This window comes from Moschus berezovskii, chromosome 19, assembly GCF_049115385.1.
Source record: "Moschus berezovskii isolate FMDL1 chromosome 19, NW_MosBer_1.0, whole genome shotgun sequence".
In the NCBI taxonomy this organism is placed as follows: domain Eukaryota; kingdom Metazoa; phylum Chordata; class Mammalia; order Artiodactyla; family Moschidae; genus Moschus; species Moschus berezovskii.
Genome location: NC_142478.1, coordinates 64,390,382 through 64,625,581, shown reverse-complemented (window position 1 = coordinate 64,625,581; position 235,200 = coordinate 64,390,382). Strand labels below are relative to the sequence as shown.

The following is a 235,200-nucleotide window of genomic DNA, read 5'->3' as shown; positions in this document are numbered from 1 at the left end:
TGCAGTGACACTCAGGTGTGCTTAAGGCACCTTCTAAGTCTTTGGGCCTCTTCAGTGAAGACTGGAAGCTCTAATTCTCTCTCTCCTCTTAAGTTCCCCTTTGAGCCTATTCTGCTCACACTTTCCCCAAACATTTGCTTTGTTCCTGAAGCTGCCACTGTAGATAAAAGGAACAGACTCTGGCTCATCTTCCAGTTCTGCAAAGGGTTCAATCATGACCCACTGCAGTGCACCCTACGAAGCATTTAGGGTTGAAAAAACAGGAGGGAGCATTCTGGGTTTTGGATATATGGCCCCCAGAAAGCTAAGATGCATAACTAAGGGAAGATTTCAATGACCCCAGATTTTTAAAATCTTCCCATCCATAGAAAACACTTAAATCATTAACTTGAGATGTCTATATTTCTGTCATTAACAATAAACTTTCACCAAGATGTATGCTTGACTACATGTATTTTCCAGGCCGGAAAATGTATATATGTACTGGCTTCTCCCCCACCTCTTTGGAGCAGTTCCTCAGAGCTGTGTGAGAGGCTACCTGTCTGGCTAGCGTCCTCAGTAAGGTCCCAAGAAAACCGAGATGCCAAGGTTGTGTTTCTTTCCATTGACACCATCCAGGCCCTGGGCCTTCTGAATACAGCTGCTGAATGTCAGATAGGTCTAGCCTCACTGTGGAGTGATGGAGAACATTTAGTCTGTAGTGGTGAAGGGGGCTCACCTGGGGTCACTCAGACCTAGGTGCAAAGCTTTGCCACTTCCTGTTGGGTGCCTTGGGGACAGGTTGCTTCATCTCCTTGAACATCGATTTCCCTCATCTGCGAAATGGGGATCTCTGTAGCCCTCACCCTACAGTGGAACCACTAGGTGGAATTTCAGGGAGGCTCCTTTATGTCTCAGCGTAGAAAGAGTTCAGCGAGAGGTAAAGTGATAGATGCTGCACCCCAAGAACTTAGCGGGCTACAGTTTTATAATCAAAAGTGGGGAGGGGGGAAAAAGACCACTGCCTTCTTCAATCTTGAGATGTCATGTTTCCATCATCAGCTCCTCCTCCAGTTTGGGCAGAAGAGTTTTCTTGCCCTACCTGGAGGACTCTTACAGCGCTATGGAGAAATTATTTTAGGTCTCAATACAATGATGGTCTTTCACTTTGAAATGTCACCTTTCCGTAAATTACTGTTTTTTTTTTTTACATGTGCTCACCAGGCAGGATGTGTGTCTAAGGCCACCATTGTTTCACTGTTTGGGGCCATGACTCATGGTTCTGTTGCTAAACGAACCTGCTTGGTTTTGTGGTTAAGCAAGCCTGCATTCTTGAGTGAGTGTTAACTTCCAGGGGTCTCCCATACGTTTTTCTTTACTTACAATCCGCTAGTGGATTAACTATTTAATCACTTACTTTGCCCCTTTACTCTGTCCCTATCCATAGGGCTATTAAATGGGACAAGCATAAGGACACTGTCACCTACGCAACTGTACTCTGTAAATCACTATTATCTATAGGCCAAGATTCCAAAGATATGCTCTAGACCACAGTGTCATCCTCTCTAGGGTGGGGAGCTAGAGTGCTCTAAAGGCAAGGAATGCGAGGGTGGTGGGAGGGGTGGGCAGGGAGGAGAGAGAAAGACCACCCGGAGGTAGTGGCCCTTGAGGAGGGTCTAGCACCTAAGAAAGGGTCTGTCAGGGAGACAAGGGAAGGGCTGGCAACCCAGGGTCTGAAGGAGCAGAGGAGTGGCCCACTAAGTCCCCTACTTCCCTGGCTAGAGCAGGAGAAGGTGGCTGCTGCTGCTGAGTTGCTTCAGTCGTGTCTGACTCTGTGCGACCCCATAGACGGCAGCCCACCAGGACCCTCTGTCCTTGGGATTGGAGGTGGGGATAAAAGATGAAATCACAAGGGGAGCTCGGGCTAGACGGTAAAGGGCTTCGATCCATTGCTGGGCTCAGTGTTGGGCCTCGGTCCTCAAGGTGATGAGGAGACAGGACGGACTTGGAGAGAGGGAGGTGCTGAGATGTGTGCAACCTGTGGTGGTGGAGGCTGTTGGAGGAGGAAACCCCCGGATCCCTCTTTCGGTGCCCTACCCCACTCCAGTGGCTTTCCCTGGTGGCCCAGACGGTAAAGAATCTGCGATGCAGGAGAAGAGGGTTGGATCCCTGGATCAGGAAGATCCCCTGGAGAAGGGAATGACAACCCACTCCAGTATTCTTGCCTGGAGAATTCCCTGGACAGAGGAGCCTGGCAGGCTATAGTCCATGGGGTCACAAAGAGTTGGACACGACTGAGCGACTAACAATTACCCCACCCCAACAGAAGGAAAGGAGGCTGGGAAACTGGGGAGGGGGAACTAGATCCTCCAGGGCGAGTAGACCAGTCACCTGTTTTGACCTATTTGCCATATTCGTCGTCGTCGTCTTTTTTGGCCCCACTGCGAGGATCTTAATTTACCACCCAGGAATGGAACCGGTGACCCCTGCAGTGAAAGGGCAAAGTCTTAACCGCTGGACCACAGGGTAATTCCCTGCCATGTTCTTCTTTTAAAGACCAGCCTACTAGATGGAAACGCTGAACCCAATTAGGAGATCTCACAAACTGGCATTTCAGGCAGGGCAGCCAGAGTGTGTGTGTGCAAGGCAGAGCATTCAGTAAGTGAAAGTGTCAGTTGCTCAGTTGTGTCCGACTCTCTGCGATCCCATGGACTCTAGCCCACTCCTCTGTCCATGGGAGTCTACAGGCAAGAATACTGGAGTGGGTTGCCATTCCCTTCTCCAGGGAATCTTACCAACCTGGTACCTTCTCAGGTACTTGTCACCATTGATTACCAGGAGAATTTTGACGTCGACTCGCCCACCCCTCCCTTGGGAAGAGAACCCTCTAGTTTCACCCTGTAAAAGTTCCTCTCCGGCCTCCTATGGTTTATATGCATGAGGTTTCATCTCAGCTTCTGCTTTAGCAGCGAAAGCAGAACCGACTTGCAGGTGACTGAGAACAGGACGGAGAGTGGGGACGACCCTCGGGACCGCGCAGGGCGCCTGTGCCTTTAAGGGAAGGGGGAAGTCCTTGGGGGCGTGTCCGCTGGGCGGGGTTGTATGAGGGGCGTGGCCGGCGCGGGGAGAGCCGGGGCTGAGCTTGGGGCGATCCCGGGGACCAGACCCGGATGCGGCTGCCGAAGGGATCCGGAGGGAAGCGCGAGTCCGAGACGTCTGGGGCAGAAGGTCTGGCGGCGGGGGCTGGCGGGAAGAGGCTGGAAAGGCCGCGAAGCCCGGCGGGGTGGAGGTGCGGAGTTTGCGGGTCCGAGGCCGCGCCGGAGGTAAGAGGAGCCTCCCCGCCCGCCTGGGCGCGGCGGGACGATCACGCACCCAGAGTTCATCTGCTCAACATCCGCCAGGATTGGGAAACGGAGCACTTGAACGTTCCCTGGGTCTCGCACCTAGAAAGTGCAGCCGCAGAAGTGATCGTAACCCCAGTTTCCTGCCTCTGCTCCTCCCTATCAGGTCTGCAGATCTTCGGAGCGTCTGAAAGTCTGGCCTCGGACAATCGCACAGACGCGCTCAATAAATGCTCCCTTGTGAGCGAGCACGAGAAATCGGCTGCCAATAGAGAGGAGACTCGTGTTGATCCTTAAGTTGGGAACACTTGGGGGCGTGAGCCCTTGTTAAATGAACCCTTATCGTTTGCTCTGACGCGCCAGCGTTTGTCTTCATTTTACTGATGAAGAATCAGAGGCTCAGAGACGTGGAGTGACCGCCCTAAGGCCGCATAGCGCCCCAGTGGCTAAGCCTGTATTGCAGACCTGGAGTATCGGCTCCAAGTCAGTGCCCATTGCAGTTACAGAGAACTGCAGAAGGGAAGAGCCTGTCAACCGGTGAGGAAAGAGTGCTGAGGCAGGCCCTGCGGCCCCTTTTCCTTCCCCCAGGCACCCCCTCCCCCGCCAGAACTTTGAGCAAAGATTTACAAAAAAAAAAAAAAAAAAACTTGTTTTCTGGGCTTTGTTTTTCTTGAAGGCAAAACAGTCTCATTAGCAACACGTGGAAGAGCCAAAAGAAGAAAACTAGTGTGCCAGGGACTATTTTTTTGTCTTTTTCCTCTTTCCAGTTTAATTTCTTTGGAAGAAAAATTAAGCTGGTTTTTCCCTAGTGTTGAGGGAAAAGACAGATGCTAAAGTCCAGTCCAGCCCTGCTGCTAACGGGCTGTGTGACTTTGAGCAATGCATTTCCCCCAGGTCTTGATTTCCCCACAGAGGCGGTTGTTGCCCTGGGTTTCCATGGAAACACTACTGGGGGCTCAGGAGGAAGGGCTGTGTACTCTGCCTGCTAGATGAGTCAGGCCCATCCAGAATGTGGCTTCTGCATCAGCTTTCCTTTGGAGGGGGATGGGAGAGGGGCATTCTTCAGGCCCCTCCTGTTGGGTCCTGCGGTCTGGTCTTCCGTGACACCGTTCCCTTTCTCAGTCCTACCCAACAGGCCGCTGGAGGTGCCAGCTGTTTGGAACTGAAACACTACAGAAGGGGAAGCATCGGGTGAGGGCCGGGCCCCTTGGGGGCTGATGGCCAGAGGACTGCTGAATGTGTCCTGGGTCCTGAGTTTGCTCTATGTGCTGCAAATGGTGGAGACAGTGTCCGGGGCCAGGGCCCCATCTGCAGGGGCCCACATTCGCTCCCAGTTTCCAGCCTCAGCTGTGAGCCAGACTGGCGTGGTAGACGTGAGTATCCGCGCAGGGAACTGGTATCAGGTGGGGATGTATTCAGATGATTTGGTATTTATTGAGCACCTACTCTGTACCAGGCACTGAGCTGAACCCTGGAATATGCCAGGGAACATATACTATAGGCAAAAATCTCTGCCCTGATGGAGTGAACAATCTCCTAGGAGGATGGCTAAATAAACATGTAGATTTCAGGCAATAAGATGCTAGGTGCTCAGCAGATGAAGGGGATGAAGTGGTATTGCAGAGTGGAGGCTGTGAGGTACATGGAGTATTTACAACTGTTTCAGGTTGGGTGATCACACATGGCTTCTGGGAGGAAGTGACTTTAAGTCAAGCCCTGAGTGGAGAAAGGAAGCCACTTGTAACAGACACTGGAAGGAAGAACATTCCAGGTGAAAAGAAAAGCATATGCAAAGGCCCTGAGGCAGGAACAAGCTTAGCGGATTTCTGGAACTGTGAGGAGGCCAGAATGGCTGGAACAGGGTGAGTCAGTGGGGAGAATATTAAGAATGAAGATGGAGATGTAGTGGTGGTCAGATTATGAAAGGCCTTAGGAGCTGAAGCTAGGAGGTGGGGTTTGTTTTATGACAGTGGGAGGGCCCATGGAAGGTTTTCAGCAAGGAGTTATCATAAATCTGATTTATTTTTTCAAAGAATGTCTCTGGCTTCTCTGGAGAAAATGGACTGAGGATTGAGGGTAGTGGCAGGCAGACCAGTGGGGAAGCTCTGGCGGCTTCCCAGGTGATGGTTGTGCAAGAGAGGAAAGAAGTGGCGGGACTTGGAGTAAATGTGGGAGGCACAACCAGCCGGAGGCTCTGATGGTCTGGAGGGAGGAGCACAGTGTGGAAGAAAGGAGTCAAAGATGGCTGCAGGTTTCTGGCCTTAGTGTCTTGGTGGGTGGGGGATGGCAGTGCCTTTGACTTGGATGAACCAAAGGAGAAACAGTGATGCGAGCGAGGTCCGAGCAGGGAGGTGTGCGGGCGGTGGAGGCAGGCTATTCTGACATCTGTGAGGGGAGGGGAGGTCACAGTGGATTCAGAGTGAAAATCTGAAGGCAGCGGGGCTGGATTCTCGCTTCGTGCTTTCTTCGTTGGGAGGACAAACAGAGTAACACACTCCTCCCCACCTGAATGGACAGCTGAGTGTGTTTAGCGCCCACGCCAACTTTATGGGGCCACAGAGTACCTTCATGCCCTTTGTTTGAACCAGGCAAACAGGTAATTATGCCCATTTTACAGATGGGAAAATGATTTGCGGTTACTCTAGGTTATAAAATTGACTGCTGCCTCTTGGAGGCAGGAAAACGGGGGTTATCTGTGGCTTGGGTCAGATTATCCCTCTTAGTTATTAGCTCTTCGGCCAGTGCTGTGCAGAACTCACCAAATCCTGCCCTCGACCGCCCAAGATGAGTCTGATGATTTCTGTGCTGCCCATGAGGATGCTGAGGTTCAAGGAGGGGAAGTTGGCCATGAGGGAAGTTGCAGAGCCAGGTCATGAACTCTTTGCTGCCTCCTGCTGAATCCAGATCCTCCCTCTCTGGCTTACTGTCTCCCAGGACCACACAGGTGGCTACCCTTTTGAAAGTCATGCCAGCCTCTGGCCAGGGAGCCTGCAGGCTGGGAAAGGCCACCCACTCCTCACCTAGGTCCTTTTATGTAGTCACCTATTCAACAAATATTTATTGAGCACCTATTATGTGCCAGGAACTGTGCTACACGTGAGGAGTAAATCACTCAGTTCCTGCCCTCATGGAGCTTGTGTTTCTAGTTGGGGACGCACATGAGAAACAGCCTCACAGGTCAGGTAAATCCACAGGATTTCACTGAGCAACGAGGATCACAAAACATGGTGGGGATATGATGGCGTGAGAGGGAGAGAGGTGACCGCTTTGCCTTGGGCTGTCGGGCCAGGCCTGTCTGTGTACGGAGGCCTGAAGCTTTGCAAGGATACAGCAGAACAGCACATGCAATGGCCCTGAGGCAGGAGCAGAAGGCCATGTCATGTCACTAACTTTGGGAGGCTGGAGTGGCTAGATCAGTGAGCTAGGGGGTGAAGGATGAGGGAGGAGACAGGAGAGGGAACCAGATTGCCTGGGGCTTTGTGGACCACTGGAGAAGGAAATGGCAACCCACTCCAATATTCTTGCCTGGAAAATCCCATGGACAGAGGAGCCTGGTGGGCTACAGTCCATGGGTCACAAAGAGTTGGACACGACTGAGCGGCTTCACTTTCACTTTGTGGACCACTGTGCAGAGTGGCATTCCTCGGCATAAGATGGGAGCCATGCTAGCATTTAGAACACAGGAGGGACATGATCTGGGGTTTTTTTTGTTGTTGTCACTGGACTGCCAGGGAAGTCCCCAGGAGGGACATGATCTGATTTCAGTTTTTACGAGGATCCCACTGGTTGCAGTGGGAGAATCAACTGGAATGGGTGGAGGCAGGGAGCAGGCTGGCAAAGCCACTGGGGGAGATGGTGGTAGTAGCTTTGGGAAGGGGTCCAAATTAAGATTTTTTGGTGGGGGGGAAATAGTGCTGGGCCACCCAGTGCCCAATGCCCTCATCCTTCCAAGTGTGACCTCAGAGGGCCAGAGACTTGTTTGGCATCAGACTACCAGGGCCCAGTAATTCCAGGACACTCCTTTTGGGAAGAAGGAAGTCTGGAACAAAAAAAAAAACCTCCACAGATCTGACAGAGAGACTGGACATTTAGGGCTGACCCTTGCGGTCCTGAAGGGAACAAGCTAACAGGGACAGAGAGCTCTTTGTCTCTACTCTCAGTTTTCACCTCTGGAAGAAGTAGTAATCAGCGCTTGTTGTACTGAGTATGTACCAGGCGCTGTTTGAAGCACATGTGTTAGCTCGTTTAGCCCTTCATTTCAGGAACTGGCAAAGTTCAGCCCGCAGGTCAGATCAGGTCCAGGAGTTTTGTACAGTCCAGGAGCGGAGGATGTTTTTTATTTACTTTAATGAAATAATTAATTTTTGGCTGAGCTGGGTCTTCGTTGCTGTACACAAGCTTTCTCTCATTATGCTGAGGGAGGGCTACTCTAGTTGTGGTGCGCGGGCTTCTCACTGCTTTGGCTGCTGTTGTTGCAGAGCACAGATCTAGAGCTTGCAAGCTCAGTAGTGTGGCTCACGGGCTTAGTTGCCTCACATGGAATCTTCCCAGACCAGGGATTGAACCCATGTCCCCTGCGTTAGCAGGCAGTTTCTTTTTTTTTTTATAATTAATTATTTGTTTGACTTTACAATATTGTATTGGTTTTGCCATATATTGACTTGAATCTGCCATGAGTGTACATGTGTTTCCCATCCTGAACCCCTCTCCCACCTCCCTCCCAACAGGCAGGTTCTTAACCACTAGGCCACCAGAGAAGTTCTTGAGAATTGTTTTTATATTTTCAAATGATCGAAAAAAATGTTTGAAAGAATGGTATTTCATGACACATGAAAACTCAGTTGTCCTCCGTGTCCGCTGCGTACACCTTTATTGGAATGCAGTCTCGCCTGTTTATTATTACGGCTGATGCTTTCACACGATCGACCAGAGCTGAATGGTTTCAGTAGAGAACATTTGGCGCATGGTGGGCAAACATGTAGCCCCTTCTAGTTTGCCTACTCCTGCCTCGTTTTATAAAGGCGGGAACCGAGGCACAGAGAAGTTGAGTTGTCCAAAGTCGCACAGCGATGAGTGGGGAAGGAGGATTTGAAGCCAGGCTGCATGGCTCCAGAGCCCTGTCCTCAAGCAGTGTGCCACCTGGCCTTGCTGAGCAGTTGTCACAAGGCCGAGGGGCCTCTGGAAAATAGCAGTGTTTTCTGCTCCTGGGTTGGGGTCCTGGTGGGAGACCTGTGATTTTCCACTCCTTGGAGGACTTGCCCTGTTGGGGTCCAGCTGTGGGACGTGTGCTGACAGGAGCTGGGAGAGGGGAGTTTCCACCCCAGGTCACATCTACCGCTCCTCTTGTGGGAGCTGGTCAGTGAGGGTAAGAACGTGAGATGTCTTTGAGAGGATTTTAATGTCTGCAGGTAACTGACTCTAGATGAGTGTTTTCGTTTCCAGTTGCTGCTGTAACAAATTACTACAAACTTAGTGGCTTAAAATGAGCACACATTTTTCTGGGGGTTCAGAAGCCCAAAATGGGCTTCACTGGATTAAAATCAAGATGTCAGTACCGTGTTCCTTCCAGAGGTTCCAGGGGAAGGTCCATTCCCTTGCCTTTTCCCGCTTCTAGAAGCTTCCTGCGTTACTTCCTTGGCTTTCGGCCTCTTCCTCCATCTTGAGTCACCAGCCTAGATCTTTCTCTTTCTCCATCCCCACTCCCCCTCTGCCCATCTCACCACTGTCTCTCTCACTGTCTGGACCTCTGCTTCCTTTGCATCTCCATCACTCTGACCCTCCCACCTCCCTCTTATAAAAATCCTGTGACGACATCTAAAGCCCTCCAGATAATTCTGGACAATCCCCCCATCCCAAGAGCCTCAATTTAATCACCTCTGCAAAGCCCCTTTTGCCATGTAAGGTCACACTGCACAGGCTCTAGGTATTAGGATTGGACATCTCTGGGGATCACTCCTCAGCCAGGGAGGAGAACCAGGAGCTTGTGACTCCACGCTGTCCCCTCCCAGCCCCTCATCTCTCCTAAGCCAACCCCTGTCCTGCTCATGCACAAGGAAGTGCCTTTGGCTGCAGGTAACAACATTTGGAGAGAGCATTGAGGTAATGAAAACCCGAGCCTTTCTTGGTGGGCCCCGACCTGAAAATGGAAACAACTTAGAATTGTCCCCCTGATACTGGAGCTGTGGAGCTATTTGGCTTCTTGGTGGAGGCAGCATGGACTTTGATGGTCTACAGTCTGCGTGCCTGCTCAGCCGCTCTGTTGTGTCCGACTCTTTGCGACTCCCTGGACTGTAGCCCACCAGGCTTCTCTCTGTCCATGGGATTCTCCGGGCAAGAATACTGGAGTGGGTTGCCATTTCCTCCTCCAGGGGATCTTCCTGACCCAGGTCTCCTGCATTTCCTGCATTGGCAGGTGGATTCTTTACCACTGAGTCACCTGGGAAGCCCCAGTCTACAGTTTGATAGTCAGTTATAAAGGGTGTGTGCAGAAGCACTTAACGTGTGGCACCAAGATCTGATGGCCAGGCTGGGTTTGATGAAGATTGCCCTGTAGGTGAGGAAGGCAAGGTCCAGACACCTTAAAGAGGCCGTTTCCCTGGTGGCTCAGATGGTAAAGAATCTGCCTGCAAAGTGGAAGACCAAGGTTTGATCCCTAGCTTGAGAACATCCCCTGGAGAAGAGGATATTCTCCAGCATTCTTGCCTGGAGAATCCTGATGGACAGAGGAGCCTGGCCAGCTATAGTCCATGGGGTCGCAAAGAGTTGGACACCACTGAGCAACTAAGCACACAGCACAGCAAGGGTCACCCAGTAAACTGGTAGCAAAACTGGGGCTCAGACTCAAGGTTGCCTTTTCTCTCGGCTGCCCTGCCTTCCAGTCTTACTGGTAAGGATTGAAAACTGACAGCCCATGGGCTAGTCTAGCTGCCGTGGTTTTGGTTTTGGCTTTGTTTGTTTTTTGGTAGTGTGGGGTTGTTGTTCAGTCACTAAGTCGTGTCTGACTCCATGATCCCATGGGCTGCAGCACGCCAAGCTTCCCTGCTCTGCACTATCTCCTGCAGTTTGCTCAAACTCATGTCCATTGAGTCGGTGATGCCATCCAACCATCTCATCCTCTGTCGCCCCCTTCTCCGTTGGCCTTCAGTGTTTCCCAACATCAGAGTCTTTTCCAATGAGCCGGCTCTTCGCCTCAGGTGGCCAAAGTATTAAAGCTTCAGCATCACACCTTCCAGTGAATATTGAGGGTTGAATTCCTTTAGGATTGATTGGTTTGATCTCCTTGCAGTCTTTCGTTTTATAACTTGGATGCCTTCCAGCAGGGCACGCCCCCTCCAGCTCATCGCCACCATTGCCAGCAGCCCAGTGGTTTTAGACATTTGTGTCATCTGCCTGGTCCCCAGGGCATTGCGTTTGCAACCCTCTCCTGTCCATCCTGACCCTTAAAACTTACCCATAGAGGGCAAAATATTTGACCCTCTCTGGATTCCCTGGGGATCCTTACTGACTCAGGGAAGAGGATGAGAGGGGAAGGAGACAGACTGATAATTCACCACCCTGGACTCAGAGCAGCGCCACGTAGTCTGTATGCCCCCAGGGCAGAGCTGAGTTCAGCTCCTGATGAGTTTCGAGGGAGGGGATGGCCAGCTTGGGGTGCGGGGGCAGGCAGGAATGCGATTCTGGAGGCCAGATTTCGGGGGACCTGCCTTGCTGAGTCACTCTGCTGTCAGGAAGATGGAGACGAGCTGAGCTGGGAGAGTCTCCTGCTTTTTCCCTGGCTGACTGAGGACTGGAAGGAGCCCGGGGCAGGAGGTGGGGAAGAAGGCAGGAGGAGGAGGCCGCCCCTGCCCCTGGTGGGCTGTTTCCTCCCGAGCTTCAGCTAGTAACTTTCAGGCAGAGCTGAGTTTGAAAGCAGCTAGTAGTGACAGGCTTTGTGCCCTGGGGTGAGTCCCTTTGCCTCTCTGTGCCTCAGTTTTCTCATCTGTGAAGTGGAAACAGTTGTACCAACCTCCTAGGTCTGTTTTGAAGACTGGGCCAGTTGGGGTCCGGCACAGTGTGTGGCAAAAAATTATGAGTCCCGACTGTGTGTGAGACTTTGATGGGGGCGGCGGACATTAAGTCAGTCTGTGATCCTACAAATAACAGGGGGATTTCAAAACACGAGAAGTGCTTTGAAAAGGAAGACCAGGGGTGAAGAGAGTTTGTAACTGGAGGATTTGCCCTGTTCTGGGTAGGCTGGTCAAGGAAGACTTCCTGGAAGAAGCATCTGAGGATTGGAGGATGAATGAGTGGTGTTTTTTTGAGGAAGATGCCCCAGGCAGAAGGAACAGTGCATGAAAGGCATGGCGGGTTCAGTGCGGCATCTAGAGAGAGCCAATAAGCCGGGGATAGAGGTTACCAGAAATCTCACCTCCAGCATTGCATTGGTAGAAATTCAGAGAGGGCTTGTGGAGGGTTTAGGACTATTAAGTGAGCAGCTCAGTGGCATTCAAGACATTCTCATTGGGCAACCATCACCACCATCCACATCCAGGACTTTCTCATCTTGCAAAACTGAAACTTCTCATTAAGTAACTCTCCATTTCCCCCTTCCCCCAGCCCTGGCAGTCACCATTTAGCTTTCTGTTTCTGTAAGTTTGACTGCTCCCAAGTACCTCGTATAAGTAATGATGGAATTACACGGTATTTGTCTTTTTGTGACTGGCTTATTTCATTTAGGGCTTCCCTGGTAGCTCAGATGGTTAAAGAATTTACATGTGATGCAAGAGACCCAGGTTTGATCCCTGGGTCGGGAAGATACCCTGGAGAAGGGAATGACTACCCACTCCAGTATTTTTGCCTGGAGAATCCCATGGACAGAGGAGCCTGGCGGACTACAGTCCATGGAGTCACAAAGAGTCGGACACAACTGAGCGTTAAACACTTTCCTGTTTCACTTAGCATAATGTCTTCAAGGTTCATTCGTGTAGTAGCTTGTGTCAGAATTTTCTTCCCCCTTTTAAGGCTGAATAACATTCCATCATATGGATATGCCATGTTTTGCTTAGCCTATTCATCCACTGATGGACACTTGGGTTGTTTCTAAACCTTTTGGCTGTTGTGAATCAGGCTACTGTGAATATGGGTATGTAAATGTCTCTTTGAGACCTGACTTTCAATTCTTTTTCATGTATACCCAGAAGTAGATTTGCTGGATCGTATGGTAATTCTATTTTTTTTCCAGTTTTTGTTAAGATACAATTGACCTACAGGACCATGTAAGTTTAAGATGTACAGCATAATGCTTTGACTTACTTATATTATGAAATGATGACGACAATAAGTGTAGAGCACACCCATCATCTCCTACATATACAAAGGGAAAGTTTTTTTCCTTGTGATGAGAACTCGGGATCTCTTGCCTTAACATCTTTCATACATACCATCCAGCAGTGTTAACTATAGTCGTCACTTTGTACATTACATACCTGGACCTGGTTATTGTATTTTTAATCTGGGGAGGGGGGACCTGCCGTGCTGTTTTCCACAACATCTGTACCATTTTTATGTCCCCAGCAGGAGTTGCACAGGGGTTCCATTTCTCCCCAGCCTCTCTAACACTTGGCAGCATGAATCTTTCTAATGAACATTCAGGGTTGATTTCCTTTAGGATTGACTGGCTTGATTTCTTTGCCATCCAAAGGACTCTCGAGTCTTCTCCAGCACCACAATTCAAAAGCATCAATTCTTCGGCGCTCAGCCTTCTTTATGGTCCAACTCTCACATCCTTATGTGACTACTGGGAAAACCACAACTTCGACTGTACAGACCTGACCCAGGAATTGAACCTGCGTCTCTCGTGTCCTGCATTGTCAGGCAGGTTCTTTACCATTAGTGCCACCTGGGGAGCCCCAGGTAGAGCTTTGGGGAGCGTTTTAGCAAAATCCCTCAGAGATTTAGGATATTTCTCCCTCTGCAACAGACACTGTTAGGGCTCTGCCCGTATCCTTTGGACCCTTTTTTTTTCCGGCCGTGCTGTGTAGTTTATGGGGTGTTAGTTTTCTGACTAGGGACTGAGCCCAGGCTCTTGGCAGTGAAAGCGCAGAGCCCCGACCACTGGACCTCCAGGCAGTTTCTGGCCCTACCATCCTGGTGGCTCTGTTGACTTCAGGTCACCAGCATCTTCTTCCAGAACCACCTACAAGCATGGTAGAGCAGAAGTGCTGGGGACCTAGGACCTCCCTCCCCGGCTCTGCTCACCTGGTGACTGATAGGAGTTGGTGTATAAATACCCCAGCTCCCTTGCCCCTGGGATTGCCAGCCCATGGTGGGAACCATCTTCGCTGGTTGCTACTCACTTCCCTGTCTTGGCGCTTGTGTTCTCCACACCTCCCAAATGTGCTGCTTGCTTATAAATCCTTGTGTCTAGGGCGCTTCTGGAGGAACTCAGACTGGGAGACTGTCTGACTCAGCACTTTCACTTCTAGAAATCTCTCTGATCAAACATTCTCACATGTGCCCAGAGAGTCATGTGCAAGGAAGTTGACTATTGGCGCCAATGGAAAGGTAGACACACTCAACTGCTCATCATTAGGGAAATGTTCCCTCTATTACAAGTCATCCGTGGTATGAAATCCTGAGACTACAGTGAGCCAGGAATGGGACAGCAATGGTCAAGGACAGGAAATTTAGAAGAACATCAAATTGCCTGAATTCCAGCTCTTTCTCTAGCCCTGAGTAGGCCCTGAAATACTGTCTTTTGAGTCTCCTTATCTGTATAATGGGCAGGATAATCTTATCTTCCTTGTAAGATCCTTGTGTAGATTAATTGAGGTAACCTTTTAAGCTCAGCACTGTGCCTGGCATATAGAAATCACTCAGAATGTTTTTACTTTGTTCATTATGTCTGTCAATATGTTAATAAATGGCACCTCTGTGAAGTGGTAAAAGTCAAGTTGCAGAAACAAGAACTTTAGGACAGACCCATTGCTATAAAACAAAACAAACTGTGTATCAAGATGTATCTACAAATGTCATTAACCTGAGAAATGTCTGTAAGGGTCTGCTTCAAGCCGATCAGGGCAGGAGAGAGGTGGGATTATGGAGGGCAGGGATGAGAAAGGAGAATTTAGAAATCGTTACATATTGTTTTTTTTTCTTTTTTTGCTATGCTGCAGGACTTGCTGGATCTTAGTTCCCCAGCCAGAGATTGAAGCCAAGCCCTGGCAGTGAAAGCTCTGAGTCTGAACCACTAGACCACCAGGAAATTTCCTGTTTTGTTTTAAATATGTGTATTCATGACTTGCTTCCCAGGTGGTTCAGTGGTAAAGAATCCGCCTGCCAATGCAGGGTACACGGGTTTGGTCCCTGGGTTGGGAAGATCCCTTGGAGAAGGAAATGGCAACCCACTCCAGTAATCTTGCCTGGAAAATCACATGGACAGAAGAGCCTGGTGGGCTACAGTCCTTGGGGTTGCAAAGAGTCGGACGCAACTTAGTGACTAAACAACAAATTCATGACTTACTTGTCAAGTACAGGTTCATTTTTAAAAATGAAAGCGTGCAGCTGGAGCCTGGGAGGTTTAGGGACCAGCTGAAGGAGGTTGTCTTCACTGCTTAGGTGGGGCTTGTCCAGTGGATCATGGGGTGATGGGTTCTGATGTCCCCCTCCCTGCTCCCTTTCCACAGTGTCGAGAAGTGTGTGGCCTGAACGCCTCTGACCGCTGCGCCTTCGTCCGCACCAACCCCGACTGCCGCAGTGACGGGGGTTACCTGGACTACCTCGAGGGCATCTTCTGCCACTTCCCAGCCCGCCTCCTCCCTCTGGCCATCACCCTCTATGTGAGGCTCCGCACTGGGTTGGGGGCAGGTGAGAGGGCCAGTGGCCCCAGCAGGGCTTAATGCTCCTTCCCCATCTCTGGCCTCCTGCTCTGCCCCTGCCCAGGCTTTCTGGCTGCTTTATCTGTTTCTGATTCTGGGAGTCACCGCGGCGAAGTTGTGAGTTCGGCCCTGGCCTGATGTCCAGCTTGTAGACGGGAGAGCGGGGGTCCCGGGGCGGGGGGTTGACTTGGGGAGGACCCACCCTGGGCTTGTGGGGGAAGGACCGGGGGCAGGAGCCACTGACATGGAAACACTCACCGCTGGCCTCTCCTCCGTAGCTTCTGCCCTAACCTGTCGGCCATTTCCACCACACTCAAGCTTTCCCACAACGTGGCAATATCCTTTTGGTCCAGTCCTGGTACCTGGGAGGGAGGGCCGGAGGGTGTGGGGCTGGGAGACGGGGACGGCTGGTGGCCTGGGCAGCCTGAAGCGCCTGCACGGAGGCCCCTTGACACGTCCCCCCATGGCGTCACCTTCCTGGCCTTCGGGAACGGGGCCCCGGATATCTTCAGCGCCCTGGTGGCCTTCTCGGACCCGCGCACGGCTGGCCTGGCCTTCGGGGCCCTGTTTGGTAGGAGCGAGCGGCCCTGGCTGCGGCGGAGGGGCTGGGAGGGCGGCCGGAGGTGGGCGCGGGCTGGACCGAGCCGGGCCTCCTCTCCGCAGGCGCGGGTGTGCTGGTCACCACCGTGGTGGCCGGCGGGATCGCCCTCCTGCGCCCCTTCTCGGCGGCCTCCAGGCCCTTCCTCAGAGATGTCGTCTTCTACATGGCGGCCGCGCTGCTGATCTTCACCGCGCTCTACCGCGGCCGGGTCTCGCTGGCCTGGGCCCTGGGTGAGCCGCTGCGGGACCAGGGCGGGATCACCCAGGGCTGATGGCTGGGAGGCACGGGGTGGTGGTGGTGGGGGGCGATGGGAGCGGGTGGTCAGCAGGGCACAGAGTCACCTTTGGTTCCGAGTGACGGAAGCGGTGCTTGGAACCAGGTGGCCTGGGCATGAAAGGGGACCTGTGGTTCCGATCACTGAAGAGGGCAGAGCGAAGTCGGGGTGACGTTCTGGGTTTTCACAATTTCTAGTTTTCACGAGCAGTACAGCTGCAATGCTGACTGTGACCCACAAGGTCCCGGCGGCCATATCACTCCATCCAGATGGTTCCAACGACATGGATGGAGGGGTGGCTTATAGAGGGTTGAGAAAAGCCAGGGAGGGTGGCTGCAATGCAGAGACGCTAGGGGTCAGCAACAGTGGGAGCCCCTGAGGTGGACAGAGAATGGGGTGGCTGGGGCCTGCTGAGGGCTCCAGGCCCAGCCCCGGGGTCACCCGGCCTGAACGAGAGTTGCAGAAGGTCATGGGTCCTGCCAGAGACAGGGCCCCACAGCAGGGAGGGGGTGCCCCAGACCCTCCCCCGCTGCCTTCTGATTCACTCTTGGGGCTCCACGCACAGGCCCAGGGCAGCCAGAGATTGGGGGATACAGTCCGCAGGGGCTCAGCCTCCCAGGGCACAGCGCAGGACACTAGCCCTTCGCACTTGAACTGTGTCCTGGAGGCCACTGTCTGTGCCAGGCGTTACACCCACTGTTGATTGCTGGATTGGTTGGATGTGGGGAAGGCAGGGGTGGCGTTGGTAGGGAGAAAATATGTTCCGAGGAGGGGAAGGGAGGGGCTGGGGCTCCCGAAAATGGCCCTTTGACAGCTGGGGCGGAGCTGGGCTGACACAGGCAGCCACTGCCTCCAGGTGCCAGCGACAGAACTGGGTGCCCTTGTTCTCTGGCCCTGCGGCCAGGGCGCCACCTGGTGACGGCATGCCCTCTTCCGCAGGCTACCTAGGCTTCTATGTGTTCTACGTGGTCACCGTGGTGGTCTGCACCTGGATCTACCAGTGGCAGCGGAGGAGATCCTTGGTCTGCTCCATGCCAGGCACTCCAGGTGAGGTCTGAATGGGGCCCCCGAGGGAGGATCCGTGCGTCTGGCACCCTCTGTGCCCAGAAACTGCTGCCTCTGTTTCCTGAGGCCTGTGCAGCGCCCATCTGCTCTTCCTACTTTTTCTACTTGTTCTACCAAGGTGCCCCTCTCTGTGCTTTCGCTTGTGCTGCTAAAGCCTAGTCATCACCTGCTTATCCAAGTTCATTAGTTCTTCGTGCTCCTGCCGGTTGCTGGGGCAAATCTTCCTAAAAGCTGTCACCTCCTGCATCCCAGAATGCACCCCCTGCCAGGTGCTTCCACATACACAAATACATGCACATACACATCCAGAAATATGCAACACACACATTCACAAATGCATAAACAGCATGAATGTACATAACGCATGCAAATACACATTCACAGATACACACACATATACAACCCGCAGGGTTCCCAGGTGGCGCAGTGGTGAAGAATCCACCTGCCAATGCAGGAGACCCCAGAGACGTGGGTTTGATCCCTGGAACAGGAAGATCCCCTGGAGAAGGAAATGGCTACCCACTGCAATATTCTTACCTGGGAAATCCCATGGACAGACGAACAAGCCTGGCAGGCTACAGTCCATGGGGTTGCAAAGAGTCGGACACAAATGAGCGCACACACACACACACACACCCCACACACACACACACATAGATACACATCTTGAGCTGAGTGGGGCTTCTTCCTTAGGAAGATACATGGTTCCCCCACTTACCCCAGTCCCCAGTGCTCTCTGTCGTCAACCCCGACATGTACAGACCTGATTGTGTTAGGAAACCAAAATTCTAACCCCCAAGCCTCTTTCACTTGGTCCCATGACGTGCTTGGCCCTCTTTGGCGTGTGAGCCTGAGGACCTTGCCCTTGATCTGTTGCCATGTGTGCTGGGCCTCAGCTTTCTTCTCCAAACTCATTCGTACCCCAAACTCCACTCCCCAACTGTGCAGGGCCACCCCCACCTCCCTGAACATGCCATGCTCCCTCTGGCTGTCTCCAGGCTTTGCCTGTGCTGTCCCTTTTCCCTGGTGTGTCCTTCTTCTGAAAAGACTTAAGGACTCAGCCTGGAGGGAGCTCTTCAGAGACCCCCAGGTGTCTCTACTGGGCTTGCACAGCTTTCAGACTCACCCCAGCGCAGCCTTTATCTCTCCATTCTGTTATTAACTTGTTTATGTTTCTGTCTATTGGACTGGGAGCTTCCAGAGGGCCAGACTGTATCACTTCCTGAGGTCCTGGCACAGGTGTTGGTGACTCCTCCTACAGGAAGTCTACCATGATTTTTGCTCTCTTCTCTTTATCCACTGGGCCTTCAGAGTTCAGCACATAGTACCCTGTGCTCTCCTTTAAACCCATCCTAGCCCAATGGGCTGGAACAGAAGGGGAAAATGAGGCCTAGAGAGTCACACAGAGGCAGAATCAGGGCTAGCACTCTTCACTTGAGAACAGCCGTTTTCCTTTTGGGAAGCCTTTCTTTGCAGGGCTCGGTCCTCTAATCCCAAGGACTCCTGAGAAAAGTTTCAGACTGGAAAAGAAAAATATGTTGGGTTCCAAGTTCTGAAAGGTGCAACATGGAAGTCAGTAAATGTTTGAGTTTTGTCTTCAGACGGCCGTATTAAATTTGACCTTACTGCCGCATCACTATATTTGAAAATGTTTTGTGAGTTAGACTTCCTGAGTCTGTAAGAATTCCTGAGCATACAGGGTGATTGCTGAGAAGTCCACGATACAGAGGGAGCCTGGACACTTGCGCCCTGAATACCGAGTGGTCCCAGAGGTGCCCTACCCTAGAATAATGGTGGGAGAGGCTGGGTGCCCCACCTAGCTCACGGGAAACTCCGTTCTTTCCTATAGAGATACTGTCAGATTCCGAGGAGGAACGGGTGTCTTCTAACACCAACAGCTATGACTATGGTGAGTCCAGGGCCTCTGTGTCCAGCTGGGGTGGGAGTGCCAGCTGGATTGGGCTGGAGAGGTGGGCGATGGGACCATCCAGCAACCCCCCCCAACCCTGCCCAGGAAGGAGGCAGTGAACACCTCTCGCTGCAGGCTGAGCTGAGTTTGCCTTCCCCTCCCCCTACCAGGCTCTGGGCTTTTTCCTTCTTCCCAGGGGTTGGGGGCACTGGTGGGAGGGAAGGGAGAGGGTTTCCCAGAGGCTGAGCCAGCCACAGACACCTTGCTTGCGCCCCCAGGTGAGGAGTACCGGCCGCTGCTCCTGTACCCGGAGACCACGGCCCAGATCCTGGTGCGGGCCCTCAACCCCCTGGATTACAGGAAGTGGAGGACCAAGCCCATGTACTGGAGGGTCCTCAAGGTGTTCAAGGTCAGGGGGGGACCCTGGGGCCAGGCTTCTGACTTGGTGACAGCACAGGAAAGCAGCCTTTCTGCCTTCTCCAGAGCAGTGAGGTTGGGGGGTGGGGTGGGGGCTTTGCTGAGGACTTGATGGGGAAATACATGAGCCTGGGACTCCATGGGGAGTGTGAGTCCTGGAGCATGGCTCAGACTCTTCCCTGCAAAGAAGGAAGAGGAGCATCTTCCCAGGGACAGAGAGAGAGGAGATTGGGAACTCCTTCTCACCCACTGAGAGCCAGGAACTGGGGCAGGCAAGAGTGTGGGTCACAGTGAGTCTAAATGAGATCAAAATAGCCCTTTTCTGACCCCTCACTGCTTCCCTGGGCTACCTGTCTCCTGAAGTCTGGATGTGAGCAGGCTGGTTTCCATGAGGCAGGACTGCAGTGCTTTCCACCACCCAGACCCAAAAAGTCAGAGGTCTCAGCTCATAGCCCTCCAACATGGATACCTTTCAGGCCTCCTCAGACCCAGGGGGCAGATAATGAACAACTAATTATACCCCGTGACAGCTCTGGCTATATCATGATCTCAGGCAAGTCACTTCGTCGCTCTGAGCTGCAGCTTCCTCCACTGTAAAGGGGATGATGACAGCGCCTTTCTTCTGGAGCCCTTGTGTCAGGAAGTTAGTGCTGCAGCGGTGCCATGTAAAACAGCCCCAACATCTCACTGACGCACGATGACAGTATCCTCATCCAGTCATCTGAGACGACTGGTTGGTGGTTCAGGTCTGCCCCATGTCTCCTGGGGCCAGTGGGAGTATGCTGTTTCCTTGGCAGAAGAGACCAAGGCAACTCCCCAAGCACAATTTACGCCTCGTTCACATCACATTCACCAACAGCCCATTGGCCAAAGCAAGTGGCATGGCCAAGTTCAACATCAGTGGGACAGGGAAATACATTCTGCAGACCTGAGTCATTTGACAAAAGTGTGGGGGTGATCAGTTCTGTTACGGGTGGAGGGGAATTGAAGATCTGGGAACCGTGTCCCGCCTGTGCAGTGGTTGTGACAGTTTGATGAACTACTCTATGTGAAGGATGGACTCTGGGGCTTAGCATGTGGTAAGCACTCCATACGTGTTGTTATCAGTTTCGTTGCTGGCTGAAAACCCAAGTGAAAGTGAAACACAGGGTATCAAGTCCGACAGCACTGACCCTGTAGCCTGGTTTCATATACCATGTGTGGCTTTGGAGAAGTTTCTTAGCATCTCTGAGCCTCAGTTTCTTTATCCAAAAGGAAGGAAAATTAAGAGTTCCTGTTCAGAGTGTTGTCAGTGTTAGCAGCTGCCAACACTCGGTTGTTGCAGCAGCAGTCAGAAGCGCTTGGGGGCCTGCACCAGGTGGGTGCTTCAGCAGTAGCGCCTTGTTCTTTTGTTGATTGATTGATGTGCTGGGTCTTCATTGCTGCACTGGCTTTTCTCTAGTTTTGGCGAGTGGGGGCTTCTCGTGCAGTGGCTTCTTTTGTTGCGGAGCGTGGACCGTGGACTTAAGGGCGCATGGACTTAGTTGCCCCATGGCATGTGGGATCTTCTCAGACCCAGGATCAAACCTGTGTCCCCTACATTGGCAGGCAGATTCTTAGCCACCAGCGAAGTCCAGCCTGGTTCTTGAATGACTGAGCTCAGGGCGGAGGCCAAGCACAGGCCTCCCTGCCTTCACCCTCCTGCCTTTCTGCACTTGACAGCTGCCCGTGGAGTTTCTGCTGCTCCTCACTGTCCCCGTCATGGACCCCGACAAGGAGGACAGGAACTGGAAGCGGCCCCTCAACTGCCTGCACCTGGTCATCAGCCCCCTGTTCCTGACCCTGACCCTGCAGTCTGGGGCCTGTGAGTATCCCTGCCCCCGGGCCGGCCCAACCCCCCTCCTCCCCACATTCCCGAAGTTTTCTTCTCAGCCACCCCAGGGGACCCTGGACCAGCAGGGCAGTCCTGGACATACAGCAGATGCTTAATATGTGCTTGTGCCACAAGCCTCCGGTGGTCCATCGGTCACACTGGCTCCAGAGGGGAGCGACATGCTGGTGGCCCTTGGACCAAATCCAGCCCTCTGGCTCATTTGCTTTCATTACCAAATTTACAGAGTTGATGTCAAAATCCAGGGCTGGATTTCTCGAGCTAATCTGAGCCACATTCCTAACAGCAAAACTGGCAGAAGCTGAGAAGAGGCACCCACCCCCCACCCAGTGCTGACCAGCTCCTCAAAAACACCTCTACTGCCTATTGAGTGACCTGGGTGGTCCCCGCTGGCCTTGAGCCTTCCCCTGTCTGCCCCAGGCTTTCCTCTTCTGACCTGTTTTGGCTGGAGCACTGCCCAATCTTGTCAGGCGTCTTCTAACTCCTCCTGCTCATGTTCTTCCTGTTGTCTGACTTGAGTATCTCATGCTGCCCAGTCCTCTCTCTGTCATCTGGGCTCCTGCCCCTCAACCCGGGGGCATCTCCTGGAGAAGATGGTAGGGTTTGGGTAGCAAACACAGGGCTGAGTGTGGCTTTTTTTTTTTTCGGCTAATGAGCGTCAGGGTGAAAAGGCTGCCAAATTCTGTTTCTCCTCCAATTGATGGGAAGACATGGTTGCTGAGGAAGGAGTCAGTGTGAACCCAGAGATGGGAAGGGCTCCCCCTAGTGGTACAAGCAGGCTGGTTCATGACAGCCCTGCCTCTCCAGTCCCCCGGGGAAGTGGTTCATCATTCTTGTGGCTTCTTGAGAGAAGGGTTCCCAAGCGTTCAGCCTTCAAGAACGTCTTGATTTTTCTCCCATTCTAAAGTGTTGTATTTGATATTTTTCTTTAATCAGTTCTTTTTTTTTTAACTTCAATGTACTGGAAAGGAATCTGTTTCACCAGCATCAATAGGAAACCAGCCTTGTTTCCAGTACACTTAAGATATTTTACTCTGTTACAGTGAGAGTGCTGAAGAGGGAGCCCATTTCCTGAGATGTGCTTCTATGGTATTTAGTGTCTTGTCCACCTGCCCCTACATTGTCTAGTAGTAGCAGGTCCATGCTGGGAGAGACTGGTTCAGGCTAAAGCATTTGTGACCCCTTCCAGGTTGATCCCTGCATAGAGAGAACCCCCAGGCTTGGCACCCTGCCCTAGGCCTGGGGGTTCTCTCCATCCAGGGGTCAGCCCAGCAGGGGGTCACCTGCCCAAGGAGGTGACATGTCCGCCAGTCAAACCTCCCAATCTCACTGCCAACTTCCATCTTCCTTCTCAAGGCCACCCTCAGAGCCCTCTTTCTCTTTTTTTCCACACTGCACAGCATGCAGGATCTTAGTTCCCCAATCAGGGATCAAACCTGGAAGTCTCACCACTGGACCACCAGGGAAGTCCCCAGAGCCATCTTTCTAAAGTGCCACTTGTCACATGTTGTGATCACTCCCCGACTCTAAGACCTCCATGGCTCCCCAGTGCCTCTTGGAAAAAGGCCACGTCCCACAGCCATCATTCGAGATCTCCGAGATCCCGAGCCAGCCACCTTCCCCAGCCCTTTATCTACTTTCGGTGACACAAATCTGCTCAGCTCCTTCCCTTCCATCTCTTCCCTCTGCCCGTGGAACCCTTGTGTCCCTCTGTGTTTACAACTCAGCTCACATCCTCAGCCTCCAAGAAGACCCTCCTAACCACCCCGTGCCCCTGTCTCCTCCTGAAATGCCTCCAGCACAGGACTGAGAAATACAGAGAAAGGACCTCTCACCCAGGTGTCAAGTTCCAAAGCCAGCTCTGCAAGTGAAAGTCACATCTGTCAAAATTGCCCCCAAAAAATCTCCTGCCATGTATTATGTGCACGATTTTATATATTCAGCCCCTTATGTTATCCTTAGTGCTCTGATGTTTATGAGCCCATGAGCTGGACTAAAGAAAGAAAAAAAGTCTTGTTACATGTGTCTGGGCAATTGAATCATCCATTGCCTTTAAGACTGGTGATGAAAGGACGGTATATGGAAATTTCTAGAGTGTTCTGCCTGCCTGCAGGTTTCCTCCCTTGGGTGTTTTAACATGAAATCTCTAAAACCTTTGTAACTTTGTAGTGGATTGGTTCATAGAGTAGACTTCTCAAGAGAGCCAGAATTAGTAAGGTTGAGTTCGACTGTACAGGTCATCTCATGGCGCCACGCCTATCCATTGGTAATGCCTGGCTGGAGGGTGCTCCCTTTAAGCTCAGGTGGACCAAAGCATTATGGCTGATTAGTGATGTCTGCCCTGGGCATGAGAAAGGATATTAGGAGTGAGTGGTCCTAGCCATTCCTATCTTAGTTCCAGGCTGGAGAGTCTGTTTTTCATGTCTGTCTTTCCAGTGTGAGTAGCTCAAGGGCAGGGGCTATGTCTTCAATTTCTCTGTCTCTCTGAAGTGCCTAGGACAGGGCTGGGAACACAGGAGGTCTCTACATTATATCCAAACAGTTGTTTGAGTTTTATCTGTGGGTTTTATCCCCTCCACACCCTCTCCATCATGCCAAGAGGCTTCCAGGAGGAGGTGCCAAGTTGAAGCCGTGGAGAGGACCAGCTCCCTTTCTCATCCCTCTGCAGATGGCGTCTATGAGATAGGTGGCCTCTTTCCTGTCTGGGCCGTGGTGGTGATTGCGGGCACGGCCTTGGCTGCAGTGACTTTTTTTGCCACATCCAACACCGAGCCCCCCAGGTTTCACTGGGTAAGAAACCTCGGCTCTCCAAACTGGGAGGGGGGATGCTGAGGTCTCCCAGGCAGGTATCCTGGGACTGTTAGGCCACTAATTATTTTCCACAATAACAGGTCTTTAAGGCCACTTTTAAGAGATTTTGTACCTGTTCAAGTTACTCTTTTTTTGGTAACAACTTCATTTTATTGAATTGCAGTTCACACACACATACAAGTCACCCATCTGAGGTGTACAATTTAATTGTATTTATTATATTCATAGGACTTACCTGATGGCTCAGATGGTAAAGAGTCTGCCTGCAATGCAGGAGACCTGGGTTCAATCTCTGGATTGGGAAGATCCCCTGGAGAAGGAAATGGCAACTCCATTATATTCATGGAGTTGTACAACCATCACTGCAATTTTGGATTCATCACCCCAAAAGAAGCCCTGTACCCGTTAACAGTCACTCTCCATCCTCCCCCATCATCCTCTGGCCAGCACAGTCTGCTTTCAGTCCCTCCGGATTTTTCTGTTCTGTATATTTCACATTCATGGAATCACACAATATGCAGTGTTTGTTGACTGCCCTCTTTCACGTAGCAAAATGTTTTCAAGCATATCCATGTTGTACCATGTGTCAGGACTTCATTCCTTTTCACGGCTTAATACTGTTCCATTGTACAGGCATAGCATATTTTGTTTATCCATTCATCCATGAATGAACCCTGGGTTTTTTTTTCCCCCCCACTTTTTAGCTATTATGAATAATGCTGCCATGACCATTGGTTTAGAATTTTTTGTGTAGAAATGATTCATTTCTCTTAGGTGTCTTCCTAGGAGTAAAACTGGTGGGTCAAATGTGAACTGTATGTTCACTTTTTTGAAGATCTACCAGACTTTTCCACCACTGTAACCAGAAAGCAGCTGAGTTCCTAATGATCACATCCCAGTGGTGGAATTGTTTTATCTTTGGGGGTGTTCCCCCCCCACCATTCTCTCCATTCTGCAGGATGCTAAATAATTTAGGCAGTTTGTCCAGAGAATTTTTTTCTAAAGTTTACTTAAAATTGTTAAGCTAATTATTGCTTTTTAAAATTCTAGTCTTTATTTTCAGAAACTCTGAATGAATTTGAACCCAAAGGAATTTGAATTTTCAGCAAATTGATTATTTAGAGAAATGTTGCTATTATTCGGTCACTCAGTCATGTCCAACTCTTAGTGACCCCATGGACAGTAGTAGCCCACCAGGCTCCTCCTGACCATGGGTTTTTCCAGGCAAGAATACTGGAGTGGGTTGCCATTTCCTTCTCCAGGGGATCTTCCCATCCCAGGGATTGAACCTGTGTCTCCTGTGTTGGCAGGCAGATTCTTTACCACTGAGCCACCAGGGAAGCCCAGAGAAACGTTAGCCAGTGTTTCTTACTAGTCTTTGAAGTACTCACACATTCACCAAGATGGATGCACCTTGAAAACATGATGCTGAGTGAAACAGGCCAATCACAAGGGCCCACATACTGTATGAAGCCATTTTTATGATGGGTCTAGAATAAACGAATCCAGAGAGAAAGCAGAGTGGTTTCCAGGGGCTGGGAGGAAGGTTGGGTAGGCTGGGGAGCACCTGCTCATGAGTATGGAGTTTCTTTTTGTGGTGATGGGGTAGCATTTGGTCCATAGACTAGAAGCCTGATGAGAGCTGTAATGTACCCCTTTTTGACAAAATGGTAATGCTGAGCTAGCATTTTATTGAGTACTTACTGTATGTCAGGCTCTAACTGCTTCGCATCAACTAACTCATGCTCATGACTGCCTCACGAGGTAGGTACTATGACTGTCCCATCTTATAGCTGAGGAACTGAGGCCGCGTTCCTGTTCCCTCCCCCAGCTCTTTGCTTTCCTGGGCTTCCTGACCAGCGCCCTGTGGATCAACGCAGCTGCCACAGAGGTGGTGAACATCCTCCGGTCCCTGGGCGTGGTCTTCCGGCTGAGCAACACCGTTCTGGGGCTCACGCTGCTGGCCTGGGGGAACAGCATCGGAGGTGACTCGGGGCCGGGTGGGCTTCTGGAATGGGCATGGCTCCCTCACTGCTCTTTGCTCCCCCAGCCAGAATGACATGTGGGCAGGGCTTCCAGGGCATCCACCCTCAGCAGCACTCAATGCCTACTGTCTTTGGGGTGATCATCACTAGGCTTCAGGTGGAATGGCCTGGACTGTACCTGAGACTTTGTAGAAGCTCCAGTCTCTTCTCCACCCACTGATACTTGATGGCTTCCCAGAGTTCAGGCGGGACACGGAGCTCATTGCAGTCAACCAGCAGAATGTATCTGTAGGTGTGGCATGGGTAGGCATTCATGCATACATATTGAGTTAGTTAAAGAATTCACTTGGAGTTTTCCATTCGACAGTATAGAAAAAGCAGCATGAACTTTTTGGCCAATCCAGTACACATATCCTTCTTTAGTTAGAGCTGCCAAGTACAGTTAGTCAGGATGTACACTGCCCAGGGGCATGCTGACAAGGAATCAAAGGCCTCAAAACTAGCTCTCCTTCCACTCACCTTTTTGGGCCCCTTTTCCTAATTTTCACAGAGGTACTGTGTATGCTGGGGCTTCCCAGGTGGTACTAGTGGTAAAGAACACATCTGCCAATGCAGGAGACACAAGAGCTATAGGTTTGATTCCTGAGTCGGGAAGATGCCCTGGAGGAGGAAATGGCAACGCACTCCAGTATTCTTGCCTGGAGAATTCCATGGACAGAGGAGCCTGGCGGGCTCCATACAGTCCATGGGGTCACAGAGTCAGTCATGACTGAAGTGGCGTAGCATACACGCACTGTGTGAGCAGGGGATAGGACACGGGTGAAAGACTGGTGCTGGCTTGTCACACCCACAGGGTTGCCCCTGGTGGCAAAGAGGCAGGGGAAAAGAATTAAGGAGGGAATTGTGTCTTATGGGACAATGTGGCCTCCCACAGCACCCGGACAAGCTAGTGCCAGAGTCAGGCAGGCAGACATCAGCGTTTGTTGCTGAATGACTGTGGGTAAGAATGAAGGAACTAGTGGCCAACAAAGGCCAGGGAAGTCTCGCACCACTCAAAGCCTTCTCTTGTTTCCACACAGATGTCTTCTCAGATTTCACGCTGGCCCGCCAGGGCTACCCGAGGATGGCGTTCTCGGCCTGCTTCGGCGGCATCATCTTCAGTATCCTTTCTGAGGTTGCCCTTCCCTCGGTGCAGGGAGCCAAGGGCAGGCTCTATTCCTCCCCCTTGGGACCGGCTTTCACTGGAACACCTGGGGCAGGTGACTCGGCTGCTTGAGCCTCAGCTTTTTCATCTATAAAGTGGGGATATTGAGAGGACTGACCTCAGAGGTTGTTGTAAAGATCGAGTGAAGTGACAGAAGTGCTTGGTAAGCAGCAGTGACGGCAGGTGTTCATCTTGTTAGGGCAGAGGCATTGTCTGTAGGTACCCACACACTAAGCTTGTGGAAGGCCTCTCTCCCTCTTATATGTCATGGTTTGTAGATGTCAGGGTTGGCAAATATTTTCTTTTTTCCCCTTATCATTTATTTTTGACTGTGCTGCGTCTTTGTTGCTGCACAGGCTTTCTCTAGTTGCAGCAAGTGAGAGCTACTCTCTAGTTGCGGTACACGGGCTTCTTCTTGCAGTGGCTTCTCGTGTTGCCGAGCACGGGCTCTGGGTGCATGGGCTTCAGGAGTTGCAGCATGCAGGCTTGGTAGCTGTGGCACACTGGCTTAGTTGCCCTGCAATACGTGGCATCTTCCGGGACCAGAGATTGAACCCACATCCTCTGCATTAGCAAGCAGACTCTAAACTATTGAACCACCAGGGAATTCTGGCACACTTTTTCTTAAAGGGTCAGAGAGTACATATTTTAGATTTTGTGGGCCATAGGACTCTCTTGCCACCCCTCAACTCTTCTACTGAAGTGTGAAAATAGTCATGGGCAAAATATGAATGAATGGGCCTGACTGTCCCAATAGAAGCAGACAGTGGCCGGATTGTCCTGTAGGCTTTCATTTGCCTGGTCTATATAGAAAAGAGAGGGTCAGGCAGCCTGGGGCTGTGAAAAAGGCAGGGCTTGGAATCCAAGCAGTCTTGGGTCCCAGTTCCAGCCCTGCCACGTGCCAGCCATGTGACCTGTGTGCCGATGCCTCCTGCCATCTGTCACGGCCCGCTGCTCACCGTGACCTGCTCCTGGCTGTAGGGCTGTGGCCTGTCCTGACCGCTCAGGTTGGGGTGGGAAGGATAGAGCCTTGGCTGGAGCAGTGTCCTCCATGCCGTGCTCCTTCACCAGTCCTCCCAGTCACTTCACACTGCCTCTGTTTCTCCATCTCACCAGGCACCAAGTGTTTGTCACTTCCTGTGATCCTTACAGATTGAGGCAAAGTGTACCCTGGACACTCTTAAAGGTGCTAAAACTGGATAAGTTTTCCTCAGAGAGGGCTTTTGAGGGAAGGGAGCGGGTTGCAGCCAGAGATCAGAAAGGAAGTCAGTGGGCTGCGTGTCGGGGTTATGGGGTGTTACATTCCAACAGAGTTCCTGAACTGGACTACAGATATGCTGGTGGGAGTGGGGCTGGGCTGCCTGCTCCAGATCTCCAGGGGCCACATGGAGGTGAAGGTAAGTACCAGATGGTTCAACAAGGAGCCTCTTCTTAAGGGTCTCTTCTCCTTCTCCCCTCCCCGCTGGACCAGAGACCATTCACATCTCAGTAGGTTACACTTCCTGGGGAGAGGACTTGTCTGAATGTGTGATATCTGATTTGTAGCATATCTTTAAAATATTTTGCATATAGGGTTAAAGGTCTTCCTTGCAAGGTCATGGAGTAATTATTAATAAGACATGGCTTTGAGGGAAGGGGGCAGGGAGGCTCTGGACTCCTGTCTTGCTCTCGTCACTGACCTGTCTTGTTATAGGACTCTGACTGAAGTAGAACTCTGAGGGCCTCTAAGCCTCAGCTTCTTCACCTGTGAAATGGGTTGATCCCACCCCCCAACTTCCTGGATAAGCACACACGAGATAAGGGCCAGGCTGAACACATTATCCCACCACTGAGGACAGGCAGGGATAAGAGAGAGTGTTGACGACAGCCCCTTGAGGAACCTCCATAGGTTTGAAATGCACTGAGCAGAAGAGGCTCTGTGGATTCAAGGGGCTCTGCAAATTCCCTGGGGGCACATGAGACCTCTTGACCCCGGCATTCCAGGGGGTGGTGGGCTGGAAATCTGCGTTTTTAAATACACTCCCTGGAGACATATGAAGATTAGGATCCTTGAGAGACAGGTCCCTAGCAAGGTTGAAAACACTACTGGGGGGCAGGTAACCCAATTGTGTAGGTGACTTGGATGGGCCTCCTATGGCCAGATCTTCCATCTTTTTTTGAGGAGAAGAAATTGGGATTCCTAGGTGAACTTTTCTCTTTGGCAATATTGCATAGTGCCCCATGCAAGGCAGATGTGACCCAGGTTTGCCCAGAGTTTACATTCCCAGGGACTCGAATTCCGAGGCCAAACCAGAAGGATGAATATGGGGTGGGACGTGTGGCCCAGGGGACAGTTTTAAGGCTAATCGTGTGGAAGCACTTGGAATATGCAGCTGAATGATGGAATCATTCATGGCAACAAAGTCGCCCACCTCTTTCTTCAGGAGGCAGCTAGTTCTTGAATAGACCCGTGGATGATGTGTAATGAACTGGCTGTGGGCCGGCCTTTCACAGTGGCCACACCCATAAGCCAGATAGCTTCTGCTTGAAAAGTTCACTTTTCTAAGGGGTAAACACCCTCTGTCTGCAGATTTTGTTTATACTTCTCATGGGTTTAATAGGTTCCTTTCATTCCTGATTCTCAGACGGCTCCAGATAATGAGGCTGCAGGATTGGCCCCCCCTGGGGGCCCTGTTTCTTTCCTTTGGCTCCTTGTGGAGTGTTTGTCTGCATTTCCTCTGCCTTTGTGCTGAGTTTAGGAAATGCTCCTGCAGTTAATTGCATAAGACACAGGGCATCACAAGAGGTCATCACAAAAGGAAGTCCGCGCTGTACTGTTGGCTGAAAAACAGGCTGCTCTTAAACATGTACCTACTGTCTGGTCCCATGTCTGGTTGCAGAATACACGGGGCTTTTGGTGCACACCTGTACCCACACATCTGTGTGGACATGTTGCTGTATGGGAAGGCAGGGGAGGGTAAGAGCTTGGACTTCGGATTTGGGCTCTGTCACGTACTACGGTTGATCCTTGAACTATGCAGGAATTAGGGGTGCTGACCGCCCCACATGTCACAAATCTGCATAGTGCTGTCTCTGCCTCAAAAGCAAGCAGGTGAGTGAGTGAGAGTCGCTCAGTCGTGTCCGACTCTTTTCGACCCCATGGCCCACCAGGCTTCTCTGTCCATGGGATTTCCCTGGTGAGAATACTGGAGTGGGTTGCCATTTCCTTCTCCAGCCTCAAAAGCAAAGGAATTGATTAATGAATGGCCCACGGGCAGAATACTGAAAGAGTTTGGATAGAGTCAGGACTCAAACCCTAGCTGTTTTTGTTTTTGTTTTTTTTAATATTTATTTGTCTATACCAGCTCTTCATTGCGGTATACGGGATCTAGTTCCCTGACCAGGGATCAAACCCGGGCCCCCTGCATTGGAAGCGCGGAGTCTTAGCCACTGAACCAGCAAAAGTCTCAAACCCTAGCTCTTTGGATTCCACATATTGTGATCTCTAATCCAACATAGACTTTTCCCCCAGGCTTAAAGATTGTGAAATGAAAATACAGATACTATGGTTGAAAAAAATCCACATGCATGGACTCACACAGTTCCAACCAGTGCTGTTCAAGGGTCAGCCATACTCGGTTTCCTCAACTGTGGATTGGTGATCATCATCACCAATCATCATTGAAGGTTCCCTTACATGATGGGGGGATGAAAGTGCATGGTGGGTGTGAAATACCTAGCATAGTGCCTAGGGTTAAGCCTTCCATATGTGTTGCTGCTGCTGCTGCTAAGTCGCTTTAGTCGCGTCCAACTCTGTGCGACCCCATAGACGGCAGCCCACCAGGCTCCGCCATCCCTGGGATTCTCCAGGCAAGAACACTGGAGTGGGTTGCCATTTCCTTCTCCAATGTGTGAAAGTGAAGTCACTCAGTCTTGTCCGACTAGTAGCGACCCCATGGACTGTAGCCCACCAGGCTCCTCTGTCCATGGGATTTTCTAGGCAAGAGTACTGGAGTGGCTTGCCATTGCCTTCTCCATCCATATGTGTTAGATAGGTGCTAAGTCTGGAGGGGAAAGAAGTAGGAAGGGGACTATTTCATTTCCTTTTATTCTTCTGTGTTGCTGGAGAATTTTTCAACAACTGCGTTTTATATATATATATACACACGTACACATACATATACATATATATATAGATAGATTAGTTTACTGAATACCAGGTGGCTTCCAGGTGGCTCAGTGGTAAAGAACCCTCCTGCCAAGCAGGAGACTCAGGAAACTCGGGTTCAGCCCCAGCGACAGGAAGATCCCCTGGAGAAGGAAATAGCAACCCGCTCCAGTATTCTTGCCTGGAGACTCGTGGACGGCGGAGCCTGGGAGTCGGACACAACGGAGCATGCGCACGTTCACGTCCAGGTGGTTTAAAAACACTGAACTTCAAGTTGGGGGAGCTGTCTCACAGGGAGGCCAAAAGTCCCTCCCTGGCCCCCTCGGTTTGGCTGTCGGCTGCGGTAACCCAGCCTCTCTCCCGTCTCCCCCGCAGCTGGAGCCGGACGGACTCTTGGTGTGGGTCTTGGCCGGCACCCTGGGCCTCAGCCTCGTCTGTTCCCTGGTCTTGGTCCCGCTGCAGTGCTTCCAGCTGAGCCGAGCTTACGGCTGCTGCCTGCTCCTCCTCTACCTGACCTTCCTCGTGGTGGCCCTGCTCACTGAATTTGGAGTGATTCACTTGAAAACTGTGTGAATGAAGCTGCGTCAGCGTCCGCCTGGGGGTCAGGAGGTGTCACTGCAGGCGGTGAGACGGAGGATGAAGTGCCTTCTGCAGAACCCGCGCGGCCCCAACCGAGAACGGGGTGTGGGTTCGTGGGGGCCGCGCTCTCTGCCAAAGATTCCAGGTCACTGCCGTGCGCAGTGAGGACAGTCAAACCTCGTTTCTGGGACTTCCCTGTGGACAGAGTCCCAGCGGCGGACGGAAGACTTCCTTGCATTACCTCCAGAGCCTCTCTTGAAGGTCGGGGCATGGGTCGAAGGGGAAGCCTGGGTGCCTTCCAGGCTGGTTCAGGAAGACCCCAAAGAATTCAAGGCTGGAGGTGGTTAGTCACCCCTTGCTGCCTTCCTGCAATGTTTCTCAGGGCTCAGAGGGCTGCCAAACCAGGGTTTAGGGATTCAGGGTGATTTGGACCTGGCAGATAACCGGTGTCTGGTCAGCACACAAAGCGTTCTGAATTTTGGAGCTGCACCTTCCAGCAGAAATAGGAGACAAGACCCTAATTGTGAATTTCTGAGTTGCCATGCTAATAAAGCCAAAAGAGGTGAAATTAATCACAATATATATTGCTCCACATTGGCAGCCAGTGGCAATGGCCAATCAGCAGCTCCATATTAAATGGTGCAGCTCCAGGCTCTGCCTCTAGAACTGTCTGCTGGCTTCATAGGTTTCCCTAGCTGCAAAACAGGAGTCGGTTTGATGGTTCCCTGTGCCTACCTCAGGGGGAGCCCTGGACTGGGGTTCCCCTGCCTGCAAGCTCTGGGAGGGTGGTGAGCACTCCCGGGTGCCTTGCTGCTGGCAGCCAGTGAACCCCTTTTTAATAAGCCACTTTTCCATTTGCTCGATGCCTTAGGCCAGCAGTAAAGGGATTCGACTGTCTTTTGTTCCAATGAACGTAATTATTAAATATTTCAAGGATACAGAAAATAACATACACCCAGCTGTTACTAGTTCTTCTTAACCCGGGCCAGGGTGACAGGCAGTTGGATCCAGGGCCGAAGGTTCTTGGGCCTGATGGATCTGGACTTTGTGGTGCATCTAGGCGTGGGGCTGAGGTGGTGTCATGGACCGTCACGGCTGGGTCCTGTCCCTACTCTCCACGATCGTGGAAGCCACTGAGTGGTGCCTGCTGGAAGTCACGAGGCGGCAGCCACATGTACAAAGCAGAGGCTCTTTATTAATATGCCAGAAATCCGCAGACACAGTGGGTTTTCTAGGTAACAAATCGCCGATGTACAAAACCTTACAGTGTCATTCCCGCTACTGATACAAAATGATTGTCACGTGGTTGGAATAAGGCTGGGTTAGGGGAGGGAAGCGAGGAGGAGGGGCTGGATGGCGTCCCCCTCCCAAAGCTGGGTCAGGGCACAGGGCCATCAGACTCTGACTGATAGGTGGTAGGGGACCCAGAGCAGGCCGGTGTGTCTCATGTTGGTGTCACTGAGCTGATGTGGGAGGTGAGAGAGCGTCCGAGCTGGGCGAGCTCACAGCCCTGGGTGATACCTGCTCCCTGATTGATGGCCTTTGTGCAAGTTGGAGGGTCCACCTGAGGAGGCCCCCAGTGACCCCACGGGGGCAGCTGTCCTTGGCCTCAGTGATGAGGGCGCCCACCACTGGGCTTGAGTCTGGGCTATCGGCACTGTTGCCATTTGGCCTCCATCCTGTCCCTGACTAAAAACAGGGCCTTTTGCAGGACAGGGGTGGGAAGCCCGGACTCAACCCCACTCTTCCTGGAAGCAGCCATCACCCTGGGGGTGGGGGGTTGCGCTCAGCCTCCCTGGCACCCCTCTTCTGAGTGCAGATGCTGAGATCGGAGAACTCATGCCCTCCTTTCAAGGCTGCCCCTTGCCTCCTGCTTCCAGAATGCCCATTTCAGTACACAAAAGCTAAAAGGCACCTGGTTGTGCAAATAAAGTTCCTTCTCTGGAGTGGGGAAGGGGTCCAGGCCTGGGCCTGGTGCCAGGCTGCCTGCAGCAGCCTGTCACTCCCCAGAGATGAGGAGGACAACGTCTCCTGATTCCTGGTGGAAACCTCAGTGGTTCTGAGTGATTGGTTTGTTTCCCTAAAGGGCTGTGCTTTAAAAAAAAAACCACCACCACTCCTTCCCTGATGAGGGGCAGAGCTATGGGATGCTGGCTCTGGCGATCAGCCCTCTGAGGCCACAGTCAAGACTTGGCCATGAAGATGGGGTAGGGGAGCCGGGTCCTGTCCCACTGGAAAGGGAATGAGGGGAGGGCGGAGTCTCTGCCTCGCCCCACCGCCTTCCTAGCTCATGGAGACAGCACGAGAGCTGGGGTTGGAGCAGGACGCCCAGTGGGGGCTCTTCCCCCTGCCCCGTCCTCCCTGCATGCTGCCTTCTGCACCTGGACCAGGTATGCAGCCCAGGAGCACCGCCACTGCTAACCCCGCCCTGCTGTGCATTCACGCCCCAACGGCACTCTAATCTCAGAGGACTCGCCCAAGGTCCCCGGGAAACTGAGGGGCTATCTGAACCTCCTCCTGGGATGGGGAAACCTTGGAGTGAGCCGAGTCCCCGCTCCCACCTCAGTCAAGTCCACGGGGAGTGACTCACTCAAGGTGAGGACAGAGCCGGCCAAGGGGACCAACGAATTGGGCGGCCACGGACGGCCCGAGGTGAGCCTCTGTGCTTTTTGTTCCCTTTTCCTCAGGACACACACATGTGAAGGACCTGCTACGGTCTTTGACAGAATCCTGAATTAACCAAAGTATCTTTTTACTTGAAAAGGACCAGCCCAGGGATTTAAGGAGAAAGCCCATTCACTTTAGGACTTGGTCTGGGGTGGCAGCCACTGGCCTGGCCTCTGGCCTGTTCTCCTCCTCCTATGGACCATCTCAGAGCATTTTCAGCAACAAGGATCGAAACGTACGGCAGGTGAGAAGGCTCCTGAAGCCGGGATACAGCATCTCTGGCCGCCTGGTGCCGGCTGAGATCTGACCACGGGGAGTACCCACAGCCCGGATACCTCGTTCCGGTAGGCGCTTGCTGGATACTGGTTTCCCAAGGGAATACCCATTCCATGATCATCGCATCTGGAGAAATACCGACCCGAGGATGTGGGCTCTTTCCTTCCCAAGTGGTTTTGTTCCCAAAGCAGGACACAGGAGCCCTGGGCTGGGGGCCGCAGGGCAGGTCAGTGGGGAGGCCGCCAGGCGGGGAAGGATTCTGAGAGCAGCGTCAAGAAGACGGTGTGGACAGGCAGGCAGGCCCACTGTGAAGGCTGGCCCGGCAGAGATCGGCAGGTCCATTCAGGCGCTCTGTGGAGGGGCCTCCTGCAGCCTTCCACGCTAAGAGCTGCTCTTGGTGGCCTGACCGCCCCAAGACGAAGCTGGCTTCCAGAGTTAACTAGAGTAAGGCGGTTATAAACCAAACCCCAGCTTGTCGGCCTTTTTCTCCTTTCTATATATAAATATGTGCATATATATATGGATGTGTATATATATATATAACATACACATATATACACATACATGACTTTGATACATTGTAGGAAAATAATACTATTGTGTTATTGCATAGAAGAGATGGCTTTTGCAGGCTGGGCTTAGGTGATGGTCTGGGAGCGCTGGCGGCTGCCTGGAGGCTGCGGGGTGGCAGGGGCCACGCAGGTGCTGAGCTGTCGCTGTTGTTCCTCCTGCTTGCGGGCGTGTTCCTCATACCACTCCTAAAGCAAGAGAGCAGACAGGGTGCTGAGTGGGTCCCCGCCCCAGTCCTGCCAGCTAACCCCAGCCTGATGGGGGTCACCCAGGCCAGGCAGTACTGGGCCCTCTGCCTGCTGTAGACAGCAGGAGAGAGTCTGCTGCCAGTGCCACCCAACTGGGACCAAACACCACCCTCACCCCAGACCTGCTGGGAAGGCTGACTGTGCCCCTAAGTGGAAAAACTACTGTGCAGTCTTTCCCTTTCTAATTAGAGGTGTGCAAACCTCCTTGTCCGATGTGCTTTGCACAATCCTCTTTGTAAAGGAGACCCAGGTAATAATCACCCTTTACTTGTGAACATAATCTGTGTGGTTCAAAGAGATGTGCCCCCCCAACCCTTCATGGTATATCCCCTTTGAGCTGGGTGTCCTTATCTTACACCCGAAAAACTTGGAGCTCACAAGTTGTATAAAGGTGTGTGAAGTTTCATGCACCTCCTAACTCCCCTCTTGGAAGAGGCTGGTCCTGGCAAGCTGGCCAGGAACTGCCCCGCCGTGCTCCCTCTGCCCTGTGTGTCTCCTGCTGTGCATGTTTCCTTCTCAGGTCTGGCTCAGAGGATGCGCATGAAATGAGGTCAGTGACATGTGGAAGGGCAGATGGAGGGGCTACCTGTGTTAGGGAACAAATGCTTCAGGGGTTCAAGGCTGAGCCCTGAAGCACCACTGGTGGTGGTTCCAACAGATAATCCTATAGCTTCCCATCGAGCACTCCCCACAACTCAAGACAGGGAGTGGAGTCGGACCCTGCCCGGCAGTGGGGAGGACCACTCCCAGGCAGGAGGAGCTTGCAGCGTGGTCGGGGGGCGCTCCTACCTGAATCTCCTCTTGGTACATCTTTAGGCTCAGGTCACTTTTGGTCCTTGATCTCCGTCCCAGAAACACCAAGGTATTTTGCTAGGGAAGAATGGAGAAGTTACAGGGACCCGCCCGAGTATGGGGCCCTGGTGCCTGGCTTCAGCAGGCCTCACCTGCTCCTCTGGCTTCTGCAAAAGTGCCCCCCCCCCAAAAAAAGTCACTAAAATTTGTGGGGACAGGGGACTTCCCTGGTGGTCCAGTGATTAAGCTGGAGAAGGAAATGGCAACCCACTCCAGTATTCTTTCTGGGAGAATCCCATGGACAGAGGAGCCTGGCGGGCTACAGTCCATGGGGCTGCAAAGAGTTAGACACAACTGAGCAACTAAACACCAACCAGTGGCTAAGAATCCATCTTCCAATGCAGGGGCTGTGGGTTCGATCCTTGGTTGGGGAACTGAGATTTCACATGCCTCAGGGCAACTAAGTCTGTATGCCACAACTAAGGCCCAGCACAGCCACACACACACAAAACTTGAGGGGATGGACAGTGGGGGAGGGTTTTCACTAAGCTCCTTCGGACGAGGCCCTGGGGCTCCCCACCTCGTATCTCTCCATCTGGGAGAGGATCTTGAGCAGCTGGGTGATGTCTGAGTTGGCTCCCCCTGCCTCCCGGTAGAGCTTCAGAACTGCGACAAGCTCGTCTTTGAAGAGCTCCTTCTCCAGGGTGATGCCGCCGTCCACTGTGGGAGGGGAGGGCGGCGGTGGGAGGGCGCCTGGCTTGGTCTGGTTTAGCCAGCCTCCCTGCTGCCCCTATGGCGGGCTTAAGGTTCCCTGAAACTGCAGGATACAACCCCCCATGTCGCTCCTACCATCTAGCACTCCCATCCCTCCCGTTTCCTGCCCTTCACAGTTACTGTCAGGAGCGCTGCTCAGGCCAACAGCGTACAGGGGACACAGGGTTGCAGGAGGCCAACCCCGAGCCAAAAGAAAACAATCGGGTAGCCTGAGAGGACAGAGATTTGGAAACAAGTAGCCATAGGGATGTGGCGATTTTGGTGGAGATTCTGGAAAGAATATATCAGTACACAGAAAGCTATGCCACCTGGGAAAAGGGAGGCAGTCACTGAAGCCGGGCTTGTCAAGCTGCTATGGGCTCTGCAGCCCAAATATTTACATCATTTAAATCAAGAACCAGAGGACAAACATATTGTTTAGGAACACAAGAACGGTAACTAAAAGGAACAGCTAAGGGGTGAGCAGTCTGGGAGAGGAGAAAGGTGGGGCAGAGGGCTGCTGGGGTCACAATCAGCCTGTGGTTTTTCTTGATCTCTGACCTGTATTGTTCTGGTTTTTAAGATGAGATCATGGGCGTTATTTTTGGTCATTAAGTATTTGAAAATAATGCAAATAAGAGGTCAAGAAAGATAAGCCAGACTGATAAGCTGAACTGCCAGAAGATTGGACATCCAGACAGCTGAAAAGCTGACAGCTGTACAGACAGACAGACAGACAAGCAGCAGACGCCTGCACCGACCTTCCGAGTCCCGGTTCTTGCGGCTGTAGTTCATTCGGAAGACAAAGGCCTCAAGGATGAAGGCCACGATGATGGTCATCACCACCTGGCCAGGCACAAGGTGGGAGAGGGGAGCGGGGGGGTGAGTTGCAATGGGGCCCCGGCCCCCTCCTGCCCGAGCCACGCCCGGGGAGGCGGCGGCTTGTGAAGACAGGACAGCGGGCACTCTGCGGTACCCGACCTACCATGGTCACGATGTAGAAGGTCATGAAGTAGAGGCGACTCCAGTGCGAGGTCTGGGAGGTGACCCCTTCCTGCGGACGGAGGGAAGCAGGCGGTCAGCGGGGCTGCACCGTCTACCCAGCCTTCTCCATGGCCCCCGCGCCTTCGGTTGTGGAGACAAAGGAGGCCGACCTGGCTCCTTGGGTGAAAAAACTCCTCTGCGCTCCTTAGGCCTGGATGCCTCCCTGCCCAGAGCTAACGGTGCAGGACTAAGGCAGGCAGCCTTTGGAAGAATTTAAAGGATGGGAAAAACCAACCAAGCACCTTGCCACACTGTTGCTTGGTTGGCAAGTTCCCCCTCAGCGGTGGGAGCAGGACACAGACAAGGCTGCCTGGCCTCTCCTGGCTGGTGAGGGATGTGCAGAGGGTGGGGAGCAAGGCCACATTCGGCTAATGGAGGGGTGGCCCCTGGATTCAGCCCATATCCTGGGTCTCCCCACAGAACCCCACCCCTGTGTGGGGGACAGGAGAGCAGTGCACCCCACGCTGGGCTGGGTGAGGGGAGACCTGGCCTCAGAGAACGGTGGGCAGACACCCCCAGGAGCTGACGGGGAGGTCCTTACCATGATGATGTACCAGTTGTTGACGACTGTGAGCTCAAACAAGGTCACTGCCAATCAGAAGGGAGAAACAGAAGCGTCTTAATCAGACCCGCTTTTGCAGAGTGGGGTCAGTGGCCTCTCTCCACCTATTCTGGGTACCAGGCACCTGTCTGCCAGCCGGGGCTGTGAGCTCCAGAGAGAGCGGCCAAGACCCTTCCAGAGCACCTGCCCCATCGGAAGTGGTCCCGTCTCGGCCTGGCCCCCAAAGCATGCGTCTTTTGCCTTGAGATGCTGGGGTGGGGACCAGGGCTGGGGTGGGGATTCCTGAGGAAGAGCCCCCCAGACCTTCCTCGGTCTAGGATGTCGTGAGGGGATGCTCTGAGAAAGCTGCACTCACCGAAGCTGTTCAGGATGTTGTCAAAATTATTGAGATAGTAGTAGCCCTCCTCCACGATGGTCCTGTTGCCCACGGTGTGGTTCAGCCAGCGGTAGGCATCTGCCACTGTGCTTGTACTGGCCGGGGAGACAGAGGGGTGGGGGGAAGGTTACAAGACAATCGGTCACCTAGACAGAGGACAGAAAGTTTAAACAAACCAAGGAGCATCTGGCCTGGACCAGTCCTGGCTGGGACCCTCCGGGAACGCAGGCTGCCCCCGGGGGTCCCGGCCGTGAACTCACTTGCAGCAGTTGGGGTAGAGGATCCCACAGAAGAATTCCATGCCCACAATGGCGAAGGAGTAGTAGAAGATGAGCAGGGTGAGGCCCAGGCTGGGGAGGGGGGTCAGAGGCACAGGGTGATCGGGAGCCCGCGGGAGAGCCCGGCGGGCCCGGCCCCGCAGACCCCGAGCTGACTGTAGGGAGACGCACGCCCCTAGCCAGGTGCGCCAGCTGGACAGTGCCTGCAGGGAGGGGCCTCAGATTCGGGTCGGGGGTGGAAGAACGGCTCGGGTGAGGACTCTCGCACCAGACGCCCCTCTACCAGCAATTCACCCCTTACCTGTGAAGGTAGACTCACAGGTGACCCTTACCTGTGAACGCAGACACAGGTGGTAAGTGAGGGTGACAGTTCCCTGCCCTGCCTAACTGACTATCTCAGACGGCTCAGCGAAGACAAGTGGAGCCAGGGAGACCTGTGGTGGTCGAGACCTCGGGCTCCTTGAAGACCCGTCAGACCCTCGATGTCCGTCCTTCCCGGGACTCCTCACCCCTCCCCTGGCCCCCGCGACCACCCACCCAGCTGCCCGCCCCGAGAGGGCACAGGCCTCATGGCACCTGGCCCTGGGGGCCCAGAGTCAGGGCGCTACCTGGCCATCCGGGGCAGCAGCTCAAACATGGTGTCCAGCACGTTGCGGTAGCGCTTCTTCAGCTTAAACAACCTGAGCGAGGGAGGAGGGAGGCCGGCCGGGTCACTTACAGACGCCAGGCGTGGCCGCGGCCTGACCTACACTGCACTGGGGGGTCGGTCAAGGCAGGCCTGGGGCCTCTCTGCCCCGAGCGCCTCCTCTCCCCCAGAGTCACCAGCTGGGCGTTCAGCTTAGGTGACTGGCACCCTGGGAAGGGTGGTGGCAGTGCCAGGACGTTGGGGGCGGCCAGGCTGGGCCTCCACTTACAGATGAAGCCCGAGCCAGGGTAATGACCCCGGGGGGGAGAAGGCCCTGCCCAAGGAGGTGCCTCCAGATAAGAAAGGGTCACCCCATCCCGCACCTCCACGCCTCCCTCCCGGGAAGGATGGGAAGGGGCGATGGCCGTGAATGGGCTCGCAGCTGGATATTCTAGAGGAAAACAAGGCTTCAGAGGACACAAGGAGACCTCTTGAGTGGCAAAGGACAACGTCCATAGATTTCTACAGACCTGTGCTGGGTTCCTACACTGGTGCCCGGGGGGAAGCTGAGAGCAAGTGATGGTTTTTCTTGACAAGAGACTGTGCCAGAAAACCACGACTAGGGCATGGTAGGGGCTCGAAGGGTCTCTCTGGACCCTCAGGGGCTGCGGCTCCCCGGTTTGTGACTGAGCGCATGGGTTTCTGTGGCTACAGCTGATACCAGCACAGGCCAAGTTCACCGGAGCCCTGAGCCATGGTTCTCTTCCACGGTCAGAGGCTACAGGTCCCAAGATGTGAGGGGGGAGCAGGCCGCACAGGACGATGCCCCCAGCACCCACAAGCACCAACCCCGGGTGCTCCTGCGCGGGCGGGCCACCTCTGACACCCAGCCGGCGAGCCTTTGGGCTCCATCTGGTCACTGCCCGCCCACCAGGCCCAGCCCTGCTGTCACCTCAGCAGCTGGAGGGGACGCAGGACCACTATGAAGTAGAAGGGCTCCATGTTGAAGGCCAGAGCCAGCAGTCCCAGGAAGGCAAAGGCTGTGACGGAGAAGTCGAACCTGGGGACAGGGGGGAAGAGGGGAAGAGAAGCTGTGGTCAGCTCAGCCCACCCGCCAGGCTCCCCCACTCCAGGGAGACCCCCCAAATGGTAAGGGACAACGTCCCTAGGTTTCTGCAAATGTGTACTGGCTTCCTATGGTGGTGGCCAGGGGAAAGTTGAGAGCAAGGGAGGGTTTTTCTTGACAAGAGACTCAAAAAATCAGGGCTGAGGTGCAGCGGGGGCTCAGAGGGTCCCCGTGGACCCTCAGAGGTTGTGGCGCTCTTGTTTATGACACATGATGGTTGGAGCCCATACACTATACCACCGCAAAGGCAGCCGCAGGGCCCACAGCCGGCCAGCATCCTGCCGCCATCGGGTGTCTTTGAGGCTCGTGTCACTGGGCCTCTCAGTCAACAGCACACCCCTCAGGGGTCAGAAACCCCTTCCTGAAGGTCTCACGGCAGACAAGATACACCAGCGACCCTGGTGAAGGGACTGTGGGGTGGGGTAGGACCACAGCGGAGGCCCACCTGGAGAACAGCTCCCCCCACGCAAGACAGAGGACCCCCCACCCCGATACATATTAAGGCCCTGCACCTGCCAACTGCAAGCACACGCCCCGCTGCTTTGCCCAGCTCCTCTCTACTTATTAACCTATTTCACTCTCATGACCCGAGACCACGTGAGTTAACTTTCGGGGGCAGTGAGTGACCTCTTGGGGTCTCTGGAACAGGGAGAGGGGGCTCCAGCTCGATGCATGGTCAGCAGGTCAGCATCAGGCTGCGTGCCACCTCCTCTGTGAGCGCTGTGGTTTTCATGAGGATAAGACAGCTTAGTTATCAGGGAGGGTTGTGGGGTTTGGTGACTCAGAAACCACCAGCCAGCCTAAGGACCCCCAAGAGGACTCATCCAGGAGGGACTGGTGGGGTGGTCCCAGGGAGGAAGATGAGGGCCTGACCCCGGGGGTGCCCGGAGCCACAGGCAGAACCCCTCCAGAAGACAGAGACCCAGCTGGCCTCGGACCTTCTGGTGGTGGGTGGGGAGGGAGAGGGCCCGTGGCTTTCATCAGAGTCTCTGACGTGGTTGAGAAACATGCTCTGGGGACTTCCCTGGTGGTCCAGGAGCTAGGACTCCTCGCTCCAAGGCAGGGGGCCCGGGTTTGATCCCTGGTCAGGGAACTAGATCCCACATGCTGCAACTAAAGACCTCACATGCTGCAACTAGAGATCCCACGTGCTGCAAAGACTGAAGACGCTGGGTGCCACAACTAAGACCCTCCACGGCCAAATAAATAAATATTAAAAAAAAAAGAAAAGGAGCGACACGTGCTCTGTACTCACAGGTTCCATCCAGAGGACAGGTACTCGATAGGGCCCAGGCCAGCAACTTTCAAGAACAGCTCCACCGCGTAGACTGTAAGCAGGAGGAGGCAACGAGCTGGGGCCCTGCTGCAGCCTCCCCTTCACCTGGCCTGTCTCCTTTTCTCAGGACCCTCTTGAGGTCTGGTTACATGCCCTGCGGGTACCCACATCCCACCTGCGCCCCCAGTGAAAGTGTGGGCTCTGGAGCAGGGCCAGGCCCAGATGCTGGCCAACCAGGGCCTCCTGCTAACAAGACCAGCATGCACTCCCGCTGTGTGGGAGGGGGGGTGCCAGGTACTGTCTGTCCATCTGATGGATATTTCCTGAGCACGACTTCCGTGCCAGGCATTGCACTGGCTGCTTAGAGTTGAGAGGAAGACAGGGAACGGGTACGTTACGCTGGGGGAGGTGTTCCATTTGAAACAATCAGGGGCCAGCCTGGATGTGGTCTTGGCCTGCTTGAGAGGCGGAAGGAAGGTGGGCGTCATTGGAACAAGATGAAAGGAGGTGAAGGGGGAGCTGCGGGGGGGACTTCGGGTCACACAAGAGACACAGCCGGGAAGGGACCCCCAGGGCTCTCTGCCCTGTGTGTGCGCTGAATCCCTAGGCTACTCTGAACTCCGCAGAAGACAGCAGAGCACTGACCAAGGCAGTCGAAGTCCTACTTTTAAAGAAGAATGAAAACAATTTAGGATGCAGCGTTACTAGTCATGTCTAATGTTAGACGTGATGGGGAGGGGGTGAGCACACTGGCAGAGGAGACACCCAGGCAGAGGCCCAGAGGCAAGAGGTGCAGGGGGTCCTGGGGACAAGGAGGGCGGTGCTGGTGAGAGACGAGGCCTCAGATGAAGGCGGAAGGGGCCCCAGGTGGCCCTGTGAGTCACGCCCAGCATAGGGACTTGGTCCGAAGGGCAGTGGGCCACCACCAAAGAGTTTAGAATAGGGACGGGGGAGAATCAGACTCGATTTTTGCTTCCTGCTGCTGACGCTTCCCTGCTTTAGAGAAGAGCCATGAGACCCTAACCTAGAAGGAGGTTCCAGCCAGTGGCGAGGATGAGCACATGACCAAGGCCATGCCAGAAACTTACTAGTCAGAAAGACGAGGTAACTCCACGGCACGTGCTTGGAGACGAAGTTCCCACCTGTAAGAAGAGGAGCAGCAGTTTAAGAGGTGGGCGAGGGGCTTCCCTGGTCCAGTGGTTAAGAATCTGCCTGCCAACGCAGGGAACATGGGTTCGATCCCTGGTCGGGAGAGATCCCACATGCAGGGAAGCAACTAAGCCCATGGTTGAAAAGCCCACGTGCTGCAACTACTGAAGCCCGTGCACCTAAAGCCCGTGCTCCACAACAAGAGAAGCCACTGCAATGAGAAGCCTGTGTACCGCAACGGAGACAAGCCCCTACTCTCCACAACAAGAGAAAATCCCCACCCAGCAACAAAGACCCAGCATAGTTGCAAATAAATAAATGTATCTTTAAAAAAAAAAAAAACAAAACAGGTGGGCCAGGTGTGCCCACAGGACAGGCCGGTCCCCTTGCCGGGCTTACCTTTCAGCATGAAGGTATCCACGAGGATCCAGACCCCGTTGACCGCCACCACCAAATCTGCAACAGACAGGCTCATGAGAGAGACAGAACAGGTCACAGCTGCAGCCCCTGGTTAGTTTATAGGCAACTCTGAGAGAATGCAGGGCGGCTCCGTATGCCCAGATAACAGGTGACTTCCTGCATAATGCTTTTACCATAAGCTACATCGACCAGTGGTTTCACTTAGAAAACAGCTACAGGTTTCTAAAGGCATGCTGTATGTCACTGTAGGGACACCAGTTAAGATGTTCCAGTACAGTAGGAACTAACACAACACTGTCAAGCAACTGGACTATTTTAATTGATAAAAATTTAAAAAACCGTTTCCATAAAACCTGCAGCTTATTCCAAGCTGATGTATAAGATGGACCACATACAAAGGGTTTGAGTACTGACAACATCTGTTTCTCCCGAGAGACATCTGATCTTTCAATGACTCCAGGAACTAATTAGCAAAATCACACATGCACTTGGCCTTTCGTCTAGCAATCCCACTTACGGGATCCACCCGTATTTACTGAAGAGCTATTTGTGATTGCAAAGAAACTGGAAATAACCTAAATGATGGGCAGGAGGCTGGATGAGTAAACTATGATACATCCATGAAATGGTATACTGTCAACTATAAATCTTAATTATGTTGAACTGGTTCATAGGGCTTCTCAGGTCGACTATATCCTTCTACTTTTCTATCTGTATCACTAAATTTTTGAAGAGTTTGATATTGAAACTCCAACTAAAAATCTTAATGTATCTACTTAATTGTAATATATTATATATTGTAATATATAATGGAACCATATATAACTTTGTTCTGTATTTTCCAAGTCTCCTGTTAATGTGTTATCATACTTTTTTCAACAGAAGTAAAAAAAAAAAACCACTCATGAAGTAAATGTATAATATCCATAGAAAAGAAAGAAAAAAATTATCATCAGCAATTAAACAGTTAAATATTAAAAAAATGAAGAACATCTCTATGTATTAATATGTCTGGTCTCTAGAACATATTGTTAACTGAAAAAAAGCAAAGTGGAAAAAAGTGTATAAACTGCTAGTTTATTTAAGACAGGAAAATGTGCATATATGCATCTAATTATAGTTTTTAAAAATGGAAGGATAAAGTATAATAAAAGTTACCCACTGGGGGAGGTGAAAGGATTAAATGAGACTTCCTTGAATATATTTTGTCTGGTAGATCTGACTTGTGATCATATATATATATATATTTACATAACTATAAAGCAAAATTAAATGTAAAAAGCAACCTCGAAAATAATGTTTAAATGCTCCATCATTCCGTTTTATTTTGGCCGTGCCACACAGCATGTGGGATCCCAGTTCCCCCAGCCATGGATCAAACCCTTGCCCCCTGCAGTGGGAGCACAGAGTCTTAACTTCTGGGCCGCCAGGGAAGTCCCCTAAAATTTCTTTTTTTTTAATGAAATAAATGGTACTGATGAACCTATTTGCAGGAAGGAATGGAGATGCAAATGTAGAGAATGGACTTGTGGACACGGTGGGGGAGGGAGACAGTGGGGCCAATGGAGGAAAAACAACATGCATACATCATCGGGTAAAGTGGGCCCTGGTGAGAAGCCGCTATATAACAGAGAGCCCAGTCTGGCGCTCTATGATGACCTAAAGGGCTGGTACGGGAGGAGGAGAGGGAAGTTCAGGTGGGAGGCGATATATGTATAATTATGGCTGATTCGTGTTATTGTAAGGCAGAAACCAACACAACATTGGAAACATTAAAAAACAAATTTTTTTGGAAATAAATGAAATAAATCTAAACATGCATAAGATGGTGACATACCCACATGGAGAAAAACTATCCCGGGTGACCGTAAGACACAGTCATCTAAATGTTTATCCCTGCAGTGGTGTTTCTAACAATTTTAATGGTTAGGGCTGTGCTGGCATTGTTCCTTGGAGACTGCGTGTGGACTGTGTGGAGTCCACATGGTGGACTGCGAGACACAGCAAGTGAGTGGCTGTGTCAGTATCGCTGGGAACTAGGGCTTTAAGACTGGGAATTTAGGTATGAAAGAATGATGGAGTTAGGTAAAAACCCAACAGTCCAAAATTTCAATTAAGAATATCAAGAAAAATTCACAAGCTAGTTTATCTTTAAAAAAAAGAAAAAAACAAAATCCTACCTCTGTCCATGGGAAGTCCTGGAAAAAATAACCAACTCCAAGCAACACGGACTGTTAGCATCTCTGACTGTGATCTCTAAACACCATTTCCCATTAAATGGAACCAGAGCTCCTTAGAAAGGGTGAATCCCACCAAACCCCTGGATGAGTAGAACAGTCTACATCTGTGCAATCTCATTGGTCATCATTAGCCAGATGTGGTTACTGAGTGCTCAAACTTCAGCTACTGTGATGGGAACTGAATTTGTCATTTTAGTTGGCTTAAATTCAAATAGCTATGTGTGGCTAATGGCTGCCATGTTGGACAACACAGCTCTAGCTCTGACTACCAAGCTACAGGACATAAGCAACAGAGGAACATGCAAAAACAAGGCTGAAGGACAAACAGTCCTGTTTCTTCAACTAAATACTGCAAGAGGGAAAAAATGGATGGGGGGGAAACCTACAGATTAAAACAGGTCTAAGTGACATGTCAAGCAACCACAGTCTGTGGTTCTGGAATCTGATTCCCAAAACCCCAGGTCTGGAGAAGGGGTGATGAGCTTGACTGGGGGTTAGATGGACAAGACGGACTGGCCAGGAGATGAGAACCGTCGAAGCTGGGGGTGAGCACGTGGATGCTCAGGACAGTCCCTCCACTTTCACGTGTGCTTGGGATTTTCTATGATAAAAAGCTTGACTACGGTAAGCATGACTTATCCCTTGCCCCTCCACCTTCTGGAGCAGCAAGACTCAGGAGGAAAGAGGCCTAGAGCTGTGACACTTCACACTTACACATGAAATACTGGAAGGCCTTGGACTTCACAAGGATATTAATTCCTGTTTGAAGAGAAGAAATGTTAACAGTGAAATTTTCACGTATAAGTACATAATCACCAACCACATATGTCATGAATGTAAGCAAATGGGGTGTTTATGCCCAGGGAATGAAAAAGGAAGGGCCTGCTCTCAGAGGGACGCCCATTCTTATGCCCCCAGACAACACTGCATTGGCAACAACTGCTCTGGGAAGAGCCTGGGCAACCTGGAGCTGTGACAAAACAGAACAAGGTTTTGCTGGCCGCTCCTGAAACTTCAAGTTTGCTCCTGGCCTAGACCAGACACTGTTTACTCATCCACTTGAATAACTATCTTCCCAATGGAATGGAAAACTTGCTAAAGAACATGGAATAGTAACAGCTGTGCTCAAAGTTCTATCCTATCTTGGGAGAAATCCCAAAATAGGATATACCATTTTAACTGGTTTTTTTTTTTTTTTCTTTCGCCACACTGAGCAGCATGGGGAACTTCCCCAGCCAGGGACAGAACCTGAGCCCCCTGCATTGGAAGCACGGCAACTTAACCACTGGACTGCCAGGGGAGTCTGGCCATTTAAACTCTTGTTCAAAACAGCTGAATTGTAACCCCTGTGAGCTAAGCATATCCTGTATGGAACTTCAAAACTGGCATGAAATTCAGAGAAAACTACTGGGTAAATGATACAGTGCACTCAGATGTTAAAATTTTTAATTTTATATGATACAAGCATCACTATGAGATCAGATACACTAACTGTATATCCTGATACAAGAAGGTAAAAACTCTATTTTTAGGTAAAAAGGCATGTTTCACAACAGAATGTACAATGTAATCCCCCTACTGTTTTTAAAAGGCATAGAAAACAACCTGTAACAAAAGAAAACACATCAGAAAATTAATGCTGATTATCTCTGTGTGGGAGACTTTCCTTTTCTTCTAATTATCTAACTTTGTATACATTTCCTTCAACGAATAATAGTTCAATATTGATTGAACTAGTCAATAATAGTTGAAAAAATAATCCACAATTATTTTTGTTTGGTTTTTCTGTTACTGATTTCCCTCCCTAGTCCAGTACTAATTCTCTGCTGGGGTCATCACACTCTCTTTTACACACACAGTTCATATGCATGTGCACACACACACACACACACACACACACACACACACACACTCTGGTCATGTTTTTTAAATGCTCATCAGTGGCCTCTGGAAATCTCCATTCGTCCCCAGCAATCAGGACGCCATGTTCAGGTCAGCCTTACCTTTGAAGATGAGGAATGCTGTCCTGGGAAGCTCATCAAACCAGTGTTCTCTATTTCTCTTTGCCTGATCGAGGAAAAGGGCCATGGGGGAGAGAGTTAGGACCAGGGACTGGAACCCAGCCCTGGGGGCCAGGGTGCTGCTTTCCTTTCCTGCTCTCTGGCTAACTTGGGAAACCGTGAAAATACTTGGGGATCTACAGAACATCCAAGCCAGCCAAGGCCTGCCGACATGTTCAGTGTGCTGTGCACTGGCATTATGTTTATATGATCCTGAAAATAACACAGTAGGGTAGGACTCTCATGACCCCATTTCCCAGGTGAGACAAGCCTTGGAAAGGTTCCATAACCTGCTGGGTGTCACACGGCGACTAATGGGGTCTGAGACTCCTCAGGGCTCTTAACTAGGACGGCACATTGCAGGTAGATGGACAGATTTGGCCAGGGGCCACCTGTTCTGTCTACAATGCATGGCACCCAGCCCAGAGCTGGACCGGCCTCATTCCCCTCCCATGGAACCGTCAGCCTGGTCCCTCTCCGGAGAGTACCCACCTTCCACTTTAAGGCGGCAACTTCATAAATATCATGAAAGTCCTTCAGGCTGTCATAAGCAACAAGAAAGGGCAAAAGAAAAAAAAATCAGGGCACATTCCCACAGAGCTTCAGTAGTTCTCACACCCGCCTGCCTGTGGTCCCCTTCGAGAGGTGGAGGGGGTGACATCTGGGAGCTCCAGCCCGTTGGGGCCCACGGGACAGGAACCTGCTTGCTTTTCATCTCCTCCTTCCCCCAGACTACTGATACTTCATCCACTCAGTCTACACTGACTACCACGGGCTTGCGCCCCGCAGAGAGCCAGCCCCCGAGGACCCCATTGTCAGACAGACAAGGATGGAGCATCCTTTAGCAGAGGACTATGGAACAACGGGGGCTGAGAGGTCAGCCCAGACCGAGTTCTCTCGCCCTCGTCTCTATAGCGGGCCTCTGCTTCTCAAATTGTAAAGGAAAGGGCTTTGGTCATCAGCAGTCAAAGACCGAGACTGACCATGGACGGCTCGGGGCTTGTTCTCTGAGGCTGAGCCAGGGCTGTGTGCTTGCGTGTGTTGTTCACGTTGCTCTGTGGATTTGTTCACATGCAACTACCCCAGCTTGCTGACAGCTTGAGGGTGAGCAGCTGGGCCAGTCCATTCCATGAGCCGATACATTCCTTTCTTGTTGTGAATTTAAATTGGACGTGGGCTGGACTCTCATTTGTAAAAAGAACCCTGAGCAGTAGGGTCTATGTGCATAAAAAGCTCTGCAAAGAAAACTAAGTCTCTAAGAGCCTCTTTGCCCACCCAGTCACCCCAGGGCCTCTTGTCAACGCCTCCTTCGGCTATACTGCACTCACTTGGGATCCCTCTCACCTGAGCAGTGGAGTGTTGCTCTGATTCAGGGCCTTGAATGTGAGATAGCGCTCCCCCGCACTCATCCGGGGCTTGTAGAAGCGCATCAGGCCTTCGAACTGCCTGTAGGAGATGCCAGCAGGCCTCTGGGGAGAGAGGGAAGATGGCCACATGGAACACAGGAAAACGCAGAGTCCAGCTGCCCCTTCCCTTGCGGGGAGCATGCCCAATGTCCTGCATCACGTGGGATCCCAGGGCACCCTGTTCTCTCTGTTCTCCCAAGGGCAGGACCCCTGGTTTCTGAAGCTGCTGGCCCTTCTACGCTTAGGAGATATTAGGAGGTAGGGTGGAGGTGGGGGGAGGAAGGGCAGGAGAACAGGGACCAACCCCCCGCCTCCCTGGCTCAGCCCCTGGCCCCCCCTACCCGCTGGCTGATGAGCAGGCGGTAGGCGTGCTGGATGGCGGTTCGCTTGTGTAGCAGCAAAGACTTGAATTTGCGTTTCTCAATGTCATTGAAGGTGTCAAATACCACGGCCAGGAGCTGAGAGAGAAGAGCAGAGACCTGGAACCCATGCCGACTGTGCCTCAGGGAGCTGGGGAACACTTCCCCAACCTCCAGAGGGAGCTCCTCCAGCCACCCCAGAAAGGCGGGTTGAGAAGAGCCTCTCCCCTGGCCAGGTGGTATAGGAAGTTCATCTCCAAGTCTTAGGAGAGGAAGGTCATTCATTGCCACTTATAAATTTCCTCTCTACAGATTCGTGAAAACACTATTACATCTTCCCCCGGTTTTTCTTCTCTGCCTGTAGCTCATCCCTGCCTGGGAAGTTTTATAAGGGGAGAGAAGCAGTGAGGGACACTGGGGCCTTTGCCCCATTTAGCTCTGTGTGATGGCCGGGGAGGTTGCGCGTCCATCCTGTGCCCTCCCAACCTCAGAGCAGGGAGGGACATTGCTGTCCCTTCCTCCCCTATCCCCGTGCTCCTTCTCCTGCTGAATCTGTGTGGCCCTAGAAATGAGGGGCGAGTGGTGGCCTGCACCCAAGAGCACAAGGTTCTGGAACTGCCCAGTTCCAGGCAACACAGCCTGTGTTATCAGAGGGCGATGGGAGGGCGGGAGCAGAATTTGAAAGAAGCCTTTTTGAGAACACTTTCTTTCAAAAATATTTTGAAGGGAACTCTCTTTGCCTTTCCATCCCTTCAAACTAGCCCCCTACATTTCCCATGAGATAGAGGAAGTCGGCAAACTTTTTCTGTAAAGGGTCAGAGACCAAATATGTTAGGCTCTGCAGGCAAGATGGTCTCTAGAAATCACTCAACCCTGCAGGTGTAGCATGAAAGCAGTAGGCTATATGCAAATGAATGGGCGTGGCCATGTGCCAATAAAATTTTATTGACAAAAACAGGTGGTAGGCCGGGTTTGGGCCCCCAATGGCTGACTCATACCCTGTATTTTCACAGTTCAAAATACCTGTTAAAGCAAATAATTATGCATAACACTATTTTTAGGATTCTAAACTAACAACAGTACAAAAGAACTCTAAGATGTACAAACAGATATCCAATATACTTATTCTGGGTCTTGAGAAATTAAAAAAAGAAAATATTTTCCTGCTTAAGACATCACATTTTAAGGCAGGGATGGGAGCCTGGTGGGCAGCCATCTATAGGGTCGCACAGAGTCGGACACGACTGATGTGACTTAGCAACAACAGCACAAGTCTACCCCCAGAGAAATTGTTTTCCATTTCTATACTGGGCCCGACTGTGGTGACTGGTGTGGGGATGCTCATCAGAAGTATAAAAAAAATGCAAGACTTGGTAAGTCCGTTTCCTTATAATTCTGCCATTCATGTGGTCTCAGCACCAGTGTGATGGCCTGGTCTGGGAGGAGGTGATCTGCTGATGGCAGGGACACTCCCGGTGGCCAGTTGAGCCTCCAAAAACACCTCCAAAGTTCCCAGTGTGCATGGGGATTGCACATTGTCCTTAAAGGAACGTGTTCTGTATTAGGTTTCCCAGTGGTTCATAACAGACGGGGTAGAAATACACAGGACATTCCTGGCATGTGCATGCAGTGGGATGGGGTGGTTAAGAGCAGGGCTCTGGAATCAGAGCAGCCCACCTGGCCACCTGAGCAGTGCAGGCAAGGGTGACTCATCCTATCGGTCTGATCCTCAGTTTCCTCAACTATAAATTGAGAATCATAATAAGACATCTAGGATTTGAGTGTTAAATTATTTAACCCCTGCGAGGAGAGCCAACCAGTCCATTCTAAAGGAGATCGATCCTGGGTGTTCATTGGAAGGACTGATGCTAAAGCTGAAACTACAATACTTTGGCCACTTCATGCGATGAGTTGACTCACTGGAAAAGACTCTGATGCTGGGAGGGATTGAGGGCAGGAGGAGAAGGGGACGACAGAGAATGAGATGGCTGGATGGCATCACCAACTCTGTGGACATGAGTTTGAGTGAACTCCGGGAGTTGGTGATTGACAGGGAGGCCTGGCGTGCTGTGATTCATGGGGTCGCAAAGAGTGGGACACGACTGAGCGACTGAACTGAACCGATAAAGCATTTGGCATAATACCTGACGAAGGCTTCACAAGTGTCAACTTTTCCAATTATTATATGTTTGCCGTGAGAAGGAAAAAGTTCCAGGGTAGTTTTGGTTTAAACTCCAGCTCTGGGACTTCCTTGGTGGTCCAGTGGTTAAGACTCTGTGCTCCTAATGCAGGGGGCCTGGGTTCGATCCCTGGTCAGGAAACTAGATCCCAAATGCCACAACTAAAGATCCCACACACCAAAATGAAGACCCACCCAGGGCAGTCAAATTGAACAAGTGAATGAACGAAGGACGAGCTCTAGCAGCAGCAGCAGCACTAACCCGGAGAGGCTAGTTACTGCTCGTGACCAGCTGAACTCAAGTCCTGACAGGGAATTCCTAGTCACACCACACCTGACTAGGGTCTAGGACTTCCTTCCCCTATGTTCCGCCCTGGGAGGCGGATGGCCACCCCTACTTTATCCACATAATGCCCAGCACAGCGATGGCTGGGGCTGGTCCACAGAGCACAAGCCAAGGCCACTCACCAGGTTCATGATAAAGTACAGCTCGATGGAGAGGTACACGATGAAGAAGACGCAGGACCAGGGGTTCCGGGAGTAGGAAGGCATCATCACATCTGGGAAGCTGTATTTGCAGAGTGTTACCTGCAAGGCCCATGTCTGCCAGTCTCTGCTTTCTCTAAGGACGTCCCTCTTTTTGCCTTCCCCACCACACACCCCTCCCCTACTCTCAGCTCACCAGGCCACTCCCATCCCTCATGGTGGCCCTGAGCACCTGTCTGAGCCAAGACCTGGAATACTCTTGGCTGAAAAGAAGAGACAACCCTGGGCACTACCAGAGGGCAGGCAGAAGCCAAGGCAGAGCCCAAACTTACTTGGCGGTGGTCAGAAGGACAAACAGACTGACGATGCTGTTCTCCAGGGTGCTGAAGTACTGTGGGGACAGGAGGGCCAGAGGACACGTGGGTGCCAGGCCGAGGGCACACACCACTGGGAACAGGCTGTGTGCAGTGGGTCATCTCCAGAGCCCTACCCTCCCCCACCCCACCCACCCACCCCTTCCTCCTCCTGCGGGATCCCTTAAGGATGGCAGAGGAACAAGCAAACTCGGAGTCCAAGGCTGCCTCCTTCCTGAGCTCAGTGCTTCTGGCAGAAGCAGACACCTGGCCTTGGGACTTGTCTCCCAGAGAATCACATGTTTTGCACAATGAGCTGGGCTCTCCTCCACCACTCCTCTGCCAAAATGTTTCATTGTTCCAGATCTGATCTTGGAAACATCCCTCTCAACGACAGGACAGGGGATCCCCTTGGCGCTCGAAGAGGGAAATGAACGTTCAGGTGCCATAAGCGATGATGAGAAACCAAGCAGGGCATCCCTTCCTAATACGGCTGGCGGGGGGAGGTCAGTCCAGCCACCTGGCCTGAAGTGAAAAGGCCCCACATACAGGAAGACGCAGACAAACATGCTGATTACTTACGGGGTCTGAAGGATTAGGGGAGAATAAGTAGAAACCTAGAAGAAGGTAGTGGGAAACGTAGGTTAGAGCAGAAGTCCCAAACCCAGATGTCAATACTGATAAATGTAAATGAGTGCAGTGGGCAGAGGGAAAGCACAGTGAGTGGTGGGGACCACAGCAGAGCACAACACATGCTCTGTCTGAAGGCACCAGGTAACTGCTGCCATTCAGGAGTGTGATCCAAGCACCACTGAAGCTATTATTAAAAAAGGCTAGTTGAGGACCTTCCTGGTGGTCCAGCGATTAGGACTCTGTGCTTCCACTGCAGGGGTCTGTGCTTTGATCCCTGGTCAGGGAATTAAGATCCTATGTGCTGTATAGTGCAGCCAAAAAACACAAAGGCTGGACGTCCAACACAGTGACTCTAGTTAATGATACCATCATTGTGTGTTTGAAAGTTGATAGGACAGCAGATCTTAAAAGTTCTCATTAGAAGGGAAAAAAAAAACTATGCATATGTATAAATATGATTTTGTTAACCAGATCATTCTGCAGTATGTACATAATAAATCACTATGCTCTATACCTGAAACTAATACAGTGTTATATCAATTACATGTCAATTTTCTTAAAAAGTGGAAGTTTAAAAAAATTTAAGATTTTTTAAATGGAAATCTGTATTTTCATGTTAAAAACTCGAATTTTAAAAATGCTGGCTCAAGGGACTTCCCTGGTGGTCCAGTGGCCAAGACTCAGCTCCCAATGCAGAGGACCAGGTTGGATCCCTGGTCAGGGAACTAGATCACAAAAGCCGCAACTAAGACTTGGAGCAGCCAAATAAATAAACAAATATTTTAAAATAAATATTAAATAAAAATTAAAATTAACTTTTTTTTTTTAAAGACTTCACCTGCCAGTGGAAGGGGTGCAGGTTCAATCCCATCAGGCAGCTAAGATCCCACATATCTCGTGCCCAAAAAACCAAAAAAAATATAAACAGAAGCAACATTGTAACAAATTCAATAAAGACTTTAAAAAATGGTCCACATCAAAAAAAAATCTTAAAAAAATAAAAAACAACATAAAATGCTGGCTCAACACTTTCAGACCAAACAAAACTCATCCATAGGCTGAGTCTGGAACCCAGACTGCTGGTTTGCAGTCTTTGGTTTTGAGAACATGACAGTTAAGTAACAACTTCAAAGGGACCCCACTGTTCTCTGCAGCTGAGGGTCCAAGGTGGGGGCACCATTAATTTCCTCCCTCTTGGAATAGGCTATTCCCGAGTCCTTGAAATCCTGAAACTCTGCCCCTAAGGGAAGTCAGCCCCTCGGAACACCAAGGAAGTTCTATCCAGAGTGGGGTGGGGTAGGTGGGAGTCAATGGCTCGGGGAACAGAGTGTCACGAGGGCCCGGGGGTTTCAGCACTGGCAGGGGCCTTAGAGTCACTGCCCTTTGGTTCCACTGTCTCTGCCATCTGAGCACCAGGGAAGGGACCTTGGGCTTCCCTGCCGTGTTCTGAGACTGCTGCTGTCTAAAGCCCATGTCTGAATGTGGGAGTCGCATCAATACTTGATCTTATCTGAAGAGGCAAGGCCTCCTCCCTTAGAAAGGGCGTGACCTTGCTTTAACACCTAGTGAAGCTGAACTATGTCGACTTAGCAGCAGCAGCAGCAGCAAGGTCCTAGGCATATGCTGTAGAGAAACTCCCCTGTGTGCGCCGGGAAAGGCAAGAGAATGTTCGCAGAAATGTGATCTGCAATAGAGGAAAATGCCCACCAATGGAGGAAGTGATAAATAAACATGGGTATATTCACGTATTGGATCATGACACTGTAGTGAATGAATGGCCTACATCTCCATGCATCAGCGTGAATAAAGGCCGGGGGCACCCCCTGGGAGCAAAAGGGAACTGAGATCAAGAAAGGTTACAAAGGCGGCTTCTATTTTTTTTTTCCCCAATACCGCATTTCCTAAGCTGGAGTCCACAAGTGTTTCTATCATTCTGAAAACCTTCCCGAATTTCTAAAACCGTCAAAGTGCCTTTTTTCTCAACGATGAGTTTGCTTTTAAAGAGTGCCTGCGTACTGGGGCTCAGGAAAAAACTCACCGAGAATGGCGAAAATGATCATGAAGAAGAGGAGAAGCAGGAGGATGTCCATGAAGGGTGGCAGGGACTGAAACATCTGACGCAGGTTGCTGGGGAGAGAGACAGGGCCAGGAGGGGTGAGGGGTGGTGGGTGCCCAGGAGGCACAGTCTGGGACTCCTCAGTGCGGGATGCCCTTGTTGAGATGGGGGCCTGGTGCTCCCAACCCCTGGAACACTAAATTCCATCGCACCCTGACTTGTGACGGAATGCTCAGTGATCTCCTAGGACTTCCACTCAGTGGGTGATGGGGGAAGAACCAGGGCAGGCAGGCGTGGTGCTTACTGAGCCCAAGTAGGCAAGTGCCTGCAAGGGATGGAGCAGGCAGGCCAAGGCCGGGTGCATGGCCTCGGGTGCCACGGTCAGTCTGCACGGGATGCAGGAAGACATTTCAGGGCCACTCAGTCCAAGGACATGTGTCTCCGATTTTGCGGACGGGGTACCAAGAGTGACCCCATGGGCTTCCCCAGTGGCTCAGACGGTGAAGCGTCTGCCTGCAATGCGGGGGAACTGGGTTTGATCCCTGGGTCCGGAAGAGCCCCTGGAGAAGGAAATGGCAACCCACTCTAGGACTCTCGCCTGGAAAATTCCATGGATGGAGGAGCCTGGTAGACCATAGTCCATGGGATCTCAAAGAGTCAGACGTGACTGAGCAACTTCATCAACAGTGAATGGCTAGCCCACTCTCATTCACAGGACCCCAGCCAAGAGGTTTTCTAGATGGATTCTCAAAACTCAGTCCGGGGCTTCCCTGGTGGCTCAGTGGTGAAGACTCCACCTGCCAATGCAGGGGACATGGGTTCAATCCCTGGTCTGGGAAGATCGCACATGCCTCAGAGCCACTAAGCCCACGCACCACAACTACTGAGCCTGTGTCCTAGAGCTGGAGAGCCACAGCTACTGAAGCCTGAGCGCCTAGAGCCCACGCCCTGCAACAAGAGAAGCCACTGCAATGAGATGCCCTCGCACTGCAACTAGAGAAAAGCCCGTGCAGCAATGAAGACCCAGCACTGACAAAAAATAAACACTATCATTTAAAAAAAAAAAAAAACAACTCAGCTTGAACTTAGGTCAATGGCCTGTTTTGAGTTCAGTCCCCCAGTCCCAGGGGAGGTGTCAGGACCGCCTGCTGAGTTGTGTGGACTTCACCGAGTTCCTGCTGCAGGCTGTATTTGGGCAGACACTGTACGGGGAGCCCCAGAGAAGCACAGGTAATGATGGGAGAGCACCCTGGACCCGGAGTATAGAGACCTGAACTGCAGTGGAAGGACCACCCTCCTCTCCACGGGGGTCGAACGGCAGAGGGAAGTGATCAGGACTGTGACCCCGCCAAGTGCAGGAGGGACCTTACTGCTAGATGACTCACTGGCTCTTGCTCCACCACAGACCCAGGGGGCCAGGCCGGGCCGTGAGAGCACCTGAGTGAGCAGCTCCTCCCCAGGCCTTACCGCCGGACGCCGCCGCAGTACCGACAGTCCACCAGGAAGATGCAGCGCAGCGCCCGGGTCACCCGCACGTGCGACGTCTGCCGCACCAACACCACGATGGCCTCCACGAACTGCACCACCAGCACGGAGGTCTGGGGGAGGCCAGGCATGGTCAGCCCCTGAGTCCGCCCCGGGCAGAGGGCCGGCTAGGTACTGGCCCCCCAGGCCTCCCCATCCCCGAGGGAGTCCAGAGAAGCCCTTCCCTCGCCCTCTCTCCCCTCCCCCAGCATCAGGCAGGCCCCAAGGAGAAGTCCACCAGCTCCAGGGTGATCGATGCTCCCAGCAGCTCATTACAGGGTACCTGCTGAACAAAACCACCACTCTGCAGGCCACAGCCACCCATCCCCTGGTCCAAGCTACCCCCTGAGGGCCCCTGGGGTCTTTAGCACATCCTCCCCGTCAAGTGTGTGCACTTCTGACACTGCTAAATACCACTCTGACACATCCCAACTTATGCCTCTCTCTGCTACACAGAAAGTGGACAATATGGCACTGACGGGCATGGGTGTGGAGGCCACACCAGGCTGGTTTGGAATCCCAGCTCCCCAGGATCCAGATCCCATTCTCCTGTGACTGGCTGGATGTAAACTAGGAATAGGAACACATTTCCCACAAAGGTCACCATGCTGGTGCTTGGCCCGAACTAAATACCGGATCATGTTAGCGACTGTTAGCACCACCGTGACACCCAGAGCAAAGCTGGAAGCATGGTGAGGTCTGGGACCCAGAGTTACGCTTCGCAGCGCACGGGGGTGGGGGTGGGGGTGGATTGCAGTTGAATTGACGATACAGGCTTGAAGTTGACAAGGAAATGCTGGAGAGAGATGGACACATCACCTTGACCATGGTCCTTTTGTGCCGGATGAAGGTGTGAAAGCCCAGCCACCGCAACTTCATGCAGAGTTCAAACACGACCACCACCAGGGCGAACAGCTCCAGGGTTGCATGGACCTGAAGCCACAGGGTGTGAAGGAGACGCGCTGTCATCAGCCACTCCCCAGTAGGAGAAGTGAGCACACCTGATGGCTTTTCTTTGGAGACAGCAGGCGGGACTGCTGATCAGGTATGCTGTTCACGTGGAGCCAAAGCATGGCCACAGGTCCTAAGTGAGGCAGTCCGAGGGCGTCCCCCGCCCCTCCTTGGAAGTTACAAGGGAACGGAATCCCAGGGAGACTGGGGGTGGTGCATTCCCTTGGGCGGGGACCCCAGGCAAGACTGGTGGGCCAGTTACTCCCGGGGCCTCCCCATTTGAAATCCGTGGGGTGTCTCCCCTTCCAGAATGTTCCCTTTCAGGCTTGAGTTACTCTGCCCGCCCTCCCACACCCGACGCCCCCAGAGAGCCGCGGCTCGCGGCCACTGGGACACTCACGTAAATGCCCAGCCGGAGCGCAGGGACGGCGGGAGCCTCGCACAGGGAGAGCAGCAGCAGGAGCAAGGCCGCGGACAGCTCCATCAGGTAGAAGAGGTGGTTGTGTGCGAAGAGGTAGGCCGCCAGCGCTTTGGCGTTCTTGGGGTGGGTGAAGAACTTGTCGTTATTCTCGCCTTCCTGAAACAGCGAGAGTCGCGGTGGTGCGTGCGCCCGTGCGAAGCAGGGTGCCTGGGATGCAAAAGCAGCCGGGGATGTGGGATGTGCGGTGGGCGGGGAAAAGGGGTGGGCCCTTGGCAGGTGGGTGGAGCTTCAGGCCAGAGAGAACGGAACATTAAGCATTATCTTCACAATTCAGCACACCCCTCAGGTCTCGCCCTTGCCGCTGATGGGGCTCCAAAGACGTGCTTCTTTCCAAAACTACTCGGAGGAATCAAAGGATAAAACGCGCAAGAGATCAAAGGGAAGCGGGCGCATCTGGTCCCTTCTGAGACCAAAGTCGCACTCTCAGGTGTGGGATGTTAAGCGCTCGGGGTCCGGGGTAAACTAGTCATGACTGTGTCCTGGCTCCGCCCCCTTCTCCCTGGATAACATGGAAACTGTTCTTTCACCTTTACAACCATCCAAGGGTTACCGATCGACCGTACTTACTCCCAGGAATCTTAGGGCAGCGTCTGGCACACGGAAAACTCCCTGAAGAGGTGACCTGTTATTATTTAGTTTAAGTTAGTAACACTGAGGGGAAAGCTTGAGGGTCCCCTTTGTCAGAATCCTGCTTTACTCAGCTTTCCCCATCCCATTTAGCTTTTTAAAGAGTTTTTGAATGTGGGGACATTTTTAAAGTTTTTGTTGAATCTGTTACAATTTTGCTTCTGTTTTATGTGGGTGTTTTTTTTTTTTTTTGCTTTTTGACCATGAGGCATATGGGATCTTGGCTCCCCAGCTAGGGATGGAATCTGCACCCCCTGCATTGGAAGGCAAAGTCTTCTTAACTACTGGACCACCAGGGAAGTCCCCCCACTTCTTAATTGACTCAGTTCAGTTCAGTCGCTCAGTCGTGTCCGACTCTTTGCGACCCCATGAATCACAGCACGCCAGGCCTCCCTGTCCATCACCAACTCCCGGAGTTCACTCAAACTCATGTCCACAGAGTCGGTGATGCCATCCAGCCATCTCATTCTCTGTCATCCCCTTCTCCTCCTGCCCCCAACCTTTTCCAGCATCAGAGTCTTTTCCAGTGAGTCAACTCGTCGCATGAGGTGGCCAAAGTATTGCAGTTTCAGCTTTAGCATCAGTCCTTCCAATTGACTCTATTTCCACCTAATTTCCTAACCCCTTGACACTTTCACCCCAACAGTAATGAGACAGCGGCTGACCCCTACTGAGTGCCCTCCACTGAACCCGGACATTCCTTTCAGTCCCGACAATTTGCCTTCCAGGCAAGCGCTTCCATTTCTTCTTCTTTGACAGCAATGACAGGGAACTTCCGTAGCACCCAAGGCCATAGAGCCAGGCAGCCTGATCCCAGCAGCCCTGTTCTATCTATTCTTGACCTCCTGCTGATGATGCAGAAAACAAATGATGGAGCCCGGGGAACTGTCCACTTGAGAATACAAGCTGATGACCCTCCCTGTTAGGATCGGCCTTCTGGGGGAGGTAGGGGATCTTCACTGCCTCCCTGGGGTTGGTTGGCACAGGTGTAAGTAAGAGAGGTCCCACCTCATCAACTTCATCACCTCAGTACCCCATCCAGCAGCATACACATAGATGGCATTTACTTTTCATGCATTGCCTTGCTTCAGTGCTTCTCAGCTGGGGGCAGTGTTGACCACCTGCCCTCCCCTGACTCCACTCCAGGGCTGGAGACACATGTAGCTGTCACACCTGGGGGGTGTTGCTGGCATCCAGAGGGTCAGTTCCAGGGATGCTGCTAAGCCTGCTAAAATGCACAGGGCAGCCCCTCACAACAAAGAATTATCCGGTCCTAAACACAAATGATGCTGAGTCAGGAGAACCTATCTCGTTCACTCTCAGCACAAACACTCAGAACAGAGGCTCTTGCCCTTGGCGCCAATCTCTAGAGGAGAAAAGGGTCAGAGCCCCAGAAGGGACACCCAGAGCCTTTCCAAAAGCATTCCGGGTGTTCTAGAATGCAGGCAGACCTTCAACTATTCCAATATTTGGCTCTTCTGGGATAAGGCCACATGCAACCATTCTCATAAACCCTTATTCTGGCAAAAGTGAAACTAACACACGCATGCCCGGTGATTACTGCAAAAGTTACAAAGCCAGGATAACAGGAAGAAGTGTCTCTGGACCAGGTGGCACATGGTGCCATGGAAGGAGCTCTGGCCAGTGGGTTCCTGTGCTAGCTGGAGGTGGCTTCAGCTTGCCAAGCTTGTTACAGAAAACTGGGAGAGCAAGAGATATAGTCAAGACCTCAGTTGGCACAGTGCCTGGTGCACACAGTGGGCGTTTAATAGATGTTTGGTATGATGAAGCATACCAATCATATGAAGGGTGTTCTTGCCTGGAGAATCCCAGAGACAGGGGAGCCTGGTGGGCTTCCGTCTATGGGGTCACACAGAGTCGGACACGACTGAAGTGACTTAGCAGCAGCAGCAGCAGCATGATGAAGCATTTCTGCAAGAGATCACTCTCCAGGCACCTGCCCAGCCCGAGGACCATCCAGTAGCTGGGAGGTGGCTGGGAGCTCTGACCTTGGCTGTGGTTCGCAGTGGAACCTCAAGCGAGTCACTTCCCTGAAGCCGGACACATTACTATCTTCATGATCAAAAAAATAAATAAAAGGCAAACCACAGACTCGACAGGGCAGGGAACAAACATCCTGGAAGTCACACGGAGGATAAGCTGGGCAAGCCTCACTCCCCATCCTGTGATCGGTGCCGGGCTCTGGTTTTCACCACCACCACCCCAGCCACATGGTTGCCTGGGAAGCTTCTGGCTTGGACTTCTAGAAAATGCAACTCTCGGGTAATTTCTTCCAACAGGTAGCCAGGGATGAAGGTCTGGCAAGAGGAAACCACTGACATGGAGCTCTCAAATCTGACCTTGGGGACTTGGAATTGTCTCAGGGCAGATGCAAGATGAGGCTTTCCCCAGCAAGGACGGAGTGAAATAGGATCTGAGTCTCTATCCTGACCCAGATGCTAAGGCTTCCCAGGTGGCAGAGTGGTAAAGAATCCACCTGCCAATGTTGGAGACGCAAAAAACCTGGGTTCGATCCCTGGGTTGGGAAGGTCCCCTGGAGGAGGAAATGGCAACCCCACTCCAGTATTCTTGCCTGAAAAATCCCAAGGACAGAGGAGCCTGGTGGGCTACAGTCCACGGGGTCACAAAGAGTCGGACACGACTGAGCATGCATGTACTCAGGAGAACACTGGCCTTATTTCCTAGCTGCTGATCATGAACTAGGAAATTTATGATTAGGAAAAATAGGAAGGCAGGCCAGTTGTACGTGACTTCCAGGCCTTTAATCTCTGCTCCCTGGGGCAGAAGTCCACAAAGAAAACTAGGACAGTCTTGGAGGCAACAGGAGCTCCGAGCACACAGCTCCTGTGGGTGAGTGAGTTAACACGTAAAATTTAAGAAGAGAGGAAACCGCAAGCACCAGATAGCCTCAAAGCAGTGAGGGGCCAGTTACCCAAGCACACCAACACCTTGGCTCAGGGGTTGTGCGGCAGCCCATCCGCAAGTGCGAAAACAGCTATCGGACACCCACTAACACCATCCTCCACAGCCAGAAACTACTGTCCGCGGGGATCCAAGTTCTGCTTTTAGTTTCAATTTCATAAGAGGATGCATCTTTTTGTAAGAAAAAAAAATTCAAGTAATACACAAAATTATAAGGTAGTAAAAATTCCATCAGCTAAAAATAATCACCTTTAATATTCTGACAACTTTCCAGATGTGAATGGGTATCTGTGCATACATAGACACATATAAAATTATATATAACATATATTAAAAGTCACCATATGATACCTTCTGTTCTGTAGCCTCTTTTCCCCCAAAGACATGGCCCATTTTTGAGTGACTACATGGGGTCAGGTACAGAAATGTGGCCACCACGTAGAGAAGAAAGAACATCATTTGGAGGCTGGATGGACATGGTTTAAATCCAAGCTTGGCAGTTTACTATCTGGCTGGCTTTGGACTCACTAGCCCCTGGGAGTCTCAGGTGTATGAACTGGGAGATGACCAAACTGCTAGGTAAGGTTGTTAGAAAGATCAGCAAGTACATACTTAACTTAGTCTTTTTTTGGTATACAGATTCATTTGTATTATTTTTTAGATTCCACTTAGAAGTTATATGATATTTCTCTTTCTCTAGCTGACTTACTTCACTTAGTATACTATTCTCTAGGTCTAGCCACACTATGGCACATGGCAATATTTCATTCTTTATTATGGCTGAGTAATATTCCACTCCTCATATATGTGTGTGTGTGTATTATATACCACATCTTCTTATATCAATTGTCTGTTGAGGGGCACTTGGGTTCCTGGGTTGTCTCTATGCCTTGGCCATAGTAAACAGTGCTACTATAAACACTGAGGTGCACGTATCTTTTTGAATTAGAAGGTTTTTTCCCAAATATATATCCTGAAGTGGGATTGCTGGATCATATAGTAGCTCTATTTTTAGTTTTTTAAGACACTTACATACTGTTTTCCTTAATGTCTGTACCAATTTACATTCCCACCAACAGTGTAGGAGAGTTCCCTTTCCTCCACACCCTCTCCAGCATTTATTATTTGATGATAGCCATTTTTATTACTAATGTTCTCACCTGCTTAAGGAAAGAAGGAATTACCAAGCAGCGATTCTAATTCCGTATTCTGATCCATCCTGGCCTCGCATCTAGCGCCTGTTCAACCTTGGAGAGGGTGACAGTGTAGAGGGTGATCCTGCCACGTCAACAGGCATGCCCAAGCTTGCTAAAATCTCCCTAAAACATTTCTACTTAACCTGAATCATTTCTGCCTTAACCTGAATCAGAACACATTCCTTGAGGAGTATAGCCATAAAACATGAGAAACACACAGACACCCGAACAGCTATCAAATAAGTATCTGAATTTCATTAAATTTTCTTTGAAAATAGCAAAGCAAATACTTACAAGGGAGAGCTGCTTCAAAGAAAAAAAGGATTAGGGGAAAGTGGTCATTCAAATGAACTTAAGAAAAATCCCATTTCCTCACCCAAACACTTACTCAATGCTGAAACTTCAGCAGAAGCTGAAATCTTATAATGACAAAAATGACAAGATTAAGGTGAAAATGCCACAGACAGTGAGATTAGCAGTCAACAGGCAATATTCCCTTTGGAGAGTATTCAATACTATATACCAAGGGCCCTAAAAAATGTCGATTCCTTCAGCCCACTGATTCTACTTCTTGGAGTGTTTCCTAACAAAATAATCCTCAATATTAAAGAGAAAAAGAGAGAAACAGCTGAAGACATAGATTGTCCTCATATTATAATTTATAACAGGGAAATGGATGATATACAGTAAGGGAAATATAAAAAGAAAATATCCAACCTTATTAGGATAGTTAAATAAATTAAGATACACTTACCAGACAGAATTATAAAGACTTTAAAATTTGTTCAAAAACAAAAACCAAGCATGGAATAGCAAATATGAAAGCAGCAGCAGGATAAACAGGAAGGAATAAACATCTCCAGACTCCTCACACTAAGTCAGCTGGACTCAGCAGATAAAAGAAGAATTCCTCCCGAGAACCAGCCTCTCCAGAAGAGGGAGCAGGGCAGGGGGAGGCCAAATGGACAGACTAGGGGAACCTGGGGGCAGGCAGGGCCACACACTGGGGGTCCTAGGAATAAGCCCACAGGCACAGTCAGGGTGGCTCTCCCGGCGTGATCTTATGAAACGAGAAGCTCACACATGGAGCACTAAACCCAGAACTAGATTTCTGGGCATGCATCCAACAGAGTCTGGCTCCCTGACTCCACCAACGCGTGGCAAGAAGGGCCCGGTGCTGCCCAGGAGATACTCACCTGGAGGTAGATTGCTGCCTCTTGATAATTCATCTCCCAGTCATGTCCGGTGGGGCTGGAGTGGGAGTTCTCGCCCTCTAAGCTCAGACTGGGGGCCTGGGAGTCGTGGACGGTATATTTGCCTCCATCTGCAAGAGGAGATTCACTTGCAACCCAGGTTTGAGAGAATAAAAAGACGCCATTCACCAGAGAGAAGGCTGGCAGTCATTCACATGCTCTCACTCATATCCTATTATATGTCAACACCCCCTTGTATACACTTGGGCTTCCTGGTGGCTCAGGAGGTAAAAAATCCACCCGCAATGCAAGAGACCTGGGGTCAGTCCCTGGGTTGTGAAGATCCCCTGATGGAGGGCATGGCAACCCACTCCAGTATTCTTGCCTGGAGAATCCCCATGGTCAGAGGAGCCTGGCGGGCTACAGTCCACGGGGTCGCAAAGAGTCAGACACGATGGTGCGACTAAGCACACACAAGTCTACACATGATCCCGTGTATTAGGTTGGCTGAAAAGGTCGTTCGGGTAACATATTTTGGCAAAAAAACCAAATAACCCTTTTGGCCAACTCCAATACTAACCAGAGCAAGAATAGTATGTCTAGCAAAAATGTTTTTGCAATGTGGATGGACCTGGAGGGTATTATGCTGAGTGAAATAAATCAGAAAGAGAAATACTGTTATGAGATCACTTATGTGTGGAATCTTAAAACTAAAGCAAACTAGTGAATACAACAACAAAACAAACTCATAGATACAGAGAATAAAGTAGTGGTTTCTACGGGGAGAGAGAGGGGGAGCGGCAAGGTGGGGGGAGGGGATTAAGAGGTACAGACTACTGGGTAAAATAAATAAACTACAAGGATATATTGTGCAGCAAAGGAACATTTTATAACTATAAAAGGAGCATAACCTTTAAAAACTGTGAATCACTATATTATAGACCTGAAACATATCATGTTGGATATCAATCTTACTTCAATTAAATTTTTCTTTCTCCTATTAGGTGAAAAAAGCAAGTATAAAAAGAGCACACACCCAATACTATCGTTTGTGTAAATAAGGGAAAAAACAAGAAAGCAAAGAGATATCTATTTATCTTAATGGAAGAAATAGGAAGAATAAATTAGAACTTGATGAAATTGATTACCTACAATGGATGGAGCGAACAGGGTAGAAGTCACTCAGAGGGAGTGATCTTTTTGATGACTTCTGACTTGTGGAAGCATGTTAATATACTACCTTGTCAGAAAAATAAAAATAACTGGATTTGTTCCCTGGTGCAGGGTCACCCGTGGCTCTTCCCTGCTGAGACCCATGCCCTTTCGTTCTGGTAACTCAGTCCTGTCTGTCTTTGAAGAGCATCCGCTCTCAACTTTCTGTCCTTAATTCTTCGGCTCTGGCCAACTCCACCCCTGGCAGCTGATCCAGTGCAATGAGATCCCCTCAAAACCCGCCCCACCCTGCCCCTGTCTCACCCCAGACAGGTATTTGGTTCAACCAATGGTGCAGACCGAAGTTTGGCCAACAAGGGTGAACCTAGAACTTCTTCAGGACCAGTTTAGAAAGGGGTGTGTGTGTGTGGAGGGACTGGGGAGCTCTTTCCCTATTGCTGCTTGAGGCTGCCTCTGCCACCAAGTGGGGAAGACCTGCCTGAGTTACACCCCTGGGATCGAGCTGTGCCTGAAATTTACCTCAGAGCATTTCCAAAACCTGAGCCCACGAAGATCCTTTTATACCTAAGCCTCTTTGAGTTGGGCTTGTCACAGCACTCAAGTGTGTCCACTGATACATGCCATGGCACCGAGAAACAAGCCTCAGCCTTTTTTTAACTGTTTGTTTATTTGGCTGCAACGGGTCTTAGTTGTGGCACTTGGGATTTTTAGTTGTGCCATGTGGGATCTGGTTCCCCAACCAGGGATGGAACCTGGGCCCCCTGCACTGGGAGTGAGGAGTCTTCGCCACTGGACCACCAGGGAAGTCCCATGAATGGACATTTAGACCATTGCCAATGTTTGGCTATTTCAAATGAAGCTGTTATGAACATTCATGTACAGGACTTGGTATGGATGTAGGTGTTCATTTCTTGGGGGTAAATACCAAGGGGTGAAACAGGTAGATCACCCATGTAACTTTTTACAAAACTACCAAACTGTTTTCCAAAGTGATTGTACCATTCTACACTCCCACTTGCAGTATATGAGAGTTCTAGGTCTTCCACTTCCGCACCACCAATTGATATATTCACTGCTTTAAGTCTTAACTATCCTAAAATATTGTGATGTTACTGCATTGTTTTAATTCCAATGCTTTTAATTTGCATTTCCTCAGAGACTAATAATGTTGAGCATCTTTCCATATGCTTAGTTGCCATTTGTACAACTTAACTGAAGTGTCTCCAACTCTTACCTGTTTGTTATTTTCTTCTTTTTTAAAAATTCTGAGTCACATATATGCATATATATATAGTCTATAAATATATAAAATTTTGTCTCTGATTATAATATCTACTCCAGTTTTATTTCCTTGGATTAGTGATTATTGTAGCTTTTTCCATCTTTTAATCTCTTTGTGTCTTTATATGTAAACTTTGTTTCCTGTAGGAAGCATATAGTTTGGTCTCGCTTCTTTCCTCCAGTTTGAAAAACTCTGCCTTTTAATTGGAGTATTTAGATTATTTACATTTAATGTAATTGCTAATGGTTCGGCTTAAATATATCATCTTGCAATTTGCTGCATATTTGTCCCACCTGTTCTTTGTTCTCCTGCCTTTCTCCTCCAAGACACTTCAATTAAGTACTTTCCTGAGGTCATGCAGTCGGTGAGAAGCAGGGCTTGGATACCAAATTAGGCTGGTTAGCTCCTTAATGGTAGGTTGCATGCCTCTCAAGGGGCTTCCCAGGTGGGGCTAGCAGTAAAACACCCGCCTGCCAATGCAGGAGATGTAAGAGATACGGGTTCGATCCCTGGGTTGGGAAGATCCCCTGGAGGAGTGCACAGCAACCCACTCCAGTATTCTTGCCTGGAGAATTTCATGAACAGAGGAGCCTGGCGGGCTACAGTCCACAGGGTCACAAGGAATTGAACATGACTGAAGCCATTTTGCACACATGCACACATGCCTCTCAAGAATTGGAAACCCAAAAAGGACAAGGTATGGCTGAAAAGTTAAAAATATGGCAGCTGTTCCATCACATCTGACCGCAGCCAGCACTTCTCATTCTGGTCCTGCTCTCCCAACGCCAGGATCTCCTAACTCCTGATCCCCACGCCCATTTCTGAAAGAACTGAGCCCCAGGTGGAGCCAGGGGAAGGTCAAAACCACCTTCTTCCACCCGCTCACATGGATCAGGGAAGCGTGAGTCCAAACATGACTCTCAAGCAGGAGAAAAACGCAGGCAGGCAGCTGGCTGGTGCTGGGATGTTAGGTGCATATGCTGTGTCCTCCATGCCCTCCACATGGCATGGCAGGGCCGGCACCCAGGACACAAAGTCCTAGGTAGAGTAAAGAGCGGTGCTGGTGCGGGGTGGGTGGTGATGGCTGGCACAGATGGCAGGAGACGTTAGTGCCACTTTCCCAGCCCGAGCTAGACATAAGCATCTGCGGGAGCCCCTGCCTTGGAGTTCCCCCGGTGTGCGCCTTCCCGCCCTTCCTCTCATGCGTGTGTATGGGGGGGGTTATCCCCCCCCCACATTGAGCTACCCGTGGGGCCAGCCCCGCCACAACTGCTCCAGAGCCCAGCCGCCTGGATCCTGCTGGCTGCCAGAAGCCTTCCACCAAGGCTGCCTTGCTGCAAGGAGAGGGTGGCAAGGGTCTTTCTTAGCACACATGTCTCATCCCCACCCTAATGAACTTCAGTCCTACAAATCCATGGAGCCCAAACCTCACCAATTTGGCTTTTGCTGAAATAACAAACACACTTTCAGGGCATATTCTGTGTGCCAGGCTACTCTCAGCACTATACATACATATAGTACTATAAATTTCATCCTCACAATAACCCTATGAGGTAGCTACCATTACTGTGTCCATTTTACAGATGAGGCACAGAAAGCCCAGAGAGACCTGTGAACTCACCCAGGCTTCACACATTTAGAAGATCAGCAGGGTCTATGCTGAGAATCCCCATGCTTAACCACAGTGCAGGGACTGCAAGGAGATCAAACCAATCCATACTAAAGGAAATCAACCCTGAGTATTCATTGGAAGGACTGATGCTGAAGCTAAATCTCTAATACTCCGGCCAACTGATATTAAGAGCCAACTCATTGGAAAAGACCCTGATGCTGGGAAAGATTGAGGGCAGGAGGAGGAGGGGCAGCAAAGGATGAGATGGTTAAATAGACAGCATCACAGACTCAATGGACGTGAATTTGGGCAGACTCCGGGACATAGTAGAGGAGAGGAAAGCCTGGAACACTAGAGTCCACCAGGTTGCAAAGAGTTGGACACGGCTTAGTGACTGTAAAAATGGACTATGGGGCTTCCCTCAATGGACTCCGGAGGATTTTCTGCTGTCCATCTTAGAAAGGATGAGAGTCAGATCTGGGGTCTTAGAAAGGATGATGCTCAGGTCTGGAATGGGTTGGAGAGACCATTTAATTGAATGCCCATCTCTTAGAGATGGGAGACGGAGGTCACGGTGGAGAGTGTACCTGTGTACCAGGGCTGATCCGTCAGAGAGCCAGTTCTAGCACTCGGGCCTCCTGGCCGCCTGTCTAGAGGTCTCCCCACCACAAACTCTGGTCATCCCTCACTAGAGTAATGTGGATGGTGGTCTGCCACAGGGTAACCACTGCCGTGTGCAGCCCTGAGTAAGACAAACCAAAGAGAATAAGTGACTGGGCTGCCACAGACTGTCATTCCCATTGGCCAGAGCTCTTGGGATATGCCAGTGAGGGCCATGAGTGACGGGTGGATGGGCGGAAGGTCTTGGTCGGCTGGGGAATACTTCTCTTGACCTACAAGTGCTGAACAGAATGGCTGTACCTTGGCTTCCCACGTGGTGCTAGTAAAGAACCCACCTGCCAATGCAGGAAATACAAGAGATGCAGGTTCAATCTCTGGGTCAGGAAGATCCCTTGGAGGAGGAAAGGGCAACCCACTCCAGTATGCCTGCCTGGGAAATCCCGTGGGCAGAGGAACCTGGCGGGCTACCGTCCATGGGGGTCACAAAGAGTCAGACACGACGGAACACAGTACAGGCAGAGAAACCCAGGGCAGGAGATGCCCCAGGGATCCAGGAGGCTCATCCCCTCACGTCCCCCCTCATTCATCATGTGGAGTGACCCCCCCAGATACTGTTTGCACCTTCCCAGCCCCTCACCCCACTGGGCACCCCACCCTGCTGCTGGTCTGGCTCCCTGTCCTGCCCCTCTCTGCCCTTCTCTTCTCTACACCGGTCAGAGAAATCCTTTGGGGTGTGTATGCATGTGTTTTAAGTAAACTTTTTAGCTCAGTATAACAGTAATCCTTAAGAAACCTAAGTCAGGTGGCAGCACTCCTCTGCCCCAAACATGCCACCGCCTCCAGCTCCTGAGAAAACTCGGAAGTCCTCCTCTGGGGGAAGCAGGTCCTATGAAACCCTATCTGAGACATCTCTGTTTCCATCTCATCCCAGTCACCCCTCACGCTGGCCACACCAGCCTCCTTGTCCTCCTAGGACGGGCCTGGACCGTTCCGCTAAGGGCCTTTGCACTTGCTGTGCCCTCAGCCCTGGCCCCGGATCTTTGAATGGCTGGCCTGGTCACGTCTCCCAGGTGTCCACCCGAAGGTCCTCTTACAGAGGCTGCCTTTGGCCTCCCCGGTCACACCGCCATGCCCTGGCACCCTCACATGGCCCCCGGCTTCCTCCTGGGCTTCCATTGCCACCTGGGAGGGGGGCATGGACTTAACTCATGGGCCTGCCTGGTGCCTGCTTCCCTGCCTGGAGTATCCGCTCCATGAACTCAGGGGCTTTTGTCTTGGTCACTGTGGTATCCCCAGAGCCCAGAATAGGGCCAGGCATGATGTGCAAAAGCTCCACACACATATCTGAACAGAAATGAAATGAAAGCTGCCCCAAAGATGACAGAAGCACACCCACCGTGGTGGGCAGACCATCCAGAGCACAGTGGGGAGCGCCCTCGGGTGGTAAGAAGGGGTATGACATGACCTCTCTGCCTTTTCCAAAGATCCTTCTTAGGGAGGATTTGTGCAAGAGGGCAATTTTGCACAAGAGTAATTCAGGCAGAACCTTGAAAAAGGGAAACAGGACTCAAAGAGCTGAGGAGACAGAACAAAGAATCCTCCCCTCCAGCGGGAAGGACTTTGTTCATTGCTTCTGATCGGTCAACCTTCCCCTTGCTCAGAACACAGAACTTGGCTTGCTTTCCAGATGCAAAGCCTGAGTGCCTGCTGGTGACTGTGGTTCAAGGACAGGGTTGAAAGGCCCTCGGTGACAAGGGCCACAGCAGGGAGTTTCAAGAAAGCCACAGGTTACTTCCAAGAGCCCCCCTGCATTCCAGGCAGGAGCAGCTGGGGAGCCACATTCAGGGATCACGGAAAGGGTAACATGGAAGGCAGGAGCCACGGTCCAGCCCGCTCCTTGCACATGCAGTCTTCATTCAGAGGCGGTGGGCAGTCCAGCGGCCAAGACCGGAAGCGTTTTCCCTGCGCTGCCAAGAGGAGGGGCTTGGGGACCGTGGGGTCTAATTCTTTCTTTTTTTTTAAGTATATTTATTTGGCTGCACAGGGTCTCAGTTTGCAGCACGTGGGATCTAGTTCCCTGACCAGGGATGGAAGCCGGGGCTCCTGCGATGGGAGTCTAGAGCCACTGGACCACCAGGGAAGTCACCTTTTTTGGAGGAGGGAAGGGGGGTTAACTCCAGATTCCCTGCCCCGTCCTCCCACTTCCCAGGTTGGAGAAGTGGCCAAAGAAGCAATGGAAACCCTCCAGCCCCCAAGTGCATTCTTGTTGAGGATGAGGAATGCTCAGAGGGTTGGCGGCCTCCCAAAAGGAAACATGGCAAGGGGTGAAAGAGAGAATGGGGGAGGGGGCTGAGGCAAGGGGGCAGGTCAGAGGTCAGACTGCGGGCCTGTAGTTCAGACAGGGGGCGCGTATCCAGCAGGCTTCCTTGGAGTGAACTCCACTGAAGCAGAAGGTGAGGTTATACGGGAATTCCAGGGTCCCCTGACTGATCACTGCTGAGCACGATGTCCTGGGGATGGTCTGTACCCATGTTGCTGTGGAGGTCCCTGCATTACGCCCACTGAATTTGCTCCAGGTCACACCTGGGGAGCCTCAGACCCTGCTGACTGTGAGCACCCACCTGCCCTGGCGACCTGGAGCCCAGACCTGGCCTATACCTAACCACCTGGGCTGAATCTGCACTTCCTGGGAGAAACAGTGCCCCACCCCCCACCCCCTGGGTCTCCACGTAAAAAGTGGGTGATGCAACTTTCGGGGCATCTCCTGCACAGGGAGAGACCAGACAAGGCCATCTGGAGGGCTCTCATACAGTACCCCAGGTCCCCGCCAGCCTGCGATCAGGGACCCGCCCTCACGCCGGTGATTACATTAGAGACCCCATAAGGATCAACATGTCTGATCTCTGATCCTGGTACCACCTTTGGTGCCACACTCACCCACGGCCAGGTCAAGGCATACCGCAAGGGCCCAGCTGGAGGAGACGGGATGACCTCTCCACAGGGCCGTCGGGGAGCTGGCCCTCTGCTGCCTCCTCCAGGAAGATGATAGCTGGCCCTCGCCTCTGCATTTCCACCTTTCCTGGGAGGCGGCTGGAAGCAGGAGGAAAGAAGTAGGGAAACAAGACACACAGCAGGACAGGAGGGTGGGAGCAGCAGTCTTCTTGGCTAGCTTCTCCGCTCCCAGGAGGTTTGAAAAGGGCCAGAGAAAGCTGAACACTCTTGGCAACCTGGAAGTTCCCACTCTGCGCCTCTGGGAAAAGCCACCCCTTCCCCAGTCCCTGAAGAGAAAAACTCTTTGCTCTGTACTCAGGGTGTCCTGGGCAAAGAGCTCTCCTGTAAAGCCGGTCTGCAGCCTTTTCAGGCCCCGCCGACCTTCGCCACTAAACATTTAAGCAACACCTACTCCTAAACTCCCCTCCCTACATCCTGGCAATCAGCCCAGGGAGCCAAACGTGGAGAATAAGGAACAGAAAGAAAACGGCTGAACTGGTAGGCAGTGGAATACAAAACAGCATAACTACAACCACAACAACAAAAGCTGCCTCCAAGTGGGAGAGGCGGTCCCCACACAGAGGACAGGCAGATAAACCAGGATGACCTGTTTGCACAGATGGTAATGCTTCCACCACGCTGATGTAACAGGGCCCAGACACTCCCTGCAAAACAGCTGGCGGCTTTGCATGCGGCCTCTCAAACGACCCTGAGGGGAATCCAAGGTTTCCGTTAGCTGGAGCACAGTGTGCAGCAGCATGGAGGTGGCTCTGGGTAAACAGAAACAGTTTCCATATGCTGGCTGTAAAGCCGCGCCAGGGAGGACAGGAAAGGACGGGTGGGAACGGAGGGCTTTTGTGACCCCCCCCCCAACATCCAGCAAGCGCAGGGTCCGCTAGGGCTGGGTAGGCCACTGGGGCCTTCCTTGGGGGCCTGGGCAAGAGGGTGCTTTGGATAAAAGGCATATGAGCTCCTCATGGGAGGCAGCTCTGAGCAGAAAGGATGTGAGGCGGGGACAGTTCTTTCGCAGATTTATACTGAAGTCCCTCTCTTTCAATCCTGTTCCTTTTATTCTCCTTCTCTTACATGTACTCAACCTCATGCATTTCCGCCCACCCCCGACCCTTCTCTCTCTCTCTCTCTCTCTCTCTCACACACACACACACACACAGGCACGCATATACCATGCACATCCTCTTCAAGACAGAACATAGCCCCGAGACTTCCCTGGTGGTTCAGAGGTTAAGACTTGTGCTCCCAAAGCAGGGGTCAGGGAACTAGATCCCACATGCCTCAACTAAATATCCTGCGTGGCACAACTCTAAGACCCAGCATAGCCAAATTAAAAAAAAATATAATTATGTAGCCCTGAACATCCAAGTTCTCTCCCATCTATGCCCCTCCCCGCCCCTGGTTCACGATCTTAATCCCCAGAGGCTCAGCTTCTTCATCCATTAACCGGGACCTGTGCCAACTGTGCTCTTGGCATCTCAGAGATGAATGTAAAAACCCACAAAGCGCTCCGAGCCCTCCGAAAACTGGTGCCCACCAGAATGACAATGAGCCATCGTCCAACCATCTGCCAGTTGTCGCTGAGAGCTCCACTCCATGGGGGGGAGAAAAAAGCTTAAAGAGGAGAGGAAAATCAACCTGAGTGGCACTGATGAGTTTTCCAGGCACGCCGTTGCCACCCTGCTTCCGTGTAGGCTCTTTAAAGGACCCTTGGATAAAAATTGGGCAAAAGACACCATGCCAAAAGACAGCAGAGCGTGTGTTTGCTTCTGCTCAAGCTTCCTCTGCTGGTGACTGCACAATGGTGTGGGAGGCAGACCCGAGTCACCCAGTCATGTTAGGAAAGGCTGTGAACCCTGGCAGAACCCCAGGCTATAGACCGACCTCCAGAAAGGCAAGAGCTGGCACACGGCCCTTCCAGTTGAATCGCTGGCCTCAGGCCCAAACCTTGTCCTGCCAAAGGCTTTAGCCAGAGGAGGAAAAGAAAGATGAAAGGCTCACCCAGGCCAGTACTTGGTCAGGCACTGCTCTAGAAGGAGGCAGCCCTGGTTTGGAAGCAGCCAGCATTACGGCCTGTGCCACCTCCAATTTTGTTTCCAGCCAGCTCACAGGGACCTAAGTGGCCAAATTCAGGGGGATTCCCTGTAGATACACAAGGCCTGCCATGGAAGGGCATGGAGCTGGTGAGAAAGTTGAGAGCAGCGGCTGTAGACAGAGGAGGTAAAAAGGCAGCAGGGGTGAAGATTAGAAATGGCAGACTCTTGGCAGGGGACAGGAAGATAAGCACCCCTTGGTAATTTAGGGTAGCATTGGCAGTCCCAGGGGCCCACCCCCCAACTGGCCACTCAGGGCACTCGCATACTGAGGCTGCAAACGAAACCTTGAGAGCAAGTCTCTGGTCTTAATAAATCATGTGGTTATTTGGGAGAGAAAAAGGGAGGGGGAAAAACGTTTTTAAAAGGCTGACCTTCTAGATGCAGATAAATGTGGTTTCACGGGAGGAGACATTTATTCCTCACCTACTGTATACCAGGCACTAGGTTAGGTGCTGGATTTGAACAAAAAAACCGTGGGCTTTGTCTTCAAGGAGCTCACAGTCAGGAGGCAAAAGAAGGGATGATTCTGGGGGCATCAAAGGCATTTGTTACAGCAGCCTAGAAAATGATGTGACCGCAACTACCATCCACAAGGGCTGGAGGGAAGAGGCAGACAGCGAGAGACTCAGGGGCCTTATCCGTGCTGGTTGAAGGATGAAAAGGTGTTCCAAAAAGGGCTGGGCATGGGGTGAGGGCTACCTTCCAGAAACAGGAAGGTCATGCGTAAAGCACAGAAAAGGAAATAGCAGGACACGTTTGGGAAGTGCGGTGGTGGTGGTTGAGTCGCCAAACTGTGTCCTACTCTTGCGACCCCATGGATTGTAGCCCACCAGGCTCTTCCATTCATGGGAAACTGCAGAGGTTTCAGTAATTCTGAAGCTTAAAGGACCAGAGAAATAAGGCTGATACGTACAAATGAGGGCAAGAATAACAGTTCACACTCAGTGCTTTACCCTTGTTAATTCCCCTGGGTATAAAAAAGCCCCATGAACCAGAGACTATTACTATCTCCAGTTTCCAGAAGGGAGAAAACTAAGGCCCAGAGAGGCTAAGTGATTTTCCCAAGGTCACAGAGCGAGAAGTGGCCAGGCTGGGTTCGAGCCCAGCGGACTGGCTCCTTTGTGAAGCAGGAGCAGCGGGCAGGCTGTAAGCAGGGGACTGGACTTGAGCCGCTGGGTTTTAACAGAGAGCAGCTGGACTAGTTGGGATGAGCAGAGATATGCAGGCCAGTCAGGCTGTCTTGGTTTCACAGTAACTCTGTCTATATTCTGCACAGGCAAAAAGGCAGGGCCCTTTCCCCAGGGGAGCCATGGTGACTTCACATTGACAGAGCAGTTAACTCCCCAGGAGCCCCCCGGGGTCACTTCCATTGTCTGATGGTCCTCACCACCTGCCTATGGAGAAAACCTCCTCTGGCCGCTGCTACACAGCCCACCACCACCCTTTGCTGAGGCAGAGACAGAGGGAGGGGTTTGCCAGATGCCAGCAGATACAACAGGAACCGTACTTCCTACGCCTGGGCCACTGGGTTTATTATGAAACAGAAGGCTTGACTCCCACTGGAAGCTCATCACAAAGCAATTATTGAGCACCTACCATGTGCAAAGTGTACGGGATGCTTTGAGAAAACATCTGTAAAGGCTCCATCCATCTCAAAGATGTACGCTTCTCTCTCTCTCACACACACACACTCACTCACACACAGACACACACAGAAAAACATGCAAACTCCACTGTGTTTATCCAAGGAAGAGTGTAGCACCTGTGTGAACATCTGTCCTGCATTCACTTGGAAGCGCTGGAAACGCTAATTGTGAAATGCACAGGGGTGGGGCCAGGAGCAGAATAGGAGCAAATGGAGACAAAGGCGGACTTCCCTGGCAGTCCAGAGGTTAAAACTCGGCACTTCCAATGCAGGGGGTGCGGGTTTGACCCCTGGTCAGGGAACTAAAATCCCACATGCTGTGTGGTGTGGCCAAAAAATATTAACAATAAGTAAAAGTAAAATAAAATGAGGCTTCTATTTTTAAAAAAGTGTGTGCTTACCCACTGAAGAATTTTTTACTTTTCTGAAACTTTGTTTTCACGCGTCTCAACAAATTACTAGGTTGGAGGAAGCTTTGACAGACAGCTCTGAAATTGTAATCTGTGGTTGCTGTTTAGTTGCTCAGTCATGTCCAGCAACCCTTTGCGAGCCCACGGACTGGAGCCTGCCAGGCTCCTCTGTCCATGGAATTTTCCAGGAAAGAATACTGGAGTGGGTTGCCATTTCCTTCTCCAGGAGATCTTCCCAACCCAGGGGTCAAACCTGCATCTCCTGCATTGGCAGGTGGATTCTTTACCATTGAGTTACCTGGGAAGCCCCACTGAAAAAAAATTTTTTTAATGGAAACAAAGGCATTATTTACTGCAAGCTGGGGCTCCCTGGGCCTCTGCAGGGGGTCAGCGGATGAGCAGTGCTCAGAGGAACAAGCCTGGCTGTGTATCCCTCTCTACTTGGGGTACTGATCAGAGGTCTGCTCTAGCCCCTGACTGGGAACACTTGGGGGACTGGCTAGACCCGGATCCCATGACCACTGGCCACACCCCAGCATCTGGATCTGCTGTGAGCAGGAGGCTATGCTCAGAAGAGCAGCAACAAGGGACAAAGTGGCCAGCCGGGAGACACAGAGCTCCTTGGCGGTGTGACAGCTGGGAGGAAGTCTACGTCCTGCAGACAGTGTGATGGCCTGGGCACGTCACTTCTCCAGGGACCTGGGTTGGGCTGGTTGGCGCTGCTCCCAAGGAAGCCGGCAGGGCCTCAGAGTCTGAGTGGTCAGTGGCCAGGCCCTGGGCTCAGCCTTCTCTTCCTCTTCTTCAGTTTCCCTTTCCACCGAGTGGGGAAAACAGTTCAGAAGAGGCATCGTGGGGACTTCCCTGGCGGTCCAGTGGTTAAGACTCCACCTCGCAATGCAGGGGACGTGGGTTTGATCCCTGGTTGGCGAACTAGGATCCTGAAGGAGCAAACAAGCCTGCGGCCGCAACTACTGAACCCATGAACCACAACTAGAGAGTCCGTGTGCCTCAGAGAAAGATCCTGCAAGATGCAAGGAAGATCGCGTGTGCCGTAACAGAGACCCAGCTAGACAAGTAAGTAAATAACTGATTTTTTTAAAAAAGGGGCAGCGTGAATAAAGAAAAATACAATAAAGGCCAAAAAGCCATCCGAAAGAGCAGGCAGGAGGTGGAGTCGCTTGAGGTAACACGTCCCTGCGGTGCACCTGACAGTCGAGGAAGTTAACATACAGTTCCCCATTCGCCACAACAGAATCCCTAAGAAAATCCAAACCCCAATCACCACTCCTTAGAGGAATGCAATAACAGGAAGGGCGAGCTCAGTCATCCACTCAGAGAGACCCGAAATTACCTACTCATAGGCTCAATGAGGGACATCATCGCTTTGTTGAAAATGAAACCCTGACACTTTACTGTTGAGTTAAGAGTTTTTCCACTTACTGAGTTGGTACATGGAATTTTACCTGAAATTTCCTATGTCAACCCTGAATGGAGATGTTTTTATCCCCATTTTACTGACGAAGAAACAAACTCAGGGAGAAACCGAAGCTTAGCTCCTCATTCAAGGTTGCACAGTTGCTAAGACAGGACACTGGAAATTCAACCCCATCCTTTGCTGCAGACCAAGAGACTCTGAAGAATGTCAGAATGCACTAGAGTATCAGCCCATATTACCACTCCACCAATGCATACACATTTCTAACCACCTGAGGATTCTCCCAAGCCCTTTCCCTGTCTTCAGACTGGGGAGCTCCTGGCCACCCCAGGACAGTGTCAGAGCTCCAAAATGAAACAGGCAGCAAAAGCAAACAGGTCAACTGGCCTCAAGGCTGAGCAAGGTCTGTGACTGAGAAAGTCTGAGCCCCATGGAAGCAACCAGACAGGCTCCAGGGTGCGCAGTACAAGCTGCCATTCGCAGCAAGGCAGGCCAGCCAAGTGCAAACAGCACAGCTGGCAAGAGGGGACCCTGGGGTGTCAGAGAGAAGGCATCATGCTTGTTGACGACCACCCACGAGTGAAAGCCAACGCATCCGGCAGCTTGGAGCAGCTCCAGGCCATTAGCCGGTGCTGAGCACAATGGCTCTGCCTGAGTTGGTTTCCAGCAAGAGCTAAAAGGATAAGAAAAATAAATAAATAAAAACCTAGTCTAACAAAAAGAGAGATTAGCAAGAGGGAAAGGCAGCCTACGAGTGGTGGAGTGGTGGTGGGTGAGTTCAGAGGTAGGGGAAGGCGGGACATGGGCTGATATAGAAATTATGGGCCATGTGAGGGCCCTTGAGAATTTTGAAAGCAGAAACCAAAGACATGCCCCAGGCTGGCTCCTCCTAAAGGAAGCAGATGCCAGGATCCACCTGGCCTATTCCAGACCTGATCATGTGGGGATGGGTCTTCTGGTCAACCCAGTGGTTTCCACAGGCTGGTTAATATATAACAGAGTCTCTTGGGTGTTTGGAGAACCTGGTGACTCACTCCCAGATCCCTTACTTCACATGTGTCTGTTTATTAGGTGTCCAGGGTATGTACAGGAAAGATGTGGTCCATACTTTTGCAAAAACGTGTGCTCCCGGAAAGAGGCACAATACATTAGGACCCAAAACAATAGCACCTACTTAGACGTTCCTATCTTGTCCAACCAGTCCACCCCACACAGGCGTCATGAGAAAGAAATCCACCAACAGGTTAGTTCAGTTCAGTTCAGTCACTCAGTCGTGTCCGACTCTCCGCGACCCCATGAATTACAGCACACCAGGCGTCCCTGTCCATCACCAACTCCCGGAGTTCACTCAAACTCATGTCCACAGAGTCGGTGATGCCATAGGAAAAGGTATACGTCAAGGCTGTATATTGTCACCTTGCTTATTTAACTTATATGCAGAGTACATCATGAGGAACGCTGGGCTGGAAGAAGCACAAGCTGGAATCAAGATTGCTGGGAGAAATATCAATAACCTCAGATATGCAGATGACACTACCCTTATGGCAGAAAGTGAAGAGGAACTCAAAAGCCTCTTGATGAAAGTGAAAGAGGAGAGTGAAAAGGTTGGCTTGAAGCTCAACATTCAGAAAACAAAGATCATGGCATCTGGTCCCATCACTTCATGGGAAATAGACGGAAAAACAGTGGAAACAGTGTCAGACTTTATTTTTAAACCCTGATTAAAAGGAACATGGTTGGGGACTTCCCTGGTGGCCCAGTGGCTGAGACTCCTAATACAGGGGCCTGGGTTCAATCCCTGTTCAGGGAACTAGACCTCACATGCTGCAACTGAGACATGGAGCAGCCAAATAAGTTAAAAAAAAAAAAGAGGAACATGGTTTTCAAAACCCAGCTTGATACTGGATGAACTAAGGGGTATAATCATACTATGAAAGGATGCTTTACCAAACTCAACCCTCCTGCTCATATTTTAAATCATCTACTTCACCAAAATTTCATTTTTTCATAACCTTTAGGAATCCATCATGGCACAAAGCAAACTGATTCAGTACATGAGACATTAATCAAATCTATCACGTGCAGGTGCTGGGGAGGGAGTGGGCCTCCACGCAGCTATTCAGAGGATTCAAAGGTGCAGAAGTGCAATCATGACCCTGGTCGATTAGGGAGGGTTAGGGAAGGCTCCATGGAAACAGAGGACCAGATCTTCAGCTGGAGAAAGCTGAAGGGGGATGGATCAGGAGCAAGAGACAGTAGCTGATGGGAAGTTTTGGTAGTGAAAGTGGTTCAAGTAAAATAAAAAAAGTGAGACTGTGTGATTGTTAAACAAATGAGATGACAGTGGAACTTACCTGGCAGTCCAGGGGTTAATACTCCATGCTCCCAATGCTGGGGGCACGGGTTCAATCCCTGGTCAGGTAACTAAGATTGTGCACCATGTGTGGTTTGGCCAAAAAGTAAACAAATAAATGAGATGGTACGAGCAGCCTCACAGTTAAGACTTTTGCTTGTTTGTTCTGATTGCTGAGGGGGTGGAGTGAAGGGACAGAGGCCAGTCAGGCAGGAGGGTAATGAGGGGGATGTTCTCCTGGCCTGGAAAGTGCTGGGACCACTGCCAGGTGGGTGGGGTCACTGCCAGGTGGGTGGGGCCACTGCCAGGTGGGTGGGGCGAGGCTGGGAAGGTGGATCAGAGGGCTTGGCCTTCAAGGGCTTCATTTTCATTTGACCCAAGAATTGGGCCTAACTCTTATCAAGTGATGAAAGTGAAAGAGGAGAGTGAAAAGGTTGGCTTAAAACTCAACATTCAGAAAACTCAGATCATGGCATTGGGTCCCATCACTTCATGGCAAATAGATGGGGAAACAATGGAAACAGTGAAAGCCTATTTTGGGGGCTCCAAAACCACTGCAAATGGTGACTGCAGCCATGAAATTAAAAGCCACATGCTCCTTGAAAGAAAAGCTATGACCAACATAGACAGCATGTTAAAAAGCAGAGACACTACTTTGCCAACAAAGGTCCGTCTAGTCAAGGCTATGGTTTTTCCAGAGTTGTACTATAAAGAAAGATGAGTACCAAAGAATTGATGCTTTTGAACTGTGGTGATGGACTCTTGAGAGTCCCTTGGACTTCAAGGAGATCAAACCAGTCAATCCTAAAGGAAATCAGTCCTGAATATTCATTGGAAGGACTGATGCTAAAGCTGAAACTCCAATACTTTGGCCACCTGATTCAAAGAACTGACTCCTTGGAAAAGACCCTGATGCTGGGAAAGACTGAAGGCAGGAGGAGAAGGAGACAACAGAGGATGAGATGGTTGGATGGCATCACCGACTCGATGGCCATGAGTTTGAGCAACCTCTGGGAGTTGGTGATGGACAGGGAAGCCTGGTGTGCGGCAGTCCATGGGGTTGCAAAGAGTTGGACACCACTGAAACGACTGAACTGAGAGCTTGGAGGGAGAAACATTCCCTCTGGGCAAGGCCTGAAAACAGAAATGGCAGGTCTGTGATCTGAGACCAAGAGGGCACCATGGGCCTGCCTGTATGGACATGCGCTGGGCATGCAGCAGTCCACTGACAATGAACGAGGCCCCCTGCCCCACTATCTGCCCCTGCAGGTCACTTCCCGCCCCACACCTCGAATTACACATCTGAAAAATGGGCATACTCTTCCTTCGCAAGGGCTCTTAGGAGCCATCATCTATGTAAACATTACTACACACACAGTCACCAATTGCAATCAACTGTAATAGGGCTTAGGACTTCCCTGGTGATCCGGCGGCTAAGACTCCACGCTCCCAATACAGGGGGCCTGGGTTTGGTCCCTGGTCAGGGAACTAGATCCGACATGCAGCAACTAAGACTTGGCACAGTCAAATGAATAAATAAACATATTTTTTTAAAACTGTAATAGGTTTACAGTGTTGCTGCCTCCGACGAGAGAGAAACAAGACTGGCTCTGGGGAAGACTTCTACTTTGAGGTGGTATAATGGATGCCCTGATTTGCAGCTTCTGGATTCATCTCTGAGCCAGGATGCAGGGGTAGTGCCCATGGAGCACTAAAGGGAGCTGCTTGCATGTGCTGTTCCAAAGGCAGGCTGAGCCATCATACGTTCACCTGGGAGACTCCCCAAACATAACTGATTCTTCCAGGGAAAAACAAAGCCCCTAAACCTTGCCTTAAGAAAAAGATGCGAGGGTTTCCCTGGCGGTCTGGTGGTTAAGAATTCGCCTGCCAATGCAGGCAGACAGACACAGAAAGAGAGAAAAATGCCCAATCTGGCTTGATTGCAAAGCTGAATGGAATCTGGTCTTGCTTTCTGTGAAGCACCAAGCGGCAGGGACAAGCGTCCCCAGCCAGTTCTGAACCTCTCGGTACCCAGAACCTGAGTTTCCCTGATCAGAAGAGCGCGGGTTTCCAGAGCTGCAGCCGACACTTCTCAGCTGCGTGGCCCTGGGTCAGTTTCAACCTCTCAGGGTGTCCGTTTCCTCTGCTATCAGAGACAGATGCTGAACCAACAGCACAGCTCTGCTGGGAGGACCCAGGGACCGAGACAGCACAATGCTTTCAGACGCTGCCCGGCACGTGATAGGGGCTCAATACCCGTGAGCCGTTATTTTTATTGTGGACGACCTTGTGCAGCTTGGATGAGAGGGAGAGAAGGGAAAGTCAGGAAACAATCAGAGAAGTCACCCAGGAAAGGGAGTCCAGTGGGCTCCCTTCATAGGTGGGATGGGGGCGGTCTGAGGACCAACTTTCCTCCAGGGGCCTGGGGGGTATGGGGTGGTGGGAGGAGGGGGTGATCCCTTGGTGCTTTGTCTGGGTTTCCTTCCAGGTCCACCGTGCTGTGATCTGCAAGGCAGCCCCGGGCAGGACACTAGACACTAGAGCCCCACCTCCCCCGCTCCCTCCCTGACTCAGAAGCTGAGAAGTTGACTTCTGCCTCACGAAGCGCTCTTGGAGCAAATGTGAACATAGAGCCCTGCTAAGGGGACGGGGAAAGAGCAACGGAGCTGTGGCTCCAGCCCGCAACCAGCTGCCACTGCTGCCATTCCGACACGGCAGCTTCTCTGTGTGGCATTTCATGGCAGGGGGGCCCAAGGCAACAGACAGGATCCCCCACGAAGACTCAGAGCGGGGAGGAAGTGAAAGGCTTCAAGTGTCGCTTACGAGACTAGAACCCGGCATGCCGGGTGCGTGTGCATTTTAATTGGTGCCTCTGCCAGCCTGGTGACACGACCATCCTGTCTCGGCGAGGCCCTGGGAAAGCCGGGGGGCCGACTCCAGTGGAGCCAAATGCCCGAGCTCCCTGGGAGGCTGGGAAAGCCTGACTGCTGTTCAGTCTCCAGCTGCTATGCTGCCTCCTCTTCCCCGCTTGGTGGTGGCCACCTGCTGGGCCAGCAGCAAGGCAAAGGACTCAGTTCTTGGCTTGGGTTCAGCACTCCAAGAAGCCCTGTCTCTGGGCATGACAATAACGCCTACAACTAGCTGAGCATCCACCACGGGCATCACATGTGTGACCTCACTAAGTCCCCACAACAACTCTACTGGATCCCACCCTACAGATGAGGAGGCTGAGGCTTGGAGGCACTAAGTCCCGTACTCGCCTAGGACAGGAAGCCTGCAGTTCAACTCCAGAGCCCGAATGCTTAACCACTCCACTGCCCAGTGTACCACGGGTGACAAAAGCTACCTGGGTCCTTGGGCTTTACTTTCTCTCTGCAAGTGTGCTAGGGAAGCTCAGTCAGAGAAAGAACCGCAGACACCGATTTCTGTGATGGAGAGCCTATCCAGGGGTTAGGTCTCCCCTGGGTATATAGCCCCACCACTCTCTCCAGCTCAGGTTGACCATGTCTGCCCTGAGGCCAACAGGATGGAGATGGGTGCCAGCTGGTTCTGGCTGCCATGGAAACTCTGGAAAGGGAGCCAGGGCGCCCGCTGTATGTTGGCCCCTGCAAGGGAGCAGTGGCCCACCTTGATGAAGATGGCCCACCTTGATGGAGATGGGTGCCAGCTGGTTCTGGCTGCATGAAAACTCTGGAAAGGGAGCCAGGGCGTCCACTGTATGTCGGCCCCTGCAAGGGAGCAGTGGTCCCCCACCTTGTACTGGGTCCTGGGTAAGTGCCGATGAAGTCTTAGGAATCAGGGTGAAGGAGGCAGAGGGGTCCTGTTACTCTATCACCTTAGGATAAGTCCCCACAACTTGTCACCAGGAAACCATGAACCACCAGCGCCAAGGTATCGCATGAGACAGAGCGCCCTGCTCCAGCCTCAGCCCCGGCCTTGCCCACAATCCCTTCATCACCCAATAGTACAGGCCCATCTTAGGCAGCGGCTGGGCTCAAAGGCAATAAGAAGGTGAAAGCTGAGAGTGAACAGAATTCCCCAAGAAGATACTTTGTATGGCCCACCACATCCACACTCCACCGTCCAGGGGCAGTCCAGACCTCTGACTGTTGCGCAGTGCAGACAGCAGGCTATCTCTAAACTACACTGTCGAAGGCCAACCCCACTGACTAGTTTCAAGGTTACTCCTAATTTCTAGGCTTTAAATACCTCTGCTCACACCTGCCTCCTTTATCAACCTGACATCTCCTGCCTGTGAGTCATTCATTAGCATTTCAGCTGCCACGTTTATAGCCCAGAGATGTTTTAAGTCTTGGATACAATCCATCCTTGCCCAAATAAGGGAAAAAAAAAAAAAATCCAAGCCCTCTGTTTCCTGGAGGGACAATTCCCCAGCTTTGAGCATCCCTAGCAGAGGGTCAAAGGTCACAGGCAGCACAGCCAGATTCCTGGGGACCTCATCTAAGGAAAGGGCAGGAGTGCTACAGACTGAATTATGTCTCCCTAAAATTTCTATGTTGAAAGTCTCACCCCCAGGGCCTCAGAATGTGACGGTATCTAAAGAACAGAACCTCTAAAGAAGTAATTAAGGCAAAATGAGGTCATAGGGGTGGGCCCTAATCCAACAGGAGGGGTAGCCTTATACGAAGAGATCAGGACACAGACTCAGGACACGGTGAGAAGGCAGCTGTCCAAAAGAGGCAAGAAGAGGCCTCAGACACACCAACCCTGCTGACACCTGGCTCTTGAGTTTGCAGCCTAGAGAACCCTGAGACCATACAATTCCACTGCCGCGGAATTCTGTCATGGCAGCGCGAGCACACGGAGACAGGAGGGTGTGGGACGCAGCTGGAGGCCGGCACTAGGAACGGCTGCTGGCTCAGGCAAGGCTCCTGCCCTCAGAGAGCTGGCTTAGCTCTCAGCGGCTGTTGTGCCCACGCAGCTGCCAACTCTGCTGAAGGCATCAGTCTGTGGAAAACTCCTTAAGCCCTCAAGGGTTTAGACTGGCCAAACTGGGGGAGCAAGGATGGCAGCGTCTCCAGGGCAAGCAGCTGTGCTGGGGGTGATGAGACACCACCCACTGGTGAGCAGAGGCAGGAGGGGGCGCCACTCGTCTCTGAGGGGCCCTCAGACAGCCCCTCCTCTCCTGGGGCCTGAGACAGCTACTGTGTCTAGTTGCTCAGTCAGGTCCGATTCTTTGAGGCCCCATGGAATGTGACCCACCAGGCTCCTCTGTCCATGGAATTATCCCAGCAAGAATACTGGAGTGGGTTGCTATTTCCTCCTCCAGGGGATCTTCCTGACTCAGGGATTGAACCGCATCTCTTGTGGCTCCTGCATTGGCAAGCAGATTCTTTACCTCTGACTCACCTGGGAAGCCCCTCCCATGAGCTCTGAGGTTCCAGAAACCCGTCTAGGTTTATCTGGACCATGACCTTTTTTTTTCTTCTTACCAGATTGCAGCAGGCTTAATAGTGGCCCCCATAGGTTGTTACTGCCAGAACCTGCAAAGGTGACCTTGTTTGGAGAAATGATCTTTGCACAGGTGATCACGGATTTTGAGCTGAGATCACCCTGGGTTTACGGTGGGCCTTTGTTTGTGCTTATTCATATTTGACTCTGTAACTCCATTGACTGTAGCCTGCCAGGTTCCTCTGTCCACATAATTTTCCAGGCAAGAATACTGGAGTGGATTGCCATTTCCTCCTCCATGGACCATGTTTGTTGAATGACCACCTACAGTAGGCACTGAGCTATGTGATACGCGGATGAATGAATACTTGGGGCCTAGGAGGTGACCAGATGGTGAAACAGTCGCCTCCGCACAGTAAGCTGGTGTAATAATAAAGGAAGCCTAGATCAGATACCACAGCAGAAAAGGGTGCTAAGCAGTCAGGCCCATCAGGAAATGGTGGTTCAGTGAAGGCTTCAAAGAGATGGGATTATCAGAAGGATTATCAAAACAGAACTGAAGTTCGTGAGTAAACAAGCGCCTGGGAAAAGCATGCCAGGCAGTTACCAGCAAGGCAGAGAGGTCTGAGAATGTACTGGGGATTCAGAGAACTAGAAGTGTGGGGTGAGGCAGGAAATGGAACTGGTCAAGCAAGAAGACGCTAGGACATGCATATGCTGCCTAAGGAGCTGCATCCTGCAGGGCACAGGAAGGTCTTGAGAACCTGGGCAAGCCGGGGAAATCACAGGCAGACCTCAGAAATACTGCAGGTCCAATTTCAGACCACTATGATCAAGTGAAGACTGCAATTAAGTGACTCACGTGACTTTTTTGGTTTCCTGATGGAGAAGGAAATGGCAACCCACTCCAGTATTCTTGCCTGGAGAATCCCAGGGACAGAGGAGCCTGGTGGGCTGCCGTCTGTGGAGTCACACAGAGTTGGACACGACTGATGCGACTTAGCAGCAGCAGTGCATAAAAAACTTATTTCTACAGACTTCCCTGGTGGTCCAGTGGCTGAGACTCCATGCTCCCAATGCAGATTGGGGGTGGGGGGGCCAGGTTCAATCCCTGGTCAGGCAACTAGATCCCACATGCCGCAACTAAGAGTTCACATGCTGCATCTAAAACCTGACACAGCCAAATAAATAAATTTGAAAAATATATGTGTGTGTGTGTGTGTGTATGCTATAAAGCATTATACAGCATTATGCTATAAAAAACAATGCACATATCTTAATTAAAAAAAATACTTGATTGCTAAAAAATGCTAACCATCATCTGAGCCTTCAGTGAGCTTTTTTTTGCTGGTGGGGGATTTGAAATAATGCAAGAATTACCAAAACGTGACAAGAGACAGGAAGTGAGCAAATGCTGTTGGGAAAACGGTACTGAGAGACTTGTTCGATGCAAGGTTGCCAAAAACTTTCAATTTGTGGGGGGGAAAAAACGTATGCACAAAGTACAGTAAAACAAGGTATGCCCACACCATACCTGCTCAGATTTGTGTTTTAGACGGACCACTCAGACAAGTGGGAGGCGGACCTTGAGAAGAAAGTCAGTGCCAAGATCCAAGCATGAAACAAGAAAGGCCCAGATGGGGACTTCCCTGGTGGTCCAGTGGTTGAGAATTCGCCTTCTGCTGCAGAGGACACAGGTTCGATCCTCGGTCAGGAAGCTGGGATCCCACATGCCATGCAGCAACAAAGCCCATGCACCTCAATTACTGAGCCTGTGTGACACAGCAAGGGAGAAGCCCTACTGTCACAGTGCAAGATCCTGCGTGCCACAACACAGTTCAGCCAAAAAGAAAATATTTTTTTTTAAAAGAAAGATACCCCAATACAAAATAAAAAGTTTAAAGTTGGAGAAAAAAACAGTTAAAAGATTAAGAGGAACTGATGTTTAACAAGGTTAAAAAAAAAAAAGAGAGAGAGAGAGAGACAAAAGCCCACGCAGAGGAGGTGGAGCATGCAGGCCTCCTCTGAAATCTTTCCTTTTCTCCAAGAGGCACTGTTGTTTTTCTCAGCCAAGCTGGGCAGGTTACACCCATTAGTTTTTAGAGGTTTTAGCAAATATCTCAGGAAGAGGGTGAGAAAGTAAACCAATGCGCCAATGCACTTCCCTGAAAGCATAATTTCCCTGGACCCTGTCAGTTTATTTTGTTTTTCTTAAACAAACTAAAACAAGCCACCAACTTTGCCAAGAAAGGGACAGCCTCACTAGCGGCCGAGCCAACGTTAGTTCTATTGTCTACTTGGCCTATTTCCTAGTCGTCAAGCAATGCCATCGCTTCAAAACCTGATCTTGATGTAGAACTAGGCCGCTCTTCCCACTTTGATCCTACAGGAGAGCTAGACACCCTGCCATCAGCTCTGACACTTGAGAGGACTTAAAAGTAGCATCCATGACAATGATCAAGAGTCCAATTCAGAACCTTGAGCCTGGCTATTTCCAGAATGATCCATACCCTCAGATGCCAACCACGTTCCCTCTAGCCCAGTCCCTCACTGGCCATGGATGTAACCACTTCCCTCTCTAGTGGGCAGCCTACTCGGAAGGTGAGACTATGTCACACTCATTTACATCCCGTTCCCCAAAGCGCCTTACACAAAGTGATGGGGGAAGATCAGTGAGGTATTGCTGCTTGCTAGCTATGTGACCCTGGACAAGTTACCTAACCTCTCTGAAGCTTTTCTTCCCCAGTAAATATGGATGACAACAATAACTCCATTCTGAGGGTCAGCACTTACATTTATTAAGGGCTTGTGAAGAAAAAAGGAGGAGAAAAAGAAGAGGGAAGAGGGGAGGAGGAAAAAGGGAAAAAGAGGAAGGGAAGAACTTTGGGGTCAAACAGTCTTGGGTTCAAATCTCTGCAAAACTGCTTGCTTGGCTATGCAAAGTCAGGCAAGCTCTTTAACCTCTCTGACTCACAGTTTTCTCTTCTGTCAACTAGGGATAATATTGTCAACTTTGCCAAAAGGATCTTAGTTAAGGTAACAGGTAAGAAGGAGCCTAACACTTAGCTTGCTGACTCTGGGATATTTAAGAAGTGGGCCTGAAATCACAGCCACTGATATTTTTGGTCCCGAATGGCAGTTAGGGAAAAATCTGGTCTCTACACTAAGTTTCCTGGATCACCCAGCTCTGCCACTCTAGATGGGTGAACTGGCTAAAGTGGAGAGAGGCCAGTTTAGAGGAGCCAGGCCTCCCACTGCACTCCCATCTGTGGGAACAATGCTGTCCTTTACCACTTTCAAATGCAGGCTGTTAAGCTCCCTGTGAGCCAACTGTATTCTCTCTGGACAAAGGAGATGAGAGCCAGGCTTGCCTTTCCCTGGATCCAAGCAGTACCCCTCTGTCCTAGCTCAAGAGCATGCTTGGTGGGTAGAACTCCCATCTGCTAAGGAGACCCTAAAGCACTAGCCCCTGACATCTTAGGACCTTCCAGAATGCAAGTTATTTTAAGCTCTCCTGGACCCAAGGCCTGAGCAAATGATATAAATGGCTTTGGGACAAGAAAGGTTTTTTTAAGACCTCTCATTCTGCCAGAAACACACTTAAAAATCTAAAAAATTTAAAGCTCATCACCTCTCCTGGGTTCACTTTGTGCTTCTGGGCTTTGGTTGAGAGGAAGACAAAGTGAAACCCCAAACCCTCTGATCAATGGATTATGACAAATGCTTGCCCTCTTCCACTCCACCCTATCCTGGGCGGTGCAGGGACAGAACACAAGCATGGAGAAGCAGTCAACGCCACTTTCCTGCCAAAGATGGGGCAGACGGAGGCTGATGTTGAAATCTGTTTCTTTTTTTAACAAGGCATGGGACAGGGATGCTAGCCAAGGAGCAGGTTTGCCTGAGGTCTCCACGAAGCATCCACCAACAGAACCAGGGTACCGCAGGTGCAAGGGAGGGGTGGGGCTGTGGGAAGGCAGGCAGGCTAGTCCCGGGAAACATCCCTAAATTGTGGGTGCAGGATTAGGACCCCACAGAATTAGTCTCCCACTAGTTTATGTGTCAGAGTTTGGGGGTCAAACGTGGAGTCAGGCATTCAGGTACGTGCATCTACCGTGAGACCATCAAGCCCACAACAAAACAGAAAAGCTGCACTCTCCCCCTCCCCCAGTCCACCCTACCATCTTACTTCTGCTGGGCAGATCATCTGGGCCCAGGCCGTTGGAGGGAGCCAGTGGGGCGCTGCCACTCTCATCCAAGGTCAGGATGAGGGGAACGTCGTCATCTAAACTCACGGCCATGTTCTTCACTCCTGAAGCCCTCAGGAGGTGATGTCCAAGGTTTTAAATAGTCTCTGCTTTGAGTTCCCGGTCAAAGCCACTGGCCCTGAGGTGCTTCTCAGAAACTCCTCCATCAGTGGCATCTTCTAGAGTTTGGAATTAAAAAAAAAAAAAAAGACAATTATCATAATATGACCATTGATGAAAATGTTCTGGAATCAGACAGTGATGATGGTTGTATAACTCTACAAGTATACTAAAAATGGTACCCTTTAAGATGGTGGATCTTACAGTAATGTGAATTATATCTTAATAATAATAATAATAAGAGTATCGCAGGATGTGCCACTGTGCTGTGTTTAGTCGCTCAGTCATGTCCAACTCTTTGCGACCCCGTAGACTGTAGTCTGCCAGGCTCCTCTGTCCATGGGGATTCTCAAGGCAAGAATACTGGAGTGGGTTGCCATGCCCTCCTCCAGGGGATTGTTCCAACCCAGGAATCAAACCCAGGTCTCTCTCATTGCAGGTGGATTCTTTACTGTCTGAGCCAATAACAGCACTGAAATATGGGGGGTGGGGCAGGAACTCTACAAGAATAAATACTAAAAAGTTAAGCGTAATCATGTCTGGAGATTGAGATTATGGCTAGTATGTTCCATCTCCACCCCTCTTAACCCTTATTCGTGTGTTTCGTAGAGATTTTAAATACTTTATACATATATATATATGTATGACCATTCATATAACAGTAATTAGTACTCAGTGAGGGTTTACTATGTACTGGGGCTCTTCTAGCAAGTTTTAAATAAAGTTGACTGAAACTCAATAATAGTAAGTAGCATTATTGTCCTGCTTTACAGAAGGGGAGACTTAAGGCTCAGAGAGGTTAAGTAACTTGTCCAAGATCCCACAGCAGGAAAGTCAAGCTTTGAACTACACAATCTGACTCCAGACCTGTGCTCCCAGCCACCATGCTACAATTCTTCCAAGTCCAGCCCTGGTATTTAGGCAGCACTTAGCTCCAATGACCTATAAATAGTGTGCCAGATCATCTAAACTTATCCATATCATTCTTACATAGGCACTATTCTCCTAGATTTAGGTATTTGGGGAGGAAAGGGAAGAGACTAGAATATTTTTTTAAGTGAAATGCTTATTTGGAACTTCCAATTCAAAACCATCAGAACTAGTCTTTTATAGTTCCTATTTATACACATTCCTGTTTCCGCTGAGGAGGACCAAGAGAAATGCAAGCACTCAGCAGATCTAACAGCAGACCTTTGAACTTGAAAACAGCAGCAGGTTCCTTCCTCAAACTGCAGTGTTCTGGTCTCAATCAAGTTTGCCTCCAAACCAACCCACTGAATGGCAAACCAGCAATTTACCTCCTTCAGAAACCTCCATAACCATTCGAGGCAGGACCCTGTGCATCAATAGCTTCTTAAAAAGTAGGCAGTTTAAAAGTGAGCACTATTTTTTGCTGCTAAGTCTGTAGCGCTCTACCCAGCAAACTTCCTGTGAGATTTTTTTTAAGTTTCCTCCAGATCTGGGGATTCATTTTACTTTTAAATCTCAGTAGTGGGAAAACAGAAAAGGAAATTCCAAATGAGATGCTACCATTTGGCTGTCTTAAAGCATTTTATGTCTTAACTTTTCATCACAGATACTTTCAAATATACTCAAATGTAGAGAAAATATGTAAATGAACTTCCTTGTATTGATCACTCAGCTCTGACAATTATTAACATCTTGTCCTGGCCAGTATTTATTTTGAAGACTGGAGAGTCTATTAACTTTTTCAACTCATCAAGAAGAGCTTTCTTAATTGTATCATTGTTATTATAGTAGCTACTGGCTTTTAACTGTATAATATATGACTGTTTGCTTGTAATGCAAGCATTAGTTTTGCGGCTCTCAGCGGGGGTTATCACAACAGAGACATATGTGGCTCAAAATGTGAATGGTGTTGCTGTTAGGAAATTTTACTTAGTTGACGTCCCCACTTCACAGATGAGGAAAGTGAGGTTTAGAGGGGTTAAATTAACCTACCTCTTGTAAGTAGACCGCAGGGAAGTAATAGAATCCAGATTTCAACCCAGGCAGTCTGACCCTCCCTGCTTAACCATTACCCTTCCTCTCTTCCCAGACTAGTCCCCTCATCTGAATTCAAACCCATAATTTTAGAGAGGGAAAACTGAGGCTCAGCGAAGAGAAGGGACTTACTTAAGGTCACAGTGCTTCTCCCTCTAGAGAGGACCCAGAATGGAAGGGTCACCCCTAGGGAAAGGTCCCAGGGAAAGCCGGCAGGCCGTCCCGCTGTACACTCGGGCAGACGGACCGGGCAAGAGTCTCTTGCAGGATGGGTGGCCTGAGGGCGCCAGGGAGATGAGCATTTGAGAGAGAAGGGGGAGCGAAGAGGCGTGAGGGATCCTACTCCACGTGTTCGACTTTGAGCCCCCTCTCCCGCCCCGGGCTTCCTCGGACGGTCCCCACGCTGGGCCCCCCTCCCCCGACCAGGACTGAAGGGAGAGAAGCGCAGCAATGAACTTCCCCGCAACCCCTCTTGGCCCGAGCTGCCCGCCTCCCACACCCAAATGCCCAGCCGCAACCTTTCACTCCGAGGCCCCTGCCCCTTGACCTCTGCCCTCTCCTCTGGCCATCCCTCACACGCCTCGAATTCTTACACGCGCCGCCCCAGCAACCCGGACCGACCGCTGGGGTCCACACAGCACAGCCCGCCGGCGCAGCCGCCAAAGCTCCCAGCCCGGAGGTGTTGTAGCTGCAGCAGCCGCCGCAGAAACCGCCACCTCAGCCGCTGCCACCACGGCAGCTGCGCCAGCTCTCCCATCCACCGCCTACTGTCCCCTCCGCCTGGCCGGCGCCGCCCCATCTCCCCTTTCGCCGCGCCCTATTGGCTACCTCGGGCGTCATGATGATCTCTGATTGGCCAACCCTTACGTCCTTCTCCAGTTAATACAAGCCTCCTTGCCCACCTCCTTGGAGAGAGGGGCGGGACAAATAAGCTCCGCCCCTTTCCTTACCATTCTCCCCGCCTTACTCGTTCAGCTTAACCCTGAGGGACGCCCGGCTCTTCCAATTGGTGGAGAGTTAGACACACCGTGTTTCTGATTGGTCAGTCCTCAGGAGGCGGACCAAACCGAGGGGAATAAGGAATCGAATGGTGAAAAGGAAAGTTAATCAGACACCGAGTCCCGCCTTCTGAGATTGATGGGTAACCTAGCAACGCAGAAACAGCTGTGGTAACCAAGGACAGAAAAACCTAAAGACCACCGAGCAGGTGAGTGATCCTGTGGGGAAGGGCTGGAGATGATGGGGAGATCTTGAATGGGATCTAGTCCTCTATCTGTTGACTCTCTGAGGAATCAGCATCCCGCCCCCCCGCCCCACACCGCGAGCCCGTCCCCAGCTCAGGACCCTGATCTCCAGCCCCTGCCTCAGTCTGGACCTCCCTCTCGACCTTCTGCAAAGACGACTGGGCATGTCTCTGCCTATACTCTGCCCCTCCTCTTGTCCACTTCATGGTTCCACTCCCTCATCCGTTAAACGTGGATGATACTAGTCAAGTGGAATCACACCAAAGTTAAACTTTCAAGTCACACACAGGTGTTGGGGGTGAGAGAGTCGTTTAATAAGTCGCCTACCACTCCATCAGCAGCTTATACATCCTAAGGTGAACATGCAATGAAAGTGAGTGTTTAAATTATGTACCTTTGTACCAATGTTGGCCCTTTGTGCTATAATAGCTTTAGACCTTAACTTCCATCCCTGTCCTTAAAGTATAATTTCATTTACATACTCAAGAGAAAGGGTTTGTTGCAAGGATTAACTAAAACAAAGCAGAACGGTGGTTGCTAGGGGCTGGGGGAATGGGAAACAGGCAGTTATTACTTAATAGATACAGAGTTTCAATTTGGGATGATGAAAAAGTTCTGGAAGGCAGATGGTGGTGATGGTTGCATATAAATATGAATGTAACAATTTAATGCCACTGAATTTAAAATGGTTACAGTGGTAAACTTTATGTTGCCTGCAAGCGTGCTCAGTTGCTTCAACCTAACTCAGTCACTTCAGTTGTCTTGACTGCAAACTCCTGGACGATAGCCCGCCAGGCTCCTGTGTCCATAAGATTTTCCAGGCAAGAATACCTGAGTAGATTGGCATTCCCTCCTCTAGGGGATCTTCACAACCCAGGACTCCAACCCGGTCTTCTGCACTGAAGGTGGATTCTTTACCGCTGAGCTTATGTATATTTTAACACAATAATAATTTTTCAAAGCAACTGTAAAGCTAGACAACACCATCTATTGCTAAATTAACACTGAAAATCAGCCAAAAGCATACAACAAACTGAGAACTTTTATTCACCGAACTTCAAGTTTGTCTCCTACTTACCTGGGACTTCTCTGATTTCCCCATACTCAGTTCTGTCTGTCATAATAGTTCAACCAGGGCGATAGCCCCCTGAAAACCAAGAGCTTCACTGTCACTGTCTGATGGGGCTCACCTGATCTGGAGAACTGTTGGCTCAAGTAGCAATCTTGGTGGGACGAGAATGGGGAACGCCAGCGGGTGTAGCAGTCCAAGGTTGCAGTTCTATTCGGTGCCAGCAGTGGACTCAAAACTTGGAGTTCTGGGAAATGGGGCATCCATGCGGAACCTGATGAGCTCTGTGTCTTACCTTGACTGACTAGAGGTTATGCTCATGTGCAGCAGAGACCTGCTCGGGCCCAAGCGACTTAGAAATGCTTGTCTGTTGGGGCCTGTGTAGACAGGTGGACTGAGTGCGTATGGTACTTGCCATCCAAGAATAGGAGCCTTACTGGTTCAAAGTTTGAGCACAACCCCTGACTGATTTTTGGCTGAATATTAAACTATGTGGATGCATAGGTGACCCCTAGGAAGCCAAGTTTTAAAATAAAAATATGCAAAAATAATTAAGCAGAGATATCAGTAGCTGCACACCGTGGAGACTGACTTGACAGATTTAGTCCAGGAAGTAAATTACCAAACACCCAAGCAAAACAAAAACAGCAATCATTAGGAAGAAAAAAATACTGTGTTGCTACCAAAAAAATGTTTTCCCTCTAAGATTTCCAGTGTTCAATAAAAATTACTCAGGGGAAAAAAGCAGTCAACAGAAACAATCTCTATGTGTCCCCAGATGTTGGTTTCCGCAGACAAAGACTTCAAAGAAGCTACTATAAATACGATCAAAGAACTAAAGGAAACCGTGTTTAAATAATTGAAAGAAGACAAGATAACAATGACTCATCAAATAGAAAATATTTAGTATCCCAGAACAGATTATGATAAATTAAGGTGTACATTATAATCCCTAAATTGACCACTAAAAAAAAAAAAAACCTCAAAAAATATTTTTAAAATCAATGGAATAATCAAAAGAATGAACTAAAAACACTTAACACAATAAAAAGCATTCAGTAAATAGCAAGGGGACCAAAAAAAGGCATGAGATGAAATAAATAAAAAATAGTAAAACAGCAGATGTAAATCCAACTATATGAATAATTTAATGTAAATTATTAAATGGAGAAAAGCATTCCAATCAAAACAGAGGTTGCCAGACTAAATTTAAAAAATGAGACTGGGGAACTCCTTGGCAGTCCAGGGGTTAGGACTCAGTGCTTTCACCAAAGGTGCAGGTTCAGTCCCTGGTCAGGGAACTAAGCTGTGCAGCACAGTCAAAAAAAAAAGAAAAGAGAAAGAAATGCTTCAAAATAAATAAATAAATAAGTGAGACTGAAATATATTCTGCCTGCAAGAAATTCATCTTAGATTAAAAGACACAGAAAATTAAAAAAATTGGACTCTATGCAAACAGTAACCATAAGAAATTTGGAAAGGCTAAACTGCTATCAGACAAAATTGACTTTAAGACAAAAAGAAAATATTACTAGAACAAAGAGGGACCATTTGATATTGATAGGAAGGCTAATATACCAGGAAGATTATAGCTGGACTGACCAAGAAAATAAAAGACACAAATTGCCAAAATCAGAACTGCAGAAACTTAAAGAATTATAAGGAATATGATGAAAAACTTCATGCCAAAAAATAAGACAACTTATATAAAATGAATGAATTCCTCAGTTCAGTTCAGTCGCTCAGTTGTGTCTGACTCTTTTCAACCCCATGGACTGCAGCACGCCAGGCCTCCCTGTCCATCACCAACTCCCGGAGTTTACCCAAACTCATCTCCATTGAGTTGGTGATGCCATCCAACCATCTCATCCTCTGTCGTCCCCTTCTCCTCCTACCTTCAATCTTTCCCAGCATCAGGGTCTTTTCAAATGAGTCAGCTCTTCGAATCAGGTGGCCAAAGTATTGGAGTTTCAGCTTCAACATCAGTCCTCCCAATGAACATTCAGGACTAGAAAGACAAATTATTAAAATTGACCCAAGAAGAAAGAGAAAATTTGAATAGACCTATAACGAGTAAACAGATTGAATTAGAAATAGTCTTCCGGAATTCCCTGGCAGTCCAGTGATTAAGACTCGGCACTTTCACTGCTGTGGGCTCAGGTTTGATCCCTGGTTGGGGAACTAAGATCCCACCAGCTACACGGTGCAGCCACAAAAAAAAATAAGAAGAAGAAGAATTAAGAACTGAATCTTTCCTCCCTATTCAATTGCTAAATTCCCCGCCTCTACACACTTCCCTTTTTCCCTGGGAGAAAACATCTCTGGGCAGTGAGGCCAATGCATCACCTGATTTATCCCTCAACATATAATCATAATCATAATCACTCCACTTGAGAGAGAGCTTTTAACCCTCCAAAGGGCCTTCCCATCTGTTAAACCATCCTTCCTTGACCCAGTTCCCATCTGATGGCTGTGACAGGTGTGTGTTACCACGTGCCCAGACTTATTCCAAGAGCTCCTGGCAGGGGAGGATCCTGCACCCAGGGCTCCTAAGACCCAGCTGGTGAATCTGACCTTGATTCTGTAACATGGTGGTTTGAGATGGCACCAAGGTCATCTCATCAGACAGAGTGGGCAAGGCATGAGCAAGCCTTCCTTTGAATCTGGATAGAGCACTGGACTTAGCATATGGGAGGGCAAGAGTGTTTTTTTGGAGCCAGACCACTGTGGTCCAAACCAGTGGTTCTCAACGAGAAGCACCCCGCACCCACCCCACAGGAACATTGGGCAATGTCTGGAGATATTGCACCTCCTACTGATTGGAGCTAATGGCGAAAGAAGGAAGCTGCCGGCATCAAGTGGGTAGGGGCCAGGAATGACGCTAAGCATCCTACAACACACAGGACAGCCTCCGCAACAAACAGTTATCTGACCCAAAATGACAATAGTATGGAGACTGAGAAACTCTGTTCTACACTGGTATTTTCACACAAGTGCAACACACACATACACACACACCCCTACCTTTTCCCTTCAAGCCCTAGTTAGTGGAACTGAAAGCAAAAGGGATTAAAAATCAAGATCATTTGTAATACAGAACATCAGAGGAAATTATCTCTTTGACCTTAGCTTTCAAATAATGGCACACATTATTTGTCCTGTCTGACTCTTTTTTAATCCCCTGGACTGTAGCCCACCAGGCTCCTCTGTCCATGGAACTTTCCAGGCAAGAATACTGGAGTGGGTTGCCATTTCTTACTCCAGGAAATCTTTCCAACTCAGAAACTGAACCTGCAACTCTGGCGTCTCCTGCATTCGCAGGCAGATTCTTTACCACTGAGCCACCTGGTAAGACCCTAGCAGCAGGTTATATCCTATGGCCAATCAAATGCCTTTAACATAAGAGCTTTTGGATGCAGTTTGTTGTTTTTTTTAACCACAAGCCAGACAAAGAAATACATTTTCCTCCTCAACCTGGCACACAGCACAAGCCTGTTTAAATACAAAAGGATACTTACTACATGCAGTGTGCTTTGATGTTTTCTATTTCATTTATTTTTAATGCTAGTCTCAACAGTCAAACTGATTCCACCCCTCACTAAAGGGTCACAGTTTTAAAAAGACTCTTCTGCAACATCTGTCAGTCAGGAAAAGCCAGTGTTTTGCATCTGATAAGATTATGATTTAAATGTATACATATAAGTGGGGGAAGTCTATTTTAGAAAAATCCAAATTCACTGCTAAGAAATTCTTCCTTCTGTCTGAAACAACCAATGTGATACTATCCACAGTTGCAGAGTACTAGAAATAAACAGTTTGACAGCTACACTGCCAAAAGAGGAATTAAAAATTGTGATGAATTAATTTGTAAGGGGGAAGAGCCTGGAAAATGGTGAGTGGTTTAAGCAGCCTCTGTCTTCCTCCATTACTTACAGAAATAATAATGAATAATGCAGAAGCCTGCATAATTAAAAACAGGAATAGTAAAAAGGAGTAGAAAAATGGATTCATGTTGGCTGTTTATAAACCTTTCTGCACAAAAACAAATATATATTATTTTGAGGAAAAACACACATTCTGTTTTAAGAAGTATTCAGATGTCAGTATTAAGTCATATCATTTTGGAAGTCCACCTAAAAGCCCAACATGATTGAATCCGGACTTCATGTCATGCTCACAACAGTTTTATCAAGTGTGGGGCCTGTTACTGTCCCCATGTCACAGGTGAAAGTGAAACTCTAGCTCAGTCATGTTTGGCCCTTTGTGACCCCATAGACCATAAACCTGTCAGGCTCCTCTGTCCATGAAATTCTCCATGCAAGAATACTGTAGTGGGTTGCCATTTCCTTCTCCAGGGGATCTTCCCAACCCAGGAATTGAACCCAGATCTCCTGCATTGCAGGTGGACTCTTTACCATCTGAGCCACCAGGGAATGTCACAGGTGAGGAAGCCAAAGATGCTTAGAGACATTAACAGAATTACCTAAGCCATTCTAAAGGAGATCAATCCTAGGTGTTCATTGGAAGGACTGATGCTAAAGCTGAAACTCCAATACTTTGGCCACCTCATGCGACGAGTTGACTCACTGGAAAAGACTCTGATGCTGGGAGGGATTGGGGGTGGGAGGAGACGGGGACGACAGAGAATGAGATGGCTGGATGGCATCACTGACTCTGTGGACATGAGTTTGAGTGAACTCCAGGAGTTGGTGATGGACAGGGAGGCCTGGCGTGCTGTGATTCATGGGGTCGCGGAGAGTTGGACACAACTGAGTGACTGAACTGAACTGAACTGAAAGCCACGAAGCAAGGAAGTGGTGATCCCCTTGGACTGAACTTCAAATTTGTCTGATGTGGGAACCCCCAAACTTAATTACCATGCAGTGGGCTCATGTTTTCCTGTTCAGATTCAGAGATAAGGGCCCAGAAGGTTAAGTGAATTTGCCCAGGGCTATAGCCATGGCCAGTAGCCAGTAGAGAGTTATTCATTATAAACCTAACCAGCAGCTTGGGAATCTGTCCCACGGAGCACATTCTGTCCCAACCTCAGATACTATTCGGAGTCATCTGTCTCCAAGGCCCAGGGTAACACTGGAGCCTGCAGTCACAGAGCCATCTCCACCGATGAGATTTAGTCTATTACTACCACCAGTGTTCACGGCTCCACCTCCAGCCCAGGAATCTTCTGCAAGCCGGAAGCTATCCAGGGAACACAGGTTCTCAAAAAGGACAAGAGAGGACTGAGTAATCCTTCAAAAGTGGCCATAGGGGGACTTTCCCCTGCAAAAGAGTCAGCCACGACTGAGTGACTAAACAACAACAACTGCTTGCTAATCTTGCTTTTTAAGGACAGCATTCCGGTCTCAGACTCATCTTGCCTGGGTCCCAGTATCTAGCTCGAATGAAATAACATCAGGAGGTAGACATTGTTATCTTCTGTTTAACGAGTTGAAACAGATTTTCCAGTTACAGCAGAGATATAAAGTTTCCTTTTTAATGAGAAGTACTTAAGAATGAAAGTGTACTGGTCTAGAGATCTGGCAGAAATCACAAAGCTGACATTCCAGTGAGAGGGATTTGGGCGACACTGAGTTGGGACCAGCCGTCATGAAGGTATCTCTTGTTACCATCACTGTGGCATCATGCTGACCTGTGGGCCCCAGGTCATCATCAGTTACATGGTGTGTCTTTGTAATTCGCCCGTAATACCTGTCTCCTGAGAAACCTGTATGCGGGTCAGGAAGCAACAGTCAGAACGCTCTATGGAACACCTGACTGGTTCAGAATTGAGAAAGGAGTACCACAAGGCTGTTGTCACCCTGTTTATTTAACTCATATGCAGAGCACATCATGCAAAATGCCAGGCTGGATGAATCACAAGCTGGAATCAAGATTGCCAGGAGAAATATCAATAACCTCAGATATGCAGATGATACCACTCTCATGGCAGAAAGTGTTGATATGTGGCAGAAAACAACAAAATTCTGTAAAGCAATTATCCTTCAATTAAAAAATAAATTAATTTTAAAAAACTTTAAAAAAAAGAAAATAAAGAGGAACTAAAGTGCCTCTTGATGCAGGTGAAGGAGGAGAGTGAAAAAGCCGGCTTAAAACTCAATATTAAAAAAACTAAGATCATGGCATCTGGTCGCATCACTTCACAGCAGATAGAAGGGGAAAAGGTGGAAGCAGTGACAGATTTCCTGTTCTTGGGCTCTAAAATCACTGCAGATGGTACTCCAGCCATGAAATTAGAAGACCATTGCTTCTTGGCAGGAAAGCTTTGACAAATCTAGATAGTGTGTTAAAAAGCAAAGATATCACTTTGCCAACAGAAGTCTGTATAGTCAAGGCTATGGTTTTTCCAGCAGTCATGTACGGATATGAGAGCTAGACAATTAAAGAAGGCAGAGCACCAAAGCACTGATGTTTTCGAATTATAGTGCTGGAGAAGACTCTTGAGAGTCCCTTGAACTACATGGAGATCAAGCCAGTCAATCCTAAAGGAAATCAACTCTGAATATTCATTGAAAGGACTGATGCTAAAGCTGAAGCTCCAATACTTTGACCACTTGATGCGAAGAGCTGACTCGTTGGAAAAGACCCTGATGCTGAGTAAGACTGAAGGCAGAAGAAGAAGACAACAGAAGATGAGGTAGTTGGATGGCTTCACTGATTCAATGGACATGAACTTTGGCAACCTCTGGGAGATGGTGAGGGACAGGGAAGCCAGGCGTACTGCAGCCACGGAGGTCTCGAACAGTCGAGCATGACTTGGCAACTGAATAACAGCAGCAACAACAAAAATTTCCAAAGTTTGTGAATGCTTGACTCCAGAATACAAAAACAAATGAGAGGTGATTCAGCACTTACCCTAAAACGATTTAGTCTGTCTCCCTCACCAGCTTTTTTGGGGGGTTGGGGGGGCACTCAGCTTGTGGGATCTTAGTTCTCTGACCACTTATCAAATCCAGGCCCCTGGCTGTGAGAGCACCGAGTCCTAAACACTGCACTGCCAAGGAGTTCCTAAGAGTTAGCTGGTATTTAAATGGCATTCCTTAAAATGAGATGCCCCTCATACCCACCCACACCCACACCCAGACACATGCAAACACTCTGTCTCTCTCAAGTTTGTTTTTTCCACATCCTTTGACTTCTCCATGGACTAGTGCTGGATTTGAGGGTACTTGTAGGTGCTGGATTTTCTCCTTTTTCTCCCCAGGGGGAAACATACATAATTTACCTCAAACTTTTTTTTTTTTTTAACTCCAAAATGTTCCAAGAGGGAATGTAATACAACATCCAACAAGCCCATTTGAATGAAAACGAGGCATAATTTGCATGATAAAGATATATTTCCATGTATAAAGTTCAGCAGCAGAATTAATGACAAGTAAAGGGATGATCCAATTAAAGGCCCCCCTCCTTCAATAGCAGTGCTTCACTCTCGGGGCAGGAATCTTAACACAGGAGGCTTGGGTTGGAAGAGATTTAAATATTAAGGTTGGTGGCATTAAAAAGGACATGAAGTGATCACATTAGAATTCAAGGAAAAGAGATTCTCCGGTGATTTTTGTCATCAGAAGGCAGACGCGTTTCCCCGAGTCCCAGTTCCACTGGCTTTTCCATGTTCACCCAAATGAGCTGTCAGGAACTGACGGGCGTCATCATAATCAAAGAAAACAAGTTTGCCCTTTAAAGCAAAAGAGGTAATTTGGCTGAAAGACAAGGGGAACATTTTCTTCAACACTGCATTCAGTGGCACACTCTAAGAAATTGGAGCATTCTGATTTATGCTTGAGAGCTTTGGGGGACAATGGGGAGACGTGCCTTCATGAAACACTTTGTTCACATCCATCCTGTGGCTGGAGGGGGCGGTGCAGATTTCCTTCATCCCCAGAGAGGCTGAGGAAGCTCCATGGCCATCCCTAAAATGTTATCTTCAGGAGAAGCCTGAAGCAACTCACGTGATTTATTAAGGCGCAGGAAGCGGGTGGGAATCAAAGGTGCAAGACAGAGCACCTCCCTCGGTCCAGTGGTTAAGGCTCCAACTCCCAGCGCAGGGGACACGGGTTCAAAACTGGGTCGGATCCCACACGCTGCTGCTGCTGCTGCTGCTAAGTCTCATCAGTCACGTCCGACTCTGTGCGACCCCATGGACGGCAGCCCACCAGGCTCCCCCGTCCCTGGGATTCTCCAGGCAAGAACACTGGAGTGGGCTGCCATCTCCTTCTCTAATGCATGAAAGTGAAAAGTGAAAGTGAAGTCGCTCAGTCGTGTCCGACCCTTAGCGACGCCACGGACTGCAGCCCACCAGGCTCCTCCGTCCATGGGATTTTCCAGGCAAGAGTACTGGAGTGGGGTGCCATTGCCTTCTGGTATGCAGCAAAAAAAAAAAACAGAGAGAGAGTATTGAACAATTAGATACCTCCTTTTCAGCAAAGCAAAGAGTAAACAGAAAGAAGCAGAGGGAATCCAAGAAACAAGAAACACCTAAAGGGCCAAAGAATGGGAAGAAAGGCAGCCAGATCAGGTGCTAAGCAACTGACAACACAGCTTCACCCTCTCCTTCCCACACTTGTTGAACTTTCACGTGTGCCTGTTCCATATCCCAAACTAGGTTATGAACTCTGGGAGGACAAGAACTACCTCGCATCTTTTTTAATATCCCTGGGGGTTCAAGAAATACCCAAATGGGTGACTACTCGGACAATCTTTCTTGCCAGGAGCAGCAGCAGATGTTAGCAGACCAGTTAAAGAACTCTTTAATCATCAAGCGAGCAACATCAAGGCCCCCGATCACTGGCAGAGAGGCTGCTGAGAAGCAAACAGCCTGGGTGCTCTCAAGGGTGAACACAGATAACGGGGTGGTACGTTGGATATGGGAGAGGAGGCAGAATTCGGGTGACACTCAGGTTTCTGGCTTGAGCAATTCAGGTGGCAGAATTGTTGACCATCCAGACAAGGGGTACTGGATGGACAAGGCGAGGAGTGGAGACGTGGTGGGATCCATCTTCGACACGGTATGTCGGGAGGTCCAGCCGATCCCGGCCATCTGGATCTCCGGGGAGGGCTGGTGTGGTGGGAGATGCAGACTGGGAAACCACTGAAGTCCTGAACTTAGGATTTCGTTTTTCCCCAGATAATAATACTCGTTATTTATCGAGCACTCACAATGTCCAGGATCTGTGCCAGAAACTTCCCCCTGTGATGATCCCTGTCTAATGACTGAGGAAGCCTAGGCTTAGTGGGATTAAATAGCCAGCCCAGGGTCCCGCAGTGAGGATCTGAAACTCTCATGGGGTTGCTGCAAAGCTTAGTACTCTTAGCCATCCAGTCATAGAGGCAACACCGATGACTGATTTCTGACTGCCACCATAGGTTTGTTTTTTTTCCTGAAAGTCTTTTAAACTTTTAATTTTGCAGTAATTATAGATTTACAGAAAAGCAGCAAAGATAGTCGGAGAAGGAATTGGCACCCCATTCCAATACTCTTGCCTGGAAAATCCCATGGGTGGAGGAGCCTGGTAGGCTGCAGTCCATGGGGTCGCTAAGGGTCGGACACAACTGAGCGACTTCACTTTCACTTTTTACTTTCACACATTGGAGAAGGAAATGGCAACCCACTCCAGTGTTCTTGCCTGGAGAATCCCAGGGACGGGGGAGCCTGGTGGGCTTCCGTCTATGGGGTCACACAGAGTCGGACACGACTGAAGTGACTTAGCAGCAGCAGGAACTAAACTATCAACTTTATTCAGCTATCATCCATTTTCCTACTAATGTCCTTCTTGTGATCCAGGAGCCACTTCAGTATGCACTGTTGCATCTAGCAGAACAGGTTTTCTTTTTTTAAAAAAGTATTTATTTGTTTGGCCGTATCAGGTCTTGGTTGAGACACACAGGGTCTTCATCACGACACTCCGGCTTCTCTCTGGCTGTGACGTGCGCTGAGTTGCCCTCTTGGCATGTGTGATCTTAGTTCCCCGACCAGGGATTAAACCTGAGTCCCCTGCATTGGAGTGTGGATTTTTAACCACTGGACCACCAGGGAAGTCCCTAAAACAGTATTTTTTTAATATAGTTTTAAAGATTGAAGTATACTTGACATACAATATTTGTCAGTTTCAGGCATACGGGACAGTGGTTCAGTTTCATATATATACACATATGTACAACTTTGAAGATTTTTTCCATTATGTTATTATAAGATATCGAATATAGTTCCCTGTGCTGTACAGTAAATCTTCGTTGTTCATCTATTTTATATACAGTACTGTGGATCTGTAAATCCCACACTCCTAATTTATCCCCACCTCCTTTCCCTGTGATAAACGGAAGTCTGTTTTCTCTGTGAGTCTGTTTCTGCAGCAAAACAGTTTTCTAAGCTGTGCTTTGGAGTCATCGGTCGTCCCCACTCCAAGTTCAGTTCAATTCAGTTCAGTTCAGTCTCTCAGTCGTGTCCAACTCTCCGTGACCCCATGAATCACAGCACGCCAGGCCTCCCTGTCCATCACCAACTCCCGGAGTTCACTCAAACTCATGTCCACAGAGTCGGTGATGCCATCCAGCCATCTCATTCTCCGTCGTCCCCTTCTCCTCCCGCCCCCAACCTTTCCCAGCATCAGAGTCTTTTCCAGTGAGTCAACTCGTCGCATGAGGTGGCCAAAGTATTGCAGTTTCAGCTTTAGCATCAGTCCTTCCAATGAACACCCAGGATTGATCTCTTTTAGAATGGACTGGTTGGATCTCCTTGCAGTCCAAGGGACTCTCAAGAGTCTTCTCCAACACCACAGTTCAAAAGCATCGATTCTTCGGCGGGCAGCTTTCTTCACAGTCCAACTCTCACATCCATACATGACCATGGGAAAAACCATAGCCTTGACTAGACGGACCTTGGTTGGGAAAGTAATGTCTCTGCTTTTTAATATACTATCAAGGTTGGTCATAACTTTCCTTCCAAGGAGCAAGCGTCTTTTAATTTCATGGCTGCAATCAGCATCTGCAGTGATTTTGGAGCCCAAAAAAATAAAGTCTGACACTGTTTCCACTGTTTTTCCATCTATTTCCCATGAAGTGATGGAACCAGATGCCATGATCTTTGTTTTCTGAATGTTGAGCTTCAAGCCAACCTTTTCACTCTCCTCTTTCACTTTCATCAAGAGGCTTTTGAGTTCCTCTTCACTTTCTGCCATAAGGGTAGTGTCATCTGCATATCTGAGGTTATTGATATTTCTCCCAGCAATCTTGATTCCAGCTTGTGCTTCTTCCAGCCCAGCGTTCCTCATAATGTACTCTGCATATAAGTTCAATAAGCAAGGTGACAATATACAGCCTTGACGTACACCTTTTCCTATTTGGAACCAGTCTGTTGTTCCATGTCCAGTTCTAACTGTTGCTTCCTGACCTGCATGCAGGTTTCTCAAGAGGCAGGTCAGGTGGTCTGGGATTCCCATCTCTTTCAGAATGTTCCACAGTTTATTGTGATCCACACAGTCAAAGGCTTTGGCATAGTCAATGAAGCAGAAATAGATGTTTTTCTAGAACTCTCTTGCTTTCTCCATGATGCAGCGGATGTTGGCAATTTGATCTCTGGAGCCTCTGCTTTTTCTGAAACCTGCTTGAACATCCGGGAGTTCACGGCTCACATGCTGCTGAAGCCTGGCTTGGAGAATTTTAAAGCCGATGCAGATGCACTGAGCTTGCCCTACTGCTGTCTGCTCTCAGCACTGTTTGCTTGTCTCTCTTCTGCTCCATCTCTGGCTGTCCACCCCTGCTGGCTGCATTGCCCAGCTCCCTTGTCAGCTGGTTTCCCCCTGAATCTGATCAAGAGGAGGTGCTGGTGTTAGATTGGAAGGTCGGACAAAGGGAGGAACCAGATTTCCACCCCTTCTCTCTGCTCTGGGCTGCATTTCCAGCAGAGGCCACAGCTCCACTGGGGCTACAGTGACTCCTGGACAGGAAATGGCTGTAGCTCCAGCTTCCCCCAGGGGACCCTGATCCCCAGACCCGCCCCTCCTCCTCCTCCTGTATGGCTTCCGGCCACTGACAATTGCTGGGTGGCTTCCCCTTCCCCTGGTTGGCCACTCAGCTCTTCCATCACCCACGTCACTGGTGTGCGTGCTTAGTCATGTCTGACTCTTTCCAGCCCCACGGACTGTAGCCCGTCAGGCTCTTCTGTCTGTGGGGTTTTCCAGGCAAGAATACTGGAGTGGGCTACCATGCCCTTCTTCAGGGGATCTTCCTGACCCAGGGATCAGACCCACATCTCCTACTTTGGTAGGTGAATTCTTTACCACTGAGCCACCTGGGAAGCCCAGGGTGTGTTTAAATACTTAGAATGATGTCTGTATTCCTGCTTGGCCTCTGCCTGACACATGTGCCTGAGACCCACCTCCTTCTTTGGTCCCCTTTCCCTTGGGGCCCTGACACTGTCACAGAGCTAAAAACTGCTTTCCGTGAGAGGTTCTGGGTCAAAGATGCAGAACATCTAAGGCGAACTCTCCACCTCAATAGTTTACAGCTGCTGTGGCCACGTCAGCCATCCCGATGTCAGCGTGACCCTGCTGATTGCCTTCTCCTTCCTTTTTCAGGGTGGCCAGACATAATCAAAGCAGGAGGCCCAGGGAGCCTACCCAAGTCTGAATCTCTCAGGGTGTGCAGAGGCAAAGCTCATAAAATGGCTCTGGACGTCCTCGCCGTGGGCCCCCTCTACCAAGGTCCTGACATGAACAAAATAAGGCTGATAGCCCAGACAACCAAAAAGTCCATCATCCCCCCGAAAGCCCTGACTCCCGCCAAGACCAAACTCACGACCATCGAGACCAAGAGGATCATGTCCGTCCTGGACGAGACCATCCACAAGGTGGAGCTGGTGAGCCTGCTGTCCCCCGCGGCGTCCGATTCCAAGGCTTGGGAAGGGACGCTGGGGCCGGACATCATGAAGGCAGTGAGGGAGCACGAGGACCTCTGCCTGGTCCTCCTGGACCGAGTTAGTTACCTGCAGGAGGAAGAAAGAAAACTGCAGGAGGCGGAAGAGTTCGAGGACGAAGCGTGGTTCCGAGAGCGCCTCTTCGCCATGGACGTGCAGAAATCCCAGCTCCCGCCGCTGATGCAGAAGATCAAAGAATCCACCAAGAACGTCGTGAGACTCCTGCTCAGTGACCCCCAGGCCGCCAGCCTGTTGCAGGCGCAGACCCTGGGCAGGAGCAAGGGAGCCCAGTGTTTTATCGATAGCCTGGTAGAACTCCGAGGTTTCCTGTTTGAGAAGTTACTCACCAGTCCCATGGAAGCCAGAGACAAGATCCAGTTCATCCAGGACATCACCCGACGGAATCGGAGGCACCAAGAGATCATCGACACCCTGGAAAATGAACTGGCCGCCTGTGTGAGAAACAGGAACGCGGAGGTATGAATACAGGGAATGGTCAGATTACAGCAGGAGCCCTGGGGGGAGGCCCCGTGTCTTTTGGCAACTGAGGTTTCTTCCCCCCACGGTTTAAATAGTTGTTTTCATTCATTTGCTCCACAAATACTGCTTTGGGCACTCACCAGGTGCCAGGTCTTACAAATGATGAGTCCACATGGTCCCAGCCTCATGGAGTTCGTGAGAAGGAAGGCAGGTCTTAAAGAGCTGATTTAATTACAGTCTTGAGAAGTATAAGAAAGGGTTAAGTACAGGGTGCTATAAGAGAGTGTTATAGGAGGCCTGAACTTGGAACTCAGAGACGTGGAAGCCATGACTTGAAGAATGAGAGGGTGTAAACCAGGCGGGTGAAATAGAGAGGGACCTTCCAGGCCAGGGATGGATAATACGTATTTAAGACTTTGCTGACTGATCACCTTTGAGGCCTATTCAAGGAATGTGATCTTTGTCCTGAGGGCAGGTGGGGGGGTGGAAGCGCTAGAAGAATTTTTAAGAGGGGAAAAGATAACATGATCCCAACCTAATAACCATCTGGGGACACCTACTGTGTTATTTATTTTTAAAATTATTGTTGTTCATTTATTTATTTATTTTTGGTGGCCTGAGCTTGTTCTTCATTGCTGCCTGCGGGCTTTGTCTGATTGCAGTGAGCCAGGGCTCCTCTCTGTTTGCAGTACGCCAGCTTCTCATTGTAGTGGGTTCTCTTGTGAAGAACAAACTCTAGAGCATAGGCTGGGAAGCTGTGGCGCTCGGGCTCAACTGCCTCACAGCATGTGGGATCTTCCCAGACCAGGGATCAAACACATGTCCCCTGCATTGGCAGGCCAATTCTTCACCACTGGACCAACAGGGAAGTCCTATGTGTTATTTTTTACATACATTTTCTCACCAACTCTTACAAAGTCCCTGGAGGTGATGTATAAGTATCGGTTTAGCTGCTAAAACAGAGAGACCCCAAATAATAGGGACTTAGTCAAACCGGAGACGGATTTCTATTTAACAGAGAGCTGGCACCGAAGTTCTGCTTTGTAAACTTGTCAGGGGCTCAGGTTCCTTCTGGCTGGCTTCTCTGACATCCCCCACACGAGACTTCAAACTGTGGACCCAAGAGGTGGTTCCAGCTTCCCCCAGTCATGTTGTCATTGGTCCAGCCAGCAGGAAAGAGGAAAGCAGAGAAGGGGGCTTTGACCTGCTCTTTTGGGCCACTACCTGGAAGCAGTTCTTAGCCAGTGCTAGAGATGTTGGGAAAGTGGTCTGCAGCTGGGACCAGGCTCCCAGCAAAACATTTTGCTCTACAGCCTTGCCAGGGAGAGCTGGTCCTGGGGGACAGCTGCCACCTTTGCATCGCCCTGTGATAGATGAGAGACCAAAGCCACTCTCCCTCCCTGGTGCCCTGGTTTCCTGACTTGGTCCTGTTCGGCATTCACTAGGGCTTGTTGATGACTACTTGTGTGATGGTTTGATTGGGGTCTGGGTCCCCCACAAGAGGACAGGGACCTCATCTCTCTCAGCCCCTCGCTGTGCCCCCAGCAGACCTGGCATGAAAAGCAGATATGCTAATTATTTGGTGAGTGGAGAGGTGACAGGCTCGCAGGAGCTCAGTCAGAGGAGGTCACTCAGAGGTTGGAGGAGTGTGGCTTAGGGATAGGGACAGGACCCCACCCTGCGGTCTTTGCTGGTCACCCATTCAGGTGGTGGAAAACAACTTGGGGCTGCCAAGTTGGACAGATCTGGTTGGGCAAATTTCATTTCTGCCAGGTGGGCAAATTTCATCAGGCCATCGGATCTCAGTGTAAAATGAGGGGGTGACACCAATAAGGCAGGTTTCAGGGGTCCACAGAAGCTCTGACTACTCATAGCACTGCCTGCCTTCAAACCCAGCACCTGAAGGTGGAAGACTTGCCCACAGGATTGGCTTGCCTCAAACCCCCTCCCCAACTCCACCTGCTACTCCCTGAGTCCAGGAAGTGAGCTCAGACCCACTGTGGCCCCACTGCCAGCCGCCCCCCAGCCCAAGGCTGCTGGCCTGAACCAGCCACAGCAACAGTGTGTTCAGAGGGAAACTCTAGCGCTTGTGATCAGCCTTTGAAGCTTATTTACGGAACAGCCCCAACTCCCCCGTCCCCAAGAGAACCCACTGAGGGCAGGAGCCAAGCCAGGCCCTCAAGGGGCGAACCAGGTGGCATTCCCTGTGCTGGGTGCTTATCTCACACCTTCATTCATCACTCCAGGTGTCTCTGCCAACTGGGTCCTTCCCATTGAGCCTCAGGCAGGAGCATGGAGCTGTCTCAGGCACGCTGAGCCCTTGGCTCACGCCAGGAAATAGAGGGTGGTGGCCACAGACATGGGCTCCAGATGGGACAGACCCGGCTTCAAATTCCAACCCCAGACTCAACCCCTCCATTTTCCCGTCTCTAGGCAGGCGGTCCCGTCTTCATCCAGGGCCGGGGGATAGGATCGGGAGACATAACAATGCCCCCCCACCTCTGAGAGCTGGAGCACGCCAGCCTCTCCTGCCACGGTGACCCATGACGGCGTGCGCTATCCTTGAGAGTCTCTCTTCTTTCCGGTCCAGGTGGAGAAGGAGAACTTTGTGATCCAAGAGCTGAAAAACCACCTGCACCAGGTGCTCAAGTTCTCAGAGAACAGCCTCCTACGCACCAAGCAGGAGGCGGAGAAGCAGCAGAAGGCGGACTTCCGGGCCTCGCAGGCCAGGGTGGCCAAGATCCAGCAGGAGATCCTGGTGCTGCAGTCGCAGTTCCACAACCTGGTCATGGAGAACCGGGAGGCGGAGCAGGCGCTGAGGAAGGTGCCCTGGGGAAGCGGGGCACTGGGGGCAGAGGGAGGACCAGGTACCCGGCAGAGGAGCTGGGCGGGGACTGGGGGCAGAGACATGGGGTCCCACTACATGCCAGTTCTGTGACCTTGAGCAAGCTCCCAAGCTCCTCTGAGCCCCGCAAGGAGGATGACACCCACCCACCCACCCATCCTGCAAAGGAAATGAAGGCACACGGAAGCCGCTGGCAAATCCCTCAGCTCCCTCCAAGCCTTAGTTTCCACTAAGACGATCATGATTGAATAGGACTTAACGAGTTACTACGAGAACTAGATGAGATGGTGGGTGGAGAGCTGGTGCCCAGTAGGTGCCCAATAAGTATCCTTCCTTCATCCACCTTCTCCCTCAGCTCAGCCAGGACCCAGGCCCCGCAGGCAGCCCGCAGGCACCAGTTTGCGATGGACTCCCTTTCCTCACAAAGGGCACCCTTGCTATCACTTATCCTCACTTCATTTTCATTTCACAACTCCTTTGAGAATCTGCTGGAAGCCCTGGGCCTCTCCGCCATGAAAAGGCACAGGTGCAGCTGCACACAGGGGTGGGCAATTCTTGGGTCACAGGCTCCCTGAAGCCAGCCTGTGCATGGTGCGCAAGTTAAGAACTTTTGCACTGTAAGGACTGTGTGTTTAGTCGCTCAGTCATGTTGGACTCTTTGCAACCCCATGGACTGTAGCCCGCCAGGCTCCTCTGTCCATGGGATTCTCCAGGCAAGAATATTGGAGGATACTGTCCATTTCCTTCTCCAGGGGATCTTCCTAACCCAGGGTTCGAACCCAGGTCTCCTATTACATGCAGATTCTTTACCATCTGAGCTACCAGGGAAGCCTGTAAGAGCTAAGGAGCCGATTTTTGAAAATTGAGGTGAAATTCACCTAACAAAAAAATGTAACTATTTTATTCAGTAGCGTTTAGTATCCACAGTGTTGTACAACCACAACCTCTCTCTAGTTCCAAAACACTTTCATCACCTTCAAACAAACTTGTACTCATTAAACAGTTTCTCACCCACTTCCCTTTCCCCAGTCCCCGGAAACCACTAATCTACTTTCTGTCTCCTTGGATTTGCCCATTCTGGACTCTTCCTGTAAATGGAATAATAAAATATGTGATCTTTCTAGCATCTCCTTTTCAAGGTCTGCCCACATAGCATCTGCCAACATTTCACTCCTTTTTATGGCAGAATAACATTGCAGAATTCCAAAGAATAGCAAGGAGAGATAAGAAAGCCTTTCTCAATGATCAGTGCAAAGAAACAGAGGAAAACAATACAATGGGAAAGACTAGCGATCTCTTCAAGAAAATTAGAGATACCAAGGGAACATTTCATGCAAAGATGGGCTTGATAAAGGACAGAATTGGTATGGATCTAACAGAAGCAGAAGATATTAAGAAGAGCTGGCAAGAATACACAGAAGAACTGTATAAAAAAGATCTTCACGACCCAGATGATCACGATGGTGTGATCACTCACCTAGAGCCAGACATCCTGGAATGTGAAGTCAAGTGGGCCTTAGGAAGCGTCACTACGAATAAAGCTAGTGGAGGTGATGGAATTCCAGTTGAGCTATTTCAAATCCTAAAAGATGATGCTGTGAAAGTGCTGCACTCAATATGTCAGCAAATCTGGAAAACTCAACAGTGGCCACAGGACTGGAAAAGGTCAAGTTTCATTCCAATCCCAAAGAAAGGCAATGCCAAAGAATGTTCAAACTACCACACAATTGCACTCATCTCACATGCTAGTAAAGTCATGCTCAAAATTCTCCAAGCCAGGCTTCAACAGTATGTGAACCATGAATTTCCAGATGTTCAAGCTGGATTTGGAAAAGGCAGAGGAACCAGAGATCAAATTGCCAACATCCGCTGGATCATTGAAAAAGCAAGAGAGTTCCAGAAAAACATCTATTTCTGCTTTATGGGCTATGCCAAAGCTTTTGACTGTGTGGATCACAACAAACTGTGGAAAATTCCTCAAGAGATGGAAATACCGGACCACCTGACCTGCCTCTTGAGAAATCTGTATGCAGGTAGGAAGCAACAGTTAGAACTGGACATGGAACAACAGACTGGTTCCAAATCAGGAAAGGAGTACATCAAGGCTGTATATTGTCACTCTGCTTGTTTAATTATATGCAGAGTACATCATGCGAAACGCTGGGCTGTAGGGAGCACAAGCTGGAATCAAGATTGCCGGGAGAAATATCAATAACCTCAGATATGCAGATGACACCACCCTTATGGCAGAAAGTGAGGAAGAACTAAAAAGCCTCTTGATGAAAGTGAAAGAGGAGAGTGAAAAAGTTGGCTTGAAGTTCAACATTCAGAAAACAAAGATCATGGCATCTGGTCCCTTCACTTCATGGCAAATAGATGGGGAAATGATAGAAACAGTGGCTGACTTTATTTTTGGGGTCTCCAAAATCACTACAGATGGTGACTGCAGCCATGAAATTAAAAGATGCTTACTCCTTGGAAGAAAAGTTATGACCAGCCTAGGTAGCATATTAAAAAGCAGAGACATTACTTTGCCAACAAAGGTCTGTCTAGTCAAGGCTATGGTTTTTCCAGTGGTCATGTATGGATATGGCAGTTGGACTATAAAGAAAACTGAGCGCCAAAGAATTGATGCTTTTGAACTGTGGTGTTGGAGAAGACTCTTGAGAGTCCCTTGAACTGCAATGAGATCCCACCAGTCTATCCTAAAGGAGATCAGTCCTGATTGTTCATTGGAAGGACTGGTGTTGAAGCTGAAACTCCAATACTTTGGGCACCTCATGTGAAGAACCGACTCACTGGAAAAGACCCTGATGCTGGAAAAGTTTGAAGGCGGGAGGAGAAGGGGACAACAGAGGATGAGATGGTTGGATGGCATCACTGACTCAATGGAGATGAGTTTGAGTAAACTCTGGGAGTTGGTGATGGACATGGAGGCTTGGTGTGCTGCAGTCCATGGGATCACAAAGAGTTGGACACGACTCAGTGACTGAACTGAACTGAACATTCCATTGTATGTACAGGAGCTCATCTTTTAAAGACAAAATTGTAGCACACTCCTCTGCTGTGTCTAAATCCATGCAACAGCAAGCATCCCCTCCCCCTTACACTAGAAACAAAACTCCTTCCGCTGCAGACCCTCCCTCTGCGACATAGCTTCTCAGGCTGAACTTGCTGGGACCATGCTCCCCTGCGGCCATGCCGCGCCAGCCACACAGGCTCAGGTGCCTATTCTTTAAACATCACAAGCTTGTTCCCACCTCAGTGCCTTTGCACCTGCTGCTCCATCTGCCTAGAATGTTCTGGAGGCAGATAGCTGGCTTCAAATCTGAGCTCTAACCACGCATCAGCTCCGTGATCTTGGGTCTATGAGTCAGAACTTCTGATCTTCCGTGCCCTCATCTGTGAAATGGAGACCCTACCTTGTGGTGTGGATTCAAGTAGGCGAGTAGGCGAGGCGTGACACACTGCCTGCTGACACATTGTTACTATCAGTCCATCAAACAATGACTAACTGAATTTTTTTTTGCAGAAAAAATATAAAGTGGAAACGGAAATTGAGAACTGGATCCAGAAATACGATTTGGAGATGAGCGAAAAGCAGGTATTTGTCGGCCTAATTCTGTCTTAAGTGTGTTTCCCAAGGTCCTCTAGGAATCGGGGTGAGGGGGCAGGGGAAGAGAAGCCCTCAGACGGTCCATGGTCTACTCCCAGTTCTGGGCCTCCCCAGAGTGACTTCCCTGTCCCTTCCTTAGGCTCAAGGGTTTGTCTAGCCTGGGGCAGTGAGGGGAGCAGTGGCAAAGGAAGGAAACAGAAGCAGCCAGCCACTAAGTGGTGTTTGACACCAGATCCAAAGATCTCGGCTCCATCTATTGTTAACATCCCAGGCTCCCTGTCCCGTCCTGTTCAGCTCCCTCCAGCAGCCCCACCAGCCAGGACTCATCCATGCGGGATTCAAGTACGAGTTCACCTCCACCACTTCACTCAGTTACCCAGGAACTTTCTACCAAGTGCTTGAGATGGGCCGGGTGCCAGCCTCCAGCAGTGAAGAGAGTCCCCATTGTCATCTGGAGGTTCTACGCTAGTGGCACTTATGTCACTGTGTGACCGTAAGCAAGGGACTTGACCTTGGATTCTGCATGTGATCAACAAAAGCAGTAACACCCAGGCTGGGACCATGGTGGGGGTTCAGTGAGGCTCATACAACACCGGGTCTGGCTTGGAGCAGGTGCTCAGGGAACAGCAGCCTATAAAACAGGGGTGTCCTGAGGCCTCCGCTCAGCTCTGTTCTAACATCAGTGGTCCAGAGCCCCAGCTTTGGGGCTAGGAAGGCCTGGTGAGTACTGGAGAGGGCCTCAGCCTCTGAGTGGTTCAATATCAGGCGTGCTGTCAAGAGTATGGCAACTCGGGGTCTGTCTGATCCCCAGTGCTCTAGGAAGGGGGAGATTGAAGGCTGTGCTCATTTCTCTGTTACCAGTGAGGGTGGTAGGTTAATGATGGCAAAGACAGAGTCCACATAGCTCTGCCTCCTCAGGAAGTACTTTGCTTCTAATATATGCTTGGTGGGAAGGAGGGAGGGAGGGAGATAGGTGTGAATTACAGCAGGAGAGGCTGTGGTTAGTTAGAGGTAGGGAAGAACTGTGGGGTTCGGTCACCAGAGGAAGGTCATCTCTGGGTATCTTTGTGACACTGACCACATTGATGGCAGCAGCTGGCAGTTTTTTAAACGTCCCCACTGTGTGCCTGGCGCCACCATTTAGGACGTTGCATCCAGCCCAACATTTAATCAGGTAAATAGTTCCCACCCCTGCTCCTGGGTTGGAATCGTCCCTATGTTTCAGATGAGGAAAAAGGGAAGGCTTGGAACAAGGTGAAGCCCCTCAAGACGCGGCCAAGCTGAGATTAGAAGCCCAGTCGGCGCAGCTCACAAACGGGTGTTTTCCTCAATCCTGAAATTATTTAAGCCGGGCTTCACACCGCAAGCTGGGGATGGACTGCCATCACCTCTCCCCTTCCCATCCGGGCCTGGGATGCAGACAAGCTTAGCATTGTGGGCCATGGCTGGGGGCTGCAGCGCCTGCAGGGCGGCGGGGAGCATGCGCACAAGACGGTGGAGAGGCGCTCTGAGCCTGGCGATGGCCCACCCGCTCCCTGCCTCTCGCCCCAGGACGAGTACGAGGAGCTGGACATCATCCACAAAGAAGAACAGCTCCAGCTGGAAGAGCTGAAGAAACGGTACGACGTGCTGGTGGAAGAGTTCTCCCAGATCCAGGCCGAGCGCGAGATCTTGACCAAGAAGAGGCTGGAGGACGAGCAGGAGATGGTGCGCATGGTGCGGGCCGCCACGCTCATCCAGGCCCTGTGGAAGGGCTACCTGGTCCGCTCCATGCTCAAGTCCAAGAAAAAGAAGCGGGGCAAGGGCAAAGGCGAGGAGAAGGGCAAGGGCAAAGGTGAGAAGGAGAAGGGCAAGGGCAAAGGCGAGAAGGAGAAGGGCAAGGGCAAAGGCGAGAAGGAGAAGGGCAGGGGCAAAGGCGAGAAGGAGAAGGGCAGGGGCAAAGGAAAGGGCAAGAAGTGAGTCCTCCCTCTGCGCTCGCCATAACCTAACCTCTCACTTGAGAGCCGGCCTGGGAAGCCCCTGGGATGGGGAGCCCCGTGGTTTATGACTTTAACGATTTTTCAAAATTAAAAACCATTGTCAAACACAGCCTGCAGATAAGCTTCATTTTCTCCGGGGCCCCTGGGTGTGTGTCCACGCTGCAGATGCTTTGTCCATTGTGGGGTGGGGGGGAGAGGCAGTGGGGAACACCCCGGGCTGCACCCCTCTCTACTGCCCGCCCCGGTCCCAGACCAGACGTTGCCATGACTGCGATGGACGCATCACCGGCCAGGACAGCTGGGTGTGGGTCATAGCCGCCACCAAAGGCAGGTGGCGCGAGCAGAGAACTCTTAGAGGGATGGGGAGAGTTTCCAGCTGCCCTCAGTCCCTGCTCTGGGAATTACTTTGTTTACAACTTCACCCCCATTTAAAACTGTAAAACGGCAAGGTCAAAAACCAGCAACCTCACATTGGCCTTATTTGGTATCCGGGCAGGGGGAGGGGTGCGGTTGAACAATGTATTTTTTAATTCACTTCTGGCATTAAAAAACAACAACAAAGGCTATCTGGGGAAAAAAAAAAAAAAAAACCTCAGCATCCAGAGAGCCTGGGCCTCCATGCCTTCAAAAGTTGGGCAGCAGCGCCCCCTATAGATGCCTACAGATGGCAGAGACAGGTTGCCCCAGTCCCCACCACTCCCAAATGTCTTCCAGCCCTCACCGCTCCAGTGTCAGTTGCTTCTTTTCATCATACGTGGGCAGTCGCTTCCTTTTAGTACAGGTTGGACGAAAGAGGTACTTGTGGCCAATGTCTGTTAAAACATAGGGGGAGGGGATGGAGGCAAATGAGAGTTTCAAGTAAAACTGAGGAGGGTACTAATTCTGTTAGAGTTCTAGGAAATTTAAACATCCACGTTTAAAATGCTGTGTTTGTGCTGAGAGCGCAGCTTGCTGGCTTCCCTCATGGCCCACCCGACTTGCGTAGGCATCTGTACATGTGCCCCTGGTCCTAGACACTGTTGGCTCCTCCCACAGTTCCCCAGGAGTATTTGCGCATCTTTTGCCCCAGCGTAGAGGTATAGAACCCAAGATGTGGCCTCCAGCTGACCTGTCTGGAATATCCGTGCTTCCAGGAGGTGCATCATGGGAAAATGGGGACAAGGAGAGGCCCAAAGCCTGGCCTCCACCCAACCCACTGGGATGCTGAGATTCTGGGTGCAACTCCATCAGGGCAAAGGCTTGGCTGTGCTTCCTAAGGGGCCTGACCCAGGACAGTGCAGAGCAGGGAAAGGTGGGCCCTGACCAGTTAGGGCTCCATCCTGAATGCTCTCCAGGTGCCATGTGTAACTTTGTGTTCTTACTGGACCCCTCAATTGGGCAAAGTCCAATCATTGTGGATTTTGCTTTTTGTTTTTTAAGAGCTTTGGTGTTGTAGTTCAGTCACTAAGCCGTGTCCAATTCTTTGTGACCCCATGGACTGCAGCACGCCAGGCTTCCCTGTCCATCACTAACTCCTGAAGCTTGCTCAAACTCATTCCACTGAGTTGGTGATGCCACCCAACCAACTCACCCTCCATTGTTCCCTTCTCCTGCCTTCCGTCTTTCCTGGCATCCGGGTCTTTTCCAATGAGGCAGCTCTTCATATCAGGTGGACAAAGCACTGGACTTCCAACTTCAATATCAGTCCTTCCAGTGAACAGTCAGGATTGATCTCCTTTAGGACTGACTGGTTGGGTCTCCTTGCAGTCCAAGGGACTCTCAAGAGTCTTCTCCCACGCCACAGTTCAAAAGCATCAATTTTTCGGTGCTCAGCTTTCTTTATAGTCCAACTCTCACATCCATACATGACTGCTGGAAAAACCATAGCTTTGACTAGATGGACCTTTGTTGGCAAAATGATGTCTCTGCTTTTTAATATGCTATCTAGTTTTGTCATAACTTTTCTTCCAAGGAGCAGCTTGTTTCTTCCAATTCTTTAATTTCATGGCTGCAGTCACTGTCCAAAGTGATCCTGGAGCCCAAGAAAATAAAATCTGTCACTGCTTCCACTTTTCCCCCCTCTATGTGCCATGAAGTGATGGGACTGGATGCCATGACCTTAGCTTTTTTGAAAGCTGAGTTTAAGCCAGCTTTTTCACTCTCTTTTACCCTCCTCAAGAAGCTCTTTAGTTCCTCTTCCCTTTCTGCTGGTGGTATCATCTGCATATCTGAGGTTACTGATATTTCCCCTGGCAATCTTGATTCCAACGTGTGATTTATCCAGCCTGGCATTTCGCATGATGTACTCCATATATAAGTTAAATAAGTAGAGTGACAATATACAGCCTGTCATACTCTTTTCCCAATTTTGAACCAGTCAGTTGTTCCATGTCCAGTCTTAGCTATTGCTTCATGACCTGCATTTTTAAAGGCACGAAATGTACATCAGATAGATGTTTATATATCTGATTTCAAAACAACTTTAGCCCATATTCTGAACTCAGGAAGAACCAGCCAACCCACCAATTAGTGGCATTAGCTAGAAGCCCATGATGGGAGGAGGATCAGCTGCCCCACTGCCACGGTCGTGATTGCGACATTATTAATTTCGTTACTTAAATCAATTCAGGCCTAACACTGGTCTTTACCTTATGGGGAAAAAAGAAATTAACAAAACTCATGGCTTTGATGAGCTACTGGTATATTTAATACATGAAAATAAATACATGACTATTAAAATTTTTAAATGTCCACCAACATACCACCCAGATCCTTGTGTTCCCGGCTGGTCCACACATGGTGCCTGGGAAAATTCCTGAGGCCTCCAGACTCAGCTGGAAACTTATCCTGAGCAGGAGCTTGGCTTGAAGGAAGGGAGGAAGAGTCCTCCAGGTTGGCGAACACACCATTTATTCACACTTGGCGGTGAGACAATGCTGTGGGTGTGACGGAAGAGGTAAGGGGACCCTCCTGGGGGGACACCCCCTGGTTTGGCACTGATACGCCATGTGGCCATGACAGGACTGGACACAGGTATGTCAAGGGTTGACCCTCCGATCCATATCAGTGGGGAAAGCAGGGAGCAACCAGAGGTGGTCAGAGGGGGGCACTGCCCACCGTTGCTCTGTCCCCAGGAGTGTTCCACCAATGCCTTGTGGTCGCCTCAGAGGTCTGCCCACCAGTGCCATTCTCTGAAACTCTGCCCCTTGCTGTGACCCCATGGGCACACCTGCAGAAATGACCAAGAAACTCATTTCCAGGGGGGCTTTGTTTTCTGGGTAGCTCCACCTTGTCGGGGGGTAGTTGGCACTGAAACACTGACTGAACGAGCCCTGGGAGCCACCAGGGGGCTCCGGAAGGTCACCCCTGACGGGGCAGGCCTGGGATCTCGGGGCCCATTTGTGCAGGGGCTACTGACGGGTGGGCGACCTGTGCTGGGGACATTAAGATGGGTAAGGGAGTGCGAACGCTCCCGCCTCAGAGGCCGTGGAGTGTCTAACCCATCCACGGACAGCCTCTGGGAGCTGGCCACTACCCTGTGCTCTGTCTTTGACAGGTCAGCTGGGTGAATGGCCCGCACTGGAGTCTCCCTGGGGCGGGGAGAATGGCTGCCCCTAGGGGTAGCTGGGGGTGTCCAGAAGAGGGCGTGGAGCTTTGCAGCATCACCTCTCGCCATCCACTTGGCCTCCCAGCCGGCGCCCTCCTGTCGGGAGCCAAAGAGAGACTCATCGCAGTAAGAAGGAGTGTGGCTGATCAGTCTGGGAAGGGAAGAGAAACAATGAGCTGGGGAAATAAGCCTTGTAAACTTTTCTCACCCCTTCACCCCGGCCAGGCCCCTGCAGCAGCAGATGATTGCCTGTAGATTCCCAGAAGTACACACAGGGAAGCCACAGCCTTCATGTACCACTATCCCCAATTCTTACTATTTTTCCCCTGCGGAGCATCCAGTTCTCCTGCATCCTCCCCACCCCATCCTGGGCATGTGCCCAATTGGCCTAGGCCAGACCAATTTGCATACCCCATCCTCCTGACCACACTGATTAGCTCAGGACTAACCACATGACCCATTCTGCCCAATGGGAGTCTTCCTTAGAATCTTTGCCGAAACTGTGAGGAGAGAAATGTCTTTCTTCTACTGAGTGCTGAAGAACGGGCAGGAAGGATATAAGGGCAAAAGAGCCGGTGGCCACCTCACCTGGAATGTGTTTGGGAAAGAATCCCAACATTTTGAGCTCCTGTTATATGAGCCCCAAATGCTCTTTGTCTGCTGAGGCCCGTTTAGCTTGTTTGCAAGCCCAATTCTTATGTTGTTTGCAACCAACATTAATACAACCTTAGTCTTCAGAGCCTTCACTTTTTCTTTTAACTCACCACTTCACCCTTTTCCTAGTGGCCCTGTCAGCCGAACCCTCTGCAGTCATGTGGCCCTTCTAACTGTATTTGAAATTGCACAGCCAAGCACCTGGCATGAAGAGGGTGCTGTGACCAGAGCACACCACCAGAGTAGCTTTTAAAATTTTTGAACATTTACTCAGGGCTTTTCATGTATAGACCCAGGACTCAGCTTGTCACTTGTGTTAGCTCATTATTTCTCACAAAACCCACAGGATGGCAATATGATAATCCCATTTTATAGACAAGAAAACTGAGGCACAGTGAGGATAACAAGGAAGGTACAGATAAGAATCAAATCCAGACCCCCACTCAAGGGCCCAAGCTCTTGATCACTAAGCCAGACTTAAATGCCTTCAAGGCCTCTCACCTTTAACTAGATTCATTCAGCATTTTAAAAAATTAATCCCACAAATATTCATGGCATATCTATGAGGTGTGAGGTCCATGACTTTCAGCCAGAACTAAAAGTGCTCCCCATTCCCAAACTGAAAGTCTTTGAAAAGTCAACATTTTGGCCACTTGATTTAGCTGTTCAAACCCAGATTTGGTTGATACCCATGTCTGTCTGGTACCAAAGTTTCTGCTTAATAGCATCTCTGCCTCTTATGCACCTTCTAACTTGACACCCTCTAGCTGTCAGCATCCAGCACAAAATGCCAACCTCCAGGAGAGCATGAGGTTGACTGTTGCCTTCCTGCCATAGACGTCTTCTGTTAGTGAAGCCTACAGTGAACTCAGCACTTTCAGCCATGTTGTAGATGTCAGTGCTGCTAATATTAACCTGAGCCTGCCCTGTGCTCCATGGGAACTGTCAAGTAGATGTGACAATAATGGGGTCTTGCTTTTATCTCTGTTGAATTTTATCTCCTTAAATAGGCACTATTCCCACTCTCAATTAGTGTATGTGCCTTTTGGCTCAGAATAGATTCCAAATACGACTGGCTAGTTATTAAGGACTGAATTGCTTCCTCCCAAAATTCCTGTTGAATTAAATTAAGGTTAAATGAGGCCATGGGCTTCCCTGGTGACTCAGTGGTAAAGAATCTGCCTGCAATGCAGGAGACCTGGGTTTGATCCCTGGGTTGGGAAGATCCCGTGGAGGAGGGAATAGCAACCCACTCCAGTCCTCTTGCCTGGAAAATTCCATGGACAGAGGAGCCTGGCAGGCTACAGTCCATGGGGTCGCAAAGAGCTGGACACGACTGAATGACTAACACACACACAAATGAGGCTGCAAAGGTGAGGCTCTAATCCAATAGGATTTGTGTCCTTATAAGAAGAGGAAGAGGCACCAAGAGGGTACACACTCAGAGAAAAGTCCATGTGAGGACCCAGGGAATAGCTGGCCATCTGCAACCCAAGGATAGGCTTCAGGAGAAACCAACCCTGCTGGCATCTTGACCCTGGACTTTAAGCCTCCATAACTGTGAAAAATCAAACTTATGCTGTTTTAAGTCTATAGTATTTTGTTATATATAACAAACCTGATTGACTAATATACTAGTCTTCCATATCTCCATTCAAGACACTGATGACAATCAATAAGATAGAGCCCCGTGGCCTCCTTCCAGGCTGAAATTCATTGAAATAATCTAAATAATCCCTACAAAAATAACCACTGGCATTAGATCCCATTTTTCGAACCATTTTCAAAATGACTTGCTTCAGTTTGGATTCACCATATCTATGTCATTTGATGGTTCAACCACATTAATAATCTTACTCAAATTGCTCTGTGATTTTGGATAAATCAAGGGCTTCCAGGGTGGCTCAGAAGGTAAAGAATCCTCCTGCAGTACAGAAGACCCAGGTTCAATCCCTGGGTTGGAAAGACCCCCTGGAGAAGGAAATGGCAACCCACTCCACTATTCTTGCCTGGAGAATTCCATGGACAGAGGAGCCTGGCAGGCTATAGTATATGGGATCACAACGAATTGGACACGATTGAGCGACTAACACTCTCTCTCTCTGTCGGACAAATCACCTCACCCCTCTGGGCCTCAGAAGTCCAGTCTAATGCCATTACCATTTATTTATTCCTAAGTGTCAGGTACTGTGCCAACCACTGTATATGTCTCACCCCCTTAAGTTTTCTCAATAATCCCACCAGGTCCCACCTTCCACTGTGAGGAAACGGGCTCAGAGAGGTCAAATTGCTTGCCCAAGGTCACACAGCAGGTGAACGGCAGGGAATCTCCCTATCCTATTACCTGTATTTATTCTTCTTCCTTGGTGTAAGGATTGGGGTGCTGCCACTGGAGGAGGTGGACTCACGGCTCCCACTGGCCCCCAAGGCCTGAGACACCCCTGTCCCCACTCCTCTGGTTCTGTTGGCCTTCTTCATCCATGGTGGGTCAAAGTCTGGTGGTGCGGGCAGGGTGCCTGCAGGGCTGCCAAACAAAGTCTCATCCACATATGATGGCCTAACCTTGACCCGGTAGCCACCCCGGCCACGGTGCTGAACGTGGAGGGTCTGCATCCCACTGATGGCCAGCTCCACGCAGGTCTTCATGCTCTCCGTAGTCCTGAGTGACAGCAGGGGTGCTCTGCTTGCCAGGCCCTGCCTCCAGGGCTCCCTGTGAAAAGGGGTCAGGGTGGCAACCACCTGTCATCAGAAAAGACTGGCAATCGCTTAAGTCCCCATCCCCAGGGCAAAAAGGTCACGTTCTCCCTCAACCAGTCTTCCTCACAGGAGAGCTGCCAATCCCAGGGAACCTTTCAGAAATATGACATTTTTTGAGTTGTTGTAATGAAGGGATGGGTGTCCCTGGTGGCTCAGATGGTAAAGAATCCACCTGCGATGTGGGAGACCTGGGTTTGATCCCTGGGTTGGCAAGATCCCCTGGAGGAGGACATGGCAACCCAGTCCAGTATTCTTGCCTGGAGAATCCCCATGGACAGAGGAGCCTGGTGGGCTACAGTCCATGGATTCGCAGAGTTAGGCACCACTGAGTGACTGAGCACACAGAAATGACAGGGACAGGGGTGCCACAGACAAATATTTAATGAGTAAATAGGCATTCCTAGCATACTGGTGTGTGCTCAGTCAATATTTATAGAACACTAGGGGGATGAAGGGCTTCCCTAGTAGCTCAGATGGTAAAGAATCTGCCTGCAATGCAGGAGACCCAGGTTTGATCCCTGGGTCGGGAAGATCCCCTGGAGAAGGAAATGGCAACCCACTCCAGTACTCTTGCCTGGAGAATTCCATGGACGGAGGAGCTTGGTGGGCTATGGCCCATGGGATCGCAGAGTCGGACACAACTGTGTGACTAACTTTTCACTTTCAACTTTCAGGGGAATGAACAAGAGATTTGGGCCTGTACCTATTCTGGCACCAAACAGAAAACCAACTATGCTGATGGGGGATGGGGGAAACAGGGCAGGTTTCTGTATCTCGTACATATTTATGGGGCAGAAATAATAACCAGCATTGATCGATCCGAAGCCTACCTCCTGCAAAGAGCTTTACAAGCATTGTCTCATTTCATTCTCTCAACACTCCTGTGAGGTAGCTTCCATTATGTTCATTCTACAGATGACAAAACCGAGGCTTCAAAAGGTGAAGTCACAAGTGTCAGTCACACCTATAAAGCTAAAACAGTGGAAATTGAATTTGAACCTGATTAAGTGTCTAAAGCGCGTGCACTTAACCATTCCACTACTAGGGGATCACACCCAGTCCTCCAGCTGCCCCACATTCACCGATCCCCAAGTCCACGTCCCGTAGATGTCCGATGTGCCCGCATTATCGAGTTATTTTCCTACCTGAGCACCTTGGCTCGCTGACGTCGGTCGCTACCCTCAGCGTCACCAGCTCCCAGGCCTGGACTCCTTTGCGGGGGCGCTGGGGCACCGGTGGCGCTCGCCGGATATCCGAATCGGCAGCTCTGAGTCCCAGGAGCTCGCGTCTCCGGGAAGTTCCAAGGCCGCCCCCAGGCCCAGGCCCAGCCTCAACCCCGGGCACCGCGCGTACCGACTCACCGCCGGCAGCCGGGCCCTAGCGACGTGTGCTCCGCGCGCGCGCGCGTCAAATAGCAACCTGTGAGTGACAGGATGGGGCGGGGCGGCCGGAACCATTCACTCCTCGGGGGTGAGTAAAGGCCCCCCCGGAGCTCCCCAAAGCTTCGGAAGGGGAACCTCCCGCGCCAGCGAGGGGAGTGTGTGCGTGCATGTGGATCAAGCCTCCGGAGGCAGCAGAAGGAGCGGGAACACAGCCGGGGCTGCGTGGGGGCGTCCCCCCAGCCCCCGCCGTGCTGTTGGTATGTCCCCACGGGCTCCGCCCCCTCCCGTTTCCCGGCGCTGGGGCCCGCATGGCTGCCGGCAAGCGCCCGGCGGCCGCACCGCGGTCCGGAGCTGCCATGGCCCAGTGGAAGAAGAAGAAGGGGCTCCGGAAGCGCCGGGGTGCGGCGTCCCAGTCCCGCAGCAGCGACTCGGAGGACGGCGAGTTTGAGATCCAGGCAGAAGATGACGCCCGGGCCCAGAAGGTAGGGAGCGCAGGGCTGGGCTACACGGCGGAGCCCGAGCCCCGGCTCCGCGCAGCGCCCGGCAGTTCCCCCAGCTGGGGAGCGGGCACGGCTGAGGATGGGGAGAGAGCGGCTGGCCGGGGGGGGCAGGGCAGGACCTCCGGCCTGAGCACGTGTCTCAGGACCCTCCACACCCGGGGTCCAGAAGTCCGAAGCCTCCGTGCTGGGTAAACTGGGGGCCTGCGGGCCTTCCTGGATGACTCTTGGTTCAGCGCTTCTCATTGGCTTCTTCCTGGCCAGGGAGGGCGGATCCTGGTTTCCATTCGCCCAATGAAAAGTGCGGGTGCTGAACATTGGACTTTGGAGAGTTTGGGGGTTCTTGGGAGGACGAATTAGGAGAAGGCTGCACCTCGTGGCTTTGAGACAGCGACGCCCCCAAACCTCTGGGAAACTAATAATAAGTTAAACTCGCTTCTGTTGATCACTTACTATGTGCAGGCTCCGTGCTAAAACTCTTTGTAAGCCTTGTCATTTAATCCCCACATCAACCCTGCGAGCTAAGTACTTATCCTCATTTTCCAGAGAAGGAAACAGAAGCCGGAAGGGTGAAGGACTTGACCAAGACCTCATAGCATGTGAGTGGGAGAGCTAGGATTCAAATCCAGGACTGTATGGTTCCAGGCCCTGTGCTATTTCCACTTCTGAGTGCCAAGTCTATGCAGATGGGGAGGGGGGAGGCAGGTGTGAGCCCCAAGGGAGCAAAAGAGCTGTAGCCTGTTGTTTCTGACACTTGTGCTTCGCGGATGTCTGGCACAGAGAAGACTCTGGGTATAAAAGATGAATGAGTGGACGTTTATATGAAGAGAGCCCTCTCGCTCCTCAGAAGTAGGGACCAGATGGGGACCTTATTCCATCTCAACCTCACACAGTAGGTACTCTATAACTAGGGACCAAGGCACAGCCATGTGTTCAACACCTTGTACTGGCTGTGGGAGTACACGTGGGAGAAATTGCTTCATCTCTCTGTGTGTGTCTCAACTTCTGCACGCATAGAAAGTAGTTGACTCTGTGTGCCTCAAACACTGTGGAAAGGAGGAAATGACAGTGTTCAGACATTCTGCTCTTCAGTAAATATTGCTGGGGCACCAGTGTGTTACAGGCACTTTGTTATCATGTGTCTAGAGCAGGGCTAGGTTGGCAAACTTGCCCTGTAAAGGACCAAATGGTAAATAGTTTAGGCTTTGCAGGGTCATATAAGGTCATATAACTGTCTTCTTTGATTTTGTTGCTGCTGCTGCTAAGTCACTTCAGTCGTGTCCGACTCTGTGTGACCCCACAGACGGAAGCCCATCAGGCCCCCTGGTCCCTGGGATTCTCCAGGCAAGAACACTGGAGTGGGTTGCCATTTCCTTCTCCAGTGTGTGAAAATGAAAAGTGAAAGTGAAGTCGCTCAGTTGTGTCCGACCCTTAGCGACCCCACAGACTGCAGCCTACCAGGCTCCTCCATCCATGGGATATTCTAGGCAAGAGTACTGGAGTGGCTTGCCGTTGCCTGCTCCATTGATTTTGTTACAATCTTTTAAAATTTAAAAACCATTCTCATCTCCGGGATTGCACAAGACAGGTGCAGCTCTGACCTAGAGGGTTGTGCTGGACCACAGAGGAGCACATAGGAAGGAATATAGTCTCTGAAGCCAGGGTTCATATCCCTTACTGGCTGTGTGACTTTGCCAGGTCACTTCACCTTTCTGTGTGTCAGTTTCCTTCTCTGTAAAAGAGACTAAGTAATAATAGCTGCTTGACAGTGTTGTTGTGAGGAGTGAATTAATTTATATGAATGCTCAGCACAACACCTGGCTTATAGTATGTGCCATATAACTTTTAACCTTTATTATGAATTAGTGTTTTTATAAATGTTATTTCTGAGAGAAAGAAGACAATACTGTAGTCCAAGAAGGCTCCCCAGAGGAGGTGTCTGGGTATGATTTAGCTGTGCTAGAACAAGTGGGTGGCAGAGAGAGGAAGCCAGGAATGGGAAAGACCAGATCTGGGGAGGGGTGATGGATCAGAAAGGGGGTGAGGGAGAGGGGTGCAAGACAAACTGGAAAAGTCTGGTACCTCATTCATAATAGATGTTTCGATTGGCTTCCCAAAGTTTTGAGGGCTCTGAATAACTGGTCTGGATGATAATGATGATGGTACCACCACCTGGGCACTGTCCTAAGCTTTACACACACCCATGTAGTCTTCTCAATACCCTGTAAAGCATATGCTCTTTTCATCCCCATTTTCATGATTGGGGAACACAGGCTCTAGGCGAGGAAGTCCCTGGCCTGAGGTCTCACAGCTGCAAGTGACAGAGTTGAGACTGAAACACAGGCAGTCTGTCTGCAGAGCCTACTCTCAGACCCGCTGCCCTGTCTTCCTCCAGTCAAAGGAGAGCCCTTTAGCAGAAAAGTCATGTGATCTCACAGGAGCATCAACGCCTTGAATGAGGGCAAGTGGGAGGGGCCTCGCAGCAGGACAGCCCCCTTCCCTGCCCTCAGTGGTCTGACTGTACCTGGAATGGTGCTGCCTCTCTGTTGCTCCCTCCCAGCTGGGACCTGGCAGACCCCTACCCACTTTCCCTACCTCGGAATGCACCTCGGACGTGGAGCCAGACACGCGGGAGATGGTGCGAGCTCAGAACAAGAAGAAGAAGAAATCAGGAGGCTTCCAGTCCATGGGTGGGTGAGCCAGGCATCTGGGAACTTGGGTGGGGGGAGCTGCAGGGGGCCATCGTGGCCTCCATGATCTGTTCCAGACTCTGCACTGTGGTAGGCTTGGGTGGATGAAGGCAGCAGATAATCTCCAAGCCAGTCACAGCCTTCTTATGGGGGCAGCGGGCCTGACAGAATGAGAGAACAGTTAGGGCAAGACTCTGAGTGATGCTGTTGCAGGAACAGGCAAAGATATCTGGGGGTTGAATGGTAATTAGACATATGGTAAAGCCAAAAAACACTATCAGTTCAGTTCAGTTCAGTCGCTCAGTCATGTCCGACTCTTTGCGACCCCATGAATCACAGCACGCCAGCAACTCATGTCCATCGAGTTGGTGATGCCATCCAGCCATCTCATTCTCTGTCGTCCCTGTCTCCTCCCACCCCCAATCCCTCCGAGCATCAGACTCTTTTCCAGTGAGTCAACTTGTTGCATAAAGTAAATGCTATACTGGAATGTGTTTGCAACTGTGGGACAAAAGAGCTAATAACCTTAATATATAAAGAGCTTTTATAAATCACTAAGAAAAAGACAGTCACCCAGATAGAGAACTCGGCAAAGAAACAAGAAGAAACAAGTCATCTCCTCCTGTTCCTAAATACTTCCTACCTGCCTCCAAGAGATGCAGGACCCCCTCCACCTAAAACAGCCCAGTTCCTCAATGTCATCCTAGGCCCCGTCATTGTTCAGACCCCCAGTGTCTTATGGCATTATGTATGTACATATATATGTATTGGTTGCTTAGTCATGTCTGACTCTTTGTGATCCCATGGACTGTAGCCCACCAGGCTCCTCTGTCCATGGGAATCTCCAGGTGAGGACACTGGAGTGGGTAGCCATGCTCTCCTCCAGGGCATCTTCCAGACCCAGGGATCAAACCCAGATCTATTTCATTGCAGGCAGATTCTTTACTGTCTGAGCCACAAGGGAAGCCCACGGCATTGAGTGTTCATGTCAGAATCCAAATGCAGCTCATACCCCACAATCAGCAAACTTGTCTTCTCAGTCTCTGTTAATCCATCAGCTTTGTTCTATTGCTTTTCTTTTTTTTTTTTCTTGCTGTTTATTTGTTGATGAGACAGTCATTTGTCCCGTGTAGTTTTCAGCCATATGTCATAGGGGCTTCTCTAGCCCCCTGGCCATTCCTGTGTCTTTCCCAGGCTTGAGCTACCCGGTCTTCAAAGGCATCATGAAGAAGGGTTACAAGGTGCCGACACCCATCCAGAGGAAGGTACGGGGCAGGGACGCTGTTGCGGGTCTGGAGGAGGGGATGCCAACCTGACCCGTCCATCTGGCCTCTTGACATTCGCCCCTTGTCCCAGCCATCACATCTGTTGTCCGCTCTTACTCTGGCCGAAGCCCCATGAGCTTGCCCATTCACAAGTGGAGAAAAGTCAGGCCCAGCAGGGCAGATGCTCGACTCGGGGCCTCTTTGCCACTTAAGCTGCTCCCTGCTCAGTCCCTGCCCCGACAGCTCACAGACACCCCATCATCACCCACTGTCGTCTCATGATAGTTGTCCTCAGACATTTAGCCAAGAGGGAGACAGCGTTTCTCTGGGGTCCTGAGAAGGAGGACCAGACGGGGAGGTGGAGCCTGGCTTAACCGGAAGAGAGGTGTCCCAAAGGTCGAAAGGGTCGGGGGTAACGGGCCGCTCATCCCTGGAGCTGTGCGCACAGGCTTTTAACAAGAGTGGGGTCAGGTCCGGGAGACAGGCCCCGCCCCTTCCGCCGAGATGCCCCAGTTCTCCGCTCGGACTTGACGCTCCGGATCACGTGGTCCGTGGGTGCATGAACTGACCCCTCCCTGCCCCGCTCGTTCCCCTGCAGACCATCCCGATGATCCTGGACGGCAAGGACGTGGTGGCCATGGCCCGGACGGGCAGCGGCAAGACCGCCTGCTTCCTCATCCCCATGTTCGAGCGGCTCAAGACCCACAGCGCCCAGACTGGGGCCCGCGCCCTCATCCTCTCACCCACCCGAGAGCTGGCCCTGCAGACCATGAAGTTCACCAAGGAGGTGTGTCCGGGCGGGGGGACAGGGTGGCTCGACTGAGCTGGGACCAGTCAGCGAGGCCTCAGTGGGCGGGGTCAGCTCCCATCCTTACTCATGCTCAGTCGTGTCCGACTCTTTGCGACCCCATGGACTGTAGCCCGCCAGGCTCCTCTGTCCGTGGAATGTCGCAGGCGAAAATACTGGAGCGGGTAGCCATCTCCTTCTCCAGGGTATCTCCCCTGATCAGGGATCAAACCCTCGTCTCCTGCACTGGCAGGGGACTCTTTACCACCAGGGAAGCCTCAGCTGCCATCACCGGCTCTCAGTCTCTCTCTGTCTCTCCGCAGCTCGGCAAGTTCACTGGCCTCAGGACTGCCCTGATCCTGGGTGGGGACAAGTAAGAGCCGCCTCGGTGCCCTGCATGGTGGCCCCCCCTCCCCATCAGATGGACAGAGCCCCGTGCTGCTTGTTAATAACAGCAATGTCTCCGCACGTTCCTGAAATACCAGCAAGGGGAAACACAGTAAAATACCGAAAGAAACTTGCCACACAACTCAGACGCAGGTTCTGGTGTTCCTAAAGGAGAGCTGGAAGCACCAGGGTCACCCAAATGGCTTGCTTAGTTGTATATGTTTTAATATGCTTGATTTGGAGCCAACTGAGGAAGTGATGGGCCCAGAGAGCCACACGGTGGTCTGGAAGTAGAGCTAAGATTAGAGTCCCTGTCCCTGTCCCACATTTTCTCCCTCAAAGGGCAGCCCCTTGTTTTTTCTCTCAGGATGTCCCTGTCACCAGTCACTCTTGATTCTCACTGAGAGAGTGTTTTGCTTCTCAGTGCTCTTTTGCCGACGTTATATTTATTATCTCTATTGCTGTGGTCGTCAGAAATACCTCCATAAGCTGGACCTGGCCCAGAATTCTGCCTCCAGGCTCCTACAGGTGTCCCGAGGTGTTTTCAGAGGAGAACTAAAGTTAGGGATATATGCTGAAACGGTTTGATTCAAGGACGTAGAGATCCAGCAAACCTGCACCAGGTGGAGCTGGGAGTTCCAGGGTTAGTTGCTAGGTGGCGCTGTGGGTCAAAGGCGGTTTTGTTTCGATCTGAACTGAGTGAATGAGATGGATTCTATGGTTGAGTCCTCGTTGTAGAACTTTGTTGTTATCAGTCCTTTTATATGTTTGAACTTATAGCCCTTGTTCCGGCAGTGGTTTTGCCTAGCATCTCATCAATAGCTTTTCCCCATTGCCAAGCCTGGGATCAAGGTGTGGGACTCATCTAGGCATTTGGAGATGGGAAGGGAGAGAGACAAAAGGAACCTATTCGATCAAGCTGATGGACACCCCCTCTTCTTCCTAGGATGGAAGACCAATTTGCAGCCTTGCACGAAAATCCAGACATGTGAGTTTGTGGGTTGAGGATGAGGCTCTAGGGTCCCTTCCCCGATGGCCTGGGGAGTGAGAGGAGGGCTATGCTGGTGACCCTGGCCCCGGTTGACCTTCCCGGCACAACTACTTCCAGAATCATCGCTACCCCTGGGCGCTTGGTGCACGTGGCTGTGGAGATGAACCTGAAGCTGCAGAGTGTGGAGTACGTGGTATTTGATGAGGCCGACAGGTGAGGCTGCAGGGGCATCCCCGGGTACTTGTGTCAGGGTTGGCCAGGAGGGAGGGCTCTGCCAGGAGAGACCTACACAGCCCAGATTGAAGCAGTGTTTCCAAAGTGGGCCACAGACTGCAGGTCATGTGAGAGCTGATGGGCTCCCTGGACCAAGAGTTCTCCTTTCATATTCAGTTCAGTTCAGTTCAATTCAGTTGCTCAGTCGTGTCCGACTCTTTGCGACCCCATGAATCACAGCATGCCAGGCCTCCCTGTCCATCACCAACTCCCGGAGTTCACTCAAACTCATGTCCATCGAGTCGGTGATGCCATCTAGCCATTAGGAATATTGAAAAGAATAGTAAAACAACAAACACATGGTTTCAAAGATAGAAAGTAGCTGAGCACAGACTGGAACTAGACAGGGGTGGGAGCTGATCCCAGCTCTGTGAACTTTGGCAAATCCCTGAGGGCCCTTTGGCCTTGGTGGCCTGCCTCAATTACAAAGTGGGGATAAAGTAGCACGCACCTCACAGGGGAAGTTTTATTTATATAAAACCATGCCTGACCCAGAGTGAGGGCTGGTATCATTTATTTGAATTTGTCGGAAACAACAAGGACCTCCTGTGGACCAGTGGTTAAGACTCTGCACTCCTAATTCAGGGAGCATGGGTTTGGTCCCTGTTCGGGGAACCAAGATCCTGGATGCCGCACAGTGCAGCCAAAACAAAACAAAGCATAACAGACCAGACTCAACGTACCAAGGTCATGACTGCTTAGGATAAGGTTGTCAAATAGAGAAAAAGTGACAACGTTACAGAAGCATCTGTCCAGGTGACAGAGAGCAATGAGGGCAGGATGACAGGTTTGGAACTCACTGGAATGGAAGCCCCTCTCCTGACCCTGCCCTACCCTCTGCCCTCTGACCTCCCAGGCTCTTTGAAATGGGCTTCGCTGAGCAGCTCCAGGAAATCATCGGCCGCCTCCCCGGGAGCCACCAGACTGTCCTGTTCTCTGCCACGCTGCCCAAGCTGCTGGTGGAGTTCGCCCGAGCTGGTGAGGGGGCCGCAGGAGTGGGGCTGGGGGCTGGGAAACTCTTCAGTACCTGGAGGGTGGTGGGGGTGGGCGGTCTTGATTCTCAGCAACTCTGCATCCATCCTCCTCCATTGCCCACCACAGGCCTGACGGAGCCCGTGCTCATCCGGTTAGACGTGGACTCTAAACTCAATGAGCAGCTCAAGGTGAGGCTCCACCCGTGCCCCTCCCCCGGCCCGCGGGGCCATGATACCCCCGACCCCCTTCCCCTGCGAGCCAACCCAAGTAACCCATCTCTCCACAGACCTCCTTCTTCCTGGTGCGGGAGGATTCCAAAGCCGCGGTGCTGCTCCATCTGCTGCGCAGCGTGGTGCGGCCCCAGGACCAGACGGTCGTGTTTGTGGCCACCAAGCACCACGCGGAGTATCTCAGCGAGGTGAGCAGGGACGCCCCCATCCCCTCCCTCCTGTCCTGGGGACCAACACCTACTCCAGCGCCAGCTCGGAGCTGCAGTTCCGGATTCGGCCACCAGAGAGCAGCACCAGAGCAGGACTTGGGCCTGGCCAGCGCTCTGTCCATTTTTTTTATTCTTTGAAGATGTTACGAAAAACTTCTGGAGAAGGAAAAGGCAACCCACTCCAATATTCTTGCCTGGAGAATTCCATGGACTGAAGAGCCTGGTGGGCTATACAGTCCATGGGGTTGCAGAGTCAGACACGACTAAGTCCCATCATTTTTCTGTAGGTTTTTAGTATCCCCTGTGTTTTTCTTTTTTAAATTGAGAAATAACCTGCATGCTGTAAGCTGTATAAAGTGCCCAAATCTTATGTGAGCAGCTTGATGAACTTTTCTGCACGTGTCCACCTGTCACCCTCCTGGGGAGGGAGTCCTCTAGCCCCCAAGGCTGCCCAGGCCCCTCCTGAGTCAGTGCAGCCACCTCGGGTCAGCCACACCTGGGGTCCGTTATCTGAGTTTCACTCACATGACACACATTTAACGGTGCTTCCTCTGTATGGCTGCTGGAGTCACTGATGAATAAAACCAAAATCATCATTTTTAAAGAGCAGTTACCGCTTTCACGGTGCTTCCTGTGTTGTGGGGCCCTGTTCTCAGCACTGTGTGTGTATTAGCTCATTTAATCCTCTTAACAAAATTACAGAGAGGAAACTTACTCTCCCCATTCTGCAGAAGAAAGTGAAGGCACAGAGAGGTTAGGAAACTTGGGAAAGGTCACATAGCCTGTTAGTGACTCAGGATGAGACGTGTGTCTTGCAGTAGCACTTGCAGCCTCCCTGAGGGAGACCTCTTTGCACGTGTCATCTTTTTTTGACACTCAAACAGCCTTGAAGAGGTGAGAGGTGATATGAGTCCCACTTATACTGATGAAGATACCAAACCGAGGTCACCCAGCTGAACCGGGGTTCAAACTGAGGGTCCCCGCCTCCAGAGCCCGTGGTCTTGTCACCGTGTCTAACCCCTCTCCCTCCCTCCGGTCTTCACTCTGAGCAGCTGCTGGCAACCCAGGGGGTGAGCTGCGCCCACATCTACAGCGCCCTGGACCAGACGGCCCGCAAGATTAACCTGGCCAGGTTCACGCACGGCAAGTGCTCGGCCCTCATCGTGACTGACCTGGCCGCCCGGGGCCTGGACATCCCGCTGCTGGACAACGTCATCAACTACAGCTTCCCCGCCAAGGGCAAGCTCTTCCTGCACCGTGTGGGTAAGGAGCCCACGGCAGGACCGGACCCCAGCGGGGGCGCCAAGTCCCGGCAAGGACTAAGGGCGCAGGACTCGACTCCTGCCACTACTGGTGGGGAACCAAGGCCCAAGGAGGGGACCGATAAATCAGATTCTCTGGGGAGCGGATCTGTCAGGCAGCTTCAGACTCTTAAGGAGGTGATGCTCCCGCGTTTTCTGGGCTCCCCAGTCCTCTGCTTCTCTTTGCCTTCAGAGTCCTTGATGATGTGACCCCTCTTCCCTACAGTCTTCCCCCTAAAACTCCTGGGGACCTATGTAACCTTTGCACAGCAGCCTGACCCATCTGCCTCCTGCTCCATCAACTGCGGACAGGGTCTCCTGACTCCCTACTTTATCCAGGCAGCCTGTCAGGCCCCAGCCCACCCAGGCCAACTCACTCCCACATGTTGAAGGAAAATTTGAAAATGGAGCAGAACACCTGGAAGGCAGGACTTTCCCCTCCTGGAAATCCCCAACCCCAATGGTGAGAGACAGCCACAGGTGCTCATCGTGTGAGGTGCTGGTCCAGCTGTTCTGCTTGCTCTTTTTTGTCTTCACAACAACCCGTGCAGTGGGTAGCAGCTACACTGGCCCCATTTTACAGATGAGGAAACCAAGGTAGGGAGGTTCAGAACTAGCCAGGTGTCACACAGGTAGCAAAGTGGGGTGTCTGGGATTCTTTTTTTTAAATTATGGTGAAATATGCATAAACATACAGTGATCATGTTAAGCACTTTCAGCTGCAAGTTCAGTGGCATCAAGTACAGTCACATTGTTGTGTAACCGTCACCCACCTTCTTTATCTAGAGCATCTTTGTCTTAACAAACTGAAACCCTGTACCCATTAATCTAACTCCTTCCCCTTCTCCAGCCCCTGGTAGCCATCAGCCTACTTCCTCTTTTCTTCTTTTAACTCATAAATATGTGTGTTATATTTATAAAACAAGTAAGTTAAGTAAGTTCATGTGAGAGGAGCAAGTGGTGGGCTGGTTTCTTTCAGTTGTCTTGCATATAATTGAACGTTGTTATATGGGTAGATTCTGGCTGCCCGTGGTGGGCTGCCCATGGGTGGACCTCTGGGGTGCAAGGGAGCCTCCACCTGGGTCTCCAGCCTCGTCTCCCCATTGGCGGCTGCATACTATACCCTTGATTCCGTTGCTGTGGGAGGGCTGGCCCCGCGTGTCCCTTGAGGCATCTCAGAGCCCCCAGAGGGAATCTTTCATGTGCTATATGACCAGCAGTGTGAATCAGACCACCACAAATGAAATCTTGCAAACATGGTGACATGTGGTTTTTGCAAGATACAGAAACAAGCCAAAGTATCATGTTCTCCATGGATTTAGTTAACACAAAAATAGAATCACACTGGATGTTCCTTTTTAAAAAAAAAAACAACAGACATTTTATTTACTTACTTTTGCTGCGCTGGGTCTTGGTTGTGGCATGTGGAATCTTGAGTTGTGGTTCGTGAACTTTGAGTCGTGGTACATGGGATCTAGTTCCCTGGCCAGGGATTGAACCCAGGCCCCCGGCATTGGGAGTGCAGAGTCTTAGCCACTGGACCACCAGGGAAGTCCACACACTGGCTGTTCTTATCTGTAACCTTCTTCTTACCTCTGTGTACATCATGCATGTTTTTCATTCATCATCTAAACTCCATTCTGTGACAGGGGTCGGCAAACTGTTTCTGTAAAGGGCCAGATGGTAAATATTTTAGGCTCTGGAGCTATGTAGTCTGTTACAGATTCAGCCCTGGTAGCCTGAAAGCCGTCTCAGACGATATGTAAATGGAGGAACACAGCTGTGTGCCGATAAAACTTTATTTACACAGTTAGACTGGGGCTGGATTTGGCCACAGACTGCAGTGCGCAGCCCCTTTCCTCAGCTGTGTGGTACCCACCTCGGGTGGTCATCAGCTAACGAACTGACGCTCTGTCCTGACGGCTTTTAAGTGATTTCTGGTTTGCTGCTCTTCCAGACAGAGGGAATGGGGACCCTGCGGTTGAATCTTTGCACCCTGGGTTATTTCTCTGGGAAAAATCACCCATAGTGGGGATGCTTGAAGACCTCTGATACCGATGAAAAGCAGTGTCTTGCCTCTATCTTGTTTTAAATTTTATTGATTATTTATTTGGTTGCATCGGGTCTCAGTTGTGGCACCCAGGGTCTTCACAGCATCACACGGGATCTTTTGTTGCGGCTCACGGGCTTAGTTACTCTGTGGCATGTGGGATTTTAGTTCTCTGACCAGGGATCGCACCCATGTCCTCTGCATCTTAAGATGGATTCTTAACCATTGGACCGCCAGGGAAGTGTCTCTTGCGTCTTTTTCTGCTGACATCCCAGAGCACCGTGTGGGCTCTCTCTCAGGCAGGTAGCCCCAGTGACTCTCACTGCCCTACCCGCTTCATACATGGGTCATTGCTCAGTAAGGTGGGGCCATGGCGTGGCTCCACCCTTAGGGCTGGGCACGTGGGACTCGTGCTGGGCTCTGGGGTCCTTTGCCTTTGTCCCCATCTGACCACTTTCCCCTGCAGGTCGCGTGGCCCGGGCCGGCCGAAGTGGCACGGCCTACTCCTTGGTGGCCCCCGACGAGGTCCCCTACCTGCTGGACCTACACCTGTTCCTGGGCCGTGCTCTGACCCTTGCCCGTCCCCCTGAGGAGCCCACAGGTGAGTAGAAGTTGGGGCGGGACTGGGTCCCCTGGCGTTCATGATGTGGACAGCGGGTGGAGGTGGGCCCTGCTGTCCTGGCTTGGGATTTGACCCCAGGGGAAGATGTCTGTATTTGAAAGGCAGATAAAGAGCCACATATGGGCTTCCCTGGTGGCTCAGGCAGTGAAGAATCTGCCTGCAATGCAGGAGACCTGGGTTCCATCCCTGGGTCAAGAAGATTCCCTGGAGAAAGGAATGGCAACCCACTCCAGTAGTCTTGCTTGGAGAATCCCATGGACAGAGGAGCCTGGTGGGCTACAGTCCATGGGGTCGCAAAGAGTCAGACACAACTGAGCAACTGCCACTTCCACTTGAAGAGTCAGATAGTATACATCTTGGGCCCAGCAGGTCACCTGATGCTCAGCAGCTCCTTGTAGTGTGTGCCCTTGTAGTGTGAAATTAGCCACAGACATGAGTAGAGGGGTGTGTGATCCATAAACCTGTATTTATAAAAACAGGCAGAGCCACTCGGCAAGTGATGGTTTCCCTTGTGGGGCTAGTTTTAGTGACTCAGGACCCAGAGCGGGGCTGGGGAGGGGCTGCGGGCAGAGGACAGCCTCTGACCGGGGCTCCTGGCGGGCGGCAGGCACGGAAGGCAGGGACGGCGTACTGGGCCGGGTGCCGCAGGGCGTGGTGGATGACGAGGACTGCGGCCTGCGGACCAGCCTGGAGGCGTCGCTGGAGCTGCGGGGCCTGAGCCGCGTGGCCGACAATGCCCAGCAACAGTATGTGCGCTCACGGCCGGCGCCCTCGCCCGAGTCCATCAAGAGGGCCAAGGAGCTGGACCTCGCCGGGCTGGGCCTACACCCCCTCTTCAGTGAGTTCCTGTCCCAGGTGGGTGTGGGGTGGAGACGGTGGACCCCTCAGAACCTACCGGACCTCACGTCTCTCTCCCTCCCTCCTGCCAGGCTCTTGCTTCCAGCAGGAGGAGCTGCAGCGGCTCAGGCTGGTGGACAGCATCAGGAACTACCGCTCCCGAGCGGTGAGTGCGGGGCTGGGACTGGCTGAGCGCCTGACCCCCCAGTGGGACTCGAGCAGAGAATCCTCTCAATCCACGGCTCTAGCTGTGTCAGCATCCCTAGAGCCAAGGTTCTGCTTGTTCCAGAGACATCCTGCTGGTTCACGGCATGTTTCCCAGGCCTTCCATACAGATGGGTAGACTGGGGCTCATAGAGGGTAGTGACATGTCCTTGGACGTCCATATTGGAGCGGGCTTTCAATAGCTCTTATCTTCTGACTCCCATTGGGATGCCTGCCGTGTCTTTTGTCTATGGGAGATGCCCACAAATGCAGGTAAGGCCTGCCAGCTGGCTCCGAGAGAAAAGGAGCTGGAGACCTGCATGGTTAAAAGCACTGGTTTGGGAGCCAGTGAACTTGGGTTGAAATCCCAGATCTGGTGTGTCCCAGCTGTGTGACCTTAGGCCGGTTATTCGCCTTCTCTGGGCCTCCCTCTGTAATTGTGAAAAGCCAGGAGTGAGTGGAAGGGACCTGGGAGGAATGTCAGAGAGAGCTCACCAAGAGGGGGAGGCTGGAGTTGGGGATGAAGCGGCCAGTGGGTCAAGGCCTTGGGTGTCCCCCCGCTACAGACCATCTTTGAGATCAATGCCTCCAGCCGCGACCTGAGCAGCCAGGTGATGCGTGCCAAGCGGGAGAAGGACCGCAAAGCCATCGCCAGCTTCCAGCAGGGACGGCAGGAGCGGCAGGAGGGTCCGGGCCCAGCCCTGAGCCTCCCAGCACCGCAGGAGGAGCAGCCGGAGAAGGAGGAGGTGGCGGGAGAGAGTGTAGAGGTGCAGGCCCCACCCTGGGGGCCCTGGAGTCTGGCCTGGGGTGGGGGAAAGGAGGGTCAAATCCCAGCAGCCCACGGGGCTGACCTCAGGGCTTTGAGCCATTGCTCGGGGTGGAGGCAGTGATTCCAGTCCCACCTCTGACATTTGGGGAAACCAGTGACCCAGCCCCAGCCTCCCTGTCTACGGGATGGGGTTGTGGTCTCATCCACCATCCCTTGCCTGAAGTCCAGGGGGCTAGGTGTGTTTCAGGACTCAGAGTCTTTACAGTGGGTCCCCTGTGGATAACATCACACCCTCAGCAGGGTCTGGGGTGTCACCACTGTGAAATGCTTTGGTTTCCACAGTGCACTGCACTGGTCCCCACGCCAAGGGGACAGTCACAGCCTCTTGTCAGCGCAGGTTGGCTTTTGCTGCCAAGTGAATCTCCGGAAAGTTCATCTCTGGAATCTGGTAGATGAGGGCACTGCAGCCACGTGACTGCAGTACCCAGTCCTGGGTCCACTGGGCAGATTGAAGATGGCACGTGGAGGATTCCCACAGGCCCAGGTGGCCGTGTCATTGTCATCATCGCCTGTCTCAGCCTGGGGTCTGGGCAGGTGGGAAGGGGCCGAGTTGGCAGCAGCAGAGGCTTGACTCTGGCAGGGTCAGGCACTGGGCCTTCATGGCCAAAGGCAAGGCTGGGGAACCAGGGTGTCCTCACCTGGTGGGTAAGGCCCTGGGCCTGCTCTTCTAATGCTTGATTTGGAGAGAGGGTCCAGTAGGCAAAAAATAGACTTGAAGACCCCCGGTCTAGTCCATGTCATAGAGAGCAAGGCCACGCACTGAGGGATGGGAGCTTTGCCTTGGTCATGTGACTGGGGGCCTGAGCTGGGCCTGACACATGGTGGGGCTCACCCTGGTCGGCACCCTGCCCGCCCCCACCCTACCAGTCCTGCCTCTGCTGGTGCTTGGGTGCTGATGAGGACACAGGGTCCTGGAAGCTCCTGGCCCTAGACCCCAGCTGGGCTGGCAGGTGGGGAGGCCAGTTTGCTCCCTGGGGGCTGCAGGTGATGCTGGGCCTCTGTCCGCCAGGACGTCTTCACGGAAGTTGTCGGCCGGAAGCGGCAGCAGCCAGGACCCCACCAGGGAGCCAAGAGGCGGAGGGAGGAGGCCCGGCAGCGGGACCAGGCGTTCTTCATCCCCTACCGGCCCAAGGACTTTGACAGCGAGCGGGGGTGAGTGGCTGCTGGTCCTGGCAGGGGTGGAGTGGGGTGGGCGTCTGGGCCTCCCTCCCAACCTCAGGGTGTCTCTCCACCCTCCCTCTGCAGCCTGAGTGTCGGCGGGGATGGGGGCGCCTTTGAGCAGCAGGTGGCTGGCGCAGTGCTGGACCTGATGGGAGACGAAGCCCAGAGCCTGACCAGGGGTCGGCAGCAGCTCAAGTGGTGAGTGAGCCAGCCGGCACACTCCTCCCATGCTCACCTGCCCTCCACTTGGTCCCCACAACAGGCGTGTGACCTCCTGACTGTCCTGACTCCCGTTTGATCCCCTAGAGCAGGAATTATGTCACCTCCCATCCCTCACTGGATCCTGTGGAGCACAGATCATGACCCCGCACCCCCCAATCCCCAAGTAGTCATGCCCTACAGGAGTCTGGACCCCATCTGCCCTTCTGGGGGGCTAGTCTTTCTAGACAGGGCTCATGACCCTGTTTGCCCATTTGAACTCTGGTTCTGGAGAAGTGATGTGACTCAGTTCAGGGTCACAGAGCCAGGAGGTGGTAAAGTGGGGGGTCGGGAACACCCCAGGGGGCCCGTGTCCCTGACCCAGATTCCCAGATTAGACTAATCCCCAGACCCCTCCCCCACTGTTTTTGGAGGCCTGGGATGCCAGGGAATGGTGAGGAAGGGCAGGGAACAGGCCTTAACGGAGCACCTGCTGCATGCCAGACGCGGGCATACCGCTTTCCTTGAATCCTCCCAACAACCCGAGAAGGGGTCAGAGGGACACAGGCCCGGAGGGGAAGCGGTCCACCTCCCTCCGCGGCACACCTCCCAATTCCTCCCACAGGGACCGGAAGAAGAAGCGGTTTGTGGGACAGTCGGGACAAGAGGACAAGAAAAAGATCAAGACCGAGAGTGGCCGCTACATCAGCAGCTCCTACAAGCGGGACCTGTATCCTGGAGGGCGGGACCAGAGGGGGCGGGGCCAGCTCTTTCTATCAGCACAGCCACTGTAGGTGGGGGCGGGGTCATAGAGGGGCGTGGCCTAGCTCAACCACCCCAGCTTCCTATAGGTGGGGGCTAGGGAGGGGGCGGGGTCGAGCGGATTCAAGCACCAAACCCCTTTTAGGTGAGGCCTGTGTCCTGGTTGGGGAGGGGAGCATGGTCACACCCCGGGAGCCCCAAGGGCGTCTCCTTGCTGCAAGCAGCCTCCTTAATGCAGCCCCCCAGCTACCAAAAGTGGAAACAGAAACAGAAAATCGATGATCGTGACTCGGAAGAAGAAGGAACTTTTGACCGCCGCGGCCCAGAGCGAAGAGGTGGGAAGCGCGGCCGAGGGCAAGGTGAGAGCCCTGGAAAGGTCCGCTTTAAAACACAGGCTGCCAAGTAGCACATTTGGTCAACTCGGGTACTTGGTCCTCTTGGCGCGGCCTGGGTCCTTCAGCGGGTAGCAGACTAAGGTGGGCAAGGGGTAAAGAAAAAGTGAAAGTGAAGTCGCTCAGTAGTGTCTGACTCTCTGCGACCCCATGGACTGTAGCCTACCAGGCTTCTCCATCCATGGGATTTTCCAGGCACGAGTACTGGAGTGAGTTGCCATTTCCTTCTCCAGGGGATCTTCCCCACCCAGGGATCGAACCTGGCTGTCCCGGATTGTAGGCAGATGCTTTACCCTCTGAGCCACCAGGGAAGCCCTGGGCAAGGGGTAAAGTGCCCTCCCAGAGACCTGGGAGAGTGGGCTGGGGCAGGCGCCTGACTGCTCCTGCCTGCTGCCACCACTTTGGTGGGTGACCATGGGCAAGTCCCTTCTCCTCACTAACCTCTGATTTTTCTCTTGCCAGAAGAAGGTTAAGCTACAGCCTAGACAGTACAGTCCATAGAGACAGGGATTGGAGCCTGCCTGGGTCCCCAGTGCCCAGCCTAGAGGAGATGCTGAAAAGCCTTTGTTGAGTGATTTCTAATTGTTGTAGTTACACTTAGGAGGCCTTCCTGTGGACCAGGCCTTGTTCTGAACACTGCACACATAATAACTCATTTACGTCTCTCTGGGACCTTGGAGGTAGATGCTATTCATAATTCACAGGGGAGAAACTGAGGCACAGAGAAGTTATGTCATTGTCCATGAGATCACAGCTGGGATTTGCACCCAGCAGTTTGGGCTAGAAGGTCCATGCTGTTGCCCATTACAGTAGACGACTTAAGCCTTATTCAGCAGTTACCACCTGCCACATGTTGAGGCTTGAACACAGAATGGGAGTGGGGACAGGGGAACACCTGGGAGGCTTCTGGGAGGAGAAGACATTGGGAGTCGACCCAAAAGCTGAGCTCCTGGCATCTCTGTCCCAGCAGGTATATCCCAGCCTCGCACCCCTGGCACCCCCACGGGCCGCGTGCGCTCAGAGCTCAAGACCAAGCAGCAGATCCTAAAGCAGCGGCGCCGAGCCCAGAAGATGCGCTTCCTGCAGCGTGGGGGCCTGAAGCAGCTCTCTGCCCGCAACAGGCGCCGCGCCCAGGAGCTTCAGCAGGGCGCCTTTGGCCGGGGCACCCCTTCCAAGAAGGGCAAGATGAGGAAGAGGATGTAAGAAGGTGACACAGCCCCGCAATTCCAGTTGGTCCAGGCGTGGGCATCAGCAGCGTTCCCCATGTACCGCTGTGTGCCTGGCCCTGAGTTGGGCGCTGGGGGAGCTCCCTTGGTCCATGCAAAGGAGTGCCGTACAGCCACAGAGGGGCAGCAGCTGCCTCTGCCTAAGACAGGGCACATTTGAGTAGGGTGTTGAAGGGTTCATAGGAGTTTGCCAGGTAGGCCACAACCTGAGCTGGCACTTCAGCTGCTGCTGCTTTTCGTGCGTTCCAGATTCAGAGGTGGTGGCCCCATGGGTTTGAGCCCTGAGTGCCTGAGGCCCAGTGATGTATGTAATAAACCTTTATTGAGCACCTCCAGTGGACCAGGAGCACAGTCTGCTTGAGGAGTTGGAAGGGACAGACCAGGGTGCTGGAATTCCAGCTGGAGTGCCAATGAGCCGAGAGCGTGTGGGTGGGTCCTGTGTGGGTTCTGCCGATGTCTCCATTTTGCTGATGAGAAAAGTCAGGCTCAGAGGGTGGTTTGAGGACCTTGAAATTGGCCCTCGGGTCCCCTTCCTCCCACCAGGACAGGCTTGCAGCTGGGACTGGATGGTGAGAGGCAGATGGGATGTGGGGTCAAGGATCAGAGCATACAGTGCTCCTCTTGGCTGCGAAGAGTCCACCACATACCCAGAGGTCAAAACCTGTCCTGACCTCTGCCTTCCTCCAAGCCCTGTGCTCCTCAGCCCCTGCCAGGGGCCCTGGGAAGGTCATGGGCCATGTCTTGTAGCTGGGTTCTCAGACTGGCCATCCCTCAGCGCCAGTCCATAGTGGAGGCACCTTTGTGAGCAGATGCCCTGGGAATGGTGTCCACATGTGACCCTCTTGCTGGTCCTTTATTTTACTTTACTTACCAAACTCTCATCTAGAATTTCCCAGAACTTTTGTGCCAAGCCCCGTTTCAACCTGACAAACATCAGCTGGTTTAAATGCCCCCACTGCCCTGGGAGGGAGGTACCAGGCCACATGGTGGATGTGGCTTGGAGGCCCCCGTGTAGCTCACATTTCCCTAGTACTTGCTGTGTGCCTCTTGTGTACACCCCACTGCCATCTGAGCGGGCACAGCCCTCCCATCTTTCTGGTGAGAGCCACTCAGCCCACACCCCACAGGAAATGTGCAGTTTCCCTGTCCTTGGTCTGAGTCCCTTGAGAGGTCCCTCTCCCACTGCTCACCTGGGTCAGGGTTAGGAGGTGGGCGCGGTGGACTCAGCCTGACGGAGTCCGGCCAGCATGGCGGAGAGGTCCAGAATGGACAACTTCACCTGGGGTCCCAGCACAGCCAGAGTCAGATCCCAACTCCTGAATGTCCAGGCCCCACCCCCCAAAACCCCGGAGGATGCAAAGCAGGGGTGGGAGATAGAGACTTCTAGTAGACAGCAATGATGTTGGCTCCCCAGGGGCAGTGAACCTGGCCTAAACCCTTCTGGGTTTTTTAAGCCTCAGTCCAACATCTCAGTCAAAGCCTCCCAAGCAATTCATTCACAGGCACTTTTCAGTTTCTAGCTGGTTATCACCTGTATTATAGTTGAGTTACTATTTTCACTGACATCAGTTCTTTTTTTTCCTTTTAGTTCGATCAGTCATGTTCATTAGTGTATGACCTACTCTCATCTTCTCCTTTATTCTGTTTAAATTAACCTGTTTATTGATATGAGCTTAATGAACACCCATGGATCCACTGCCCAGACCTAGAACCTGATGGTAATCTTACCTTGGGCTCTTCCTTCACCTTTGTTACTGAAATAAACATCTGACAAGGAAACTATGTCTCCACCAAAAGTGGAAAGAGATTAAATTACCCCTTGTCATAAGTGGGGGTAACTGGAAGAATAACAAAATGAAAATGAAACCAGGTTACTGAATTCTGGCAGCTGCAGTTGCCCACAAAAGATGTGAGTCCCAGGCCCTGGAGACCAGGGGTTTTACGGGCGTTAAAGGCATAATTGTCCCCAGCCCCCCAACCCCACTGAACCTTTCTGGAAAGATCAGAGAGTTGGTTGAAAAGGGACTGGCTTTTGCCTGTTACTTCACACCGAGCCTCTGTCCCTCCTAGAGTCTCTTTTTGTCCCTTGGGGTACCTGGGCCACACTTAAGAGAACAGTGGTGTACACATGAGTCCGCCTGACAGGATGTGGCAGCTAAGGTAGGCTCTGGGGTTGGCATTTGGTTGGAATCCTGGCCCCTGGGTACAGGACGGGAGTGAGATGGGCCGGGGCAAAGGTGGGCACTTTGTTTCCTCCACTTCTCAAAGGGGCTATGTTTTGGGGACCCACTAGAATCCTAACAGAAGGTCCAACGTTAGAAACCCCCTCCCTCCAGTATAAACCAGGTCACGTGTTCTACCACCTTACAAACCTCAGTGAACAGAAAAACCAGGCATCCCTGGACACAATGACCTTTGTGATGCCATTGTGCAGAAAGAGAAACCACTGTACAACCCTGTCTTCACACTCCCCAGGGGAAGCTAAGGCTTGTCCATGCAGAAGCCAGCGGGTCAGGGACTAATTAAAAGTGAGTTTCCGTCTCCTGCTTTTATGGATATTGTCACTTGTTTGCACTGTTTGATCCTAAAACAAAAGAACTCTTGGTATAAACGTGTTGTATCCATCAGTATATACCCTGGCCTAGTACACAGTGAGGCTGCTGAGAGCCAGAGATGGTCCAACTTCCTTCTGTCCTTGTAGCAGCAGAGTTGAGACCAATCCAAGGCTCCCAGGCAGGGGGCTAGGCGGCCATGCAGCTAGGTCTGATCACAGAGAGTCACGCTCTACCCAGAGAAGGTGGGATTGCAGGCACCATATGTTCCCTAGGTTGGGGGGCTGGAGGTGACCTGCAGAGGGGTCCTCACCTGCTCCAGCTGCCCCTCGGTGTCCTCGATGTCTAGGGTGGGTGGCCGTCTCTGATGCTGACACACTAGCTGGTACATATTGAGTACTGCCATCCTGGTGCGCCCCAGGAGCAAGGTCTTCTCAGCCGCGGTGTTCTGGATCTGAATCCACTTGGATTCCTGGAGAACACCCCACCCCCTGCCCAATTAAGGTGTGAGCCGGCCTGAAAAGGGCTGGAGCCCCATTCCCCTGTGCTTCCCACAAGTCAGATCCCGGTAGGCTCTCTCAAGGAAAACTGCCCATAAAAGTAGGCTTGGCTCATCTCTTAACCCCAGCTCTCCTCGCGTCGGTGGGAGCCTGGGGTCCCAGACGCCCACCTCCTCCAGCCTCAGTACCCAGTGCAGCGTGCGCTCCCGCGCCGACTCCAGTCGCTCCAGGAGATGCGCTCGCCGCTGGCCCTGCAGAAGCAGCTCGTCCTGCCAGGAGTTCCGCAGCCGCTGCAGCCGCGCGCGCGCCTCCTCCAGCTCCGCGAGCCGCTGGCGCTCCGTGAGCCTCAGCGCCGCCTGCATGTCCGCCAGCCCGTCGAAGCGCGCCACCAGTTCGGGGACCTCTTGGAACTGGGATGGGGTCGGGAGGGGGTACTCACCGGGCCTGCGGCCCCCTCCCCTCCCCACGCTCAAACCCCGCGCCTCCTTAGCACAACTGTGAAATGAGGGCATCACACATCCCTGCAACCCAAGAGTTAGTTACTCCCGCCCCTCCCCACCCAGTTTCGATTCCTGGGTTGGGAAGATCCGCTGGAGAAGGGATAGGCAACCCACTCCAGTATTCTTCGATTTCACTTGTGGCCCGACTGGTAAAGAATCCGCCTGCAATGCGGGAGACCTGGATTCGATCCCTGGGTTGGGAAGATCCCCTGGAGAAGGGAAAGGCTACCCACTCCAAAATTCTGGCTTGGAGAATTCCCTGGACTGCATAGTCCATGCGGTCGCGAAGAGTCAGGACTGAGCGACTTTCACTCCCCATCTCTACCGTCAAACCCAGCTAAGTTTCACTGCCTGTGATTAATGTTAATTCGTTGTTTCATTGAACTAATACCGAGTTCCTGGATTCCCCCTCCCCCACCTGCCTGTGTGACCTTCAGTAGGTTATCTTTCTGAGTCTCAGTTACACCGTCTGTAAAATGGGGTTGACAGCAAGGTTTTCACTTCACTAGACCTTAGGGAGAATTCAAGAACAGAGCGTGTTCCTGGCATACAGTTAGTGCTCGGTAAGTGGTGACTCCTGACACACAGTCAACGCTTCAGCAGTGCACACTTCCAAAGCCGTCCTTGAGGCCGCCCGGGGCTGCACGTGACACTGAAACCCAAAACCTCCTGCAGGGCGCTCACCTCGGGCAACAGCTCCAACATTTGCCCCAGCAGGCGCGCGCAGGGCTCCAGACGCTGCAGCCCGCGCTGCAGCCGCGCGCGCTCCCGCTGCAGCTCGGCCAGTTGAGCCCGGAGCCTCAGCGCCTCCGCCTCCCGGCGGCCCGCCAGGTGCCGCTCCTCCTCGGCTCTCCGCAGTGCGCGGCTGCGCCGGGCCTCGGCGTCCTGGGAAGGAGGGATGGAGAGAAAACAACGACCCTCAAGACTTGGGAGCCTGCAGAGCTCGCCGCAGCCACTCCGTCCCAAGAGTCACACGCTGAGTCACGGGTTGCAAACAGATGGCCCGCGGGCCAAATTCAACTAGAATCTTTTTGGTCCCTCACTCCTCTCCCACGCTTTTTAAAACGCTTCTGTTCAGTTCAGTCGTTCAGTCGTGTCCGACTCTTTGCGACCCCATGAATCACAGCACTGCCAGGCCTCCCTGTCCATCACCAACTCCCGGAGTTCACCCGAACTCATACCCATTAAGTCGGTGATGCCATCCAGCCATCTCATTCTCTGTCGTCCCCGTCTCCTCCCGCCCCAACCTTTCCCAGCATCAGAGTCTTTTCCAGTGAGTCAACTCTTCGCATGAGGTGGCCAAAGTATTGGAGTTTCAGCTTTAGCATCAGTCCTTCCAATGAACACCCAGGATCGATCTCCTTTAGAATGGACAGGTTGGATCTCCTTGCAGTCCAAGGGACTCTCAGGAGTCTTCTCCAGCACCACAGTTCAAAAGCATCAATTCTTCGGTGATCAGCTTTCTTCACAGTCCAACTCTCACATCCATACATGACCACTGGAAAAACCATAGCCTTGACTAGACGGACCTTTGTGGGCAAAGTAATCAGGCAGTGTGTATTTCCCACCGGTCACTTTTATATTGGTAAGCCAACTTAAAAAACAAAACAAAGCTTTTTATTTTGTATTGGAGTATAGAGCATTAACAATGTTGTGATAGTTTCAGGCAAACAGGGAAAAAACTCAGCCATAAAGTATGCATGTATCCATTCTCCCACAAACTCTCCTCCCATCCAGGCTGCCACATAACATTGAGCAAATTTCCCTGTGCTATACAGTAGGTCCTTGTTGATTATCCATTTAAAATATAGCACTGTGTACATGTCCATCCCAAGATCCCTAACTATCTGTTACCCACCCATTTCCAACTCCTCCCTCCAGCCCCCCCTTCCCCCTGCCCCCCCCTCCCCCCCCACCAGCCCCCTCCCCGCCACCAGCCCCCCTGCCCTGCCTCCCCAGAAACCATAAGTTCATTCTTTAAGTCTGTGAGTCTTTCTGTTTGGTAAGTAATTTAATTTGTGTGATTTCTTTTTAGATTCCACATAGAAGGGATATCATACAATATTTTTCTGCCTGATTAACTTCACTAAGTATGATAATCTCTAGGTATGACAACCATCCATGTTGCTGCAGATGGTCTTATTTTATTCTTTTTAATTGGGTAAACCCACTTTTTAAGTTTCTGTGATCTGTCTGGCTCCTATAGGATTGTGACTTCGTGAACTCTGCCCTGCCTCCCCCCACCAGTCTCCACATACCTGCAAAAACTTTTCAAAGCGGATGAATGACCCCTTTAGCTCCTGCTCTTTCTGTTCCAACTGTTCCCATCGCTGTTTCAGGGAGGCCTTTGTGATCTCGAACACCTGGCCGGTAAGCAGTGGGTATCTGTGTGTGTTTGGGGTTTCAAGTCATCCAGCACCTTCATTTTCATATGTAACTCTGCTCATCTTTTGCCCTTAATCTTGCTGCTGCACCCTGGCTCATATCTACCTGTGGCCCCCCCGCTACCCATGGTGAAGCCATCAGTAGCCCCTGCATGTCAGCATCCTTGCTCTTCCTTCAGGCCTCATCTCACCCTGTCTGCCTCAACACTGTTTTCCAGACTCTCACCCACCTGTGTTTTGTTCTCACCTTCCTGTCTTTGCATATGCTGTCCCCTCTGTTTCTCCCTTTTCACCCTATCCCTCTTTGCTGGAGAAGCTGACTTGCCCTTCAGCCATCCTTAAGACATCACTTTCTCCAGGAAGTCCTCTGTGACCACCCCTGTGTAGAAACAGGGGCTTTTTCTGGGCTCCTGCTGTCCCTGCTCAGTGCTTCCTCCCTCACAGCAGTCGTCACCTGGACAGTTCTCTTTTCTAGGCTGTGAGCCCATGAGGGCAGGGACTGTGGTGAGACTTCTGTATCCCAGGGCATAACCTGCACACAGTAGCTGCTCAATGCACATTGATTTGCACCAACCACTGATCTCCTTTGACCCCTATTTGACACATGAGGAAAGCTAGGCTCAGCACAGTGGCTTGTCCCAGACCTTGTGGTAATAAGTTGGCTCCATCACTTTCTCATCTTTTTTTGGAGGGGTCTGGAGTCCCCCAAAAGTTTCAGGGTCTCCATTGAGTGGCTCACCTCCTTCTGGGCCTGAAGGCCCCGGTCTGCATCCACCAGCTCCTGCCTCTTCTCCAAGAGACGCAGGACCGGGGGGACGTGGTCCGTGTTCTGCTCTGGGATCTTCCTAGAGGGGCAAAAGGAAGTGGGGGTAAAGGAGGCAAGAGGTAGGGCCCCCAGATTCTCCAGTGGTGCCTAACCTGCCTCTATTAGCCACCTCCTGGCTGTGGAATTTTTTACTCATTCAGCAAATTGTCCGGAGAATCTACTCTGTGCCAAGCACTGTTCTTGGCACTGAGGGGGTGCAGCCTTGGTCAAGACAGACGGATCCCTGGTCTCCAGGAGCTGGCATCCCACTAGGGAACACATAAAAGAAAGCTAACAAACAACAAACAGTGCTAGGGACTTCCCTTGGCTTCCTGGTGGTTCAGATGGTAAAGAATCTGCCTGAGAGGTGGAAGGCCCAGGTTTGATCCCTGGGTCTGGAAAATCCCCTGGAGAACATGGCAACCCACTCCAGTATTCTTGCCTGGAGAATCCCCACGGACAGAGGAGTCTGGATTGCTACAGTCCGTGGGGTCACAAAGAGGTGGACGCAACTGAACGACTAACACTTTCACACTTTCAGGGACTTTGGTGGCAGTTCAGTGGTTAAGACTCCAGGCTTCCACAGCATGGGGCACAGGTTTGACTAATGATCTGAAAACTAAGGTCTGACATGATGTGTGATGCAGCCAACAAAATAACAATAAAAATAAACTATTTTGGGACATGTTAGGGACTGAGATGAAAAAGTCAGCAGACTAAAGGAAATCTCTCAATAGGGAGATAGAAAAGTCTCTGAGAAAGGGATATTTGAGCAGAGACTTGAAGGGGAAGAGGGAGTGAGCCATGTGGATGCTGCAGGGAACAGATTCTAGGCTGAGGGAATCGTCAATGCCAGACCCCAAGAGAAGGACCTTGGTATATAGAAGGAGCTCCCAAGAGGCTGGTGTGGTGGGAAGGGAGGGAGGAGCAGAGTGATGGGAATTGACATCAGAGAAGTTATGAGGGTCAGACTGCGGTGGGCCGCAACGAAGGGGGTCCCTGGCTTTGACTCTGAGTGAGATGGGAAGCATGGGAGGGTTTGGAGCAGAGGAGGTACCCCTCTGGCTGCTCTGGGGAGCAAGGCCAATAAGAGGGGAGGGTCTGCTGCAGGGGACCCGGGACAGATCACAGGATAATGTGGGGAGGATGTGATTCCGGTCTGGGTGGCTCTGTAGAGAGGTAAGGAGTGGTGGGTTCTGGGTACCACTGGAGAGCAGAGCAGATGGGGTGACGAGGCGGTGAGAGAGGAGTTCAAAGGGGAACCTCGATACTGGAAGGATGTTGCTGCTGATGGCAGGCTGAGTGGGGAGCAGGGAGGTCAGCTCTTCCGTAAGGCCAAGTTGAGACTGAGCTGCAGGTTGATCTCTGCGGGGGAGGGTCTAGAAGGAGACTGAGATCTGGAGCCAGGCTCCTGGGAGAGAGGAGAGGCTGGACCCAGCCCCACAGGGTCAGCTGTGTCGGAAGCATGTGCTATCATTCCACTTGGCTTGCCCAGCTCTGGTCCAGGGGAAATCCTCCCGTTTTACTGACCCTGAGACTGAAGTTGGGGGACTTCCCTAAGTTAAGAGTCCACACTTGGGCTTCCCTGGTGGTTGAGTGGTTAAGAATATGCCTTGCAATGCAAGGGACACTGGTTTGATCCCTGGTTTGGGAAGATCCCACATGCCCTGGAGCAGGTAAGCCCAATCACCACAACTACTGAGCCTGCAAGCTGCAACTACTGAAGCCTGCACTCCTAAAGCCTGTGCTCCGCAACAGGAGAAGCCAGCCACCACCATCAGAAGATCACGCACGGCAACGAAGAGCAGCCCCCACTCACCTCAACTACAGAAAGCCCACGTGCAGCAACAAAGACCCACCACAGCCAAAAAAATAGGAATAACTAAATACATAAATCTTAAAAAAGAGTCCACACTCCCACTGCAGAAAGCACAGGTTTGATTCCTGGTGAAAGTGAAAGCTGTAGTCACTCAGTCGTGTCTGACTCTTTGCGACCCCAAGGACTGGAGCCCACCAGGCTCCTCCGTCCATGGAATTCTCCGGGCAAGAATACTGGAGTGGGTAGACATGCCCTTCTCCAGGGGATCTTCCAGACCCAGGGATTGAACCCAGGTCTCCAGCACTGCAGGCAGATTCCTGGTAGGGGAACTAAGATCTCACATGCCGCACAGCCAAAAATATATATATATATATTAAATGATACTGAAGTTGGGACCCCCTCCAGCCACAGTGCTGAACAAGGCAGACAAGCTTCCTCCAATCTTCCTCTAAAATATAGTTTGCAGGGAGAGGGTATGAGAGTAATTCCTTCCCACCTTGGGTCAAACGATTTCATCTCAACTGGGTATCAGCTAGAGGTGGGGCTCAGGCACAGATCAGAGACCTGGATTATTGACCCAGCTCTGCCCTAACTACCCCTGAGACCTTGGGAAAATTGCCATTTCCTTCAAGCCTCAGTGTCTTCCTCTGGGAAGTGGGGCCATAAACCCGCACTAAGAACTGCCTGAAGAAGCCAGGATCCAGGGGGAAGGAAGGGGCCAACCCACCCACTCCTGCCCACCCGTCTTGCCTGCCTCTTTGTGCACCCTGCACACCACTCACGTAGACAGCTTCTCTTCCAAAACCAGTTGGAAATATTCCTCCCAGGGCATTGCCATTCTCCTGCAGTTGCCCCAGGCTTGCTTGCTTTCTGGAATTTTGCACAAGTCTAGGAGGCCCTGGGGGCTTCTGATGGACGGTTTGCATGCTCAGTACTCCCGGAAGGCAGCCACACAGCAGGCCTTGGTCGCCTGAGCAACCAATGACACAACATTCCATTGCCAGCCCTGGACTGGAGAATCCACACCCCTTCCTCTCAGAGGGAGGGGGCTGCAGGGAGGGGGCAGTTTTTGCTCTTTCTGGAGGAGCCTTGAACTCCCAACCTAAATTGGGGTGCAGTGAACAGGACGTCGGTCTCTTGGCCAAGAATTTGCTACTATTGGTGCCCCATGGCTAGTCAAACCTCCTCCCGGATGGGTGGGACAGGGCTTCACTGACACGGCTGTGTGATCAGCTGCGTTGCATGCATGCTCAATCGTGTCCAACTCTTTGCGACCCTTTGGACTGTAGCTCGCCAGGCTCCTCTGTCCATGGGATTTTTTAGGCAAGAATACTGGAGTGGCTTGCCATACCCTCCTCCAGGGTGTCTTCCCAACCCAGGGATTGAACTCAGAGTCTCTTATGTCTCCTGCATTGGCAGGCGAGTTCTTTACCACTAGCAAGCAGCATGTATATGAAGCATACAGTTCTATGCGTTTTGGCAAAAGCATAAAGTTGTGTAGCCACCACAGTCAAGATAAAAAATATTTCCATCACCGCCCCCCCCAGAGTCCTCATGTCTCTTTATAATCCACTTTGTCCTCACTCAGCCCCTGGCAGCAACTGACCTGTTCCCTTTCCCTGTAGGGTTCCCTTTTCCAGATTATCCTCGGTGGACTTGTATTCATTATCAGCCTTTCAAGTCTGGCTTCTTCCACAGAGCAATATTCATCTGCGATTCATTCATACTGACGTGTGCATATTGACATGCATTTTTCACTACTGGGTAGTATTTGATAACATACTATAGTTTGTTTATTTGTCCTCCACTTGGATTATTTCTAATTCTGGGCAATTATAAATATAGCCTGTGTTCACGTGCAGGGCCTATGTGCAAACAGAAGCTTTCCTTTCACTTGCACAGATACGTACGCTTATGATAGATGGGCCGTATAGTAAGCACATGTTTAACTGTGCAAAACACTGCAAACCTGGTTTCAAAGGGGCTGCACTGTTTTCTATGCACGCTAGCAATGCATGTGAGTCTGGACTGCTCCATCTCCTCGCCAGCAGTTGGGACTGTCAGTTTTACATTTGCAAAAGTCATTCTAAAAGATGGATAGCTGTATGGATACAGCTTTTTTATTTACTGACAATTGCAGATTCCTGTGCAGTTTAAGAAATAAAAAGAGAGAAGCCATACTGTTTCACCTAGTTTCCCCCAGTGGTGACATCTCGCTCAACTACAATCTGGATCACAACCAGATAGGGATATTGATTGAAATCCTCCCACCTTAGATTGCCCCGTTTTATATGCACTTGTTTGAGTGCATGTGTGTGGGCATGTATTTAGTTCTATGCAATTTTTTAAAATTATTTATTTACTTGGCCAAATAGCGAGGCTTGTAGGATCTTCGTACCCTGAGCAGAGATCAAACCTGGGCCCCTAGTAGGGGAAGATCAGAGTTGTAACCACTGAACCACCAGGGAATTCCTTCGTTCTGTGCTGTTTTATCACATGTCGATTCCTATGACTGCCACAGTCCAGATACAGAACATTCATCACAAGAGTGCTTCAATCCAACCTTTTATAGCCACACCCATCCCCTCCCTCCTGCCTCCCTAACAACTGCCTCTATTCATCTGTTCTCCAGCTGTGTTATTTTGTCATATCAGGGGTGTTGTACAGTAATTGGAATCATATGCTATGTAACCGCTTGAGATTGGCTTTTTTCACTCAACATCATTCTCTTGAGATCCATGCTGCTTGTTACAGGTGTTTATTGTTTTCGATCGCTGAGTAGCATTCCATGGGACGGATGTACCTCACGTTATGGGACTTCCTCGGGGGCCCAGTGGTTAGGAATGGGCCCCGAGCTTCCATTTCAGGGACTCCAGGTTCCATCCCTACTTGGGGAATTAAGATCCTTCAAGCCGCGAGGCAGGGCCAAAAAAGAAATCACTCATGTTGGAGGATATTTGGGTTGATTCCTGTCCTTGGCTACTATGAATAGGCCTCAGTGAAGATTCCTCTCCTGGTTTTTGTATGAACATGAGTTTTCATTTCTCCAGTATAGATGCTAAAGGGTACAATTGCTAGGTCATATGGCCAGTGCTGTTTAGTTTTGTTTGTTTTTAAGTTAAGAAACTGCCATGTTCTTTTCCAGAATGGCCGCACTGTTTATATTCCCAGTAGCAATGTATGTGATCCAGTTTTTTTCTGCATCCTCACTGCCATCACTAGTTTCTGTTTTAGCCATTCTGACTGGTGTGTAGCAACATCTCACTGTGGTTTTACGCTGCATCTCTCTACTGGCTAATGATGGTGACCATCTTTTCATGCGCTTCTTTGCCATCTGTATATCCTCTTCAGCAAAATATCTGTTCCTGTCTGCTGCCTGTGTCCTAATTGGATCTATTAAAGTGAGTTTTGAGACTTCTCTGAATATTCTAGATATATATCGCGGTGTTCCAGAGAGTCCTCTGTTGGATATCTTCTGCCCGACTGTAGCTCCTCTTTTCAGTCTCCTCAGATGGTCTTTTGTAAAGTTTTAAATTGGGACGAGGTCCGATTTGTCACATTTTTTTTTATGGAGTGTGCTTGTGGTATCAAGTCAAAGTGGGTTTTGAACTCAGGCCATCTGGATGTGGAGTCCATCCTCTTTAACCACAACATCCAGAGGCAGTTGAGCCCTTTTTATTTAAATATTTATTTATTTTATTTGCTGTGTTGAGTCTTAGTTGCGGCATGGGGGACTTTCAGCTTCAGCATGAGGAATCTTCAGCTGCAGCAAGTGGGATCTTTGTTCCCTGATCAGAGATTGAACCCTGGCCCTCTGCATTGGGAGCGAGGAGTCTTAGCCACTGGACCATCAGGGAAGTCCCAAGCTGAGCCCCTTTTTGGAGTTTTCCTTCCTTAGGCCTATTCCCTTCCTTCCCTCCCCAGAGGATACCATCATCCTGAAGCTGGTGTGCCTCCTTCCCTTCATAATTTCTCTTCTTTTACAGGTTTTTTTTTTTTTTTTAGCCAGTGTTTATGGAGCACCTTTTATGTGCCAGGCACTATGTGAGGATACAGCAGTGGATAGAGAAAACCTGTCCTCATGGGACTCGCTTTCCTGGTGGCTCAGATGGTAAGGAATCCACTTGCAATGCCAGAGACTCGGGTTCAATTGGGTTGGGAAGATCCCCTAGAGAAGGGCAGCCCACTCCATTATTCTTGCCTGGAGAATCCCATAGATAGAGGAGCCTGGCGGGCTACAGTCCGTGAGGTCACAAAGCATCAGACACGACTGAGTGACTAACACTTTCACTTTCATGGGGCTTAGAGGCTAATGGGGAGGCCAGATGAATCAAGTCACTCTGTAAATACTTCATCACGCTCTGACAGGATTGCCGGGAGAGGTGCAGAGTGCCAGGAAGGGGGCAGGGAGGCCTTCTTGAGGAAGTGACACATGAACCCAGGCCTGAAGCGTAAGAAGGGGTGAGGAGAGGAGAAGAAAGGTATTCCAAGTTTTCAGAACCGCACGTGCAAAAGTCCTGAGGTAGGAGGATGTGGCCCTACCTAGAAGAGAACAAAAGTCTATATTGTAAAGTTTGATTGGGGTCTTCCCTCGTGGTCCAGTGGTTAAGAATCTGCCTTCCAATGTAGGGGACATGGGTTCAATCCCTGCTTGGGGAACTAAGATCCTCCATGCTGCAGGGCAACTGAGCCCACGCCCCACATTTAGAGAGCCCCTGTGCCACAACTGAGACCCAATGCAGCAAAAAACCCAAAACATCTGTCAGGAGGACTGCATAGGGCCGCGGAAGGGCAGGGTCTGGATTAGAAGTGGCAGACGAGGGATGGAGGCTCAGAGGAGGTAAGTGACTCCTCCAAGGACACACAGGTTGAGAGGTGAAGGGCCCTGGGGTTTGTTTAGAGAGAGATAACTCATCTCTGGTTTGGAACTTTCTGGCTTGGAGGCGGGGAGAAAGTCCCTACACAAACACTAGTCCTCAGAAGGCTGTGGCTGTGGCTTTAGCTCTGTGGCCGGTGGATCCACCCCCAGCCAAGGCCTCAGCATTCCTCTCTGTTAAATGGGGGCATTGCTCCCACCTCCTTTTGGAGCTTTTGGCTTTGCTCCCTCTTTGGGGTTTTTCCCCTGCCACACTGCTGAGGTCGGACCACCACTCCCCCACCCCCGTCTCTGTCCCCAAGTCCTAGGGGACGGGGTGGGGCTGCTGAGCCACAAGGACAAGACACAACTTCTCAGCTGGACTTGCTCTTGGCCACAAACCCACAGACTCTGGAAATATCCACTCCCCCCACCCCCAGACTCACGCTTGGTCAGCCTCCCCCTTCCTACTTCTCCATTCCAAGGCAGGGGGCCAGGGGAGGGGCACTTTGTGGAGCAGGACCGAGGAAGAAGGAAGCCGCGGTGTGGCCTGACACACGGACACCTTGTCTTCTGGCCCTGGGAGGAGGGGACTTGGTGGCCTGCTTCCTCGGCAGCCAGCCCACAAATAGGGGTTTGGAAATCCAGCCCACTCCGCCCAGTGTTGCCTCCTGTCCCACGTGGCTCCCTGCCCAGAATCGTGCTGGGCGCTCACAAACAGGACTTTGTGTTCCTGAGACAAAGAACACGCTCCTCACTCCCAACCTGGCCCGGGGCTGGTCTGCCTTGCCCCGATCTTGGCCTCAGAGGAGATGGGGCCACTTCCCAGCAGGGAAAACTGAGATCTAGAGACACACAGGTCTGCAGAGCCAGAGGAGGAGTCTGCCTCCCGCTTGGAGGCTGGGGGTGCAGCAGAGAGGTGGTCCTCTGGCAAGGTGAAGGCACTGTGGGGGGAAAGGAAGTAAATAATAACGTGACCAATATCACAGGGGAGAGGCCAGACTCCCGCCCTCCAGGGGAACCAAGTTCTACTTAATCCAGAGAGTGTGTTTTGAGTTTTTCTTATGTGCCAAGCAGTGTGGGAGGTACCGCATGAATCAGACATTGTCCCTGACATTTAGGAGATAAGACGAGCATGTAAATCACCACAAAACAAGAGAACAGGAGACCAAGGTCACAGAGAAGTGCCAACTGGCAGGGAGTGGGGAGGGGGGCTGGTCTTTGCTGTCTTCTGTGTCACTGGCCAGGCTCCCCGGGGGGCTGCGAGCAGAGCTACAACACACACAGCGGGGCAGCGGGGCTTTCAGAGATCAGAAGTGAGAATCATTTTCTGATGATAATTTCTGATTAAAAAGAAGCAATGTCATTATGCCGATGAAAGCCCTCCAGTTCCATGCATGCTTTATCGGCTACATGACACTTCATGCTTTCTATTAAAGGTCTGTTCCTGGCTGCCTCTTACTTATCACCCTCCGAGGGGCCCAAGAGAACAGGACTGGGCTGTCTGTACCTCACTGTATTTCCACTGCCTAGTATATAGTAGGTGCCCAATACACATTTGTTAAGTAAGAAAAGAATGATATGTATATATATATATAATATGTAAGCATCTTATATATATGAAAATAATTTTATGCATATAAAACACTTCATGGAGACTTCCCTGGTGGTCCAGTGGTTAAGACTCCATGCTCCCAATACAGGGTGCATGGGTTTGATCCCTCACTGGGGAACTAAGATCCTGCATGCCACATGCTGCTGCCAAAAACAAAAAGATAAAATACTTTATGGCATCAATACTATAAGCATCATGCTTATGCTTATATATGGTTGTATACACATGATTTGGTTTTTTGTTTGCTTGTTTTTGGCCATGCTGCACAGCTTGTGGGATCTCAGATCCCAGACCAGGGATTGAATCTGGGCCCTCAGCAGAGAAAGCGTGGTGTCCTAACTTCTGGACTGGCAGGGAATTCTCTATGACTTGCTTTTTTTTTTTTTTAAGTACTTTTCCTGTCATTTAAGCCTTCGAGAACATTCTTTTAAACAGCTGTATACTGTTCCGTGACATTGCTCTTACATTGTCTGCACTTTATTTCACCCCACCCCTCCTAATATTTATTTAATAGAATCTGTGGGACTTAAGCCAGGAAGTAGATCGTAAAAGGAATGTAAAGACTTTCCTGGTGAAAAGATGGGGCAAAGACAGTATGGGGTAGGGGGGAATATGAGTAAAATCTTACAAGTGTTGAATTCAGGAGCGGTTTTTAGAGAGCCATGTGAACAGCCTGAGCCCAGGAGTGTGTTGTTAAACTGACTTTCAAATTTAAAAAAAAAATCAGTGTTTATTTTCTGATTTCCATGGTGCAAATTCTCCTACAGTGGTTGGTTTAAGTTCCAGATATGGCATTGTTGAACACAGGGTTGGAAAGGCATGGGCATGGCTGGCTCTGAGGAGCCAGTAGAAGCAGCCTCCAGCACCCCTCTGCCCGAGTTGAAGCCTGATCCCCAGTCTAAGATGAGGAGCCCTCTTACCCTGTGTCTGTGAGCCTCCCTGGGCCCCAGGACCAGCATCTCAGATTCAAGGGTGGGTCTCAGCCAGTCCTGAACAGTGGGGCCCACTGGGGGTTCAGGAGCCCAGCCTTGGGATCTCACTATCAGATTTCTCAGCTGGGATGCAAACACTCAGATTCCCCCAGCTCAGCAATCCAGAACCGAATCCACACTTCAGTGGATTGTGTAGATTGCATGACCACAATCCACTGAAGGGTGGCCGTTCCATCCATCCCCAGAATTCAGGGCTGGGCCTGGCACTTTGCCCCAGTCACGTCCTCCCAGCCTCAGAGCTCAGTCACCCAGTGGGGCTCAATGTCAGACACAGTGGTGGGGTCGGGAGGCACCATAATGGTCACGATACTTATGAGTACCTGCTGTATGCCAGGCTGAGCGGAATGTTTGATGTTTAATCATCCTATCCTCACACCCAGCCTATAAGGTGGGCTCTAGTATTAGTCCCAATTTACAGGTGAGGAAACTGAGGCAGTGAGAGGGTAACTCACTTGCTCAAGAGGACCCAGCTCATAAGTGTAGATGCCAGGCTTCAGCCCCAGGTTGGCTGAATGCTAAAATCTCTCTTCTTAAATCCTAAGCTCATCAGACTTCCCTGGTGGCCCAGTGGTTAAGAATCTGTCTTCCAATGCAGGGGACCCGGGTTCCATCCCTGGTCCAGGAACTAAGATCTTACCTGCCGCAGGGCAGTTAAGCTAACGGTCCATAACTACTGAGTCTGTGTACTCTGGAGCCTACGGGCTGAAACAAAAGATCCTGTGTGGGGCAACTAAGACCCAACACACCAAAAAGAAACAAATATTAAAAAATATCCTGAGCTCAGTATCTCCTCCTGCTTGACTTTATGAAGCACCTGCTGTGTGCATCCCATGGGCGCTAGACTAGGGAGTTGGCAAGAATGATTATTGGTTTGTCTTGAAAACGGTCAGAGGAAGGGGAAGTAGCTAACCTTGAGCACCTGCTGTGTACCAGGAATGATACCAAGTGCGTTACACAGACAACTTGATTAACTGTACAACAATCTCGCAAGAAAGGTGAGACCATTCCCACGTGACAGCCCAGGCCTGGGCTCTCAGGACCTGCCCTCTTCTCTCTTAAGCGGCCTCTAGCAGGTCACACTCCTTCTCTGGGCCACTGTTCCCCCTCTGGTTCCTTGACAGGAGCTGTCCTAGGAGACTTTAAACCCTCTGCCAGTTTCGGATCAAATTTCTCAGAACAACAGGAAGTGGCCAGTCCATTTGGAAAGTACAGGGACTGTGGCCACAGCTCCAGGTAAGTGGCAGGGTCAGATGCTGGATACTGGACAGGTGACAGAGTTACCTCCCCAGAAGCCTGCCTGGCACAGTCCATAGCCTTTGTAACCACCCCCAACCCCAGGATCCTGGAGATGAGAGGGATTTGAGAATATGACTCCCTGCTCAGTTCTGGAAGATGGGTTGAGATGGCTGGTGGTGGGTTGGCTGGCATCTCAGGTGGCCCCTAGGGCCACACTTATGTTCCATCAAGAGTCCCTGGGGGCTGGATACCCTGAGATTTCTTTTTCAGAAGAAAAAGTTTCCTCTGTAAGCTCCCCCCAGGTAAGGAAGGTAGGGATAGGCAGGACACCTGTCTTGAAGTAGCAGTCATATAAAAAGTACCATTTTCCCCTAGTGAGGATCTGGGGTGACTGATAAAAATTACAGAAGAGCTTTAACTACTCCCTTGGGGATACTACTGCTCTGAATTCAATCCTGCATCACCCTTCGGACCCCATTGAAGGGTGCTGCAATACTTTTAAGCTTTGGGGTCAGCTCTGCTGGACCCATTTCACAGATAGGATAACTGAGGCTCAGTCTTTGGAAGTTGGAGGACTCACCAGAGAGTGGCCAGCCAGGGAGAGAATTCCAGGGATGTGAATTCCTCATCAGCCAGGCTGGGATGCTGGGTGGGAAGTCAGGGAGGGAGATAGGGAAGTAGGTCATATGGACTGCTCCTGCGGCTGGGCGGGGCCCTCCCAGAATTGCTGGTCTGGGTGTTGCCTCTGGAACACCATAAATAGAGCCTACCCATTGATGCCTAGCCCTGGGTGGAACTGACCAGAGTGAGTCAGGCTCATAGCCAGCCCTTCTGAGAACTCTTAGGCAGCTAAACAACAAACTCATAGGGAGAGACAGTGTGCACATGCATTTGTTCTAGGACAGGCCCTTCTGGTCACATTATCTCATTTAAGGAGATGTACAAAAAATGTACACACCTGGAGCTGTAGGAGCAGAGAAAAAGGAAAGAAAACCTCTGCCTGGCATGAGAGGCCATCCTGGAAGACTTCCTAGAGGAGGTGATATTTGAGCTCTGCCTTGAAGGACGATAATAGCAAACACTTTCTGAAAAGCTTCTTTTGTGCCTGTTGGTGTTCTGACACCTGTATTTGCTTCTTTCCTACTTGCTTTATCTCATCTAATTCTAATTCTCTCAAAACCCTGTGAACAAGATACTATAATAACATAGGAACAGATTAAGTGAGTGGCCCAAGACCACACAGTTACCGAGTGGCAGAGTCAGCATTCAAATTCAGAAAGGCAAATCAGTTACTGGCTGTAAGATCTTCCACATGCTATTTAAGCCCTCTGAACCTCAGTTTGTGTATCCCTACAATGGGGGTGCCGGTACGACAGTAGAGAACATAGAATGATGTGAGGAGGAAGATGAGATAATCCGTGTAAAACGCTTAGAACAGTGCCTGGCACACAGTAAGTGTTCAAACACTTGGAGATGGTTTTTTATCGTCGCTGTGGTGGTTGTTATCGTCAAGCCCCCCCTCCCCCTCCGGCCGCAGCTTCCTCCCCCGCAATGCCAGCCCGTGACGCGGAATCTGCCGCACGCACAGTCTGGATTTAATTGGGAACTAGAAGAGATGGAAGTGCATGTTCGAGGCCCCTCCCTCTCTGGACTCTGAAAGGACCCCCAGGGAGGGTGTGTCTTTCTCTAGCGACGCCTCCCGAAGATCTCAGATACTGCTCCGGGACGGCGCAAGGAGGTCGGACCGAGGAGGCGGTGCGGGGATGGCAGGCAGGGGAGAGCCGGAGAGGTGTGATCGTGTTGGAAGCAGGGCAGGCAGGGGACACACTGTGTCTTCTGTGCCCAGTGCCAACTCAGCAGGAGCCTGCCGCCACGCCCATCATGGCCGTGGGCCGCTCCCCACCTGGCAGTCCCAGCCTCCGCGCGCCCGGGGCTCCGCGGCGGGTGCGCTCCGGCACGCTTGGCTGGGGTGCCGGCAGAGGGCGCGCGAGGGTGGCCCGGGAACGGGCGGGAGGGGGACCCCGCGGGAGGCGGGATTGCGGGGAGGGCCCTGGGCCGCCCCCTCGCCACCCCCGCCCGCCCCGCCTGCCCACCAAGAGCGCCAGACTAGAAGGCAAGGGCTGGCGGTGTGTACCCCGCGCGCCCTGCCAGCCGGCGCCCGGCTCCTACCTGTGGAGTCCAGGGGGGAGGCGCCCCCTCCCCGGCCACTGTGCTCTCTCCTCCTTCGGAAACCTCCCGTCCAGCTACCCGCGCGTTTCGGGTAGGTGGCCCGGGGACTCCGAGAGAGGGTGCCAGGCTCGCTGCGGGTGACATGTAGACGCCCTCCCTGCCGCGGTCCAGCCTCGGAACCCGGGCGCCCTCCTGGTCGGAAAGTTTGGGGCTGGGCGCCATGGCCAAGAGCAGCTCCCTGAACGTCCGCGTCGTGGAGGGCCGGGCTCTGCCCGCCAAGGATGTGTGAGTACCCCCGGGGCCAGTCGGGGATGAGGGGAGTGCCGGGCAGGGATGGGGAGGGGGTCGCCCATTTGGCGTGCCAGGGCAAGTCGGTGAGATGGGAGAGGGGTTCTTGTCAGAGAACCACACTGGGGCTGATCCACCGTTGCGGGGCGAGAGGCCCCCAGTCCATCGCTCTCCTGGTGAGGGGGGCACTCAGACTCAGCAGATGCCCCGCCCAGTGGCCAGGAAGGGGGTGTCTTTGTTCCCGGGATATACTAAAGGGGGTCTTCCAGGGCTTCAGCCCTGGGGCTTACAGGATAAGATTCTGTCAGAGCAGGGGAGGGGATTTAGGGGTGGAGGGCTCCCTTCCTTAGTCCAGGCGGGTGTTGGAGGTGGGGTTTCTCCAGGCCTGGGTGCGCACCGGTTCAGAGAACCCTAGGAGGCCCCCAGAGGGCCTGGGATCCAGGCGGCCCCAGCATTCCTCTGTGAGCATCTGGTGTTTAGGTTTGCAGAGTGTCACCAGGTGGCCCACTGGCCAGGCCTGGGGGAAACGGTTCCTCTGGACCCAGAGCCCTTAGCACCTCAGCCAGCAGCGCCAGCCCCGTGGGGGCCTTCCCTGATGCTAAACTGTTTGAGGAGCCGAATTCCCCCTGCAGCCCCCTCCCCGGCCGGGTGATAGGGTCCCCGCAGTACCTGTCCTTGACTGTGCTTCCCTCCGGGCTGAGTCAGCAGCTGCTGAACCAGCAGAAAGAAGGGAGGGGTCCCCCTCCTGCTTTGGCCTGGAGCCCAGAAGGGGCTCTGAGGGTGTGGGTACCTGGAACAGGTGTGGGGTCCTTGACAGGACATTGACTGTATGACCTTGAACCTGATCCTCTCCAGGTCTGGATTTCCCATCTGGGCAAGGGGAACCCTGGACAGGGAGTCTGCAAGCCTCCTGCAGTTGTGAGGGTAGAAAACCACTTAGGATTTACCCCGGGGGCGGGGGGAGCAGGAATATGGATTCTGAGCCTTTGCACAGGCTGGGGCTTAGCTCTGCCCTAACACCTCCGGCTGGGGGTCCCAGTGAGGAGGGTATCCTGCCTTTGACTTCGTGAACATTCCCCTTCCCCAGTCCTGGAGCTGTGTCAACAGGGACACAGAGCAGTGTGTCCAGAGCGGTCCTAGCTGCCCCCGTCCTCATCAGTGACCCCCAGAACAAGCATCTGAGGAAAGCAGAGAGCTCGCTTGCTGTGCAATGCAGCGTCTGGACAAACCCCCTGTCTCCCCTCTTCTGAGATGCTCTTTCAGAGCCCCTGAGGATTAGCAATTCTGGGACTGTCGAGGCAATGAGGTCGCCTGGCAGCTACTGGGGAGTTGATATGGGAGACCTTTCAGAAGTGGGTTTGCCTCTCTCGGTGCTCTGGTCTCTCCACAAGTGGGTGGGTGTTGTCCTTGGACCCAGATACGGCTCGCGGGGCTCCCTGTTTCTCCTGGGGAGGGAGTTGACTCATACTTGATCCCTGAGTCTCTTGGTTGCCCCTCCTCCCTCCAGTTCCTGGGCCAAGGTGAGCTCTAGGTGGGCCTCACCCCAGTACCAGGGTAGGGGGAAGTGACTAGGCTCCAGCTAGGGATCCCGCCAGTCTGCCTCAGTTTCCCTAGCTGTTGGTGCCCTTCTCAGAGTGGATCCCTCATAGCATGCTGGGATCTCCATGCCCATGGGGACTCTTAGAGGGGGTATATCCTCTTTCCCCTCTCCTAAGGGAGAGGGCCCAGAATCGTTCTGAAGCCTCCCCAGATTTGAGAAGGTTCCAACCCTGGCTTAGAGGAGGCCTTAGATGGTAATTTGAGTTATTTCTGTGATTCATAATAGCAGCTATATGCGGTCAAAGGCTTCCTACGGGCCAGGTCCTGTGCTTAACACTTCTTTGCGTCCTATTGGCATTGCCATTTTATGAATAGGCAAACTCAGGCTCAGAGAGGCATAGTCACTTGCCCAAGGTCACACAGCTGGGATTTGAATACTGACTGCTTCCCGGCACCCACCTGCCAATCCTGGTGATATAAGAGATGTGGGTTCGATCCCTGGGTTGGGAAGATTCCCCGGGAGAAGGAAATGGCAGCCCACTCCAGTATTCTTGCCTAGAGAATCCTATGGACAGAGGAGCCTGGAGAGGGCTACAGTCCATAGAGTCACAAAGATTCAGACATGACTGAAGTGACTTAGCATGCACACACCAGGCACCAAGCAGACTGGGCCGGCGATGGCCCAGGGGCCAGCTTTCCCACACTTGAGGTGGGGCGGGGACTGTGGGAGAGGCCAAGGGTCTGGAGAGATCCAGGGTCTGGAGGGGGCAGCCCCCTCCCGCCACCGTAGCCCCTACCTGATTGGAGTCTGATAAGGCCTTCGTGCGTCAGAGTCCTGAAGCTGACGTGCTCGGCTCCCAGAGGGGCCCAGGGGTCAGGCTGGGTGAGCAGGAGGGGGCATGGCTCCCAGCCCTTTTCTAGTGGATTCCAGCCTGCCTGTCCTACATCCGCTGTTGGGGAAACCGAGGGATGGGAGCCTGCCTAAAAGAGGCTCAGGGATAGAGGACGTGAAGAGAGACACGAGATGGAGGGGTGTCACCCAGCCATGGGCAGCCGGAGGGGAAAACTGAGGCTCCCAGTGTTACTCAGCCCAATGGGTTTGGAATAGATCCAGATGGGAAAACTGAGGCCTGGGGCATTATGCCGAAGGGAGGCCAGAGAGGAACGTGGAGGCACAGGTTGCCGACCAGACTGAGATGTTCAGGGATGGAGACCAGATGGGGAAATCAAGGCACACTCAGCAGAGGGAGCTGAGGGAAAGCAACCAAGGAGGAAACTGAGGCCCGCGGAGGGCTCGGCCAGCAGACGAGGTTGCCTGGTGCCATGTCCCTCTTTCCCAGAATCCCCGAGGCGTTTGTGGACCAGTGATGGACTGAACCAACAGAGGGTGGAAGAGAGAGGGCGGGGGCTGGAGTACCGGGGAAGGGGGCCGGGTGGGGAAGGGATCTGGAGTTGGAGTGCAGGTGGCGTTGGTTGGGAACATGTATGCTGAGCCCCACAGACCCGAGTTCAAATCCTGACTCTGCCAGGCTGTGGAGCGAGGGGGACGGAAGCACAGCTCCTCCCCCAAGGATCTTAGCGTTCAGAAGTGGCAGGGAGCCGTGGAGACTGACACGAAGCACAGAGAAACAAGGGAGCAAGATGAATTCACGCGCTCAGAGGGACTGGAGGGCAGTTTTACACCGTCTGCTGTTGGAGGACTGTGGTCATCAAGGACCACCTCTCTGAGGCAGTTACTTTGGGGCTGAGGTTTGAATGAAAAGATGGAGTCATTCAGGAACAGAGTAGGTATCTTAGGATGGTGGAACAGCAAGTGCAAAAGCCCTGAGGCTGGACTGAGCTTGGTGGAAGACAAGGGAAGCCTGTGTGATGGGATGAGGGCACGGGTGAGGGAAGTCATGAGGAACCCTGATCAGCTTGGGATGGACAAGTAACTCTTAGTGTGAAGGGGGGATGGCTTTGGTTGGCCAATGACTCTTTGCTATTCACAGGGGTGCAGCCCATCTTGAGATGAACTAGTATCTCTTATAATGAAGAGGGGATGGAACCGGCTTTGGTTGACTAATGACTTATGGCTACTCGAGGGGTTGTAGCCCGTCTTGGGATGGACTAGTAACCCTTATTATGAAGGGGGGAATGGAACTGGCTTTGGGTGCCCCAGTGGCTCATGGCTACTCAAGAGGTTGCAGCCCATTTTGAGATGGACTAGTAACTCTTGTAATGAAGGAGAAATGGAACTGGCTTTGTTTGGCTAATGGCTCATGGCTACTCGAGGGGTTGTAGCACATCTTGGGATGGACTAGTAACCCTTATTATGAAGCGGGGGACAGAACTGGCTTTGGTTGGTCAATGTCTCGTGGCTGCTCGAGGGGATGTAGCCCACGTCTCCTACTGGTTGAGTTTCGAGGTCTGGCTGCCCTGGTCTGTGCTTGCAGTGAGAGCATCCACTGAGGTCCATCCCTGCTGAAGGCTGAGTTATGCAGTGTCCCCTCCCAGGGAAATTCCCAACGGAGGGGGCAGCACATACCCCGAGGGTGGGGTTCAGGTGTCTGTGGGAAGAGCTCTAGGGTCAGCTATGATGCATCACACCACGCGTTAGCTTCTTTAGCTCTTTCACCTGCCCTAAGAGGTGTGTGGAAATATTATACCCAACTTACAGAGCAGAGAAACTGAGACCCACAGAGGGTCGAGGACTTGCTGGGATTCCACAGTGAGTAAGCTTGAGGCCAGGGATGACTCACAGATGAGCACAGGCTCTGGACCAGCACTTTGGGCTTCCTGGGCCCAGGACTCCACGTGTTCTGGTTTCAGGTCTCAGTGTTCTGTTTCTCTGGGTAGAAGCCCTGGGCCCATTCAAGGAGGTCAGGCATGCAGTGGGTGACTGCTGGGCAATCATGACATGGTCTGCTGGTCCCCAGAGGTCCCGCCTCTACTGAACTTGATGTGTGATCCTGGGCAAATCCCCTCCCCTCTCTGGGCCTTAGTTGCTCCCATCTATAAAACGAAGGTGGACTGGGATCCCCACTCTGGTCTACCCTCTCAAGCCTGCTCCCCAAACCTTCTCCTTCTGCAGGTCTGGGAGCAGTGACCCCTACTGCATAGTGAAAGTGGACGACGAAGTGGTGGCCAGGTGAGGCGGGGAGAAGCCAGGCATGGGGCAAAGGAGACAGGGGAGTCCAGGTATAAGAATCCACATTGAAAAGAGAACCTAGAGGGGCAGACTTACCCCATGGATGGACTCGCTGGCCTGATGGTGGGTGTTTTGTGCCCCAGCCACAGGGATGGATGGTGGAGTCTGCTGGCTCCTCGGTCCATCTAGTCCCACCAACTGGCCGCCACCTTCCCCCTTGCCCTGACGTTGTCCCTGCCCGAGTCCTGGGGCTGAGTCAGCGGCTGCCAGCTTGCGCCTTCCCGGGGGCGGGCATCTCACGCTTGGCTGGGCTGGTTGGTTCTGGGCCTGCTGGGTGCTGCGGGCACTGGTGTGTGTGTGTGTGTGTGTGCATGTGTGCCCAGTTGGACCTGCATGTGAGTGTATATGGTGTGTGGGGAAGTGTTGGAGGGCTGGTGTGAATGCCCGTGACCTCCAGTGTGTGTCCCCATGGGTGTGCAGGCTCAGAGGCTCACATTGTGTACCAGCGCGTGGGGTGTGTATGCGTGTGTGCACACATGGGCTGCCACGTACATGCGTGTGTGCACCGGTGCCTGCTGATTTGGGCACATAGGCGCCACTGTGAGCATGTCAGGATGTGAAGATGTCTGGTTGCGTGAGCCAGTCTCGGGCTGGGCTGGGCTTGGCTGCCGCCCCCGCAGGCCGAGGGACAGCTCTCAGCCCCCGCAGGCCTGAGGGGTGTGGGTGGGCGGGCAGCTGAAGCCTCGGTTCCTATGGAGACCGAGGATTCAGGATCCTCCTGGCGCCAGTTCTGGTCCAGCTGGGCTGGGAGCTGGGGGCAGGGAGCCCGTGTGGGGGCAGGTCAACCTGCAGCGCCCCAGCCGATCTCTGTGTTTATCCCCCATCACCCTCTCTGTTTACCCTGCCCCTTTACCACGCTCTGTGACACCACCCCCAAGCCCACAGACTGATTTTCTCTGTGACCCCAGGCTGCTGTCTCCCCTCTCTGGGTTCTGAGGACCCTCCAAGGTCAGGGGCTGGGGAGCCTGGGGGGACTTCCAATTGGAAAGAGGGTAGGGTAGGGGGGAAGAGGGTGTTTGGAAAGAAGGGTCGGTCTGATGGGGCGGCCCTGGTCTGTGTGTGTCCATGTTCACACTCTATGGGGGAAGACTGTGGTGGAAGCAAAGTGGGGCTTGGGTTCCCAGCCAGAGATTGAGGCCAGGTTGTGATGGTGAGAGCACCAGATGCTCATCTACTGGACCAGTGGTCAGTGACAAGGGCCCTGGCCCTTGGGCTTTGCAGAAAAGGATTCCCACAAAGATGGAAAGTCGTGAAGCAAGTCAAGTGTTAAGAGGGCAGAGAGTACAGCGTGTGTGGTGGATAGGCATAAGGGCAGGCTCAGAGGGCGAGTCCCTGAGCTGCACCCTTGTGATGGTTTGAATTACTTTTATGGGGCATTTCTTCCAGGTTTTCTTTGACCAATCATTTTGGTTTACCTGGCTCACAGTGAGCATTTAGTGTATCTCAGGACCCTTCCATGTGTGCGCGCATCTCTTAGCCAGGATGGAGTCTGCTGAAGAGGCCTGTGGGTAGCCCCGCCTTAGTTAACGTCACTCCCCTTTCACCTCCAAGGAGCATTCCTGCGCACGTGTGGTCAGAGAGGTCTCCTGACTTCCAGAATGAGAAGAGTGTGGTCTGGGCAGGGCCCAGCCTCTCCCTTAATAGTCCTGCTAGTGTCTTGGAGTTTTAGTCCATAGGCAATAAATCTCCAATCGCTTTACCCTGAAGGGGGCCCATCTACCTTCTGCCTCGGAAGGAAGAAGGCAGAGGCAGGTGTGTTGGCCAAATTTTGCAGCTGTCAACCTGAGTGTGTGTTGATTGGGCAAAGTGAGTTCTCTTTCCGCTGTTGGGTAAAGGGCAGTGCATCTGCAGAGGTGTTGGGGTGAAGAGGTGTGTGTCTGTTTCTGGGTCTGTCTTGGTCCCTGATCCTTCTGGGGTTCCCTCTTGCTGATTGAGTGCTCCGGCGCCTGCTGACTTCATGGTCCCCTGGCCCCTCACACTTTCCTGCCTCCCAGCCACCATCTTCTCATTCCTCAAATTCACCATTCCTGCCTCAGTGCCTTGGCACATGTTCTTCCAGCCATCTGGATTGTCTTTATCCTCTCTGCTTTGCCTGACTAGCTCCTGCGGAAAGCCTTTCCTGACCCCTCCCAACCTCAGCCCAGTGGGCACTGCTGGGTTAACCAATCACAGGGCTGCTCTCACTGGGTCATAAGGGCTCGGGAGGGAGCCCCTTTCTGCTGGGGCAGTTCTGTGGGGGTGGGGACCCTGGCACCTCTTCCTCTGATTTCCCATAGCCCCCAAGACTTGGCACATAGTCAGGGTGAGTGTTTGTGGAGTGAATGAAAGGATGAATGGAATTGTGTGTCTTGTCTGTTACTGAGGGTTTTGCGATCCTCTGTGTGTGTCTCTGCCGGGTATCACTCTGTATGTGAATGTGTGTCTGTGTGTGTCTCCATGTTCTGGGCAATTTTTTGGTCTGTGTTATCCGTGTGAATGTTTTCTCTGTGTGGGTCTGCCCTTGTCTGTATGTAGAAACACATAGTTGTATATTTCTAGAAATTTTTGAAGATGCATATGGGTATCTGTATGTGTGTGCATGTGTCTCTTTGTGTCTCTGGTTTCCTTGGTATACCTGTGAATGTGCGTGTGTGTTGTTTGTGTGTGTGTCAAGGTCTCTGGGTGTGTGTTATGGTGTGTGTGTATTTGTGTGTATCTCTATATCAGGGTTCTTGGGTCTGTGTGAGTGTGTATGGGTAGCTGTATTTGTGTTTGAGTAGCTCTGGGTGTGTATGTGTCTGTGTGTGTGTCCCCAGGTATCTGCTGCCTGTGTGGCCCAAAGGCCCCCTGTGCCCCCTTTTGCAGGACAGCAACCATCTGGCGGAGCCTGAGCCCCTTCTGGGGGGAGGAGTACACCGTGCACTTGCCCCTGGATTTCCACCATCTGTCCTTCTACGTGCTGGACGAGGACACAGTGGGGTGTGTGTGCTGGGGACCCAAACCTGGGCATCTGAGGGAAGGCGGGACACCCCAAAGCACAGTACCTGTCCACCCAGCCATTGACATCTGCTCCCACCTCTCCATGGGCTGGGCAGGGGTCCCTGACTTGGACTCTCACCTGCTTGCCTTTCTGCAGGCATGATGACATCATAGGCAAGATCTCGCTGAGCAGGGAGGCCATTACAGCGGACCCCCGAGGTGGGTGAGGGTGCCAGGCTGAGGGAAGGAGGGGTGGCACTTGCCGGGGCATAGCAAGCAGCACGGGGCGACACAGAGTCTTTGAGGGAAATTATTTTGGTTGTTGCTTCTGTTTTGAATTTTATTTTTTTTAAAAATTTGTATTTTTGCATGTGCTGGGTCTTCGCTGCTGCATGGGCTTTCTCTAGTTGCAGTGAGCGGGGGCTACTCTCTAGTTGCTATACATGGGCTTCTCATTGCTCTGGCTTCTCTTGTGGTGGAGCAGGGGCTCTAGGGCATAGGGGCTTCAGTAGTTGTGGCCCCTGGGCTCTGGGCCACAGGGTTAGTAGTTGTGGCACCTGGGCTTAGTTGCTCCATGGCAAGTGGGATCCTCCTGAATAGGGCATTGAACCCGTGTTTACTGCATTGGCAGGCAGATTTTTTTACCACTGAGCCACCAGGGAAGCCCGGATTTGAATTTAATTCATTTATTGAGCAGTTAACTTATTTACGTTCAACATTCAAAAGATACAGTTAGCAGTGGAACTGTCCCTCTTGTCCCAGCTTCTCCATTCTCATCCCCTGCATGGTCAGTTTCTTGTATGTTCTTCTAGGGACATTTTAAACCTATGCAAGCAAGGGACTTCCCTGATGGTCCGGTGGCTAAGACTTCACACTCCCAAGCAGGGGCCCCGGGTTTGATCCCTGGTCAGGGAGCTAGATCCCACGTGCCACAACTGAGAGTTTTCATGCTGTAACTACAGGTCCCGCGTGCCACAACTAAGGTCCAACACAGACAGATAAATGAAATAAATATTTTTAAAAAACATATGCAAGCAAGTAGCAACAGTAATAGCAGCAAACATTTATGTAGTGTTTCCTGTGTGCTGATCACTTTCTAAGTGCTTTACATGTATCAATTCACTTAATTATTCTAATAACCCTAAGAAGTGGGTACTCTTGTTATGCCCATTCTGCGTGTGAATGCTCAGTCACTTCAGTTGTGTCCAATTGTTTGTGACCCCATGGACTGTAATCCATCAGGTTCCTCTGTCCATGGGATTTCCCAGGCAAGAATACTGGAGTGGGTTGCCATGCTCTCCTCCGGGGGATCTTCCTGACCCAGGGATCGAACCCGTGTCTCTTATGTCTCCTGCATAGGCAGGCGGGTTCTTTACCACCAGTGCCACCTGGGAAGCCCTGTGCCCATTCTATAAGTGAGCAAACTGAGGCACAGGGGGTTAAATAACTTGCCCAAGATCACAAAGTGATTAAGTGGGACAGCTGGGATTTGAAGCAAGTTGTGTAGTTCCAAAGTCTGTGCTCTTTCTCCTATATGTGTTTTGTTCTCTGCTTATAGAAATAGGGCTTCCCTGGAGACTCAGATGGTAAAGCGTCTGCCTACAATGCGGGAGACCTGGGTTCAGTCCCTGGGACGGGAAGATCTCCTGGAGAAGGAAATGGCAACCCACTCCAGTATTCTTGCCTGGAAAATCCTGTGGACGGAGGGGCTGGTGGGCTACAGCCCATGGGGTCACAAAGAGTCAGACACGACTGAGCTACTTCACTTGTTTATTTTTTGTAGTAATAGGACTCCATTAAACACACTGTTCTGTATCCTGTCTTTTCACTTCGCCATGTATCTTGGAGATCTTTCCATATTAATGTCTCAAGAGCCTCTGCGTTCTTTGCTCTTAATATGACTTCATGGCACTCCATTTTGTGAATGGACCGTCATTTATTTGGCTAAGTGCCTTCTTGATGTGCACTTGGGTTACTGACAATGTTTTCCTAGTTCAAACAATGCTGCAGTGAATAGCCTTGTACAAACGTGATTGCACACAGGTATGCAAATTTATATTAATTTAAAAAATTTTTGGCTGTGCAGTGCTGTATGTTGGATCTTAGCTCCCCAACCAAGGATCGAACCCATGCTCCCTGCATTGGAAGCAAGGAGTCTTAACCACTGGACCGCCAGGGAAGTCCCCATATATTCCAGTTATATCAATCAGCAAAATGAATTCCTAGAGGTGGATTTGCTGGATCAAATAGTATCCACATTAGCACATTTGATAGTGATTACAGTTATTGATAAGTTACTCTCCAGTTAACAGTTAACGGTTTAATCTGCCCTTTAACCTTGTCAACAAATGCCAAACTTTTGGATCTTGAATCTGATAGGTTAAAGAATTGGCTCATGAATGGGTTGTTCTGCGTTTCTGTGTGAGTGAGTTTGAAGGCCTTTTTATAGATTCGAGTCTCTTTATTTCTTTTTTGTGTGTGTCTATTGTCTGTTCACAGTGTGTGTGTGCTTTTCACCCACTGGGTTGTTCGCCTTTTCTTACTTTTTTGTGGGAGCTCTTTATATATGAGGAAAATAAACTTTGTCATATTAGCTGCAAAGTTGTTTTCTCCTTTGTGGCTTATACTTTGACTTTGCTTATCATTTTTTCCAGTAGAAAATTTGCTTCTTTTTCTGTAATCAGAATTTGTGGTGGGGGTGGGGGTGGGATTGTGCACTTGATTTTATGTAATGCCTAGAAAGTCCTTCTCAGTCCTGATATTAGGACAGACTGTTTTATATGATTCTTTCTAGCAACAATTTGTTCCCCTTTTTTTTTTTTTTTAACAGTCAGGTCTTTGATCTATTTGGAACTTACCCAGATCCAAGGTATCCAATAGGGATTGACCTTTACTGCTTTGGTCTAGACGATTCTTAGTTGTCTTGACACCATTTATTGAATAATGTAATAATATAGTTTTGCATCAGTGAGCGTTAGTTGACAGCACACCCTGTGCCAGTCATTACAATCATCGCTCCTATTTAGTGAAGGCTTCTTATGTGCCAGGCACGATGCTCAGCACTTTACATTCGGTGCACACGATACCAAGTGAGGTGAGGTGAGATGGGACTTCACTCTTCTAACTTGATTATTGCAGCAGATACCTAATCAAGTTAGAAAAAGCTGATGGCATCCTGGACTTGGGAATAACAAAAGAGATAGGTAAAGTAGAACTTATACTTCTGGCAGCATGGGGGACTGCTACTGCTAAGTCACTTCAGTCGTGTCCGACTCTGTGTGACCCCATAGACGGAAGCCCACCAGGCTCCCCCTTCCCTGGGATTCTCCAGGCATGGGGGACTAGATCCACAGATATGGCTCTCTGGCCACGTAACAGTGAGATCCTGAGTTAGATGCAATTCCTAACACATTGCTGGAAGACTGTGAAGAGGATTCAGTATTCCTCCCTTTGCATGCAAGCATGTGTGCTAAGTCTTTTCAGTCGTGTCCGACTCTCCGCGACCCCATGGACTGTAGCCCGCCGGGCTCCTCTGTCCATGGGATTCTCCAGGCAAGAGCACTGGAGCAGGTTGCCATGCCCTTTTCTATTCCTCCTTCTATTCCCGGTGAATCATGAGGTAAAACCTAACATGGAGTGGTGAGCAAGAAGCAAGGGAGTAAGGAAGGATTTCCCTGAAAGTTAATGTCAATATCAGATTCACAGTCAACAGACTAAATCTTAGGCCAGGGGGAAGGTGGCTATTACTGAACCTGAGAATGCCCCTTCAGAGGTCCTAAGCAACTGCCACTCCTCTCCAATAAGCATCCTCATATTAAATTTTCCATGAGTGAGCTCAAATGAGTGTGACTTCACAATCAAAGATCTTCACACACACAGGAAAGTCAGCTACCAAGAGCAAGAGTCAGCAGAAATGATGATCGTCAGATTTAGACCGTAAAGACTTTAGACTTTGTATTTATGATATATAAGAATTTTAAAAATTCAACAAATAAAATGTAATCACCTGGAAGGGCCCACAATAACCATGATAAATTAAAGCAATACATTAAAAAAAAACAGACTGACTTGGAAGAGAACCAAATCAAATGCTTAGAGATAAAAAGTACAGTTGTTAGCCTTAAAAACCAAGTGGATGAGTGGCACATCATCCTTTCAGAGCTGAAGTCAGAATTAGTGAGCTGGGAGAGAGGTCTAAATAAATTATGTAAACTTCAGCTCAGAGAAATGAAAAGCATATAAGAGAAGTTCAAGACATGGAAGATAACTGAGAAAGTCTCTAACATCCATTTAATTGGAGTCCTAGAAGCAGAATATAGAAAAAGCTGGGGAGAGGAAATGATTCTAAAAAACTGATGACCTGGAATTTTCCAGAACTCAAGGGCATGATTTCATAAGTAGAAGGAGCACAGCCTTTACTAAGCAGGTTTTTTTTTTTTTAGTATCCTTACCTAGATATACTGTGGGGAGACTGCAAAAAACATCAAAGACTTAGTCCTTAAACTTGGAAAAGACAGACCATTCATGCAAGATCAATTATTAGGCTGAAATGACTTCCCAGTAACTACAACTGAAGCTGGAAGTCAGTGGAACAGTATCTTTAAAAATGTTTATTTATTTGATTTTAATTAAAATTTTTTTTTTGGCTATGCCACTTGCTGTGTGGGATCTTAGTTCCCTGACCAGGGACGGAAACTCTGCCCCACCCTTGCATTGGGAGTGCAGAATCTTAACCACTGGACTCCCAGGGAAGTCCCTGGAAGAGTATCTTTAATGTGTTGAGAGAAATGAGGGACGTAGACGGAGAGAGAGAGAAGGAGAGGTTAAGATTGAGAAGATCGAGACTGACCTGACTGATTCAGGCCGAGAGTCTATAAAAGGCTCAGAGATAAGAATGCCCAAGTGTCTTTTCTTTATCGGATGGAGGGCTTTATATACTAGGATGAAGACTGTGATGGTACATGGTTCGGGACATTGGCCCTAGAACCATATTGCCTGCATTTAAATCCTAGCTCTGCAGTTTACTAGCTCCTTCCTTGCTGTGCCTCTTTTTCCTCATCAGGAAGTGGGGATAAGTACAGTGCTTATAACAGAATGCTAACGAGAGGTCCATGACTCGATATCTTTTTAACGTTAATTGAATTTTTAAAGATAATGCACTGCCTAGATGGTGGTAGGTGCTTCATGAACGCTGGTGCCTGTGCCCTCCAGGAATCGACAGCTGGATCAACCTGAGCCGCGTGGACCCGGACGCAGAGGTGCAGGGTGAGATCTGCCTGGCCGTGCAGACGCTGGAGGATGTGCGGGGCCGTTGTCTTCACTGTCACGTGCTCCAGGCTAGGTATGGTCATGATGGGGGTGAGGATGGGGTAGGGGGGTGGTCTGAAAATGAGCAGGAATCCACTGGACTCCTTCCAGCTGCCTTGAGACCACCTCACTCCTGAGATACTTCTGGGCTCAAAACTGACATCCTTTGTAAGGCAAACAGTCCAAGCTCACCAGGTTGCAAGTTTCTTGGTTAAAGCATGAGCAAAATCTTTGTTGGGTCCCCAGTGACCAGCAACCAAAGGCCAGATACTCAGGATGACCAGGCAGATGGGTGTGGAGATGTATTAATCAAATCATAAGTGATAGACACCTGATTTATTCTGGCTTAAGCAGATTGGCTCATATGTATGATACAGAGCTTCAGGTATGGCTGGATCCAGGTGCTCCAACAAAGCCATCAGGAATCTGTAGACATAGATTCCTTGGGTGTCTTTTGTATTAACTTTATTCTCAGACAGTTTCTCCCCAGGTAGGGCAAAGCTGACCCTAACAGCTCCAGATTGGCATCCTACCAATTTGGCAGCTCCAATGGAAAAAACTATCTTCCACCATTTCCAACCAGTATCCTGGGACTAATTCTTATTGGCCCAGTTTGGAGTACCTGCCTATCATTGAACCAATTACACTGACTCTGATTGGTCAGACCTGAGTTGCAAGCCCCTTCCTGGCAGAGAGGGAGGAATCGACCCACTCAAGTCATGTGGGCTGGAAGAAAGGGAGGGGCAGGTCCTGACCGAAGGAAATATTAGGAAAAAGATGGATGCAACTCCTGGGATACCCATCTTCCCTCTGTCTGTTTATCACTCCTCTCTCTTTCTCAGCTCCCCATCACTCTATTTCCTTGACTATTTCCACTCCCTTCGCCCTCCCATGTCTTATTTTGTGTTTGCCCTTGTTTTCCCCCACACCTTACTCCCTTTATTCTTACTTTTAGGCCAGTCCTCACCCAAGTTGGACTAGGTCTCTGTTTCTAGTTTGCTGTGTGGCCTTAAAGCCCTTTATTGCCCTCTCTGTGCCTCTCCCACCACTTCCAGATTTCTGTTCCCAGCTGGAGCTCCCTGGAGGTTGAATGGAGTAGCAGGCAGGCATAGGACAGGCAAAAGGACATTTTTGGGGGTAGGGACTCCTCACTTACTCTCTGCCCATGGCCTCCTCCCCAGCTACAAAGCTATGCAGGATCCTTGCAAGTAGGAGAGGGACCAATTGCTGTCGCTTAGCAACTAGGCTTGCTCCTTGGAAACCAAAGAAGGCTTTGGATGCCAAGAGGGGTGGGAGAGAAACAGCAGGAGGAAACAAGCAGCCCCTGGGTGTGTGGGGGAGAGGGTCCCTGGATTTGGGGGACCTTGAGAAGGAGGGGTGGGAGAGGCTGAGACTTGGGTTGTCATGGCAACCAGAGGCAGGGGGTCCCTTCCTCATGCCTTTTCTTGGTCCTAGTATGGGTAGGAGTGTTTGTTGAGTGAATGAGCGAGCTGAGCACTCTCCACATGTCATCTCGTCCCTTGGCCCTGTGAGGTCAGTCTGTTATTACTCTGATTTTGCAGATGAGGAAATTGAGGCTCAGGGAGGGGAAGTGACTTCTCCCAGTGTCACTCAGCCAGTGAATGGGAGAATCCAGGCTATGAACCCTGGCATCTGGCATCTGGTCTCCCATCCATGGGCTCCAGGGAAACAGAGACTTCCTTTCCCTTCCTCACTGCACCTTCACCTGCTGCTTTGTGATGTTCAGCTTGACCTTTCTGTGCTTCAGTTTCCTTACCTAGAAAGTGTGGGCATAGTAATGTGTCCTCGTAGGGTAGCGTTAATCAAAAGGAAGATGCCAGGTTTGGATGGGCCTGGTGAGGGATGTTCTTTGCTAGATCCCTACAGTGTACTATTTCATTGTCTTGGAAATCAGCAGCATTTGAACTGTCTACCCTGAACCCCTTCCCCAAGGCTTGGGTCTTGGTCCTCAAGGATCCTGTGACCTCCACTCCTTACCTCATCTGTCCCCAGGGACCTGGCCCCCCGAGACATCTCCGGCACGTCTGACCCATTTGCGCGTGTGTTTTGGGGCAGCCAGAGCTTGGAGACTTCGGTAAGTGGTGGAGCAGAGCTGGGAGACTGGGGCATTAAATGACCTTGGGAAAGTCACTTAACCCCTCTGAACCTCAGCCTTCCCATCTGTAAAATGGAGACAAGAATGGTCCCATTAGCTCTCTCTGTCTCTCACTCCCTCCTCTCCCAGACCATCAAGAAGACTCGCTTCCCACACTGGGATGAGGTGCTAGAGCTGCGGGAGATGCCAGGTTCCCCATCCCCTCTGCGGGTGGAACTCTGGGACTGGGACATGGTTGGCAAGAATGACTTCTTGGGAATGGTGAGCACCCCCCAGACACCCTCCGTGGCTCACCACTGCCTCCAAGGGGTACTGGGGGGAAGGGCTGGGCATCCTGGGGCTCACTTGGAAGGGTAGATATGACGTTTGCTTTATCAGGTACCTTGGCCAGGCCTGGGTGACAGAGTCCCATGATCCCATTGGTGCAGGAACCTACCTAAGGTCATAGGGTGGGTCCAGATTCTTATTCTGGGATGAGAGTACCCAGGTTGACTGTGTGTTTCACTGTGCTAAGTGCTTCTCCAGCATCACTTCATCACCTTGATGGCCACTGTTAAGAGGCTGGGACCATTGCTGTCTCTATTTTACATTTGGGAAGACTAAGGTTCAGAGAGGTGAAGTGGCTTTCCCAAGGTCATATGAATAAGAAATGGCAGAGTCAGGATTTGAGTTCAGGTCTCTCTGAATCCAGAATCTAACTCTTACTCCTGGATGTACTGGGCTCAAGGTCTTTCTCTTGGAACTTTAGTCTCCTCATCTGTAAAGTGGGTATGATTTTTCTTGCCTCTCAGGAGTAGGGAGTGGATGTGTGAACTCAGCATTTTTGTTTTGACAGCTTTTTTGTTTTTTTTGGCTGGGTCGCATGACCAGGCATTGAACCTGGGCCGTGGCAGTGAAAGCCGAGTCCTAACCACAAAGCCACCAGGGAAATCCTGAAGCTGCCAGTTTTTAAAAGGAGGCAAGATTAGAGTAAATAAGAGGGAGACGTGGTCATGGACCTCCCTTGAAATGACCACATGCTTCACCAAAGTCATCAAGGCATGTAAAATGGTGCCGCTGCTTTGGAAAAGTCTGGCAGTTCCTCAGCAGTTAGAGTCACCACGTGACCCAGCAATTGCACTCCTAGGTGTGTGCCAAAGAGAAAGGCAAACACATACCCACACACAACATTTTACGTTAATGTTTATAGCAGCACCATTCGTAAAGGGCCAAAAGTAGAAACAGCTCAAATGTCTATCAACAGATGAATGAAGAAACAAAATATACTATATTTACTCAGTGGAATATTATGTGGCCATAAAAAGCAATGACATCCTGACACATGGATCCTGTGACATTCATCCTGACACATTCATCCACACAACATGGATGAATTTCAAAAACACAATGCTAAGTGAAAGAAGCCTGTCCCAAACTCCTCACATATTACATAATTTCATTTATCAGTTCAGTTCAGTCGCTCAGTCGTGTCTAACTCTTTGTGACCCCATGGACCATAGCACACCAGGCCTCCCTGTCCATCACCAACTCCCGGAGCTTACTCAAACTCATGTCCATTGAGTCGGTGATGCCATCCAACCATCTCATCCTCTGTCATCCCCTTCTCCTCCTGCCTTCAATCTTTCTCAGCATCAGGGTCTTTTCAAATGAGTCAGCTCTTTGCATCAGGTGGCCAAAGGATTGGAGTTTCAGCTTCAACATCAGTCTATCCAATGAACACTCAGGACTGATCTCCTTTAGGATGGACTGGTTGGATCTCCTCGCAGTCCAAGGGACTCTCATGAATCTTCCCCAACACCACAGTTCAAAAGCATCAATTCTTCTGCGCGCAGCTCTCTTTATAGTCCAACACTCACATCCATACATAACCACTGGAAAAACCGTAGCCTTGATGAGACGGACCTTTGTTGGCAAAGTAATGTCTCTGCTTTTTAATATGCTATCTAGGTTTGTCATAAATGGCTGCAGTTACCATCTGCAGTGATTTTGGAGCCTCCAAAAATAAAGTCAGTCACTGTTTCCACTGTTTTCCCATCTATTTGCCATGAAGTGATGGGACTGGTGCCATGATCTTAGTTTTCTGAATGTTGAGCTTTAAGCCAACTTTTTCACTCTCCTTTTTCACTTTCATCAAGAGGCCTTTGAGTTCCTCTTTACTTTCTGCCATAAGGGAGGTGTCATCTGCATATCTGAGGTTATTGATATTTCTCCCGCAATCTTGACTCCAGCTTGTGCTTCATCCAGCCCAGCATTTCTCATGATGTACTCTGCATATAAGTTAAATACAAGAGAATCTATAAAGACAGAAAAATTAGTGGTTGCCAGGGACTGGAGGATGGGGAGTGTTTGCTAATGGATATAGGCTTTCTTTGGCCAGAGGAGCTGATAGAAAATGGGCTGAAATTAGAGGTGGTAGTTGCGCAACCTGTGAATATACTAAAAGCCACTGAATTACTTTAAATTGGTGAATTATATGGGATATAAATTATATCTGTATAAAGTTGTTATTTAAAAAGAGAGGAAGAGGGTGGGACTTGACCTTTTGGACTATCTTTAAGCCTTTTGATAGATGCAAGTTTTGTCTCTCAACGGAGCTGAAAATACACTCACTCTAGACATGCTGTCTCAAGCCGCTGTGTGACCTTGGGCAAGTCACTCCACCTCTCTGAGCCTCAGTTTCCTCAATTGTAGATTAAATGTTCCCTGGAGGCCTTCGGTGCCCTGGCAGGAGCTAATAATCTGGGACTGGGGGATGGAGTGTTGCCATCGTTGTATTGATAGAACATGGGGGAGGAGGAGCTGACCCTGGTTGGGCTTTGCCACCCCTCCTTGGGTGGGCAGCCTAACTCTTCTTCCAGGGCCCAGCAGGGCAGAGCTCTGCTGAGGGTGTGTGTGTCGCCCCACAGGTGGAGTTCCCCCCACAGGTCCTGCAACACAACCCACCCAATGGCTGGTTCCGCCTCCTGCCCTTTCCCAGAGCAGAGGAGGATTCTGGGTAAATGTGGGTACAGTGGGAGGAGGCTGGGCTGGAACCACGTTGGGTTTTGTCTTCTACTCGTGGGCCAGTCCTTATGGGTGCCCACGTCAGCCCACATGCTGTCACCAGGTCCCTTCATTCATTTAACAAACGCTTGCTGAATGTCTCACCACGTGCGTTTACGTGATTCCAAATGAGTTCACCTTATTCCCATCCACCTGCAAACACGGCAGTTCAATCTGATGTGTGTGTGTGTGCAGAATTTCTGGTCCCTCCACACCTGTCGACACACCTGTTCACACCATCCGTTCCTGTGTACATGTGTTTATACTGGCCTCATCTTTCTACATCGGCCGGATCTATTTACACTGCCTGCCTGTGTCCATTCCTGTTTATGCCTGTCCATACCTGTTCAACCCTGTTTATACTGCCCACGCCTGTTCACACCTGCCCATACCTGTCTGGTCTGACAATTATCCATGCTCTTTACCGGCGCTCACACCTGCCTCTCTTGGCTCTCCGCCCCTGCCCATACATACTTATGTTCCTTTTTCTGTGCTCTGGCCCCGGCCAGCGGGAGCTTGGGTGCTCTGAGGCTGAAGGTGCGCCTGACCGAGGACTGTGTCCTGCCCTCGCAGTACTACCAGCCGCTCAGGGAGCTGCTCATGGAGTCGGTGCTGGGGCCAGCAGAGGTGGGTGCGTCACTGGGGGTGTGTGGGGGATCTGGATCATGGCCACCCCCTGCTTTAGGGATGTCTAGCTGAGCTCTTCTGCTTTGGGGTCCCAGAGCCCCAGGCCACCTCTCCTGCCTCCTGTGCTTGTGCAGGAGGATGCCGCCAGCCCCTTGGCTGTCCTGGAGGAGTTGACCTCGGGGGACTGCCGCCAGGAGCTGGCCACCAAGCTGGTGAAGCTCTTTCTGGGCCAAGGCCTGACTGGGCCCTTTCTGGACTATCTCACCCGGCGCGAGGTGGCACGGACCAGTGAGTTGCCTGCATGACCACCCCCAGGCATCACTTCCCAAGGATGGGTCTGCAGAGGGTCTCAGAGAGAGATTTGGGGAGCTCAGGTAGAAGACGGGCTGCTGTGTCTTTGTCTGTTGGGGCGACAGGGTCTGGGAACCCCCAGTCAGCTGCGAGCATGGTCTTGGGTTCAGGACCTGGTTTTACTACTCATGTACTGTGTGACTTTAGGCAGCTCACTTAACCATTCTGGGCCTTTGTACTGTGAAAGGAGTTGATATGGCAGATCTTCTCGATTCCTGAGGCTGAAAAGATCATGACCACTGCCCCCGCCCCGTCCTTGGGTGGGTGGGGTGAGATGGATCCAGCCCCCCTACATCCCAACAAACGCTTCTCTCTGTCCTCTCAGCTGACCCCAACACCCTCTTCCGTTCTAACTCCCTGGCGTCCAAGTCAATGGAGCAGTTTATGAAGGTGAGTAGGTGAAGGCGTGGGGGGCTGGTGGGCGGTCTGGTGGCTGCTTCCTCACGGGGACTCCCTTCCCAGTGCTTACTTGGAGCCCAGAGCTTGGCCGGCCTCAGGTGGGCCCAGGGCAGCCGAGCTGGGGGGCTGGTGGCTGGCCTCACCCTGAGTTTCACCCCCACTCCAGCCCAGGGGCAGGCCTCCACCTTGCTCTGAACCTCTCCCTGCCTGGTCCCCCCTGCCCCCAGCTCATGGGCACACCCCGGCCTCACCCTCAGCCCCGCCCCGTGTGGTGCTCCCTGCCCCCAGCTCGTGGGCATGCCCTACCTGCATGAGGTCCTGAGGCCAGTGATCAACCGCGTCTTCGAGGAGAGGAAGTACATGGAGCTGGATCCCTGCAAGATGGACCTGGGCCGCACCCGGTGAGCCAGACCTGAGGGATGAACCCGCCACAGCCCGCTCGTCTGCCTGTCAGACCTGTCAGGCTGGGTCTGTGCCTCCTGCCACCCCACCCCTCCTTCCTGCTCAGGAGCCCTATGTTCTACAGTCTCATGGCCTCCCCTGAGAGCAGCCAACCCCTTAGACCATGTGGTGCGGTGGTTCTAGTCAGGACTCTGAAACATGAGTGCCCTGGGTTCAAACCCCAGCTCTGCCAATACTGGTGGGCAGGTTATTTCAAGCCTTGTGAATGTCTACCTGATGGACTGTCGGGAGAATGAACTGAGTCATACACACGAAGCCCAGCACTGGGCAGTACTCCAGAAGTGCTATTATTTCTATTATTGTGGTCGTGGTGGCTGAGGCCCTTGGGGAAGGGTCTGTGGCAGAGGTTGGCCTGCTGCAGTGCTTGATGACATGGGTTAGGGAGCAGGGCAATGACAGGGTTGGGAGGTCATTCCATTTCTCTTGGGCTCCTCTTTTCTTTCCAGGACTTTTTTCCCCTCCAGCTCAGGCAGGTGGGCTTGTTCCTACCGAGCCATCAGAGTTGGCTGCTGGGCGGTCCACAGGGGACCATGGTGGAGGCAGGAAAGGGTCTTTCCTTCTCTTTGGGCCTTGCCCAGCAAATGCTACCCACCCCTTCTGACCACCCGGGAGCAGGCATTAGGAGCCCTTTTTACAGACGAGGAAACAGCCTCAGAGATGGGAGGTCACCTGCCTAAGGCTGCACAGCTGGGAAGTTGCCAGGTGGGGATTTGAATGCAGCCCCTGAGTAGAAGGGCAGAGTCCATCTGTGAAATCCCAAGGCCAGGGCTTTTCCCAGAATACCTGTCAAAGACAGTGGGACTCAGTGGGTGCCCGCAGGGAGCAGGGACATCTGGGAACTGGCCAGGGCAGGGTGCAGACAGACTCTGGAATTGGCAATCCTGAGTTCGAATCTATGTTCTGCCACCTATTACTTCTCTGAGCCTCAGTTTCCTCATCTGTTAAATGGGAACAATCAGACTACTTAAAGTGACATTGGTGGCTCAGAAGGTAAATAATATGCTTGCAATGCAAGAGACTTGGGTTCAATCCCTGTGTCAGGAAGATACCCTGGAGAAGGGAATGGTTATCCACTCCAGTATTCTTGCCTGGAGAATTCCATGGACAGAGGAGCCTGGGGGGCTACAGTCCACGGGGTCGCAAAAAGTTGGACACAGTTGAGTGACTGAGCATACCACCACCACCACCACCCACACACACACACGCATGTATGTGCCAAGCACTAGGCTGGATGCTGAGTTTGTAGCAGGAAACAAATGGACACAAATCTGTCTTATTGGGGGAGACAGGTAATATTAATAAACTAAAGATTCTTGCAGGTGATTAGTGAAATGGAGGGAAGTAAAGTGAGGGAGGGTCGTGGGAAGAGCCAGGGAGGTCACAGGGACAGCCTCACAGAGAAGGGACTGTGGAATCTAAGGCTTGGAGGAGGTGAGGGAGGCAGTCGTGTGCAGGTCTGCTGGACAGCAAGTGCAAAGGTCCTGGGGCAACAGTGCATGTCTGGCAGGTCTGCACTGAAAATGCAGGGAATCCGGGTCCATGATGGTGAGATGGCCTCTTTGAGGAGGTGACTCCCCCAGGGGGAGTGGACCAGTAGAGGGGAGGCCATGGAGAAGGGATGAGAAGGTGGGTGCTCTCTGAGCTTAGTAGGGGCCAGTGGAGGGTTTTGAGTGGGCAGATGCTGGGTTCTGAGGCACAACCCTCCGCTTGCTTCCCCAGGAGAATCTCCTTCAAGGGTGCACCCTCCGAGGAACACGTGCGGGAGGTCAGCCTGGGGCTGCTGACGGGCTACTTGGGGCCTATCGTGGATGCTATTGTGGGCTCCGTGGGGCGCTGCCCGCCCACCATGCGCCTTGCCTTCAAGCAGCTGCGCCAGTGCGTGGAGGAGCGTTTTCCCCAGGTGGAGCATGAGGTGGGTCAGGCGGTCCCACTGGGGAGATGTGGAGACTGAGGCTTGTCCAGGGCCACAGGGAGAGGCAGGGGAGGAGCGGGACAGAACCTGGGGCTAACCACCCTGAGCTGCTGTATGTCTTGGCAGAAGTGGGGACAGTGTTCTGGCAGGATCTGGGGCCCAAGGGGGATGATAGTGGTGATGATGAGGATGATAATAATAATAGCAAACACTACATATATTGGGACTTCTCTGGTGGCTTAGTGGTAAAGAATCCGCCTGCCAATGCAGGAGATGCAGGATACGCGGGTTCGATCCCTGGGTCGGGAAGATCCCCTGGAGAACACAACAACCCGCCCCAGGATTCTTTCCTGGAGAATCCCACGGACAGAGGAGCCTGGCAGGCTACAGTCCATGAGGTCGTGAAGAGTCAGACACGACTGACTGACCAAGCAACCACCACAACACTATATACTGCCCTGTCTAGGGGTTGGACTTTGTTTTACATATTTATTACCTCATCTAGTCTTCACATCCACCCTGTGAGGTGGGCGCCAGTATTATCCCATTTTACAGTGGAGGAAACTGAGACCCAGAGAGGTGAAGTGCTTTGGCTAAGAGTCGTGGACTCAAGGCTCAGCCTCCAGACTCGCAGTGGGAATCTCTCCCTCCTCCCCTCATCCTCCTCCTCAGACCTGAGCCTCCGCCTCCAACTGGGACGGGCTGATTTACACCCCACACTGTGGGGCTCTTGCCTCAGCCGCTGGCGGAGGTGCTAAGTGGGACACATCCACAGCTGGGGGCGGGGGAACCGGGAGACCAGCTCCCCAGACAGCCTGGCCCTTGTGGGAGGAGCCCCGATCAGTGACACCCAAGTGTCCCCCAGGTCTCAGCCCCCACAGTGAGCGGTGGCTGCAGGCAGGGAACAGAGTCTTTCTCATGCCCATGAAGACGGAGGGGGCCAGAGAAACCCAAGCAGCCTCTCTCTCTGCCGCTCTGACACCTGGTTCCTCCTTCTCAAGAAAGGAGGAAGTTAATGAGCTGACGTCAAAGGCTAAAGTTACCCAGGAACATGGCAGGCTGGGGTGGGGGGCAGCCTGGGGGCAGTTTGGGGTTCCAGATCTGTGGGACCTCCTCCCCCATCTCTGGGCAGCTTCAGGGACCCAGCCCCTGGCAAGCCTCAGTGTCAATGCAGAGGTGCCCTGGAAAGTTGGCACATACCCAGAGAGGGTATTGTCTTATGTGTGAATACAACCCCTAAATAAACACTGCAGCATATTCTCGGGGGCTAAATATAGCTTGGTGAGTGTGATGGGTAGGTGAGGAGCCTTTTGGAGGGGGTCAGCGCCTAGGAGAGAGACATGCCTCTTCCCAAGTCCCCTCTGGAGCTGGGGGAACCAGCCTTATGTGCAGGTGGCCCAGGCCTGGGTCTCACATGAAGGGCCACCACGCTTTACAATTTGTGGAGGGCAGAGGCTGGGACAGGGGGTTGTGCAGGGAGCCAGCTGAACTGCATTTGCTACCAAGCCTCAGTTTCTTCATCTGGAAAATGGGGATAATAGTACTACCCCATGAGATTGCTTGAGGAATTGTGCAGGCTTGTGAAGGCTTAGTTTTTAACACCCAGTAGCTAATGTTGAATGCAGGACAGTGTGATGAAGAGCAGAGTTCAAATTCTGCCTGGGTTCAAATCCTGGCTCTGCCACTTATTGCTGTGTGACCTTGGGCAAGTGACCTTCCCTCTCTGGGTCTCAGTTGCTTCCTCTGTAAAATGGAGACATAGAACTTCCAAGGGTAATAAATAAGCAAACACATGGAGAAATATTTGGCCTATTGCTATTCATGATCAGAAATCACAGATCTGGGTTTGAATCCTGCTTCCTCCACTCATCAGCTGTGTGACCTGGGGCAAGTCACTTGACATCTCTGAGCTTCTGCTTCCTCAGCTGTAAAACGGGAATAATGATGATGCCTCCTTCACAGGGCTGTGCCCTTTGCACAGTGCTTGGCACAAAGCAGACTCTGAGGATGTTTGGCTAAGTCTGATGGTGCAGAATTGGTATTATTACTCCATTTTCCAGGTGGGGAAACTGAGGCCCAGAGAGGAAAAGCCTCCTTGACAGACTAGGATGGCCTCCTGAGCCATGTCCCCTTCTACTTCTTCTTCCTGTACCACCGATCCCTTGTCCTTGCTGTCCCAGTTTCCCCGACTGGGAAGTGGGTTTGGACGACCCCTCTCACCTGCTGCTCCTCTCCACAGGACGTGAAGTACCTGGCCATAAGCGGCTTTCTCTTCCTGCGATTCTTCGCGCCTGCCATCCTCACCCCGAAGCTGTTTGACCTCCGGGACCAGCATGCGGATCCCCAGACCAGCCGCTCACTGCTGCTGCTTGCCAAGGTGCAGGCAGTGGAGGGCTCCCCCACCAAATCCTGGGTGTTCTTAGCCAGGGAGGACCAAACTGGGAGGCCAGACCCATGGAAGACCCAAATGAGACCCAGAGAAATCTGTTTGACATGGCACCTTCAGCTTTTAAAAACTGATTAGACTGTGCCAGGTCTTAGTTGTGCCATGTGGGATCTTTAGTTGCAGCTTGCAAACTCTTAGCTGTGGCATGTGGGATCTAGTTCCCTGACCAGGGATTGAACCTGGGGCCCCCTGCACTGGAAGCATGGAGTCTTAGCCACTGGACCATGAAGGGGAAGTCCCAGCTTTTCATCCTGAGTGCGAAGGCTTTCATTTTGCTCTCAATTCCCTCTTTGGAATGAAACCCCTCCCCTTCTGGGGGAAGGTGGGAAGCAGGCTAGCAGTCATTTACACGTTAGTATGAATCAGACCATCATTCACAAAGGGGCCACATTTGGAGGTTCTGATGGGGTCAAGTATGTATGATGAGATCAAGCAGTCCTGAATGAAGCTATTTGGGTTCTAGATGGGGGACAGAATAAAAGCACTGGGGATACACATCTGTGCACAGAGAGGGACAGATATCTTTTCAGGCAGGAGCTTCTATCACTTTCTCCTTTCGTTGAGCACTGAGTTGGGAGCCAGGAGTCTGGGGCTCTGTTCTGGGTCCACAGAGGTCCTCCCCTGCTGCAGTGACCTTGGCCCTGGCAGCGCCCCCTGCTTCTTTGCTCCAGGCTGTGCAGAGCATCGGAAATCTGGGCCAGCAGCTGGGCCAGGGCAAGGAGCTGTGGATGGCCCCCCTACACCCCTTCCTGCTGCAGAGTATTTCCAGGGTGAGAGACTTCCTGGACCAGTTGGTGGACGTGGATGGGAAGGAGGGTGAGTTCCCATGGCCCTGCCACAGCCAACTTGTCACTCTACGGGACCCTCAGGACCTACCCGCCTGCCACCCTCCCCAACCCCAGCACTCACTGAGATTGTGCACCTGTGGGTCAGTTAGTCAGTCAACAAACCCTTCCTGGCATATACTGTGCTAGGGCCCAGGGATGAACAGATGCAGGCCCTCCAGACCGTTTCAGCCCCTGTGGAGACATGAGAGGGGATCGTGGCATGGTACTCACTCCATTGATAGATTATCTATTAAGTGCCTGCTATATCCTAGACACCGTTCCAGGGTCTGGGGACACAGCAGTGGGTGAGACAGAAGAAGCTCCTGCTCATGTGGAAGTTTTATTCTGGTGGAGACAACAGGCGGTAAACAAGATGAGTTGGCAAATCATACGGTGTGTTAGGGAGAGAGAAGTGCTAAGGAGAGAAAATAAAGGAGGGAAGGGAATATTGGGCTGGGGGTGTGGCAGATCAGCCTCTTAGAGAGGGTGGCCAGGAATGGCCTCCCCAGGGTGATGTTAGAGCAAAGACCTGAGAGGACAGAGAGCATAAGTGAGGATCCTGGGAAGGTGTTTCAGGCTGGGGACAGTGTGTGCAAAGGCCCTGGGGTGGACGGCGAGGGGGGTCAGTGAAGAAGAATGAACGAGAGTGGGGGCGAGGTGAGGGGGCAGGTCATGTGGGATTGCTGGAAGACTGAGGCTTTTACTTGGAGTGAGGTGGAACCACAGGGTAGCTTTATTTTATTGATATTTGAGTATTTACTTATTTGGCTGCTCCAGGTCTTGGTTGTGGCGTGAGGGCTTCTCTCTACATGTGCCATGTGGGCTCAGGAGTTGTGCAGGCTTAGTTGCCCTGCGCCGTGTGGGATCTTAGTTCGCTGACCAGGAATTGAACCTGTGTCCCCTGCATTGGCAGGTGGATTCTTAACCACTGGACCCCCAGGGAACGCCCCATGGGATAGTTTTAAGCAGAGGAGTTAGGGATGAGTCTATATCATAGTGTGGGGCCCAGGTCATGAAATACGTGGGTCCGAATCACCTAGGAGCACCCTGTAGAAATGTGGAGGCCTGGTTGTGACCTGGTGGGGTCCCTGTGTGCCGGGGGTGGGGGGACCTGTGTCTGGATCCCCTGAGGGTACCTAGACCCAGGGCATAGTGACTAGCATCCAGTCACTCCCTGGACTGACTCCGTAAAGCGTGGCTCCTCCTGCTCATGCCTGTACATCCCTCAAGTTGGAAAGGCATCACCAAGGCCAACTTTGGGGCCCCCACTCCCTGCCACCCCCATTCCCTACCCCAGCCCTTTGGAGAATGTAGAGTTCATCTTATTCATCCTCCCGCCTCTCGGGGAGCCGAGAATCCCGCTCCTCCAAGAGCCCCTTGGAAGGTGGAGCCTGGGTGGGAAGGGTTCCCAGTTCCCCCTCCCCATTTTCCAGAGGCTGGGGGCCCAGCCAGGGCCCTGGTCCCACCCTCAGTGACCGTCCGAGAAGGCTACCTGCTCAAGCGCAAGGAGGAGCCTGCCAGCCTGGCCACACGCTTTGCCTTCAAGAAGCGCTACTTCCGGCTCAGCGGGGAGACACTGTCCTACTCCAAGGGTCCTGAGTGGCAGGTGGGGCTCCAGCCGCGGTGGGAGGGACTTCCACAGTGGCCTCCCTCACGGAGCTGCCTCATTATACCCAGGGGGATACCGAGGCCCAGGAGAGGACAAGGACTTGCCCAAGGTCCCAAGGCAGCTTAGCAAACTCAGATTCTAAGGCCAGGCTCTGCTTATACCTGTGGGTCCAGGTGGGCACAGAACAGGGACCTGCAACGCTTACACGTGCCATCAGACGATCTTCAGCATGTGTACCTGTGGTGGCTGGCACGCACCCGCCCAGCTGTGGACACTCCCAGGGTATGGACAATGCTTAGCCCTCCTCAGCTGTTTCCACGCAGGTCTCTGCCTGCATACCATGCATGCTAAGTCACTTTGGTCTTGTCCAATTCTTTTGTGAACCTATGGACTGTAGCTTGCCAGGCTTTTCTGTCCATGGGATGCTCCAGGTAAGAATACTGGAGTGGGTTGCCATGCCCTCCTCCAGGGGATCTTCCTGCCCCAGGGATCAAATCTGAGTCTCTCTTGTCTCCTGCATTGGCAGGCAGGTTCTTTACTACTAACCCCACCTGGGAAGCACAAAGGGGATGCTGTGGCTGCATGGGCTGGGAATTGAACCTGGGCCTCCCACGTGGCAGGCCGAGAATTCTTCCACTAAACTACCCATGCACCCACATACCATAGAAACTCACAGCAAATTGGATCTCTCACCCAAAGGTACATGCACTCATATCCAGGCATTTGTTCACCCATCCATTCACTCATCAAGCACTTATCGAGTACCAACTATGTACCGTGCAGTGTTCTAGGTGCTGGAGATACTGCAATAAACAAAACACAAGACTCCCTGCTCTCGTGGGGCTGCCATTCAAGTCTAGCTCAAACCGAGACACCCACGGGGATCTACCCATTTCTGTGTCTGCACACCCATAAATCATAATAGCTACCACTGGAGATGGGGTCCACACTTGTTCTTTCTACTTTATCAGCAGAGTGTAGGTTCTAGAGTTCAACTCCCTGGGTTCCAATCCTGGCTCCACCAGCTGAGTGGCCTCTGGAGGGTCCTTTATTCTCGTATGCCTCAGTTTCCTCATCTGTAAATTGGGAGGAATGATAGACCCAGCCTCAGAAATCTGTTGTCACGATGAAATAGGTTGGTAGGTGTAGAGTGCTTAGAATCACATTCCAAGTGCAGTAGCAGGGGTTGCCATGGTGAGGGTGATGATGATGGAAACTGATGCCCAGAGAAGTTATCACTGGGAGAGTGATGGGAGGATTGCGGGACTCACAGGGCCGCCAAGTGGACATCACATAGCACAGATGCACAAGGCTGAGTCCCCATTCCGGGACACACCGCCCGAGGGACACACCCACAGGAAAGCTGTCCCCAGCCCCGGTCTCCCTGGGCCCTGGCCCTAGCCTGCCCTGCAGCGACAGTCCTCTCTCCCAGATGCGCGCCTCCATCCCCGTGTCGCACATCCGAGCCGTGGAGCGCGTGGACGAGGGCGCCTTCCAGCTGCCGCACGTGATGCAGGTGGTGACGCAGGACGGCGCGGGGGCGCTGCACACCACCTACCTCCAGTGCAAGGTGAGGCGCCGCCAGGATCCGGGAGGGGCAGAGGGCGCCTTTGGGGTCCCAACCCATCTCTGACTGCCCCTCCATCTCCCCGCAGAACGTGAACGAGCTCAACCAATGGCTATCGGCCCTGCGCAAGGCCAGCGCCCCCAACCCGGACAAGCTGGCCTCCTGCCACCCCGGTGCCTTCCGCAGCGGGCACTGGACCTGCTGCCTCCAGGCCGAGCGCTCAGGTGAGGCGGCAGGGCGGACGCAGGCTCCGCCCTCCATACTTGTCAATCACAGGCTGTCCCACCTCCGCCTGGGCTGGCCCTGCAACCGTGCTGCTGCTGCTAAGTCGCTTCAGTCGTGTCCGACTCTGTGCGACCCCATAGACGGCAGCCCACCAGGCTCCCCCGTCCCTGGGATTCTCCAGGCAAGAACACTGGAGTGGGTGGCCATTTCTTTCTCCAATGCATGAAAGTGAAAAGTGAAAGTGAAGTCGCTCAGTCGTGTCTGACTCTTAGCGACCCCGTGGATTGCAGCCTACCAGGCTCCTCCGTCCATGGGATTTTCCAGGCAAGAGTGCTGGAGTGGGGTGCCATTGCCTTCTCCGCCTGCAACCTTGAGCGAGCGGAACCTCTCTCTGCCTTAGTCTCCTCAAGTGTAAAATGGGCCGGATGATAATGTGCACCTTGTAGGGCTGCAGTGAGGATTAAATAAGTTGATATATGCAGAGCGATTAGAACACTGCCTGGCACACAGATATTTTTTTTCAAATGCCTACCAAATGCCAGGCTTGTTCTCAGGAAAATAAATGATTAACCAGGCAATTGTAATACAGTGTTACAAGTGCCAAGATGAGGCTTTTGAGTTGCCAGTGAACCCCTCTGGCCCAGCCCCAGGATAGGACAGCAAGAAGGGCTTCCTAGAGGAGGTGCGGCTCAAGTGTGACCTGTGAGAAGAGAAAGAGTTAAGTAGTGAAGTTGGAGAAAGGGACAGAGGAAGAAAGAGTGTTTCAGGCAGATCGAAGACAGGCTGAAGGATCGAGAAAGGTCTGTGTGGCTGAGCCTAGAGTGTGGGAGGGGCATGGAGAGAAGGGAGGCTATTGCTCTGTTGGGTGAAGGCAGAGGCAGTGTGGCTGGAAGGAAGCAGTAGGTTTGAAGAGTGGTTTTAGAAGTCTAAGGGGCAGGACTTGGCCATGGAGGCTCTGGAAGGGGAATGCAAAGTTACAGATGATGCCGCTGTGTCGCCCCCAGCTTCCGGTTGCAGCCGCACGCACTCGGCCGTCACCCTGGGGGACTGGAGTGACCCGTTGGATCCTGATGCTGAGACCCAGATGGTGTATCGGCAGCTGCTTCTGGGGCGTGACCGGCTCAGGTGGGTCCCACCCCATGATCACCGGTTCATTCTTCCCATGTGCCTCTGATGAGCTTCTGGGTCAGGACAGGCTCTAGGGGAAGACTGTTGCCATCCTCAGGTGGGCTCTAATACGGAACTGGATCTTGGGGCCTTTTTTTTTTTTTTCACTTTGGCCGTGCCACATGGCATATAGGGTCTTAGTTCCCCCACCAAGGATTCAACCCTCGCCCCTGACATTGGAAGCTCAAAGTCTTAACCACTGGGCTGCCAGGGAAGTCCCATGGATCTTGAGATCCTTTGATACCCAGGACTCCAGAGACACAGGCATCAAGTGTGGATGTGTGTTCCCACCCCATCTTGGTTGATCTCAGGATCACTGTAACTCAGTGATGGAGATTTGTTCCAGCTTACAGTGTGAGTCCTGAAGCTGGCCTGCCTGGGTTCAAATCCTGGACTGGCTGTGTGAAACTTGGGCGAGTTGCTTACCTTCTCTGTACATCAGTTTTCTCAGTCTGGAAAATTAGGGTACCAACAGTCCTTCCCTCATGGGGTTGTCCTGAGGACCGAATGAACTCATACAGGTAAAGCGCTTTGTAGGTGCCTGGACACATACTTAGCTTTCTAGATAATAAAAATATGAAATATAATACCCTTTCTAATAATAAAGGGTAACAGTTATTATTATGCTGTGCAACCTTAGACAAGTTGCTTCAGCTCTGTCTCAGCAATCATCTGTATAATGGAGCTACTAGTAAGTATCCACCTGTGTTTTGTGCTAATTAAACGAGTTTATACATGAAAAGGCCTTGGAATAGCATCAGACACTCTATGTTTGCTGTGATGATGATGCCGATGGTGATGATTTAGTGGGAACCTGTAATGTCTCCTTCAACCAGCAGAATCTCTGGGTTTGAGAGCAGGATTGGGACTCAGGGTCCAGCCTGGTTTTCTCCCTCTTAACTTTTAGGATGAAATTCCTTGAGGATTCCAACATGGATACAACTCTGGAGGCAGACACAGAGCAGGGCTCCAGTGCCATGGAAGGTAAGGGGATAAGGAAATCCCCTTTCTTTCTCTTCTCCCACAACTTGCCAAGAACCTCCCACCCCGGTCTCCGAGCCCCTCCCCCCACCCCGACTCTCCTGTTTGCAATCCACCAGCAGGGCAGGGAGCTGCATGTGCCCGGCTCTGGCACATTTTATGGTTCTCGGGGCTCCAGGCACATCCAGAGTCTGAGGAAGCCACTGAATCTGAATTAGAGCAGCCTGCCGTGGCCTGGCTGAAACCCTATAGCCTCCTCTTCTCTCTCCCAGCGGCCTGTACTGATGCTCTGGCTCGGCAGAGGGAGGCAGCTGCCCGCCTGCTGGAGGTGCTCACAGACCTGGACCAAGCCCACAAGGAGTTCCAGCAGAAGGAGCAGGGGAAGGTGGTTTTGGCCCCCCTGAGGCCCTAAGGAGATGCCAGAGGCAGCCTGGAAGGAGGAGGAAGGAGCCAGCGGGCCCTTCTCAACATCCCCTGGCCCAGGAATCTCCTCGTGGCTGCCCTGTACCTCACTGATGCTGTGACTTGCAGGCTCCTAGAGATATCCTAGTCCCATGTGTCCTAAGCCCAGAACCCAGGCATGGGAGTCCTTTGGCTGGGGACCAGCCTTGCACTGAATGAATCTCACCCTCTGGGTTGAGGCAGACTGGAGTGGATGGAATAAGGAATCTGACTTACTTGGCTCAGCTTGAGGTCTCTGCTTCACTGGACTGGCCTCTACCCACGCTGACAAGGGCAGCCTGGCCCTGAGCTACTAGATACAGCTGTATCTGAATCCCTGATGCCCATGTGGCCTTGTTGCCCCAGACAGGCACTAAAATGGGCTCCACCCTTCCTATTTTCATGTCTTCCAATCCCTGTAACCTCATTGATCCTCCTGAACCTTGTCCTTGACCAAGAATCCTAACCACAAGCTTCTATAATCAGGGGCCCTCAGGACTAACTGAGGCCGAGAGCCCAGTGCCTGACTCAGACCCTTGAAGCCCAAGAGACCTCAGGCCAGGCTGTTTCCCTCTCTTTGAGCCTGAGATTACCCTGTATAAAATGAGTGAGTGAGTTGATATGTGTGATTTTCAAAATGGGTTCCATGGTAATAGAGTAGGAAACAGAGGGATTTCTCAGTTGTCGTCCACAGGGTATCTGTGGACCATCCTCAGGGTATCTACTGGATACCCTATCCTCAGAGTATCTACTGGAAATGCAGCTTCCTGGATCAACTGGATCAGAATCTGAGGGAGCATGAGGGCAGGCATCAGAGCTTTCAGCAAGTTCCGCAGGTGATGTGGATTGCACGTGAGATTTGAAGATCACGGGGCTGGGCGATTTTATATGGAGGTGAGCTTTTGTTTGAGAATGAACCACAGAAGTTAAAATGTTGGGGAACACCCAAATGGCAGGATTGGAAGGGTCTCCAAATATTCATTTCCCGTTTTGTGTATCTAGAGGGTAGGACAGAAACCTTAAGGACCAGGAAAGATGCGGTGCTATCCCAAAGGTGCCCAGCAGGGGTCGCCTGGAGCTGCAGCATTCACTACAGTCTCCCAGCCTCCTGGGATGTGAGAGGTTGATAGGAGACTTGCTGCAGATTCTGGGATAGGTCCTTGTCGCTCCCTAGACAGAACCTGGTCCTCCTCCCCGAGGGCAGAGACTGGGGTTCTGAGGTTCCACCAAGCCATCACGGCGTCTCCCAGCTCTCCCACTGTTTCCTGGAGGTTCCCACCGAGTTCCTCATTCCTAGTCATTGAACCCGGGAGGTGCGTGCATTGCCCTGCACCTGTGCTTGACAACAGAACTTCAACTTGTACCCTCTTGAGGACTAGGATTGGGAGGGTCTGCCTCTGCCACCATCGCACCCCCAGCCCACCCAAAGACAAGAGAAGCGTGGGGACCCTCCATCTCCAGTTGCCCGAGCCTGACAGGGACAGTGGTCCTGAGTCACCATTTTGTTGCAAGCTCCCCCATGGGATGGACTGAAGTCCCCCAGAAACAGAGCCACCCACGCCCCTTCTTGACAGGAAAAGACCCAGTTGAGGAGGAGAAAGACCATTTATTTCTCCACCCACAGTGGGACTGGTAGATTTTCAAAAGAGCAATCGCTGGCGTCCCTTTAAATCTTGGCTGACTTCCACCATGGCAGCCAATCAACAGAGGCGGAGCTGGTGAGTTGCCTGGGCAACAGGCCCCTGGTTGGCCGAGACTGTCAGCCACCCCACTGCCCACTCCTGAGGAAAGGGAAATGGACTCTTTGCTGTCTGGTCTGCTTTTTAAACCTGCTGGCCTAAGCCAGGCCTCCTCGTCTCGCTCCTGAAGCCAGAAGCTCCAGACTTTGGATCTTGATGTTGGGAGTGATTTAGTGGAGAGAATGGGGTGGGGAGGAAAGGAAAACAGTGCCTTTATCAGGGTCAGACATAAGGCTTGGGGATGGGAGGGGAGGAGGTCAGGGTCCCAGAAGGATAAAGAGACATAAGCACAAAATAAGATTCTCCTAGTCCGTCTCCCTGGCCTGCCCTTTTGCAAAACTTATGAATAATCTGGGGGCTTCCACCCCGTGGGCCATCAGTGGGTGGCAGAGATGGGGGGAGACTGAGCTTCCCAAGTGCCCCGTTTTCTCCTGGAGCCCTACTGGGCCCCCAGGTGCTAGCCCTGAGTCCCCTGCTTGCAGACAAGCCTGTACAGATGTGATAGAGACACAGATGGGAATCCACATGGGGTATCACAGGGGTCTTTCTGTCTCTTCCCCCCCAGTCTGGGGGTAAGTAGAGGCACGTGGGTGTGCGCGCATGTGTTCAACAGGACACGTGTGTTTGTGTGAGGGGGTGGGGCTCTGTCTTTTTAGTAGGGAGGTTGCTATGGTTTCCGGTACACCCTTGAGACCCTCTCAGGGAGACAGGGTCGAAGCCGGCTGGCCTGCCATCCTCCCATCATCCCAACTGCTGCTGCTGCTGCTGCTAAGTCACTGCTACCAGCCAAATCCCCGGAACGCTCCTGGCTCCTCCTGCAGGCTCCTCCCCAGCCCTGAACCTGGGCCGCCAGGACACACCTGGCGGGCAGAGGGAGGCATGTGCCGGACCAGGGGCAAAGCAGGAGGGAAGGTGGGCAGCCTCGGGTCTCAGGCCTTGGCCACAGCCTCAGATACACCCTGGGCTGTGAGCTCCGCCAGCACATTGTCTAGGTAGCTAGCGTCTGGGTAGCCATGGCCCGTCAGGTTGGATCCAAACTCTGTCTTGTGGTGGATTTCATTCCACACCACGGTGTCCGACTCGCCTGTGGTGTTGGACGTCCCGATGGTGAAGATGAGTCTCCGCTCCCAGGCGGTGATGAGCAGCCTCAGCACCTGGAGGGCAGGGCAAGGGTCGGGGGCAAATGGGGGGCGGAGCGAGCAAGGGTCACAGGCAGCCTGGCCCATGGCTTGAGTCCCTCCCCTGCCCACCCTGAGGTTACCCTGCAGGATTCCCCGTGGCCACCCGGCGTGCTCACTTCCTTCCCTATACTGACTCCCACTCTGAGCTCCCCCAGTAAAACCACTTTCCATGTTATCAGCCTATTTCTTTGGGGTGAAGAGTCTCAGACTGATGACCGTCAGCTGTGTTTGGCTTGAACCTCATGCTGTATTAAATAGCCACTTCGTTCCTTCGTTGGCAGTATTCAAAAACCTGGAGGTTTCACGTGAAAATCAGAATTTCTGGGTTCTTTTGAAAAACAAAAAACTAAAGTTGACACTCTTCTGGTGTGGTGGTAAACAGTCTAGACTTCTTGGGTTCAAATCCAGGCTCCTGTGTGACCTCGCTGTGTGACCTCGGACAAATGACTTGCCCTCTCTGAGGCTTTGTTTATCTCTAAAATGGTGTTAAGACCTTGACCTCAGCAGGCTGGTAAATGAAATGAGGTTTTGAGGCCCGTGGCAGGGCTAGACACACGCACGCTAGATGGCTATGGTCAGTGCTGGGCCCGGCCTGCTCCCACACCCCCTTGCCCTCGCGGCACCCACCTTCCGGCCCTTCTCGTTGTTGGGCAGATAGCAGTGGCGCGGGAAGCCTCTTGCAGTGAACTTCTTGCCTGGGTTGGGGTGCTCAGGGCCCTGTGGGGGGGGGCAGCAGTGGGCTTGAACCACAGACGGCAGTGGGGAACCGCTGGCGAGTTCAAAGTCAGGGGCCTGAGGGCTCACCTGGATGCCGGTGGGGATGTCGTAGACGATGCGGATGGTCTGGGTGTCCGCGAAACCGGGCAGCGAGTGAGGGATGAGGTGGAACTCCATCTTCCCGGGCGGCTGGGTGCCCGTCTTCTCCCCATAGATGGCCTTGCAGGTGGGGCACTGCAGGCTGCCATCCTGGGACGGAGAGGGCGGTGGCTGGGAGGCTCCCAGGTGTCTGGGCCCCTCCCCAGCCCTCCTGCCTGCTCCCCCCCACCCCCCAGCCGCCAGCCCACCTTGTTGCCATTGGAGTACATGGCCACGAGGCACAGCAGGTGGTACATGTGGCCACAGCGGCCCAGGCGGCCCACGAGCTCAGGTCGCACACCCTTGTGCCGAAGCACGCCCTCATAGCCGGAGGCCGTGACCAGCCGCTCCATGCAGATGGTGCAGTCCTGGGGTCGGGGGGAGCACAGAGAAGAGACTGAGGACCGGGGAGGGCAGGACACTCCCATGCCAGCACTGCCCCTCAGCAGGGGCCAGACCCTCAACCCCCCCAAGAGCAGCAGACCACCCCCTCTCTGGCTTCCATCTGTCAAAGGGAGGGGACACTCCCAGGTACTTAATTCAGGTGCATGGCAGAGGAAGAGATGGCTCCCTCACAAACCCCTCCAGACATAGTCAAGGCTTAACTATCGAAAGCAACGTTTGGTGGGAAAATACGGGTAAAAATAAGATGCAAAAACTGTTGATCATCAGAAGGTTGATAAATGTGAGTCTGTTAAACACTGGTGTTTATCAAAAGATACTGTAAAGACAGTGAGAAGGCAAACCCACAAACTGGAAGAAGAGGCTGAAACATATAGAACCTCACAAGGAGGGGGGTGCTGGGGTCTCCATCTCTGGAGGGGAGGCTGCCTGCCCTCCGCCCCTCCTCCTTGCGCAGGGGCTCACCTCATCAGGTGGGTTCTTCACCTTCTGCATGTACCTTCGAACCACATCTTCAGGGTTCTTACCTGCAAGGACAGAATTGGGCTGGGCTTGACTGTACCCAGAGTCTAGCCCTGAGGGCATGGCTCAAGACAGGGTCATGGGTCAGAGGGGTAGAGTCAGAAGCTGTAAGGGCTGGTGGGAGTCACATATCAGGGGTTGCTTGAGGTTTTATGTAATCGGAGTTGGTGTGGATGGGGCCAGAAGAGCTCAGATGGGTTAGCAGGGTTAATTCAGGGGTCAGGGTCTAGCTTAGGAGGCCTACTCTTCTTCAGGTGCTTCTTCTTGGTCTTGCGGCACACCCCAGGCACGCCAGGCACGGGCTTGACATCGCTCTTGCTCACCGGCGGTGGGTGCAGGATGGGCTTGGGGGCCCGGGTCAGGCAGACGGGCAGCCCCGCGGCGCAGAGCAGGATCCCAGTCATCCCTGCGGGACGCCGAACAGCGATAGTCAGGGGGCAGGGTGCTCATCCAGGCCCTGTCCATCCTGCTCACCCATCATCGAGATGACCCTTGGGGTCTCTGCCCAGACTCCGCCCACTTGGTACACCCAGGAATCCTCGGATGGGTGGATGGGGTGTGTCCCATGGATGGAGCCCATTCAGCCCCACCTGAAGCTGAAGCCAAGTTGACAGCTTTCTTCGGGCCCGCCCACCCCAGAGTTATAGCCCAATGGTAGGGGATGTGCCCTCTGGGCCACGCCCACAAATGGGCGGAGCCAATGAGCAGACAGGTGGGGCTGCCACCTTGTGGGCCCTGCCCTTCTTTTCCGTCCTTGACTGGCCCTCACCTGCCAGGGCCGGGTGGACTGGCCCTGTACCATTCAAGTTCTTCACCGGGAGTGCGGGGACCCTGAGAGGAGAAGAGAAGAGACTGTAGCCTCCCCAGACCAGTTCAGGGGACCCTGCTTTGCCTTCTGTCTCTGGCTCATGGGCATGCTCTGACTCCTTTGTGCCTGTCCCAGTCATCTAGAATGACCGCTGGAGAATTCCATTCCTACTCTGACAACCTTCTGTCAATATTATGGGGTGGGGTGTGGCAGGACCTCTGCACCCCCACCCCGTGATAATGGAATGAACCCCTAGACTTAGTACTGACCCTGTCCCACTCCACAGCTGACCTCCCGGGTGAGAGAAGTTGGCTCCCAACTGTTCCTTTTCATTGACTATTGTGTCTGAAACCCAACTATTCATGACTTAGCCAAACTTCTCTCAAAGTTTGCGGATAGCCATAAATGTTCTGGGAAAGCATTTAGGGATCACCAAGGAGCCACTTCACTGTCTCCCACTAGGACATTCACAATGTATGTGAATGTATTAAAGGCTCTGATAAGTCCTGCATAAGGAAACAGGTTAGCTGTGGCTAATCCAGGTTTTCCAAAGACACTGGATGACGAACGTTTTCCCCCTCTGGAGTATTTACTGATGTCAGTTCTGGTGACTAAGGCATTATCCCCTCTTCAAATGAAAAGGTCTCAGGAAAATGTAGCTTGCCTCCCCTCTTTGCTCTTCCTTCTGAAGAGATCTGGCTTTGGAATCATTCAGAGCTGCTTTCATATTTCAGCTCAACCATTAAGCAGCTGGATGGAGAAGGAAATGGCAACCCACTCCAGTACTCTTGCCTAGAAAATCCCATGGATGGAGAAGCTGGTAGGCTACAATCCATGGGGTCACAAAGAGTCGGACACGACTGAGTGACTTCACTTCAACACATGCACATCACTACATCTCTCATAATTGAGTTTCCTTATCAGTTAAATGGAGATAATATCGCATCTCCCTTTCAAGAAGATCCCTTGGAGAACGGAATGGCTACCCACTCCAATATTCTTGCCTCGAGAATTCCATGAGCAGAAGAGCCTGGTGGGCTACAGTCTATGGGGTCACAAAGAGTTGGACACAACTAAGCAACTAACATCTTCACTTTTTTTTTCATGGCACCTCCCTTACATATGCTGTGAAGAGTCAATGAAATTCTACACACAAAAGGCTGAGCATATTTCCTAGTACCTACTACAGACTCATAGTTTTAACCATCATCATTGGGCTTCCCAGGTGGCACTAGTGGTAAAGAACCTGCCTGCCAATGCAGGAGACACAAGAGAAATGGGTTCAATCTCTGGGTTGGGAAGATCCCCTGGAGAGGGGCATGGCAACCCACTCGAGTATTCTTGCCTGAACTGAAAAGAGGTCAAACCAGTCAATCCGAAAGGAAATCAATCCTGAATATTCATTGGAAGGACTGATGCTGAAGCTCCAATACTTTGGCCACCTGCTGTGAAGAGTTGACTCATCAGAAAAGACCCTGATGCCAGGAAAGATTGAAGGCAGGAGGATGAGGGGACAACAGAGGATGAGATGGTTGGATGGTATCACCAGCTCCATGGACATGAGCCTGAGCAAGCTCTGGGAGATGGTGAAGGTCAGGGAAGCCTGGCGTGCTGCAGTCCATGGAGTCGCAAAGAGTCAGACACGACTAAGCAACTGGACAACAAGCACCATCATGCCACTATCACCGTGTAATCGTGGTTAATTCCGCCTCTCTTGCACCTCAGCCCACTAAGTCATGGTATAACTTCATCTTGGAGAGGAAACCACTAAGGCACTGCAGTGATAAGCTTGGGAGAGTCACTTAACCTCTGTGCTCCTCAGTCTCCTTATCTGTAAAATGGGGATGATAATACCTGTCAGGAGGGTTGAAGGAGGAGGCCTGCTGTGATCTGCACAATGCGCCCACCTTAGTCCAGACTTCAGGGTTTAGCTTTGTGGGTGAACTGGTATCTTGCTGTGGATGGGCATGAAATTGGATGGGTAAGTTTTGATAAGGAGAAGGAGTGTAATGAAAGCCAGGGACCAGGGACTTCCCGGGTGGTCCAGTGGTTAAGATTCCATGCTCTCAATTCAGGAGTCCTGGGTTTGATCCCTGGTCAGGGAACTAGAAGGAAGATTTCTCATGTGGCAATAGATTCCCCATGCCGCAAGTAAGACCTGACACAGCCAAAAAAAGAAAAAAAGCCAGGGGCAGCCTGAAGGGCCTGGAGTTGTTGCAGGAGGAAGTATTGGAAGGGGTGGGGGCAGTGAAGCTGGGGAAGGCGCTGCTGCAGCCCCCTTGGCATGCCTGCTCAGGTCTGAGCCTGGTCAGTGCTGTTTGGACAGCTGCCCCGGCAGGCACAGTCGGCACCAGCGAGCTGGGGGAAGGTGTCTTTAAGCCAATAGTACACTTGGCAGGTTTGCGCGCTGCTGCAGTGGGTCCAGAACCACACACACATACAGCCCCTCGGAACATGGGCTATACATGCATGCACATGCATAGGGAACATGCCAAGCGCAACAGAACACAGATTCATGCACACATGGAAAACACTGCAGAGACCGGCACACAACCCCTGCAAACATGCCGCCCCTCCATGCACACACACACTCCAGGGATCACACGACAGTTACACACACACACAAGTGTGCCCACAACCCAGGAGGCCCCTTCCTGCATAGAGATACAGACTCAGATACACGTATACTTGGGGAACGTGCCACACACTCTTGCACACAAACACACACACCAGGGAATACACACCATGCACACGTATACACAGACACACCTCAGGGAACACACTCCATGAACACACACAGGTCTAGACAGACACACACTTCTACACAGAGAACACCACAGAAACATGTACACACACACTCCAGGGAACACAGCGCCCAGAGCGATACCCATGTGCAGACACCACAAAGACATTCGATCGGACAGCAGAAGCCGGGTGGGACAGACTGGTCCACACACTCTGACCTACACTCCCCTACACTGACATGCAGACACTTGGCTGGAAGGCTCCCACTTTTCACACACAGTAACACACACACACACAGCACACAGCCCTCATTTTGTGCCTGCCCAGCGTCACAGGCGTACACGCAGTCAGCCAGGAAACCCCTCCCAGACCCCACCCCTGAGGGGGGTGGCAGCATCTGGAGCAGACGTCAGGGTCCCCAAGCACTCTGGTGACCTGGAGTCACTGAACACAGCTCCTGAGGGAGGTGCGACAGAAGAGACGTACCATGGGGCCCCCAGGCTTGGGTAGCTGAGGTGTGACAGGGGAGAGACGCTGTGCCTCAGTTTCCCCATGTGTAATGGGAATACAGGCTTGCCAAGGTTCAATGGGATAAAACATGCAAAGCTCATAGTCTGTTGCAGGGGTGAGTGTGGGGATGTCTTGAGTTTCTCCTCCTTGCAGCCTTCTGGGACCCAAGGGATGGGGGTCCCTTCCTGGGGCCTGTCATAATCCTCCAGGACATTCCTGCAGGGAGACCCCCACCCTAATCTCATCCCCCCACCCTCTTTTTTTGTTGTTCTTGGCCACATTGCACAGCATGTGGAATCTTAGTTCCCTGACCAGGGACTGAACCCACTCTCCCTGCACAGTGGGAGCTCAGAGTCTTAACCACTGGACCAACAGGGAAGTCCCCCAATCCTCTTATAAGATAGCATGGAGGCACATCTGGCTTCTCCTCTTTCTGCTGTCCTTTGAAACCCTTCCATAGCACTACTGTTGTTAATGTTATTGGTATGCAGATCTTAGTTCCCTGACCAGGGATTGAACCTATGTCCCTTGAAGTAGAAGTGTGGCGTCCTAAGCACTGGACAGCCAGGGAATTCCTTAAAACACTTCCAGTATAGACACACTGTTAAGGTCCTCTGTATATCCACGGCTTCCCCATCCCCTTCATTCCTTCTTTCCTTCCCTCCTATCTCATGAGAAAACAATCCTTCCTTCTCTCCAGGGCTATCTGTAAAATGGGTGGAAAGAAAAATATTTAGCATGAGGACCACCACTTCTTGTCTCCTACCTGTGGCAGACATCATTAATCCATCACAGCACTCTCTCGGGCTAAGCAGAATCATCAGCACAGATTTGCAGGGAGCCTCTACCAACCAGCAAGGACAGTTGGCTACCTCAGGTCTATATGAAGCACAAAGTCTGGTCTGGCTCATGACACTGGTCATGCTGAGCCTTTGGCCAGGGAGTTAGAAAGGGGGTGAGGGGACCCCAGAAAGTGACTATTTTAAATCTTAGCAGTCCTCCAATCTCTGGCACCCTTTAAAAACCACAGAGCTCTGAGTTACAGAAATCAGTCTTGCTCCTGGGAGGAGGGTTGTGAGTAAGGTGTGATGATGGTGCTGTTTTGTATTCACCCATCGGCAAGCTGGGGGACAGTCCCCAGGTGGCCCCCAGCTCTCTCAGTCTACAGCCCCTGCGAGAACCCAGGGTAGCAAGGTTCCCACGATGCTGGAGCGTGGGAACCACCCAGGCCCCCTTTTGATGTGGGATGCACTGTTTCCTCCCAGTCAGTCAGTGAGAACATCCTCCTGCCCTGGACAGGAGACCGCTGCCCGCAGGCCTCCGGGAAGGAGGGGCGGGCTTTCGCCCTTGTCTCCACCCTCTCCCCCCAACCCCCTGGCCCCAACGCCCCCTCAATGGCAAAGGGTCAGAGGAACCCTGCAGGCCTGAAACCTGTTCTGACCAGAAGCCAGGCCTGGCTGCCCCAGGGCAGGGATGGGTCCGAATCCTTGCCCATCTCTGCGTCAGATACTGTTCCTCCTCTACCCTCAGTCCCTTTTGGCTCTTTCCTTGCTTAGAGTAAATTCCAGCCTCTTTACTGTATGGGCTTCCAGGGTGGCGCTAATGGTAAAGAACCTGCCTGCCAATGCAGGAGACATAAGAGATATGTTTTTGATCCCTGGGTCAGGAAGATACCCTGGAGGAGGGCACGGCAGCCCATTCCAGTATTCTTGCCTGGAGAATCCCCATGGACAGAGGAACCTGGCAGGCTATGATCCATAGAGTTGCATAGAGTGGGACATGACTGAGCGACTTAGCACGCACACATTACCATATGCAACACAGCCAGTACCGATCCCTTGCACTGTTTTTCCTGTGCTCCCCCCTCAACCACTCCACCCCAGCCTCCTGGTTTCCCTGCGGTTCTGCAAACAGGTCAGGCACATATTCACCCCAGGGCCTTTGCACTTGCTGACGGCTCTTCCAGAATGCCCAGTTATCCTCTTGTTCTGCTCCCTCACTCAACACAGGGTTCTGCTCAAGTGTCACCCTACCAGAGATCTTCCTTGCCACTTCAGAGAGGCCTCTGCCTTTGCTCTTACCTTACTTAATTTTATAATATGATATATAACTAATATAATATTAATTATATTATCATAATATAGTTATACATGACTAATATTATATACACATTTAATATCACAGTCTGATATAAAAGTCTATAAAAGACTTTATAAAAGTCTTCCATATGACCAGACCCTCCCTGGCACTGTAACCTCATCTCTTACCCTCTCCGTCTCTCTACACACTTCTGCTGTTGCTCTAAAATGCTGAGCCCTGCAACTTCCCTGGGGGTCCAGTGGTTAGGACTCCTCACTTCCACTGCAGGGGACATGGGTTTGATCCCTGGTCAAGGAACTAAGGTCCCGAATGAAGCATATATATATATATATACACACACACACACATATAATAGATGAGCATTGTTATATATATATAGCAGATGAGACGTTATTCTATACATATATAAAATAACAGTGTCTCATCGATTAAAATAATAATAAAATGAACGCTGAGCCCTTTGAGGCTGTGCACTTGCTTCGCCCTCTGCCTGAAGGCTTTTCCCACAGAGGCTGCTGTAACGCTGCCTCGGCAGGAAGACCTTCCTCACCACCCACTGTCACTGCTAGTACCCGGCATGCAGTAGATTTTCAAGAAAAACTTGTTGCACGAAAGAAGGAAGAAGACTGGATTTTGCGGGGATGTTCCGAGGCGATGCTCGGGCACAATCTCCCCATGAATTTTTTTTTTTTTTTTGCACACATTGGAAGTGAGCCTTGAAGCAGATGCCCAGAGAAGCCTCTCTGTAGCCTCTGGTCCCCTCAGAGACTCTCTGCCAATGTTCGCTCTAAAACGAGCACACTGGACTTCCTTGGTGGTCCAGTGGTTAAGACTCTGCCCTTCCAAGGCAGGGAGTGTGTATTTGATCCCTGGTCAGGGAACTAAGACCCCACATGCCGTGCGGTGTGGCCAAACAAATTTTTTTAAAAAGTGCTGTGAAATGAGCACACTTTGTGGGCATCTGTGGGAACAGCCCGAGTAAGCTTTCTCTAAGAAATTTTCAGAAATGCTTCTCATCCTTCTCAAGACAGATTCCATGGCCAGGCTTTGAGGAACCCTGACCTTTCCTGGAAACTGTCTCAGGGAATGCGCCTCACACAGATGGCTGGGAGGGGGGGCAGTAATTTCAAGAGCTCGCTATGTCCCAGACTCAACTGTGCACCCTCCCTCTGCCATCCGATTGTCCCATTCTATAGAGGGGGAAACTGAGGCACAGAGAGGTGAATTCACTGGCCAGTAATTGGCAGAGCTCAAATGTGAGCCCAGAATGCCAGATTCTAGTCTGTGCTCTTCTCCACGCACAGAACCAAGTTCTCTTACCCCGGTTCAGAGACTAAGGCAGGAGGCTGTATTTGAGAAAAAAATCTCCCCAGGATGAGTCTGCAAAAGGGCATTTGGCTCCTCTCTCCTTCTTTTGTCAAAAGACAAGCAAAGAGAGATGCTCGTACCTGCCCCCCTGGCCGGGGGGCAGCGTTCAAAGGCAGGATGAGATGCCGTGGGGAAGGTTTCCTAGATGCTGTTCCTTACACCGTTCCCTGCCCTTTCCTGTCTGGCTACTTCTGCCACACTGCACCCACTGCCCGTCCATACTGTCTACTCTCAATTCACCTCTTCTCTTTGAAGACAGGTTTCAAGGTCACCATCTTCAGGAGGCTTTTCTGATTTACCCCCAGTGAATACATAACCACTTTTTTTTTTTTTTTTAGTCACGCCATGTTGCATGGTGGATCTTATTTTCCCAACCAGAGATTGAACCTTGTGTCCCCTGCATTGGAAGCCTAGAGTCTTAACCACTGGACCACCACGGAAGCCCTAATCACTTTTAATTCCCAGGGGACTGGGTTTATCTTTTCTTTGAGGACACAGACGTTTCCTGTCTTCCTTTCTAGCTGTGGAGTTCCACCCCATCTCTTCCACCAGTCTGCAAGCTTCTGGAAACTTGTCTAACCCGGCTCTGTGACCCTGGGATTGAGGATGAAACTGGGCACAAATGGGTTGTCAGTAAGTACTGAATAGTGGAGTTGAGCCAACTACGGAATAGATCTACTTCTTCTGGGGTATCTTCAGAGTAGGGGGCCTGGTGTCCTTAGAAACAGTAGTTCTCACACCAAATGTGCTCCCAGAGACATGGTTAGAGCAGGGCTGGCAAACACATGACATGTGTATTAACACTATTACTGCACTCATGGCAGACATCACCAATCCATCCCAGTACTCCTTTCCACTAAGCTAAAGGGCTCCAGAAAGTCATTCCCATGCAAGCAGAGACAGCACATGAACTGAAATCTGTTTGTCATTTATCCTGCAGATGACAGAACTGAGGCCCAGAGAGGAGAAGTGACTTCACGATCACCCAGCTGGTTAGCAGTCCTGGGGTTTTTGAGTCAGAGGCCAGGGCTGATATATGGGGCCATCTGGAGGTGAGCCATCCTTCTGAGCCCTCTGTGCCTAGAGGTGGGGCAAAGCCTTTGACCTGGACCCTGGAGCTGGCTCAAGCCTGGAAGGGCGCATTGGGGGCTGCACGAGTGGGTATATTTGCCTGCTCTGGTTGCTCCTTTCTGTCCCAGGCAACGATGGGGGTCCAAGACCCCAGGGACACAGGAAACCATTCTGACACTCCCTGTAGTTTCCATCCATCTACCTAGGCTGGTCTCCCTGTCCTCTCCCTCCCCTCCATGTCCCCGGCATGCTCCAGGCATGTCACAGCCTCTGATGGTGGTTTCAAGTCCCCCGACGGGCCTCAGGCCCTCCCTGGACACCTGGTGCTAGCCCGTGACCCCTTGGGGAGTCCCTGGAAGTTCAGGCCTCAGCTATTTGGTCTAGGTGGGTGAGGACAGAGCAGAAGTGGGAACGCCACATCATGGGGAGAAGGAAGTTAAATAACACATGGCACCTACCTCCCTGGACCTGCTCCTGTGACCTGCTCCCCCTTCAGTATCCACTCCTTCTGTATCTGAACTCTTGTACCCCACAGTCCGGGGTCAACCAAGTCCCCACCCCCATGCCCCACAGAGCCAGAGGGCTGAGAACATCACAGCAAGCTCCAGGGAGGTGCCCCACGGGGCCAGCCAAAGCCACAGACCATCAGCGGCAGCCGTGGCCTGGTTCGCTTCCCCTTTCCTCACTTGAGCACCCCTCGGGCTGCCTGAACAAGCCGCTGACCTTCTACGGGCCTCAGTTTCCCCCTCAGTCAAATGGGTCCCCTTGTCCCTGACCCTGTCCACTGCTAAGGATTCAACAGTACCAAAATCCCCTGGAGTGATATTTTGAGGGGTGATAGTTAGGGCCCAGGTTTATCTAGAGGCCTGGGGGGCTCTAGGTCACCATCCCCCACCCTCCTGGTCTCTAGCCCGCTTTGCTTGCTTGCTCTGGTGGTTGGGGGGGGCGGTGTGGGGAGCCCAGGCAGGGGAAGGGAGGGGAGGGAGGGCTGGCGGTTCCCACGGCCTGGGGCAGCCGTGTACTGACAGGAGTGTGGTTTGGCCTCCCAGGGAGCAGGGCAGGAAGTGCTTCAGGTCTGGGGGCGGGGTGGGAGGGTGGGGGGGATGGGGGTGTTTGGTTTGATGTAGCGGTGAGGCGCAGGGGGAGCCCAGCAGCTGCGAGTGAAAAAGCAGGGTTACAGCCACTGCCCTCCGCAAGGTCAGGAAAAGGGGGAGAGTGGGCAGCCCAGAGGCCCCTTGGGGACATGGTGCGGGAGAGACTTTTCACGTTGTGCCTTTGGGACTGCTGTTTTTTGAAGCATTAAAATGTAATACCTAGTAAAGAGCCGATGAAACAAAATATGGATGCTTCAAACCTAAACGTAAAATCACTGCAGGAAATGAAAAGAAGAAGGAAAACACCCAAACAAACCAGCCACATCAAAGCCCCCTCCCCCACACCTATCCTCCATGTCCAGGGTGTACCTGTGACAGCAAAGTCATCCCGGCCTGTCTCCAGCTTACACCACCAGCCGGCTCCCATTTCCCACAGAGGAAAAGCCAGAGTCCTCAACACAGCCTGCAGGGCCCTACAGGACTGGCCCCATTTCATCTCTGACCTCCTCTCCCACCGCACACACCCTGTTGCCTCTGGAGCCACACTGGTCTCCTCGCACAAACCAGGCCTGCTCCTGCCTCAGGGCCTTTGCACAAGCTGTTCCCTCTGTCTACAGTGCTCTCCCTCACCCCAGTTCTCTGCATGGCTTGCTTCTTAACCTCCTTCAATCCTTGCTCAAACGTTAGATTCTCGGTGAGGCCTTTTCTGACCTCTTCATTTCCAATTATATCCCTCCCACTACTCCCTCCACCCCTTCCTCTCTTTGTTTTTCCTTGGTAGTCACTACTACTCTCTATCACATCCTATAACCTATTTATTTTGTTTATTGTTTGTCTCTCTAGAAACATGAGCTTTGGGAGGGCAGGGATTGTCTGTTCTGTTCATGGCTGGATCTCCAGGGCCCCCAAAGAGTCCTTGGCACATGGTAGTTGCTCAATATATTAATAAAAGGATTAACTAATTAAAAAAACAGACAAGCAGAGGCTATAGAGAAGGTAAAAAGAGGGACTTCCCTGGTTGGTCCAGTGGTTAAGAAATCGCCTTCCAATGCAGGGGATGTGGGTTCAATCCCTGGCTGGGGAACTAAGATCCCACATGCCAAGGGACAACCAAGCCTGCATGGTGCAACTACTGAGCCCAAGCCCTCTTGCTCTGGAGCCCATGCACTGCAACCAGAGAGAAGCCTGTGAGCTACAAGGAAAGATCCCCCATGCCAACCTGACACAGCCAAAAATGAATAAATAAAAAGAAGGTACAAAGAAATAGCAAACTGGGAAAAGATGATAAAGAAAGAGCTCAGACCCTTAAAATGCAGAAGGAGCACCTGCAAATCAATAAAAAGCAGGAAAGAGCCCTAGAGAAGGAGAAGCAAAAGAAATAAACAAGTGATTGGTAAAAGAAGGAATCACGGGTAGCCAATAAACAGGAAGAAGTTCTCAGGCCAAGAACCAGAGGTTTGAAAACTCAAACAGCATCTCAGTGACAACATCGTGCTGGTCTGATAGGGGTGTGCTCGAGGGGGTGGGGCTAAGCCCCTCCCCCATTGCTAGGGATGGCTTTGAAATGCAGGCAGTTTGATATCTGCCTCCTTGTTGGCCTTTGTTGCCAGCCCCACTGCACAGGGTGCAAAAACTGAGGCCCAGAGAGGGCAAAGGGCTCCACTGGGGTCACACAGTGAGAGGAGACAGGGAAGTTGGCCCCAAACTCAGCTGCTGTGGGTCCCCCAACTCCTTGGACCTCCAAACACCTTGTGGCATCAGGACCAGGTCTCTTGGACCCTGGCCAGAAACTTGGAGTGGGCGGCCAGGGGGCCACCCCGATACCGTGACCGACTGGGATTTTTGAATCAGAGTCCTAATTGCGTGACCTTGAGCAAGTGCCAGGCTTTCAGAGCCTCAGTTTCCTCATTTGAGAAGTGGGGATAATAGGACGTACCACCGTTTCTGTGCACAGCAAGAGAGGTGATGCATGTAAAAGCCGTGAGACAGAGCCTGGGACGTTGTGAGCGCTCAGTAAATGGAAACAGGCCTGCAGCTGTTCCCCCTCCCGCTCCCCTCCACCACGTGGGCTGGAAACTCTTAGTCTGCCCCACAGCTGTGTTCCAAAGGGCTGGACGCTGCCCTCTCAGGAGACAGGGCGGATCTTCCCCACCCCTGTGTCTCCGTCCCCCAGGCATCAGCTGCCAGCTGGCTTCCTGCCTCATCACAGGGGGGAGTGGAAAAAAAACCCCAGCCAGGGGGACACTGTAGTCCTGCTGGCTGTGTGACCTGGGGACAAGTCAGTGCCGCTCCCGACCTCCGTCCTGAGCTGAGGATGGGAGGTAAGGAGGATGACAAAGCATGATGTCCGGGTTCACCCCTCCTTTGCACACCGATCACATGTAATCCGTATTACATTTTATTTTTTTAATTAGGGTTAGGGTTAGATGTGTGGTGATTTTAAATACATTTGCACTCCCATCAGTTCTCATGAGCCAGAACACGTGGACTGGGGTGATTTTAGCTTCATTTGACTGATGGGGAAACTGAGGCCAGGGAGGAGAAGCCATGCCCCTCTGTCTGCAGGAGAGAAGAAGGGTGGGGAAGAGGGAACAGAGAGAGAGAGCTGCTGAGAAGGAAAGAAAAAGGCAGGTGAGAAGGAGCGAGAGACAGCAGAGATAGGAGACAGTCCCAGAGGGACAGAGGCGGAAAGAGAGGGTGAGACTCAGAAAGCCGTGAAGGGAGGGGCCCAGGCACACGGCTGCGTCTTCACAGCACACAATCCTGTCTGCCCCCAAACTCTCGCTTCGGAGTCCTGTCGTTCTTGTTACTCAGTTGCTAAGTCATGTCTGACTCTTGTGCCCCAGTGGACTGTAACCCGCCAGGCTCCTCTGTCCCTGAGAGCTCACAGGCAAGAATACTGGAGTGGGTTGCCATTTCCTCCTCCAGGGGATCTTCCCGACCTGGGGATCGAACCTGCGTCTCCTGCGTTGGAAGGCGGATTCTTCACCACTGAGCCACCAGTGAAGTCCCCGCTGGAGTCCTAAACCCCTCTCCAAACTCCCAGACACTTGGAGACAGGGTCTTTGCAGAGGTGATCAAGTTATGAACGAGGCTCTAATCAATAAGCCTGGTGGAAAATAAAGAGGAAATCTGGACACAGGGATACAGAGGGTAGATGATGTGAAGACAGGGAAAGTGCCTGTCTGTAAGCCAAGGCCTCACAAGAAACCCACCCTGCCAACACCTTGATCTCTGGCTTCCAGCCTCCAGAACTGAGACAATACACTTCCGTTGTCTGGGCCTCCCCAGTCTCGGGCACTTTGCTACGGCAGCCCAGGCACACCGACTGACTCAAACACAGAAGCAGAAAGACTGCGGGAAGGGCCACGAGGGGCTCTGGGTATTCTGGAGGCCAGGGAGAAGCTGGGGGGCCCGATTCCTCAGAGACACCGTCCCTCTCCCCTCACGGGCTGCACTGAGACCTCAGTTGCCTGGGCAATGGGAAGCTTCACTCTGGAAGAACTAGGGTCTGCCATCCCCATGCCTCCTTCCTCCCATCCCCTCCCTCAGCAGCAGACTCCATGTGTCCTGGGCCCACTCCCGCTACTCTGAACCAGGGCTATTTAAAAAAATTTTATTTTAGTCACAACCTGAGACACGCAGGACCCTAGTTCCCCTGCCAGGGATCAAACCTGCGTCCCCTGCGTTGGAAGGCACAGTCCGAACCACTGGACCACTGGGGAAGCCAGGGGTGTTTCTTGCTGATGTTCCTTGGCTATGCACCTCCTCAGCAGGGTCAGCCCTGACTACGCCATCCCCTCCCAACCACACCACCCTGTCCCATCCCTCCCGAGCGCTTCCCTCTCTGTCCAGAAACTGTGTTCATTTACTCATTTGCAGGCTGTCTGCCCAGCAGTTCGGACCCCATTTGTCTTGTCCGGCTCTGTCAGCGTGCACCCACAGTGCATATGTAGAGAATTGATGCCGAGCAATAAAAACTGAGCAATGCCCAGCTTGCCCTGAAACAGCCGTTTTGAAAAATTTCATCAGTGACTGAGAAATTAATTTCACCTGGCGACCCATGAAACGCATGTAGAAATCATGCAAAAGGTTGCTGGAGCAATTCTTACTAAGTATGACACATGCCAATATTTTCTATGCTGTTCTCTTCATTTGATTCTATTCAGTTCCATCCCATCCCGTTCTCAGAAAATTTTGGTTACAATCTTCTGACTTCATAATCCACTAATGGGTTTCAATGATACAGCCCTGGAGAGAAGATTCTCGAATTCTTGCTGCAAAGGCACCTGAGACTTTGCTTCTGTCCCCTCCCACATCTATTCCAACTTGTTTTCTACTCTTGTCAACCCAGGGCCCTCCAGGCCGGCCAGAGGCAGGTTGTGATTTGCAAGGAGCCACATGAATACCCATCTGTGATTCCCAGATGGGTGAGTCCCTTCTGCAATGTTTCCCCAAAATGCTCTCCCAAACCTGCTCTGGTCTCCTCCCTGTGGGCACTGGGATGCTGGAGAGGAATGATCTGGAGAGGAAGGGGGAGAGGAAGGGAGGGCTAGGCGGGCAGGTGGCAGCTGCTGTAGTCCTTCTGGTGGAAAATCACACTCTCCTGCCCTCCATGCCAACCCTCCTCCGGGATAACATTAGTCCTGGCTGCCACTGAAGGACTATCTCGATATAAGCGTCATGTATGATCAGGCACACAGCTCCCACTTGACAGATGATGAAACTGAGGCTCAGTGAAGGAGAGGGACTTGCCCCAGATCTCATAGCTCAGAAGTGGCTGCCAAGAGGGGATCAGAACCCAGGCAACCAGATTCTCAAAAGTTCAGAAGGCAGAGAGATTCAGAAAGTGAAAGAAAGTGTTAATCGCTCAGTTGTGTCTGACTCTTTGCGACCCCATTGATTGTAGCCTGCCAGGCTCTACTGTACATGGGATTCTCCAGGCAAGAATACTGGAGTAGATAACCATCCCCTTCTCCAGGGGATCTTCCTGACCCAGGGATCGAAACTGGCTCTTCCTCATTGCAGGCAGACTCTTCACCGTCTGAGCCACCAGGGAAGCCCAGAAAGATTTTGAAGGGCAGCCTAATTCAGGGCCCCTTCCCTTCCCCAGGCCTCAGTTTCTGTTGGTGAAAGGAAGACCTGGATATGGTGACCTCAGAGGTTGTCTGCACATCTGACCTTTGCACGACCACTCTCCTGGGTCACGCCAGAGAGATGCGAGCAGAGTTGACTTTTGGTGCCTGTTCTTGGTTTTGGGCACCACAGCCCACACCCCACTTGCCCTTTTCCCTTCTTGTCTATCTCAAGGTCAAGGTCTCTGCTCCTCCCTCCCATTCCAACTCTTTCAGGGTCTGGTCCTCTGCTGAGATCAAGTGAGTCTGGACTCCTGGGTGGGAAGCTAACAGGCTCACTGGGCTGGGGCATGGGTGTCTTAACCCAGGCATTTCTGAAGCTGGTATGATCCGGGTTCCATTCCTCGGTGAAATCCTGCTGTGAAAACCAGTTTGCAAAAGAGAGTCCAGAAAGGGCTGATCTGGTTAAAATGAAAGCAGAGGCTGGCCACTATGCCGTGTTGCCCCAGGGGTCCCTAAAGCCCAGCTTGAAAACCATAGTATCAGTCCCATGTAATGGTGATATTTCAGGTGTGGCCTTTAGGGCCACAAATATTTGGACAATATTGGCTTGCTTGAGCCTCCACATGAGATGGGTATGGCCTGGGGCAGGGTATGGAAACCCTCTACAACTTCAAAGACAACACAGCGCAGACTCTAGGAATCTTACAGGTCTGAATTTCAATCCCTGCCCTCCACCTGGGTGGCCCTGAGAAAGTATCATACCTCTCCCAGCCTCTGCCTCTCCGTCTGTAATAGGGACATGATGGATTTGGGTGGGTGGGGGGGCGTGGGTAATAAATGAGATGGCGCAGAAAAAGAATTTAGTAAATAGCAGACATGGACTAGACACCGTTATGGCTTCCCACGTGGCTCAGTGGTAAAGAACCCGCCTGCCAATGCAGGAGATGCAGGTTTGATCCCTGGGACTGGAATATCCTCTGGAAGAGGAAATGGCAACCCACTGCAGTATTCTTGCCTGGAAAAATCCCATGGACAGAGGAGCTTGGCGGGCTGCAGTCCACGGGGTCGCAAAGAGTCTGACACCAATGAGCGACTGAGCATGCGCGCACACACACACACCAGTGTAGCTGCTGCTATGGCTCCATCACTTGTCAATTGCACGATCTGGGATGTGTTACTAACCCTCCCCATGCTGCAAATTGTTCGTTGTCTGTAAATTGGGGCTGATGACGCTCCCTCCCCTCATTCCTGGAGATAAACGAGCGTTAAGGTGCTTAGTTAACTCTTGGCACAAAGTGAATACTTAATAGACGCTAGGTATTACTTATGATTTTTATAATTACTGTAATTCTTTGTTCCTAGCCCCAGTGGGCAGCCACCCCTGCGCCCAGGGCCCGGCTTACCCCGGCGGGATGGAGGCGCGTGCGCTCACGCTGGTGGCGCGCTGGGGCCCTGGCCGGTTGAGGTTGTTCTGCCCCGGGGTGGGCGCGCCGCCGGGGGCGCTCGGGCTCCGCAGGGGCGCGCCGGGGGTTTGCGTGGGCTCGGCGGGGCCGGCAGCTGGCGCGGCCCAGAGCGCGGCGCCGGCGAAGGTGGCGCTGGGGCGCACTGCGAGCGTGCCCGTTGGTCCTCCCGGAGGCGGCTGGGGCGGCGGGGGCGCGGGGGGCGCCTTGCGGCGCTGCGAGGCCAGGATGGCGTTGGAAGCGGCGCGCGTGCTGTTGACCAGCAGGCACTGCTGGCATGAGCAGGGCTGGCCCGAGCTGGCGCCCACGGGCCACGACTGCGACTTGGGGATGGAGCCGACGGTGAGCGGGTAGGCGAGGTCCAGGCGGCGGCGCAGGCGGCGGCGCCGGCGCGTCTGGCGGTTCATCTGCGACATGCTGTTGAAGTAGATGAGGTAGCAGAAGCCGAGCGACGAGAGGTCGAGCCACGGGTGCTGCTTCTCGTAGGCGTTCTGGATGGTGATGCAGATGTCCATGTCGTAGGCCGTCCACGCGCCGCCGTCGTTCTCCCATTCCCACACGATGCCCTTGCCCGGCGCCGACGACGGGTCGTAGAAGTTGCGCCGCACTGGCCGCATGGTGCCTGTGCTCACAAGGGGGACGCGAGTCAGGACCCGAGGACGGTGACCCTCCGCGGCCGGGCGGAGGCGGGGTCGAGGTCGGGGTGGGGGGTGGTCTGGGCAGGCCAGAGGGGCGGGGACGACCCCGGGGGGTCAGTACACGCGCAGGAGCGAGCTTGCAGGTCAGCGCAATGTGGGTTGGGGCCAGCTGAGCGCAGGGTGGGGGCGGAAGGCAAGGAAATGGGGTGTCAAGACAGCATGGGGATGCCGATTTGCAAGGGGAGTAGGGGCGGCAAGCGGGCCCCACCTCTCAAGGGTCGACACAGGCACCAAACAGTGGCCATCACAGGCTGGGACGTGTGGGAGGGGGCGGGGAAGAAGGGCGGGGAAGCTGGTGTGGGAGCTGTTTGGACCAGGAGGGGCTGGGAAGCAGAGTCAGCGCCTGCGGTGAGGGCAGGGATCAAGAGGCCCCCACCGTGCAGACACCAGTGGCCCTTTTTCCCTCATCCGTCCGCTCATCCAGTCGTCAGTCCACCCATTCGTTGATTTCGTCAGGCACAGATTCATTTACATTCTTTCATTCCTTCATTCATGTCTTGGTTCATACATTCGTGTTTCCTCAGTTCATCTGTTCAGCAATCCTTCCATTAGCCCCGTCACCCATGCCTGCCGCCATCATACCTGTCGCCATCATACCTGCATTGATTCCCCCCCGTCAGCGTTATCCACCATTTTAGTCATTCCTTCACTTACCACCATCCTATGTAAAAATGTGCACCACCTCTACATAACCTTCTTTCCCCTCTCCTTCCCTGCTCGGCTTTTCTCCATCTGGTATACTTTATATTTCACACATTTATCTTGTTTTCTGTCTCTTTCCACTAGAATATCATAGCCACAAGGCAGGGACTTTGTTTTATTCACTGCCGTATCCCCAGTGCCTGCTCATAGTAGGTGTTCACTAGACAGCTGCAGAATACATGAATGAATTCAATTAGTTCAGACATTGATTCATTTGAGATCCAGTTATTTTATTCAGTCATGCCTTTTGCTATCCTTGCCTTGATCCATCCCTTCATCCACTTATTTATTCCGTTTTTCCATACATCTGTTTATTTGTTCCTTCTTTTAACAAACTCACGACCTGTCTGCCCTGAGCTCTGTGCTGAGAGGTCATTCAAAATGAACATAACCATATGATAACCTCAGCCAGGTGGGTATTCATGCACCCATTTAACAAAACAGGCCCTGAAGTTTGGCTCTCAACTTCTGCTCCATGTTTCCCAGCTCTAGATGCTTCCTGAGAGCAAGGCTCCGTGGACACTGGGTTAAGCAGAGATGACCAATGTCCAGGCTGCAGGACTTCTCAGTGCCTTTAGCCACTCTGCCTTGGGGCCAGTGTGGAGAGATTCTTTTGCATGGTTCACGTGGCAAACTGGCAGGAAGGCTGCACCCTTGACTGCTCCTCAATTGTGGGCAAGTCCCTTCAGTCTCACTAAGTCTTGGTGGCCCCATCTCGAAAATAAAGGTGATACTAATCCATAAGCCACTCCTCCCCTCTCAAACCAGGCTGTTGGGAGGATTCAGTGAGAATAGCCACAGAGCACAGGGTCTGAGAAGGGCACCAGGGCTGAGAGGCAGACAGACCTCATTTCAAATCCCAACTGCCTAACTTTCCAGCTCTGTGTCTGTGGTCAGGTGATGCAATCACTCTGAACCTCAGTTTTCTCATCTCTAAAATGGGCACAAGCAGACCTTCCTTATGAGGGTCTTAAAAGAATCCATTAAGACAAATACTGTCTGTGTGCTGATGATTCCAATATCCTCTCTCCTGAAAGCCAGGGTTGTGTACCCAGCAGCTCCCTCAGCAGCTTCCATACAGCTTCAACAGGTTTCTCAAACTCAGCTCTGCCATAGCACAGCTGTGATCTTCCTTCCTAACCCTAACCCCAAACCTGTTCCTCCTGAAATCTTCCTCATTGCAGTTAAGCAACTCCATCTTTCCAGCTGCTCAAGCCCCAAACCCCCAATCCTTGGACCCACCCCTGACTTCTCATGTCACACCCCATGTCCAACCTATTAGTAAAATCCTGTCATCTCTGTCTTCAAGTACATCCCACACCTGACCGCTTCCCCCTCTCCCCAGCACGCCAGATCTATCTGTCTAAGTCACTATGTCCCTCCTGTCTGGACCATGGCAGTAGAACATGACTGTTCTCCACTTCTGTCCTTGCCTCTGCAGGGTCTGTTCCCTACACCTCAGCCACAGGCATCTCACTCAAGTCAGAGCACATTCTTCTTTGGCTCAAAACTCTCCCATGGTTCCCTGCTTACTTGGAGTCAAAGTCCTGGCCATGATCTACAAAGCACCGCATGGTCTATAAAGCCCCCACAAGATCCCAAGGATCTACAAAGTGGCCCCTCACTCACTCCCTGGTCCCCGTGCTGCTCCTTAATGACCCGAAGCAATGTCCAACCTCAGGGCCTTTGCATATACTGTCCCCTCCACCTGGAATATGACCTCGGCACTTCTACACATTCTTACAGTTCCCTGCCTCCTTTCTTTTAGGTCTCTGTTCGAACATCACCTCTTTGGAAAGACCGCCCTTCCGTGGCCCTCCCACTGCCATCCTTTTCCCTTTCTTGGTTTCTCTTCCTGGCACTCAGTGCTACCTGCATGATACACTGATCTACAGACTTGCTTTACTCTCTGCCTCACCCCCAAGGTCAGGGATCCTGCCTGCTTTACTCCCTGCCTAGCACAGTGCCTGGCATGCAGTGGGTCCTCCCTACCTTGAGGGTGTTTCTACTGTTAACTGGCACAACCCCAGGGTGCCTGGCCCTGGAATCTGCAGCCAGATGGATGAGGGCCCATCATGGTCCATCCTGAGGACCCCTTCCTCCCTTTGCCTTGCTCAGGCTTCTCTCTTCTGGCACAGACTATACCCGACCTTCAGTGGGTCCCTACCCAGGGCTGAAAAGGCTTCTTTGCTCTCTCCTCTGTTTGCATCCCAAGGGCTAAGGATGACCCCTGGCCCTTGCCAAGAGTCCAGAGAGCTGGAGAAGTCGAGGCAAATGAGAGGGGTGTGGTGGGCATGGGGTCCCCAGGCTCCTATAACATCCAGTCAATTACATGACAATTTCCCCGCCCCCCCCGCCCACCCCCCCCACCCCCCCCCCCCGCCCTCTGGGGCAGACTCTTTCTCCTGTCTGCTTTATCATTTTAATTGAGTGTTCGAAAATTGATTTTTTTTCCTTGACAACGGGCAGGCCTGTGAGGGGATTAGTTAGAGGGAAGATCCGGGGTCCTGCTCTGGCTCTGCTCCTGAGGTCTGGTCTTCCCCTCTCAGAGCTTCAGTTTCCCCATCTACAAAATGAGGGTTCATGCCAGATGATCTTCAGGTCTGATGGGCCCCCTGGTAAGGGTTATGGTGCTGTGTTACTTGGAAGGTATAACCCCTGGATGGGAAGGGAAGGGAATGGGTGGGAACTTGCCATATTTAAGCACCTCTGTGTGCCAGGTCTTGAGCTGGGTAGGGCGGGATCAGGGGCAGAAGATACAGAGTGAAGTGGTTAAGAGAAACAACTCAGAAGTCTCACAAGCCATGTGCAAATTCTGGCTCCACATTTAGCCTCAGTGTCCTCATCTGTCAAATGGGGGTATTAATACCTACCCCACAAGGAATTACTGTGGGACAAAATAAGATAATGCATACCATAGGTGCTTGGCAGAGAGCTTGGCTACAGTAAGTACTTGATGAATATTAGCTAAGAAGCCATTATTATTATTTACATTACCACATTCACCCTTTCCCACCCCTTGGTCACTTGGTAAACTCCTATTCACCCAACAAAACCTCTACACGCCTACCTCCTCCAGGAAGTGCTTTTACATTCTGCTGTTACAGCTAGCGCATGCTGCTTTTTATTGTGTGTCTATCCTTGCACTGTCAATAAGCTATTTGTTTTTGTTCTTAATCTCTCTCACTGGTTGATGACTTTCAGGAGGACAAGGATTTGGTCACATCTATATTTTTGTTCCCAGCACTAAGCACAAGGCATGTCAAAGGACTCATCTGCAACTGAAACAAGCAACCTACTTGGCACAGGTCAGGGCTCAGAGGGAGTGGGAAAGGGGAGGGGCTGGTCTTGATGGAGAGGGAGTGCAGACGTGGAGGGCAGGAGCCAAAGTGCACACGGGGTCCCGGGAAAGGCCCGGGACAGGGCTCCAAAGGTCAGCGTTGGCCAGCTCTGCAACAAAGGACTCCGGGAGCTTCTCCCAGCCAGGTCAGGACCAACCAGCCCAGGCATCCCTCTCTCCAGGGCTCTATTTACCAGGTATCGATTTTCCTGCCTGTTTACTGGTAGTTATTAAAGGCTACGTCCCTGGAGTCCTTTTCAAACGAGATCGGAACCTGGCGAGCTGGAGTAATTAGGGCAGCTGCTGTTCACCCTGCCTGGCCCCGCACCCCGCAGCGCCCAGTGCTGCCTGCCCGTCCATCTACCTCCCCAGCTCCCACTGGCCTTGGACCAGGCTGAGGGCCGGGGGGCGCCAGCTGGTTCCCTGGGGACCTGCCTGGGCCACGATCTTGAGATGTGCAAGGGAGCAACCGCGGAAACACTCTTTCTCCTCCCCAGTGGCCTTGGCCTAGATTTTCAGCCAGAACAATGGGTCTAAGATGAGAAGCTGGAGGTTCTTCAGCCTGGGAGACGAGAAGGGCCTCAGACTAGTGGGCTGGATGTATGACTGGTCTTTCTAACACCCACCAGCTCTGCTGGGTCCACTCCCCCTTCTCCAGCCTCCTGGGCACCCAGCTGTGCCGATCACCAGGGTCTGTGTCCCCACGGCGGTGACGAACCTGTGTCAAGCACGTACTATTTCTGGGCCGGTTTCTGTGTCTGCTTTTGTTCTCCGTCCCCCCACACCCCCTCCTTCGTTTCTCAGGAATGTTTGGTTGAAAAATTCCAATCTTGTTCCAGCTGAACTGAGAGGAAAGGGGCTTTGGCCAAATGTCAGCTGGAGGATTTCAGGAGCTGGGCCCCCGGAGACGGGGTGTGGGGGCGGCTGCGGTCACTGCAGCCAGTGACCAGTTCGTGCCTGGGACAGAGACAACCAAAGAGAGATGGAGACATGGGAGGAAGCAAGGGAGAGGGACAGAGAGGCTGGGAGAGACATACATCGAGGGCCGAGGTCAAAATGGGGCGTGCTAAGGTAGATACAGGAGAGTCGGGGCAAAGAGACATAAAGAAACAGGATCCTGAAGCCTAGAGACAGAGGCAGTCATGGACAGTCAGGGAAAACCAGAGAGCCAGGCCAAGAGACAGCGAGGAGCGGAGAGGGGAGGCAGTGGGGGTAGCCAGCAGCTACGGCCGTAACAGTAAAGCTAATGTTGACCGAGTCCCCACTGTGTGCCAGAGGCTGTGTTCAACACCTTCCTTGCACTAACTCATTTCATCCCCATATGGTTCCTTCCAGGGAAGAACTAGAATTGTTCCTGTTTTACAGAACACAATGACGAGATCCCAGAGAAGTGAAATCTTGGGAGACTTGGGGAATGACGCCTTACGCATGGAGTGAAGGGAAAGCCAGGTTAGACTGGCTCTAAGGCTGGTTTAGCTCAGCCGGGGGACAGTCCAGCCTGGGATGGCTCCAGCACGGGGACTCACTGCCTCAGTTTGCCCTCAGTCGTTTCGCCATCGTGAGAGGCTTCTGCCTGGAGAACGTGGTCCCGATCTGACCCCCTGCCTGAAGGTGGGCTGTGTGGGTGTCTCAGCCCCCAGATTTTGGCTTTAAGAAAAAGCTGACTCTGTAGAGAGCTGGGGGGAAGGTTCTGAGCCCTCCTGTCTGCCCCTCTGGCCTCCAAAGGGTTCTTCCCTGGGCTGGGCCAGTCCCAAGGCACAGCAATGAACCCCTCCCTCTGGGGGTGGCTTCCCGGAGGGAAGTGACCTCAGTTTAGGGGCACCCAGACCCTGACAGGAAGAGGGGGCCTGTGGGAGGCAGTCATGGGACATCCTGTCAGGTGGGGGGGGGGAGTCCCACGGCCGCCTGAGGTCTGTGACGGAACCGGGGGTGAGGGGCAGCGGGTTAAGCATCAGTTCAACACCCAGTGGATGCTGGGCCTGATGAGATAGTTCACTGAATCCTCCACCAACCCAGAAGTCACCATAGTAACATTCACGCTCGGAGAACACACTTTTGTGGCCAGGCTCATAACTCATTTAATCCTCACAATGGCCCTGTGAAGTAGGGACATTACCACTCCAGTTAATTTTATTTATTTACAAAAAAAGTTTGTTTTGGCCGAGACCCACGGCTTGCAGGATCTTAGTTCCCTGACCAGGGATTGAACCTGGGCTAATGAAAGTTACAAGTCTTAACCACTGGACCACCAGGAAATTCACCATCCCATTTTAGAGGTGAGGAAACAGAGGCCCAGAGAGGGTTAGGAACCCCTGAGGGGTTCTGCAAGGGAGTGATCCGGTCGGAACTCACCCCGGGTTGCTCAACCCCAGCTGTCCCCTTCACTGCCTACTCTTACTGGCCTGTGTTCCAGGGGAGGAGACTGACGCATGGAGGTTTACACGGCAAGTAAGAGACACAGCTGACGTTCAGACCCAAGCTGTTATACGGCCTTCTGGAATAGCAGCCGTCTCCCTGATGCCTTGACTGATTATCTGAGTGGCTGGCCAACTCCCTGACATCGCCAGCAAGGGCCATCCTGCTTTATTGAACGCCAGCTACTGTGCTAAGAGCTGATGCGTACCGATCAGCCCTTGAAAGAGCCCGAGAGGTTTTGTGCACTGTAGTTAGCCCCACTTGGCAGATGGGGGAACTGAGGCTCCTTGGGAAGATTTGGAGGTCCACCCGGGGATGGTGGCCAGGCTCGGATTTGAACTGCAGTCTGTGGACCCGGGGCGACTCCCCCTCCCACACTGTGATCAATAATCCCGCCGTGTTCTGTTTCCCTCCAAACTCTCCCAGGGGACTTGTCAACTGAGCCGCGGCCCATTAGCGGTTTCTGCACGTTTGAAGCTGGCCCAGTCTCCCTAAGCTCTGTGGGCAGGGGAGGGGAAAGGGTCTCCAGCTCTGCCTGGAGGAGGCTGAAGGGCTGTGGGGCATTTGGAGAGGCTACCATCCTTAAATTGGTTTGAAAAAGCTCTCCCTCCGGAGGCTGCCGGCAGCTGCAAGCTGGCTGTGCCCACTTTATGAGCTGTGTGTGTGGCTTCCCGGTCACATGGCTTCCAACGCACTTGGGTTCAGGACCCCCTGGCATAGCAGCAGCAGCTGAGAGGGGGAAATGAGGGGGCAGGAAAGAGAAGGAGCAGACAGTCTTCTATCTCCTGGAGTGCTCAGTGCTGTTGGGCCACTGCCCTGACCCTTCCAAGCCTCTACTTTCTCATCTGTGAAATTGAGCATCTTCCTCCTCATCCTTATGGTAAACACTCACAGAAGACCTACTATGTGCCAGGTACTGTGCTAAGTGTTTTACATGTTAATGCTTAATCCACATAACACTCTACAGAACAGGTACCACTATTATCATTGCCTTGCACAAATGCCAGAGAGGTGAAGTGCTTTACCCCAAATAACACGCGTAAGCTATTAGCTGGGATTCAGCCCAGCCAGATTTGTACTGCTCCCCACTTCCATCACCACCACACTGGTCCGAGTCACCATGAGTTGGCCGACTGCAGCAGCCTCTGTCCTGTGTCCCAATCTGCACCCTTCATACCCTGTAAGGCATACTCTCGCCCAAGGCGGCCAGAAGATCTTTCACAAACTCGAGTCTGACCACATTGCTCCTGATCCACACCCATCAGTAGCTCCCTAGTGCCCTTCAGAGTGAATCAGTCTCAGTGCGTTAGCTCATCTTCGAAGCCCAGCTGTCTACACAGCCGCACAGCCTAATAGCACCAAACTTCTAGTTATTCCCTGAACGCAACATACACGGCTCTGTCTCTGTGTATCTGCCTGTGCTGTTACCTCTGTCTGGAATGTCCTTCCACCCACACCAGCCTATGTCCCTCTCTGGGTTCCTGCATACTTGTCAGGCTTCAGCTCGACCACTGTCCTCTTAAAATCTCTGCCATCCTCAGGGAGAATCGCTGCCTCCTCGGGACTCACACCGCACCTTGCACCTGCAGAACCGCCGTTAAGGCACAGAGAGCAGCTCTAGCTGTTGAGGCGTTAGTTTTCTCCAGTCCAGAAGCCTCTCAAAGGCTGGGTGATTTTCAGCCACCCTAACATCCTTCAACACCAGGAGCACAGGGAGGTGGGCACTTGGAAAATGCTAGCTACATGAATGCATGAGTGACTGCACACACGTGAACCCACCTGCGTACGAAAGATGACTAGGCTGGAGACTGCAAAGTGGAGGGCGACTGTGACTTTGTTTGGTCACCACACTATTTACATCTTCTAAGTATAATGGCCAGGCATTTAAAAATTGGGGTGGGGACTTCTCTGGTGGTCCAGTGGCCAAGACTCCACTCTCCCAATACAGGGGCCTGGGCTTGATCCCTGATCAGGGAACTGGATCCTACCTGCCGTGGCTGGGAGTGCAAATGCCACAGCTAAGAGATCCCACATGCCACAACCAAGACCCAGTGCAGCCAAATAAAGAAAGTTTTTTTTTTTTAAAGAAATGAGGTGGACTCACTCAAGTCTGGATTTCAAAAAAATCCCCAAATATCCAAAGAGGCAGTGACAAAGATTGGCTTTCTTAGCAACGGTTAGCAGAAGCTGAGTCACAGTCACCCTATTCATGTTTCAAGTACTTATTGAGCACCTACTGTGTACCAGGCACTAGAGAACAACAGTTAAACACCGTCGCCTTCCCAGCCACTGCACACACTTCTGTTGGCTGCCCCAGCCCTGGAAGCATCTGAATTTTCAGCCTGTTTTCTAGATGGGGAAATTGGGCCCCCAAAAGAGAAAGGGACTTGGTTCAAATCACCTACAACGTAGAGGTAGATCTTGACCCCTGGCTCCTGGACTCGTGTTTTCCCAGGTGACTAACACCTTGGCATAAATGAACCTTTGTTCCCTAGAAGAGAGGAACCTGGGGAGGGCTCCATATCGGTGCCATTTCGGGTGAACCCTATGCGTCCCCCGGTGTGCTCTGCTTGCAGTCAGTCGGCGGGAGAAGTGACAAAGGCTCTGTGGCAGTGGGGCTCAGCTTGTCATCAGCAGAAGAGGTGGCTACGCTGAGGCTGCTGGCAGGACTGTCCTGGCCGCCAGCGCCGCCTCCTTTGATTGCCTCCTCCTTTGTTCTGCATTTCAGGGCATTCAGCTCTAGGGCCCCGTGCCAGACTCCCTCCCATAGCCCATCACCCGCCTGCCACTACCGTCCGGGCAGGTGGAAGCGGCAGCCTGGAGCAACTCCAGAGGGATAACGGGAGGAGCCCAGGAAAAGGCACTTGGCCAGAGTGGCAGAGCCAGGATGCAGCTACACAGGACCCGGGGGAGACTCAGCCTCCAGCCTGGCTGCTCCTGGGGCCCCCAAATCAAGGACACCCCCACATCCCGACCTCCTCAGTGTCTAGCCTCCTGTACCAGGCCCATCACTCCTACCAAAGCAGAAGGGCTCTGAGGGCAGCGATTTGTATGTATCCTGCTCACTGCTGCCTCCTTAGTGCCTGGGACAGTGTCTGGCCCATGGTAGGTGCTCGCTAAGTTCCTGCTGAATGAACAAACTAACACTGATCAAAATCTTATGAGATGGGGACTGCTGTTGGGCCCATATTAAGGAGGGGGACACCGAGACTCATGCAGATAGTGTGGTTTACTCCAAGTCACAAGTCAGCACCCCTTCCCATCCTTACCCAATCCCCACAATTACCAGAGAGCTGCAAAGAAGGGAATTTAGAGCCTGGACCTCACCAACAAGGCTCCCCGAGGCAGCCACTTCCAGATTGGAGGCCCCATGCTTTCAGTTGGTATCAGTCAAGGGTAGCTGGGGGTTGGTAGGATACCTGCACTGACTGGGAGCCTGAGTGGGTTCATTGAGGGGGGGTGTGACGACTGTCTTGGGACCTGGAGGTTGTCCTGGAGTGGCTACTGCTGGGTGTGATGTAGGTGTGAGAGGGAGGCCCAGGGAGACACAGATATGGGGGTCGGGGAGCCTCAGAGGGCCCCAGGCACCCTCCATACCCTGGGGAGGGAGCTAAAAATCCCACTGCCCACAGCCTGGATGGGCAGCTCCCGTGTGACCAGTCATCACCTCCCCATCCTAGCCCCTCCTTATTATCATCCCATCACGTCTTCCATCACCCCCTCTTTAGAACCCTTATGCCTCCCCCTTCACTCCTTTTCACCTTCTTCACCACCCTCCATCACATCCCCACGGCACTCTCTCCTATTGCCCTTCCTCCCTGACCGCTGCTATGACCCTCCCCATCACAGTCCCCTTTATCACACCCTTCCCACCCCACCCCACCCTACCATTAATAGCTCCAATCATAGCCCCATCACCTCCCTGTCCCCTCCCCGCCCCCATGGCTCTCATCACCTTCCCTATCACCTCTCCTGTTCCAGCCCCCACACTTCCCCATCACAGCTTCCACCACCTCCCTCATCTCTAGGTCAGGCTCTACAGCTCCCTTGGACTGATGAGGCTGCAGGGTTGGGGGAGGTTGGGAGAGAGCAGGAAAGGACAGAGAGAGGAGCAGCAGGGGCAGGGTACATGAGAGGGGAGAGAAGATGCTACGAGAAGGACGTGACCCAGCATCTCTCACCCCCACTCCCCACAGGAGTGGTCCAGCCATGGGTGGCGCTGTCCAAGGTGCTGGGGCAATCAGGCCTGGCGCAGGGTGGGCGCTGCAGGCCACCCGGATCTGAATCTCTGATCCACGTCTTCCTAGCTTGGGTGGGTGGCTCTCCACCCTCTGAGCCTCACCTTGGCTATGTATAAAGTGGGCTGATGCCTGCTGGCTGGGAGAAGGGAGCCCAGCTGGACTGTTGGAAAGGCCTGCATCAGCCCCTGCCCAGCCGGCTTCACCTCTGGCCTCTGAGGGCCTGTGATTAATGAGGCTGGTCTTGCAGTGTGGCTCTGGGTCCTCTGGGGCCTGGCTGCTAAAGGGTGACAGCTGGCAGCCCAGTCATGCCTGGTGGGACTCAAGAGGCCTCCCTTCCCCTCCCTACCTCTCCTGGCTTCTGTCACTGTCTCCCTCTTCCACTCAGGCCTGCCTGGGTTGCCTCCAGCCAGAAGTGTTCTTCAAACCATACAGACTCTTGGAGAACTCCTCCTCCAGGAAGTCCTCCTGCTCAGAGGCCCCTGGCTCACACTGTCCATATCATCTGGTCAGGCAACATGCACCTCTCCTATGAGGTATTTAAATCTTTTTCCTACTTGAACATGAGTACTATGTGCAAATTAATATTCCCTGTGATTTTACCTACATTATCTCATTCAATCCTCACGATAATAATCCTCTCAGGTAGGGACTATTCTTATTCCCATTTTGCAGAATAAGAATCTGAGGCTCAGAGAGGTTAAGGGGCTATCCCATGGTCACATAACCAGCAAAGGGCCAAGCTGGAATCCAGATCTATATCCAAATCTGAGAGTTTGGCTGCCATTCCCATGATATGTACTTGCCTTTGCCTTGACTAGACTCTGAAACCCGTTTGGCAGGGGTCTTGTCCATCTTTCTGAGTTCCAGGGAACCGGTCCAGGGCCTGGTACTGAGTAGGCACCAGTGATTATCAAATAAAAGTGATGATGAATGTATGGTACCAGAGAGACTCCAGGAGCCAGACAAGCAGCCGGAGGCAAAAGGATGGATCTGTCAGGGTGGAGATGCAGGCAGTGCAACAGGTGGTAGAGGGAGACACCCTTGTATGAATCAGCTGGAGCAGCAGCCGCCAGGGGACAGACCCCCTCCCAGTCCAAACACATATCATCCCTCCTGCCCCTGGTGTCAGGCCCAGCCCCCTGGGGGCCCTCCGGGTTGTCTGGGAGAAGGTCCCAAGGGGTTCTGTAACCAGGGAGCTGGGCTCTGGAGGCCTCTGGGATTGCACAAGGCTGTTCCTACTTTGGTACAGAATCTGGCAACAAGCCCCAGCAGAGCGCTCAAGGGAGCGGGGAAGGTGACTCTCTTGGCAGGCTTGTTGAATGTAACCTTAGTCTCCATCCTTGAAACCTGTGTGAGAAACCCAGGTCCAGAGGAGTGATTGACTGTGTGACCTTGGGCAGGTCACGCACCCTCTCTGGGCCTCTCTCTCGGAGGATACAACGACTTGCCTAGGGGTCTAAATTCTGGTGGTGCTTTCCCTGGTGACGGCTGCTCCTCTCTCTGGGTGGCCCTACCTGATCTCCGACAGCCTCAGTGTCTCTTCAGACAGATGTTCCATCAGGGCTCCCAGGCTGAGTAGAGCGCCAGCTACCCAGAGAAGGGATTGATGTTGGCTTGGGAGATGCTGAAACCAGGCGCCACCTGTCACTCCAGCCTGACAGCTTGGGAGTGCCAGGCACAGCTGTGCTCTGAGCTGTGGGGACAGCAGTTGTGGATGGTCCCCAGACTGGCCTCCCCCAGCCTCAGCTGTCCCATCTACAGAATGGGCAGAAAGCGGCCAGGAGTGCCCCCAGAAGCAGAGGGAGACAAGAATGGGTGTCACCCATCAGTTCATCTCTCCCCCTGCCCCTACTCCCAGCCACGTGAGCTCAGAGAGAAATCTGGAAATGGCCTGGGGAGTGGTTAGCTCAGATCTCTGCCCCAAGCGGGGACCAAGAGGAGGATCCAGGGCCTGGGTGAAGCCCTCAGTGGCGGCGGCCTGCCTCCACAGCAGCGGGGAAGTGGCTCTCAGCACGTGACCTCTCACGGGGGACAGGAGGCAGATCCCACATCTTTCCCCCACTGCTGGTGGGAGCCAACACCTTCCTCCGAGAACCCCTCTGGCTCCTGGACCCAGCTCCACCACCAGCTGCTCTGCCCACCTGGGCCAACCCTTCTGCCTTGGTTTTCCCATTTGTGAAACCCTGGTTGGGTCGGCTCAAGACAAAGGAAGACCAGGAAAGCTATGGGAGGCCAGTGCCATGCTGGCCCATTATCACCCACATCGCAGCAGACGTGCCTGTGAAAGGAACACCAGGGTCACAGCATCCCTGCCACGTGGGTTCCAGACCTGTGGGGCTTCAAAGGGAAACTCACCCCCCATGGAGAGTGATGAAAACAGTCCAGCAGGGGAGAGGTGACGGGGCACCGGCTGAACAAACAGCAGCTCCCATGGGACCAGGGCTGGCCCTTCCCCTGTGGTCCAAGCTTGACACCTGGGCTTTCTTTCCGCTGGCAGCACAACAGGCTTATAGACAGGGCATTTGGGTATCAATGACGTACAGGCGGGGCAGCGCTGTGTGTATGCACACACATGTACACCTCAGCACACGCCAGGAGGTGAGTATTTCACACAGGCCACACCGAACGTGCCGTGGTATCTGCACTGTCCTACTCCATGGGCAGGCTAAGAATATATTAGGAGTAGGTGAACTGTAGCCCACTGGTCCAATCCACTGGCTGCCTGCTTTTGCACAGCATATGAGCTGAGCGGTTCTTAAAATTTTCAAATGGTTGGTGGATGGGGGTCGGAGCGGGGAGAGAAAGGAGAAGAATATGTCATGACCCGTGAAAATGATATGAAATTCAAATTCCAGTAGCTGCAACTAGTTTTATTAAGACACAGACCCATTCATTCATTTGCATACTGTCTGGCTGCTTTCAAACTACAGCGGCAGAGTCAGGCTATAGCAGCAGTTACGATGGAGACTGCAGGATCCACAGAGGCTAACCTATTTCCATCTGACCTTATCAGAGAATCTGTGGTGCCAATGTCAGGGTCACTGGGGCATGCTGCTACCTCCCACAAAAATGTAAAGTTCTGCTGCAATGAATTTGTCAAGAATCTTACAATTAGAAAATCTAGGGGACTTCCCTGGTGGTTTAGCAGCTAAGTATCTGTGTTCCCAATGCAGAGGGCCCTGGCTCAATCCCTGGTCAGGGAACTAGATGTCACATGCCATAAAGAAAAGACCCTGCATGACTCAACAACGAAGATCAAAGATGCTGTGTGCTGTGACAAAGAGCAGCCAAGTAAATAAATAAAAATAGATATTAAAAAGAGAAAAATCTAAAGAGAGGCTGTATTCATTTCAATACATACATGCGGGCTTTGGGTTTCACAACTTTATATTGTTTTGTGTGTGTGTGTGTGACAATCTTCAAGACTTAGGATCTCCTGCTCATCTCTCAGGCATCTGTAGTGTTCAGTACATGCTGGATCCATGGTGGGTAATCAGTTAGTTAAGGTCTGTGGGATAAAATAAGGTGTGTGATTCTCTCCACCAACTCAACAACCATGCTGGCAAAGTGATACTCTTGCCCATCTCATGGATGTGGGAACTGAGGTCTGGGGAGGTGACAACGGCTGCTCGAGGCTCTTCCCTGAATCATGAAGGGTGAGGACCAGATGGCCTCCCTTGATTTTGCATTGCTCCTAGGAGAAGTGGGCGAGCACACTACAACACTCCTGGTGGGAGACATCTTGCCCTTCCCTCTAGCAGTTATCCGGGCATCCTAGGTCTCCTGCTGGCCCCAGAGGTTTCCAGGCTTTCCTCCCTCACTGGGGGTTCTTGGCAGGCTCCCAGGAGCCTGTGGAGGGCTGAGTGGTTTGTTTTTTTTTTTCTCTTTTCCAGCAAATAGGAGGCAGGTGTGGAGTGAGCAGCTCCTGGAGGGGGCAGTGGGAACATGACTGACGCTGAACTGCTGGGGGATCCAGCAAGGCTGATCCATAAAAGGAATGCCATTGAGAGTAAGGGGCCCCTTGAAAGGGGGAATGGAGGGAGTTTGGGGAGCTGGGAGCCCAAGTGAGGGTGTGGGAAGAGAAAAGGAGACCAGAAAAGAGGTGAGGGGATCGCAGACAAACTGGCCAACTTGGCAGCTTCAAATGGGGCAATTCCTGCTTCTGAGGACCACCTGTCAGGCCCTGGAAAACTCTCCCCACACCCAGCACTAGCTCTGAACCTACAGAACACTTTGTCAGATCCCTGCCCTCCACCAGAGATGGTTCCAGAATAAGCCAGAGAGAATGGGGCAGGGGATGCCCAGCAATTCTTCATCAGGGACTCTGCCTCTCTGGAAGGATTGGCACGAGAATTCAGTGGTGAGCTCTTCTACCCTCAGGATAAAATCCAGAGCCCCTTTCACGGCTATCCAGGGCTGTATGCCCAGCCCCTGCTCACACTTCAACTTTTTTTTTTAAAAAAAAGGTTTTTATTTTGTATTGGGATATAACCAATTAACAACACTGTGATGGTTTCAGCAAAGGGACTTAGCCATACATACACATGTATTCATTCTCCCCCAGGCCAACCTTATCTCATACCACCTCCCTTCATCCACTGCACTCCAAACGCAGTGGGTTTGAACGTACTCTGCTCCTTCCTGCCACAGGGCCTTTGCACTAGCTGTTCCCTCTGTTGGGAAGCTGTCTCCCTCAAACATTCTTTAAATTTCTAGTCAAACCTGACTTCCTCAGATGAGCCTTCTGTGGCCACTACTCGACCAAGTTTATTCCATGTTCTGAGACCTGCAACCGATTATCTGTGTGGTTAATATGTTCCCTTGCTCACTGACTACACAGCGATCTCCTGCATAGGTCCTCCACAGATAGACCTCTACTAAGGACACCAGCTGTCTTTCTTTTTGGTGTGCCACGCAGCTTGCAGGAATTGAATCCAGGACATGGCAGTGAAAGCTCTGAGTCCTAGCCTTTGGATTTCCCTGACCCTGGCGGTCTTGCTCCTTACAGTATTCTAGTGCTCAGCTCGGGGATCTGACACACAGGAGACCGGTAAGTTGATGACGGCATGAATGAACAAATGGTACCACCAGTGACCGCTGCCAGTTCCCAGAGTTTGGGGACACAGAGGTACGGAAAAGTCACAACAAACCATCTGTCGTGAATTCACCGCTTCCACACGTGGGGACCACCCAGCAGGCACCAAGCGATGTTCTAGAGTGGAGCTAGCCGCTAGAACTCTCTGCGATGATGGCAGTGCTCTGGACCTAAGCTGTCTAGAATAGTCGCCACGAGACATCTGTGGCCAGAGCATGTGGATGTGGCTAGTGGGAGCGAGGAACTAAATTTTAAATTTGACTTAATTTAAATTAACATAAATTTCAATAGCCACAAGGGTTTAGTGGCTACCATATTGGACAGTATAGCTCTAGAGAGATGGAACGTGTTCCATTATCCCCAAGGCTGTTACATGCAGTTCTATCATCTAGGGAGTCATTGTAACTTCCTCAAACCTCCATCAGCGGATTCCTGGGGGTGATCATGTCAAGGATTCTTGGCAGCTTCTAAGAGGCAGGACCTTGCCATCCCTCACTGCCCACCGAGCTTTTCATACAGACCACCAGGCAACAATGACTCAGGCAGGTCTCCACAGTGTTGGCGAACAGAAATGCTGTTTTTAACCACATCCTCATTTTTATCACCATCATCACCTATCACACGACACCAAGACTGCCATCAGCCTCATTCTCTCCACCATGACCACCCCGTCACACCGCTCCCAAGACTACCACCAACACAACCATCACCACCACCACCAATTCCACAATCAATATGACTGCTGACATCGCCACCAACACTATTTCCTCCATCATTACCACCCTTCCACCATCAACACCACCAATCCCCCTCAACTGCCCCCATCATTGCAACCACCACTACATCACTCCAACAACACCAGCTCTCAGAGCCAATGTGAGATTCTGGTTAAGAGTTTCGGCTCTAGATCTCAGCCCTGAGTTTAAATGGCTCAGCTTCTGTGAGACTCAGTTTCTTCATCTGTAAAATGGGACGGCTACCAGGACTACTACGAACATGATAGTAACACTGGCTGTAGTGGCTGAAAAATTATCAATTAAGGAAGTGCAGGAAAAGCCCTTTCATTCTGATGATTGAACGCCAATGATCTTCTAGGCTCTGGGCTCAGTGAGCATAGTTTTATTTAATCCTCACACAGCTGTTAGAGACACTGACCCATCCATTTTGCAGATGGGGGAACCTGAGGCTCACAGAAGCGATATAACTCATCTGCAGTCCTACATAAGAGGCTGGATTGGAACCCAGTTCTTCAACTGGACTAGGCTAGACTGACCCGTTTAGGGGGAGGGGGTAGGAGCAGCAGGTGGGCCTTCCCCAGTTCTGGGTTCCCTCCTCAGGGATGCTGGTGATGGTGGCGGTGGGGAGGGTAGGGGCGCGAGTCCGCTCACCTGTGTCCTGGCGAAACTGGTGCATGGACTGAAGGTCGATGATGTAGGGCACCAGCTGGGCGTCCACTTGTCCCAGGACCACAGAGCCCCTGGCATCCTCCTTGAGCACGTTCTCAATGTGGTGGCACACGGTGGCCGTGTAGGGCCGCCAGCGGCTGTGTTCATTCAGCCACTCCCACACCACCACCCGGGCCACGTTCTGTGGTGGGAAACCCAGCCCGTTCACTGGCATCATCACTCCCTGGCCTGGCCGTGACATGGCCGCTGCCGCCCGAGGGGCCAGGACCCCCTTCTTCCCCACGCAGCTCCTCCTGGGCCTGGGAGCCGGCAGGGGTGGAGGGGAGCTTCCTCTCGCCCCAGGGAGGACAGCAAGGACTGTCCGGCCTCCTTTGTGTCCTCCTGGCCCCTCTCAGGCCCGCAGGCCTCAGTTAAAGGAGTGTTGGGGGCTGGGGGGGGAATGTTCCAGGCTCCAAGAGCCCTTCCCCTCAGAGCTGTCTCAGGTTAGGTGTGTTCCGGCAAGTGTCTTTCTTAGGAAGGGGAAAACGGTGCTCTCAATCCCTGGGTTCCCTCCAGGCTCAGACGAGGGGTGAGGCAGCCGCCTCTACTCTAGGTCCGGGCTCTTTCCTGCTGGTCCCCCGTTCCTTCTGGCCGCGGCAGGGCCTGTCACCCCCGGAGGAGGCCCGGCCCCAGCCTGCCTTCTCTGCAGCGCCCCGGCCGGGCCTCTGCGCTCGCAGACCCTGCGCCTGGCTCCAGGGGGGCTGCTGGCCTTGTCTCAGGCCCGCCCCCCGCCGCCCCCCGACGGCTCCCGCTGAAGGGGGCGTCCCTGTCCCCGTTGTCACCGCCCCCCCCCCAGGTCCTGGAAAGCCCGGGTGGCTGGAAGAACGCACGGGGGAGGGGTGCGGCGGCTGCTCCCGGCCCCCTGCTCCGGGCTGCGGCTCCTGAGCTGGGCTGGGGGACGAGGGGGGCGGGGGCCCGTGGGCACGCCCCACCCCACTCGCGCTCGCCACCTGCCAGGAGACAAGAAGGGGAGGGAGAGGGCCCTTTAAGGCCGGAGCGCGGCACCCCCTCCCCCCTTCCCGGGAGAGCGATGGGCTGAGAACAATGGGGGACCGATGGGGGCGGGCAGCGAGGGGGGCTAAAGGGGGTCTCCCGGTCGCGCTCCCTTGGGGCAGGCCTCAAGGGAGGGCTGGGGCTGGGGGCGCGATTTTCCAAGACCCCTCGCCTGCGGCGCCCCCTCCTCAGCAACCTGAGCGCTTCCCTCCCCCCGGGCCGGCTCTCGGCCGAAGGATGCGGGATGCGCCGGGAGGTGCCAGGATGCGCGGCGCTGCAGGCGCGGCCCAGGGCCCCTCAGGGGTCGCGTCACCGAGCAGGCGAAGTCAGGAGCTGGATTGTCTATGCCTCCCGCTCTGCGGGTAACAACCCTCCGTCCCCAGGCCAGACCTCCCCAAAGCGCGCGCGGGCCTCCCGAAGGAGCCGGGGGTGGGGTCCCTGGGCACCCCGCGCTCTCACCGCCTCTCCCCGGTTCTGCCTCCTTCTCCGGCTCACGCTTCAGCACCGCCGCCTCCTGGGCTCCCCCCGGAGTGGGAGGGAGCCGCGGTCCCGCCTCCGCGCCCTTCCCTCCCGGGCCGCGCGGCGGGGCGCTGGGCTCTCCGCGCGCGGACAGACTACCCAGCCGACCGACCGACGCGTGAGCCGGCGGCCGGACGCCGGGATCCCGCGGGTGGGAGGCGGCAGTCGCCGCGCTCAGGGGAGGGAAGGGGGAGGGGGCGGAGAAGGAGGAAGGGGAGGAGACAGATCGCGGCCCTAAGCACCGCCGGCGCTGACACGCGCGTCCCCGGGCGCCCCATACCATGGGCTAGGCCCACCTGGGACCCCTCGGCGCCTCCTGACCCCAGCAGGATTCAGGCCATGGAGTGGGGTGTTCATTTGGTCACCTGCTTGAATCTGAATCATTTTTACGTTCCAGTTGTCCAGTCCAGGGCCTGGTACACAATAGATGCTCAATAAATGCTCGAACGAATGGATTAGGATCCAGAGGTTGTTTAAAGAAAGATCTTAAAGTGTTCTAGGGTAGGCTTCTTTTCTCCTTCCACTCTTCTGGGGGAGGGGAGTGAGGAGGGGCTGGCAGAGGGAATCATGAAATCTGAAGTGTACATATGGGCCCAGAGAGGGTAAGAAATAAGCCCAGGATCACACAGCAGCTTACAGCAATGCTCGGACACCACTCAGAACTGATTCTCCTCCCAGTACCCAATTAGCTAGCCCAGAGCCAGCTTTCCCCAAGACAACTAACCCGCTCCAGGTAAGTGAGGGTAGCAAGAACATCTTGCCTCCAGGAGAGCGGGAGGACCTAAGCCAGGAGGCATAGACCTAGAAGGAAGGTAAGGGTAAGCCCTCTGTCGTCTCATTCAGGGATGCCTGCCAACAACAGGTGCTCAATAAATGCTAGGCAAGGGCAGGCTGGATGGACAGGGAGGCAGGTGGTGGCAGCAGCTCAAGTGTTAATGGGAGGGCCAGCTCTCCCTTGTCCAGCAAGCTGGATGCAACTGAGAACACATCATCTGGGCGGTGGGGGAAGGGGGGGGGGTGGAGATGGACCACTTGGGGCCTGTGGGTGTTTAGATTAGGAAAGATGAAGGATGCGTCCGGGAACTCCAGCCTGGGTGGCAGACGGGGGTCAGCGGCCTGTTTGGGAGCCTGCCCAGAGCAGCCCACGCTCCTCTTCCTCTCCAGGGCAGATGGTGATAAACTAGGCAAGGTCAAGGACAGACGGCTCAAGGGAGCT

At 51.9% G+C, this 235,200-nt stretch overlaps 8 protein-coding genes and 1 non-coding gene across 25 annotated transcripts; 5 read left to right on the top strand and 4 right to left on the bottom strand.

The window, feature by feature from the left end:
* Positions 1 to 3,106: 3,106 nt before the first annotated feature.
* SLC8B1 (solute carrier family 8 member B1) lies at positions 3,107 to 32,987 on the top strand. Of its 4 annotated transcripts, XM_088828219.1 has the most exons (17): positions 3,107 to 3,302; positions 3,487 to 3,857; positions 4,443 to 4,693; positions 14,984 to 15,136; positions 15,240 to 15,292; positions 15,454 to 15,511; positions 15,641 to 15,746; positions 15,839 to 16,006; positions 16,990 to 17,097; positions 18,965 to 19,024; positions 19,303 to 19,433; positions 21,143 to 21,284; positions 23,980 to 24,101; positions 25,954 to 26,107; positions 27,187 to 27,267; positions 28,644 to 28,708; positions 31,834 to 32,987. In XM_088828219.1, exons 3-17 carry the CDS (start codon positions 4,538 to 4,540, stop codon positions 32,029 to 32,031), a joined length of 1,755 nt encoding a protein of 584 aa, XP_088684345.1. In that variant the 5' UTR covers positions 3,107 to 3,302; positions 3,487 to 3,857; positions 4,443 to 4,537; the 3' UTR covers positions 32,032 to 32,987. The 4 variants fall into 4 exon arrangements, with proteins under 4 accessions (XP_088684345.1, XP_055260398.2, XP_055260399.2 ...); XM_055404423.2 differs by lacking the exon at positions 3,487 to 3,857; XM_055404424.2 differs by lacking the exon at positions 23,980 to 24,101.
* A 225-nt stretch (positions 32,988 to 33,212) lies between these two features.
* Positions 33,213 to 93,052, bottom strand: TPCN1 (two pore segment channel 1). 6 transcript variants are annotated; one of them, XM_055404417.2, is made up of 29 exons: positions 92,890 to 93,052; positions 92,429 to 92,573; positions 90,115 to 90,351; positions 64,890 to 65,017; positions 58,847 to 59,023; positions 58,315 to 58,428; positions 57,439 to 57,569; positions 55,954 to 56,042; positions 53,865 to 53,899; positions 53,262 to 53,320; positions 52,912 to 53,011; positions 50,247 to 50,363; positions 49,844 to 49,968; positions 48,992 to 49,040; positions 48,443 to 48,506; positions 47,154 to 47,198; positions 44,179 to 44,235; positions 43,719 to 43,772; positions 42,610 to 42,682; positions 41,181 to 41,288; positions 40,212 to 40,283; positions 39,586 to 39,675; positions 39,305 to 39,420; positions 38,929 to 38,975; positions 38,329 to 38,397; positions 38,105 to 38,189; positions 37,171 to 37,310; positions 36,588 to 36,668; positions 33,213 to 35,738 (listed from the first exon to the last, which is right to left on the bottom strand). In XM_055404417.2, exons 3-29 carry the CDS (start codon positions 90,224 to 90,226, stop codon positions 35,619 to 35,621), a joined length of 2,457 nt encoding a protein of 818 aa, XP_055260392.2. In that variant the 5' UTR covers positions 90,227 to 90,351; positions 92,429 to 92,573; positions 92,890 to 93,052; the 3' UTR covers positions 33,213 to 35,618. The 6 variants fall into 6 exon arrangements, with proteins under 6 accessions (XP_055260392.2, XP_055260391.2, XP_055260393.2 ...); XM_055404416.2 differs by lacking the exon at positions 92,429 to 92,573; XM_055404418.2 differs by lacking the exons at positions 90,115 to 90,351; positions 92,429 to 92,573; positions 92,890 to 93,052 and adding an exon at positions 87,463 to 88,050.
* Positions 52,513 to 52,585, top strand: TRNAR-CCU (transfer RNA arginine (anticodon CCU)). The gene has a single exon. It is a non-coding gene; the product is annotated as a tRNA-Arg (tRNA).
* Positions 93,053 to 93,375: 323 nt separating the features above from the next.
* On the top strand, positions 93,376 to 116,437 carry DRC10 (dynein regulatory complex subunit 10). 2 transcript variants are annotated; one of them, XM_055404618.2, is made up of 5 exons: positions 93,376 to 93,503; positions 107,200 to 108,014; positions 110,608 to 110,841; positions 114,395 to 114,466; positions 116,030 to 116,437. In XM_055404618.2, exons 2-5 carry the CDS (start codon positions 107,286 to 107,288, stop codon positions 116,435 to 116,437), a joined length of 1,443 nt encoding a protein of 480 aa, XP_055260593.2. In that variant the 5' UTR covers positions 93,376 to 93,503; positions 107,200 to 107,285. The 2 variants fall into 2 exon arrangements, with proteins under 2 accessions (XP_055260593.2, XP_088684343.1); XM_088828217.1 differs by lacking the exon at positions 93,376 to 93,503 and adding an exon at positions 106,699 to 106,885.
* On the bottom strand, positions 116,344 to 124,879 carry RITA1 (RBPJ interacting and tubulin associated 1). 3 transcript variants are annotated; one of them, XR_008683028.2, is made up of 6 exons: positions 124,600 to 124,879; positions 124,285 to 124,426; positions 123,042 to 123,407; positions 119,199 to 120,194; positions 118,028 to 118,853; positions 116,344 to 117,269 (listed from the first exon to the last, which is right to left on the bottom strand). XR_008683028.2 is itself a non-coding variant. In XM_055404484.2 (4 exons), the coding sequence occupies exons 3-4, from the start codon at positions 123,341 to 123,343 to the stop codon at positions 119,687 to 119,689; spliced, it is 810 nt and encodes a 269-aa protein (XP_055260459.1). In that variant the 5' UTR covers positions 123,344 to 123,407; positions 124,285 to 124,426; positions 124,600 to 124,879; the 3' UTR covers positions 118,909 to 119,686. The 3 variants fall into 3 exon arrangements, 2 of the variants coding, with proteins under 2 accessions (XP_055260459.1, XP_055260460.1); XM_055404484.2 differs by lacking the exons at positions 116,344 to 117,269; positions 118,028 to 118,853 and having other exon boundaries at positions 118,909 to 120,194; XM_055404485.2 differs by lacking the exons at positions 116,344 to 117,269; positions 118,028 to 118,853 and having other exon boundaries at positions 118,909 to 120,194; positions 124,285 to 124,363.
* Positions 124,880 to 125,102: 223 nt separating this feature from the next.
* On the top strand, positions 125,103 to 145,264 carry DDX54 (DEAD-box helicase 54). 2 transcript variants are annotated; one of them, XM_055404480.2, is made up of 20 exons: positions 125,103 to 125,318; positions 127,894 to 128,023; positions 129,218 to 129,288; positions 129,887 to 130,075; positions 130,399 to 130,448; positions 131,409 to 131,450; positions 131,571 to 131,666; positions 132,583 to 132,704; positions 132,828 to 132,889; positions 132,988 to 133,119; positions 134,193 to 134,403; positions 136,958 to 137,092; positions 137,721 to 137,951; positions 138,043 to 138,116; positions 138,721 to 138,921; positions 139,993 to 140,135; positions 140,229 to 140,342; positions 140,968 to 141,072; positions 141,351 to 141,463; positions 142,464 to 145,264. In XM_055404480.2, exons 1-20 carry the CDS (start codon positions 125,145 to 125,147, stop codon positions 142,697 to 142,699), a joined length of 2,631 nt encoding a protein of 876 aa, XP_055260455.2. In that variant the 5' UTR covers positions 125,103 to 125,144; the 3' UTR covers positions 142,700 to 145,264. The 2 variants fall into 2 exon arrangements, with proteins under 2 accessions (XP_055260455.2, XP_055260456.2); XM_055404481.2 differs by having other exon boundaries at positions 125,104 to 125,318; positions 142,467 to 145,264.
* CFAP73 (cilia and flagella associated protein 73) lies at positions 143,063 to 152,237 on the bottom strand. Of its 3 annotated transcripts, XM_055404482.2 has the most exons (8): positions 152,065 to 152,237; positions 149,398 to 149,503; positions 148,533 to 148,637; positions 146,959 to 147,159; positions 145,963 to 146,184; positions 145,588 to 145,746; positions 143,913 to 144,001; positions 143,063 to 143,189 (listed from the first exon to the last, which is right to left on the bottom strand). In XM_055404482.2, the coding sequence occupies exons 1-7, from the start codon at positions 152,118 to 152,120 to the stop codon at positions 143,924 to 143,926; spliced, it is 927 nt and encodes a 308-aa protein (XP_055260457.2). In that variant the 5' UTR covers positions 152,121 to 152,237; the 3' UTR covers positions 143,063 to 143,189; positions 143,913 to 143,923. The 3 variants fall into 3 exon arrangements, 2 of the variants coding, with proteins under 2 accessions (XP_055260457.2, XP_055260458.2); XM_055404483.2 differs by lacking the exon at positions 148,533 to 148,637; XR_016035356.1 differs by lacking the exon at positions 143,063 to 143,189 and having other exon boundaries at positions 145,588 to 145,765.
* A 9,449-nt stretch (positions 152,238 to 161,686) lies between these two features.
* On the top strand, positions 161,687 to 195,102 carry RASAL1 (RAS protein activator like 1). 3 transcript variants are annotated; one of them, XR_008683043.2, is made up of 21 exons: positions 161,687 to 162,434; positions 167,050 to 167,106; positions 170,011 to 170,124; positions 170,282 to 170,343; positions 175,336 to 175,465; positions 177,445 to 177,526; positions 177,677 to 177,808; positions 180,454 to 180,542; positions 181,099 to 181,216; positions 181,351 to 181,504; positions 181,893 to 181,957; positions 182,255 to 182,367; positions 184,148 to 184,340; positions 186,580 to 186,717; positions 187,458 to 187,602; positions 189,047 to 189,219; positions 189,396 to 189,504; positions 190,655 to 190,792; positions 190,878 to 191,013; positions 192,019 to 192,139; positions 193,089 to 193,165. XR_008683043.2 is itself a non-coding variant. In XM_088828216.1 (21 exons), exons 1-21 carry the CDS (start codon positions 162,370 to 162,372, stop codon positions 193,572 to 193,574), a joined length of 2,430 nt encoding a protein of 809 aa, XP_088684342.1. In that variant the 5' UTR covers positions 161,687 to 162,369; the 3' UTR covers positions 193,575 to 195,102. The 3 variants fall into 3 exon arrangements, 2 of the variants coding, with proteins under 2 accessions (XP_088684342.1, XP_055260615.1); XM_088828216.1 differs by lacking the exon at positions 189,396 to 189,504 and adding an exon at positions 193,435 to 195,102 and having other exon boundaries at positions 184,148 to 184,328; XM_055404640.2 differs by lacking the exon at positions 189,396 to 189,504 and adding an exon at positions 193,435 to 195,102 and having other exon boundaries at positions 161,688 to 162,434.
* Positions 195,103 to 195,189: 87 nt separating this feature from the next.
* DTX1 (deltex E3 ubiquitin ligase 1) lies at positions 195,190 to 234,148 on the bottom strand. Its single transcript, XM_055404643.2, has 10 exons — positions 233,925 to 234,148; positions 232,416 to 233,422; positions 214,480 to 215,158; positions 199,072 to 199,133; positions 198,547 to 198,708; positions 198,246 to 198,307; positions 197,588 to 197,746; positions 197,328 to 197,489; positions 197,151 to 197,240; positions 195,190 to 196,496 (listed from the first exon to the last, which is right to left on the bottom strand). The coding sequence occupies exons 2-10, from the start codon at positions 232,672 to 232,674 to the stop codon at positions 196,272 to 196,274; spliced, it is 1,860 nt and encodes a 619-aa protein (XP_055260618.1). The 5' UTR covers positions 232,675 to 233,422; positions 233,925 to 234,148; the 3' UTR covers positions 195,190 to 196,271.
* Positions 234,149 to 235,200: the final 1,052 nt, after the last annotated feature.

What these genes read in the sequence shown, in the direction of transcription:
- CFAP73 (XM_055404482.2), bottom strand. Translation starts at nt 152,120, where the DNA reads ATGGCAATGCCCTGGGAGGAATATTTCCAACTGGTTTTGGAAGAGAAG. An exon ending in TGTTGGAGCTGTTGCCCGAG is followed by an intron (nt 146,185 to 146,958) that starts GTGAGCGCCCTG and finishes ACCCCATCCCAG; the next exon opens with TTCCAAGAGGTCCCCGAACT. An exon ending in CCGAGGGGCAGCTGGAGCAG is followed by an intron (nt 144,002 to 145,587) that starts GTGAGGACCCCT and finishes CTGGGACCCCAG; the next exon opens with GTGAAGTTGTCCATTCTGGA.
- SLC8B1 (XM_055404423.2), top strand. Translation starts at nt 4,538, where the DNA reads ATGGCCAGAGGACTGCTGAATGTGTCCTGGGTCCTGAGTTTGCTCTAT. An exon ending in GACCCTGCAGTCTGGGGCCT is followed by an intron (nt 21,285 to 23,979) that starts GTGAGTATCCCT and finishes ATCCCTCTGCAG; the next exon opens with ATGGCGTCTATGAGATAGGT. An exon ending in CTTCGGCGGCATCATCTTCA is followed by an intron (nt 27,268 to 28,643) that starts GTATCCTTTCTG and finishes ACTGGACTACAG; the next exon opens with ATATGCTGGTGGGAGTGGGG.
- RASAL1 (XM_055404640.2), top strand. Translation starts at nt 162,370, where the DNA reads ATGGCCAAGAGCAGCTCCCTGAACGTCCGCGTCGTGGAGGGCCGGGCT. An exon ending in CTGGACGAGGACACAGTGGG is followed by an intron (nt 170,125 to 170,281) that starts GTGTGTGTGCTG and finishes GCCTTTCTGCAG; the next exon opens with GCATGATGACATCATAGGCA. An exon ending in CATTACAGCGGACCCCCGAG is followed by an intron (nt 170,344 to 175,335) that starts GTGGGTGAGGGT and finishes TGTGCCCTCCAG; the next exon opens with GAATCGACAGCTGGATCAAC.
- DRC10 (XM_055404618.2), top strand. Translation starts at nt 107,286, where the DNA reads ATGGCTCTGGACGTCCTCGCCGTGGGCCCCCTCTACCAAGGTCCTGAC. An exon ending in CGGAGCAGGCGCTGAGGAAG is followed by an intron (nt 110,842 to 114,394) that starts GTGCCCTGGGGA and finishes TTTTTTTTGCAG; the next exon opens with AAAAAATATAAAGTGGAAAC. An exon ending in TGGAGATGAGCGAAAAGCAG is followed by an intron (nt 114,467 to 116,029) that starts GTATTTGTCGGC and finishes CTCTCGCCCCAG; the next exon opens with GACGAGTACGAGGAGCTGGA.
- TPCN1 (XM_055404417.2), bottom strand. Translation starts at nt 90,226, where the DNA reads ATGGCCGTGAGTTTAGATGACGACGTTCCCCTCATCCTGACCTTGGAT. An exon ending in CAACATCCTGAACAGCTTCG is followed by an intron (nt 38,976 to 39,304) that starts GTGAGTGCAGCT and finishes TCTGATTGGCAG; the next exon opens with TGACCTTGTTTGAGCTCACA. An exon ending in CCCAGATGGAGAGATACGAG is followed by an intron (nt 36,669 to 37,170) that starts GTGGGGAGCCCC and finishes ATTCTTCCCTAG; the next exon opens with CAAAATACCTTGGTGTTTCT.
- RITA1 (XM_055404484.2), bottom strand. Translation starts at nt 123,343, where the DNA reads ATGAAGACCTGCGTGGAGCTGGCCATCAGTGGGATGCAGACCCTCCAC. An exon ending in AGGAAGAAGAATAAATACAG is followed by an intron (nt 120,195 to 123,041) that starts GTAATAGGATAG and finishes TTCCCTTCCCAG; the next exon opens with ACTGATCAGCCACACTCCTT.
- DDX54 (XM_055404480.2), top strand. Translation starts at nt 125,145, where the DNA reads ATGGCTGCCGGCAAGCGCCCGGCGGCCGCACCGCGGTCCGGAGCTGCC. An exon ending in AACTCAATGAGCAGCTCAAG is followed by an intron (nt 132,890 to 132,987) that starts GTGAGGCTCCAC and finishes ATCTCTCCACAG; the next exon opens with ACCTCCTTCTTCCTGGTGCG. An exon ending in GGGCCTACACCCCCTCTTCA is followed by an intron (nt 137,952 to 138,042) that starts GTGAGTTCCTGT and finishes CCCTCCTGCCAG; the next exon opens with GCTCTTGCTTCCAGCAGGAG.
- DTX1 (XM_055404643.2), bottom strand. Translation starts at nt 232,674, where the DNA reads ATGTCACGGCCAGGCCAGGGAGTGATGATGCCAGTGAACGGGCTGGGT. An exon ending in ACATCCCCACCGGCATCCAG is followed by an intron (nt 197,241 to 197,327) that starts GTGAGCCCTCAG and finishes CCCCCCCCACAG; the next exon opens with GGCCCTGAGCACCCCAACCC. An exon ending in ACAACGAGAAGGGCCGGAAG is followed by an intron (nt 196,497 to 197,150) that starts GTGGGTGCCGCG and finishes CCTGCCCTCCAG; the next exon opens with GTGCTGAGGCTGCTCATCAC.